The sequence below is a fragment of the Mytilus edulis genome, chromosome 13 (assembly GCF_963676685.1).
Source record: "Mytilus edulis chromosome 13, xbMytEdul2.2, whole genome shotgun sequence".
NCBI classification, from domain to species: Eukaryota; Metazoa; Mollusca; class Bivalvia; order Mytilida; family Mytilidae; genus Mytilus; species Mytilus edulis.
The window spans coordinates 7,405,454-7,649,246 of NC_092356.1; the positions used below are offsets into that span (position 1 = coordinate 7,405,454).

At 32.0% G+C, this 243,793-nt stretch overlaps 6 protein-coding genes across 9 annotated transcripts; 1 reads left to right on the forward strand and 5 right to left on the reverse strand.

The window, feature by feature from the left end:
- The first annotated feature begins 20,391 nt into the window (after positions 1–20,391).
- Positions 20,392–39,737, forward strand: LOC139501792 (uncharacterized). 4 transcript variants are annotated; one of them, XM_071290992.1, is made up of 13 exons: positions 20,392–20,522; positions 20,710–20,727; positions 21,881–21,901; positions 22,957–22,992; positions 23,637–23,660; positions 27,517–27,552; positions 28,376–28,393; positions 30,272–30,307; positions 31,143–31,160; positions 31,886–31,921; positions 36,353–36,510; positions 38,523–38,636; positions 39,582–39,737. In XM_071290992.1, exons 1-13 carry the CDS (start codon positions 20,462–20,464, stop codon positions 39,669–39,671), a joined length of 666 nt encoding a protein of 221 aa, XP_071147093.1. In that variant the 5' UTR covers positions 20,392–20,461; the 3' UTR covers positions 39,672–39,737. The 4 variants fall into 4 exon arrangements, with proteins under 4 accessions (XP_071147093.1, XP_071147094.1, XP_071147095.1 ...); XM_071290993.1 differs by lacking the exon at positions 31,886–31,921; XM_071290994.1 differs by lacking the exons at positions 27,517–27,552; positions 28,376–28,393.
- Positions 39,738–63,265: 23,528 nt separating this feature from the next.
- Positions 63,266–229,264, reverse strand: LOC139502004 (uncharacterized). Its single transcript, XM_071291323.1, has 13 exons — positions 229,139–229,264; positions 220,441–221,132; positions 216,525–216,636; positions 207,635–207,736; positions 207,150–207,458; positions 201,731–202,027; positions 91,680–91,976; positions 86,791–87,090; positions 84,742–85,041; positions 82,703–83,002; positions 81,368–81,667; positions 80,001–80,300; positions 63,266–64,092 (listed from the first exon to the last, which is right to left on the reverse strand). Exons 2-13 carry the CDS (start codon positions 221,122–221,124, stop codon positions 63,266–63,268), a joined length of 4,128 nt encoding a protein of 1,375 aa, XP_071147424.1. The 5' UTR covers positions 221,125–221,132; positions 229,139–229,264.
- On the reverse strand, positions 100,455–111,073 carry LOC139501790 (uncharacterized). The gene is made up of 3 exons (XM_071290989.1): positions 110,856–111,073; positions 103,886–104,577; positions 100,455–102,276 (listed from the first exon to the last, which is right to left on the reverse strand). The coding sequence occupies exons 2-3, from the start codon at positions 104,567–104,569 to the stop codon at positions 102,073–102,075; spliced, it is 888 nt and encodes a 295-aa protein (XP_071147090.1). The 5' UTR covers positions 104,570–104,577; positions 110,856–111,073; the 3' UTR covers positions 100,455–102,072.
- Positions 116,370–127,652, reverse strand: LOC139501791 (uncharacterized). The gene is made up of 4 exons (XM_071290991.1): positions 127,371–127,652; positions 122,766–123,457; positions 120,652–120,763; positions 116,370–116,470 (listed from the first exon to the last, which is right to left on the reverse strand). Exons 2-4 carry the CDS (start codon positions 123,447–123,449, stop codon positions 116,379–116,381), a joined length of 888 nt encoding a protein of 295 aa, XP_071147092.1. The 5' UTR covers positions 123,450–123,457; positions 127,371–127,652; the 3' UTR covers positions 116,370–116,378.
- LOC139501811 (uncharacterized) lies at positions 182,818–200,770 on the reverse strand. The gene is made up of 4 exons (XM_071291029.1): positions 200,692–200,770; positions 197,797–197,951; positions 195,772–196,027; positions 182,818–184,159 (listed from the first exon to the last, which is right to left on the reverse strand). The coding sequence occupies exons 1-4, from the start codon at positions 200,768–200,770 to the stop codon at positions 183,333–183,335; spliced, it is 1,317 nt and encodes a 438-aa protein (XP_071147130.1). The 3' UTR covers positions 182,818–183,332.
- On the reverse strand, positions 229,172–242,192 carry LOC139501789 (uncharacterized). The gene is made up of 6 exons (XM_071290988.1): positions 241,964–242,192; positions 238,120–238,811; positions 235,974–236,085; positions 234,148–234,249; positions 233,678–233,979; positions 229,172–229,291 (listed from the first exon to the last, which is right to left on the reverse strand). Exons 2-5 carry the CDS (start codon positions 238,801–238,803, stop codon positions 233,723–233,725), a joined length of 1,155 nt encoding a protein of 384 aa, XP_071147089.1. The 5' UTR covers positions 238,804–238,811; positions 241,964–242,192; the 3' UTR covers positions 229,172–229,291; positions 233,678–233,722.
- Positions 242,193–243,793: the final 1,601 nt, after the last annotated feature.

Below are 243,793 nucleotides of genomic sequence, written 5' to 3' on the forward strand. Positions count from 1 at the left end.
TTATAAATAAACTCATCATAGATATCAGGATCACATTGTGTACGCCAGACGCGCTTCTCGTCTATAGTATAAGAGAATGATTTCTAATCGAGTTTTAATACCAAAATTAGTGCCCTGCTATTAATTCTAAGTTTGATATTAATAAACACTATATAATACTTTACCCTTCTGGAGCATCTGAGATCACCTCCAGGTTTTGGTGGGGTTCGTGTTGCCTAATCTTTAGTTTTCTTTGTTCTGTTTTGTTTACAATTATTTTTTTGTTTGTCTTTTTTACTTTTTAGCCATGCCAGTTTATTTTCGATCTATGAGTTTGACTGTCAATCTGGTATCTTTCCACCCTCTTTTACATGGATTTAAATAATGTTTGGTTGACATTTTTCATTATATCAGAATCTTCTCCTAAAAAGGATTGTATAACACTGTCTTATTTTTATAATAATTTGGAAAAAAGTACACATGGTATTGGTATGGAAAATTGAGGTTGTTTTAATATGTTCGAGGGAAAAACAAAAAGGTGCTGATATTTTATTTAATCTCTTATATTTCAGTTATAAATCGTAAGTACTATTTTTATACAATATAATATTTATTATAATGGTTTTTGGTTTTCTTAACGATTATATTTACAGATATCAATGCAAGAACTGCTATTGAATAAAGGCAATAGTGGTATACCGCTGTTTGAAAGTCATACATCGATTGAAAGAAAATAATTCCGGGTTTCAAACTACAACTGTGGTAAACACATGAACTATTAGAGGAAAACAACGAAACAACAAAAACACTGAAGGGCAACAAAAACCCAAAAAGACAATGCAACACTCACAGAAAAAAAAATTATATTATAACAACTGCCATTTTCCTGACTTGGTACAGGACATTTTAAGAAAAAATGGTGGGTTTAACCTAGTTTTGCGACTAGCCAAATTTCGCGCTTTTTTGGCAATGTTAAATATAACACTAAAATGACAACATTACACGACAGGACTACAGTACAAATACATGCAAGTACATTCAGGAAAAAAAAAATACACAAATAAACATTACAGTAGGACATTTCGACATGCTAATAGTTATCAAAAACACCAGGCCTATAATTAAACACACCATGCGTTTGTTTCATCAACATAAGATTCACCATCGACGTTCAGATCAAAGTAGTAACGGAAGCCAAACAAGTAAAAAATTAAAGAGCATTGATGACCCAAAATTCTAAAAAGCAGTGCCAAATACGGCTTAGGTAATCTATGCCTGGGATAAGAAAATCCTTAGTATTTAGAATAATTCTTACTTTTGCAAACAGCGCATTTATAAAAGTGACCACTCTGCATCAATCACATAATACATTTTTTTACTTCAGCATTTTGTTATTCGTACAGATACAAAAAAGAAAGATTAACTCAGAAAAAAAACATAAATAAAGAGGCAAAAGATGACCAATTTTCATTTCATAATTGCAATGACTATAGATTGGCATCTGTGTTTCTTGTAGACTGTTATCCGAATCCATGTATCCATGGTTCATGTAGAAACATGCTTTCAAGATATAGTTGTTCCTGTCAAACCGGATACACAGGCTCGAGATGTGAACAAGGTATGGAATACAAATTGAGTTATAATGTTACTCCAAATATCCTACAATGAAACTTACTAATACATTTATCCCTACGTTTCTCATCTTTTCAACTTTTTTCGATGTCTTCTGATTAGATTTGCGGTGTTCGGTTGATGCAGCGATACGTACATGTATACCATCGCCATTAATTTGTAGAATGGACCATCACAAGTGAAAACAAAGAGACAATACAAAAGTAGCCATCGAAAAAAATATAAAGGCTAATGAAAAAACATCAACACAATGGCAAAAAATAACATATAGAAAAAAAAACCCATCAACTGTGAAAATCAATGTATTGAAACACGATAAAGGACCTCCATGTCGATTTGTGATATATGATTATATATATGATGTATTTGCTATTTGAAGATCAGGCTACATTGTGATTAATAATGGAGAGATATTATAAGTAACTAAATATGTTTAAAATTGATCCACAATATATAGCATCAGCTTGAAATATACGAAATTGATAAAAAAAATTAATTCATGTACAAAGTTTTTAAATTTCAAACAACTCTTTTTTTTAACGAAATAAGATTGCAAACAATAATCTAAAGAAATGTTGATTATTATATATGTTTATCGTATTGAAAAAACATTTCCTTGAAAACAGATGGCTTTTTACAAACAATGTTTAAAATTGAGAATGAAAATAGGGAATGTGTCAAAGAGAAAACAGTCCGACCATAGAGAAGACATCAGCCGAAGGCCACCAATGGGTCTTCAATGCAGCGAGAAACTCCCGCACCTGGAGGCGTTTGAAAACTTTTCATGAGTATAGGGGGTGTGAATGTAATTACCCCCTTCCCCTCTCCCCAAAAAATATAATCTATTCCTGATGTACAAATAAACTCACTTTCCAAATTGCTTACTAGACGTTTCGTCTATGAAAGACTCATCAGCAGCACTTGATTCACAAAAAGTTCAAGCCACCAAAGTGTGGACTTGACGATATTCATCTATCTCTGCGGGTTTCTCTTGGTTTATCGTATGTTACAGTGTTGACTTGACGATATTCATCTATCTATAGAGGTTTCTCTTGGTATATTGTATGGTAATGACTTGACGATATTCATCTATCTATGGAGGTTTCTTTTGGTATTTGGTATGGTAATGACTTGACGATATTCACCTATCTCTGAGGGTTTCTTTTGGTTTATCGTATGTTACAGTGTTGACTTGACGATATTCATCTACCTATGGAGGTTTCTCTTGGTATATGGTATGGTAATGACTTGACGATATTCATCTATCTCTGAGGGTTTCTCTTGGTTTATCGTATGTTACAATGTTAACCTGACGATATTCCTCTATCTATGGAGGTTTCTCTTGGTATATGGTATGGTAATGACGTGACTATATGTATCTATCTATGGAGGTTTCTCTTGGTATATTGTATGGTAATGACTTGACGATACGTATCTATCTATGGAGGTTTCTCTTGGTATATGGTATGGTAATGACTTGACGATATGTATCTATCTATGGAGGTTTCTCTTGGTATATTGTATGGTAATGACTTGACGATATGTATCTATCTATGGAGGTTTCTCTTGGTATATTGTATGGTAATGACTTGATGATATGTATCTATCTATGGAGGTTTCTCTTGGTATATGGTATGGTAATGACTTGACGATATGTATCTATCTATAGAGGTTTCTCTTGGTATATTGTATGGTAATGACTTGACGATATTCATCTATTTATGGAGGTTTCTCTTGGTATATGGTTTGGTAATGACTTGACGATATGTATCTATCTATGGAGGTTTCTCTTGGTATATTGTTTTGTAATGACTTGACGATATGGATCTATCTATGGAGGTTTCTCTTGGTATATGGTATGGTAATGACTTGACGATATGTATCTATCTATGGAAGTTTCTCTTGGTATATGGTATGGTAATGACTTGACGATATGTATCTGTCTATGGTGGTTTCTCTTGATGTATTGTATGGTAATGACTTGACGATATTCATCTATCTATGGAGGTTGCTCTTGGTATATGGTATGGTAATGACTTGACGATATGTATCTATCTATTTAGGTTTCTCTTGGTATATTGTATGGTAATGACATGACGATATGTATATATCTATGGAGGTTTCTCTTGGTATATGGTATGGTAATGACATGACGATATGTATCTATCTATGGAGGTTTCTCTTGGTATATTGTATGGTAATGACTTGACGATATCAATGGAGGTTTCTCTTGGTATATTGTATGGTAATGACTTGACGATATCTATGGAGGTTTCTCTTGGTATATTGTATGGTAATGACTTGACAATATCTATGGAGGTTTCTCTTGGTATATTGTATGGTAATGACTTGACGATATCTATGTAGGTTTCTCTTAGTATATTGTATGGTAATGACTTGACGATATCTATGGAGGTTTCTCTTGGTATATGATATGGTAATGACTTGACGATATGTATCAATCTCTTATGGTTTATGTTGGTATATGGTATGTTCTCTTCAATTTCTATCGTACCACATCTTTTTAATAAATGTCATTTAATTTCTAATACTGAATTATTTTTTTTATTATAGAAACATTATCATTTCCAAAGCATGGGTTACATAGATTATGGAGTGTAACATGGTTTTTTTTTATGCTTTAGTTATAGCGTTCATGATTCATTTCCATACGAAATTATTGTTATGTAGTTATAAAGAACTAACCAATCAATGTCAAACGACAACGAATAGTAGGAATAACATTAACGGTACCAATTTTCCTGCACCAGATGCGCATTTCGACAATACATGTCTCTTCAGTGATGATTGTGGCCGAAATATTTGAAAACCAATGCTTATACCAAGGCTACTGGGCTGGTGATACCCTCGGGGACTAACAGTCCACCAGCATAGGCATCGACCCAGTGGTAGTAATAACATTAACGGTACCAAATTTCCTGCACCAGATGCGCATTTCGACAATACATGTCTCTTCAGTGATGCTCGTGGCCGAAAACCAAAGCTTATATAAAAGATGAAGAGCTTTAATTCAAAAGGTCTAAAAAGTATATCCAAATTCGTGAAAGGAATCAGAGCTTTGCCTCAGGGAGATACCATCCCTAATTTATAATAGTTTTTAACATTTTATAATCAAAATTGTATAATACCAAAGACAATGTAGTATTGCATCTTATATGTGTTTTATTTATCTTCCACAAATCTAAGACAAAAACCGAACAGATCATCTTGTTTAAAGAATGCAACATTACCTCATTAACTTATAACTTTTATTGTTAGTTCATTCGGAGAGAAATCATATACCTTCTGTTTTCAGTAATTACTGAATTTCAATATTTTGCTTGTGTTTCAGTTATTGACTGTAAGTATGTATATATATTATTGTGAAACTGCCTATTCTAGAGGGGGCATGAATCACATGTGGAAACTAAACAATTCCAAAGACCTACCGAATTAGACTATTTACCGGATTTGTTATCACATAAGCAACACGACGGGTGCCGCATGTGGAGCAGGATCTGCTTACCCTTCCGGAGCACCTGAGATCACCCCTAGTTTTTTGGTGGGGTTCGTGTTGTTTATTCTTTAGTTTTCTATGTTGTGTCGTGTGTGCTGTTGTTTGTTTGTCTTTTTCATTTTAGCCATGGCGTTGTCAGTTTGTTTTAGATTTACGAGTTTGACTGTCCTTTGGTATCTTTCGTCCCTCTTTTAGAGTACATGCAATCTAACACTGATTCATTTTGCAATAGTATCAAAACATTTGACTTTTCTACACTTTACACAACATGCACAAGTATTCAACATTCCAAACTAAAAGACAAATTAAAAGAGTTGGTATTGCTGTGTTTCATAAAAAAAAATGACCAACGTAGAAACAAATATTTCGTCTTAAATCCTACTTTGTAAAGGATCACTCTGATTCAAACAAACAATTCTCTGAATCTTACATTATCAAGATGTTTGATTTCTTGATTGACAACATATTTGGTACGTTCGGAGGACGCGTTTTTCAACAGACTGTGGTCATTCTAATAGGAACCAATTGTGCTCCTCTTCTTGCCGACTTGTTTCTTCTTTATTATTATGAGGCTGACAACATACAGGAACTTCTTAGGAAGAACGATAAGAAGTTAGCAACATCCTTTAACTCTAATTTCCGCTATATAGATGATGTTCTTTCACTAAATTATTCAAAATTTTGATGACTATGTTAAACACATCTATCCCATCGAACTAGAGATAAAGGATACCACAGACTTACATCTAGAAATGGACAATGAGGGTCGGTTGAAAACAAAACTTTTCGACACAAGAGATGACTTTCCAATTGTGAACTTTCCATTTCTAGGTAGCAACATTCCAGCAGCACCTGAATACGGGCTAAATATATATCTCCCAATTGATACGATAATTCAACTGAACATTTATAATATTAAGATTTCTTTTATTGAAACGAAAACAAATCTTTACTTGTGTAATGCAAGATAAATTAAGCATGTCCAGTACACTATTTTTCTTTCGTTAGTTTCCTAAAAATATCTTTAACACATATTGTAGTTGATAATGAAGAATTCTTATGAAAAAAAGTAAAATCACAAAAATACTGAACTTAGAGGAAAATCAATTCGGAAATTCCATAATCACATGGCAAAATCAAATAACAAAACGCATAAAAAACGAATGGACAAGAACTGTCATATTCCTGACTTGGTACAGGCATTTTCAAATGTAGAAAATGGTGGATTAAACCTGGTTTTATAGCGCTAATCCTCTCACTTTGATGACAGTCTCATCAAATTCCGTTATATTTACATTGATGCGTTAACTAAACAGACACAATAAATAAAATAGTCAAAATATGGGTACTTCATGAATTTTGTTCCATTAGATTCGTAATATAAGCTAATACTAATGCGTATAAATATTCTATCCGTATATTATTTTTACTAGATACCCATGTTTGCGATTTTTTGCTTTTAAATACGATCATTCTCGGGCAATAATGGTGTGGTTTTTTTTTTTGAGAGACGCTGTTTCCAATATTTGTTAGTTAAACACTCTGTAACAAACCACACACCTGTCAATTCAATCAAAGCAATTGATTAATAGAATATAAGACGTAAACAACACATATCTATGCTTTATATTACGGGTTTGTTTGATATTTCTTTTTCGTAAAATGACCTTGTCTTTAAACTTTTCTGATTAAATGTTTTAACTTCATTCATTTTGAATCTTTGATTTTTGCAGTCACTTGATAGACAATTGTAGTTTGATTTTACATTCAATTAAATAAACAATGTCATGAAAAAGAATGTGCTTAGTGTTATACAAAAATGAAATCCTATCTAAAAAAAATGTATTTGCTAAGCAGATATACATTAAGAACTTTCCACAACATTTGTTTTTTGTATTCAAGATTGCATTACAAAGCCATGTGTTCGTGGTACTTGTGTGAGCAGTTTTTCAGGATATACTTGTAAATGTTTAACTGGATATAAAGGAACGAAGTGTGATCAAGGTTTGTATAAATGTTAAGTTTCCTCCGCTTCATTTTTATACTTAAGCCTCAAATCAGCAGTCAACTCAGAGTCCATGACAAGCGTGACGATTTTAAATTTAAAATTCTCCCAACTTTAGCAGCAACATGCAAATTTCACCTGCATATGGGATATAGATCCCCCAACTCATTTGGTATTTTACACTGATAAAGATTAAATTACAATGTTGACTGCTGAATCCCCTTCTGTTGACATTTTACCTAGTTTGTCTGTTTGCTCTGCTCATTCATGGATATCAATATAATGGAACAATATTCTCCAGTCATGCAAGTAAGAGGTTCAGCTAGCCATTCGTTAGGAACTCTCCGTTTTGAATTTAAGATTTTGTAAAGGACTCTCCGTTTTGAACTTCCATTTTAGTTCGGATTTTGTTATTTTACTTTTCAATTGCTTTTATATAAAAAAATAAGATAAAAAAAGTTAATGTTTATGTTCAAATGCAAATTGCTTGAACTATTAAATCTAAATTGTAATTTAAAAATGTTTTCGTATAGTTATCGAATACATTATCCTTTAAAAAAAATTGAAAGGATAAATTTAATTCGCTATTATCAGTTATGCAATGCTATGTAATCTGGCAAATGTCAAAACCGCACTCTTCGGTGAAAAGACATGAAACAGTTATTTCAGAGTAACCAATAAATGTAACGACTATTTAAGCAAATATAACATGGATCTCGTTATAAATGGTATCCTTCATTTGGTACATCATTTGCATGAAAATACACACTTATTCATTTAATTCTTATAAAACTTGAAAATGTAACAATAACATCAATGCGAGTTTCATATGTCGTTTAAATTATACACTAAAAAGAAAACTCTTGTTTAAGAAACATAACCAAAACAAAATAATGGGAGATAACTCTTAAATAAATCCAATGGTTGTTTATTTATGTTCTGCTGATCTTATTGATCGATATTTAAAACATCAACGCTCTTGATAATTAGAACCTAAAACAGGAGTCAGAGCATGTGTATTGAACTATGTATAATAGAAACAATTCATGCAAACTCTAGTACCATAAACAGAATGTCCCGATATTATTATATAAGCAAGTCATATCGTGTATTGTAATATTTGGATCAAAGAGAAAGATAAGGAATAGAATAGACAAATTAGAACACATTCGTTGTTTTAATCGTTTGTTCTAGTTTAACCTTAAATGCAAGTAACATTGACAATATGAACTTTAAATAATTTCAGTTATAGATCGTAAGTATACCTTGATTTTTTTATGCACATTGTAGGAAGTGGTTATTCATTTTTTTCTTTGTTTTTTGAAAATCACTTTAAAAAAAAGTGTCTTAAACTTTCATATCACTGCGACCATAAGTGTCCTTAAACAGATTTTTTGTTAAACAAGCATAACAAGAAGATGAAAGATGCACCATATCTTATGTTCGAATTCTGAATTGCATTTGTACTTACAATATTTCTACAACAAACTATTATTCTGGAACAACATGACTTATATATCAGTTATAAATATCTTTTTATTAGTTAAAAAATACCAAACTCATATTATTGTTATATTCATTAACATGTGCACATTCATGATTCTACAATCTGTTGATACTTGTATTTTGCTAATGCACATCTTATGTTTTTCAATTAATGTTAATGACGTCTTGACACTTCATCTATTGGATGTTGGATGTGTACTGACCGAGACGTTTGTCTTATAAACATTGTTTTGTATTAGTTATTATTAGCTTTGAACTAACTGTCAGTAACAACGAGTGTTTTCACATCTTTACTGAATATATAAATACCCTGCCTCGTCCGGTGTGTATAGATATAGGAAGATGTGGTGTGAGTGCCAATGAGACAACCCTCCATCCAAATTACAATGTTTAAAAAGTAAACCGTTATAGGTCAATGTACGGCCTTCAACACAGAGCCTTGGCTCACACCAAACAACAAGCCATGAAGGGCCACAAAATTACTAGTGTAAAACCATTTAAACGGGAAAACCAACGGTCTAATCTATATAAAAAAAAACGAGAAACGAGAAATACGTATAAATTACATAAATAAACGACAACTACTGTACATCAGATTCCTGACTTAGGACAAGTGCAAACATTTGCAGCGGGATTAAACGTTTTAATGGTACCAAACCTTCTCCCTTTTCTGAAACAATAGCATAACATCACAACATAGAAAAACATACGATAAAATATCCATTGGCAGGCTTAACTCAATAAAAAAACGTAAATTAATACACTATGAACGAATAAATTTGTTCTGCGATATCTGAATGTAAATGCACAGTAAATGAAATATTAGGGATACACATTCAAGGCCAAAAAGCAAACAAATAAGTCCAAACAAAGCTGTACGTCTGTTATTTGTTTTTTGCTTTGTACGGTTAAGTTCAAACCTTTGCACCTGATTTTTATAGTTTTTTTATTTATTGTACTGTTACATCACAGGGTTGGGTGCCAAAAATAATGCTTTACACCAACATATTATTAATGTGCCTGTCTGAATGTCTGTATTTGGTTTTTTTTTTTACATAAATCAGGCCGATTGTTTCCTCGTTTGAATTGTTTTAAATTTTCCATTTCGTGACCTTTTATAGTTGATTATACGGTATGTCATAATAAAATATATTGATGTTTATGCTAAATACCTATATGTACAAATCACAGTATGAAATACAAAAGGTATCAACGTATGAAAAACACAGATTTTAATAATATGTAATAACCACTCATGTTAACAACCTTTATACACGAATCAACTTTTATCATTTCTTTTTATTAAATATGTATATCAACGCTTTTTCTATAAGCTTTGAAAAAATCAGTTCAGTACATGTTCTTTTGTTTCTACACAAAGACTGCAGTCCTAATCCATGTGTTCGTGGTCAATGTTACAATTTATTAACCAAATATGTGTGTACCTGCCCAACTGGATATACAGGGACGACATGTGCTCAGGGTTTGTATATATGTACAGCTTATATAATGGGAATTATTTTATTGATAAGTTCAATTATATTAGTAAATATTTGACCACATTTATTCAGAGAAAAAAAAGAATAGAATAATACAAGAAAAACAATCCCAACATGTACAAAAAAAAACGAACTAAAAGCAAACAGACGGTTCTTTTATTTCTGTCTACATTACAAATCCAAAGAATATAGTGAATCATAGTCAAAAGATCTCACTTAATTGTATATCAAACACATTTAAGACGTTGGCTGGAGTGGAATTTATAAATAATACGCAACATAAAGAAACTGACAAAAAACGAGAAAATAGAGAAGGTTAAAAGGAATTTATATGAAGAATGCATCACCAAAAATGTTTAAATAGTAAGCAATGATTTGGAAAATTACAAATTATATTAATAAGGTCGATGAATGAAAAATATTTACATTTCAAAATTTGATAGAACTTTTACCATACATCGCAGTTTTCATTTCTTATCAACCATGGCATTGATATTTTGAAAAAGGTGTGATTTTTAAAGAAAAAAATCTGTTTATCTTGAATAAACAACATTTGGCAAACCATGTATTTAACTATTAAATGATAGCATGTGAAACAATTTGGATATGTACAAGCTCTCAAATGTAACATATCAAAACTGCTATGTCCATCTTTCAATACTGTACACATTTAATGTTGATGTTACTTTTGTTCTTTTTCAGTAAAAAGTCGTAAGTACAATATGTTTAAACATCTTTGTCAATATACATAAAACAATGATATAAGATAATACAAACACTACACTACGGAGTAATATGAATTAATTTGGCATGTGTCAGATGAATTGTTTGACTACGACTTACATTGTAATTTTTAAAGACACAAATCTAACAGCATTATAGCTTCGTTCACAGAGGAATTTTATATTAAAATTGAAATATTTCACAAATTTTTGGACACTGCAATTGTCTTTTTCTGTTCTCTATTTAATCAGAGTTTAATTATCATGTTCTCAATACTGTATAAAATTCTTTTCATCTCAAATTACATATGTTCCTGTAAACTGATACACATTGTTTAAATAGTTTTAAAAACATGTGGTTGTTTCAGATTGCAGTCCTAATCCCTGTACCCGTGGTAAATGTGTCAATAGATTTTCTAGTTATAGCTGTGATTGTGAAACAGGATATACAGGTCCAAAATGTGATCAACGTATGTTCTTTTTCATTTTTTCTTACCATTTAATAATTGCTAGTACACGTTGTTTTCTATTGTATTTTTTCCTCAGTGTTTTACTTCTTTCTTTTCTTCAGATAATTTGAATACTTCAAAAATACATTAAAGTTAAAAACTGCAACTATTGTCGTGATCAGATCCACTATGTTGACCGAACATTGCTGCAAAACGATTAAACAGTGAAATTCTGTTATCCCTATAAAGATATAGAGTAATGCTTTGATGGATGTAAACCATAAAATTATGTTAACCCGTAAGACCATACACTTACGGTTTAGTTTAACTTGTCTCAATTTTGACGACAATGATATGTACCTATTTTCAACAAAGCTTATGATTCAAGATTCAAGATTCAATTTTGAACAAATATCACAAGAACCAGAGCCTTGAAGGATATTTCTGACAGTATTAATAAATAATTTCATATACGACATATCTTTGCAAAAATGTATTTAAGGATAAGACTGTGACTCATTGTGACATTCAAAACAATGAAAACATTTAAGGACGTTCGCTACAAGATTTTGAAAAGACTGTTAAATTGATAGTATATAAATAAAGAAACTAAGAAAGCAGAAAAAATATGGAGGGTCCGTGTACTTGTTTACGAGATATGAGTCATTGAAAATATGGCGGGAAATAATTCTCTGTAGATTTTGCATTCATATTACATATGCACCTTTTTTCTTCATGATGAAATGAAGAAAAATAACAAGGATTTTATTAGATTTTCAAAGATAAAATCTTTAACTAAATATTATCAAAAGCAAATCACAAAAATACTGAATTCCGAGGAAAATTCAAAACGAAAAGTCCTTAATCAAATGGCAAAATCGAATGATAAAACACATCAAACAAATGGATAACAACTGTCATAATCCTCAGTTGGCACATACATTTATAAATGTAGAAAATGGTGGATTGAACCTGGAGTTATAGCGCTAAACGTCTCACATGTATGACAGTAGCATAAAATACTATTATATTTACAACGATGCGTGAACAAAACAGACATAATAAGTAAAATGTCAAATTACGGAAAGAAAAAAGAGTTAATGGGCAAATTTTTAATGGCTACATGGATAAAACCAAAGAATTCCAAGTATCTGTAAAAAGATCTTAAACAAGAGAAACGAACATCTTTTTAGTACTGCAAAAAGTAAAATCACAAAAATACTGAACTCCGAGCAAAATTTAATCGGAAAGTCCCTAATTACATGACAAAATCACATAACAAAACACATCAAACGAATGGACAACAACTGTCATATTCCTGAGTTGGTAAAGGCATTTTCAAATGTCGAAAATGGTGAATTGAACCTGTTTTTTTAGAGCTAAACCCCTCACTTTTACAACAGTCTCATCAAATTCCTGAGTTCATTTTTTTAAACTTTAATGTTCCGGAAGAACACAAGCCTAAATCATACATCTATGAAAAGAGAAAAACGTGTACAATAAGAATATATATATATATATATATATTCAAATCACACTTCAAAGCTGAACAATAAATAAACTTATACTAGAAAATGTACATAATCACATCGACAAAATAAATGATGGGGCTGATTGACGGATATGAAATTTCCGTAATAAAAAAAGATACAGAAAATGTTTTAACTTTTGAGTTTTTGACAAAAATGTTTGGACTTTGCACAACAAAATTTGCTTTCAGTATCGCAATAATATATTTTGTCCTCTCAAATGTCAAATACTGTTTCTGATTCATATGTTTTTCTCGTTTTCAAAGAAAAAAGGCGTTAATTAAATTTCCATAAGAAAGAGCCAACTTTAAGATTAATTTTTTTTATCGGGGATAGTATCATAAATATGTCTTCATCATTCTGATAGTCCTTGATGATATGTGCATCAAAAATATTAACGAAAAGAGCCAGAAATTTAACAAAAACAATTAATTTTTGAATTTTAAGGAAACTTCATAAAACCTTCAATTTTGGGGTACCCCATTTAAAGGCTTGTTGTTTGGTGTTAGCCAAGGCTCCAAGTTGAAGACCGTTCATTGACATATTAAAGTTTACTTTTATAAATTGTTATTTGGATGGAGAGTTGTTTCATTTGCACTCACACCACCTCTTCATATATCTATTAAATACACAAATGTGACCATAGAAACTTTTTAAGACCAGACGGAAATTAAAATAAAGATATTAAACTATGATTTAAAACAATTTGCAGCCGTGTGTTATTCCGGAACATTAAACTTTTTAACTAAGCGGTTTTTTTCGAGGTCAGTTGCAGTACAATTAATGGTTCCTGTTTGTTCTTATAAAAAAAAACCATCCATGGTGAGTATTATTGGTTACGGAACGATGTATGAATTGCAAATATTATTTGTTTGTATATCTTGTTATGATTTGGTTTAATTTTACCAGTTAATAGTTTATAAATTCTTATGGTTTTGTTTTATCATTTAATTTTAGTGACAGATTGTGAGTACTTTCCTTACTACTAGTATTTAAATGTTTTCTCTCTTGTGTGCGTAACAGCTCTATGTAGTGCTTGTAGATTACTGTTTTTATTTTTGTCGGGTTTTTCCTTTTAATTTTGTCATATTTTTGTCTATTTTGGATTTATGAGTTTTAATTGATACTTTAGTATTTGCCGTCTACCTAAAATATTCGTAATAACTACGAATGATTTCATACCTTTACTGAATATATAAATACCCTGCCTTGTCCGGTGTGTATAGATATAGGAAGATGTGGTGTGAGTGCCAATGAGACAACCCTCCATCCAAATTACAATTTAAAAAAAGTAAACCGTTATAGGTCAATGTACGGCCTTCAACACGGAGCCTTGGCTAACACCGAACAACAAGCTATGACGGGCCACAAAATTACTAGTGTAAAATAAAGGCAACAGTAGTATACCGCTGTTCAAAACTCATAAATCCAGGGACAAAAAACAAAATCGGGGTAACAAACTAAAACCGAGGGAAACGCATTAAATATAAGAGGAGAACAACGACATAACACCGAAACGTAAAACCATTTAAACGGGAAAACCAACGGTCTAATCTATATAATAAAAACGAGAAACGAGAAATACGTATAAATTACATAAACAAACGACAACTACTGTACATCAGATTCCTGACTTAGGACAAGTGCAAATATTTGCAGCGGGATTAAACGTTTTAATGGTACCAAACCTTCTTCCTTTTTCTGAAACAATAGCATAACATCACAACATAGAAAAACATACGATAAAATATCCATTGGCAGACTTAACTCAATAAAAAAACGTAAATTAATACACTATGAACGAATAAATTTGATCTGCGATACCTGAATGTAAATGCACAGTTAATGAAATATTAGGGATAAACATTCAAGGCCAAAAAGCAAACAAATAAGTCCAAACAAAGCTGTATGTCTGTTACTTGTTTTTCTGCTTTGTATCAAACTGTTAAGTTCAAACCTTTGCAACTGATTTTTACAATTTTTTTTATATATTGTACTGTTACATCACTATCCCAGGTTAGGGGAGGGTAAAGTGCCAAAAATAATGCTTTACACCAACATATTATTAATGTGCCTGTCTGAATGTCTGTATTTTTTTTTTTTTTTTTTTATATAAATCAGGCCGTTAGTTTCCTCGTTTGAATTGTTTTAAATGTGTCATCTCGTGACCTTTTATAGTTGATTTTACGGTATGGGTGTTGCTCATCATAATCAAATATATTGATGTTTATGCTAAAAACCTATATGTACAAATCACAGTATCAAAAACAAAAGGTATCAACGTATGAAAAACACAAATTTTAATGTAATAACCACTCATGTTAACAACCTTTATACTCTAATCAACTTTAATCATTTCTTTTTATTAAATAATGTATATCAACGCTTTTTCTATAAGCTTTGAAAAAATCAGTTCAGTACATGTTCTTTTGTTTCTACATAAAGACTGCAGTCCTAATCCATGTGTTCGTGGTCAATGTTACAATTTATTAACCAAATATGTTTGTACCTGCCCAACTGGATATACAGGGACGACATGTGCTCAGGGTTTGTATATATGTACAGCTTATATAATGGGAATTATTTTATTGATAAGTTCAATGATATTAGTAAATATTTGACCACATTTATTAAGAGAAAATAAAGAATACAAGAATAATACAAGAAAAACAATCCCAACATGTACATAAAAACGAACTAAAAGCAAACAGACGGTTCTTTTATTTCTGTTAACATTACAAATCCAAAAAATATAGTGAATCATAGTCAAAAGATCTCACTTAATTGTATGCCAAAAACATTTAAGACGTCGGCTGGAGTGGAATGTATAAATAATACGGATCGCAACATAAAGAAACTGACTAAAAACGAGAAAATAAAGAAGATTAAAATGAATTTATCTGAAGAATGCATCACAAAAACTGTTTAAATAGTAAGCAATGCTTTGGAAATTACAAATTATATTAATAAGGTCGATGAATGAAAAATATTAAAATGTCAAAATTTGATAACACTTTTACCATACATCGCAGTTTTCATTTCTTATCAACCATGGCATTGACATTTTGAAAAAGGTGTAATTTTTAAAGAAAAAAAAATGTTTATCTTGAATAAACAACATTTGGCAAACGATGTATTTAACTATTAAATGATAGCATGTGAGACAATTTGGATATGTACAAGCTCTCAAATGTAACATATCAAAACTGCTATGTCCGTCTTTCAGTACTGTACACATTTGATGTTGATGTTACTTTTGTTCTTTTTCAGTAAAAAGTCGTAAGTACAATATGTTTAAACATCTTTGTCAATATTCATAAAACGATGATATAAGATAATACAAACACTACACTACGGAGTAATATGAATTAATTTGGCATGTGTCAGATGAATTGTTTGACTACGACTTCCATTGTAATTTTTAAAGACACAAATCTAACAGCATTATAGTTTCGTTCACAGAGGAATTTTATATTAAAATTGAAATATTTCACAAATTTTAGGACCCTGCAATTGTCTTTTTCTGTTATCTATTTAATCAGAGTTTAATTATCATGTTCTCAATACTGTATAAAATTCTTTGCATCTCAAATGACATATGTTCCTGTAAACTGATACACATTGTTTAAATAGTTTTAAAAACATGTGGTTGTTTCAGATTGCAGTCCTAATCCCTGTGCCCGTGGTAGATGTGTCAATAGATTTTCTAGTTATAGCTGTAATTGTGAAACAGGATATACAGGTCCAAAATGTGATCAACGTATGTTCTTTTTCATTTTTTTCTTACCATTTAATAATTGCTAGTACACGTTGTTTTTTATTGTATTTTTTCCTCAGTGTTTTACTTCTTTCTTTTCTTCAGATAATTTGAATACTTCATAAATACGAACATATTTTTAGTACTGCAAAAAGTAAAATCACAAAAATACTGAACTCCGAGCAAAATTTAATCGGAAAGTCCCTAATTACATGACAAAATCACATGACAAAACACATCAAACGAATGGACAACAACTTTCATATTCATGAGTTGGTACAGGCATTTTCAAATGTCGAAAATGGTGAATTGAACCTGGTTTTATAGAGCTAAACTTCTCACTTTTACAACAGTCTCATCAAATTCCTAAGTTCATTTTTTAAAAATTTAATGTTCCGGAAAAACAAACGCCTAAATCATATATCTGTAGGACTCTAAAGTGCGATGGGGACGCTAAAGTACGATGGTCACGCTAAAGTGCGATGGTGTACGCTAAAGTACGATGGTCACGCTAAAGTGCGATGGTGTACGCTGAAGTACGATGCCTCCATACGCTAAAGTGCGATGGTCCGAGAAAGTATAGACGTACTGAACGTACTTGAATTATGACGTTAACAGTCATTTATACAAACCAAGAATGAACATGCTGGAAGATGAAATAAAACAAATGGAAGCGAAAAGCATATTAATGTTAAATTATGTTTAGTATACGTTAAAATATTGTCAATTTTATTGAAAAGTATAAACGTCGGTAAAATTAAGGTACATGTTTTCTAGCGCAAATTATAAATTGTCCATTAAACTATCAGTGGGTACATTGTAGTAAAAGACATGTTTAAATACTCGCTACGAAAAAGGGGAAAGCTCGAACAACAACCCCTTTCTCTCGCATTTGAATTAAAGCATGTACAAATAAATTTTATCTATTCTGACAATGATCAAAATTTGTATTTGAAACTGACAAAGGGATGTGTTTACATTAATAGGCTGTGTAAACGGCAAGCTACAAAAATTATCCAATACGCCCCTCGTCCTGAACATGCATGAAATATTTGTCACTGGACGTTAATCAACCAACAATCAATCCAATACGACCGAATTGTTCAAAATTCATTTAAAGGAAATACAGTATTTTGTGACACCTAAATTACCTTTTAAGCAATTATTACTAGGTCATCTTCTAAATTTAGAAACAGTCAAATAAGACTACCGGTAAAGTAAAAGCCTATCGCTATATATGTTATATTATAGCAGAATAGATTTTGCACAAAAGACTTGTTTTTAAAATTAGTGCTCTTGAACCTTTCTCTTTTGTTCCATCGCACTTTAGTGTGCTATACCATCGCACTTTAGGAAACAAACAACAATCGTACTTTAGCGTGAGACACCATCGTACTTTAGCGTGAGACACCATCGTACTTTAGCGTGAGACACCATCGTACTTTAGCGTACACCATCGCACTTTAGCGTGACCATCGCACTTTAGAGTACCATCGCACTTTAGAGTCCTACATATCTATGAAAGAGAAAAACGTGTACAATAAGAATATATATACATGTATATATATTCAAATCACACTTCAAAACTGAACAATAAATAAACTTGTACTAGAAAATGTACATAATCACATCGACAAAATAAATGATGGGGCTGATTGACGGATATGAAATTTCCGTAATCAAAAAAGGTACAGATAATGTTTTTACTTTTGAGTTTTTGACAAAAATGTTTGGACTTTGAACAACAAAATTTGCATTCAGTATTGCAATAATATATTTTGTCCTCTCAAATGTCAAATACTGTTTCTGATTTATATGTTTTTCTCGTTTTCAAAGAAAAAGGCGTTAATTAAATTTCCATAAAACAGAGCTATCTTTAAGATTAATTTTTTTTTATCGGCGATAGTATCATAAATATGTATTCATCATTCCGATAGTCCTTGATGATATGTGCATCGAAAATATTTACGAAAAGAGCCAGAAATTTAACAAAACCAATTAATTTTTGGATTTTAAGGAAACTTCATAAAACCTTAAATTTTGGGATACCCCATTTAAAGGCTTGTTGTTTGGTTTGAGCCAAGGCTCCGAGTTGAAGACAGTTCGTTGACATATTAAAGTTTACTTTTATAAATTGTTATTTCATTTGCACTCACACCACCTCTTCATATATCTATTAAATACACAGATGTGACCATATAAACTTTTTATGACCAGACTGAACTTAAAATAAAGATATTATACTATCATTTGATACAATTTGCAGCCGTGTGTTATTCTGGAACATTTCAATTAATGGTTCCTGTTTGTTCTTATAAAAGAAAAAAACATCATCCATGGTGATTTTTATTGGTTACGGAACGATGTATAAATTGCAAATATTATTTGTTTGTATATCTTGTTATGATTTGGTTTAATTTCCCAGTTAATAGTTTATAAATATTAATGGTTCTGTATTATCATTTAATTTTAGTGACAGATTGTGAGTACTTTCCTTAATACTAGTATTTAGATGTTTTCTCTTTTGTGTGCGTAACAGCGCTATGTAGTGGTTGTAGATTACTGTTTTTATTTTTGTCGGTTTTTTCCTTTTAATTTTGTCATATCTTTGTCTATTTTGGATTTATGAGTTTTAATTGTTACTTAAGTATTTGCCGTCTACATCAAATATTCGTATGCAAAAAGAACTACAAAAAGATTGTCTATGCTAATATAGATATACATGTATTTGAATTCCTTTGCTCGGTTTGGCTTTCTCGTTTATAAATGGATTTGTATTTGGTTTTACAAATATTTGACACTTGTGTACCTATTTAGGGTATATTTTGTAAGATTCATGTCCAATAAACAGCCGTATGTGTGGCTGGGTTGTATTCGTGCTTATGGTAAGTAATAAAATTTAATTAATGCTGCATCGGATTGTAATCGAACATACATATGAAAATCAATACATCCGTAGACTTGTTCCGGGTTAAACAAAATCTGTATGCGAAATATGTAACTCTGAAAATTTAGTTGATATAAGAACCTTATAAATCCGAACACAATTCACCTGTTCTTTGCGTATTTGGTTGTTCTAACATCAATCAGAGTATAATACACATACGTGCACTTGCATAAGGTCAATTACTATCCAACGCAGGTTAATTATCTAAGAAGTGTGCCACACTATTTGCACGTTAAGTACCCTTGCAACAATTCTTTTGAGGGATCTGTATGTGGCCTGCCTGTTGCAATGCAAAATTTCTGTCACTTTCCAATATACCCTAATTTCCCAGTGGCAGTCCCGGATGGCCTCTATTATTACAAGACCTACCTATTGTATTTACTGTTAACTTGTTCTCCTCTCCGGTACATGAATTAAATGTTTGCCACTGGACATTAAGCAAACAACAATCAATCAATCAATTATCTTAAGTGTAGGAGCAATCTATTTAGGTGTTTTGATTTTTCAAATATAAGCTGCAAAGACATATATTTTCAAATAGCACATCTGATGCAGTTAACTAGTATCAAAAATATTATCAAAGTAATGTTTAGATGCTCTTTATAGACATGTTATATATAAGTTTAAGATCATTTTTAAAAACCATTTGATATAAATCAGATCAGTATTCACATTGTACCAATAAACAGAAGAATAACAGTAATTCCGAAATTGAAAAAAACGAGTCTTTATTGTGCTTTTTTTACTCCATATTGCTTGCATTTACAAGCTGTTTTGTTGGTTATTTCTCAGGAATTTGTATTGTGTTTAAAGTTTGTTATCTGACACCTACTTTTAATTATAATATTATATAAATAAGAATGAATGCATATTTTCAGACTGCAGTTCAAGTCCATGTGTTCATGGTAAATGTATCAATATGTTGAGTGTATTCGTTTGTGTATGTTCTACCGGATATACAGGGAAAACATGCAAACAAGGTTAGTTCTACTACTATTATTTCCATGTACCCGGGTCTATGTTTCCAAACTATTATCAATTGAACGCAACGGTAATCGAAATGTTTTGAAGATATTCAATGTATCATAATGGTTATATCGGGGTTTTTATGCTTTTTGTTAGATAACATTGCGATAATTATTTTTAGTGAAACGCTTTGTTTTTCAGCATTGACTACTACACACGGTAAGCTTCTTGTATATTAATTAATGTAAATGTAATCATGTAACGAACATAGAAAACCACTTGATTTTCATTTTTTTCATTTGGTAAGTATAAAATAGAAGTAAGAAATGTTGTTCGATATGCAATAAATCATACAGGAGTAAATCCATGTGCGTCTACCAGATAATATTCACCAACGTCCAAAAGAAAAAGATACATGAATACAAAAAAAAATGTCTTGACAAAAAAAAGGACTCATTACAAATACTCTCTGTCTCATCATTTTGTATATAGATGTATAACGTGCGTTCATCGTTACAAGATACTGATATCATCAACAGCCCCCCCCCCCCCCCCCAATAAAAAAACTGAAACAAATTTAAACAAAATTAAGTTCATAACTTTGAATATTCTGCTGACAGGACACTTTGGTTCTTTAACAAAAATATAAAATCAATAATACAGTAACTGTAGTTGAATTGTCGAACTAAACACGACATTTAGCTTTTGCTATAATTTTTTTTACTTTTTCATTTGTCAGCTCTTCTGTTTTAATAAGTTTTGGGACTTTCAAATATGTTGGTCTTGATCATCAATGAAGAGACATGAAATAGAAGTAAGAAATGTTGTTAATCGATATGCAATAAATCATACAAGAGTAACTCCATGTGCGTCTACCAGATAATATGCACCAATTTCCAGAAGAAAAAAGATACATGAATACAAAAAAAAATGTCTTGAAAAAAAAAGGACTCATCACAAATACTCTCTGTCTCATCATTCTGTATATAGATGCCGTAACGTGCGTTCATTGTTACAAGATACAGATATCATCAACAGTTGCGCCCCCCCCAAAAAAAAAAACTTCAATGCGGTTACTTTCTCAAATCCGTTGATTGAAATTTTGTCTTTGTTCTAACCAACAAGATTTTTTTTTCGAGCCAGACATCTTGACGGAGAATTAATGATGCATACTATGCAGTCAACAATTCAACGGTTGACGTTCTAATAGTGATTTTGTTTTTTCAAAATGAATATAAGAGCTTTTGAATATCGGTTACTTTTGTTAACTTTTATTTTTAAAATAAAGGTCGATAACTCGACCACTTGTTACAAAGATGTTTTATCTTGTTACTGGGTTACTAAGGTTATGTATTTACACGTTTTACTGCAGCATTATCAACTGGAGCTGGACGTAAGTCTTTCATTTCTTTATATTTGCAATGCTCAACAAACTAAGTTATTGAGTTTCGTCCCCGAGGGTATCATCAGCCCAGTAGTCAGCACTTCGGTGTTGACATGAATGTCAATTATATGGTCATTTCTTATAAATTTCCTGTTACAAATCTTTGAGATTTTGGAAAAAACTAAGGATTTTCTTGTCCCAGAAATAGATTTCTTTGGTCGTATTTGGCACATCTTTTAGGAACTTTGTGTCAATTATTCTCTTCAACTTTGAACTTATTTTGCTATATATTTTTTTTTATCTTAGCGTCCATTATGAGTCTTATGTAGACGGAACGTGCGTCTAGCGTATTAAATTATTATCCTGGTGCGTTTGACAACTAATAATAAACAAAAGACATTACACGTCATGAAAACAATCAACCTGTAACACACATACAAGCTTCACATTTCTGCAAGTATTTAATCAGAAAAATTCCATTTCAATGCGATTACCAAAAGTGCAGTTATTCACAAAAATGCAATTAATGTATAATTGTACATTCAAATATAGCATGAGTAAAATAAAGAAAAGTCATCAGATCTCATAGGGATATTCAAGATCAGAATGTGAAAGAAATCGAAGTAACATAACAATTGAAAAAAATTGAAAAACTACAAAATGACGATTTAAGAATAATACAACAAATTATAATAACAGTAATAATAATATTACCTATTAAACTTCAAAATGTATGTGACGCATCCCAATTTTTGAGTCTCGGTCCACTAAAATTCTAGTTTTGTTCAAACTTAACTTAACTGTTATTGTATCAAAATAAAATATGTTGTTAAATAGAAAGAATTGGTATTAAAACCAAAACCGATTGAGAACTATTGCATTGATATTAAAAAAACAGTGACTTTTCAGAATTTATGACCTGGTGATAGATATGTTTTCACAAAAGGTGTGTTCGTCTTTTATTTATAAGTTGTATTTCATTTTAAATCTATCTTTTTCTTCATTGTCACTCTTGATTTGTTATCTTTTGAACATTTTTATCATTATTGTCTGACTTCTTTCAGCATTGTTGCCCTTAGGACCTAATGTACAACTACCAAGTACGTGAAATTATATTTTAAAAAGTATTCAATCAGCCGAGAGGCGCATAACGATAAGTGTTGTAAAAATCAGTATAATTTGAAAAGCTGAAAAAAAAACATTCAAATCATCACTAAGTCAATAAGTGAAAATTGATAATGGGAGACAATCGATAAATGTACAGATCAGACGAAAGTTCTGGTATAAGACCGAAATCATTAAATATTTTGATGGCGAGAAGCATCTCTGGATTTATTTTTTTGGTATTTCTTTTATTCGCTCGATGCACTCAGAAAATTAAAGAATATATAATCATAATATTTGTTTTGTTAATTTGTTAACTACGCATTAATAAAAACGCAAATTATTAGTTAACAAAGGAAATAAAATAAATTGCAGGGGTCTGATTGTTTATCTATTCAGTAAGCAATTAATAAATTGATGCATACGTATGATTTTTTTTATTAATCATAATTTAGCATCGATTGATGAAATTTGCTACCAACTTTCAAAATGATTTGAAGTATTCATAACGTGAAAGTTGAAACGAATATGCGTCCATAAAATTTTTATTTAAGAGCTAATGGTCGATAACTCGCGCACTTGATACAAAGATGTCTTATCTAGTTAACATACTAACATTATGTATTTACACGTTTTACAGCTGCATTAACGACCGGAGCCGGACGTAAGTCTTTTATTCATTAGTATATACAATGCTCAACAAACTAAGTTATTGATTTTACTAAATTAAGACGTTATACGTCATAAAAATATAATCAACCTGTAACACACACACTAGCTGCATATTCTGAAGGTATTTAATCAGAAAAGTTTCAAGTCGATGTATTAATTAGCAATTTTCGTTGCTTTGAAATGTGCAGTTTTTCACAAAAATGCAACGAATATATGATTGTTCATTAAAATATAGCATGAGTAAAATAAGAAAAAAGTCATAAAAATCCCTAGGGATAATTGAGACCAAAATGCGAAATAACATAGCAATAAAAAAAATTGAAAAAGTACAAAATGACGATTTAAGACAAATACAACAAATTATAAATTAGCAGTTCGGTTCTTTTAGCATTTGAACTAAAATAGAATTGCAATGACCTACAAATGTAAAATCCGAATGTCCGTCTTCAATCTTATACATCCTAATATTATTTACTTCTGAAACTTCAAATTTTATTTGACGTATCCCAATTATTGATACTCGGGACATCCAATATTCCAAATAAATAATTGATATCAGAATGCAAAAGAAAACAAACAAACATGGCAAACAAATTAAAAAACGACAAAAGGACGATTAAAAAAAATGTCTTAGCAGGATGGTACGTTTAACATTGATAATAATATTTACCCATTAAACTTCAAAATATATGTTGTCCAACCAAATTTATTGATACTGAGGTCATCCAAATTCTAGTTTTGTTCAAACAGCAACTTGTTTGTTATTGCATAAAAATATAGCATGGATGTTAAATAGAAATAATGGGTATTGAAACCACAAAAGATTCAGAACTTTTGACTGGAAATAAAAATAGAATTGCCTAAATATGGAAAAATCAGTAACGTTTCAGAATATAGAGTTGTTACCTTAAAGGTTTTGTTCGTCTTTATTGTTGTTGACCTTTGAACGATAATCGATTTAAATTGCAATGAATTTGTCTTAAATGTTATTTTGATGAGTTAATTATAACTTTAAAGATGTAATATGAAAATTTTATAAAAAGAATAATATTTCATTTTACAACCAGCTTTTTGTGGTAATATTTACAATTATTTTATCAAATGTAGAAACTGTTCTTCAAAATGTATACTTAATAAATTAATCTACATATGAATACTTCTGTGATAAATGTGTTCATCTAAACGGACAGAGTTTCGATTCCCTAAAGCCTCAACCTTGTATATCAGCCTTACCATAAAAATCATAGCGTTGATACTTCTGTCGTTCTTCTGATATGAATACACATTAAAAACGGCATGCATCCATAAACATGTATGCAACATTTATTTCGTAGGCCTAAAAGTGGCTACATTTTTGTCCTACTTCCACTATAAATATGTATATTACGGATTACAAATGTGTCGAGGTTTGTGATTGGATAACAAAACAGAGATGTCAGTATATATTCAGGAAACTGCCGGGGTATATACGACGTGTTTATCCCCAATTGGAACCTCAAAAACGTCATCATAAGACCGGTTACTATGTGACGTAGTCAAAAGCTATCATCATGATCATACTGTCAGAGGCTCACAGAGGGAAAATAATGACGTGCTTCAGTCAATAATACTTTTTTGATACAAAATTACGAAATTAACGCTTTTGATACTTAAATTTAATGTTAAAAGTGTTACTATAAATTATTACATACACGATAAAATTATGTTCACAGCAAATAAGAAAATCCTTCACGTATGCTGAACATATCAGGTTGGATTTTCCAACACTGAAATATATGTGTTGTCAACAAATACCTGCACTGGAAAATAACATTAAGTCAGGGGTAATCCGTAATATATGTGTAATTCAGGTCTCAGAAAGGGTATATATTGTGACATTCCCGGCTTAGGGTTTATATCCTCTTCGCCTTCGGCTCAGGGGATATAAACTCTAAGCCGGGAATGTCACAGTATATACCCTGTCTGAGACCTGAATAACATATAATATTACGGATTACAAATGTGTCGAGGTTTGTGATTGGACAACAACACAGAGATGTCAGTATATATTCAGGAAACTGCCGGGGTATATACGACGTTTTTATCCCCAATTAGAACCTCAAAAACGTCATCATAACACCGGTTACTATGTGACGTAGTCAAAAGCTATCAGACTGTCAGAGGCTCACAGAGGGAAAATAATGACGTGCTTCAGTCAATAATACATTTTTGATACAAAATCATGCAATTTACACTTTTAATACTTAAATTTAATGTTTAAAGTGTTATTATAAATTATTACATACACGATAAAATTATGTTCACAGCAAATTAGAAAATCTTTCATGTATGCCGAACATATCAGGTTGGGTTTTTCAATATATATGTGTTGTCAACAAATACCTGCACTGGAAAATAACATTAAGTCAGGGGTAATCCGTAATATATGTGTAATTCAGGTCTCAGAAAGGGTATATACTGTGACATTCCCGGCTTAGGGCTTATATCACCTTCGCCTTCGGCTCAGGGGATATAAACTCTAAGCCGGGAATGTCACAGTATATACCCTGTCTGAGACCTGAATAACATATAATATCCGATAACGTAGATCTAACATATTATGTTTTTTTAAACATCACATTACATAATTGTTTGATAATGCCTAGATTACACATTCAAGGACTTGACACCGGATAAGCTACTGGTACAATGCAGCATCATTCGTGACAATCTGTATTAGTCCGTATATTTAGGTATTGTAGCCGTAGCCATACATAGAAGTACTTGTATATCCTTGACAATTTTAGAACATACGCAAAATTTGACCACCGATCAAACAACCATAGTAAACTTTACTAAACCGTATAAGAACGTTCAAATCCGTTTTAGTCCCTATCAAATTCGCATTAACCAGTACTTATTTGTAGGCCTGAATTATTACTACGGTTAGTTTCGGAGAACTACGTACTAGTACGGTTACACCACGTATTTGTTAAGGAAACAATACGATTTGTAACGAGTTTGTCATGGAACGGCACGATTTTATTAAGTTGCAATACGGATAACTCGGGATTAGTCAGGGTTCTGAAAGTCTTTAACTGTTTACTACGTTACAACACGACATGATACGGACTATTGCTGTCCACGAAAGAAAACTAACATACGGATTCTGTAGAAATACTTATGGCCATCGTATTATGTGTCTTACCGTTGATGTATACATAACGTTATCCAACATGAATGATCAACAACTGCTTCTTGTTCTTTTCTGGAAAAGGATATTGATATGACACAAGATGATAGAAAGTCATGACTTTTAAAAAATGGGGCGCTTTGAACTTTTCCGTTTCAGACCTTTCTCATTCGTACTAACCCTTCCTAACCCTTACTTACATACGCCTGGACACGTGTCGTTGCGTACTAAACCGTGTCATTTCCATATTAAACCGTGTCTCACCGTAATAACCCGTATCACTCTTGTCAATAAATGAACCGTGTCCCTAATTATTCGTGGTAGTGACGTGAAACCCGTAGTCAAACCGTTGTGCATCAGTATCGGATCCGTATCGGACTACGGAAACTGCATTTTCGGGATCATCCATGAGATTTATTCCTTCGCGAATCCGGCGAGGTGATCCGTGATTATGTGACCTAGACAAAAAGGAACTAATTATTGACAGGTCACTTGAAAACCAAGCAACGAAAGCGAACAATGTCTATGTTCTTTTGAAAGTTTAGCCAACACTAAATTATTAGCAACCATAAAAAACAAAGTTATATTACTGGGATATCAAAGAACCAATTTATTATTTTTGTTCACTGTCAATCTTGACCATTCTTCTAAAATACTAAAATCTGACTTCTTTCAGCATTGTTGCCCTTTGGACCTAATGCACATCTACCAAGTACGTGAAATTAAACTTTAAAGAGTAGCCATTCAGCCGAGAGGCGCAAGTTCAATAATGATGTGTGTTGTAAAAAGCAGTATAATTTGAAAAGTTACTGTACTAGTTACATTCAACTTTACGTTGTTGAATTACAGGAATGTTATGTTAAATATTTAGACGAGTAAACTTAGAAACAACGTGCTCCGAAAGTCGATGTAGATTGTAGATGTTAAAGTAGATAAGTTTTGTTCTATATCACCCTTTGCGTATATTTGGCATTAAAATGTATTGGTAACAACGATTAATTAAGTGAAATGAGGTACACAGCTAAAGAGTAGTAGCAACTATCGATTATCTATGTTTAAGACTTGTAAATTCATTGAGCAGATACAAATCACACAACAAACATACACTTAGGAAAAAAACAGGTATGTTGACCGGCTATGTGTCTCTCGATAGGAAAATATCTACCACCATTCAAATCATCACTCAGACAAAAAATCAAAATCAATAATAGGAGACAATCGATAAATGGTCAGATCAAACGAATGTTCTGGTATAAAAAGATCGAAACAAGGTAAACATTTTTGACATCAGTGAAACCCGTTTCAGTGATTTCTGCTTCATTCAGTTTAAATTATGTTAACCTCATCTGTAGATAAACTCATCATAGATAGATGCCAGTATTAAAATTTTCTATTTACGCCGGACGCGCGTAGTATTGTCAACAAGATGATAAACATTTTTTAAATTAACCATGATCGACTATTTTTTTTATCAAATTTCAATGATTAATATTTAGAATATGTTATTATAACTGTTGTATATTTACATGACACAGCAACAACTGGAGCTGGGCGTAAGTCTGTTATTTATAATAAAACAAATGAGTACACATTATATAGAATTGCCTCAATATGGAAAAATCAGTAACGTTACAGAATATAGAGTTGTTATTATAAAGGTTTTGTTCGTCTTTATTGTTATTGACCTTTGAACGATAATCGATTTAAATTGCAATGAATTTGTCTTAAATGTTATTTTGATGAGTTGATTATCAATTTAAAGATGTATTCTGAAAATTTTATAAAAAGAATAATATTTCATTTTACAACAAGCTTTTTGTGGTAATATTTACAATTATTTTATCAAATGTAGAAACTGTTCTTCAACATGCATACTTAATAAATTAATCTACATATGAATACTTCTGTGATAAATGTGTTCATCTAAACGGACAGAGTTTCGTTTCCCTAAAGCCTCAACCTTGTATATCAGCCTTACCTTAAAAATCATAGCGTTGATACTTCTGTCATTCTTCTTTGGGTTAAAGCTCTGATATGAATACACATTAAAAACGGTATGCATCCATAAACATATATGCAACATTTATTTCGTAGGCCTAAAAGAGGCTACATGTTTGTCCTACTTCCACTATAAATATGTATATCTTATAACGTAGTTCTAACATATTAAGTTTTTTAAACATCACATTACATAATTGTTTGATAATGCCTAGATTACACATTTAAGGACTTGACACCGGATAAGCTACTGGTACAATGCGGCATCATTCGTGGCAATCTGTATTAGTCCGTATATTTCGGTATTGTAGCCGTAGCAATACATAGAAGTACTTGTATATCCTTGACAATTTTTGAACATGCGCATAATTTGACCACCGATCAAACAACCATAGTAAACTTTACTAAACCGTATAAGGACGTTCAAATCCGTTTTAGTCCCTATCAAATTCGCATTAACCATTACTTATTTGTAGGCCTGAATGATTACTACGGTTAGTTTTGGAGAACTACGTACTAGTACGGTTACACCACGTATTTGTTAAGGAAACAATACGATTTGTAACGAGTTTGTCATGGAACGGCACGATTTTATTAAGTTGCAATACGGATAACTCGGGATTAGTCAGGGTTCTGACAGTCTGTTACTGTTTACTACGTTACAACACGGCAAGATACGGACTATTGCTGTCCACGAAAGAAAACTAACACACGGATTCTGTAGAAATACTTATGGCCATCGTATTATGTGTCTTACCGTTGATGTATACATAACGTTATCCAACATGAATGATCAACAACTGCTTTTTGTTAGGAATTTTCTGGAAAAGGATATTGATATGACACAAGATGATAGAAAGTCATGACTTTTAAAAAATGGGGCGCTTCGAACTTTTCCGTTTCAGACCTTTCTCATTCGTACTAACCCTTCCTAATCCTTACTTACATACGCCTGGACACGTGTCGTTGCGTACTAAACCGTGTCATTTCCATATTAAACCGTGTCTCACCGTAATAACCCGTATCACTCTTGTCAATAAATGAACCGTGTCCCTAATTATCCGTGGTAGTGACGTCAAACCCGTTGTCAAACCGTTGTGCATCAGTATCGGATCCGTATCGGACAACGGAAACTGCATTTTCGGGATCATCCATGAGATTTATTCCTTCGCGAATCCGGCGAGGTGATCCGTGATTATGTGACCTAGACAAAAAGGAACTAATTATTGACAGGTCACTTGAAAACCCTACATGTACCCAAGCAACGAAAGCGAACAATGTCTATGTTCTTTTGAAAGTTTAGCCAACACTAAATTATTAGCAACCATAAAAAACAAAGTTATATTACTGGGATATCAAAGAACCAATTTATTATTTTTTTCACTGTCAATCTTGACCATTCTTCTAAAATACTAAAATCTGACTTCTTTCAGCATTGTTGCCCTTTGGACCTAATGCACATCTACCAAGTACGTGAAACTAAACTTTAAACAGTAGCCATTCAGCCGAGAGGCGCAAGTTCAATAATGATGTGTGTTGTAAAAAGCAGTATAATTTGAAAAGTTACTGTACTAGTTACATTCAACTTTACGTTGTTGAATTACAGGAATGTTATGTTAAATATTTAGACGAGTAAACTTAGAAACAACGTGCTCCGAAAGTCGATGTAGATTGTAGATGTTAAGGTAGATAAGTTTTGTTCTATATCACCCTTTGCGTATATTTGGCATCAAAAATGTATTGGTAACAACGATAAATTAAGTGAAATGAGGTACACAGCTAAAGAGTAGAAGCAACTATCGATTATCTATGTTTGAGACTTGTAAATTCATTGAGCAGATACAAATCACACAACAAACATACACTTAGGAAAAAAACAGGTATGTTGACCGGCTATGTGTCTCTCGATAGGAAAGTATCTACCACCATTCAAATCATCACTCAGACAAAAAATCAAAATCAATAATAGGAGACAATCGATAAATGGTCAGATCAAACGAATGTTCTGGTATAAAAAGATCGAAACAAGGTAAACATTTTTGACATCAGTGAAACCCGTTTCAGTGATTTCTGCTTCATTCAGTTTAAATTATGTTAACCTCATCTGTAGATAAACTCATCATAGATAGATGCCAGTATTAAAATTTTATATTTACGCCGGACGCGCGTAGTAATTGTCAACAAGATGATAAACATTTCTTAAATTAACCATGATCGACTATTTTTTTTATCTAATTTGTTAAACGTTCAATGATTAATATTTAGAATATGTTATTATAACTGTTGTATATTTACATGACACAGCAACAACTGGATCTGGACGTAAGTCAGTTATTTATAATAAAACAAATGAGTACACATTAATAGGCTAAGACTTTTATTTAAATAAATAAAGGACGAACCAACAAAAGCAACAGTAGTATACGGTTCAAAAGTCATAAATTCATTAAGCAAAAAGTAGTCTGGGTCACAAACAAAAACCGAGGAAACACATCAACAACTGTAAGAGTAAAACAGCGAAAAAACAGTAACACTGAAGCAACAAAAAGAAACGTAAACATGCAAAAAAAAGAACTGCAATATTCCTGACTTGGATGAGGTTATTGTAAAAAGATGTAATTGAACCTGTGTTTTTCGCTATCAAAACCTTCCGCTTATATGTCAATCTTAAAAATGTCACTAAAATTACAAGATCACGTGACAGGAATATAGTACAAATCAACGCTCGTTTCTTCTACATAAGACTCATCAGTGACGTTCAGATCAAAATTGTTTATAAAGCCATACAAGTAAAAGTTAAGGAGCAATGAGGACCCAAAATTCCAAAAAGTTGTGCCAAATATGGCTAAGGTGATTTATTCATGGGATATGAAAATCCTTAGTTTTTCGAAAAAAATAAGGTTTTGTCAACAGGAAATTTTTTAAAATTACCAAATAAATGATATTCAAGTTCAATTAACGATATAAAGAATGACAAGTTATTCTATTGATGTTCCGCTATGATAACTTAAAAGAGATGTTATATGTAATTATTCCACTAATTTCAGCACTGTTACCTTCTGGACCTCACGGAAAACGCTCAAGTACGTGTTTGCCCTTTTCGAAATTGTTCGCTTCGTAATTTAAAAGTTATAAAAAAAGTTTCAAATCCCTTAAGAAAAGATGAACTTAAATTGACATTGCTGTCATTTAAGTATTGAAAACAAACAGCTTTTGCATATTGCTTTTGGTTATAAAGCTCTTTAACCCTGGCTGCTTTTTATACAGCAATAGCTTTCGAATATTATGAGCGCACCTAGTGAGATGACAGGAACCACCAAATAGTTAAACCGAAATTACATTTTATTTTTGAGGGTCACAACATGAAAATACGTTTCAGATTTTTAACATAAATATATTTGTTTTTCGTGTTAATTTCACATTTTAACATAAGGGTATAGGCCTTGGCATTTTCCTCTCGTTTAATTTTTCTTATATTTACATCATTTAAAAGGAAGGGGTCCATGCATCATCTGCCAAAGTCTTAAGGAAATTCACCGTTTCATTTTATATTTAGGGTATATTGAATATGACCAGTTTTGGGGTACCCTGAAATACGGTCGAAATCACTAGTAGGTAAAACCTATTGAGTGGTTTTGCACATGCTGTCTTTAGAAATACCCCTGACTGTTAAATTGCATAGAAGAAACATATTTTGAAGTAAATCTGAAACATCTTAATACAAATAGCCTGAATGTAAAAAAAAAATGGTTTTTAATAATTGATACGGCGAAAAGTCTATCCAGCTCAGATAACACATTTTTTTTCAAATTTAGCAAGAACAAAATTTTGTCGTTTAATACCTGCCAAAAAACTGTTTAAACATTTATTGGTTATTAATCTTTAAAATCACTAAATTTTATCAAAATAGACCGTTAAAAATTTTCAAAATTTTTCAACAAGTTGGCTAACAACGCACACGAAAAAAGTAAAATTTTAGGACAAAATTCATTTTCCCCTTACAAAACCTCCTACGGACTGTCTTTGCATTCTTTTAATGTGAAATAGTCAAAGGAGTACTGTCCCAACAATGATTGTAATTAATTCTATAAGTAAAAAGAGTAATATTCAGTATGGGACGAGTATCCTTGGGACGAGTATCCTTGGGACGAGTTGACATGATTTTTCATCACAACTATTTATTGGCTTCTCTCCCCTGTCTACAAAATGCCCCTTTCAACAATAGCAGACGCTATCAGAATTCATTGTTTTGACAGTCTGTCACTATCTATGTATATCTTAGATATTAAAGCATTTCATGTATGAATGGTTATTTTCTACCTTTTCATCCACATCATTAAAAAAAAGATGTTCTTTAGTTTAATGTTTGGTGGTGTCAAACATGTACAGCTTATACTGGATCTTTAATTTGCTGCTATGTTGAAACGCACTAATGACTTTCAATACATGTGTAGGAGTTGTCTCCCATATACCAGGTCTACCCTCTTAAAGGGACTATTTGGTACATAAAATAGTATTAATCAATGAAATGACACATGTGTCTTGAGGGGCCTTATATTAGCAATATATAGTTCAGATATAATCGCCATAAACATAAAATTGACTTCAACTGTTATTGTTAAAAAAATGGAAAAGGAGGCAAACTGACCTTCATATCGACAGTCAGTTTCATTGGGTCGAATCAGGGTACTGTAGATTATACTATATCACAAGTGAGGTTTTCTTATATAAAGAGTTGTTCTGAAATATCCTTACCATATAGATCGTCATAAAAATTCAATATGATTTTTATCATTTTTCATTTTATTCTGGTATCACCTAAGTTAGTTTAAACATATATATTTATAGGAGATTGGGAAACAAGGTTTTGCAACTTATATTGACTATTTTTATTATTATGGTGACTGATATCACCTAAGTTGAACAGAGGTATTCAGAAAAGCATATTAATCAACATTAAATTGCGTTGTATATTTGTTGAGGAAGCATTACATATGAGTTATATTACAACGGTATCAGGAGCAGCACAGTCGACAGGTTAAAATCAGAGAGAATCTAGATTGTCATTTATAATTCTAACAAATTGGCACAATTTTCGAAGTTTAGATTTCTGTTTTGATTCATAATAGCTTTACATTTGCGATAGCTATGTCTTGTCAATAAGCAGTGCTTTATCTGCCAGTAGCTAGACTATTGCATTCCATTAAATAGTGGTATTCATCACCGATAGCTACGCTTCTCAAAGGACACGTGTTATGTGCTCTTCTCAAAGAACAACTTCGTTAAATAGAATAAAAAAGTTTATTGTAAAAAGTAAAAAGAAATAGAATATGAATTGCAACCGAAATGAAAAATTCACAAGGACTACCAAAAGCACATAATGTATCAAACTGGATAGTTTTGTTTTTCTGCATTGATACCGCAACTTCTTATTGAATATATAGATAAGTTGATAAAATGCATACCTCTTATTATTCCATAATCGTATTGGTTTTCCATCGGACCAGCCCATAGCGACACACAGTTCTGATGGCATGTTTATACTGATAATGTTGACTAAAACATTATATATTTTACTTTCAAAATATTATGACTGGTTTTATTCAGTTTATTTACATAGTTTGCAACGTATTGATGTCTTTCATCGTTCTTAAATATAAGTAAGAGATACTCAAGTGTAAACTTAGTTCGATGTTTAAATTGTTGTATGCGATCGATATGTTTGCAATCAGACCTTTGATTACGTTGTACTTTGTCCAAAAGATGTTTGTTGTTAAAAGAACAACTTGTAGCTACGTTCCCCACTCCCATATTATCGTACCGTGGGTTAATAATTCCGTTGAGATTTGTTAAGCACCGCCATGTGATGACCCCCTATTGATCCGTAGGGGGTTAGAATATTTCATAAAGGGTTCATATCGTCACGTCTACTGGTATTGATGACGTCATCAATTATATTGTTGTGTTTCATTGTTTAATTTTCTACAAAATGCAGCAGAATACGTCCCGCGTGTAATACATTTGTTATAAGGTTCACTAGTGACCCCCTACGGACAATACAGGGTGAATAAATTCCATAAGAAGTTCGGCATTCGGACTCATCCCTTTTGGATTTTACTAACTCTCTTGGGTTCAGTAGCGAATCATATACTTAATGTATTGTTACCAAGAGTCCTTCCATCTAAAACAGCTTACAAAGTTCACATGGATCCTCAAATTGCTCCTGGTTGTTTCTGTTCAACTTTTTATTATTGAAATAAGTATTATTCTTATATTTTCCGGATCCTTGTTAATCAAACTTTTAAGTTTCAACGGTATGCGGAAGCAGTGTAGCTGGGCAATATACCTAACTAATGCAATATAAAAACAACTCTTTAAAGAAGACATATAGTGTTTTTCTATGTTGTGACGTTATGCTATTGTTTCGATAAAGGGAGAAGGTTTGGTACCATTAAAACGTTTAATCCCGCTGCAAATGTTTGCACCTGTCTTAAGTCAGGAATCTGATGTACAGTAGTTGTCGTTTGTTTATGTAATTTTTACGTGTTTCTCGTTTCTCGTTTTTTTATATAGATTAGACCGTTGGGTTTCCCCGTTTGAATGGTTTTACACTATAATTTTTGGGCCCTTTATAGCTTGTTGTTCGGTGTGAGCCAAGGCTCCGTGATGAAGGCCGTACATTGACCTATAATGGTTTACTTTTTTGAATTGCTTTTTGGATGGAGAGCTGTCTCATTGGCACTCACACCGCATCTTCTTATACCTACATACGTCCACTTCTATTTTTGTCTATATGGTGTGTTTAGTCTTTAACTGATTTTTATAGTTTGTTCTTATGTTGTGTTGTTCAACCACTGTCCCAGGCTACGGGGAGGGTCGGGATTCCGCTTACATGATTAACCCTGCCGCATTATGTATGTATGTGCCTGTCCCAAGTCAGGAGCCTGTATTTCAGTGGTTGTCGTTTGTTTATGTGTTACATATGTGTTTTGTTTCTTTCATTGTTTGTACATGAATAAAGCCGTTAGTTTTTTAGTTTTAATTATTTTACCGTGTCATTTCGAGGCCTTTTATAGCTGATTATTCGGTATGGGCTTTTCTCATTGTTGAAGGCCGTTAGGTGACCTATAGTTGTTAAGTTCTGTGTCATTATGGTCTCTAGTGGACAGTTGACTTATTGGCAATCATACCACATCTTCTATTTTATATATATTAGGTCAAAGATGAAAACATTTTGCTCTACATAATTGGACAATAGGCGCCGAGTTGTACATTCATCTGTCTTTTATAGCGTTTATGACATTTTGTTTATTTGATGGTTATAAACTAGTTTATTAGCATATTCCGCATGAAAACATTTTCAAAGTAAAACTGTGGACTATGCTAAGTAGTAATAATTAAAATCACAACATTAGCTACAATTATGTGGACAATCGAATATTTCTGGTTAAATTCGACATACAAAAATTATCCATTTTAATAGTTTGATAAAATGATGTGGTAAAACATTTCAGAACGTGTATGTAACAGAGTAGACCTTCTCATGGATCTAGCTTCTGGAAAAAGTGTAATGATGAATGGTACGCTTGAGTGTTTCGGTAAATCTGCCAGTGCACTCGTAATGAAACATTGTAAAGCTCCTTCTAGATCCGAATGGAAAAAAGGGATTCACGTAAGTGACATTTTCTTCGTACGGTTGTAAAAATATTGCATACGTCTGACCTTTAACCCAAAAAGTGACTGATACTTATTACAACACATGCCTTTATTTTGGATATTCAATCAGTTCCGAAAATGTAATAATACGAAAAGAAACTCTAAGTTAAAACAATCAATCATTAAATTTGGAAATTTTGAAGTCAGTGTACCCGTTTTCAAAAGAAGGATGAAAGATACTCGTAGATTGAAAATATGCTGACAAACGCCATGGCTAAAAATAAAATAAAAAACAGAAAAATGATAGTACAGAAGACCCAACATAGAAAACTAACGACCAAGCAACACGAACCCCACAAAAACACGTGGGTTGATCTCAAATGCTCCGGATGGGTAAGTAGATCATGTTTCTTATGTGGCACACGTCATGTTGCTTGTGTTATTACAGTTCAGGTAAATAGTCTATCACATTCGCTAAAAGGGAAGGGTTTGTTATTACGACATAAGGAACATATCAGATATCATCTGTGAAACGGTTATTCTATAACGGTCAACCAACTCGTGATGGCGTTCGTAAAACTTTCGGAGGGATGATTTCAACTTTATCATTTGGTAACTTTACTTTAAACTTTAATATACTTTACTAAGATTTGATTTCGAATAGAAGCAGTACATGTTGATAAATACAACTCGTCAAAGGTTTTAGGCTTATAAGTGTACGCCATACAAGCAGATATAAAAGACTCATCAGTGACGCTCGAAATTTAAAGTTTAAAGGTCAAAACAAGAGTATCTTTGAATATATCTTTGAATGCAACGAAATATACCGGATTGTTGAATGATAATATTAAAGAATATACTATTTTCAACAGATACATTTAAAGAGAAAACGTCCATGTATGATTTTCTATTAGATACATTTGATTTCGCTTGAATTTTATATCAATATATTTGTTGCACGCTGGGATAACATATGACAAAACTATGTACAAGTTCTAGCTATCGATATATCTTTTTGTTACAAATTTTATTTAGCTACATGTTCATCAAGTCTACGTGACCAAGATAAACGTCCAACGACAATGTGTTTGCATATATAAAGGCATACTATTTCAGCTTTTAACTTCCAATTCCTAATAATAAAGTGTATAAGTATCTCTCAGTTGAACAAGGCCTCACTTTTAACTTATTTCAAGAGACTGTGCCAAAGTACGGAATATGATAGTTATTGTCCATTCGTTAGATGTGTTTGAGCTTTAGATTTTTCCATTTGAGCCTTTTTTAATTTTTCTCGGAGTTCAATATGTTTGTGATTTTAATTTATTTCGTTCATTGACAGTGTTTGTTTTTTTTTTTCAGTTATGATGAACTTCCCCTTTTTAAATTTCCCTTGGAGCTCGGCATCCTTAATTTGTTATACGTTTTTTATACTGTACAATTGCAGTATACTGTCTTCACATAGAGATGTACTCTCTGTAATGTTTTCGACTGAAAAAGTAAGAAGTTTGCTCAATGACCATCACTTATAAACGATATCACGTATTTCATGTGACCCATGGGAGACATGTTTTCGTAGTTTGTTTTATTTAGCACAGCATAATTGTTGTCTGGTCCATAAATTATCTGATCGTGTCTAATGACCGTTTGTCTGAGTTTGATAAACAGAGACGCCTGCATAGCTGAAGCCTCGTATCCTGTTAACACAAGCGGTTGGACTTGAAAATCTTACTGTTAATGTTATTTTATTTTGATTATACTCTCAGTAATGACTTTGTTAATTATCAAAGGTACCAGGATTATAATTTGATACGCCAGACCTGCGTTTTGTCTACATAAGACTCACTCATCAGTGACGCTCAAATCAATATGAAGCCTAACAGGCTCAAAGATGACGTGCATTGAGGACCCACAATTCCAAAAACACTGTGCCAAATACTGTTTAGGTAATCTATTCCAGGGATAAGAAAATCCTTAGTTTTTGGCATGTTCCTTTTTATCATAACGTTATCATTTTTAATTATTGTATAGATAAAAGACAATTGTCCTTCCATTGGAAACTATGTACCAGCCGCTCAGTGGAACAATGGTGATTTACAAAGTATAGCTGGTGTTGTGGTGTCCTGTAGCAGTACTGGTATTAAGGTAACTAACACAACATACTTTTCTCTTTGAATTTCTAAAGATCTCTGTCGTCTTCTTTCCATAAATAGTAAAGCTATATAAATTTAAGATACCAAATTTCCTTAAATAACAGTATAAATATACTTACAAAGGGTGAGTTTTCCATAAAAGCATTAACGTTTCCTTTAAATGCTGCATTTTTCAAATGCAGTTTGTTTGATTGTATAAAAACTAAAAGAGTTGTGTATCATAACGGATGATAAAGGGACTATGTATTTACAGTGTCATTGATTTTGTGCAAATCTTCTTATTTAATACACTATAGAAGCCTATTGTATAGTAACATAGGCTTTCCATGGCTGGTTTTTGGTATAGTGTATAAACCACTATTAGTTATATTTCAAGTGTGTCTTGCATATGCGCTTGCTCTTTTGATTTATATCCCAAAATAAAGGGGACACTGCATCAAAAATATAACGAACGATTTATTCTTTAGTATAAAACACATCGGTTTTTTTCTGCAAATAAAGTGCTTTAGTATCAATAAAAACAGGTATTGTATTAACTCCAATCAGTCGGCAATCCAATAAGTAGTAAGTTTGACTCGATTTTCGTCAGTCTTTAAAAGCCTCATCATTGATACTCGACTCAAAACGTCAAAAGGCCAAATAAAGTACAGTTTTGAGATAATTTTCGATCCAAAGGATTTTGTCAAACACAGATATTGTGATGCGAATGTGTCTGTGTTTATTATAAATGTTTTACATTATATTAATTGTTGTAACTTTGTGTTATTTGATGGTTATAGTAAAGTGAAGAATGAGTATCTAAAATATTATTTTAGTTTTATTCTATAGCACTGCGTCCCTTTTATATCATAAATTCAATATTGACTTTTTTTCAATGGTTCGTGTTACGTTTTTAATCTTTAATGAATTTAATTAAAAACTTATCCTTTTTTTTCAGATGATTTCACAAGTTTGTGGAGGGCACATTTCCTTATCAAATATAACAAGTCCTTTGCTAGACACGCTGTATGTTGTAGACTGGAACTAGAATCGTATAAGCTGTGATCATTGCAAAAAATGTGTTAATACTTTTATAAATGAATTAACTGATGAATAGACAGTTTTTATTATTTATTCTAATACAATTTATTCAAATTATTATAGAATTTGAAAAACTTCAAAATACTCTGGTAACTTACGACATGAAATTTTACGTAGTTATTTGAAATATTACGAAATCGTCCTTGAGTTTCCTTGAAAAATTTCCTTGAGTATGTACCACGTTGACCACGTTACGTAGTTTGTTATATATGAAATTTTCAGTGATTGTATTGACGATCACCATTTAAGGAAGCTCATAATTAGTATCTCTATAAAAAATGCAGTTAACATTAATGTTTAAAGTTTTACGAATACTATTCAAACTATCAGAAGAGAAATATATTTTATTTCGTTTGAAATTGGTGTTTTCCCGTTTGCTATTAGTGGTAATTATTTATAGATGGGAACTAGTTCTGCAACAGTATGTACTATTCATAGAGTTTGATGTCGGGTGTATAATGTACGAGGAAAGTTTTGGCGGTTTCTACGGGTGGGATTTAATGGTACTATATAAAGTTTGGCAATAAATGTAATATTATCGAAGGTGCTCGCAGTTGCGTCGAATTGAAGTTGGTCACATTGGTAAATTGACAGTTGCTGCTATGTTTATTACATACATACAGACGTTGGAGGGATTAACCGAGGAAAAAGAAAAGATACGAATGAGAAACAATGTTATATGTCATGGATTTATATGTCAGTGGTTTGAATCGAAGAAATATGTACAAGAAAGTAAAATAAAATATTGTATCGCAAGAGAAAATGATATGTTACTGCGAGCAACTAATTCTATATCTGTGTTTGTTTTGTTTATAGCCTATTGAATTTAGAGATTACATACTTTAAATTCGGACGAGCAGGTCGAGTGAAAATTTGAGCAAAGTTAAAGTCCCCTTTGCATTTTCATTCTTCTAGAAAAATCAAAAGTTCTCCACTATCTTTATTGACTTCCCCTTACATGCGAACAACTAGTTTCAATATAGCATAAGGCAAAAAATAAATTGGAAAAAATGTCCTAATAAAAAAAAATCACCTGTTTAAAGAAATCATCTACATTTGACCTACTTGTAAAACGTTCCGGTGAGTTATCCTTTATTTTCGGAAGTGTATTTATATAATAGTGTTTATCCTGCATTTGGGTGTCCTACTATACAGATACAGCCCTACAGATATCGCTATGCTGTATCTGTATACTATACAGATATCGCTTTAAAGCTCCGCCCACTGCCGGACTGAGTATTGTTTGAACCTGTGTGACCTCATAATGTGTATTCCAGGTGCATTCCAATGACGATGACAATTGGCGATTTCAAAACTTGAATGTGTATGATTGTGTTACAAAATCAACCATGTAAATTTCAGCATGCATGTTTAGTGAATGTCAAGTCTGAAGCGTAGGACAAGTCGTACACTTCTGTCTCAAATTTGACAATGTTTTGTTATTTGTTTTTACTGTTGAAATTAGTTGTTATGTAAAAATAGATAATTATTCACCTTAAGCGATGTATTATTATTGACCATTCGAAATTCTTTTTTGCGAACCCGTGTTCAGCGTAATGTGTGATTTTGATATTACTACGCGGGCCTCAAGGGATTACAAATCGAAAATAAATGCTAAATAAGTTAGTTTTTTGTGTCTTTCAAAACACAAAAAATATACAGAATTAATTGCAGGATAGAGACAATAACTGTTTAGTGTCAGCTGTATTTGTACTCGGCTCGAAACAGGTGTAGTAGCTCTCTAAAAGCTCCCATACACCTTGTTTCCTGGCCTCGTACAAATACAGCTGATATTTAAAGACACTTAACAGTTATTGTCTATTTATCTGTAACACAACGTAACAGTGACAATTATGTAAAAGTTGCCTATGTTAAGAAGATGGACTTTATTCGACTGTTCATCATGTCATATTTGAATACACGATAAATGCATGCGTGAATACTTTCGTTTCCATTGATATGATAAGATGATGTATGAATGCTAATGTGACAACCCTAATAACTATGGTCGAACAATTAAACCTACCAGAAAACACGGTAAAGTATATGTATGTACGGTGTTAAAGTCAGTTGAAAGATCTTAATGGTTTTCAGTTGCAAAATGATAAACACGGGATAAACAGTCGGAATTGTATGATTCCTGTGGTCAAGAACAAATTCACTGCGAAAGACTTTAAATTGTTGCGATTAAAATTCTTTATTGGTATAAGACTTTGGCGAAAGAAATTGAGTGGTTCGACTTTTCGCTGACCATACAATAGCGGGAATTCACCTTGAACTCGTACACTCAACGAGCTTTGATAGAAAATCAATAATCAGCCGAATGCATGTTATAGCTATCGACAACATCGGGTTAATTAATACAGATGTTGACTGATATAGGAAGATGTGGTATGAGTTCCAATGAGACAACTCTCCATCCAAATAACAATTTATAAGAGTAAACCATTGGAAGTCAATGTGCGACCTTCAACACATAGCCTTGACTCACACCGAACAACAAGCTATAAAGGGCCCAAAATATACTAGACGTGTAAAACCATTCAAACGGGAAAACCAACGGTCTAATCAATATATAAAAACGAGAAACGAGTAACACGTATAAATAACATAATCAAATGACAACTACTGTACATAAGATTCCTGACTTAGGACAGGTGCAAACATTTGCAGCGGGATTTGTAGTTTTTTTTTAGTTTTTTTTTTTATGAATTTGCAGTTGATTGTCTTTTTTTTATGAAATTGGGTAGCTAAATAGTTAGATGTGTCATCTTAGTGGATACTTCACGTTAAGTGACACACGTGGTCATATTTTTTGGCCAAGGAAATGAAAATGATCAAAAGTATCCTTCAATTTTGATAAATATAATTGTAAATATTTGAAATGGGTACTTCACAACAGTTTCGCGACGCACTAATTCAAAGCATAGTCTGCCGTCTTATTTTGTTTCTTTTTGCGATGATCCTAAATAGAAAACAGCTTCTATTAAGACAATTGTTCAGAAGTAAAAAAATTCTCTGACATTATTCTAGATCCTAGAAAAAGAAGGTACGTATCCTATAAACTTATTGAAGATGAATCCCATGTCATTATATGTCAAATATTAGGATTTCATGAATCAATCATTTATATTGCAATTCTATAGTATCTTTGAAAGAAGTAAATGTTTGTCATTATTGAGGGTTAATTTATGACAATGCAGATGAAACATATATATTTAGAATAATAATCATGATAAAAGATAACACAACAATGCTGCAAACTGAATTTATGTTTGTAAGAAAGAAGGAAAATTTTACCGAAAAGTAGTATACCGATGTTCGGAAGTCCAGTGAAAGAAAACAAATCCGGGTTTCAAACTAAAACTTAAACTGAGGGAAACACATCAGATATAAAACAAAGAATCAACAGAAATACATAAGTGCCAGATAAAACCAAACGACTATGCAACACACACAGAAACGAACTATAAGATAACAACTGTCATTTTCCTGACTTGGTACAGGACATTTTATAAAAAATTGTTTTCACAGATTTTTCTTTCTTGTATTGTAAAACCATAGTCCACAGTTAAAGAAGGATTAAAAGCTTTAAAACGAAATGAATGCCGCAATATATTATGTGTGTAACTTTCCCACTATAGAAGCCTGTAATTCTTTGTTTAGCTGATCTGGTCTATGAATACATGTTATCTATTCTCTTTTGTCACGATTATTAATCAGGTCTGTTTGAGGTCAGGTATAATGACGATATATATGAAATAGTGCAATGCGCCGTAAGTATAACAGACAAAAATCAGTCAACATGACCTAACATCATGCCTTATCTCTCTGGGTTCATCACTTAAGGAACACACCTCACAACGACAGTGCCTCGAGTCTATTGTTGTCTACAAGTATCATAATGGATATGTTGTTTTATTTGCTACTGGGAATAACTAGCGCATATGTACATGGTAGTGCAATAAACAGACAATGTAATTGATAAACAACGTCTTTGATTTGTTATTCTTCAATTACAAGACTCATGGCAACATATAATCCGTTGAAAGAGTAGAAAGAATAAATGAATAAATAAAGGAAAAGCTAAATTTCCAAGAAATTTCAAAATTTAAAGAAAACATAAAAATGTGTCTGTGAAGGTTAATTATACCTTATATATAAAAAAGAAGATATGGTATGATTTCCAATGAAACAACTATCCACAAGAGACAAAATGGCACAGAAATTAACAACTACCGGTATAGGTCACCGTACGGCCTTCAATAATGAGCAAAGCCAATACCACAGGGTCAGCAATAAAAGGCCCCGAAATGACAAATATAAAACAATTCAAATGAGAAAACTAATGGCCAAATTTATCTACAAAAAAATAACGAAAAACTAATATCTTACACATCAACAAACGACAACCACTCCATTTCAGGAACCTGACTTGGGGCAGACATTCACTTCTATTTGTAGTATTTGTATTTATATCCATCTGATGATTGAATCCTTTTTCAACTGATTTTTATAGTTCGTTCTTATGTTGTATTGTTACACCACTGTCCCAGGTTAGGTGGAGGGTTGGGATCCCGCTAACATATCTAACCCCACCACATTCTGCATGTATGTGCCTGTCCCTGTACCATACAGAGATTCGTACAGATTGATTAATATTTAGATATATTTCATGTATTTAATGTATCTGTGTACCATACAAAGATTCCTACAGATTGTTAATTATTTTATATATTTCAGATATTAAGTGTATTGGTGTACCATACAGAGATTTGTACAGATTGATTAATATTTATATATATTTCAGGTATTAAATGTATGTGTGTACCATACAGAGATTCCTACAGATTGTTGAATATTTATATATATTTCAGATACTAAATGTATTGATGTACCATACAGAGATTTGTACAGATTGATTAATATTTATATATATTTCAGGTATTACATGTATCCGTATACCATACAGAGATTCCCACAGATTGTTAAATATTTATATATATTTCAGGTATTAAGTGTATCTGTGTACCATACAGAGATTCCTACAGATTGTTTAACAGTTATATATATTTCAGGTATTAATTGTATATGTGTACCATACAGAGATTTGTGTACATATTCATTAATATTTATATATATTTCAGTTATTAAATGTATCATTGTACCATACAGAGATTCCTACATATTGTTAAATAGTTATATATATTTCAGATATTAAATATATCCGTGTACCATACAGAGATTGGGACAGATTATTAAATATTTATGTATATTTCAGGTATTAAATGTATCCATGTACCATACAGAGATACGTTCAGATTGTTAAATATTTTTATATATTTCAGTTATTAAATGTATTCGTGTACCATACAGAGATTCATACAGATTGTTAAATATTTATATATATTTCAGTTATTAAATGTTTCCGTGTACCATACAGAGATTCCTACAGATTGTTAAATATTTATATATATTTCAGGTATTAAATATATCCGTGTACCATGATACAGAGATTCCTACAGAATGTTAAATATTTATATATTTCAGGTATTAAATGTATTCATGTACCATACAGAGATTCCAACAGATTGTTAAATATTTATATATATTTCAGGTATTAAATGTATCCATGTACCATACAGATATTTCTACAGATTGTTAAATATTTACATATATTTCAGGTATTAAATGTATCCGTGTACTTCACAGAGATTCATACAGATTGTTAAATACTAGTATCTATATCTATTTCAGGTATAAAATGTACCCGTGTACCATACAGAGATTCCTACAGATTGTTATATATTTATATATATTTCAGGTATCAACTGTATACGTGTACCATACAGAGACTCGTACAGAATGTAAAATATTTATATATATTTTAGGTATTAAATGTATCCGTCGTCCGTACAGAGATTCTTACAGATTTTGCGGCAGCATGCAATGCCAGACGTCAGATGTCCGACGTATTGGTGAATGTCACAATTACTTGCTAAATATGGACAACAATGAAAATCAAACAATCACAAACAGCTGATATTTGACACATTTTTGTCTTTTTAATCAACTTTTATATTAAAGCATAATAAACATGGGTCTAAGGTTATGATTATTATTTCTTGTCACTTCATGTAAATGTCCTGATGATGTACGTATAGCTGGTGTATGCTTTCCTGAATATTAAGAAAGGAGTAGGTCCGGTAAGGGCCTATTTTGGCCTCAAATTTCAGGTTCATCGAACAAAAGATTTTGGACACTTTTCAATCCCTTAAGTGTCTATCTAAATTGATTCAGTAAGTTCAAGTAAAAGATTTTAACTGATTTAGTCATTAAAAACGCTCCAATTCAAGCTTAAATATGACAAATCTATCAAATATGCCAAAAAACGTAACTTTTAAGATAGTCTTTGTCAAAAATGAAAGTGGCCGCATCCGTGTTCATCCTCAACCTTTATATATGTTATGTATTATCATCAAATACAACTTACATTTCAATATTATGAATGAACACGAATGCGGCCACTTTCATTTTAGACGGAAACCGTCTAAAATTTAACTAAAAGGCTCAAATTGTGAAGATTTCAGTAATTTAGCATGACTTAAGGATGCTAGTACCCGATATGTGTGCATTGTATTGTCAAAAAGAGCCCATATGTATGTAGCAGAAGCATTCTACTTTCCAGTAAATAAGTAAAAGATTACATTTGCACACTTTTGTAAAACAGCTATATTTTGGAGCCAAAAAGTGGTCTTACTGAACCTACTCCTTTGAAACAATTCAAACGAGAAGACTAACGACCTAATAAGTGCAAAAACAGTTAACGACAAACAATATGACAGACACTAACCAACAACAACCACTGAACTACAGCTCCTAAATTCAGAGGGGTTCAGCATTGTGAGCATTCAATTTTTCACTATACTAGGACAATATTGGTGCGGTGGTGAATCAGTACAACATTAGAACAATTTTTAAAAATCAGTTACAATTGGATTAATTCACGAGAATGATATGAGGCAGAAAAACAATTAACATAAAACAATAGAATCAAGGCATCGAAATAATAATACTAACAGTTACTGAAAGATCGTTCCAAGCCAATTGCAACTTTTAATAAAAATATCCACCCAAAATATAGACAAAAATATTTTGGGTGGACAATTACAAACACAAAGTTTCAGGAGAAATGCGTTCATATAATCTATATTTTCTGAAATTTAAAAATATATATTTTTTTACTATTAGATTTAAGGAAGTTCACTGCTCAGTTTCAAAATAAATAACTTTCCATAGCACTAGTATATATTGAACTACTTGAGGAATCGAAAAAGGATAACAAAAATATATATAGGGGTCAAAGCGCTTATTATTAGCCATTGGAATTTGGACAGGACAATTTTCTCTCTTTATTTTTCATAGCTTTATCATTGACCAGTTAAAGTTCTCAAAAAACTATTAAAAGATAGATAAGATTTTATAAGACTTTTACAAATAGCTTATTCATGTAAAGATTTATAAAAATAAAAATGGGGGTCCATGGGCAATTTTTTTTTAATGCTTTCAATGGATAAAACCAGAGGATTTTGAAAATCTGTCAAAAATTCCAAAACATGACAAGCAAACATCCTTAAGTCGATTTTTAGAATTTGATTAATTTTATATCTCTAATTCTTTAAGAATTTAATCCTTTTCCAGCAAATTGTAAAAAAACAATTTTAAAAACGATTTTAAAAATAAATGAAAAAGTACATTATTTGGCTATTAGTTTTCTAGAATAAGAAAGAAACTTCAACAACTTTCAAAGCAGTTTGTGTTTGAACTCTCCGAAAAAGCATTGATGGATGTGCCACATTACATTCATTTAGTTTAATTGTACTGTCTTATTAATTGTTATGCCACATTTTAGTTTATTTGTGTCTTTAGGGTACCGTCTCATTGACGAGTATATTACATGTACACATTTTATTTGTGTCATTATAGTAATGTGTCATTGACGGATTTGCCACATTTTTTTGTGTTCTTTAAGTATTGTCTGGTTGGTGTTTATGTTACATTGCTTTATTTGTGTTGTTAGGGTTGTTTTTCATAGACAAATTTGCCATGTATTGCTTTAATTGTGTCCTCTAAGTACTGTATCATCGATGGACATGCTACATTTTTTTTCATTTTATTCGTTAGAGATCGGTCTCATTGACGATTATGCATCACCGTTAGTCATTGAAGTAGATGCATCTCCGTTAGTCATTGGCGTATATTCATCGCCGTAAGCCATTCACGTATATTCATCGCCGTTAGTCATTGATCGGTCTCATTGACGTATATGCATCACCGTTAGTCATTGACGTAGATGCATCTCCGTTAGTCATTGACGTAAATGCATCACCATTAGTCATTCACGCATATTCATCGCTGTTAGTCATTGATCGGTCTCATTGACGTATATGCATCACCATTAGTCATTGACGTAGATGCATCACCGTTAGTCATTGACGTAGATGCATCACCGTTAGTCATTGACGTAGATGTATCACCATTAGTCATTGGCGTATATTCATCGCCGTTAGTCATTGACATATATTCATCGCCGTTAGTCATTGACGTATATTCATCACCATAAGTCATTGACGTATATGCATAACCGTTAGTCATTGACGTATATTCATCGCCGTTAGTCATTGACGTATATTCATCACCATAAGTCATTGACGTATATGCATAACCGTTAGTCATTGACGTATATTCATCGCCGTTAGTCATTGACGTATATTCATCACCATAAGTCATTGACGTATATGCATCACCGTTAGTCATTGACGTAGATGCATTACTGTTAGTCATTGACGTATATTCATCGCCGTTAATCATTGACGTATATTTATCGCCGTTAGTCATTGACGTATATTCATCACCATTAGTCCTTGACGTTTATGCATCACCGTTTGTCATTGACCTATATGCATTACCGTTAGCCATTGACATATATTCATCGCCGTTAGTCATTGACGTATATTCATCGCCGTTAGTCATTAACGTTTATGTTACATTGCTTTATTTGTGTTGTTAGGGTTGTTTTTCATAGACAAATATGCCATTTATTGTTTTAATTGTGTCCTTTGGGTACTGTATCATCGACGGGCATACTGTATTTTTTTTATTTGTTTCGTTAGAGATCGGTATCATTGACGTATATGCATCACTTTTAGTCATTGACGTATATTCATCAACGTAAGCCATTGACGTATATGCATCACCGTAAGTCATTGCCGTATATGCATCGCCGTTAGTCATTGACGTATATTCATCGCCGTTAGTCATTGACGTATATGCATCACCGTTAGTCATTGACGTATATGCATCGCCGTTAGTCATTGAGGTATATTCATCTCCGTTAGTCATTGACGTATATACATCACCATTAGCCATTGACGTATATGCATCACCGTTAGCCATTGACGTATATGCACCACCGTTAATCATTGACGTATATGCATCACCGTTAGTAATTGACGTATATTCATCACCGTTAGTCATTGACGTATATGCATTGCCGTTAGTCATTGACGTATATCCATCACCGTTAGTCAATGACGTTTATGCATTGCCGTCAGTCATTGACGTATATTAACGACCGTTAGTCATTGAGGTATATTCATCGCCGTTAGTCATTGACGTATATTCATCGCCGTTAGTTATTGACGTTTATGCATCACCGTTAGTCATTTTTTACGTATCTGTATCACCGTTAGTCTTTGACGTATATACATAAACGTTAGTAATTGACGTATATTCATCACCGTTTGTCATTGACGTATATGACAACTTGTTTCTTTTGTGTCATAAAGGCATGGTTTGACGTATAATATACATTGTTTTTTTAATTGTCAGTTGAGTTCTGTCTCATTGACGGACGTTCACCATCTTTCTTTTATAATTTATGTCGTTAGGATCTCTCCCTTTAACGTATATGCCACTTTTTTTTAATTATGCCGTTTGGATACTTGCTTGTTGGCGTATATGCCATATGTTATTATTTGTGTCGTTAGGATTGTGTCTGATTGATGTTTATGGTACATTTTGGGCAATATGCGCAATTGTTTCACCATAGGCAGTAATGATAACGTTGTGTTCTGTAGCTCAGTCCGTATAGTAAACTTGAATACGTTTGACGAATCGAAGCTGGGACATTTTCACATGTGTGGTTACATTTTTGGGTATGAAAGGTGGTTCATTTTTTTCGTAAATTAGCATACAATCAATGCTCTTCAACTTTGTACTTGTTTGGCTTTATAAATATTTTGATATGAGCGTCAATGATGAATTGTGTAGACAAAACGCGCGTCTGGCGTACTAAATTATAATCCTGGTACCTTTTATATACCATAAAATCCTTTCGTCGATGGTAAAAAAAATACTTTTTTTAACACAATAGTTTCTTTTAAAATTTAATACTTTTTATACATTTTATAACTCCATAGTTTTTATTCTATGGTCATATACTTTCCAGATCAACAGAAATGTTTAAGCTCAGTCACTTGTTAAAAATTAAAACTTGTCCAGTATCCCTCCAGATACTTTTTTGTTTACACACAACTTTGTGATACTCAATTGGGGGCTCATTAAGGATATTGACCCATTTGTTTATTTGTTTCGTTAAGGTACTGTCTCATTGACGAATGTGCCGCATATTTTCATGTGTGTCTTTGGGAAATGTCGCATTGATGGAGATGCCATATTGTTCTATTATTATTTACATTGTTGATGGTATGGTATGGTAGACGCATACGTCAATTGTTATTATTACTGGTTTCATTAGGGAAGTATCTCATCGACATATATATGCCACATTGTATTTATGTCGTTATATGACTGTTTCATTGACAGATGTGTCAAACTATATGTGTGTCGGTATGGTACTGTTTTAACGAAGGATGTACCAAATCTTTATTGATTTGTGTCGTTAGAGGACGGTTTCATTGACGGGTGTTTCAAACTATAGTTTTGTCGGTATGGTACTGTTTCAAAGACGGATGTATCAAATTGTTATTGATGTGTGTCTTAAGGGGACTGTTCCATTGACGGATATGCCACATTATATTGGTGTCGTTTAAGGAATGTTTTTTTGACGGATTTGCCAAATTTTTATTGATTTGTGTCGTTAGATGACTGTTTCAGTGACGGGTGTGCCACATTATATTGGTGTCGTTTAAGGAATGTTTAATTAACGGATGTGACAAATTTTTATAGATTTGTGTCGTTATGGTACTGTCTCAAGAACGAATATGCCACATCATATGTTTGTCTTTATGATGCTGTGTCATTGACGAATATGTCATATCTTTCCTTTATTATTTGTGTCGATACGGTATGGTGTGGTTGACTTATATGTCGTATTTCTTCGTTTTGGTACTGTGTCTTTGATATATACGACACATCCTATTTAACATGTTTAAGTAAAATTAATGCTACAAACACCTATATGCCACGTTTTTTTTTGTGTCGTTCAATTATTGTCTGGTTGACGTATTAATGTAACATTGTATATTTGTGTAGTTTTTTATGACGGACATGCAATATTGACAAATTAAAAGAGTTCGTATTACTTTGTTTCATTAAACAAAATGGCGAACGTAGGTACACGTATCTAGTTTTGGGAAGGGATAAATCCTACTTTATGAAAAATCACTCTGATTCAAACAAAAAAATCTCTGAAACTGACATTATCAAGATGCTTGATTTCTTGATTGATAACATATTTGTCACGTCCAATTGGATAACATGTTGTGTGTTTTTTTTTTAAATGACGGAATTCCAATAGGAACCAACTGTGCTCCTCTTCTTGTCGACTAGTTATGAGGCTGACCACATACAGGAAATTCTTAGGAAACAAGATACGAAGTTTGCAATACCCTTTAACATAACGTTCCGCTATATAGATAATGTTCTCTCACTTAATAATACAAAATTTGGTGACTATAATGAACGAATCTTTCCCATCGAACTTGATATTAAGGATACCGGAGTATTACAGATAAGTCTGCCTTATATCTTGACTTACATCTAGACATTGACAATGAGGGCCGGTTGAAAACAAAACTTTACGACAAAAGAGATCGATTTGAGTTTCCAAATTGTAAACTTTCTATTTCTATGTAGTAACATTTTAGAAGCACCTATATACGGAGTATATATCTCTTAATAGACACGATATTCCCGGGCTTGCATTTCCTATCATGATTTCCTTGATACAGGTTTGTTGCACACAAAGAAGATATTCAAAACAAGAGTTCCAAATGGTGGAGTTGAAGTCATCCCTTTGTAAGTTTTACGGACGCCATCACGAGTTGGTTGACCGTTATGGAATAACCGTTTCACAGATAATATCAGATATATTCCCTATGTCGCTACTACAATACAAGTCCCGAAATTTTCAATCTACGAGTTTGACTGCGTCCTGGTATATTTCGCCCCTCTTTGTTCGGAAATTGATGAGACTGTCATTAAAGTGAGAGGGTTAGCGCTATAGAACCAGGTTTTATCCACCATTTACTACATTTGAAAATGCCTGTACCAAGACAGGAATATGACAGTTTTTGTCCATTCGTTTTTGATGCGTTTTGTTATTTGATTTTGGACTTTCCCAATTGATCTTCCTCTAAGTTCGGTATTTTTGTGATTTTACTTTTTTCAATTGACTCGTTTGGTTACTATCTCATCGACCAATATTCCCAGTAAGCACCATGCTCTCTGCACGTTCGTACATGTAGGGGGCATGTTGCAAGTCAAATTTGTGTTCTAATCCGCTTTTACTCTCATTTGTTAGAGACAGTCAACATACTCCGACAGCTTCTATTTTAGGACATACCTAATTTCTATACTGTAAATTTGTTTACGTCTGAAAATAAAAACGTGTGTCCCTGGTCCTTAAGCAACAAACAATTAACCATTGGCGTAAATGCCACATTGTTTGTATGTGTGCCAATGAGTAACATGACACATCTGTGTTATGATTTCTTTCGTTAGAGTACTATGCCATTGATTTAAGATGCATCATATTCTAGGATATGTCTCGTTTACCTTTTTCACATTTAAAACAAATAAAATTTGGAGCTGTTTCACTTCTAGTACTTAAGCCGTCAATGTTGTATTTTATATACCTTTTTACTATTTGCGTCGTAAGGGTATAGTTTTATTGATGTATATTCCACATCTTTTTATTATCTGCTTTGTGAGGGTAAAGTCTCATTGACGTATATTCCACATCTTTTTATTACCTGCGTCGTAAGGTTGTAGTCTCATTGACGTATATTTCATATCTTTTTGTTATCTGCTTCGTAAGGGTGTAGCAGAGTGATTTTTATGATAATTTTATATATTGTAAAAATTATCTATTTAATTACTCTATTTAATTACTATAGTTATTATAAAGCTTAATTACATATTTTGAATATTGTATATTCAGTTTAATTATTACTTGCAAACTTTACTTTTCTGTATAGTAATATTCACGTTATTTGCTATGAATATTCATTATGGATTTACTTAAATCATTGTATTTGATTGGCTGTTAATATTTCGCGGTCAAGTTTAATTTCCTTTGTTTTGTACCTGTACATTTCCACGGGACGATAGCCATGACAGTCCATTGAATTTATGGTCTGATTATATTGACCACATATAGTTTACCTGTAAACCTTATATATTTTGGACAACATTATTATAGAATACTGTAAGTTACTTCTTTATTAACATTATTTGTATTTTTCACGTAAATGATATTCTAGTAAAGTTTCTATTTTGTTTTGTAATGTTCTCCTCATATCGCATGTATGTAACACAAGTACACGAGATGTACATGATAGTATTTTATTAAGCTAGAAGTATATGATTTTATAATCTACGGTTTATATTTGCCACGGTAGAATTGTATTGTAAATTTGCGTACATTACTATTTGATTATTGTCATGAATAGTCTATATTTTATAAATGGCGGCTTATTTAGTGAAAGATGGAAAAGTGTTTCCATTTGTATAAAGTAATAGTTTTGTAGTAAATAGTTTTTATCAAGTACAAATATGAATGAGTAAAGAATATTTGTTACGTTGTATATTTTTATAAATAGAGTCCGAGTATTTATGTTCGTATTTTGGTTTCAGGACTCCATGTAATGTAATTATGTAGAACACATGAGTGTGTGATGTTTATATGATGTGCCGTTAACCGTATCAGTACAACTCACTCCACAAGTGGTAAGAGTATATTTATTTATAGTTGAGCATTGTTTATATTGTATTGTAAACATGACTTACCTCCCGTTAATTTGGAGCTTTTAACGAATCGATAATATTGACATCATTAGTCTTTATGATTATTATATTTGCAACTTTATGATTGTTGTATGATATTATGTAATTAATTATTATACGTATAATATATTTTAATGAAGTCATTATTAATAAATGTAGATGTAACATTTATTATATACCGTTTGTAAGGTAAACCAGTATTGAATACAAATACACAGATACACGTAAATTATATATTACATTCCGATTTAGTGTATAGTCAAAGGTCAAGCAGTTGTATTAGTACACGTGACACCCGTTGATAAATTCACAGAATGTAAACATTGAGCATTTTCTACTTGCAATACATTTTACTTGCTACTTAGTTAATAACAGTCAAAGGTATTATTTATTATATTTCTGTATAATATAACCTGTGATATTCGTAAACGTATATATATTTATGTTATATGAAATAGCTTGTTATTTATATATGTTGTATTGCTATTTCAAACTTGTTATTTATATACTGGTACAATAAAGCATCAGAACCCTAAGCTCTTGTTGGGATTACTCTTTAGTATAGAAAACCACCTACTACAAGGGTATAGTCTCAGTGACGTATATTCCACATCTTTAAATTATCTGTGTCATAAGGGTATAGTCTCATAGACGTATATTCCACATCTTTTTTTATTATCTGTATCATAAGGGTATAGTCCCAATTACGTATATTCCAAATCATTTTATTATCTGCGTCGTAACAGTATAGTGTCAGTGACGTATATTTAACATTTTTCATTATTTGCGTCGTAAGGCTATAGACTCAGTGACGTATATCACACATCTTTTTAATATCTGCGTCGTAAGGGTATTGTCGCATTGACATATATCCCACATCTATTTTATTATCTCCGTCGTAGGAATATAGTCTCAGTTATGTATATTCCACATCTTTTTATTAGCTGCATCGTTAGGGTATAGTCTCATTGACGTATATTCCAGATATTTCTATTATCTGTGTAATAAGGGTATAATCTTAATGACGTATATTCCCTGTTATTTATTATCTGCGTCGTGAGAGCATAATCTCATCAACGTATATTCCACATCTTTTCATTATCTGCGTCGTAAAGACAAAGTCTCATTGACGTAAATTCCACATCTTTTTTTTTTATCTGCGATGTAAGGGTATGGTCTCATTAACGTATATTCCAAATCTTTTTAATATCTGCGTCGTAAGGGCATAGTCTCAATGACGTATAGTCCACATCTTTTAATTATCTCCATCGTAAGGGTATAGTCTCGGTGACAGATATTCCACATCTTTTTAATATCTTCGTCGTGAGAATATATTCTTATTGATATGTATTCCACATATTTTTATTATCTGTGTCATTAGGGTATCTGTTTTCCAGGATATAGTCTCATTGACGTACATTTCACATCTTTTTATACTGTGTGTCGTAAGGGGAAAGTCTCATTGACGAATGATTAATATCATTTTATTATCTGCGTCGTGAGGCTATAGTGTCATTGACGTATATCACACATATTTTTATTATCTGCGTTATAAGGGTATAGTCTCATTGACGTATATTCCAAATCTTTTTATTATCTGCATCGTAAGGGGAAAGTCACTTTGACGTATATTCCATATATTTTCATTATCTGCGTCGTAAAAGTATAGTCTCATTGACGTATATAACACATCTTTCTATAATCTGTTTCGTAAGGGTATAGTCTCATAGACGTATATTTCACATCTTTTTATTATCTGCGTCGTAAAGGTATAATCTCAATGGTGTATATTCCCTGTCTTTTTCTTATCTGCGTCGTTAGAGCCTAATCTCATCGACGTATATTCCACATCTTTTCATTATCTGCGTCGTAAAGACATAGTCTCATTGACGTAAATTCCACACATTTTTTTATCAGCGATATAAGGGTATGGTCTCATTGACGTATATTCCACATCTTTTTAATATCTGCGTCGTAAAAGTATATTCTTATTGACATATATTCCACATATTTCTATTATCTGTGTAATAAGGGTATAGTCTCATAGACGAATAATCCACATCTTTTTTGTTATCTGTTCTAGGATATAGTCTAAATGACGTATATTCCACATCTTTTTATTATCTACATCGTAAGGGTATAGTCTCAGTGACCTATATTCCAAATCTTTTTATTATCTGCGTCGTAAGGGCAGAGTCTCCGTGGCGTATAGTCCACATCTTTTAATTATCTGCGTCGTAAGAGTATATTGTTATTGATATATATTCCACATATTTTTATTATCTGTGTCACTAGGGTATAGTCTCATAGACGAATAATCCCCATCGTTTTTGTTATCTGTTTTCCAGGATAGTCTCATTGACGTATATTCCACATCTTTTTATAATCTGTGTCGTAAGGGGAAAGTCTCATTGACGTATGTTCCATATCTTTTCATTATCTGCGTCGTAAAGACATAGTCTCATTGACGTAAATTCCACATCTTTTTTTTTATCTGCGATGTAAGGGTATGGTCTCATTGACGTATATTCCAAATCTTTTTATTATCTGCATCGTAAGGGGAAAGTCACATTGACGTATATTACATATATTTTTATTATCTGCGTCGTAAGAGTGTAGTCAGTCTATGGCGTTCTTTGGCGTTCCTTATCACTGAACTAGTATATATGTGTTTAGGGGCCAACTGAAGGACGCCTCCGGGTGCGGGAATGTCTCGCTACATTGAAGAACTTTTGGTGACCTTCTGCTGTTGTTTTTTTCTATGATTGGGTTGGTGTCTCTTTGACACATTCCCCATTTCCATTCTCAATTTTAATTGACGTATATCACACATCTTTCTATAATCTGTTTCGTAAGGGTATAGTCCCATAGACGTATATTTCACATCTTTTTATTATCTGTGTCGTAAAGGTATAATCTCAATGACGTATATTCCCTGTCTTTTTATTATCTGCGTCGTGAGAGCATAATCTCATTGACGTAAATTCCACATTTTTTTTTATCTGTGATGTAAGGGTAAGGTCTCATTGACGTATATTCCACATCTGTTTAATATCTGCGTCGTAAAAGTATATTCTTATTGACATATATTCCACATATTTCTATTATCTGTGTAATTAGGGTATAGTCTCATAGACGAATATTCCACATCTTTTTTGTTATCTGTTCTAGGATATAGTCTAATTGACGTATATTCCACATCTTTTTATTATCTGCGTCGTAAGGGCATAGTCTCAGTGACCTATATTCCAAATCTTTTTATTATCTGCGTCGTAAGGGCATAGTCTCCGTGGCGTATAGTCCACATCTTTTAATTATCTGCATCGTAAGGGTATAGTCTCTGTGACGTATATTCCACATCTTTTTAATATCTGCGTCGTAAGAGTATATTCTTATTGATATATATTCCACATATATTTATTATCTGTGTCATTAGGGTATAGTCTCATAGACGAATATTCCCCATCTTTTTTGTTATCTGTTTTCCAGGATCGTCTCATTGACGTATATTGCACATCTTTTAATAATCTGTGTCGTAAGGGGCAAGTCTCATTGACGTATGTTCCATATCTATTTATTATCTGCATCGTGAGGGTAAAGTGTCATTGACGTATATCACACATCTTTTATTATCTGCATCGGAAGGGGAAAACCTCATTGACGTATACTCCATATATTTTTCTTATCTGCATCGTAAGAGTATAGTCTCATTGACGTATATCACTCATCTTTCTATAATCTGTTTCGTAAGGGTATAGTCTCATAGACGTATATATCACATCTTGTTATTTTCTGCGTCGTAAAGGGTATAATCTCATTGACGTATATTCCACATCTATTTTATTATCTCCGTCGTAGGGATATAGTCTCAGTTATGTATATTCCAAATCTTTTTATTAGCTGCATCGTTAGAATATAGTCGAATTGACGTATATTCCACATCTTTTTAATATCTGCGTCGTAAGAGTATATTCTTATTGAAATATAATCCAGATATTTCTATTATCTGTGTAATTAGAGTATAATCTCATAGACAAATACTCCACATCTTTTTTGGTCATCTGTCCCAGGATATATTCTCCTTGACGTATATTCAACATCTTGTTATTATCTACATTGTAAGGGTAAAGTCTCAGTGACATATATTCCAAATCTTTTGATTATCTGCGTCGTAAGGGCATAGTCTCAGTGACGTATAGTCCACATCTTTTAATTATCTGCATCGTAAAGGTATAGTCTCAGTGACATATATTCCACATCTTTTTAATATCTTCGTCGTAAGAGTATATTCTTATTCATATGTATTCCACCTATTTTTATTTTTTGTGTCATTAGGGTATAGTCTCATAGACGAATATTCCCCATCTTTTTTGTTATCTGTTTTCCAGGATATAGTCTCATTGACGTATATTCCACATCTTTTTATAATCTGCGTCGTGAGGCTATAGTCTCATTGACGTATATCACACATCTTTTTATTATCTGCATTGTAAGGGTATATTCTCATTAACGTATATTCCACATCTTTTTATTATGTGCATCGTAAGGGGAAAGTCTCATTGACGTATTTTCCATATATTTTTATTATCTGCGTCGTAAGAGTGTAGTCTCATTGACGTAAATCACACATCTTTCTAAAATCTGTTTCGTAAGGGTATACTAGTCTCATAGACGTATATTTCACATCTTTTTTATTATCTGCGTCGTAAAGGTATAATCTCAATGACGTATATTCCCTGACTTTTCATTATCTGCGTCGTGAGAGTATAATCTCATTGACGTATATTCCATATCTTTTTATTATCTGCGTCGTAAGAGTATAGTCTCATTGACGTATATTCCGCATCGTTGTATTATCTTCGTCGAAAGTTTATAGTCTCATCGACGTATATTCCACATCTTTTCATTATCTGCGTCGTAAAGACATAGTCTCATTGACGTAAATTCCACATTTTTTTTTATCTGCGATGTAAGGGTATGGTCTCATTGACTTATATTCCACATCTTTTTAATATCTGCGTCGTAAAAGTATATTCTTATTGACATATATTCCACATATTTCTATTATCTGTGTAATTAGGGTATAGTCTCATAGACGAATATTCCACATTTGTTTTGTTATCTGTTCTAGGATATAGTATAATTGACGTATATTACACATCTTTTTATTATCTACATCGTAAGGGTATAGTCTCAGTGACCTATATTCCAAATCTTTGTATTATCTGCGTCGTAAGGGCATAGGCTCAGTGGCGTATAGTCCACATCTTTTAATTATCTGCATCGTAAGGGTATAGTCTCAGTGACGTATATTCCACATCTTTTTAATATCTGCGTCGTAAGAATTTATTTTTATTGATATATATTCCAAATATTTTAATTATCTGTGTCATTAGGGTATAGTCTCATAGACGAATATTCACCATTTTTTTTGTTATCTGTTTTCCAGGATGTAGTCTCATTGACGTATATTCCACATCTTTTTATAATCTGTGTCGTAAGGGGAAAGTCTCATTGCGTATGTTCCATATCATTTTATTATCTGCATCGTAAGAGTATAGTCTCATTGACGTATATCACACATCTTTCTATATTCTGCATCGTAAGGGGAAAACCTCATTGACGTATATTCCATATATTTTTATAATCTGTTTTGTAAGGGTATAGTCTCATAGACGTATATTTCACATCTTTTTATTATCTGCGTCGTAAAGGTATAATCTCAATGACGTATATTCCATGTCTTTTTATTATCTGCGTCGTGAGAGTATAATCTCTTTGACTTATATTCCATATCTTTTTATTATCTGCGTCGTAAGAGTATATTCTCATTCTGCGTCGAAAGTTTATAGTCTCATCGACGTATATTTCACATCTTTTTATTATATGCGTCGTAAAGACATACTACTCTCATTGACGAATATTCCACATTTTTTTTATCTGCGATATAAGGGTATAGTCTCATTGACGTATATTCCACATCGTTTTATTATTTGCGTCGTAAGGGTATAGTCTCATTGATGTATATTCCACATTTTTGTATTATCTGTGTCGTAAGGGAATAGTCTCATTGACGTATATTCCAAATCTTTTTATAATTTTCGTCGTAAGGGTAGTCTCATTGCGGTATATTCAACATCTTTTTTTATTATCTGCATCGTAAGGGTATAGTCTCATTGACGTACATTCACCATCTTTTTTATCATCTGCGTCGTATTGGTATAGTCTCGTTGAAGATGTGGTATGAGTGCCAATTATCCAAATCTCCATAAAAGCAAGAATTTATAAAAGTAAACCTTTATAGGTTAAAGTGCTGTCTTCAACACGGAACTTTGCCTCATATAGAACAGCAAGCTATAAAGTGCCTCAGAAATTACTTGTTTAAAACCATTTAAACGGGAAAACCAACGGTCTTATATAAAGAAAAACCGAGAAACGCGTATGAACCACGACATCAATCGACAAATACTGAACATCACATGATTCCTGACTAAGGAGAGGTGCAAAAAATTGCACACTATAATATATGAATTGACATGTCTTAACTTAATCAAAAGACATATTAACTCAAGTGAACATAAATAAACTCATCATATATACCAGGACTAAATTTTGTATATACGCCACTGAACGAATACATTTGATCGATGACAAACCTTTATTTCTTTTTTTTGTCGTTTTGTTACTGTCTCCTTCACATATATCACATCTTTTTCTTATGTTTTGTGGTCATGATGTACTATGTCACTGAGGTATATTTCACATATAATTTTTCGTTTGCGTATGATGTCTTTGACGTATACCACTTTTGGCTTTCTTTCTCTGGCTTTCGTTTTCGCAAGGACGTGAAATATTAAAGGTGGTTTCTACAACGTTTAGTGGCAAATATAGGAGCAGACAGGAGAAAAATGAGGTTCTTCGTACAGTTATGTCTACCAAAACAGACATGAGGTTGTGTTTGGTTGTTGTTAATGCTATAAAGGACAATGAACTGACGAATAATAATGACAAACTTAAATTTTTAAAGTTTTTATATTGAGGACAGTTTAAGATTAAAGACATACACACATATATGATTAATCTTTCTATAATAATCTTTATTAATAACGCAAAACACTCGCTGTGGGTTAAAATCAAAACATTACACATTGCAAAAAAGTTCAAACTAATAATATGTACATAAAAAAATGAGCCATTAACAACACGTCCTTGACGGATGCAAAATTTTCAAAAAATAGCATGTACATGTATAGCTGTTTCTTTAAGCGGCAATCATGTATTACAAACATGAACAACTACATGCTTTTAGTTAAAAACCAATTTTGAACCTTTAAGATACTATTGTAGTAATTCTGTAATATAATTCATCAAGTTGAATTTGTATTCGGGTGATAACACAAACACATAAATTCATCTCGAATGACTCTATATGTAAACAAATCTGAATCGAATAAACCAATAACAGCCGATTGCATTGAGGGTGTAGGTAAAGGTACATGTAATATCTTTTGTTAGCTTGCTTGCTAGCGGAACCGTGAAGTCATTATTAGGTAAGGTATACATATGCACATTCATGGATCTACAATCTGTCGATACCTGTATCTTGGCATTGCACAAGGTCATGTTTTTCTCTTGACTGTTTATGACGTCTTTACACTAAATCCATTGGATGTTGGATGTGTACAGATTTATAAGTTAGTGTTAGATGCATGATTGTTTTTATAAGTTGTTAGTAGCTTTGAACTAGCTGTCACTTAACTCAAAGTACTCTCAGATCTGTTCATAGTGTCTTTTTGTTGTTGGGATGTACAAGTACCCGGCTACGTCCACTTGTATTTTTGTCCATCTGTAGAGTTAATATAAAAAAAGAAGATGTGGTATGATTGTCAATGAGACAACTATCCACAAAAGACCAAAATGACACAGACATTAACATCTATAGGTCACCGTACGGCCTTCAACAATGATCAAAGCCCATACAGCATATTCAGCTATAAAAGGCCCCGATAAGCCCTTTTTCAACTGATTTTTATAGTTCTTATATTGTACTGTTATACCGCTGTCCCAGGTAAGGGGAGGGTTGGGATCCCGCTAACATGTTTAACCTTATGTTTGTATGTGCCTGTCCCAAGTCAGGAGCCTGTAATTCAGTGGTTGTCGTTTGTTTATGTGCTACATATTTGTGTTTCGTTCATTTTTTCTATATAAGAAGGCCATTAGTTTTCTCGTTTGAATTTTTTTACACTGTCATTTCGGAGCCTTTTATAGCTGACTGCGGTATGGGATTTGCTCATTGTTGAAGGCCGTATGGTGACCTATAGTTGTTAAATTCTGTGTCATTTTGGTTTCTTGTGGAGAGTTGTCTCATTAGCAATCATACCACATCTTCTTTTTTATATATACCACCCTATTTTCTAAATATGAACACACGAATACACTTAAAACATGTCATACAGTTTAATAAAAATAGAACTTAGAATAGCTTAATCTGTTGTTTGTCGTCAAGTGGCAAATATGTCATGCCTATCCAGTACGAGAACATATTGGCAGTCTATATTGAATGTAAGTCTTCCAGGATGAAAACAAAAGAAATAAAATGAAAACCGGAGTACCAGTCAATGAGGGAGTATCAGTCAATGAGGGAGTACTAGTTAATGAAGAAGTACCAGTCAATGAGGGAGTATCAGTCAATGAGGGAGTACCAGTTAAAGAGGGAGTACCAGTCAATGAGACAGCAACCCAACAACACCATACAATTTTTAATGTGTTTCGATTTTATTTAAAACCAACACATTCGTATATAATATTTGTTTCGAATACCAAAAATAATGCTGAGGATATGCATATGACTTAAATAAAAATGTCCTCTTAAACAATGTATATATGGTTTTAAAAGATATCATGCAAAATAATTTGAATTTTGTTTTCTTCTTTAAAAATCAAACAGTTAGTGGATGTGTATAAAAGAACAACACATCTTTGCAGCATTAGTTTACATTTCCACATACAGTTGATTTGTTGTTACACATGAAATTTAAGCGTTGATCACAGATAACATGTACATAGCAAAATTGTTAGTATTGTCTTTAATCTGAATATAACTGTACAGATCGTGACAATCAATTAATTTAGATTAATAGCAAAGAAAACACAAAAAATAGAAAATATAATGGATGACTTAACACACAAACAGAACCGAGTCCGAATAAACTCATTGTCTGAAAGAATGATTCATGTTAATAATTTATGTTTCACGTCGAAAAGAAAAGCATTTGATTTTCCTCGAAAATTACAAACAAGAAGAACATTTTCTTTTTTGTCAAAATAAATTCCACACGGCTCTTCCAATCTATCTGATTCAGTAAGATGTTCTCTATGATGTTTACCATCATCTGATACAAATATTGCAAAGTGTGTACTCCTATCCGTCACATAGACATTCCCCTCGTCATCTGTTGTCACACGACTTAAACCATGATATTTATCCTTTTCAAACTTCCACATTAACTTTCCATCTAACGAGCAGCAGTATATTGATGTATCGTTTATACAGACCAACCTGTCTCTGTGTACTGTAATGTCGAAGATACGGTCTGAAGGTAAAGGTATAGTACGTATTACTTCACCTGTCAGGTCCATCACACGTATTATACTGGTATCAATAACAACGTACAGGTTATTATCATTATATGATATTCCGAGGCAGCGACCACTGGTGTTGATTTTACTGGTGATAGAAAGTGTAGATATATTTATTATCAGTATGGTACTGTATCTACAGGAGACTGCTACAGTATTACTATCTATCTCTGTTATATAATATGGTATATAGGACAGAGGAATGTGATGGATATCAGTACCGTCTGAATTACAAATAATAAGTCGGTTATTATTATAGTCGGTAAACACTAATGTATTGCCTGTTTTGATACAGCTATTAATAATCGGATTCTCATTCTTTGAGTTCTTAATATTTAACTGTTGGCGCAAAGTGACAGAAACAGGAAGGTTGGTTTTGACAGATGTTTTATCCTGAATTTCTTTGTTTGGTTCATTTTCTGAAATAAATAATCAAGTATTGAATTGGTTATTTCACCAATCGATTATCTTATTTATAATGCAGTTTACAAAAAATTACAGTAAAGTGGATTAAAGAATGTACAAAAATATAATTTTGCATTCTATATTTAATGAATGGCTATTATCTATTTTGAATTTATTGAACCATCAAACTAATTTTTGACTCTTCACATTGAATAATCCGCGAAGCGGATTATGTAAAATGTGAAGAGTCAAAAATTAGTTTTATGGTTCAATAAAATCAAAATGAATTATTGCCATTCATTATAAATGAATTTCTATCAACAATAAGTCTTAAAGAACTTTTTATATTATTTATATTAACAATAACAACGTACACACATGTTGGCGTATGAATACACAACGTCAGAGTGGGCGTGTCACCATCAAAATTGACAACATTGAAAATAAAACTAATAATTTTAACCAATCAGAAAACAGTAAATACACCAAATTTATTTATTATGTATTATAATTGATTTTTTCACCACCTCAAATTTTCTCTCCAGTGTTAACGATTTATTTGAATAATTGTCACTTGGAACTCGTATAATTCAAAGAAAATCGTAAAAAAGTTAAATGAAAAGTGTAAAACGACAGAGATTGATAAACAGATATATGTAGAACACCGTCATGTATTTGATTTACCAATACAGTAAAATATATATTTGACTTCATTTATCCGAATAACGGAAAAAAGGGGGGATCTCTTTCTATATTAAGGATTTTCAAAGAGGTTTCGCTAGGAAAGGTGCCTTTTTTTGTATCAAATATATCAGTGGGTTGTTATCCATTCTTTTGATGTGTTTGTGCTTTTGATTTTGACCTTTGCTTAGGGACTGTCCGTTTAGAGTTTTTTTTGGAGTTCGGTATTTTTGTTATTTTACGTTTTGCAATTCTACCCAGGTAAAATGTAAATGAGTATATAATTTTTATCTTTCTATTGAATGTCTGTATATATGTGTTTCCACTTTTTAATCAAATTAAAAAAAAGTACTGATAACTAAGAATTATTTGAACGGGTAATAAATGTGTCATGAAATATATTCATGGGTCGTGACATTTTTATGTATGAAAGGGATTTTTTGAAGTACCAGCTGATGAAAGGCCGATCATGTCAAAAAACCCGATAAAGTAACGCGTTAACATTTAACGCGATAAAATCACATTTAACGCGATAAATACAGTTTTAACGCGTTAAAACTAGATTTTAACGCGTTAAGAAATCAATATATTTAACGCGTTAAACTTTGCAATTATCAAGTTTGGGATTTAACCCGTAGGTGAAAAAAGACATTTATCGCGTTAAAATACACGTCGCACTGGCCAAATGTGTCATAATGAATCACATTAACGCGTTAAATTCAACACAATTACGTTGCATTTTTTGGAGTATCGTGGTGTCCTGGACATTACAGACGAGGGGGGTAATGAAGATATTACATTTCGTCTTCCTCTCAAAATTAAACCATTCTCTTTAACAAACCAGATTTCTAAATAGCAAACACGGTTTATTTACTGAAAACCATACAAGTTCTAATGTCCTATTTTTAACAGGTATCTTGAACAACATACTATCAAAAACAAGTGCTGCAAATGAAAAAAAAACCCACCACAAACACAAGAAGATGATACCAATGAAGACGATAACATTTTAGCACACTTGGGAATGAATTACAGCCTTCAACGTGTAGCCTTGGTTTACACCGAACAGCAAGGTATAAAGGGTCTTAAGGTAGATCACAAGTAAATATTTTTTGAGACAGAATTTTCTCATACTTAGCCAAAATGAAGATTTTACTTTGCTCTTTTCAAAAATATTATAAAAAGTATGGGTCACCGTGCTATTTTTCAAGCTATGAGTCGTTGAAAATTGCCTAAATTTGGTTAGATTGTTCATGGAAAAACACATTTGTGTGCATAAAAAAAAATCTATGAGATAGAATTTTGAAATAAATTGCGAAAAGATAGGTTTTGTAATATATTTTAAGGAAATAAAAAGAAAAAATGGTGTCACCGAATTTGTTTTCTTGCTACAAGTAAAAAGAAAAAATTTCCCTATCAGTCCAGTATAAATTTTTTACTAAAAGAGTTATCTTCCCTTAAATGGCTCATTTGAAAAAAATGATTCTAAAAGCAAAAAAAAATATATTTGTTTAAATATTTTGAATTATACAATAAATTACCAAGTTTTCTTCATATTATTAAACAGTCTAACCCTGAAATTGCAAATCTGTCTCCAAATTTGCAGATTTAGTTAAATAACTAGACCGATTTTTTACTGTGATTGTACAATCCAAGATGGCGGTATACCATATATCTACCTTAAAAAAGACTAGTGTAAAACCATTCAAACAGGAAAGCCAACGGTCTAATCTATAAAAAAGAAAATGAGAAACGCTTATGAAGCACATAAACAAACGACGTCCACGGTACCAGGTACCTGCCTTAGGACAGGTGCAAACAAATGCTGTGGGTTAAAACGTTTTAATAGGCACCAACCTTTATCCAACTTAAAACAATAGTGTGGTATCACAACGTAGAAAGGCACACTTTAAGATATCAACTGAAATGGCTTTACTCAATCAAATGACATATTAAAATAACTGATGAAGATACACTGAACGAATACATTTGATCTATGACTCAGTGTAAATACAAAATAAAACAATGGGGTTAGAGTCAAACAATATCAGAAAGACAATCATAACCTTGAACAAAATTCAGGACTGATAACGGACAGAGAAACGGACGGACAGTCAGAGAGCGTCTCTTTCAGCTTTACAGGTAGGGCATTAATTATAGCGCCCATTTTAAGGGGGGGGGGGGGATAAATAATCTGTTCTCCATACATGCCATATTACAGAACAACGCAGTATTTAGAGGTAAAAATGTCAAAAATGAATTATTGCGCGGCAAAAAAAAAAACCCATACTTAGTAAGTAGTAAAAATAAAGAATAACATCCTCTTTCCCCAATGGATATCGAATGGTCATCCTCTTACTTTTGGCACAGATTCATTTCCTTATTGGACATGGTTTACTAGATACTGGATGCCTGCTCTTAAAAGCCTCTTGTTTTAAATATGTTCACAATTCACACAAATAGCTGATCAATTCATAATGGATACCAGGTTTGAAATTTTGTATTTGCGCCAGACCAGCATTTTATCTACATAAGACTCATCAATGATGCTCGAATGAAAAACTAGAGGCTCTCAAGAGCCTGTATCGCTCACCTGACTCTACTTGGGTTTTTGAAAACGTATAAAAGATTTTTTGGTTTTATATTGCATTCTGTTCTGTGGTTTTCTAAAAGAAGACATTTGTATGTATTTCCCTTGGGTCCTATGTTAAACTAAGTCCCTCGCTTGCGGCCATCTTGGATGATGGATCTGCTACAAAGTAATAACACTTGGTCAGCGCCTCATCAGGAAAATAAAATTCATGCCATGTTTGGCTCTATTCCATTCCGTAGTTCTCTAGAAGAGGTACAAATGTAAAAAGTTAACGACGACGACGACGGACGCCAAGTGATGAGAAAAGCTAACTTGGCCCTTTGCGCCAGGTGAGCTAAACATTAAAAAGGGTGGTTATCTGACTGACAGCCGTGTAACAATATCCGATTTTAATGTTTAACTGAGGTATGGTTGATAGATATAGTAAAGATATGTCATGTTTTCACCATCTGCAGCAAAAAAACTTCACTTGTAGAGACTTATGTAAGTATACTTAAAACTAACATAGTTTATGTTAAACCCTAATGTTAGATACAGACATCAAAAGATGCAAAAAGACCAAGTAAAGTATCTGAAAAACCTGATATATAAACAAAATTTATTCAAGACGAAGCGTAAAGACAGGTTGACAAATTTAAAACTAGCTGGCCTTTTTTTACAGTAACATGATCAGTCCATGTAAATAAGGTTAAATTAAATTAAACGTTGCTTTAAACACGTTACAGTAGCGTTTGACGCTGTAAAGTTGCATTAAACGCCTTAACGTTTCATTTAACGCGTTAAAGTTGCATTTCACTCGTTAAAGTTGCATTTAACGCGTTAAATTTGTTTGTAACGCGTTAAAGTTGTTTTTAACGCGTTAAAGTTGCATTTTACGCGTTAAAGTTGCATTTCACGCGTTAAAGTTGCATTTAACGCGTAAAAGTTGCATTTAACGCGTAAAAATTGTTTTTAACGCGTTAAAGTTGCATTCAAAGCGTTAAAGTTGCATTTTCCGCGTTAAAGTTGCATTGTACGCGTTAAAGTTGCATTTAACGCGTTTAAGTTCCATTTAACGCGTTAAATTTGTTAATAACGCGTTAAAATTGCATTTTACGCGTTAAAGTTGCATTGCACGCGTTAAAGTTGCATTGTACGCGTTACAGTTGTTTGTAACGCGTTAAAGTTGTTTTGAACGCGTTAAAGTTGCATTTAACGCGTTAAAGTTGTTTTTAACGCGTTAAAGTTGCATCGTACGCGTTAAAGTTGCATTGTACGTGTTAAAGTTTCATTTAACGCGTTAAAGTTCCATTTAACGCGTTAAATTTGTTAATAACGCGTTTAAGTTGCATTTTACGAGTTAAAGTTGCATTGTACGCGTTCAAGTTGCATTGTACGCGTTAAAGTTGCATTTTACGCGTTAAAGTTGCATTTAACGCGTAAAATTTGCATTTAACGCGTTTAATTTGCATTTAACGCGTTAAAGTTGTATTCAAAGCGTTAAAGTTGTTTTAACGCGTTTAAGTTGCATTTAGCATTTCCTAAGAGAATATTTTACCACAAATTATTATTAATGTATAAATCAAAACACCAACTGGCACCAACATATTTATCCAATCTTATTGTCCCTACAAGTAATAAACAAGCATACAATACTCGACTTTCATCATCGGATAATTGTATTGTTCCTAAATCAAATACAGAATTATACAAATCAAGTTTTTCTTTTAGTGGTCCAAAAGTGTGGAATTCACTGTCCAGTGAAATTAAAAAATCAAAAAGTATATCTGCATTCAAAAACTCTTACAAGTCATTTTATTTTCAAAAGTGTTAAATTTATAAGTTAAGCCACAATGTATACCATAGGTGTTTTTGTTGTTGTTATATTCCTTTATATACGTCTATTGTTTACATGTGTTTAATAGTAGATTAATTATGTTTTATTCATATTGTTAACATTGTATGTAGAGAGCCTTATTTAAAATTGGTTTGATCCAAATGAGTTACTCTCTTTAAATAAAGATATTATTATTATTATTATTATTATTATTATTATTATTATTATTATTATTATTATTATTATTATTATTATTATTATTATTATAAAGTTGTTTTAACGCGTTAAAGTTGCATTTTATGCGTTAAAGTTGCATTTTACGCGTTAAAGTTGCATTTTACGCGTTAAAGTTGCATTTAACGCGTTAAAAATGCTTGTAACGCGTGAAAGTTGCATTTTTCTTATCTTTATACGCGGTAACCTTCTTTTAACGCGTTAAACCCTCTTTTAACACGTTAAACCTTCATTTAACGCGTTAATTCTTATTTTAACGCGATAAGTAATTAATGACGATGAAATCAAAATGTGCTGAAAATCAATAAACTTTATCGCGTTAATTGACAAAGTTATGACACATATGGCCATTTAATTTAGTAAGTTTCGAGTAAAATCTGATGCCTTAAATTGTATTTATGGCGAAAGAAGAAAGTTTTTTCGGTAATTTTTTGTAGCTTTGTGCTTAACACGTTAAATAATAAAATAACGCGTTAAAACTGTATTTATCGTGTTAAATGTGATTTTATCGCGTTAAATATTAACGCGTTATTTTATCCGGTTTTTGACATGAACGGCCTTGCATACAGCTGCGCTGCCCGTCTGTACCCACAGTCCCATGTTGAGACACCCTCCCTCCTTTTGTGTCCTTACTACCTTGAACTTTATTTAGCATGTATTTTTTTTGTAAAGGAAACAAGCATCCGAATTGAATGGGTCGAAATTTATAAAGTAGAAACACATCAGCTGTGTTGACTAGTGGAGCGTTTTTTTTTCAGTTTTAAATTATTTCACTTTACAGTACTTGCATTTTGAAAGTATTCTTAATTTGTTTTCTTGAAAATGAATGAAACATTTAACACTGAACGTAAAGTAAACAGCAATTAATAGATTGATCTTTTTATGACCTTACAAGTCTGGAAACATGTCTCTGCGGATTGTGGTGGCCGATGATTAGTTTCATGAACAAATATTCTTGCGAAATATTTTTTTTTTAATGATTCGGGAGAACATAAATATTATAATTATGCACATCTTCGTACATGATGTCTTTCGATGAGCCCCCAACTAACTACGATAGAGAAATCGGTACAAATCTCTCCGTTTAAGACCAAGGTGTCGCCTCCGGGATTTTTCATGTAGTTATGTGGGATGTATAAATACGCATCCACGTCAGTTCAGAATTAGAACGTTGAATATGATGTAGGATAATGACTTGCAATCCACGAAAAGAAATTATCCACAGTATTCATTATGACTCACACAAGGGTGACTGGAGAATAGAAATATGGTCCCTATTGGTCTTCCTCCGACCGGCAGTAAAACCCTTGCAAAGTTGGGCGTCCATTCGGCTGTGCGGGATTTATCAAGTACGCAGCGACGTCCGGTCAGATTGGGGACGCTAGACCTGAAGCCCCGTGTAAAGCGAGATCAACGATATTTGCACGATAAGAATACTTGCTACAACTCTTTGAGCGGTCCCTAGGCGGCCTATTGTAACGCTAAATTTCTGTGCCTATCCTATATACCCTCATTTTCCTGTGGCAGACTAAATAGCCCTGACCTTCATCCCGACCTCTATTACATACAGGAATTATCTATCGTGTGTATTGTATGTTTGATATCGTCCTTAACCTGCAATCAACAATCAATCATTATAACTCAATCTTAAATGGTCCAGATTAAGTTTATGTGAGGTACAAATTACGTAAAAAAGAAAAGGAAATACAGGTTTTTTTCAATTGTCAGTTGTATTTGTGACCATTTAAACCAACAATAAGCTTTCATGAATTATGGTACTAGCATGTATTATAGGTCTAAAGCAAAATTGGTTAATCTGAAAATCTTTTTGCCTGTCTGAGGTTACGAGTCTTAGCTTCTCAGTCGTTGTTTTTTTGTCAAATCTCATTGTATTTTTTTTTTTCATTTGCAGAATTTGGTATAGGTTGCTGATCTTTAAAAGTCTCTGTTGGATAGTTAGTTTATCTAATTTTAGGCTTCTGAAAGAGTAATTTGATGAAAGCCGTACGTGTATTATTACCAAGTAATACTTGTTTGTTATTGGGTCGCTATACATCACATCTACTTAATTCTTACTTAAATTATTCATCATAGATAGAGGTAAGGAGAAACTAATCCACAGAACCAAACTTATCATTTCAGTCTTCATCTTAACCACAAAAGGTGACTGGGGAAGAGATATCAGGTCACTAAGGCCTTCCGGTAGTACAACCCTTGGCAAAGTGGAGCATCATGTTGACTATGCGGGATATACAAGTACGCAGCCACGACCACTCAGTATTGGGACAGTAAATTCATCGTAGGGAGTCACTGCACGTTAAGAACCCCTTCAAAACCACTGGCAATATTTTTGTCTGTATCTTATAAACACTAATTTTTCAGTGGCAGTCAAAATTCCTCCGACCTTTATCCCTAATAACATCTACAACAGGACCTATCTTTTGTATTTATTACTAAATTGTCGTCAATATCTCGGAATATTTGCCAACGGACATTCAGCCACCAACAATCAATCAACTAAGCTCGAGGGAGTTGCAATCTCTGTAATTTAAGAAGAAAAATTGTCTTATAAATCTTCTCGATACTGAAATACCTTCTCTTCAGCTGGGGAATCATACAGTACCCTCTGCAACACTGGTATCAACCCAGTGCAGGTAAATAAAAATAGCAGGTAATTAAAAACAACACTTCACCAATTTATTGTTTCTGAAATACTTAGTTTTGTTTCCATTCTTGAACCATGTTAAGAACACCCTCCCCCTGTGGTCCTTACTACCTTTAACTTTGTTTATCATATGTTGTTTTTGTAAAACATAATACTTATATACTCATCCCAAGATCACACATTTAGGTTCTTAAGCTAAGACCCTTTTGAAAATAGTCTATAGAGCTGAGGACAGGTGACTCTTGAAATGTTTACTTTTATTATGTATATTAATGATCTTGTTGATATTGTTTATTTTTATTTTGTTATATTGCAATGTATTGTGCAACATGCTATAAAAATGTAGAGCATTATGGCAATAAAGATTTGAATTGAATTCAATTGTATAGAAAACTACCACCCGAATTTATGGGGTCGAAATGAATAAAGTAGAAGCACACCGGCGATGTTGGCTAGTAGAGCGGTTTTGTTTTTTTTAATAGGAATTTTAAATTGTCTCACTTTACAGACAGTACTTGCATTTTAAATGTATTCTTAATTTGTTCTCGTCTTGAAAATTTATGAAATATTTGCCATTGATCGTAAAGCAAACAACAAGTAAGCAACTGATCTTTAATGAGGTTACTAGTAAAAAAAAAATGTCTCTGCGGATTGTGGTGACCGATGTTTAGTTTCGTTCAAAATATTCTTCATGAATAAAACTTTAATTTTTAATGTGGGGAAAATGTAAATCATAAATATGCATATACTATTGAATAATGACTTTCGGTTACAATAATTTATGGTTTGGAGCAAGCTTTGAAAGGGAGCCCCTCTACTACCCACGATAGAAAAATTGGTACATATTGCTCCGTTTTAAGGCCAAGGTTTCTCCTCGAGTGACCTCACGTAGTTCTGTGGGATGTATACATACGTATCCACCTCAAATCAGAATAGGACGTTTAAAAAGAACTAGGGTAATGACAGCTGTCCCCAATCTGACCGTACTTAATACATCCCGCACAGCAAAACAATCGCCCAGCTAAGGCGAATGTTGTACTACCGGTTAGAAGAAGAACCCATTCAGCAAATCATTAAGCGGTCTGTAGGTGTCCTGTTGAAAGGTTAAATTTCGGCCCTATCCAATATACCCTCATTTTTTGGTGGCAGTCCAAATTTACCTGACCTTCCTCCCGAACGACCTCTTTAACATGTACAGGACCTACCTATTGTTTTGATTGTTAATTTAATTTGTTCTCGTCAAGTACATGAATGAAATATTTGCCACTTGACGTTCAGAAACCAATAATCAACAATCAATCATTATGACTGAATCCTAAATGTTCAAGATTAAATTTTATTTAAGGTTCAAATTACATTAAAAAAAAAAGGAATAACAGGACTTTTACTGTTTTTGTCAGTTTAATTTGTGACCATTTTCAAAACAAACAATAAGCTTTCCTGAATAATGGTTCTAATATGTATTATAGGTCTGAAGCAACACTGTTTAATATGAACACATGTCTTTCTGTCTGAGGTCACAAAACTTAGCATGTCAGTCGTTGTTTCTTGTCAAATCTCATTGTATTTTTGTTTCATTGGGGAATGTGGTATAGGTTGTGGTCATGTACCCTGCCACGTCCACATGTATTTTAGTCCATCTGATGAGTTAAGCCTTTTTCAACTGGTTTTTATAGTTCGTTCTTATGTTGTACTATTATACCACTGTCCCAGGTTAGGGTAGGGTTGGGATCCCGCTAACATGTTTAACCCCGCCACATTCTATATGTATGTACCTGTCCCAAGTCAGGAGCCTGCAATTCAGTACTTGCCGTTTGTCTATGTGTTACATCAATAAGGCCGTTAGTTTTCTCGTTTGAATTGTTTTACATTGTCATTTCGGGGCTTTTTATAGCTGACTATGTATTTGGGCTTTGATCATTGTTGAAGGTCTCACGGTGACCTATAGTTGTTAATTTCTGTGTCTTTTGGTCTCTTGTGGAGAGTTGTCTCATTGGCAATCATACCACATCTTCTTTTTTTTATATTTGTTGAAATGTTGAAATTTAAAGACTTCAGTCTAATGTTGTGCTTCTGAAAGTGTAATTTGATGAAAGCCGTACGCGTATTATTACCAAGTAATATTTGTTTCTCATTGGGAAGTTGGTTTTTTTGACATTTATTTAGAGATAGTCAGAAGGTTAGCCACTATACCTAACTTATAATTTAATATAAAAAAAAAGATGTGGTATGATAACCAACATGGACAGTGAAAATCAGCTGAAAAAGGCTTAACTAATCAGATGGATACAACTAGAAATACATCTAACAAAAACACAGTGTGAACATGGCCGGGTACTTGTACATCCCAACAACAAAAAGACACTAAGTACATCCGAACATGAACCCTAAGGGGGAGTGGGGAACAGAGATATGGTCACTAAGGTCTTCTACCTACCGGCGGTAGAACCCTTGCCAAAGTGGAGTAATTCCGTAATGCGGTTTTCACTCTTTGTCGTATTTTCGGTATCCAATATGTCTGTTGAATTAACTTAATTGTCCCATTGATTCATTTGTGATTTTGTAGTTTGTGTGCGTCCAAAATAATTAATGTTGTCAATGGGTGTTTTGTCGGAAGTAAATAAGGGTATTTCACTGTTTCGCTAACGAGCGCATTGTCAATTCTTCCGCCGGACCATAGTAGTCCTTTTTCGTCGATATATAATCGTAACTGCCGTACAATAGGTAATCAATTAGTATCCTTTGAAACAATATTTCGGATTTCATATATGAAATAGTTTGCTGTACATTCCGTATAAACACGAGTGAAGCATTTTGAATCTCGCCTACCTCTAAATGCTGGTATTTCCTGTTTTGTGAAAGTGTTCTGCAATTCGTAATAAGCGCAATACGTAAGACATTATACGAATCAGTTTCGGATAACTGCTGAACTTCTCTAAATTCAGTCATCAGTTAACTGACTGTACTTTCATTGTCTGTAATTGTTGTCATAGCAACGGAATTACGATCCCAATGAGGCCACTGTGGAAGCCATTTCGGTCCGTTGAACCACATTTCATTGTTCAAAAACTTCAATGAAGACATCCCGCGCGTAAGACAGTCAGCAGGGTTACAGTCAGTTGGACAATACCTCCAAGTTTTATTTTCTACAAGTTGTCGGATTTCTGTAATTATATTAGCAATAAAAGGTTTTTGTATTTTCGACGAATACAACCCACTAAGAACGATTTGGCTATCACACCAAAATGTGATTTCTGTAATTCCTAAAATATTCGACACGTGTTTACCTATTTTCGCTCCAACTATGGGGCCAATCAATTCCAATCACGGCAAAGTAATTACTTTAAGCGGTGCAATTCTGTTTTAAGCCATAACTAATTTCGAATGTTTTCCTTGTATGATGTAGCGCATTCTCCATAAGTGTGTTTGCTGGCATCGGTAAAAATGTGTAATCTTGCTGTTTGCGGTGATAATCCAGCGTTGTTTAGTAGTCTGGAAAGTTCAACTAATTTTGTACATTTAAGATATGTAGATAAAGTAGTCCATTGCGTACATTGTAGTTACATCTTTGGGTAATCGTTCGTCCCCTCCAATATTACTTTTCCATAGTGACTAAGTGTTTTAATAAAGAAAAAATGGTGAGCATGTAGCTCCGAATAAGGCTGACTTGAAATGATAAGTTGCAAACAGAGTTGTTGAACCTGCTGGGTCACTTAACCAAAAGAATCGAGTTACATCACGGTCAGATTTATGAAGTCCTACTTACAGAAATGCCTTTTCGATATCTGTTGTCACTGCAAACTTCTGAGTACGAAATCTGGTAAGTAGCTCTGTTATGTCATTTGAAATTGGCGGATATGAATGAAGACATTCATTCAAACTCTGACTTGTTGTGTTCTCTTTACAACTGCAATCAAACACAATTTTAATCGGAATAGGTGTAGAGTCTTTTTTGTACGGGGTGATGCGGTATGTAGTGTATGCGCTGTGGCTCGTCCTGCTTTTCTTCTATCTTTTCGATGAAACTACGTTTTTCCTGCTCTTTTATTATGTCGCCATTTATTCTAAATAAGTTAAGTTCCTGGTTTAAGCGGCCAACGACTCTGTGAGTCCTTGCTCTTGCAATCATCTCGTTTGTCGGTAATTCAGTACATTCTTCAATCCATGGAAGTTTTGCAACGTACTTTCCATTCCCATATGTTATCGATGTTGATGAAAATTCTTTGATGTTTTGTTTCTCCGTGTTAAGTTTGTCGTTTTCTTGAAATCCAAGGGACTCCAATTTCCAAAATCTCTCATATCATAGTCCTCTTTTGTGTGACTAGATGATATATGTATCATGTGTGAGTTGCGTTGTCCTCTCGTACATGTAAGTGGTCCAGATAACAAATATCCCATTTTTGAGCTCATCGCTGTTGGTCCGTCGCCTCGAACGATACCATCCTTGATTACATCCCAGTAGTGGTCTGCTCCAATGAGTAAAGAAAGTTCAAAGCTATTATCCTCTGATAACGGGTGGGCTAGTGTTAGCCCTTTCAAATAATGTAGTTGCTGCGAAATGTACCCGATTATTCTGAATCAGCGCTGCTATGGTAGGTACGATCAATACATGTAAAGGTATTTTCTCTCTTGAGTCTGCTTCTAAATACACTATGGCTTTATTCATGTGACGGACATTCTTGTCAGAATTTCCGAAGGCGGAGATATTGAGGGTTTCCTTTCCGTCTGGCTTGACGTTCATCTTGTCGACTATTTCCTGCGTCATAAATGATCGTTGCGCTCCTTCGTCGAAAAGGATGAGAGCGTCGGCGCACTGATTCTGTGACCATATTGAAGCGTTTGCCGTTTTCAAGAATACTGTAGAATTTTTCTGTTTAGCAGATGTATGCATAATTGGCGTGCCATTTTCTGTATTATTGTAATATTCTGACTTTGAGATTTTTGAACTGAAGATTCATTGCATAAACTTTTGTGGTGCTTAAGTTTACATGTACGGCATGTGTTTTTCGACCTTCATTCGGATATTTTATTTTTACCTAAACATTTGAAACATACATGTACGTTTCTCTTCTTAACAATCTCCATTCTTGATTTGCTGTCGGTGAACTTTTTACATTATCCAGGGAAATGTTGATCATAGCAATACATGTACATTTTTCTTTGAGAATAGTTTTTAGGTTTTGATTTATTTACGTAGTTCCCATTTTTCTTACCAAATCTGGCATGAAAACTTGCGGTAGGTATATCATAAGACTCACTCCAATTAGTGCGGGCCTCTTGAATAGATATTTCCCATTATAATGCCTTTCTTAGATTTCCAAGGGTCCAGTTGTCGTTTCCATTTTCTCTTGTTATATTACTTTTTACGGTAATAGGGAGCTTACCAAACATAACTGGGATTAACAGGGAAGCATACGTATCTTGGCACTGTCCTAAGGATTCTAATCAACGGATATAAACCTCTGACCTATCCGAAAAATTACGGATTCTATCTAATGTGTATGAGGGTGCTGGCAAATTTAAAAGAGCTTTCATATAAGCGTTCACAATTGTTTGTGTTTTCCCGAAGCGATTTTCTTATAGCTCCACGGCTTTGTGATAATTTGCGCTGGACAAGTTTAAATCGTTTATGACATTCATAGCGTCTGCATAACGAAGTGACTGTAGGTACGTGAATTTCTGGACATCAGTAAGTGTATGATTGCTGTGAATGGTGTTTTTCAAATGACTCCCAAAAGTATTGCCACTCAAGAATATCTCCTGATAAAGTAGGGAGAGTTAGCTTCGGCAAGCGGTGATTTTGACTGGACAGGGAACTAGTTTGTGACAAAAATCTTTAGATGAATTCTGTGTTCATTACAGGATGGGTTTCGGAATTGACGTCATGCATGTTCATGACGGGGCGTGTGTTTGGAATGCTTTCGTGAGATAATTCTGTACATATACGTGTAACTGTTTATGTGTTACACTTTCTTATAACGGCGTAAATGCGTTTTAAGATCTAAATTATACCCATCTGCATCTGTGATTTCAACTTCTATATCTTCATCCGATGTATTTTCCAAACTCTGTTCATCCAGTTTAAGAATTACACTTTGTTTTTTTCACTATAGCGTCAATAATTGGACCTGAAATGTCAATATCCATCTCCAAATCAGTGTTCAACTCATCTAGTTTCTTGAAGAATTTTGTGACAGCGGCTCTATTTCCAGCTCCAATAGACTTGATTCTCGACGAATCCATATTTTATCCGGGTCTCGGTACCAATCTCGTGATCGTATAATTGTAGAAATGCGTTGTGTTATGAAGTCAGAAAAAGACGTCTATACAAATGAACGATTAAATGCTGGAATACAATGACGTTAACACAAAGCAACCATGACGTATGCTCCTCAACTTCGTACTTTATTTGACCTTTTTAACTTTTTTGGATTCGAGCGTCACTGATGAGTCTTTTGTAGACGAAACGCGCGTCTGGCGTATATACAAAATTTAGGCCTGGTATCTATGATGAGTTTATTTACATATAGAGAGCACTTACGCGTATAGGTACAGAAAAAATCCTTTTATCAGTTTAATGGACAGAAATACCAAAGCTTTCCGTTGATACCTTTGATAACTATTTACACCACCGGGTCGATGCCACTACTGGTGGACGTTTCGTCCTCGAGGGTATCACCAGCCCAGTAGTCAACATTTCGGTGTTGACATGAATATCAATAATGTGGTCATTTTTATAAATTTCCTGTTTACAAAACTTTAAATTTTTCGAAAAACTAAGGATTTTCTTATCCCAGGCATATATTACCTTAGCCGTATTTGGCACAACTTTTTGGAATCTTGGATCCTCAATGCTCTTCAATGTTGTACTTGTTTGGCTTTATAAACATTTTGATATGAGCGTCACTGATTAGTCTTATGTAGACGAAACGCGCGTCTGGCGTACTAAACTATAATCCTGGTACCTTTGATAACTATTTACACCACTGGGTCGATGCCACTGCTGGTGGACGTTTCGTCCCCGATGGTATCACCAGCCCAGTAATCAACATTTCGGTGTTGACATGAATATCAATAATGTTGTAATTTTTATAAATTTCCTGTTTACAAAACGTAGAATTTTTCGAAAAACTAATGATTTTCTTATCCCAGGCATAGACTACCTTAGCCGTATTTGGCACAACTTTTTGGAATTTTGGATCCTCAATGCTCTTCAATTTTGTACTTGTTTGGCTTTATAAATATTTTAATATGAGCGTCATTGATGAGTCTTATGTAGACGAAACGCGCGTCTGGCGTACTAAATGATAATCCTGGTACCTTTGATAACTATTTTAACTTTCAAAACAAACTTTCAAAACAAATAATGGGAAGTTTAGTAAATTTATCGCTACAATTAAGGATACTATGCAAAACTTTTCATAAAAAAGCCAGATTTAACACATTTGTGTGTAGGATTGTGAAAATCTTATTTATTCACATTATATTGGAAAATATACCTTGACCTATGGTGCATTGTGTAACTTGTGCATTAATCATGATTTCGTGCACTTTTCATGACAGTTCCTTTTTTTTTCTTACATTTTTATATAAATATATAAAATTGAGAATTGAAATTGGGAATGTGTCAAAAGACAACAACCCGACCATAGAGCAGACAAAATGTGTCTTATATACCTTTTACTTTATCTAATGATCAAATGGGTAAATATTCTTATTTTCTATAGAATCACACCCACGTACTTTAAAATGAGTTCAGTATTTTTGTGATTTTACTTTCTACTTTACAAATGCATTACTATACATGAAAGTCTCGAAATCAATAAAGTTAAAAAGCTCTCTCAGCAAGATTTACGACATGATGTGGATTTCGAAATGCAAAGACGTTATAAAACATCGAATAATTGCAGATAAAAATAAAAGCTTTCACTACCTAGTATCAGTGTCTGCTTGGTTTTAGATTCCGAATAATGGCTTTTGACATCATCTTCATAAACAAAGCGCAGTTTAAATTCATAATATGTTTGAGGTAGCAGATTTCGAAGAGTGTACATGCGTCGTCCATCTTCCTCTTTCAAAACATCTTCAGAAAGGAATGTTCCGGTAGACCAGTCCTTTGTTCGTAGAGGTCGATGAGCAATCTCATACGATAGACAGTCGTCTTGGTCATTTATATACCATTCAATGATTATGGAACAATCAGTGCATTCACCTATGTCAAATTGTCTGGGAGCTGTAAATGGAAAAATGAAAATGTTATGAATCTACCTGGATATCTTTTAGCTATTCAGAGAAAGAAGAGAATGATCTAAAGCAGTTAATGCCAAACAATTAAGCGAATAATACAGACAACATCGTGTTCAATGACAAATTACAATCTGACAAACACACATTCTCCTTAAAGGATCCTCGGTTCCTTCTTGTATCCGGAAATAAGCTTAAATCGTATGAATAGTGATTAATCATCAACTGAGCGCAGATTAGTAAATTTATCAGGTTTATTCTAAAATATTACTGAAAGTTGTATTCGGTGATATTACCGTAAGAAACATGGAGTTGAATTTCTGGCACGTCAACTTTGATAGTATAGCGGTTATCGGTTCCTACATGTATCGTGACAGAAGCTTAAAATCATATAAATAGTTATATATCATTAACCGAGCGCAGATTGGTAAATTTATCAGGTTTATTCTAATATATTACTAAAAGTCGTATTCGGTGATATTACTGTAAGAAAAATGAGGTCGAACTTCTGACTCCGTAAAATTTTATATCATATCAGTTATCTTTGGGTTAAAAACATTGATACATTAGTTGGACTTGTTTAACTAATTTTCCTTTTTTTTAATTCGTAGCTGACTGCTGTACCTATAATTTGTCTTTTGTACCTATTATACATGTCTGTTTTGTTCACGCATTGTTGTAAATATAACGGAATTTGATGCGCTGTCATACAAGTGAGAGGTTTAGCGCTATAAAACTAGGTTCAATCCACTATGTTCTACATTTGAAAATTCGTGTTTCTAGTCAGAAATATGACAGTTGTTGATTCGTTTGGTGTCTTTTGTCATTTGATTTTGCCATTTGATTAGGGACTCTCCGTTTTGAATTTTCTTCTGAGTTCAGTATTTTTGTGATTTTACTTTCTACTTTACAAATGCATAACTATACATGAAAGTCTCGAAATCAAAAAAGTTAAAAAGCTCTCTCAGCAAGATTTACGACATGGTGTGGATTTCGAAATGCAAAGACATTATAAAACATCGAATAATTGCAGATAAAAATAAAAGCTTTCACTACCTAGTATCAGTGTCTGCTTGGTTTTAGATTCCGAATAATGGCTTTTGACATCATCTTCATAAACAAAGCGCAGTTTAAATTCATAATATGTTTGAGGTAGCAGATTTCGAAGAGTGTACATGCGTCGTCCATCTTCCTCTTTCAAAACATCTTCAGAAAGGAATGTTCCGGTAGACCAGTCCTTTGTTCGTAGAGGTCGATGAGCAATCTCATACGATAGACAGTCGTCTTGATCATTTATATACCATTCAATGATTATGGAACAATCAGTGCATTCACCTATGTCAAATTGTCTGGGAGCTGTAAATGGAAAAATGAAAATGTTATGAATCTACCTGGATATCTTTTAGTTATTCAGAGAAAGACGAGAATGATCTTAAGCGGTTAATGCCAAACAATTAAGCGAAAAATACAGACAACGTCGTGTTCAATGACAAATTACAATCAGACAAACACACATTCTCCTTAAAGGATCCTCGGTTCCTTCTTGTATCGTGAAAGAAGCTTAAATCGTATGATTAATCATCAACTGAGCGCAGATTAGTAAATTTATCAGGTTTATTCGAATTCTAAAATATTACTAAAAGTTGTATTCGGTGATATTACAGTAAGAAACATGCGGTCGAATTTCTGGCACGTCAACTTTGATAGTATAGCGGTTATCGGTTCCTACATGTATCGTGACAGAATCTTAAAATCATATAAATAGTGATATGTCATTAATCGATCCGAATTGGTAAATTTATCAAGTTTATTCTAAAATATTACTAAAAGTCGTATTCGGTGATATTACCGTAAGAAAACTGAGGTCGAACTTCTGACTCCGTAAAATTTTATATTATATCAGTTATCTTTGTGTTAAAAACATTGATACATTAGTTGCACTTGTTTAACTTATTTTCCTTTTTTTAATTCGTAGCTGACTGCTATACCTATAATTTGTCTTTTGTACCTATTATACAACGGAATTTGATGCGACTGTCATACAAGTGAGAGGTTTAGCGCTATAAAACCAGGTTCAATCCACTATGTTCTATATTTGAAAATTCGTGTTTCTAGTCAGGAATATGACAGTTGTTGTCTATTCGTTTGGTGTCTTTTGTCATGTGATTTTGCCATTTGATTAGGGACTCTCCGTTTTGAATTTTCTTCTGAGTTCAGTATTTTTGTGATTTTACTTTCTACTTTACAAATGCATAACTGTACATGAAAGTCTCAAAATCCATAAAGTTAAAAAGCTCTCTCAGCAAGATTTACGACATGATGTGGATTTCGAAATGCAAAGACATAAAACAACATCGAATAATTGCAGATAAAAATAAAAGCTTTCACTACCTAGTATCAGTGTCTGCTTGGTTTTAGATTCCGAATAATGGCTTTTGACATCATCTTCATAAACAGAACGCAGTTTAAATTTATAATATGTTTCAGGTAGCAGACTTTGAAGTGTGTACATGCGTCGTCCATTTTCCCTTTCCACTACATCTTTAGAAGAGAAAGTCCTGACCGACAGGTAATCTGTTCCTGGAGGTCGATGATGAAGCTCATACGATATGCACTCGTCTTGGACATCAATATACCATTCAATGGTTATTGAACAATCAGTACATTCAACTATGTTAAATTGTTTAGGAGCTGTAAATGGATAAATGAAAATGTCATAAATCTACTTGGAAATCTTTCAGTTAGTCAGAGAAAGAAGAAAAACACTTAAGCGAAAAATACGGACAACGTCGTGTTCAATAAAAAATTCTGATAGGGCAATCACACATTCTCCTTAGGGATCATCGGTTACTACATATATCGTAGAAAAGACTTAAAATCGTATAACGAGTGATATATCATTCTAGAGAGCAGAATGGTAAATATTGCAGTATAAAAATAAGAGGAAGTGGTATGATTGACAATGAGACAGCTATCCACCAAAGTTTAAATGAAGTGGACGTAAGCAATTATAAGCAACCGTACGGCAGTTACTCGTAAAATATTTATTCTAAGGTTTATTCTAAAATATTACAAAAAGTTAATTCGGTGATATCACCATAGGAAAATAGAGGTCTAACTTCTGGCTCCGTCAAATGTGATATTTTAGAGGTCATCTTTGAGTTAGTAACATGGATACACTAGTTACATTGGTTTGAACAAGTTTCTTTTTTTTTTAATTCGTAGCTACTTTACAAAGGCATTAGTTTACATGAAAGTCTCGAAACTAACAAATTTACAGAACGCTCTCTCGTCAAGACTTAATATATGATTTGAAGTTCGAAATGCAAAGACATTATTTTCAATCATTTTGATTAAACATATTTAAAAGACCACATGGACAGGTATTGTAAAATTTTATATCACGTTTTATACATGTTATACTAGGAGTCCTTCAAGTTTAACAGTTTCTTATTAACGACTTTTTTTTAGGTCAAATGGAGACAACTTCAAAAATGATCTGTGGTATTTAGTCGATTTGGCTTCTGAATTTACGCTGCGAGGGTAAGTTGCTCGACCCATTTGTTTACATCTTGGTTGCCATACATGACCATGAGTAACGGTACATTTGAGCGGTTTCGCCGATTTTACGTGTATGTTAATTGTTCTATTACTCGGTAGGACATTTATGTTATACAGCAATTGATTCGATGTATCAACCTATTTCAAATGGTAGAAAAACAGTACTTTTCTTTGAAAAGAGAATGTTTCCATTTCCGCTTTCAATTCGTTAATATTTGACTTCTGCGTCTCGTTGTGCATCATCAGCATCGAATGTATAGTAAAAGATTATATTGTTTATCTTTTTTCATGTTGTTTCGTTCTGAAAATTTATTGGAATAAGTACAATTGCTAATACAATTTTAATATCTGTCAATGTTGTTAGTTGATGAGTGCTCTTCATTAAATCATCTTTCCTTTCAATTTGTACATATCCCCAAAACATTCAGAAGAATCGACATACTCAAGCGCTCCCCGGGGATGAAGCTAAATGAAATATGCAAAATCAAATGTCGTTTGGTTTCATTTGCTGCAGATCTTTTATGATTCTATATTTCTGTATTTCAGTGAATTTTCAATTAATAATTCCGTTATCAATCATTTATTGTAGTGTGATGTAATTTTTTTTAAAAACAACGTTGTTATTTGATGCTACATCTGTGGGTACAAAACATGAATCGTTTAAGAGCTTAGAAAAGAAAAATATTTAAAACGTTAAACGGTACAATGTAAAATCTCTTAAATTTTAAGCCGATATACATGTACGGTGAACAACTGACATATCTAAATTTGAAACTACTAGAAAACAAAATAATCTGGATGGTAATACATATAAATTTGTCACGTTAAACGATCAAATAGTTGGAAATACAAATAAAAGCTTTCACTACCTAGTTTCAGTGTCTGCTTGGTTTTAGACTCCGAATAATGGCTTTTGGCATCTTTATAAACAGAACGTAGTTTAAATTCATAATATGTTTCAGGTAGCAGATTTTGAAGTATGTACATGCGTCGTCCATTTTCTCCTTGCTCTACATCTTTAGAGGAGAATGTCCTTACAGGCAAGTTCTCTGATCCTTGGGGAGGTCGATGATGAAGCTCATACGATATGCACTCGTCTTGTACATCAATATACCATTCAATGGTAATTGAACAATCAGTACATTCAACTATGTTAAATAGTTTAGGAGCTGTAAATGGATAAATGAAAATGTCATAAATCTACTTGGAAATCTTTCAGTTAGTCAGCGAAAGAAAAAAACACTTAAGCAAAAAATACGGACAACGTCGTGTTCAATAAAAAATTCTGATAGGGCAATCAAACATTCTCCTTGGGGATCATCGGTTACTACATATATCGTAGAAAAGACTTAAAATCGTATAACGAGTGATATATCATTCTAGAGGGCAGAATGGTAAATATTGCAGTATAAAAATAAGAGGAAGTGGTATGATTGCCAATGAGACAACTATCCACCAAAGTTTAAATGAAGTGGACGTAAGCAATTATAAGCAACCGTACGGCAGTTACTCGTAAATTATTTATTCTAAGGTTTATTCTAAAATATTACAAAAAGTTGAATTCGGTGATATCACCGTAGGAAAATAGAGGTCTAACTTCTAGCTCCGTCAAATGTGATATTTTAGAGGTCATCTTTGAGTTAGTAACATGGATACACTAGTTACATTGGTTTGAAAAAGTTTCTTTTTTTTTCATTCGTAGCTACTTTACAAAGACATTAGTTTACATGAAAGTCTCGAAACTAACAAATTTACAGAACGCTCTCTCGTCAAGACTTAATATATGATGTGAAGTTCGAATTGCAAAGACATTATTTTCAATCATTTTGATTAAAGTAACATATTTAAAAGACCACATGGACAGGTATTGTAAAATTTTATATCACGTTTTATACATGCTATACTAGGAGTCCTTCAAGTTTAACAGTTTCTTATTAACGACTTTCTTTAGGTCAAATGGAGACAACTTCAAAAATGATCTGTGGTATTTAGTCGACTTGGCTTCTGAATTTACGCTGCGAGGGTAAGTTGCTCGACCCATTTGTTTACATCTTGGTTGCCATACATGACCATGAGTAACGGTACATTTGAGCGGTTTCGCCGATTTTACGTGTATGTTAATTGTTCTATTACTCAGTAGGACATTTATGTTATACAGCAATTGATTCGATGTATCAACCTATTTCAAATGGTAGAAAAACAGTACTTTTCTTTGAAAAGAGAATGTTTCCATTTCTGCTTTCAATTCGTTAATATTTGACTTCTGCGTCTCGTTGTGCATCATCAGCATCGAATGTATAGTAAAAGATTAGATTGTATATCTTTTTTCATGTTGTTTCTTTCTGAAGATTTATTGGGATAAGTACAATTGCTAATACAATTTAAATATCTGTCAGTGTTGTTAGTTGATGAGTGCTCTTCATTAAATCATCTTTCCTTTCGATTTGTACATATCCCCAAAACATTCAGAAGAATCGACATACTCAAGCGCTCCCCGGGGATGAAGCTAAATGAAATATGCAAAATCAAATGTCGTTCGGTTTCATTTGCTGCAGATCTTTCATGATTCTCTATTTCTGTATTTCTGTATTTCAGTGAATTTTCAATTAATAATTTCGTTATCAGTCAGTTAATGTAGTGTGATGTAAATTATTTTAAAAACAACGTTGTTATTTGATGCTACATCTGTGGGTACAAAACATGAATCGTTTAAGAGCTTAGAAAACAAAAATACTTAAAACGTTAAACGGTACAATGTAAAATCTCTTAAATTTTAAGCCGATATACATGTACGGTGAACAACTGACATATCTAAATTTGAAACTACTAGAAAACAAAATAATCTGGATGGTAATACATATAAATTTGTCATGTTAAACGATCAAATAGTTGGAAACATAAATAAAAGCTTTCACTACCTAGTTTCAGTGTCTGCTTGGTTTTAGACTCCGAATAATGGCTTTTGGCATCTTTATAAACAGAACGTAGTTTAAATTCATAATATGTTTCAGGTAGCAGATTTTGAAGTATGTACATGCGTCGTCCATTTTCTCCTTGCTCTACATCTTTAGAGGAGAATGTCCTTACAGGCAGGTTTTCTGATCCTTGGGGAGGTCGATGATCAAGCTCATACGATTGGCACTCGTTTTGGACATCAATACACCATTCAATGGTTATTGAACAATCAGTGCAATCAACTATGTCAAATTTTCTAGGAGCTGTAAATTGAAAAATGAAAAGTCATCAATCTTCCTGGATATTTTTTAGTTATTCAGAGAAAGAGGAGAATGACCTAAATAGAATATTGCTAAACAATTAAGCGAAAAATATAGACAACGTCGTTATCAATGTAACTTACAATCAAACAATCGCACGTTCTTCTAAAGGACCATCAGTTCCTACATGTATTGTGAAACAAGCTTCAAATCGTATAAAAAGTAATCACCAACCGAGCGCATATTGGTAAATATATCAGGTTTATTCTTCAATATTTCTTTAAGTTGTATTCGGTGATATTACAGTAAGAAACATGAGGTTGAACTTCAGACACCGTCAAATTGAATATTATAACGGTTATCTTGGGGTAAGTATCATTGATACATTTTTTGCATTTGTTTGAATAATTTTCTTTTTTTTTATTCGTCGCTATGCTCAGATGAGTCTTATGTAGACGAAACGCGCGTCTGGCGTATAAAATTATAATCCTGGTACTTTTGATAACTATATAGTACAAATGCACTACTCTATGGCAATGTGAAATAGAGGATGTGTCAGAGCAGTTTAGACTAAATTTAAAAGTCAAGACTGAGTCGAGATAAGTCGAGACTGGTCGAAAATCTGTCGAGACCTTATTCAGACTATGCCAAGATAATCAAATACTCAATCAGACTTATTAAGTCAAGTCGAGGCCAAAGTCGAGTACAGGTAATTACTGTCGAGATTATGTCGAGTCTGGTCAAGTGAAACAAGTGTGTAGTGTATGACAAGCTTAAAATCGTACAAATAGTGATAACACACCTGATATCAGATTAGTAATTTTCGCATGTCTTATTGTAAAAATATTTAAAAAAATTGTAGTCGGTGATGTCACGGTAAAAAAGGGCAAAATTCTCTTACCATCAAATGTGGTATTATAGCGGTATTCATGGGGGTTATTAACATTGATAGTTGTACTAGTTTAAATGCCTATCTTTTCGTAATTGTGAAGCTTCATTTTTTGCACTTTACAATTGCATTATTTTACATCAAAGTCTAGAAAAAATTATTTAGTTACCTAACACTCTCTTTGCAAGAATTAACTATATGATGTTGTTCTCCAAATGCAAAGACATTATATTCAATCAAACACACTAAAACTATTTAAAGTTCTGTAAAGACCATACATACATAGATTTAACATCACGATTTATACTAGTTGTCCTTCAGAAAACAAGTTTAATGGTTTCTTATTAACCATTGTGTTTATATCAAAAGGAGACCGCTTCACAAATGATCTGGTGAATTTAGTCGACTTGGCGTGTGAATTTAAGCTGCACCGGTAAGTAGGTCGACCCATTTGTTAGCTAGCATCTTGGTCTCCAAACACGGCATTTAATCAAGGTGATTTGAACGGTTTTTCATGATAGTACGTGTGCGTTTATTATAATTTTGAGTTGACATGATTTGTACGTTATCCAAAAAGGTATTTAGTAGACCGTGGAATTATTATATTGACAAGAACTGCAACAATCCGACTTCAAACGTTTAAAGTGTGATGCCGCAAAATCGTTCAGTATCTGTTCATTTATTTGACATATCGATGATTAAGATTGTTTTTCATGAGAGGGCCGCTGGATAAACATGCATATTTATATGCATTTAAGTGTCTCAGAATGTAACTTTAACATACTAATGTGTTGTTATATTTTATATATTATTCACGCAATATTTCGCTGACAAATTACCTTAATCAGGGTGCGTACAGCCATTCAAGCAAAAGTTTGAGGCTATAAAGATATTTTGCAGCTCAATGTTTAATTTGTAGAAAAATATTTTTGCCGCTTGTTGTACATATCAAATCTTAATTCAAAAAATATTTCTAAATTCAGCCGACCTAACCTCATCAACAAAGGCACTATTCAATGCCAAGACAAAACTGAAAGTGTGAACACCTGAAATCCAAGTAGCACTAAAAACAGCGAGGGAAAAATATAAATCATACAGAAAACCCAGCAACAAAAATATTAAAATGCTTATGGAGAAGAAGCAATCTAAAAAGGATCGCAGACGTGTAGTACGAATTGAACTTGCTAAACAAAAAAGCAAGGAGAAGGAAACTATCCTTGAAAGAAGGACAAAAAAATGCGTAACAACAGGAAAAAAGGGAAATGATGCGATCATGGAACTAGAAGTGAATGGGAAAAAATATGTTGAGAGCGATAATATTATCAACGGATTTCAAGAACATTTTAGCAGTTTGGCAACATTCAATGAGAAAACACGTATAGACAGTCAGTATTATAGTTTAGTTGAAGAAAATATTCTATCAATAAACAATCGTGTACAACGAAATAACACCAAAAACGTAAAATCTTAAGAAATATCAAAAGCTATCCGTTCTATGAACAAAGGAAGATCGGCAGACTACCATGGTTCACCAATAGAGCATATCATCTACGCAGGATCTGACACAGAGAAACTTCGCGTTCCGCTTGTACAATGCATATTCAAACATGAGAGCATATCAGAAATACATAAGATGGGTCTTTTCACACCAGTTTTAAAAACAAAGGAACAAGGCAGCAAGCTACCAACTACAGAGGGATTACTGTGCTGCAAGTCATAGAAAAGATCACAGAAACTATCATCAAAGAACGTACAAATGAACGTGTCCTGGAAACACATAACAAAAAGCAAAGAGGTTTTACAGCAGGGTCATCGGCACTGAAATCAGCTTTACCAATAGAAGAAAGCTATAGAGAATCAAAAGACAACAATATAACTCTCTACCTTGTATTCCTAGATACAAAATCAGCATTTGATATAGTTATACATAGTCACATGCCTCGGAGGGTATTCTTGGCAGGGATTGATGATGTACATTGGGGGCTGATTAAAGACCTACACGAACACGTCATAAGTGTAGTCAAATGGGAAGGACATAACTCTCAACCATTTCAAGTTTACCAAGGGATCAGACAAGGAGGTATAATCAGCACTAACAAGTATAAACTATACATCAATCAACTTCTCAATATGTACGAAACAACTGGAGCTGGCTATAAATTGGAAATATCAGCGTTAATAGTACAGCATGGGCAGACGATATCGCACTAATTAGTCAAGATTCTGACCAAGCACAAACACTCATTAATATTGCTTATGACTATGCATATATGGAAGCTACGAACTACAACCAACAAAACGTGTAGTCTTGAACATCTCCCACAATCAGCGAAAACAGGAAATAAACAACCAGACCTTTATAAAATGGGACCAAATGATATGCCACCAATTGAGAATGCCACACATCTAGGAATAATTAGAACTACATCACCCAAAGGTAACATGATAGCAAATAATGAAGAAAACATAAAAAGCCAGACGAAGTACTTATAGTCTGCTTGGTGAAGAATTTCCATGGCAACAACGGTCTTGACGTAGAGACAATGGTGCACCTGTAAACAATTTACATCTCTACAGTATTACTATATGGATTAGAGCTTATAATTCCAACAACAAGCTCACTAACGATTCTTGAAAACTTCAAGAAGAAACTTATAAAGCAAATACTTTCTTTTACAACATGTTTAGCAGACATAACTGTTAACATCCTAACAGAATTACTACCCATTGAGGCACAGTTGCACATCCGAGCATTAGGCCTATTTAACAACATCTGCAACCAGCAGGACGACAGTGTGGAAAAATCACTTGCAAAACGCCAGCTACTTGTACACAATGATAAAATTTTAGCTGGTTCATTGCTATTAAGCATATGCCACGGAAGTATTACCTGTAGGAGGCAAGTTTGTATTTGAACAACCCAGTTAAAGACCGTATGGACCTCAACTATCAAGAAGACAATATACAATCACTGGAATAGGTCAATATAATTTTATTAACAGTCGTCACATATGTGGAGTTAGAAATGAACATGAGGTTACGATAGCTCTTACAAAGTATATATTGGCTGAAGGTAAAATGTCCCCTTTTTTCCTCTCATAACATCCGTATTCTCCGTGATTCAAGAACACATTAAAGTAAACAATCGTTCAAAGAGTGATATAGCAAATTTGTTAATGTATTATGCCTTATTCTCAAACGAATAAAAAGTTGTATTCGGTGATATCAAATGGAAAAAAGGGCGAACTTTTGGTACCTCAAAATGTGATATTTTAGCTGTATTCTTCGGGTAACATAGTAGTTTTACTAGTTTCAATGTTTGACTCCATACTAACATGTTTGTACTTTACAATATCATTACTTTACATGAACGCCTAGAAGCTAAATTATAAAGATACAGAAAACTCTCTTGGACATAATTTACGACAAAATAATTCCGTTATGAAGCAGTTAGTGTAGTGGGATTAACAAAAAAAAAAAAAAAAAAAAAAAAAAACATTGTTCGATGCTTTATCTATGGGGATTAAATATAACACGTTTGAGAACGTAGAACTTCCAAGTAATTACAACAGTAAATAGGACAATGTAAAATCGTAAAGCAAATTTAAAAATTACTAAAAAAATCCGGATGTTGTCGTTATATAAAATTGTTTCAGGTTGAACAACCATTTAATTCAAAAGGAATATCCAAATATTTACCTACCTTGTATCAGTGTCTGTTTGGTCAAAGACTCCGAATAATGGCTTTTGACATGGTTACAAACAGAACGCAGTTTACATTCATAATATGTTTCAGGTACTAGATTTTGAAGTTGATACATGCGTTGTTCATCTTCCCCTTTCAATACATCTTCAGAATACAATGTTCTAACAGACCAGTCATTTGTTCCTTGAGGTCGATGATCAAGTTCATACGATATGCACTCGTCTGGGACATCACTTAACCATTCAATGGTTATTGAACAATCAGTGCATTCAACTATGTCAAATTTTCTAGGAGCTGTAAATAGACACACTGTGCATAACTAGAGGCTCTAAAGATCCTGTGTCGCTCACCTTGGTCTATGTGAATATTAAACAAAGGACGCAGAAGGATTCATGACAAAATTGTGTTTGGGTGATGGTGATGTCTATAATGAACTTGGCCAAGTTAAGTTTCAGTGGAACATGTTAGTAAAAAATTACAAATTTTATGAAAATTGTTAAAATTGACTATAAAAGACAATAACTCCTTAAGGGGGTCAATTGACCATTTTGGTAATGTTGACTTATTTTTAGGTCTTACTTTGTTGTACATTATTGCTGTTTACAGTTTATCTATATCTATAATTATATTCAAGATAATAACAAAAAAAGGAAAAATTTCCCTAAAATTACCAATTCAGGGACAGCAACCAAACAACCGGTTGTCCGATCCATCTGAAATTCCAGGGCAGATAGATCTTGACCTGATAAACAATTTTCAGATTTTCTCTAAATGCTTTGGTTTTTGAGTTATAAGCCAAAAACTGCATTTTACCCCTATGTTCTATTTTTAACCGTGGCCGCCATCTTGGTTGGATGGCCGGGTCAAGGACACATTTTTTAAACTAGATACCCAAAAGATGATTGTGGCCAAGTTTGGATTAATTTGGCTCTGTAGTTTCAGAGGAGAAGATTTTTGTAAAAGATTACTATGATTTACGAAAAATGATTAAAAATTTACTTTAAAGGGCAATAACTCCTAAAGGGGTCAACTGACCATTTCAGTCATGTTGACTTATTTGTAAATCTTACTTTGCTGGACATTATTGCTGTTTACAATTTATCTCTATCTATAATTATATTCAAGATAATAACCAAAAACAGCAAAATTTCCTTTAAATTACCAATTAAGGGGCAGCAACCCAACAATGGGTTGTCAGATACATCTGAAAATTTCCGGGCAAATAGATCTTGACCCGATAAACAAATTTATCCCATGTCAGATTTGCTCTAAATGCTTTGGATTTTGAGTTATAAGCCAAAAACTGTATTGTACCCCTATGTTCTATTTTTAGCCATGGCGGCCATCTTGGTTGGTTAACCGGATCACCGGACACATTTTTTAAACTAGATACACCTATGATGATTGTGGCCAAGTTTGGTTTAATTTGGACTTGTAGTTTCAGAGAAGATTTTTGTAAAAGATTACCAAGATTTACGAAAAATGATTAAAAATTGACTATAAAGGGCAATAACTCCTAAAGGGGTCAACTGACCATTTCAGTCATGTTGCCTTATTTGTAAATCTTACTTTGCTGAACATTATTGCTGTTTACAGTTTATCTCTATCTATAATAATATTCAAGATAACCAAAAACAGCAAAATTTCCTTAAAATTATCAGTTCAGGAGGAACAACCCAACAATGGGTTGTTCGATTCATCTGAAAATTTCAGGGCAGATAGATCTTGACCTGATAAACAATTTTACTCCATGTCAGATTAGCTCTAAATGCTTTGAGTTATAAGCCAAAAACTGCATTTTACCCCTATGTTCTATTTTTAGCCATGGCGGCCAACTTTGTTAGTTGGCCGGGTCACCGGACACACTTTTTTAACTAGATACCTTAATGATGATTGTGGCCAAGTTTAGTTTAATTTGGCCCAGTAGTTTCAGAGGAGAAGATTTTTGTAAAAGTTAACGACGACGGACGCAGGACGACAACGGACGACAGACGCCGGACCAGGTGAGCTAAAAATGTCATCAAACTATCTAGAAACGTTTAAAGTTCGGTGCCGCAAAATCGTTCAGTATCTGTTAATTAATTCGACATGTCATATCGATGCATGGGTTCAATAAAGATCTGAGGAACCTCGTTGTTGATCATATTTACGGAATGAACCGTAAGAACAAGATGTGTACTCAATTGTTCTAAAAATGACAAAAACGACCTTGTCACTAAATCGTAAATATGACCTTTTCTACTAGTTTCGCTGCGTCTAGCGACGAAAAAATGACGACAAGAAAACCTCGCGACTGTGTTCACAAAACATCTGATGATATAATATACTCGTATATCATGAACATATCAGTGAAGTTACACTAATGTTTTTATCCCATTAGGATGTTCGCTACTCTTTTTCAAAATAACAAGCTTTTTAAAAGACTGTTATAAATTCATAGTATATGAATGAAGGAACTAAAAAAGCAGAAAAAATGAAGGGTCCGTGTGCTTGTTTTTGATATATAAGCCATTGGAAGTTTGGCGGGACATGAGTCTCTAGATGTTTCATACATTTAACATTTGCACTTTTTTCTTTCAAAAACAATGAAAAAACATCATGTATCTTATAAGATTTTCAAATATGGCTTTGTAAACTATGTGTCATAACATTATGAAAAAATAGGGGTTAGCGGGCAAAATTTTAAATGGCACTACATGGATAAAACCAGAGGATTTCGAATATTTGTCAAAAATTCAAAAACAAAAGGAGCGAACATCCTCAATATTGTTTTTCATAAGAGGGCTACTAAAAATACATGTATAAATACAGTCTCATACCACATCTTCTTTTTTATATTTACTTGATAATCATCAATTTTAATAAAAGGAAAACAAATAAGATGTCATCTGCAATTATTATTGAGGGTTATTGCTAACTTTGACAGACGTTTTTATTAATTGTTTACTGTATGTCAAGTGCAAACATATTTTTACATGCTATTATAACATAATTTGTTAGTTGGTTCAAACCCGTCCCGATTTCGCGAGGGAAAGAGCGAAGACGGCTTGGTCTTGAAACAATATCACATTAATGCATAATGATACAGCGCATAGCGAAACAAGACGAAAACAATCGTCAAAAGCTTTCTACGTCTTTGCTTTAAAGGTCTAGACATGTAAGTATTATTTAGTAAAACACTTTTACATTATTCTACAATGTGAAGATAGAGAAAAAACATTTCTATGTGTGTAACGGTTGTTAAAAATTGACAACGTTTAAGCTAAAATGTGAGTCCTTTATCGCCATTTTTTACGCTTAGTTGGCATTACATTATTTCCTGCAAAGATTTTTCTTCAGGTACATGTTATTTTTATCATCGGAGATTTACCGATTTAAAGTTCCAATGATTAATACTTATTAAACGAAACAGAACAAAATCTTATTTTTCTTCCTACTGCAATTATTTTTTTGTTTTATTCTGTTAAATATTGATCGATTTATTTAAGATCTTTTCGAGTTTGGCTATCGTTCTTGAAAGAAACAGGTATCGCATGTTGTAATCTACAAATGACCATGGACGTGTCCGTGTTTAATTACCCCGTACTTGACAAAACTTCTTCACAGATGTGGCGTGATTGTAATTTTACAACGAATTACGCTCATACTGGCATCCCAGACGCTCCCTTAGGACTTTTATGCGACTGTCATACAAGTGAGAGGTTTAGCTATAAAACCGGGTTAAATCAACCATTTTCTACATAAAAAAATGCCTGTACCAAGTAAGGAATATGACAGTTGTTATCCATTCGTTTGGTATGTTTGAGCTTTTTATTTTGCACTTTGCTTAGGGACTTTCGGAATAGAATTTTGCTCGGAGTTTTTTTTTTTTTTTTTTTTTAACTTTTAACTTTTTAGGATTAAATGTCCATAAAATATGAAAAAATAAATGACTTTTGTTTTCATTCAATTCTACTTGTCCGTGATTCTCTGTTAGTAAGCTATTGACAAATTGACTATATGTTGAATATTCAAATAAGTTATCGAACAGTTAGTGTAGTGGGATTTACAACAACAACAAGAACCAAAAAAAAAAAATGGTGTTTGGTGCTTTATCTATGGGGACAAACTTTTGAGAGCATGGAAACCAAAAATACGTAAAAACAGTAAGAGGCTGATACCTAGTTGAAATTATACAAAGGAGATACAGCAGGATATTCAAAGAATTATAAGGGAGAAGGTAAAAAAGGCCACGTTGAATTGTTTATATATGTTTCTATCGTTTAGAATAGTTTAATGAGGGTAAACAATTTATGATTTTATGCATCTTATTTACGTGATTTTACTTAAACTATAGTATGGACCTTCGAAGTATTTGTTAACTTTGGGTGTGGATTACATAATTTGAGTAAATACTCTTTGATGTTGCAAAATAGAATAGAATCTGTAGGGTTATGCCATTACATATCACATCGGAGTTCAAGTGAGACTTTGTTACGTCCATTATGGACTTTTAACTATTAAATCAAGTTAAAGTGTTAACCAAATTCTGAATTACTTACAATGTAACGTATTTTTTTTAATTTTGTTATACATACTTCCAATTCATTTTTCCCTGTTTCTTCATAAGTCTTTGACAGTTAAAAAGAAAACCAAAACAATTATCACCAATATATATAAAAATGAAATATATAATACTCCCTACGGTTGAAACAATATTTTGCAAAAAATAATTACATGAAAAAAATTGCATTCCGAGAATAAACTCGAACCCCATATAATATGTATTTACCGTTATCATGATTTTCGTATCCAACTACCCAATGGTGACGGCTATCAGCGAGCTGGTATTACACACAGTAAAATTAAGATATTTACACATAATTGCCTTAATCTTGGGTATATTGAATGTCTAATATTTTTGATAGAATATACTCTTGGACCAATCACATAATCAACTTGTAAATTATATTTAACTGTTGTTAACCTGTCTGATTCGTAAATCCAAATGTGAACGGTGTGGTTATAATCCTTTCCAACCATTTAATAACAAAATAGAACAGATATGAAATTATCTCTATGTTAATCTCTTGAAATATTGTTAAAATGTAGTCGGTCTTTTTACCAGAAATGGGTTAAGTTGGAGAATTCATAAGTAGTGCATTCCATTACTTCTTATAAATTATCTAATACTGTCATAATGAGCCAAATTAATCTAGTATGAGGGCAATTAATTAAGTTGTTTTCAACTTGTCTATTTTTTCTGATTGCCATCTCAAAGAGAAAACAATATCCTGGTCTAACTGGTACTTTAAACTAATTCCAATTTTCTTATTAAGGATATCCAAAATAAAAAAAAATACCTGATCTGTCTGGTACATTTAAGTTAACATATAATTCTGCATCTTCTTTTGTATCTATTTCCGCTTCTGATAGCATCGTTGACATAAGTTTGTTAATTTCCGAACGAAGCTGATGAACATTACATAGGACCTGTTTTGCTATTTCTGCATACATGTTAAGGTCATCAATTGAAATAGCTTTAATTCTGATATTCATGTCTGGTGTTCCGGTTAATCTGAATTCATCTATAGCGTCAAAAACCTTTATTTTATCCCATGAAGTCGGAATGTCAAGTTGCATGAAAACCGGTATAAGGATTCTCTTGTTGTCTGAAACATCAGAGTAAAAACTAATCAATAGTTTTCTATATATCGTGTTGATCTACAAAGATCACAATACATTGACAGAATCTTATAGGATATTTTATATTCATAGTGTACCACTTAATTCGAAATAATACATAATTTAGAATATTGAAATAAAATCTTCTTCGTTGAATGCATACCTTCCGTTACTAGTTCAGTATCTTCAAATATTTCCACATTCTCCCCTCTATCAAATATGTTAACCATTACATTTATCTTGTCAACCATACTATTAATAATTTCTGTAAAAATAAGAAGGTAATTGTGATATTCAATAATAACGTGGTTGGTGTTTTGGTATTTAAGCGTTCAAAATTTCCAAACAATACAGCAATGACAAATAAATAAATGATAAATCATGTCAACCAAAGAGGCTTCCTACTGGTCTGGTGATATCATCGGAGACTAAACGTTCAACAGCAGTGGCATCATCACAGTAGTTGTAAAAATAACCATACATTGTAGATACCCGGCTTATAACTGTGCACGATATACGCGTGTATTTTCTACATATTCATCGGTGACACTCGAATCAAAACAGTTCAAAGGCAAATCTAAAAAAACAAGCTTTTGATTCTGGACAGAACAAGGTTTTAATTGGGTTTTGTGTCCATTGCAAAATAAGCAATATAACGTTGGGTGTTAATACTCGATTATTTTTAGGTTTTAAGAAGAGAAAAGAAAGAGTCACTTGTTCATGTTTTACTGAAATTCTAGTTTGACAAAATTGTATATTAATACGATTATTTAGGACTTCATGTTGGATTATATACTTTGTTTTTATATGAGTTGTAACCCCCCCCCCCCTTTTTTTGGTAAAAGCAGTACACAACGGAATTAATTAATTTTATATGTCAGATTAATAATCATAACACTTGACTAATTTTAAACCATATAAAAAATGCAGACATTCTTTTCTATACAAATTGTAGAAGTCAATATGATCAAAGTCATAAATATTTAACCAAAGATACATTGTAATTGAATTATTGATATGTTGCATGAACTACAATAAGAGTGAGTACGAGTGTATCGAAAGGGTAAAGGTCTGCTGCTATGAATTCGGCCTTGTGAATCCCCACATAGACAACAGACGACTAGTATAACATCTAAGATTAAATAATTAACAAAAAACAAAACGAACAGGAAAGCCAGAAATAAACGACAACCACTGAATTGCATACGTCTTACTTGAGACAGGCACATACAGAAGGTGATGGGATTCATCATGACTGACTGATTCGTTACTGATTTGTCCTTGTCCTGACTTGAGATACTGTGAAATTACTTTAATTCGAAGGTATCAATTTTCGTGGTTTGAGCAATATTTACATGTTCGTGGATTTTCAAAGTCTTGGAAATTAGTTTTCTAAAACAAAATGAAAAATTGAAGCCTGAGAAACGAAAGTTACAAATTGTCCAGATTGAAGAAAATTGCAAAGTTAACATTGACCCGGTAAACTGGTAAATCGTAGTGACAACACTAGTTAAACCAATATAAACATGATAAAGTGATCAACAGATTCGAGACCATCAAAGGTGTTATTTAGGCCATATACATGTCACCTTAAGAAAACAGTAACATAAAAAAATGCTATAAACGTATCTTGAATTGTGAAATAATTCTTATCAAAACTAATCCCAGCATGAAATTATTATTTCCCGTATGTACGAGAAGTTTGAGGATTTAAAATGAAAACTTTATCATTCAAGCATATCAATACAGGAAATCTGACTTTCATCGATCAAAAAGATTTTTATGAGAATTAAAAAATCAAAAGTTGTACAGTTAGGGTTATTCTAAAAAGATTAAATGGGTATCATCGTGCATGCTGATGTAGTGCATAGTGCGTTTGCCCTGTGACTACTAGTATAGTGTTTTCAGATTTGGCGTTATTCAATATATTCTCTAGATCATATTACATGTATTAGTAGTCACACCTATATGAGGATCTTTCAATGTCTTGATTTAGACAATGGTTGTTTAATTTCGTTAAACTCTTTAATTCGTGGATAAAGTCATCCACGAAAACAACGAAAATTGTTACCCCATGAATAAAAGTACTTTCAAAGTTGTGAAGTAACACTACAACTTAGCGCTGTAAGAATCAGGTAAAAAGGCTTGATTATCTGCCTAAAACTACCATGTGCCACATCACGGGTGTCACATGTGAAGCAGGATATCATTACCCTTACAGAGTAAGTAAGACCAACCTGTTTTTTTTATATAGTTCGTATTCAGTCTAGTTATCCATATAGTGTTCTGAAGACCGTTATTTGCCTTTTTATCATGTCAAGGTGTTGTATGTGTCTCTTAAACTTATATTTAAAAATAAAATACAAACCGCACATAGTATTGATCTACTAGAAGTTACTGTAATCTAGTTCAAAGACAATTACAAATTATAAACCAAGTCAACCTATCATCCAGTACGGATCAAATAATTTTTGTATACATACTTGATAAACATCCCGATAAAAAAATCTAGTTGTTTGAATAACTGTTTAGTTATACATATTAAGTTATGTTTTATCTATTGAGAACAAAATCGTTTTGATTACCGATAAATATCAATACAATACTTTTAAGGTTTATCTAAAGTGTTTGAACAATATGGCCGTTTTTACACCCAAACATGTACTATGAGTACAGACAAACTAATGCATCTAGGAAAGTTTTTAGACATGGCTGGACCTCGGTATATAAAAGTTATACGAAGTCTATGTTTCAGAAAATTAATGACTTACCTGGATTTTGACGTGCATTGTATTTTCAGTCTGCAGGATATAGCAAAATAAACAAACACACGAGTTTCATTTTATATGGTCCACTCAGTTACACGGTTAAAGTTACCTATTGTTTACGGGTATCTATTGTCCATATATTGTCCAATTAAATCAATACTACTCACAACATCGTTTATATGAGGGCAGCTTCGCAAACGTTTTTCCAACTTAGTTTATTTTTGCACCTTCTGCAGAAATGAAACAAATGAATAGCAAAATCGAGAAAAGTTTATAATTTTCTGAACCATATGCATTTAAAGATTAATTATCTAGGTCCAGCCATTCCTCAAAATTTCGCAGGTGTACATGTTTTTCTGTACTCAGAGTATAATTGATGGTGTAAATAAGGCCATTTTAGCCAAAAGGTTATGATGAATGTTAAAGATATTACCAGCGTGTTAAATTAACAGCTATAACTTAGTATAAGTTATTCAAACGATTAGAAAGTTTAATTTGGATCGTATCTAAGTTTATGGACTATTTGAACGTCATATTTTTTCATCCCATTTTTTAGAACTTTCCCGTATTAATTGTTGGTAGTTTCTCGTTCTGAATATGCATGAAATCATTACATCTACTTTAAACCAATAAACCGCGGGCGTAGCAAAAGAGATGAGAAATATACACACCGTTAGAATGGATCAAATTAACAACATTGGAAATAAATGAGAAAAAAAAAAGACAATAAGGTACCCACACTTGTCTCTTTTATCGTAAGTAGACATCATTGTAAGTGGATTTTCTAATGAAGAATTTCGAAAGCAGCACACAACGCGTTATGAAGTGTTCGACAGACATCAAATGTCATTTGTATGTATTTAGTGCTGCTCTAAAAGTAAAATAGATCATATTCAAATAATTTATATCGATGCAATATCCTATTCCATTTATCGGGATATTTTCGAATTCAAAGAACTTTGCTACACCTTCATCTAGCGGACCATTTTTTGCAATGCTCTACAGTCAATCCTAGATCTTTTCAGAAGAAATGGATCGGATTTAAGATAATTTGGTTTTCCTTATACATGATATAAATGATTCTCAATTGTCTCCTTTAATTAGATTCTTCTCTTTTAAATTAACTAAAATCTAACGGATAATATAAATGAAAATTGCTTATCTTCTCATAATTTTATGTTTCTCACACAAGAACAAAAAGGAAAAGAAATGCTAAACCCCTCTATCATGGAACATGTTGATAACAGTGACTCCTTTTACTAAACAGCCATGAAAACTAATGGTAGAAGTCTTGTATTTTTTTCCATATTTTCATTACAATAGAATTGTAGTTTCCTTACTCTGTTATGTTTCATGTTTTTGTTTAGTGCCGTGTGGAGACAGCAGAGTGCCTCCCCGTGCTTCAGGTTAATGTTCTTATAATATGCTAGATTATGAAGTGTTTGTCCGACCTCTCCGAGTGCGGGAGTTTATCGCTGCATGGATGACCCATTGGTGGCATTCGGTTGTTGTCTGCTCTATGGTCTCTTTGACATATTCCCCATTTCCATTCTAAATTTTATGTTTATATGACTATGAATATACTATTATTATTTATTCAATTGAGGATTTTTTAATATTAAATGAGGTTTAGATTTTACCATGATGTTCTTGAATATGCATGTAGTAAGTTACAGAAATTATCCGTAAGAAAAAAAAATTAGAAACCGTAACAGAACTGCGATAAGAACACTGCAAACCACAAAAAGCAATATGAGCCCACAAATCACTACACATGAAACTAACAAGTGAGTAACTCAAACCCTTAACGAACTATAATGGGCTCCAGATAATCAATGGTCAGTCAATCTGCAAGATTTTATTCATATCCGAAAATTTAGGAAAATAAAGGGAAGCTTTATGGATTTTTTCATATAATATTCACATTTAAGAACATATAGTCTTTTGAATATTTCACATTAAATGGATATTCCATTTACAATAGCTTCTTCTAAAATCCTGAGGTAAAAGCACATTATGATATTTGTGTTATAAAATAGAGCATATTTACGTATTTTTCTCATGGTTTGCTGACAATCTTTTTCCATCGATCTACTAAACAGCTGAGGCATGGTATGGTGTAAAGCAGCTGCTCTCTCTTCAAGGACTTGATTTTGTGCTCTCTTGATAACATACATGCGATATGAACATATGCAAATATAAATACACAAAATATAACTGTAACAAGAGGAATTAAGATCAAAGCATCTAGTCGATATCCTTTCATGCCTTTGTAAGACTGATAAATAATTAGTTTATGTGTTACTGTTGTACAGGTTTGGGACAACTCACAACTCGCCGAATATGGAACTATTCCCGTAGAGAGTAACTCTCACTCAATTTAGTTATCTTTTGATATTGCCAAAAATTATTTTTTTTATATGTTAGCTGAGTCTCTAAACTTAAAAGTGAATAACATTATAACAAAAGAAACATCCAATTCCAAATAATATTTTTTTTATTTTTTTTTTGGGGGGGGGGGGGGGGGGGGGAGGGGTTGAAAAATTTAGTGTCCTGAAAAATGTAAATTTTCGAAATGTTCATAGGATGATAACTGTAAATCACTGTAAATCAGTTTATGGCTATTCGTCTTTTAAATAATTTGCTACATTTTTCATGAAAATGTTCTATTTCAAGTACGAAATGTGTATTAAAAATATCATTTATTAATTCAGAAAATATTCTTCATTTGAATGATAGTTACTAATTTGGCGGGTTGTTCTTAAACTGTTTTACATTTTAGTATTCAAAATATGACCCTTCAATCTACAAATAATAAAACATCAACATAACTTTTTCCATAATCGATACTTTATTGATATATGTATGTTTATAGCTTGTAACAACTTCTTTCTATTTTGAATGGTCGTTGACTCGAACTTTTGTAATTTATTGTCCATTTTTGTCCCCCGCGTAACGCGTTGCGGAGGACATGGAAATACCGGGCGTCCGTGTGTCCGTCCGGTCTTGTTAGCGCTCTTACAGATTTTTATAAAGCTTATACTATAGATTAGTATCAGCAATATCTCGGACAAGTTCTATAATGGTGGACGATCGCCTTTTAAAAAAAGTTGTGCCCCTTGGAAATATTAAATTTATGGGAAATGGCCTCGTTTGCGACACAGCTATAGTTTATCATTTCAAATTCAAATGAATCAAGGTTTGGACCACTGCGTTCTCCTAAAAAAATACGCATATGATGCATCTGTCATGTCATGTTAACAAGTAACATTTTTGTAATTATTAATTTATTCATTCACTGCATCAACAAATTCTGTATTTATGCTATCTGGATTTCTTTAAATTACTCCAGTATATTTAGAGTCAGATACTCCCCAGTTCAATAGCTAATAAAAAAAAAATTCTTTCTATGAAAATATGTTTTCCTTTTTATCATTCTTTTAAAATCTTCACATTGTTTAGAACACTTTTGTTAAAGGTTTATAGTATGGTCGTTGCTTTAGTTTTAATCCTAGATCATTGACTGTTTTTCACATTGTTATGTATGTTAAATCAAATATGTTGTAGTGGATTCGTTCATGGTTGACCTACCGTAAATGCTAATTATATCAGATATCGAATGAATGAACGTAAAGCCTATACATATATGCAACAGTATTTGTCAAAATGTTATTTCTCCAGATTGACAGTGCTTTCATTTCCGGTTGCTATTTCGGCCATACTACTTTTCACTGCAATGAAGCTTTACAGATATGATATAACAAATCTTACCTCAAATTCAGCACATTTATTTCTCCAGTAATCTCGACAAACGATTTCATACTTTAACATATAATCGTCAATTATTGTTAGTTTTTTTGCTTGCATAATATTTTTCTCTGTTTCTTCAGCACATGCACTGCTTATTACTTTAGCTATTCCCATAATGGATCCTTCAAGTGTTGTCCATTTTCTGTTAAATTCATCATCTGTTAACTCTTGTATATCTGACAGATGGAATATTTCGTTTCGCACGTCTTTTATTTGTTCTATCCAATTATCTATCCCTAACGCGTGTTTTCCACATTTCTGAATTATATAGTTTGCTAGTGTGATATCAACCACTCTGACATCTATGTGTGCTTTTGCAGAATATTCACAAATGCAAATTTGAGTCAACTTGCCTCTGGTATATCTTTTGTGATCACGAATCTGGTTCCCTTTGTCTGATATATACAGTATCAGTAACTGCTTCCTTGTTATCAATTTCTCTTTGTTGATGCTTGGTATCGTGCATTCGCAACATTGAGATGTTTCGTAAATATGCACCAACTTGTGTTTCTCCTTAGTCAGAAATGTTTCAAAACTATCGGGTCCGAGTATCTTTTCTTTAATATACTTAGAGATAACAAGGTATGCCACATCAACAATGAGGGCCACTAATTTAAAGTAGTTGTTTCTATGTTGTTGTGTCATATCTATATCTAAAGAAAAATATTGATTTTCAGCAAGTAGTTCTTATATTAGAATATAAACCATACCAAGAAAGTTTGACAGAAATGTTAGTTTACGATTTATCATTATCCGATGACAGATAAGGAACTGTATGATTGGGCAAAGGTGCTCCAACAGAATTACGAATCTGTTGACCGATACGATATCTGTACGTCTCTACTCACAAACGACTTTTTAGCGTCGGCAATATTTTTTTACATACCAGAATAGTAGTCTAATTAGTAATTTCATCGATTGTGACATTTTCACTTATTTTGGATTCGCATGGCAGGTGATGCATACAAGGCAGGAGATGATAACCATGTATACAAACCCATGAATGCAAAACAGGAGAAGATTACCATGAATACAAACCCATGAATGCAAAACAGGAGACGATTACCATGTATACAAACACATGAATGCAAAACAGGAGACGATTACCATGTATACTAATCCATGAATTTAAGGCAGGACACAATTAAAGAACTTTAGTGAGAGCGCTCACATACCCCACATCCCCACAATGTCATTGGAGAAATGAAATACGTGTAAGAAAAAAAATATAAGAAAAAAATATGAATTATTATTTCCTGTCAATACGCACATCATAGTATGTCCTTATTATCTACAAAGTTTCATGAAATTCTGTTTTGTGGTTTCAGTGGAGTTGCGATGACAAACTGGGATATGGGAAGGTCAATTGACAATTTTTGACATATTGTCTTATTAGTAGATTTTCTGAACGTTATTGCTGTTTACAGTTTATCTCTATAGGCTACATTTATATGATTATATGAAAGATAATAACCAAAATTGCAAAACAGGAGTAGATTGCCATGTATACAAACACATGAATGCAAAATTTCCTAAAAACTGCATTTAACAGACCAATAACAGATAACTCGTCTAGTAAAAAATTTATACTGGACTGATAGGGAATTTTTTTTATTTTACTTGTAGGAAGAAAACAAGTTCGGGGACACCCTTTTTTCTTTTTATTTTCTTAAAATATATTACAAAAACTATCTTTTCACAATTTTTTTTAAAATTCTATCTTATAGATGTTGCTTTATGCATACCAATGTGTTTTTCCATGAACAATCTAACCAAAATTAGACTATTTTCAACGACTCTCAGCTTGAAAAATAGCACGCACGGTGACCCATACTTTTTATAATATTTTTGAAAAGAGCATAGTTAAATCTTCATTTTGGCTAAGTATAAGAAAATTCTGTCTCAAAAAATATTTACTTATGATATACCTAAACAGGTATAAAACACACTGTCAATGCGAGGAATCTTCATTTTAATTTAGCAGAGGTAGAAAATTTAATAGAAAAAATGCTATACAGTTTGTACCTTAATCAGAGATACATCAAGGTTTTTACAGTACACTTTTTTATAGTTCCCAAGAAAACAGGCGATTGGAACCCTATGATAAATTTGAAACCAGTATCTGAGGAAGCAATAAGGCAAATATTACAAATTCGTAGCTCAGTGTTTCTGTCCTTCCCAAGCACTTCGGGTGCTCATATAAATAATTTCTGTAGTAGCAGCTCATCTGAGAAGTTAAAACATACGCCTAGCAAACTAGTTGCACAATTGGTTGCTAGAGAATGCTCAAGAGAAAATGCTAATTTCAGACAAAAAGAAACACTCAGTTTCAATTTTGGGGTTTATAGAAAATCTTCACTTATCCCATCACAAGCGATCAATTACATAGGGTTCATTTTCAAGGAGGAGATAGTTTCTCTAGCTATGGAAATAGAAATGTTAGTGAGGAGCTTAATGGTAGAACACAACATGGCAACAGATTATCTAATGTTGTTGGGTTTGATAGCGTCTTGCATGGAATTGATCCCCAATGTACGGCTTTAATTGAAGCCTATCCAAGAGGGACGAAAGATACCAAAGGGACAGTCAAACTCATAAATCTAAAACAAACTGACAACGCCATGGCTAAAAATGAAAAAAGACAAACAAAAAAACAATAGTACACATGACACAACATAGAAAACTAAAGAATAAACAACACGAACCCCACCAAAAACTAGGGGTGATCTCAGGTGCTCCGGAAGGGTAAGCAGATCCTGCTCCACATGTGGCACCCGTCGTGTTGCTTATGTGATTACAAATCCAGTAAATAGTAATATTCGGTAGGTCACATTCTTGAAAGGGAAGGGGATTGTAGTTACGACGCAAGGAACATATCCGATATCATTTGTGAAACGGTTATTCCATAACGGTCAACCAATTCGTGATGGCGTCCGTAAAATTTACGAAGGGATGACTTCAACTTTACCATTTGGAACTCTTGGTTTAACAGCTTCCTTGTGAGCAGTAACCCTCTATCAAGAAAATCATGATAGGAAATGCAAGCACGGGAGTATCGTATCAATTGGGAGATATATACCCCGTATGCAGGTGCTGCTGGAATGTTGCTACTTAGAAATGGAAAGTTCACAATTGGAAAGCTGAAATCATCTCTTTTGTCGTAAAGTTTTGTTTTCAACCGACCAATGTTATCTACTTCATTTCTGGAAATATAAAAAAAGAAGATGTGGTATGTTTGCCAATTGAACAACTGTCCACAAGAGACCAAAATGATACAGACATTAACAACTATAGATTACCACAATTCAACAATGACCAAAGCCCATACCGCATAGTCAGATATAAAAGGCCCTCTTCCACCAGAGAAATTTCATTTGCACAACAACTTGGTTGTTTCACAGAGAAAATACTAAAAAGGACAAATAATTACACCAGTGTTCGGCTACCGTCACAATAACAACAGATGCTTCAAACACGGGGTTTGAGTCTCACATGAATAATCAGATTTTTCAAGGTTTTTGGTCTGTTCAAGAACAGAAACTAAACATACATATGTTGGAATAGGGAGCTGTTATTCAAACAATACAACATTTATACCAGCAATACAAACCCAGAATGTGCTGATCAAATATACGACAACACAACAGGCGTTCAGTATGTGAACAAACCGTGGGTGAGTTCACCAAGTTGATACACCTTTGTTACAAGACATGGTGTCTAATGAAAATGGCGATTCAAAACAATCTGACATTCAGAGTAGCTCATTTAGCGGGAAAATTAAACATTCATGGAGACCATATGTCTGGAAACCAAATACAACCAACTGAGTGAACACTGAACAATAAAAAAATTCACACATAAAGAGTTTGCTTACACATAAACATTCAGTCATGCTCATGTACTATGTTTCAACCTTATGTATTTAGATTCTGGTGCTCTAGAGGGATAACACTGAATTGGATGTGTTTGCTTAAACTACATTTTACAGTGCTTAAAAGAAATTGAAAAAAAATATGCTTTATAAACTGTCAGGTATACTTTAATTCTAGACAATTTTATTTTTATTTCTAAGTGTTTTGAATGTAAACTTGGAGTAAGAATTCTTTATACTTTTTTTATTAATATTATTTGAGGGAGAGTTTAATCATTTTGGTAATGGATAGATAGCTTCTTGATTCAAACAGGGATTCAAACAGGGACCGTGCAATAACAGGATGGGTTATTTAACTGATCATTTCAAAAAAAATCGTCACAATAACTTTATAATTGTAAGCTTATTAATAGTTTCTTTGTGGTAAATTGAGGACATTTTTCCTATTTGTTTTTTGTCGGTTGGACCTTTTTTTTATAATTGAAGTTAACTACTTTATATTGTCTACTCAAATGTATTGTATAGTTCTGATCTTATGCATCGTATTTGAATAACATAATGTAGGATTTATCTTCCAAATTTGTTTGCTGAACCTATTACACTGACAAATTAGTAAAATAAAGCCTTCCGACCTAAAATGTGGAAACTTCAGGAGAATGTGTGAAAGTAAAACAAAAAAAAACAAGAAGGGGAATGGAATGGTTTTGTCATTATTGATATTCAAGGTCAATTATTACTACAGAATACAACACCTTTATATCTGAAGTCAATTCATATTAAGGATCTTGCGACCTATTTCTGATGTTTTTGCTTTTTGTATTTCAGTCATTGTATGATCTATATTTTCCCCTTTTATTGCCATTCTCACACAGTTTCCTCAATTGATATATCACAAAACAATACAAATTGTACAGTAGCTGCTTCCGGTTGATTTTAATGGTAACACACACAAATGGGCTTAGGAGACCTAAGGCCCCATCCATGGGGAAAATTGAGTTGATTATCAGTAAACAATTGAACCATGACTTGATCGGGCCCCTTTTATGGCATGCAGTCAAAAAGCACCCTTATTAAACACGTCTGGATTTAACATTATGAACAAAGTAACGGTACATTAAAGAAATAGCTGTAAGAAATTGCACTGCCAAATATGTCACTATGCATATAAATTAAAATAAAAAATGAGTCCCTTATCCAAATAGCATTACTAGGTTAGAAAATTTACCATGTAAGGATGACCTGGTTCCTGAACTTATAGCTAGTAAGTTCCTAGCAGGAAGAGATAATCCTACTTGAAAATGTTTGTAAAATTACTTGAAGATAATAGAATCACAAGTCTCACCACTAATTTGCCGTAAGTCTAGGATGACCTAGTTATGTTACTAAACGGTAGAAATATTGCTTATTGAAAATAGTAAATTCACCAAGCAGTCTAGCAAAATAACTAAAGACCCATTGTTTGATTAATAAACAGCCTGGTAAATTATCTTTTGAGGCCTAGTATATTTACTAGGTAGGCTAGTACATATATTGCTGGCCTAGTATTGTCATGAACAGTATGTTTTCTAATTTACTTAGTAGAGATTAATAGGTATTTATGTCAGTGCTTGATTTGTGTGTCCTTGTAAGTAATAAACAACGAGTGATTGATCAGTGCACTGATGATCAATCATTAAAATATTCACAATTCATCCAAACTAAAAATTTATCAACAATTTCAAAATTCAAATCAGCGTGGTTTTTATGTTGGTGTTCTAAGTAATACATAAGAAAGGTCATCTCTGTAAAATAAAATTAAGTCCACACAATCTTGATATTGAAAAAGGATGACATTTAAGTTAACCCACCTATGAACTAGTTTGTAATGTATTAAAAATCGGGTTAAGTAGAAGATGAACATCACTTTTCACTGAAATTATAACTACAGATTAAACCTTAAAACTAGATATATATAAGCAGCTAAGTCCAATATTTTGGCACAACTGATCATTTTATGGTAAAAGCATGAAACTTTGCACAGTGTTAGTTATGATGCTTATCAACGTTTTTGGATATGGAGCCATAAAAAAAAATCCACAATGGCCGTCAATTTCAAAATGGTCGCCAACAGTCAAAAATATAGTATACTTTATCATTTGAACATAGAAGCACAAAACTTTGCATATTGCTAGTTATGTTGATAATTAATCTTTTCTGAATATGAAACAATAAAAACAAATCCTAATGGCCGCCAACAGTCATAAGGTAGAGTCCAAAAATATGGTATAGAAAGTAAAATCACAAAAAATACTGAACCTAGAGGAAAATCAAATCGGAAACTCCATAATAACATGGCAAAATCAAATAATCATCAAATTCCGTAATATTTACAATGATGCGTTAACTACACAAAAAATCAAATAGTTAAAATATGGGTACAGCAGTCATCATTGTGTAACAATTTTAAAAAAGGAACAATTTAACAGAACACAAAACATCTATCCACAAACACATTCATTGATGTGCGTGTCTGACGTCAGAAAATTGTATACGTCACATATATTTGTCGTTCAATGTACATACAAACACTTTTAAAATTTCATATAGGCAATGTTAGCATACAGGGTTAAAAAAATCAAAAGTATGTAAGAATAAATTTCAGAAATAGACCGAGATTTAAAATAGTCCAAAAGTTATATAGAATTTTTAAGAATCCATCAATAGTTTATTCCACTACGCGATTGCATGATTTTGACGTTTGTGGTTCAACGTATTTTGAAATTCATAATAGAAATATATCATAATGATGTAAAATAGACCAATATTATACTGACGGGATCTTTTAAAGTACAGAGCCACGTTATGAGAACCAAAGAAATACCAAAAGTCGCATTTACAAAACACACCACTAAAAAATGAAAGTCAATACAAACACATTGACGGGATGTATACGTACCGAGCCACGTTAAACGGATATCACATAAAACAATCCAACAGTAAAATTAACACAATATTGACACGTTAAAATCACGTTAAAATGTGTACATGTGATAATAATGTCAAGATTAAAACAAAACTTACCTTTGTTCAAAAACTGGTTAACAAAATACTAAGCGCGTCTTGAAATCTTAGTATGTTTTGTTCACTTGCATACTTATTCGTTTTTCAGAACATTCTTTACTAAACATTACCGCATCTACGATAGTTTGATATAAGCACAAAAGTACTGATTGACTGGAATACAATGTTCATCTATTACATGGAGCAAATGGTTGTTACAAATCAATAACTACCGTGGTTGTAAATCTATACACATGACGTGCGCATTGAAATCATGACATTTTAAATGTTTATATAAATACAATCTCCTCAAAATTGTCAATATTGAATGACAGAATAAATATTATGATACACCATTTATAAGTTTAAGGCTTGATATATTAGTATACACATTTTTGCACCTCATGTTTGCGATATTCCATCTTTTTCGCAAGTGTTTTTGTTTTCTGTTTGGTATTAAATATTATCATATTATTACATGGCATTTTTCATATCGCATGTATTATCAGCCCTAGGTTCAATATCAGTCCAAGAGCCGCATGGCTCGAGGGCTGATATTGACCGAGGGCTGATAATACATGCGATATGAAAAATGACATGTTATGATCTTTTTATCATATGCTTCAACAGTAGAGAAAAATAACAGATTCATATATTGATCCTTTTACGTGGTTCCCGAAGTTTAAAGAGTAAAAAAGTTCACGGCCGTCGGACCCAAAATTTGATACATTCAATCTGAAATCTTTCTATCATATGCCTCAACAGAAAGAGAGAAAGAAAAAAACATATTAATATGGACGAATCGACAAAAAAATAAGTCAACAATATACATAATGATCATTGTTTGAAAAAGTCAACTTTTTAAAGAAACTTTCTAAATTATGTTTCAAAAAAACTTAAAAAATGCATTTATTAAATAATTTGTTTGTTTTGTTTTGTTTTGTTTTGTTTTTTTTTTTTATCATTTTAAACAATATACTTTCCAGTATTGAAGAAATTGTTTTGTACACTACTTTGTAATGTTTTTCACTGAAAACGTAACATTAAGGTGTATTTTCCGGAATTGGCCGAGTATTACCGGAATGCCATGTGATAACGTTACGGAAAGGCATGTGATAACAATCGAAGCATGTGATAAACTTTTCATATCAGCCCGCTAAGCACCAATTCGAAAAATATGGAATTTACGTCAATTTAATGCTATTATCATACGGTAAAATTTATATGTTATTTAGTCTAAGTATATGATAAATATTATTATCATATACTTAGACTAAATGACATATACATTTTACCGTATGATAATAGCATTAAATTGACGTAAATTCCATATTTTTCGAATTGGTGCTTCGATATGAAAAGTTTATCACATGCTTCGATTGTTATCACATGCCTTTCCGTAACGTTATCACATGGCATTCCGGTAATACTCGGCTAATTCCGGAAAATACACCTCAATGCTACGTTTTCAGTGAAAAACATTACAAAGTAGTGTACAAAACAATTATTTGAATACTGGAAAGTATATTGTTTAACATAATAAAAAACAAAACAAAAACTAACAATTATTTAATAAATGCAGTTTTTAAGTTTTTCTGAAACATAATTTAGAAAGTTTCTTTAAAAAGTTGACTTTTCCAAACAATGATCATTATGTATATTGTTGAATTATTTTTTTGTCGATTCGTGCATATTAAAATGTGTTTTTTTTTCTCTCTCTGTTGAGGCATATGATAGAAAGATTTTCATATTGAAAGTATCAAATTTTTGGCCCGACGGCCGTGAACTTATTTACTCTTTAAACTTCGGGAACCACGTAAAAGGATCAATACATGAATCTGTTATTTTTCTCTACTGTTGAAGCATATGATAAAAAGATCATAACATGTCATTTTTCATATCGCATGTATTATCAGCCCTCGGTCAATATCAGCCCTCGAGCCATGCGGCTCTTGGGCTGATATTGAATCTAGGGCTGATAATACATGCGATATGAAAAATGCCATGTAATAATCTGATAAGATCCATGTTACATCTGGTGATCGATTTATTTGGTAATCGCCAATGGCAGTCAGCAGGGTTTAAAAACATCAGATGTTCGACCTGTTAGTCAAATGCGTTTTGTTAAAATATACTTTTCACTTTTTGATCTTTGGAAAATGTTGTTTGTGCTGTATTTTGACCCCTTTACAAAGAACTTTGTTTTATATGCACACGTATAAAAATTGCGGTTTTTATCCAACGCAATCATAGGTTTGAACGTTGTTTTCAATTTAGACTTGTTTATAATTGTTTCGTTTGGACTTCTATTATATTTTCCTTTGGGTTTATATGATCCGTTCATCCTTTTCGACTCTTTAAAATTCAAGACTCTACACTAAATTGAGGTAAATTATATGGCCTTTCAAATATCGTTTCGATCTCTAACATCACTGAAGAGATATGAATTGTCGGAATCCGGATATGGTGTATACACATTTTTGCACCTCATGTTTGCGATATTTCATCTTTTCCGCATTTTTTTGTTTTGTTTTCTGTTTGGTATTTAAATATATATTAAGATCCATGTTACATCTGGTGATCAATTTATTTGGAAATCGCCAATGGCAGTCAGCAGGGTTTAAGGACATCAGTTGTTCGACCTGTTAGTCAACTGCGTTTTGTTAAAATATACTTTTCACTTTTTGATCTTTTCGAAAATGTTGTTTGTGCTGTATTTTGACCCTTTTACCAAGAACTTTGTTTTACATGCACACGTATAAAAATTGCGGTTTTTGTCCAACGCAATCATAGGTTTGAACGTAGTTTTCAATTTAGACTTGTTTATATTTTTTCGTTTGGGCTAGTATTAAATTTTTCTTCGGGTTAATATTAACCGTTCATCCTATTTCAACTCTTAAACATTCAAAAGTCTATCCTAAATTGAGGTAGATTATATGGCCTTCCAAATACCGTTTCGATCTCTAACATCACTGAAGATACATTTATTGTCGAAATCAAGATATGGTGTATACAAGTTTTTGCACCTCATGTTTGCGATATTCCATCTTTTTCGCAAGTTTTTTCGTTTTCTGTTTGGTATTCAATATATATTAAGATCCATGTAACATCTAGTGATCCATTTTGATGACAATTGCCAATGGCAGTCAGGAAGGTTTTTATCCAACGCAATCATAGGTTTGAATGTTGTTTTCAATTTAGACTTGTTTATATTTTTTTTGTTTGGGCTTGTATTATATTTTTCTTCGGGTTTATATGATCCGTTCATCGTATTTCGACTCTTTAAAATTCAAGAGTCTATCCTAAATTGAGGTAACTTATATGGCCTTCCAAATGTGTGTTTGTTAATTTAATTTAAATAACTCTTTTCATATGATAAAAAATAATTAGATTATTTAACATGTTTAATGATTGCAAATGAGACAACTATTCACTAGATTTAGACTTAAAATGTTGATATTCAGTATTCTTTTGTTAATTCTTATATACCAATGTTTATGAATTGGGTGTGGTTTACAATATTTCAGTAAATTTTGTATTGAGTATTTGTTGCAAAACAGAATAGCATCTGTAGGGATATGAAACATCTCATTGGAGATCGAGCTAGACTTTGTTACCTCCAACATTATAGACTTACAACTCTGAAATAAAATTGAAGTCGTAACCTGATATAGGAAGATGTGGTGTGAGTGCCAATGAGACAACTCTCCATACAAATAACAATTTAAAAAGTAAACCATTATAGGTTAAAGTACGGCCTTCAACACGGAGCCTTGGCTCACACCGAACAACAAGCTATAAAGGGCCCCAAAATTACTAGTGTAAAACCATTCAAACGGGAAAACCAACGGTCTAATCTATATAAACAAAACGAGAAACATGTAAATCTTAATTTCTTTACTTATGTTTTTATATTGATACTATTTGCTTCCAATTCATTTTCGTTGTTTGATCATAAGTGGTCTCACTTACACTTTTCACTTCCTCTGGCCTTTGTTAGTCTTGTGTGGTTTTTTTTTAATTTTATTTTAGTTCATTTATATGTTTTGGGGTTTAGTGTGATGTCCATTTTCACTGAACTAATAGGCATTTTGTTAAGGGGTCATCTGAGGACCTTCGCTGCGTTGAAGACCCATTGGTGGCCATCGGCTGTTGTCTGCTCTTTGGTCGGGTTAATGTCTTTTTGACATATTCCCCATTTCTATTCTCAATTTTATCAAATAAACATAACGTCATCACTAAACGAACTTCAAAATAAAGAAAATCTAACATAACAGTCGCACACGTTAAACTACTTAAGCCAGTAAAAATTAAAAAAAAGTTATCACCAATTGAGGAAAATGACATATTTGATAATCTCTGCGATTAAACAATATTTTGTTCAAGAAGAAATACATTAACAAATTTCATTCCGTGTACAAGACTCGAATCCCGCTTTATTCATATATAAATATATTATCGTTATGACTGTCGTATCCAACTACTTTACTGTGAAGGCTTTTAGCGAGGTGGTATATCATAAAAGTAAAATTAAGATATTTACACATAATTGATAAATCTTAGTTGTGTAAAATGTCTTACTATCTATGATAGAATATGCTCTCAGTCGGACCAATTGCATAATTAACCTGTAACAGGTGTATACAAAATTAAATTATATGTAACTTTTGTTAACTTGTTTGATTCCTCACTGTAAACCGTTCGGATATTCTAATTTCCAATCATTAAATAATATAATTGACAACATATGAAAGTATGTCTATGTTAAACTCTTGAATTATTGTCAAAATGTAAAATAGACAGTCTTTTCAACAGAAATGGTTTAATTTAGAGTATTAGTAGTGCATTCAACTACTTCTTATGAATTCTCTAATACTGTCAAAATGGGCTAAATTTATAACGATGGCAATCAATGAAAGTTGTTTTCAACTTGACTATATTAATTTTCTGATTGCCATCTCAAAAAGAAAAAAAAAGCATATCCTGGTTTAACTGGTACTTTAAAGGATTTCTGATTTTCTAATTAAGGATATAAAAAAAAATATATACCTGATCCATTGTGATCTGTTTTGGTACATTTAAGTTAACACGCAATTCTGCATTTTCCATTGTAACAATTTCCGCATCTGATAGCATCGTAGACATAAGTTTGTTAGTGGCGGAACGAAGTTCATGAACATTACCAAGGACCTGTTTTGCTATTTTGGCATACGTGTTAAGGTCATCAATTAAAATAGCTTTAATTCGTATGTTCATGTTTGGTGTTCCGGTTAATCTTAATTCATCTATAGCTTCAAAAACCTTTGTTTTATCCCATGAAGTCGGAATGTCAAGTTGCATGAAAACCGGTATAAGGATTCTCTTGTTGTCTAAAACATCAGAGTAAAAACTATAATAATTTTCTATTTATCGTGTTGATTTACAAGACATCTATAGAATCTAATAGGATATTTGATATTCATAGTGTAGCACTTAATTCGAAATAATACATAATTTAGAAAATTAAAATAAAATATTCTTCGTTAAAAATCATACCTTCCGTTACTATTTCGGTATCATCAAATTTTCCACATTCTCCTCACTACCAAATATGTTAACCATTAAATTTATCTTGTTAACCATGCTATCAACAGTTTCTGTAAAGAACAAGGTAAGTATGATATTCAATAATAACGTGGTTGGTGTTATGGTATTTTAGAGTTCAAAATGGCGAAACAATACAGCAATGACAAATGAATGAATACATGATAGTTCATGTCAACCGAAGAGACTGTCTACTGGTCCTGCAATATCCTCGGAGACTAAACGTCCAACAGCAGTGGCATCATCACAGAGGTTGCAAATACTCACCATGGATCATGTAGATACCCAGCTTATAACTGTGAACGATATACGCGTGTATTATCTACATATTCATCGGTGATACTCGAATCAAAACAGTTCAAATGCAAATATAAAAATAAGCTTTTCATTCCTGACAAAACAAGGTTTTGATTGGATTCGTTGTCCATTGCAAACTAAGCAATATAACGTTGGGTGTAAATACTCGATTAATTTTTAAGAAGAATTAAGAAATAGTCACTTGTTAATGTTTTGCTGAAATTCTAGTTGGACAAATTTGTATATTAATACGAATATTTGGGACTTCATGTTGATTTATATGCTTTGTTTCTATATAGGTTGTAAACCCCCCTTTTTTGGGGGGTAAAAGCAGTACACAACTGAATCAATTAATTTTATATGCCAGACTAATACTCATAACACTTGACTGATTTTAAACCATATAAAACATACAGACATTCTTATTGATACAAATTGTAGAACTCAATATGATAAACGTCATAAATATTTAACCAAAGATACATTGATATTGAACTATTGATATGTTGCATGAACTATAATAAGAGTGAGTACGAGTGTATCGAAAGGGTAAAGGTTTGCTGCCATGAATTCGGCCTTGTGAATCCACAAATAGACAACATGTCACATTCAGGAATAAGAAACAGATCATACGACTAGTATAACATCTAAGATTAAATAATTAACAAAAAACAAAACAAACAGGAAAGCCAGAAATAAACCACAACCTCTGAATTACATACGTCTTACTTGAGACAGGCACATTCAGAAGGTGATGGGATTCATCATGACTGACTGATTCCTGACTGTTTATTCCATTTCCTGACTTGAGATACTGTGAAAGTACCTTAATTCGTGGGTATCAATTTTCGTGGTTTGAGCAATATTTACATGTTCGTGGGTTTTTAAAGTCTTGGAAAATTTAAGCCTTAGAAACGAAGGTTACAAATTGTCTAGATTGAAGAAAATTGCAAAGTAAACAGTGACCAGGTTAACTGGTAAATCGTAGTGACAACACTAATTAATCCAAGATAAAGTGATCAACAGATTCAAGACCATCAAAGGTGTTAATTAGGCCATAAACATGTCACCTAAAGAAAACAGTAACATATACAAATGCTATAAACGTATCTTGAATTGTGAAATAATTCTTATCAAAATTAATCCCAGCATGAAATTATTATTTCCCATATGTACGAGAATTTTGAGGATACAAAATGAACACTTTATCATACAAGCATATCAATACCGGAAATCTGACTTTCATCGATCAAAAATATTTTTATGAGAATTAAAAGATCAAAAGTTGTACAGTTAAGGTTATTCTAAAAAGACTAAATGGGTATCATCCTGGATGCAGATGTAGTTCATAGTGCGTTTGCCCTGTGACTCCTATTATAGTATTTTCAGATTTGGCGTTATTCAATATATTCTCTAGATCATATCAGTAGTCAAACCTATATTGGGATCGTTCCATGTCTTGATTTGGACAATGGTTGTTTTATTTCGTTGGACACTTAAATTCGTTGATAAAGTCATCCACGAAAACCACGAAAATGGGTACCCCAGGAATAAAAGTATTTTCACAGTAGGATATCATTACCCTTACGGAGTAAGTAAGACCACCCTTGTTTTTTTATATAGTTAGTATTCAGTCTAGTAATCCATATAGTGTTCTATAGACCGTTATTTGCCTTTTGTTTATGTCATGGTGTGGTATGTGTCTCTTAAACGTATACTTAAAAAAAACTACAAACTGTACATTGTATTGATCGTTTAGAAATTACTGTCATCTAGTTCAAAGACACTTACAAATTATAAATCAAGTCAACCTATCATCCAGTACGGATCAAATGATTTGTGTATACATACTTGATAAACAGCCCGATAAAAAAATCTATTTGTTTGTATAACTGTATAGTTATACATATTAAGTTATGTTTTAATCTATTGGGAACAAAATCGTCTTAGATACCGATAAATATCTAAACAATACTTAAGGTTCACATGAAGGAATTGAAAAATATGGCCGTTTTTTTACACTAAAAAATTTACTTTGAGTACAGACAAACTGATGCATCTAGGAAAGTTTTACGGCATTGGTGGACCTCGGTATATACAAGTTTTATGAAGTCTATGTTTCAGAAAATTAATGACTTACCTGGATTTTGACGTGCATTTTACTTTCAGTCTGCAGGATATAGCAAAATAAACAAACACACGAGTTTCATTTGATATGGTCCACTCAGTTACACAGTTAAAATCACCTATTGTTTACATGTGTCTGTTGTCCATATATTATCCATTTAAATCAATACTACTCACAACATCGATTATATGAGGGCAGCTTTGCAAACATTTTCCCAACTTAGTTTATTTTTGCACCTTCTGCAGGAATGAAAAAAAAATAATCGCAAAATCAGAAAAGTTTATAATATTCTGAACCATATGCATTTAAAAATTAATAACCTAGGTCCAGCCATTCCTCAAAACTTTCGCAGGTGGAAATTTTTTTCTGTACTCAAAGTAAAATTGATGGTGTAAATTCGGCCATTGTAGCCAAAAGGTTATGATGAATCTTAAAGATATTACCACCGTGTTAAATTAACAGCTATAAGTATAAGTTTATTCAAAGGATTAGAAAGTTTAATTTGAATCGTCTCTAAGTTTATGGACTATTTGAACGTCATAATTCTTTCATCCCATTTTTGTAGGACTTTCCTGTATTAAATGTGTATAGTATCTAAGTGTTTGAAAGCCTACAAATGTAATTTGTCAGTATTCAGTACTGCCCTAAAAGTAAAATGGATCATATTCAAATATATCGATGCAATATCCTATACCATTTATCGGGATATTTTCGAATTCAAAGAACTTTGCTACAACTATCTAGCGGACCATTTTTTGCAATGCTCTACAGTCATTCCTAGATCTTTTTAGAAGAAATGGATCGGATTTTAGATAATTTGGTTTTCCAATGATATAAATGATTCTCAATAGTCTCCTTTAATTAGTTTCTTCTCTTTTAAATTAACTAAAATCTAACGGTTAATATAAATGAAAATTGTTTACCATCTCATAATTGTATGTTTCTCACAAAAGAACAAAAAGGAAAAGAAATGCTAAACCCCTCTATCATGTAACATGTTGAAAACAGCTAGTCATGAAAACTAATTGTAAAAGTCTTGTCATTTTGACAATATTTTCATTACAATAGAATTGTAGTTTCCTTACTCTATTATGTTTTAGGATTTTTTTTATTGCCGTATGGGGACGGTAGAATGCCTCCCCGTGCTTCAGGTTAATGTTCTTATAATGTACTAAATTATGGAGTGTGTGTCCGACTTCTCCGAGTGCAGGAGTTTATCGCTGCATTGAAGACCCATTGGTGGCCTTCGGTTGTAGTCTCTATGGTCGGGTTGTTGTCTCTTTGACATATTCCCCATTTCCATTCTCAATTCTATGTTTATATGACTATGAATATACTATTATTGTGAATTCAATTTAGGATTTTATAATATTAAATGCGGTATTAGATTTTACCATGACGGTCTTGAATATGCATGTAGTAAGTAACAGAAATTATCCGCAAGATAAAAAAAAAATAATAAACCGAAACACAACCGCGATAAGAACACTGCAAACCACAAAAAGCAATATGAGTCCATAAATCCCTACACACGAAACTAACAACTGAGTAACACAAACCCTTAACGATATATAATGGGCTCCAGATAATCAATGATCAGTCAATCTGCAAAAAAATATTCATATCCTAAAATTTAGGAAAATAAAGGAGATGCTTTATGTTTTTCCTCCATATAATATTTACATTTAAGAACATCTAGTGTTTTGAATATTTCACATTAAATTGATATTTCATTTACAATAGCTTCTTCTAAAATCCTGAGGTATAAGCACATTATGATATTCCTGTTATAACATAGTGCATATTTACGTATTTTTCTCATGGTTTGATGACAATCTTTTTCCATCGATCTCCTAAACAGCTTAGGCATGGTATGGTGTAAAGCAGCTGCTTTCTCTTCAATGACTTGATTTTGTGCTCTCTTGATTACATAAACACGATATTAATATATGCAAATATAAATACATAAAATATAACTGTAGCAAGAAGAATTAAGATCAAGACATCTAGTCGTTATCCTTTGTTGGACTGATAACTAATAAGTTTAGGTGTTATTGTTGTACAAGTTAGGGACACCTCGACGAATAGGGAACTATTCCCCAAGTGAGTAACGCTCACTCAATTGAGTTATCTGTTGATATTGCCAAAAACTGTTTTTTAAGCGGGGTTTCTAAACTCAAAAATGAAAAAAAAATATAAAAAAAGAAACAACCAATTCCAAATAATCATTTTTTATTTTTTTTTTATTTTGGGTTTTAGAAAATTTAGTAACCTGAAAAATTGTCAATTTTCGAATTTTCGGATTATAACTGTAAATCAGGTTATGACTATTCGTCTTTTAAATAATTTGCTTTATTTTCATGAAAATGGTCTACTAGTATTTCAAGTACAAAATGTATATTAAAAATATCATTTTTTAAACCAGAAAATATTCTTCATTTGAATGATAGTTACTAATTTGGCGGGTTGTCCCCAAACTGTTTTACATTTTTGTAAAGTATTTATAATTTGACATTTCAAAAAACAAAAGCATAACTCTTTCAATAATCGATACTCTATTGATATATGTGTTTTAAGTTTGTAACAACCTCTTTCTCTTTCTACTTCGAATGATCGTTGACTCGAACTTTTGTAACAATTTGTCTGTGTTTTTCCATCGCGAAACGCGTTGCGGACGACAGGGAAATACTGGGCGTCTTTGTATACCTCCGGTCTTGTTAGCGCTATCACAGGTCTTGTCATATTTTTATAAAACTTGTACTATAGATTGATATCAGCAATATTTCTATAATGGAGGACGATCGATTTTTTTTAAAGAGTTATGCCTCTTGGAAATATTACATTTATGGAAAATGGTATTGTAGCGCTCTCACGGGTACCCTTTTAGCCATACTTTTATAAAACTTATAGGTTAATATCATCAATATCTCAGACAGTTCTGTAATGGTGGACGATCGACTTTTTTTAAAGAGTTATCTCCCTTGGAAATATGTGCAACGCGGTTGACACTTCAATTCTGTTCTTTAATTAAATATTAAATCATTAAATAGAAAATAATCTAACATATATATCTGTTAAAAGACAGAAACAATTTTAAAATGTTATTCATGTTATTTCGTTGTTATATTTTTTTTCCGTGTTTTTCAAAAACATACTGTTTTTTCTTTTAAACAGATATAATCTTTGTTTTTCAAATTCGAATATATCCCCATTTAATTTACTTCAAGTATTTAAGAGAAAAAGTATACTGAAATAAAAACCTTTCTTATCTAATATTTTCCTAATGTTATATTAAAAAAATAATCTACATTACGTATGGATACAACTTAAATGAACAAAAAATAAAGATACATGCATTCCAAAAATGTCTGCTTTTGTAGCAATATAACATGATGTTTTTTTTTTATACCTGAAATTCTTTAACGAAATCGGTTAAGACTTTTTTTCATAATACATTTCTTCTTTTCAAAGTAACTGTGTAATGCCAGTCAAAGCAATATTGATATTACAGTCCTTCATAAGTAGTCTCAATCACAATTGGATCATATGCAAAGCTAAGACTAGATATTTTGATTTTTGTCAAGAACAAGAGGCATACATGTTATTGCAAAAATATCATGAAGATCATTAATAAAACAGTTAAAAAATGTAGGTTTCAAACTATTCTCTTGGTTCATAGTGCCATACAATTTTAAAGTGAGATTCCTCTGTAATTATTTTTCAAATCCATGTTATCTCTCGATTTGATGTCTAATGAAAGATTACCTCCAATTAGTGAAATATGTAAGTAAAGCCCACATGAACCAGTATTTGTCAGCATGTTACTCCTCCAGATTTACAGTGCTCTCATTTTCGGTTGCTATTTCGGTCCTACTACTTTTCATTACAATGAAGCTTTACAAATATAATTAAATAAATCTTACCTCAAATTCAGCGCATTTATTTCTCCAGTAATCTCGACAGAGTATCTCATACTTTAACATGTAATCACCAATTATGGTAAGTTTTTGTGTTTGCATGATGAGTTTCTCAGCTTCGTCAGCATAGTCACTGCTTATTTCTTTAGCTATTCCCATAATGGACCTTTCTAGTTTAGTCCATTTGTTGCTTAATATATGATCAGTCATTTCTTTTGTATCTGACAGATGAAATATTTTGTTTCGCACGTCTTTAATTTGTTCTATCCAATTATCAATCCCTAGCTCTTGCTTTCCACATTTCTGAATTATGTAGTTTGCTAGCGTTATATCAACCACTCTGACATCTATGTTTTCTTTGGCAGAATATTTACAGATGCAAATTTGGATCAATTTATTTCCGGCATATTTTCTGTGATCACGAATCAGGTTCCTATCGTCTGATTTAAACAGCATGAGTAATTGCTTCTTTGTTATTAGTCTCTCTCCATTGATGCTTACACTCCTGCACTCGCAACATTGAGATGTTTCGTAAATATGCACCAACTTGTGTTTCTCCTTATTCAGAAATGTTTCAAAACTATCTGGTCCGAGTATCTTTTCTTTAATATACTTAGAGATAACAAGGTATGCGACATCAACGATGAGGGACACTAATTTAAAGTAGTTGTTTCTATGTTGTTGTGTCATATCTATATCTAAAGAAAATATTGATTTTCATTAAGTAGTTTTTATATTAGAATAGAAACAATACCAAGACAGTTTAATATAAATGTAAGTTAACGATTTATCATTATCCAATGTGAGATAAGGAACTGTATGATTGTGCAAATGTGCTCAAACAGAATAAAGTTACCAATACGAATCTCTTGACCGAAACGATATCTGTACGTCTCAACTTACAAGCGACTGAATGGCGGCGGCCATATTTCTTTATATACCAGAATAGTCGTCTAATTAGTATTTCCATCGATTGTGACATTTTCACTTATTTTGGACTCGCATGACAAGTGATGCAGGCAAGGCAGGAGACGATAACCATGTATACAAACCCTGTTTTGCTTGTTTTTTCAGTTCGTTCGATTCCATTAAATTTTATGAATTAATCAACTATGAACATAAGTACACAAAAACGGATAACTACATTTCCATTTTCGCAATACATAATCAGCAATGGTATCAATGAGCTTGATAGAACGTTATCATGAAGAGTAAAGATAGAATCTTTAGATGTGTATACGATACACAATAAGTTGGAGGTGTCGGATGGGTATGAGGTTTTTATAAAATCAATATATTTTTTTTAAATGTTGTGACGATCGAAATGTACTTTCTCGTTTTTTTGTCGAGCATATAGAGTGTACAAATTTAGCAACCATACGAAATTTCTACTACCACCATGCACTTAAAATCACTCGAAAATTGGTTGAAATACACACTGGGTGAGACATAAACGGATTTATCAAGATATATAACTGCAGATAATCCACATAGAAGTATAAGATGAAGATAAGGCTCTTCTTTTAGGGATTGGAATCCATAAAGAAATACACCAAATAAAATGTCTTTACTTTAACCTAAAGCAACCAATGCACCATACATGTACATAAAACTGTCAACTACAACTCATTTGCTACAGACATGTATTTAAATAAATGACCTAGAAGGATTGTCAATAGACGCTGTATATGTTTTGAAGGTTGTCCAGGTATGACAAACATAACCGGTTTAAAAATACACATTTAAAGCACTACTATTTACCATAGTATAAATAAACTCTTACTCTTGTATGGAACGCTATCATTGCCTTATAAAAGGAAACTACAATGACATGATGCAAATGTTGCTTACATGATGGGAATTCTCCATTTGCATCTTGTCGTAGTAGTTTCTTCTTATAAGGTAGTAATGGCGTTCCATACTCTTGTAACAAAAGAAGCTATGAAGTCGCTTTGGAAATTGTATCGATCGATGTGTATACGTGTTGTATTTAATGATGAAGTAGGTAGATGTCTTTAATTCATTAAGTAAACATATTGTGTTCTGTCTTTGTCATTCGTAACAAATGCATAACGATCTCAAATTCTTAGTTTGGCTTTATAGATATTTTGATATGAGCGTCACTAAATGAGTCTGATGTAGACGAAACGCGCGTCTGGCGTATTAAATTAAAATCCTGGTACCTTTGATAAGTAATAAGATATGATCACGTTTTATAATTTTACACATATGATAATGCGATCAAACGAAAACAAGTTTGAAGTCACAAATTATGAATTTATAAAAATGACAAAGTTCTTTGATATAATCGTTGTTTATTTAACTGTTTGAAACGTTTACAACATTGTTTTTCAAATATAGACATTTATTGTGGAAGTATGTTCACAAATACAGAATTTCGACAACCGTGCATTTACGGTTTTATATGTAAACATTGCATAATTTTGTTTACAGATTTAGGAGGCAGAAAGATTGAATGGTCACCGCTACCAGTTGAATGTCTAGATACTGTATCGACATGTTTAGCGGTATAAGATCTTTGGATATTAGAAAAATAGTTTGAACTGTAATTTTCCCGGTTGAGTCCTCATCGGCTGTGACATTTAATAGAGTGTAGATTCGCATGACAGGTGATGTTTGCATATAAGTCGACGCTTCTCTGTAGACGGACTCGATTTTTACTTTTGAAGATCATTCTCTCATTTTTCGTTTACTGTATTGATTTGTCTCTTGTTAACCAAATACAGAGATTTGAACACTAAAAAAACACTTCAGTCGTTTTTAATTCTAAACATTATTAGGTCTTTCCACTTTTCTGTGGAAGGACCTATTGTATTTGTTCTGATTATTAGGTCCTTCCACTTTTCTGTGGAAAGACCTACTGTATTTCTTCTTCTGATTATTTTCTTTTCTCCGCCAAATCTAAAATTTTTGTTTCGTAATATATCGTTTAGATGTTTTTTATATAATAACGTACAGTTTATGCGCTTTTAAATGTCAACCGATCAATTTTCTTTTTAAGTCTAATTTCCCTGTGCACTGTTTTTTAAATGTGTGCATCTCCTTCGTAACAAAAAAATATAACAACAAAATTATTTTTACAAATTGTTCGATACATCGTTGGGATTTTTAAACTAATTTGAATAAAAGGAATTCGAGGAAATTTTATAGGAGTTATCAACCCTTACCAAACAAAGTTGTCATTATGTTTTTTAACTCATGAACTGTATACCGTATAACCCTTGAATCTTTTAATTTGAGGTCCCTAGGTCCTAATTGTAAAAATGAGGTCAATGTCAAAGGTCAAAGTCATGTTCTAAATTGTGACTTTTGCTTGTTTTTGCATTTTGTCTAACACTTTCAAAGATTCATATAAAAGAACAAATGCAAAATGTTTGCTTTATTGTTATGAGAATATGCTACATTTAGATGATACGACTTAGTGGCATCGTATAGGAGTTCGTGCCCCTGAAATGTCAATATATAAAGTTTTTTTAATATAACTTCAACTTGGTTCATTATAAAGCCATATAACCTTTAACAAAAGGTTAGGTGACATATGATCTTGAAAAATGACAACTGAAAGTGACCTTGAGTTAACCGGAAGTACCTTTTTTGCACTTTTTTTTTATCTAAAAGAATTCGGAATCCATATATTTTGTAATTTAGATACATTTACTTAAAGACTAAAAATGTCTTTCGATCAACCGGAAGCGACCAATTATCTCCCCGTTGTACAGGAAAAAGTATATAGAAACTATTATGTTTTTGAATCAGTGTGAAAGAAGCTATCATATGAGACTGGACGTGATATTTACTTCACAGGAAGTAGCACATTATCTCCCTTATTTCACTTAAAAGTATATAGAAACCAATTATTTTTCGCATCAGTGTGAAGAAAATTATGATTATATGCTAGTTTTTACTTTGAGTGAACAGGAACTAGCCTCTTTTTAATAAATTTTAAAATGATGTGGAAAGACCTTCAATTGTCTCTGAAGAATTTGTTTTAATTTATTATTGAAATTGTATCTGGTTGTGATGCTGTTTCATTTGCATTTACCGACCGTACGAGGGCTGTTTAGCCAGTCAAGATCGTTAAAAAATTCCATCTGTTGTATTTGCATTTGCCCAAGTTATCACGTTTTTCAAGTTAATTTTATTCTATAAAACGGGTAAGTAGATTTAGGACAACATGCACTCTTTGATTCGAGCGCTTACTTCCTTTTTACTAATATTTCTCATTTTTGTTGTCTCTTCTCCTTAAAGAAATTATTTTTTCAACAAAAACAAGAAAAGGGAAAATTTTATTTTATAGTTTATGTGTTTACCGCAGTCTTAGTTTGTAACCCTGATTTGTTTTCTCTCAATCGATTTATGACTTTCGAACAGCGGTATACTACTATTACCTTTTTTATTGTTATGCTAGTATTTAACCTTACATAAAGAGGGTGGGTACACATTCTCAATTATCGAACGATTTGATTGGTTGATTGATTGATTGAAGGCATTTACAATCAAACCAAATTATCTTTTGTTTCAAATATATTAAATTAGGTTTTTAAGATTGATAAACTGTAGGATAACGTTAATTAAACCAAACGTTCTTACCTGAAACTATTTGAACAAGAGTCAAATAAGACAAAGATGATGCAATAAATGTTTAATGTTGTCCATGATAAGTTGTTGACTTGTAAGTACGTATATATAGTGTCGATTGTGCAATATCATCACACGTTTATCATTGTAGTGAAATGTTAGTTGATATATCTTCCGTTGTCAACACAACGGATTCCACATTTGAACTTGAAAAAAGATATTTTCTAATTACTTCGGACAAACCCTAAACTTTGTAATTGTATTGTGTACCTTACATTGCACCTGATTTAAAATAACTCGTTGAATTTTAAATCAATATACCTGATATTTCTCAATTAAAAACTGACAGACCGTGAAAATGATTTTTGAAAGTTTGAAGTCTGGTATTTAACACTGACGTAACTTAGAATTGCAAATAAAGTATTGAAAATGTCCATTCTAAAATTTAAATGTTGTACTTGTTTGGTTTTATAACTATTTTAATTTGAGCGTCACAGATGAGTCTTAGGTAGACGAAACGAGCGTCTGGCGTATTTATCTATAATCCTGGTACCTTCGATAACTTTTAATAGAACGATGTCTACATAACCTTGCTTTTTGGACGCGATCTTAAACTTCGCCAAAAACTACGTCAGATGTCATATGTCGGTCATACATCTATATTAATCGAAATTGTTGAATTCACACGTACATGAAACTTAAGTATTAATTTGTATATTATCCTTTCAAATTAATATTTACATATATATTTGTATCCAGTTTTTTTTTCATTGTTAAATGCGTGATTTCTTGATCGACAACATATATATTTGTTTCATTTAGAGGACGTGTTTTTCAACAGTTAAGAGGCATTTTTATTTTAATTATAAATAAGACTGAATTCAAACAGGAACTTCTTATTAAAGAATGAAGAATAAAAAGATGCTCGCATTATCCATTAAGTTCACGTTCCACTATATAGATGATGTCCTCCGACTAAATAATACAAACGTATGGTGAATATGTTGAACGCATCTATCCAATCGAACTTGAAATATAGATTATAACAGATACAGTGTGCCTCATACCTTGACAATGACTGTCGGTTGAGAACAAAATTTTACGACAAAAGAGTTAATTTCAGCTTCCCAATTGTGAAATTAACATTTCTATGTAGCAACATTGCAGAAGCACCTACATATGGAGTATATATATCTCCCAGTTGATACAATATTTCAGAGCTTGCGTTTCTTATCATAATTTCCGTGATAGAGGATTGCTTCTTAAAAGGAAGGTATTGACCCAAAAGTTCCAAGTGGTGAAGTTGAAATCATCTTTTAGAACATTGTATGTCGCCATAACCAGGTGGTTGACCGTTATGGAATATCTGTTTCATAGATGACTACTGATATGTTCCAATTGTCGTAACAAAATCCTCGAATGCGACCTACAGAATTAGACTTATCACCGGCATTGTACTTACATGATAAATACGAAGAGGTTACATTTGGAGCAGGATATGATTACCCTTACGGAGCACCTTATATCACCCCGGTGTTTGATGGCGTTCGTGTTGCTCAGTCTTAAGTTTTCACTGATATGCTCTGTGTACTGTTGTTGTATATAGTTTTTTGCCATGGAATTTTTAGTTTATCTTCGACTTATGAGTTTGAATATCCCATTGGTATCTTTCGTCTCTCCTCAACACCAAAGCCACGTGCATTGGCTAAAAAATACGATATAAGTGATTAGTCAATACAGTGTCTTGTGTATTATTCTGCTTATGATGTACTTTAGATCATGTTTACTTGAATATTGGTTTTTTTATACGTTTTATAGAACATATTTTCATATTTTATTGATGCAATGGTTTAGTTCATATCTTTTCTTTTAATTGAACTTGTTTTTTTAAATAGTAATATGAATTCTATTCGAGATATGTCCTTTTTTGAGATGGCATTTAAATGTTCATTGAATATAACAAAAAAGAATTCATAAAAAAGAATTTCCGACGTAGGTACAAAGATATTGTTTCCGGAAGTAATTCGCGATATATTATAAGTTGTGGGTAGCTTTCTTTCAAATTAATTTATCAGGTCGTTGGTTTTCATAATTTGTTTTCACATCTCCCCTTTTTATATTCCAGTAAAAAAACCTTCTGACGCAAACATAACTGATATCAAATAAAATTGAGAATGGAAATAGGGGATATGAGCCAGTCCATGCGAAAAGGTACAAAATATACGTTAATGTAAACATTCATAAGAGAACATTAAAACATTAGGGAAAATACAAAAACTATGACATCTTCTGCTTTAGAAATTGAAATTTAATATTACTTGCACGGGATTTGAACCGTACCCCAGTTTGCTTGCATTGATATCAGCATTGGAAGCGAGAGCCTTATCCCCACTAGTACTGCAACAGGGGTTAACATTATCAATAGGCAAATCAAGACATTTTAACTGTACTTTAAAATATATGAAATAATTCATTAAAAATCTTGATGAAACTAAACGGGGGGGACGTGGTCTCAACACTTGCAGGTGCGTGTAGCTCACAGTTTAATGATATGGGGGAAAGTAAATGTGTTTTATAAATCACAAGTCTACTACCAATAATAATGTACACTTTTAAGAATTTCGTAATATTTTCGTTTTTGTACCTTTTCGCATGGACTGGTTCATATCTTTTCGCATCATTTTAATTTAACGTAATTAAATTCAAAAAACTTAATAAATTAGATGTATTATTTAATTCAGATTCTTTATTTCTTATAAGACCAAGTTAACGGTATAAAGAAATATATCTATATAAGATATTTGTCAATTTATTATCGGAACTGTTTACAATGATAGACCAAAAAACTACCATACGGTATTCCACATGTACGGTGAATTAAATTATTATCAAGCGTACTACATCTTCTTATATTCATTCGTTAATTGATGAAGATCTTCATCAAGCCTAAATAAATAAATAATTTCGAAAATGATAACTATACAACTGTTAATTCTAAATAATTATGTTTAACTAACACAGAATTATTATCAGCGGAGACATATACACACTAAGTCTAAACTGGTTTAAAAAACAGACACATTATTTTTGTCATATGTATATGTAATAGTGTGTTTTTATGTAAAAAAAATATCTGTGAATATCTACCACTACTGTTACCAGCTTAAGAGATCAGCTAACATCATCTGTTCTCTCGATCTTAGAATAAACAAATTCAAACAAAACAAGTACATAAAATCATGAGAAAGGTTGAAAGACCATTTGCAATTTGTTTTACATTCGTTTTTCTCTTTTAATTTAATAAAAATAATAACAAACCTTTCAAATGAAGAGTTCATAAGATAAAAATATTCTCGGTGGAAACCCCCCTCCCCTTTTTTTTGTGTTCTCCATTTTAACCCTCGAATTAAGCTTTCCAATCTAATAAAAAAATTAAACCTTGCTTTCTAACCAATCTGCTCATGTACCGGACAGGCAACTTTCTTTATCTAATACGAAAATCTACAGTGCCGTTATACACATGCATGTTGTTTGCTTGGAGTATACGCCCGAACAGAAAGAAATAGCCTAACTCCAAGATACTATATTCCTGCATCACATGATTTTTACCACGTGGAGCTTACATTATAATGAATACCGAATATGGAAAGTGAAACTACAATTCAAAACATAAAGTTCGAAGGCACAAATAAGAAAAAGAAGGTTTTTTGGGGGGCAAAGGGTGCCGGGGTAATTCTCTCTGTGTTCAAAATATACATGAAATATTTGCCACTTCCCCTTTTTTGTTCTATGAATTCTAATCCTGGGTTTTCTATCTGTTACTCAGTGTATATTTTTAATCACAATCTTAATATGGAAAAACTTAAATTGTTATTACATATTTTTTGGTGTTCTCGTTGAGGTCCGCGTTCTAAATCCAAAGCATTTCATTGGTCAGTAGATTTGCAATCTTTCAATCCAAGGTGTTCTCAATGGGGTCCGCGATCATGTTTCAATAGGATAAATAATATTGTAAGTTTTCTATCCGAGTTAATAATAGAATTTGAGCTGTTTTATAAGTATATATAATGGTGCCTCGTTTTTAAGGGATTGGGACTTTTTAATATAAAGGAGTAGGTCCGGTAAAGACCGATTTTGGCCTCAATTTTCAAGTTCATCTAACGGAAGATTTTAGACACTTTTTAAACACTTAAATGTCTATTTTAATTGATTCGATAAGTTTTTGTGATAGATTTTAACTGATTTAGTCATTCTGAACGCTCCGATTCAAGCTTAAATCTAAAAAATCTATCAAATATGCCAAAAAAACTCACTTTTTAGATGGTTTCTGTCAAAAATGAAAGTGGCCGCATCCGTGTTCATCCTTAACCTTTATATATATTATGTATTATCAACAAATACAACTTACATTTCAATATTATGAATGAACACGAATGCGGCCACTTCCATTTAAGACGGAAACCGTCTAAAATATAACTAAAATGCTAAAATCTTGAAGATTTCAGTAATTTAGCATGACTTAATGCTGCTACTACCCGATATAAGTGCATTATATTGTCAAAAACAGCCCATATCCATGTAGCAGAGACATTCTTCTTTCCAATAAATAACTTAAATATTACATTTTCATAATTTTGAAAAACTGCTATATTTTGAGGCCAAACAGGGGTCTTACTGAACCTACTTCTTTATCTATTCATCCATATATTTTTTTTTGGGTTAAAATACGCTATTTCATCTTTTTTTGTTTGTCTTAAGGTAAAAACAACATTTTCTGTGCTGTATTCAGACCCCTTTATCAAGAATTTTGTTTTGCATGTATACGAATGAAAATTGCAGTTTTTCTCCAACGTTATCCTAGGTTTGAACGTTCAATTTAAACTTTTGAAATATGTAATATGGTTCGTCAGTAGTTATACTGATGACAACTTATAATTGCCGGTAGATTTGCAGATATTGACACCTGTGTGTTTGGATTAGCATGTATAGATTAACAGGTGAAATCTTTTGATCTGGAAAGAAATTACAAATTATATTCTCTTTTTTTTTTAATGAATATGTACAAATAAATGTTAAGTGGCAAGTAGTACAGATATGCATGTTTTCATAATACAATTCTCGCATTACAATTTCATGCATTTATTTTCGCAGCTGTCCCTTTTGTGAATTTATTCAACAACAATCTTTTTTTTCCTTATAAGATATGTTTTTAAAACTGAATGTTTTTGAACTTTTGCTCTTATGTTGAAAAGAAACCAACAAATGTTTTATTTTAAAAAATCCTGACACTCTCCCCCATCCCCCTCTTCAACAATAAAAGAAAGAAAGATTGTCTAGTATATAATTTTCAATAAAATGTTTCTGTATTTTTATAAGAAATACTTTATAACACAATCTGAGACTTCTACAAGTATATGCATATATAAGTCCAAGCATGTGCATACAGTAATGCATGTATGTATACGCATGAGTTTCTCGCTACATTAAAGACCCATCATATAGGCCTTCGGCTTTTGTCTGCTCTATGGTCGGGTTTTTGTCTCTTTGACACATTCCTCATTTCCATTCTCAATTTTTGTAATATACGACGGTATATTGTTCCTGTTTCAAATACCAAGTACATGTACATATATGAGGCTATGAAAGTAATTAAATGGGGTTTACAGAAATAAAGATGATAATGGGATAAGCACTTTAAATTACAGAATAAAGAGATGAAAAATATAAAGAATAGATTAAATGATTCAATGTTACAAATATTACATGCATGTTTAGGACGAATAAAATAGGCATAATAATAAAGAATAGAGTGGCATGGTGAATTTTTTAATGAAATAGAACTATTGAAACTATTATCTGACACCACTCCCCTATAATCAACTATACTCGCATATGTACATCTCTGAATTAAATATATAATTTTCGTTTACTGGAGACCCCCACCCCACCCCTGGACATTAAGATTTTGTATCCGCCCCTGCTTATTGTCATCTGTGTTAATATTTTTTTCATGATATCTTATATGAATATTGTAAATACAAACAAAAATAAGAGAGCTAACTATTCTACATATCGCTACTTTTCCATATCTTGTAAAGCTTATGTTGGTTTGAAGACAGATCATGAAAAATTACCATGTGTTGCTTTATATATTTCGGTGTATAAAATGTTTAATAATGATATATAGTGACATGTGTACAGTAATAGGTTATATATATATTGTATATATCTTGGGACTATTATACTAACAGTATATAATAGTCCTAGATACAGACCTTCTAAAAATTCAATCTTTATAATTTCCAACGGTTCGATAGTATAGTGGGAAATTATTGTAATAATGGTACTAGTGAATACTATTGATACGGGTACGATATGTTGAAAAGAAACCAACAAATATTTGTTTAAAAATATTCTGACACTCTCCCCCTCCATCTGTTTGTCCATCTGATGATTTAAGCCTATTTAAACTGATTTTTATAGTTCGTTCGTATGTTGTTCTGTTAAACCACTGTCCCAGATTAGGGGGAGAGTAGGGATCCCGCTTACAATTTCAACCCCGCCACATTATTTATGTATGTGCCTGTCCCAAATTAAGGAGCCTGTACTTCAGTAGTTGTCGTTTGTTTATGTGTTACATATTTATTTTTCGTTCATATTTTTTTTTGTTATATAAATAAGGCCGTTAGTTTTCTTGTTTGAAATTGTTTACATTGTCATATCGGGGCCTTTTATAGCTGACTATTCGGTATGGGCTTTGCTCATTGTTGAAGGCCGTACGGTAACCCATATGTCTCTGTCATTTTGGTCTCTTGTGGACTGTTGTCTCATGGAAATCATACCACATTTTCTTTTTATAGCTGACTATGCGGTATGGGCTTTGCTCATTGTTGAAGGCCATACGGTAATCCATAGTTGTTAATGTCTCTGTCATTTTTTTTTTTACTGTTGTCACATTAGAAATCATACCACATCTTCTTTTTTATATTCATGTCCTTTTAAAATGCATATTATAGATATATCATGATACATTAAGCTAAACATTTAACTTATAAATATCAAATAGCAAAAAATGCATATATTTATTCAATAACGACAATGTTGCTGCAATAGTTGCCAAAAACATCAACAATATTTTATTGAAAAGAAACGGCGTTTTATTTCACTTGTTCTTAAAGAAAAAGATGTTTCATTTCATTTAGTATACGTACACTGTAAATTTTGAATGTAAATGATTAAAAATTTATTTATATTATATATTGTGTCTTTAATGCAAATGATTAAATGTTTTGTTTAATTCTGTGAATCTCATGTTATGTTTGTGAGACCTTTAAATAATAATAATAATAAAATATTGAATCTAAAAATATTCGGAAACTATAAAGTTCACTTAAATTTATACTTGAGTCAGAAAATTAAAACCAACAGTGTCAGAAATAAATTTTAAAACTAACAAATGTTTTACACTCAGCGGGCATTCAATATCATTGATTTACTATATAGCATTCATTGCAATATACATGTACATATATTTTGGACACCTTATCAGTAATATCTCCAATGTTGACATCTATGTATTATAATTATTCGCTTATTAGGCAAATTTATATTCTACTAAGATATTTTCAATCATTTTAGTTTTGATAAATACCATTACAAATAACATGTTTGTCTTAGCCTCCTGAGTGAAGATATTCGATTGATAAAATACAATAAACAAGGTTGTCAGATAAATGTTGATTACGGATCAAGATGTTAGATGTCAAACTTGAATTAACAAACTGAGGTGAATTTAACACGAATATGTATTTTCTCTTCAACAGTGTTTTAATTCCAAGTTCTTTATTTTCATTTAAACTAAATCACGGTCGACACTCGGCTAACCGAGAGATTGGTCGGTTAATTTATATTGAGTATGCGGCTATATGGGCGATTGTTCTGTTAATCGGGTTGGTTATACGTCTGTTAAGAGTAAAACGCACAATTTTATGTTAAACTCTATTTAATATACAGATTTTTGGCATATTATAAGAACCAAATCAAAAAAAGAAAAGTGTCTGCATGACAAAATGATATATATCATAGAAAATTTTCCTACTGTAAAAACATTTCATAGTCTGCGCAGTTTTCAGTAAATCTAAAAGGCGTCGCGCAAGTATGTATAATTTATGCTTATACGCATAGCAATTTTTTAATAAAAGGCAAAACAAACAATTTTAGATATCATTTAAAGGACACAAAATAGTACTTTGGTTCTAAAAATAATTTAACATTAGTAAATATTTCATAATTGTAATATAACGTGAATAATACCACGTTTTTAGTGAAAATTATGGGAATAAAGTCTGTTAATGTGTTGGACAATTGAAATTGACTGTGTCAGTTAAGAGTTATTTAGCCACGGCAATAGTTTTGCTACATTTATATTTTCCCATTGAAAAAGTAAAGAATGAGGTGTTCTTGAGTAAAAAAAAATGACAATACGGTGCAACAGTATCGTTCTAGTAAGAGCATTTTTATTTTGACTTTCCTTGCATTTTATTGAAGGGTGTGTCACTTCAATATACCATGATATGGATTGGCCGCTAGAATATGCATGAATTTAATATCAACGTTTTCAATCAGCCTTAATTTTTGAATCTGTTCAAAGTAGTAGGTTCTCAAATCCGACTGAAAGTGTCTTTTTTATACAACACAGGGGTACATATAACATGTTGTCGTTCTCAAATGCACATGATATTTGTCACTGGACGTTAACCCCTAATTCGTCAGCATCATCCAATTGGTTCTTTTCTTCTATTACTTAATCATATGTTGTTTTCAAATACTTCATTTTGTTAACTTAAGTTTTAATTCATTTTATTCCGTTTAGTTCCTTTCTTCATAAGTGCAGAGGAGAACTGCAGTTGTCCGCATGTACACTTCTAGCATTCGTCACCAATATGAGTACATCGCATTCCGTTACTGTTTCAACACCCAGGGGTGTTTCATGTCTGTAAAACAATAGTTAATTGTTAAACAATTATTATTTTTTCTCTCTTTTTTAGCAATGCATCAACCTCTACTGTCCTCATCTACTATTCTATATTCTGCGTCTCCATCCAGATTCTCGTGTATACCATGAGGGTCCGGATTGGGGGTGGTGTTTATTTCTGTATTCTTTAAATTGTTATGTCACTTTTCTCTACATTTTATTTATCTTACTCAGTATTATTAATTCGGATATTTTAACTCATTTGATTCGTTAAGGGATACAATGTAGTCACATGTTAAACTATATTTTCGAAGGTGATCAAAAACGGCGGATACCAAAATGCATATTGCACAGCAAAAAGCATATTAAACGGTTTATTAACATAGAGATAATACATGGCAAAATCCGTATCATATGTCGTATCATCCCGAGACACCAATATCAGCCCAAGGGCCTTTAGACCAGAGGGATGGTATAAGTCGAGGGTGATACGGCATGTGATACGGATTTTGCCATGTTCTAACGCTTTGTCATATATGAGCCAGTCCATGCGAAAAGGTACAAAAAGTCCTTTTGGTAAACTTTACAGGACACGTTATCAAAGTTTGTTATAGTATTTTTCAAAAACGATTTTATCCGAAAAAAATTACATTAATGTAAACATTCATAAGATTGTCAATTCTATCCCGCATTTGTCAACTAAAACAGAAAAAGACGTAGAAATATCTGAATTTTTGGTATTTGAGCAAGTGTAAAATCATTTGTTCCCCGGACTAATGTTATACCGACCAGAAACTTAAAAATTTACGACACTACAGAGACAAAAGTCAATAATTTCCGTCAGTTCTACAGGTTTAAAGAAAGTAAGACAACATTAAAACACGAGGGAAAATACAAAAACTATGACATCTTGTGTTTTAGAAATTGAAATTTAAGTTAAGTTAAGTTATTTAATATTATTTATTTAAATCAACCTTAGTTGCACGGGATTCGAACCGTTGCCCGGTTTGATTACATTGATATCCGCATCGTAAGCGGGAGCCTTATCCCCACTGCTACCGGGGTTAACATTATCAATTGGCAAATCAAGCCATTTAAACTGTACTTTGAAAATTATTGAAATATATGAATTAGTTCACTAAAAATCTTGATAAAACTACGGGGGGGGGGGGGGGGGTCCCAACACTTGCAGGTGCGTGTAGCTCACAGCTTGACGATATGAGGAAAAGTAAATGTGTTTTATAAATCTCAAGTCTACTACCAATAATTATGCACACTTTTTAGATTTTCGTAAATTTTTCGTTTTTGTACCTTTTCGCATGGACTGGCTCATATAGGTGATATCGGCGAGAGTACCAAGCAAAGCCTATGTATAGTAAATGAGTGATTTCGCCATAACTTTTTTAAAAAACAACATATTTTAGATGTGTTTTTTGCAAACTAGGAGTTTTGATAGCTGCCGAATCCATTTGAAACTTCAAATCGTTGCTAAAATATTTGGAATATGGACTTTTTGCTGATTGGTGTATGGTTGCTAAGGGGATAATTTTAGTTGCTAGGGATAATTATATGTCAAAATTTGCATTAAATTATAACGTTGGATATGAAGTATTATAAGTATTTCGATATTTCATTGCTTTTTGGCAATTTCATTTTTTTTGGTTTTTTTTTGTGATTTTGAAAATGATATGAGCCAGTCCATGCGAAAAGGTACAAAAAGTCCTTTTGGTAAACTTTACAGGACACGTTATCAAAGTTTGTTATAGTATTTTTCAAAAACGATTTTATCCGAAAAAAATTACATTAATGTAAACATTCATAAGATTGTCAATTCTATCCCGAATTTGTCAACTAAAACAGAAAAAGACGTAGAAATATCTGAATTTTTGGTATTTGAGCAAGTGTAAAATCATTTGTTCCCCGGACTAATGCTATACCGACCAGAAACTTAAAAATTTACGACACTACAGAGACAAAAGTCAATAATTTCCGTCAGTTCTACAGGTTTAAAGAAAGTAAGACAACATTAAAACACGAGGGAAAATACAAAAACTATGACATCTTGTGTTTTAGAAATTGAAATTTAAGTTAAGTTAAGTTATTTAATATTATTTATTTAAATCAACCTTAGTTGCACGGGATTCGAACCGTTGCCCGGTTTGATTACATTGATATCCGCATCGTAAGCGGGAGCCTTATCCCCACTGCTACCGGGGTTAACATTATCAATTGGCAAATCAAGCCATTTAAACTGTACTTTGAAAATTATTGAAATATATGAATTAGTTCACTAAAAATCTTGATAAAACTACGGGGGGGGGGGGGGGGTCCCAACACTTGCAGGTGCGTGTAGCTCACAGCTTGACGATATGAGGAAAAGTAAATGTGTTTTATAAATCTCAAGTCTACTACCAATAATTATGCACACTTTTTAGAAATAGCCCAATTAATTTATGTGTGAACTATAACAACTGAAACCGTAATTCTGCTGTAGTGTACGTCGATCGTTTCTGTAACATGAAGGCGTATGGCAACCATACTACCATTCTTAGTTCAAAAAGTACACAACAACCCTTTTCTTTGTGCATTATACGCTCAGAAACATACATCTTACTATTTTGCATGGATTGGTAGTAAATGTTACTTTTCAACTGTATCATACAAGTACGGAGGGTAGAATTTATAATTCGGCTAGTCTGGATGACTTCGTGAAATATCCACGCTCCGTATTCAGTATAGTTTAAATATACATAATTTAAATTTTAGATCCTTCAGTTTGCATATAAATATGATATTTAAATTTCGTATGGCTTAGTACAACCTGCAACACATTTTATTTGATGTCACCAATGGTAAACATGTAAAATGAAACAATAACTTACTATAATACCAATATAAACTTTTGTTGTGTGTTTATACCAACCGGAATCACTATACTAGACTAGATGTTGACACGCTCAAATTAACAAAATTGTGTTTCAAAGAACCAATGCACCAAATTGATTGTATAGGATTTAGTTTAACATTTAAACCTGTTCAAGTAATTTATTTCTCAGACTAGACAAGAACAATTAAAACGTAGGACAACTTCGGCTTACAACACGATATTTGTTCAAAGGATAGTACCAAGCATGAGACAAAATGACGGCCGGGTATGTAACAGAGGTATCGCAATCCCTGATGGATTGGTGGATAGTTACTGTTTGTTCAACGTTCAGTGACAAGTATCTCATGTGCATATTGCAATACCAAATTAAACTAAGTTGGGCAGACGACAAAAGCGGAATTGTGACAAATTTTATTTCCAAGTGTTATTTAGGAAGTCAAACATGTATATGGAAAGTAAATTTTACTATTATTTATTGAACAAAATAGGAAGATCACTATTATTTATTGAACAAAATAAGAAGATCAAAACCGCTATAAGAAATTAAACCCGGTGAAGAAAAAGTAAAAACACAAAAATACTGAACTCAGAGGAAAATTCAAAAAGGAAAATCAAAAATCAAAAGGCAAAATCAAAAGTCCAAACACATCAAACGAATGGATAACAACTGTCATATTCCTGACTTGGTATACAGGCATTTTCTAATGTAGAAAATGGTGGATTGAACCTGGTTTTATAGCTAGCTAAACCTCTCACTTGTATGACAGTCGCATCAAATTCCATTACATTGTCAACGATGCATGAACAAAACAAACATACTCAAAGAGTAAAAATGTCAAAAATAGGGGTACAACAGTCAATATTGTGTTATCATCTTAATATCACTACATAAACAACAAATGTAACAAAGTAGCACAAAAAGGCATACATCAAATTTAACATTCTCATTTTGCTTTTCTTATACGGCTGAATTTATCTATGTAAAGTCTACCCATAAATGAAAGAAGGTTTTCATTACTGGTGTAAAATTGCGCGTTTGAAATTCGCACAGGTAGACATAACAATAATTTTGTCGTATGACGGCATACATAAATGCAAACTCACGTAAAGTAGATATAACAAAAAACAGACTTACAGTAAACATGGTAAAAATAATAAATAAAATAATGGTGTGGTTCAAAGTATGACGGGACACATAAGTACAGTTTCACGTCAAATACGGCTGAATTTATCTATGTAAAGTCTACCCATAAATGATAGAAGGTTTTCATTACTGGTGTAAAATTGCGCGTTTGAAATTCGCACAGGTAGACATAAAAATAATTTTGTCGTATGACGGCATACATAAATGCAGACTCACGTAAAGTAGATATAACAAAAACCAGATTTAACAGTAAAAGTAATAATAATAAATAAAATAATGGTGTGGTTCAAAGTATGACGGGATACATAAGTACAGTTTCACGTCAAATGTATATCATAAAAAACAGACTAAACAGAAAAAGTAGTCTTATTGAATAAAATAGTTAAGTCATTCATAGTATGTCAAGATCCTTAAGTAAAAATAGTATCAATAAATGAAATAATTTTGCCGTTCAAAGTATGTGGTTTTACGTAACCACAGAGTCACTTCAAATGAATATCTAAAAAAGACATTTAAAAGAATACTATAATACGTAATTAAGATGATAACAAACGTCAGTACGCAAAATCTATACTTCAAGACCATCTTGTATTATTTGTGAAGTTGATACGGAATATTTATCAACAAGTTCTGGGTATCTTCCGATGAACTTTTTTAGAAAAAGGACGAGACGTTCTCTGACATACCCCTGGTTCATCAATTTTCTGCTCAGACACTGGTGACGTTTTACAAAGTCTGAATAGGAGCTACAAGCTCTTGAATACCTAATAAGTTGGGAAATGCATACTCCATATGCAGGTGAAGTTGGTATATTACTACTAAGGTGGGGGAAATTGATAATTTCAAAATTAAAATCGTCTCGTTTGTCATGGATTCTGGTACTGAGATGACTGTGTATGTCAAATTCGAGGTATAAGTCTAAAAATGAGGCAGAGGAAGCCGTGTCTGTGGTCTCTTTAATTTCTAGTTCTGATGGGTATATTAATGGAATCCAATCAGAAAAGTTCGGATTGTTAATGGGAAGAACATCATCAATATATCTGAAAGTGAAATTAAATAACCTGGCTTCTTTGATCTTCTTGTTTTTGACAAGTGTCTGAAGGAACTCCGATTCATATGAAAATAAGAAGAGGTCGGCAAGGAGAGGCGCACAGTTCGTTCCCATAGGAATGCCGACAATTTGTTGAAAAAGTCTACCTCCAAATTCAACAAATATGTTGTCAATAAGAAACTCCAGCATACTGATCACTTGTTCCTCTGTGTAGTATGTTTTACCCTTTTGTTCCTTATTAACAAAATATGCCTTATGGTATCCCAAAGTGATAAATTTATAGCGTATGCTACCATTTTTATGATGAAAAGCATTGTGAATTATTTCTTTTAGACGGGTTTTCAATTTCACATGGGGAATGGTTGTATACAAGGTTGAAAAATCAAAAGTTTTAATAGAACTAATTTCAGAAAAAGACCGAGATTTAAAATTATCCAGAAGTTATTTAGAGTTTTTCAGAATCCACATATGGTTAATACCACTACGTGAGTAAACAGTTTCACAGTATATCTGAAGACCCTCTTTAACTGCGGACAGAATTTTAGTCAATCTAATGGACAATTCTTTAGTAGAACAAGCAGATGAGCCGGCAATGTACCGTTGTTTGTACGGAATTTTGTGAAGTTTAGGTATCCAATACAAACAAGGTAAGTCCTCCGATTTGTTGTTCAATGCAATGTTCATAGAAGCCATGAAGGACTTATGATTCGCCAAAATCTCATCCTTGTCAAATGATATGTTTTTGTATGTGGGAATACCTGAGTGTTCATTTATTCCTAATTCTTTTATAAGACACTCGTAGTAATACGATTTACATACAAAGACAATATTATTTAAAGCTTTGTCCGCAGGAACAACAACATACTTATCTTGAAGAGATGATAGACATTTCACAGCCTCTTTGTCACTGAAAATGGACTTAGGTCGATCATTCACACAGTTTTTCAACTTATGAATGCGACGTTTTATCAGAGACCTGATTGTTTTGACCCATTCTGACAAAGTGTCCAGTTGCACTTCTTCTCGCTTAGCCCATGCTCTGGCGTAGTTCTCAATGGAATGAATGACACTCCTTATTGTTGAATATGAGTTTGGCTGACCTTAATTTCTATTACGTTTTAAAACAATTATTCAAATTAAATAAACAATTGTTTTACTTTTTTGGGGGGAAGGGGGGGGGGGTGGGGGGGGGTCATTGACCCTAAAAATAACAACAATACATGCTTATAGTATTTTGAAGCATTTTTGAAGCATTCAAATATAATGAAACGTATTATATTTTTTACGAATACAAAGAAAAAGCAAGTCTGCCCAAAAATGATTGATATTACCAGAATGCGTAAAGATATCTCTACTTATAACAGTCACAAATCATTTCAAGAAATAAAAATCAGCGATTCACCATTCATGCAATACTATTTTGTCGAAAGTGATCGAGATGACCTTATCCGGTAATTCAAATTATCGGACACTTAAATTTTTTCCATTTTTTTTATTGTTAATATCAGAGCCATAAAATACATGTGTTATATCTGGGCATAGTCCCAGATTATATTATTAATATGTTAATATGCATCCTTCTTTTAAAGTCTTGGTTTTTCTTAAACACTTTACATCGTATATCAGCACTGTGTATCATCGCCACCGGAAATTGGGTACTAACGAAGCGGAGAGAAATAGAAAAAAAGTAAACAAGTTAAGAATTCATTCAATTTAAAGCATTTCCACTCATTTGATGAGGGTGCCGCTTAAGAAATGATTTTTGATATATAATTCTTTAAATTATTAGGCCGATAAGTACAAAATTAATACAAGATTTTGTGTAATACTCCAAAACTTGCCACTTAGTACCGGAAAATTTCGATGTCGATCGTCCTCTGTCGCCCTATTCTCAAGATATTTAACTGTTTTCCATTATTTTTCCAGACACGTTTTTAGATTATTATAGTGTGGCATCATATTTACTGAAATTTGTTGTCAAAACAGTTTTTTTTTAAAGAATATGGACAAAAACATTGTTTGTTTGTTGTACGGCGAATTACAGGACGTTGTACGGCGAATTGCAAAATAACAACTTTTGTCTGTACGGCGTCTTGCAATATATTATAATTTTAAGAGGAAATTAATCACTGTTTAGATAATATCAAGTGACGATATTTTGTTGATATCAAAGCTTTACAGGCTTACAAATATACAAAATGTCTTACCTTTCAATTATTATTAAATATATGCCGTTAATTCAGTTCAGAAGGCCTCTTTGCGTACCGCTTTTCGATTTTGTACAAAAAGTTTTTTTTCAACCATATCATCCTAAATACATCCATAGATCGTTATACTACTAACGACTGTTGTCTTATTTGTTGTTAGGGTGAAATTTTGTAAGTTCAATAAAATAAACCGTCCATTCATCTTTTGTTGGTGCTAGCTGTTTTTAGATAAAAACAGAGGAGATGTGGTATGATAGCAAATAAGATAACTATCCATCAGGATCAAATAAAGTGTATGTAAGCAATTATATGCTATCGTACGGCCTTCAACATCGAAAACTCGTACCTTAAAGTCGGCTATAAAAAGCACCGACCGAAAAATGATGAAGGACTCAACAAGAAAACTAACGGCCTAACTCATAACAAAACAATTTATGAAAACAAAAAATAACATAGAGATGAAGCAACGACAACCACAGGATCGAGAATTCGGACAGATACATAAAATTGTTTAATTATTTAATTTCTGAAATGATTCATTTGTAAAAAAAAAATTAAGAAAATACTTTGTTTTCACCGAAAGTAAGGAGAAGCAAATCGTGAATTGCATTTCGAATTCAATTTCTTGTCAGTTTCTTCTTGAAAATATATGATTTGCATATATCTTAAATGCTGTCAAGCAAATGGTATTTATATCTAATGCATTTTATCTAATGCATAATTAGAAGAGGTAGGGGGTCCGTTAACATGTTAACAACACCTCGATTTTGGCAAAAACAGTTAACACCAAATTGTAAATGCTGATAAGAGTAAACAGCAACTTTAATTTACCCTTTTTCCCAAACGAACTCGAAAGCAATGAAAAGGGGAAGTGCATATCTTCAATGTATTCAAAAATTTGAAAACCACTGTACAAAGTCGCAGAAATGCTAAGCTCCATAAGGAATCTTTCATAAAGCTGACTAATTTTCAGAACACACACGCAAGTACCATATTTTTTTCATTGACACATGGACAGACAATTGAACGGATGGAAAATCAGACGGAGTGATTGTCTCCAAGAAAAAGGACTATGTCATGAATAATCAAAAATGCTTTAAACAGCAAAAGGAGGCTTCTTCTGGTTATGTATATTGTTGAGTAAATGTTTTATGTCAATCAGTCGTAGCAAACTTGGGTTATCGTAATGACTTAGGAAAGTGTAACAAACAGATAGAATGAGTGAATACTATAGGGCGCGAACATTATTTTTTTTTATGGCGGGTGCTCTTGCAAATTATGGTTACACTCAGTCAGGGTTTTCATACGACTCATTGCTTACATGATTTTATTAAAAGAAATTACGAAGTTTTACCATTTTTTTAATTTAAAATCATCAAAACCAGTGTATGAATCAGAAAGTAGTAACATGTAAGGTGTCACAAGTTGAAGCACTCTTTCATCTCCAAGTCCCAATTAAGAACTCTGAGCTGATATAAAAAAAAGCCTTGGTCCATCTTTACATTTCTGAAGTCTTAGACTAGCAATTTTGACATCAATTTGAGAACCAAGTCCTTATTTTTCGGCGTCTTCTACCAGGCCACACTGTTCAGTTATTTTACGCATTGCAAATTGAAAAGGTACTTTATTTTTGAAAATTCCGTTTAGGTACTTTTGGTCAATATAACTTATCAAACATTCCATATACATCTGAATTATTTTCATCATAGGACTGACCAGGGTTTTAGCTGGATAAGAAGTGGCCTTTCCTTTTAACGTTTTGAATACATTGCAAAAAGAAGCCAGCAATAACTACATTGGTTAGACGTATAAAGAGGGGCATGAGATATCCCTTAACGTGTTTAACACTGCCGCATTTTTTGCACCTGCATGACTCAACTTGAGTCCGTAACCTTTGCTATATAGTCTTGTATTTATTTCATTTTTTTTAAATTTTGGTTCATTTATATGTTTCTAGAAACAAACACTGAAATTCTACCCCCTTTTTGTAGTTAAATGATTGTTCACTTAGGAGACAGCTTCAGGTTAACCAATACACAGTTGCAAGTTTAGTTTCGCATTATAGCCATGGTGAATTTTCTAAATATGAAAGTTTTTGTACAATTGAATTGATTTTTAGATAGTTGAATAATAATACAGCCTTCCTAGTGGGTTTATATTAACATTTAGATTGTTTTTAGCATGTTTTATAAGCCATTTTTTTCAGTTTGACCGTCCATACGTTCCTATCCGTACCGCCATAGATTTATAAATTTTGTATTGTTTTTCAACAAAGATGTGAGGCTCGATCTTTTCAATTCAATTTTATGGAAAAACAGCAGAAATACATATGATATTTTTTTACCTCTTGATAGATATATGTCTACGGTTTCAGGAAAGGTATAACTCTTATTGATTGAAATTTTCCTTTGGACCAAATTTTGAGATCTTTGTGACATGTTCAACCCCCTATTTTGCAATATATGATATCAAATGAATGCTGATTTTTGCCATGGTCACACAAAAAAAAGAGATTATATTTCACCATTATTACTATTGGAAATCAAATCTATGGACGATTCTCTTTCCATAAATATACACATACATAACTCAAATATTAAGCCTTATTTATTAGGAAGGAAGGGAAAGAGGGTGTTTAAAAATTATGAGTGTCAATTCTAAGTGTTTTCCTATCTGTGAATTGACACCCCACCCTAGTGCATACTTTTCTCGAAGCGTTGGGTTGTTTCTTCTATTTGGTCGGCCTTCTGTTTCTTTGACATTTTCCTCATTTCCATTCTCAATTTTATCAAGGATTTACTATACTCAAATATTTTTTAAAGACATGTACAGTTACATATATGCTGTTTATGTTACTCCTTTGCGGAAGCAACGTAAAGAACGAGATGGACAGCAAATTGTAATGTGATTCTTGTAAATAACTGTTAAGATCAGTTAACAGAGAAAATAATGTCAAAAACAGTGAACACTTTAAGTAAACACTTTAAGTATTAAGTAACAAATAATAGGAAACTCAATTTCAAATAGACAGTTAACAACATTGCACATTTTAACAAAACAGATTGCAGACAGTGGGTCGAAAACAGTTAACAGTTTTTAAAATTTATCAGTCAAATAACAGTTTTAAACAAACTTAAACCTTGAAAAGGACAAACACAGTTTAACATAAAAAGGTACTCCACGCCCCCAAAAAAAAATATTTGAACTTAATACTTTATTTTCCTAAAAAGGACGATAAATAACTATTCTAACATTAGCAAGTTGCCATACAGCTGAAAACAAGTTGCCATACAGTAAATTTGTCAACAATAGCAAGTTGCCGTACCCTAGACTTTATTTTCTATGGTCTATATTCTTTAAAATACATCTTTTTGACAACAAATTTCAGTAAATATGATGCCACACTATAATAATCTAAAAACGTGTCTGGAAAAATAATGAAAAACAGTTAAATATCTCGAGAATGGGGCAACAGAGGACGATAGACCTCAAAATTTTCCGGTACTAAGTGGCAAGTTGTTGAGTATTACACAAAATCTTGTATTTATTTTGTACTTATCGGCCTAATAATTTAAAGAATTATATATCAGAAAATCATTTCTTAAGAGGCACCCTCATCAAATGAGTGGAAATGCTTTAAATTGAATGAATTCTTAACTTGTTTACTTTTTTTTCTATTTCTCTCCGCTTCGTTGGTACCCAATTTCCGGTGGCGATGATACACAGTGATCAGGGGCATTGCCGAAAATAATCTTTCAAAAAGCAAATCTAAGTTGTAACCTTTAGAACTTGTACATGTATGTCAGATAATTTGACCACATGACAAGATATTATACAATAAACGTTGGTAACGCACGATAGATTTTAATGTAAGACACGTGCAGTTACAATAGCCAGTTTACACGCATCAGCGCACACAGGTTTGTCGAATAGGCCAGTTGATTGGAGGAAAGTTACCGAAAACCACGCCTACCTTTAACTAATACCCAATCAAACGCCTTTGACATAAACATAAATAATACAAGGGTAAGATTATAGAGATTTTGTTGCGTATTCAATATTTGAAAAAGTTTAGACTCTTAATTCAAACTTAAAAGTACAGAATATGCTCGTTATGCATTTTCGCAATTTACAATAAATTTTATACATAATTTCGCCTACCTAGTGAGAAAAAAATACAAATTTAAAACAATTGCAAATTAAAACTATTTCGAATTATAATGCACAGTTTGTGATAAATGGGTGTCAAAATGTATTCAACAAAAACCCAAAGACCAGTTTCAACAAGAATGCTTTGCTTTTATTGCAGAATCGCATAAAACTTAATGTGTCCTATTTTCAAAAAGAATTAACAATTTGAAAACTACTTTTAATTTTTACCTTACTAAATTCATATATTACGCAAATATAGATGTGGTAGTCGCCGCTTGCCGATTGAGTCTAGAAGGTGGAAGGATTTACACAGAGAAGACAGAATATGTCGTCTTTGTAACACAAACCACATTGATTACGAGTACCATTACATCATGAATTGTAGAACATTTAAAGTATAGAAAGAAGGAAATGTTTACGGAACTACTGTTAGTCAAACCCTTATATCTTTAAAGTTGATCAACAGTTAAACTCATCAAATATTGTAATATTAGAAAAACTATGTAAAAGTTATAAATGTGAAAGTCAGTCCTCCAAGTTAATTTAATTGTATCGTTTACACATGTATGTAATAATTTTACCTTACAGTTATGTTCATGTATGATCTTGATAACTTGTAATTGAAGTTTTATGAGAAATAAAGTATTCGTATTCCTTTAATCCATTAAGATTATATTTAATCCTCATCCGTACGCGTCCTCGTAAATGCAAAACTCTTGATTTTCTTTGATGATTACCGGAGAGATCATAAAAGATCTAGAAAAGTATAATAAGACTTCCAAAATGAATTGAAATAAAAGATTTTTAGTGAAGACGAGTTACAACATTGCATTAGCATGATAAGAAATTTGACCAAATGAATTAAATAAACTTTAAAAAAAAAGTACGTGCTCATCTTTCTAGTGGCGAAAAACACGCATATCGAGTTACGTCGACGAAAAAGAATAAGTACATTAATAATTATTATGATGTTTTCACGAAATTATAGGGTTATAATTAGAAAACAATCTTAAACACGATTCGTGATTCCCCATGTATATAGTAAAACAGAATTATAATTTGTATTCTTATATTAAAATCTGAAATTCAAAAGACATGTTTCTGATACTTGACAGTTCAGCGAACACTATTAAATGAAATGCACGATGCTATTGACCGAAAACAAAGGTGAAAAATTCAAATTGTAAAATCAGCCGCTGGACGGTAGAATTTCTATCAATCATTTAACGATATAAAAAGACTTTTGAGTGTAAAAGTATGATAGAAACTTTTAATTTATTGAAATGCCTGTTAAATTGTTCCAGTCATGGTTACTAGTGACTGTCAGTCCATTTTGATATTTCATAGCACTTTTACAAATTCTGAAAAAAAAATTAAAAGAAAAAAATAATATTCCCATGGGAAAAATATATTTTCCCATGGAAGAATTTGAGTTCCCATGGGAAGAATAAATGTTCCCAAGGGGAAAAGGTGTTCCCATGGGGAAAAATTCCCTTGGGAAATTTAGAATTTTCCACGGGAAGAAACTATGATTATCTATCACTTGTGCAAAAAATATTGATGATATCTTGTAAAGCGACAAAGTCAGATTTGCCAATTCTGGAATGGCAAATTTGTCCCGCACAGTGTTCAACTATCACACAAGGGAGTCTAACCAACTAAGAAATGCTTAATCATCTGTATATTGATTTTTATATATGAAACGATGTGTATTGATATTACTTGGTTCAATGTTCAGTGGCAAGTATTTCATAAATGCGCAGAAAATCAAATAATTCATTCACTTATGTTCTTCAAAAATAACGATTGCGGAATGACGGACAGGAAGACTTCAAACGTAAGAGTGTGAACTAGCTGTCAGTAACTTAAGTACTCTCAGATCTTTTCTTGCTAGTGTCTTTTTGTTGTTCTGGTAAACAAGTGATTCTTTCATTGTTGAAGACCCTCTAGCGACTATAAAGATGAACAGGAATAAAAACGCTGACCATTGATAATTTTGTATTTTTGTTAAGCATTGACTTTGTGTGCGATTAGATCCCGTGTCTGTTTACTCCATATTCCCTTATCTTTTTTATAAAAGCGTGTGTCTTGACAGTAAGTTGACACGACTTAATACAAGTCAAACCCTTAAATGTAAGACACTAGATGGGAATACACAAAAAGGAGAGCCAGTTTGGTATTCTTTAATGTTAGAGTTCAATTCTTCATGAAGAAACGACTGTATTTTTTTCTGTATTCAGCACAGAATCAAATCTTCTTAAAATATTTTTTCGCACAATGTCTGGATATTGGTGGACATGCAGCATTGCGAAACCAGACATTTTCAAATGACAATTAACACTTAGACTATAGCTATATAGTAGGACAGTAAATAAACAAAAGACACGTAAATCAGAAACATGCATGGATCACGCAAAATCATGCAGGGGCGACACTGAGTAATGGACGTTTGCTTCTTGCAAGACATTCGCCGTAAAACTATTTGCATTGGCGGATCCAGGGGGGGGCGGGGGTTGGAACCCCACTTTTTTTGCCGATTAATGCATTTGAATGGAAGCGTATAGTTGGAAACCCCCCTACCCCCTTTACTCTGGGTTGGGAAACCCCCTTTTTAAAATGGCTGGATCCGCCCCTGATTTGATTTGAATACAAGCCTTTGTTTCAACTTTGTTTAAAATTTCCAACATGAGGCTGTTACGGCCCTGGTCAATGTTCTTAAGCATCACATATTTTCTTTCATTTTATTGTTAGCTTTCTGAAATATATATTTACCGTATATTATAGACTATATTTTTTATAATTTCTTTTTTTTTTCAATTTCAGTTAAACACTATTTCTGATTTGCTTTTTTAAATTTTAAATGTCTTTTTCTTTTTCTTCATCTTTTTGAAACCCTGGTTTTGTATACCACTGACCAGTTCAGTAAAGAAACAGCTGCTTCATGTTTGCATGTATGATTTTCTATTAGATACATTTGATTTCGATTGAATTTTATATCAATATATTTGTTGCAAGCTGTGATAACATATGTCAAAACTATGTATAAGTTATAGCTATCGATATATCTTTTTGTTACAAATTTTATTTAGCTACATGTTCATAAAGTCTACGTGACCAAGATAAACGTCCAACGACAAAGTGTTTGCATATATAAAGGCATACTATTTCAGTTTTTTAACTTCCAATTCCTAATAGCAACATATCTTCTTCCACTTTTTAAAAGTGTATAAGTATCTGCCAAAGTACGGAATATTATAGTTGTTGTCCATTCGTTAGATGTGTTTGAGCTTTAGATTTTTCCATTTGAGCCTTTTTTAATTTTTCTCGGAGTTCAATATGTTTGTGATTTTAATTTTTTCGTTCATTGACAGTGTTTGATTTTTTTCAGTTATGATGCACTTCCCCTTTTTAAATTTCCCTTGGAGCTCGGCATCCTTAATTTGTTATACTTTTTTTATACTGTACATTTGCAGTATACTGTCTTCACATGGAGATGTACTTTCTGTAATATTTTCGACTGAAAAAGTAAGAAGTTTGCTCAATGACCATCACTTATAAACGATATCACGTATTTCATGTGACTCATGTGACTCATGGGAGACATGTTTTCGTAGTCTTTTATTTAGCACAGCATAATTGTTGTCTGGTCCATAAATTATCTGATCGTGTCTAATGACCGTTTGTCTGAGTTTGATAAACAGAGACGACTGCATAGCTGAAGCCTCCTATCCTGCTGACATAAGCGGTTGGTCTTGAAAATCTTACTGTTAATGTTATTTTATTTTGATTATACTCTCAGTAATGAATTTGTTAATTATCAAAGGTACCAGGATTATAATTTGATACGCCAGACCTGCGTTTTGTCTACATAAGACTCACTCATCAGGGACGCTCAAATCAATATAGGTATGAAGCCTAACAGGCTCAAAGATGACGTGCATTGAGGACCCAAAATTCCAAAAACACTGTGCCAAATACTGTTCAGGTAATCTATTCCTGGAATAAGAAAATCCTTAGGTTTTGGCATGTTCCTTTTTATCATAACGTTATCATTTTTATTTATTGTATAGATAAAAGACAATTGTCCTTCTATTGGAAACTATGTACCAGCCGCTCAGTGGATCAATGGTGATTTACAAAGTATAGCTGGTGTTGTGATGTCCTGCAGCAGTACTGGTATTAAGGTAACTAACATAACATACATTTCTTTTTTAATTTCTAAAGACCTCTGTCGTCTTCCTTCGATAAATAGTAAAGCTATATGAATTTAAGATACCAAATTTCCTTAAATAAGAGTATAAATATACTTACAAAGGGTGAGTTTTCGTTAAAAGCTTCCTTTATATGCTCCACTTTACAAATGCAGTTTGTTTGAGTGTATAAAAGCTATAGGAGTTGTGTATCATAACGGATGATAAAGGGACTATGGATTTACAGTGTCATTGATTTTGTGCAAATCTTCTTATTTAATACACTATAGAAGCCTATTGGATAGTAACATAGGCTTTCCATGGCTGGTTTTTGGTATAGTGTATAAACCACTATTAGTTATATTTCAAGTGTGGCTTGCATATGCGCTTGCTCTTTTGATTTACACATTTTTATCCCAAAATAAAGGGGACACTGCATCAAAAATATAACGAACGATCTATTTTTTAGTATAAAACACATCGGGTTTTTTCTGCAAATAAAGTGCTTTAGTATCAATAAAAACAGGTATTGTATTAACTCCAATCAGTCGGCAATCCAATAAGTAGTAAGTTAGACTCGATTTTCGTCAGTCTTCAAAAGCCTCATCATTGATACTCGACTCAAAACGTCAAAAGGCCAAATAAAGTACAGTTTTGAGATAATTTTCGATCCAAAGGATTTTGCCAAACACAGATATTGTGATGCGAATGTGTCTTTGTTTATTATAAATGTTTTACATTATATTATTTGTTGTAAATTTGTGTTATTTGATGGTTATAGTAAAGTGAAGAATGAGTATCTAAAACAATATTTTAGTTTTATTCTATAGCACTGCGTCCCTTTTATATAATAAATTCAATATTGACTATTGTTTTCAATGGTTCGTGTAATGTTTTTAATCTTTAATGAATTTAATTAAAAACTTTTCCTTTTTTTTCAGATGATTTCACAAGTTTGTGGAGGGCACATTTCCTTATCAAATATAACAAGTCCTTTGCTAGACACGCTGTATGTTGTAGACTGGAACTAGAATCGTATAAGCTGTGATCATTGCAAAAAATGTGTTAATACTTTTATAAATGAATTAACTGATGAATAGACAGTTTTTATTATTTATTCTAATACAATTTATTCAAATTATTATAGAATTTGAAAAACTTCAAAATACTCTGGTAACTTACGACATGAAATTTAACGTAGTTATTTGAAATATTACGAAATCGTCCTTGAGTTTCCTTGAAAAATTTCCTTGAGTATGTACCACGTTGACCCCTTTACGTAGTTTGTTATATATGAAATTATCAGTGATTGTATTGACGATTACCATTTAAGGAAGCTCATAATATTATCTCTATAAAAAATGCAGTTAACATTAATGTTTAAAGTTTTACGAATACTATTCAAACTATCAGAAGAGAATTATATTTTATTTCGTTTGAAATTGGTGTTTTCCCGTTTGCTATTAGTGGTAATTATTTATAGATGGGAACTAGTTCTGCAACAGTATGTACTATTCATAGAGTTTGATGTCGGGTGTATAATGTACGAGGAAAGTTTTGGCGGATTCTACGGGTGGGATTTAATGGTACTATATAAAGTTTGGCATTTAAATGTAATATTATCGAAGGTGCTCGCAGTTGCGTCGAATTGAAGTTGGTCACATTGGTAAATTGACTGTTGCTGCTATGTTTATTACATACATACAGGCGTTGGAGGTATTAACCGAGGAAAAAGCAAAGATACGAATGAGAAACAATGTTATATGTCATGGATTTAGATGTCAGTGGTTTGAATCGAGAAATATGTAGAAGAAAGTAAAATAAAATATTGTATCGCAAGAGAAAATGATATGTTACTGCGAGCAACTAATTCTATATCTGTGTTTGTTTTGTTTATAGCCTATTGAATTTAGAGATTACATACTTTAAATTCGGACAAGCAGGGCGAGGGAGAATTTAAGCAAAGTTAAAGTCCCTTCATATCTTGACTTACATCTAGAAATTGACAATGAGGGTCGGTTGAAAACAAAACTTTACGACAAACGAGATGATTTCAGCTTTCCAATTGTGAATTTTCCATTTCTAAGTAGCAACATTCCAGCAGCACCTGCATACGGGGTATATATCTCCCAATTGATACGATATTCCCGTGCTTGCATTTCCTATCATGATTTTCTTGATAGAGGTTTGCTGCTCACAAGGAAGCTATTAAACCAAGAGTTCCAAATGGTGAAGTTGAAATCATCCCCTCGTAAATTTTACGGACGCCATCACGAGTTGGTTGACCGTTATGGAATAACCGTTTCACAAATGATATCGGATATGTTCCTTACGTCGTAACTACAATCCCCTTCCCTTTCATGAATATGACCTACCGAATTAGACTATTTACCGGATTTGTAATCACTTAAGCAACACGACGGGTGCCACATGTGGAGCAGGATCTGCTTACCCTTCCGGAGCACCTGAGATCACCCCTAGTTTTTGGTGGGGTTCGTGTTGTTTATTCTTTAGTTTTCTATGTTGTGTCGTGTGTACTATTGTTTTTCTGTTTGTCTTTTTTATTTTTAGCCATGGCGTTGTCAGTTTGTTTTAGATTTATGAGTTTGACTGTCCCTTTGGTATCTTTCGTCCCTCTTGCATTTTCTTTTTTCTGGAAAAATCAAAAGTTCTCCACTATCTTTATTGACTTCTCCTTACATGCGAACAACTAGTTTCAATATAGCATAAGGCAAAGAATAAATTGGAAAAAAAGTCCTTATAAAAAAAATCACCTGTTTAAAGAAATCATCTACATTTGATCTACTTGTAAAACGTTACGGTGAGTTATCCTTTATTTCCGGAAGTGTATTTATATGATAGTGTTTATCTGTAACACAACGTAACAGTGACAATTATGTAAAAGTTGCCTATGTTAAGAAGATGGACTTTATTCGACTGTTCATCATGTCATATTTGAATACACGATATATGCATGCGTTCATACTTTCGTTTCCATTTATATAAAAAGATGATGTATGAGTGTTAATTAATGTGACAACCTTAACAACTATGGTCGGACAATTAAACCTAACAGAAAACACGGTAAAGTATATGAAGGTACGGTGCTAAAGTCAGTTGAAAGATCTTAATAGTTTTCAGTTGCGAAGTGATAAACACGGGATAAACAGTCGGAATTGTATGATTCCTGTGGTCAAGAACAAATTCACTGCGAAAGACTTTAAATTGTTGCGATTAAAATTCTTTATTGGTATAAGACGTTGGCGAAAGAAATTGAGCGGTTCGACTTTGTCAATCTTCTTAATTTTTCGCTGACCATACAATAGCGGGAATTCACCTTGAACTCGTACACTCAACGAGCTTTGATAGAAAATCAATAATCAGCCGAATGCATGTTATAGCTATCGGCAACATCGGGTTAATTAATACAGATGTTGATTGATATAGGAAGATGTAGTATAAGTGCCAATGAGACAACTCTCCATCCAAATAACAATTTATAAGAGTAAACCATTGTAAGTCAATGTGCAGCCTTCAACACATAGCCTTGACTAACACCGAACAACAAGCTATAAAGGGCCCAAAAAATACTAGACGTGTAAAACCATTCAAACGGGAAAACCAACGGTCTAATCTATATATAAAAACGAGAAACGAGTAACACGTATAAATAACATAATCAAATGACAAATACTGTACATAAGATTCCAGACTTAGGACAGGTGCAAACATTTGCAGCGGGATTTGTAGGTGTTTTTTTTATGAATTTGCAGTTGATTGTCTTTTTTTTTTATGAAATTGGGTAGCTAAATAGTTAGATGTGTCAACTTAGTGGATACTTCACGTTAAGTGACACACGTGGTCATATTTTTGGCCAAGGAAATGAAAATGATCAAAAGTATCCTTCAATTTTGATAAAGATAATTGTAAATAAAGGAGTAGGTCCGGTAAGGGCCGATTTTGGCCTAAAATTTCAGGTTCATCTATCGAAAGTTTTTGGACACTTTTTAAACACTTAAGTGTCTATTTCAATTGATTCAATTAGTTAATGTGAAAGATTTTAACTGATTTAGTCATTAAAAACGCTCTGATTCAAGCTTAAATGTGAAAAAATCTATCAAATATGCCAAAAAACGTCACTTTTCAGATGGTTTTTTTTTTCAAAAATGAAGGTGGCCGCATCCGTGTTCATCCTCAACCTTTATATATGTTTTGTATTATCATCAAATACAACTTACATTTCAATATTATGAACGAACACGAACCCGTCCACTTTCCTTTTAGACGGAAATCGTCTAAAAAATAACCAAAATGCTAAAATTTTGAAGATTTCAGTAATTAGAATGACTTATTGATGCAAGAAAGCGATATTTGAGCAGTGTATTGTAAAAAAAAAACTGCTCATATTTATGTAGCAGAAGCATTTTACTTTCCAAAGTATAGCTTAAAGATCACATTTTCACAATTTTCTAAAACTGCTATATTTTGGGGCCAAAAAGGGGTCTTACTGAACCTACTCCTTTGAAATGGGTATTTCACAACAGTTTCGCGACGCACTAATTCAAAGCATAGTCTGCCGTCTCATTTTGTTTCTTTTTGCGATGATCCTATAATAGAAAACAGCTTCTATTTAGACAATTGTTCAGAAGTAAAAAATTCTCTGATATGATTCCTGATCCTAGAAAAAGAAGATACGTATCCTATAAACTTATTGAAGATGAATCCCATGTCATTATATGTCAAATATCAGGATTTCATGATTCAATCATTTATATTGCAATTCTATAGTATCTTTGAAAGAAGTAAATGTTTGTCATTATTGAGGGTTAATTTATGACAATGCAGATGAAACATATTTACAATAATAATCATGATAAAAGATAACACAACAATGCTGCAAACTGAATTTATGTTTGTAAGAAAGAAGGAAAATTTTACCGAAAAAGGTGGTGAAAAGAAAATTTGATCGTGGGGAAGTGTTAATAAATAAAAAGTGGCGAAAAATATACAGTTATACCAAAAGAGGTGGCGAAAAGGAAATTTGATCAAGAGAAAACATGTAATTTTAAGTTCTCTTAAATCAGTATTTTGTTTTTAACGTATGAATAAATAAAGGGAAAAGTAGTATACCGCTGTTCGTAAGTCCAGTGAAAGAAAACAAATCCGGGTTTCAAACTAAAACTTAAACTGAGGGAAACACATCCGATATAAAACAAAAAATCAACAGAAATACATAAGTGCCACATAAAACCAAACGACTAGGCAACACACACAGACACGAACTATAACATAACAACTGTCATTTTCCTGACTTGGTACAGGACATTTTATAAAAATATATTTTCACAGATTTTTCTTTCTTGTATTGTAAAATCATAGTCCCCAGTTAAAGAAGGATTAAAAGCTTTAAAACGAAATGAATGCCGAAATATATTATGTGTGTAACTTTCACACTATAGACAATGATAGAAGCCTGTAATTCTTTGTTTGGCTGATCGGGTCAATAAATATATGTTATCTGTTCTTTTTAGTCATGATTAATAATCAGGTCTGTTTCAGGTCAAGTATAATGACGATATATATGAAACAGTGTAATGTGCCGTAAGTATAACAGACACAAATCAGTCAACATGATCTAATATCATGCCTTATCTCTCTGGGTTACATCACTTAAGAAACACACCTCACAACGACAGTGCATCGAGTCTAGTGTTGTCTACAAGTATCATAATGGATATGTTGTTTTATTTGCTACTAGGAATAACTAGCGCATATGTAAATGGTGGTGCAATAAACAGACAATGTAATTGATAAACAACGTCTTTGATTTGTTATTCTTCAATAACAAGACTCATGGCCACAGATAATCCGTTGCAAGAGTAGAAAGAATAAATGAATAAATAAACGTAAAGCTAAATTACCAAGAAATTTCAAAATTTAAAGAAAACATAAAAATGTGTCTGTGAAGGTTAATACCTTATATATAAAAAAAAGATATGGTATAATTTCCAATGAAACAATTATCCACAAGAGACAAAATGGCACAGAAATTAACAACTACCGGTATAGGTCACCGTACGGCCTTCAATAATGAGCAAAGCCAATACCGCAGGGTCAGCAATAAAAGGCCCCGAAATGACAAATGTAAAACAATTCAAATGAGAAAACTAATGGCCAAATTTATATACAAAAAATTCACGAAAAACTAATATCTTACGCATCAACAAACGACAACCACTCCATTACAGGCTCCTGTCTTGGGGCAGACATTCTCTTCTATTTGTAGTATTTGTCTTTATATCCATCTGATGAGTTACGCTTTTTTCAACTGATTTTTATAGTTCGTTCTTATGTTGTATTGTTACACCACTGTCCCAGGTTAGGTGGAGGGTTGGGATCCCGCTAACAGGTCCAACCCCACCACATTCTGTATGAATGTGCCTGTCCCTGTACCATACAGAGATTCGTACAGATGGATTAATATTTATCTATATTTCATGTATTTAATGTGTGTGTGTACCATACAGAGATTCGTACAGATTGTTAAATATTTATATATATTTCAGATACTAAATGTATTGGTGTACCATACAGAGATTTGAACAGATTTATTAATATTTATATATATTTCAGGTATTCAATGTGTGTGTGTACCATACAGAGATTCGTACAGATTGTTAAATATTTATATATATTCCAGGTATTAAATGTATCCGTGTACCATACAGAGATTCCTACAGATTGTTAAATATTTATATATATTTCAGGTATTAAATGTAACCGTGTACCATACAGAGATTCCTACGGATTGTTAACTATCTATGTATATTACAGGTATTAAATGTATCCGTGTACCGTACAAAGATTCGTACAGATTGATTGATATTAATATATATATTTAAGGCATTAAATGTATCCGTGTACCATACAAGGATTCCTACAGATTGTTTAACAGTTATATATATTTCCGGTATTGAATATATCCGTGTACCATACAGAGATTCGTACAGATTGTTAAATATTTATATATATTTCAGGTATTAAATGTATCCGTTTACGATACAGAGATTCCTACAGATTGATTAAAATTTTTATACATTTCAGGTATTAAATGTATCCGTGTACCATACAGAGATTCCTACAGATTGTTAAATATTTATTTCAATATTCCAGGTATTAAATGTATCCGTGTACCGAACAGAGATTCGTACAGATTGCCAAATATTTATATATATTCAAGGTATTAAATGTATCCGTGTACCATACAGAGATTCCTACAGATAATTAAATATTTATATATATTCCAGGTATTAAATGTATTCGTGTACCATACAGAAATTCGTACAGATTGCCAAATATTTATATATATTCCAGCTATTAAATGTATCCGTGTACCATACAGAGATTCCTACAGACAGTTAAATATCTATATATATATTTCAGGTATTAAATGTATCCGTGTACCTTACAGGTTGCATTTCTGTAAATATTGACAATGCAATTTCCCATAGGAACTCCTTTTACGGCTAAAACTGTACCACTTTTACTATGAAGTTTTGAAAAAAATCTTATCCTAGAATTGAAAGTTCATATGCGACACAATTGTTTTCAAAGGTCAAAATATAGGGCTGTGCGGCATATTTTCAACGTTTATATGCCCTGAACTTCTCAGAGTTTAAACTTACACTAATAATCTTAACTACCCCTACCTCGAATGAAAGGTTACCACAGATTTCAATGTAAACAATATGCACGTGTTTATTTACTGGTAACATTCCCAATTTCTGTCTCTGCGATATGGAACACAGAGAGCATAACTGGGAACCAGTAAGTAAACAAAATTATTCTTCTATAAATATTCAATTACTCCCCGAAAAGAGGCGTGTTTTGAGAAACAGCTGTATTTACAAAGTGCAACCTACAGAGGTTTCTACAGACAGTTGAAATATATATATATTTCAGGTATTAAATGTATGCGTGTACCATACAGATATTCCTACAGATTGTTAAACAGTAATAAAAATTTCAGATATTGAATGTTTCTGTGTACCATACAGAGATTCGTACAGATTGATTAATATTTATAAATATTTCATGTATTAAATGTATCTGCTTACCATACAGAGATTCGTACAGATTGTTGAATATTTATATATATTTCAGATACTAAATGTATTGATGTACCATACAGAGATTCGTACAGAATGTTGTATATTTATATATATTTCAGGTATTAAATGTATCCATGTACTATACAGAGATTCGTACAGATTGTTAAATATTTATATATATTTCAGGTATTAAATGTACCGTGTACTATACAGAGATTCGTACAGATTGTTAAATATTTATATATATTTCAGGTATTAAATGTACCGTGTACTATACAGAGATTCGTACAGATTGTTAAATATTTATATATATTTCAGGTATTAAATGTATCCGTGTACCATACAGAGATTCGTACAGATTGTTAAATATTTATATATATTTCAGGTATTCAATATATCCGTGTACCATACAGAGATTCCTACAGATTGTTAAATATTTATATATATTTCAGGTATTAAATGTTTCCGTGTACCATACAGAGATTCATACAGATTGTTAAACAGTTATATATATATCAGTTATTAAATATATCCGTGTACCATACAGAGATTCATACAGATTGTTAAACAGTTATATATATATCAGGTATTAAATGTTTCCGTGTACCATACAGAGATTCCTACAGATTGTTAAATATTTATATATATTTCAGGTATTAAATGTAACCGTGTACCATACAGAGATTCCTACAGATTGTTAAATATTTATATATATTTCAGGTATTAAATGTTTCCGTGTACCATACAGAGATTCATACAGATTGTTAAACAGTTATATATATATCAGGTATTCAATATATCCGTGTACCATACAGAGATTCCTACAGATTGTTAAATATTTATATATATTTCAGGTATTAAATGTTTCCGTGTACCATACAGAGATTCCTACAGATTGTTAAATATTTATATATATTTCAGGTATTAAATGTAACCGTGTACCATACAGAGATTCCTACGGATTGTTAACTATCTATGTATATTACAGGTATTAAATGTATCCGTGTACCGTACAAAGATTCGTACAGATTGATTGATATTAATATATATATTTAAGGCATTAAATGTATCCGTGTACCATACAAGGATTCCTACAGATTGTTAAATATTTATATATATTTCAGGTATTAAATGTATCCGTTTACGATACAGAGATTCCTACAGATTGATTACAATTTTTATACATTTCAGGTATTAAATGTATCCGTGTACCATACAGAGATTCCTACAGATTGTTAAATATTTATTTCAATATTCCAGGTATTAAATGTATCCGTGTACCGAACAGAGATTCGTACAGATTGCCAAATATTTATATATATTCAAGGTATTAAATGTATCCGTGTACCATACAGAGATTCCTACAGATAATTAAATATTTATATATATTCCAGGTATTAAATGTATCCGTGTACCATACAGAGATTCGTACAGATTGCCAAATATTTATATATATTCCAGCTATTAAATGTATCCGTGTACCATACAGAGATTCCTACAGACAGTTAAATATCTATATATATATTTCAGGTATTAAATGTATCCGTGTACCTTACAGGTTGCATTTCTGTAAATATTGACAATGCAATTTCCCATAGGAACTCCTTTTACGGCTAAAACTGTACCACTTTTACTATGAAGTTTTGAAAAAAATCTTATCCTAGAATTGAAAGCTCATATGCGACACAATTGTTTTCAAAGGTCAAAATATAGGGCTGTGCGGCATATTTTCAACGTTTATATGCCCTGAACTTCTCAGAGTTTAAACTTACACTAATAATCTTAACTACCCCTACCTCGAATGAAAGGTTACCACAGATTTCAATGTAAACAATATGCACGTGTTTATTTACTGGTAACATTCCCAATTTCTGTCTCTGCGATATGGAACACAGAGAGCATAACTGGGAACCAGTAAGTAAACAAAATTATTCTTCTATAAATATTCAATTACTCCCCGAAAAGAGGCGTGTTTTGAGAAACAGCTGTATTTACAAAGTGCAACCTACAGAGGTTTCTACAGACAGTTGAAATATATATATATTTCAGGTATTAAATGTATGCGTGTACCATACAGATATTCCTACAGATTGTTAAACAGTAATAAAAATTTCAGATATTGAATGTTTCTGTGTACCATACAGAGATTCGTACAGATTGATTAATATTTATAAATATTTCATGTATTAAATGTATCTGCTTACCATACAGAGATTCGTACAGATTGTTGAATATTTATATATATTTCAGATACTAAATGTATTGATGTACCATACAGAGATTCGTACAGAATGTTGTATATTTATATATATTTCAGGTATTAAATGTATCCATGTACTATACAGAGATTCGTACAGATTGTTAAATATTTATATATATTTCAGGTATTACATGTAAATGTACCGTGTACTATACAGAGATTCGTACAGATTGTTCAATATTTATATATATTTCAGGTATTAAATGTACCGTGTACTATACAGAGATTCGTACAGATTGTTAAATATTTATATATATTTCAGGTATTAAATGTACCGTGTACTATACAGAGATTCGTACAGATTGTTAAATATTTATATATATTTCAGGTATTAAATGTATCCGTGTACCATACAGAGATTCGTACAGATTGTTAAATATTTATATATATTTCAGGTATTCAATATATCCGTGTACCATACAGAGATTCCTACAGATTGTTAAATATTTATATATATTTCAGGTATTAAATGTTTCCGTGTACCATACAGAGATTCATACAGATTGTTAAACAGTTATATATATATCAGTTATTAAATATATCCGTGTACCATACAGAGATTCATACAGATTGTTAATCAGTTATATATATATCAGGTATTAAATGTTTCCGTGTACCATACAGAGATTCCTACAGATTGTTAAATATTTATATATATTTCAGGTATTAAATGTAACCGTGTACCATACAGAGATTCCTACAGATTGTTAAATATTTATATATATTTCAGGTATTAAATGTTTCCGTGTACCATACAGAGATTCATACAGATTGTTAAACAGTTATATATATATCAGGTATTCAATATATCCGTGTACCATACAGAGATTCATACAGATTGTTAAACAGTTATATATATATCAGGTATTAAATGTTTCCGTGTACCATACAGAGATTCCTACAGATTGTTAAATATTTATATATATTTCAGGTATTAAATGTAACCGTGTACCATACAGAGATTCCTACAGATTGTTAAATATTTATATATATTTCAGGTATTAAATGTAACCGTGTACCATACAGAGATTCCTACAGATTGTTAAATATTTATATATATTTCAGGTATTAAATGTTTCCGTGTACCATACAGAGATTCATACAGATTGTTAAACAGTTATATATATATCAGGTATTCAATATATCCGTGTACCATACAGAGATTCCTACAGATTGTTAAATATTTATATATATTTCAGGTATTAAATGTTTCCGTGTACCATACAGAGATTCCTACAGATTGTTAAATATTTATATATATTTCAGGTATTAAATGTAACCGTGTGCCATACAGAGATTCCTACGGATTGTTAACTATCTATGTATATTACAGGTATTAAATGTATCCGTGTACCGTACAAAGATTCGTACAGATTGATTGATATTAATATATATATTTAAGGCATTAAATGTATCCGTGTACCATACAAGGATTCCTACAGATTGTTTAATATTTATATATATTTCAGGTATTAAATGTATCCGTTTACGATACAGAGATTCCTACAGATTGATTACAATTTTTATACATTTCAGGTATTAAATGTATCCGTGTACCATACAGAGATTCCTACAGATTGTTAAATATTTATTTCAATATTCCAGGTATTAAATGTATCCGTGTACCGAACAGAGATTCGTACAGATTGCCAAATATTTATATATATTCAAGGTATTAAATGTATCCGTGTACCATACAGAGATTCCTACAGATAATTAAATATTTATATATATTCCAGGTATTAAATGTATCCGTGTACCATACAGAGATTCGTACAGATTGCCAAATATTTATATATATTCCAGCTATTAAATGTATCCGTGTACCATACAGAGATTCCTACAGACAGTTAAATATCTATATATATATTTCAGGTATTAAATGTATCCGTGTACCTTACAGGTTGCATTTCTGTAAATATTGACAATGCAATTTCCCATAGGAACTCCTTTTACGGCTAAAACTGTACCACTTTTACTATGAAGTTTTGAAAAAAATCTTATCCTAGAATTGAAAGCTCATATGCGACACAATTGTTTTCAAAGGTCAAAATATAGGGCTGTGCGGCATATTTTCAACGTTTATATGCCCTGAACTTCTCAGAGTTTAAACTTACACTAATAATCTTAACTACCCCTACCTCGAATGAAAGGTTACCACAGATTTCAATGTAAACAATATGCACGTGTTTATTTACTGGTAACATTCCCAATTTCTGTCTCTGCGATATGGAACACAGAGAGCATAACTGGGAACCAGTAAGTAAACAAAATTATTCTTCTATAAATATTCAATTACTCCCCGAAAAGAGGCGTGTTTTGAGAAACAGCTGTATTTACAAAGTGCAACCTACAGAGGTTTCTACAGACAGTTGAAATATATATATATTTCAGGTATTAAATGTATGCGTGTACCATACAGATATTCCTACAGATTGTTAAACAGTAATAAAAATTTCAGATATTGAATGTTTCTGTGTACCATACAGAGATTCGTACAGATTGATTAATATTTATAAATATTTCATGTATTAAATGTATCTGCTTACCATACAGAGATTCGTACAGATTGTTGAATATTTATATATATTTCAGATACTAAATGTATTGATGTACCATACAGAGATTCGTACAGAATGTTGTATATTTATATATATTTCAGGTATTAAATGTATCCATGTACTATACAGAGATTCGTACAGATTGTTAAATATTTATATATATTTCAGGTATTACATGTAAATGTACCGTGTACTATACAGAGATTCGTACAGATTGTTCAATATTTATATATATTTCAGGTATTAAATGTACCGTGTACTATACAGAGATTCGTACAGATTGTTAAATATTTATATATATTTCAGGTATTAAATGTACCGTGTACTATACAGAGATTCGTACAGATTGTTAAATATTTATATATATTTCAGGTATTAAATGTATCCGTGTACCATACAGAGATTCGTACAGATTGTTAAATATTTATATATATTTCAGGTATTCAATATATCCGTGTACCATACAGAGATTCCTACAGATTGTTAAATATTTATATATATTTCAGGTATTAAATGTTTCCGTGTACCATACAGAGATTCATACAGATTGTTAAACAGTTATATATATATCAGTTATTAAATATATCCGTGTACCATACAGAGATTCATACAGATTGTTAATCAGTTATATATATATCAGGTATTAAATGTTTCCGTGTACCATACAGAGATTCCTACAGATTGTTAAATATTTATATATATTTCAGGTATTAAATGTAACCGTGTACCATACAGAGATTCCTACAGATTGTTAAATATTTATATATATTTCAGGTATTAAATGTTTCCGTGTACCATACAGAGATTCATACAGATTGTTAAACAGTTATATATATATCAGGTATTCAATATATCCGTGTACCATACAGAGATTCATACAGATTGTTAAACAGTTATATATATATCAGGTATTAAATGTTTCCGTGTACCATACAGAGATTCCTACAGATTGTTAAATATTTATATATATTTCAGGTATTAAATGTAACCGTGTACCATACAGAGATTCCTACAGATTGTTAAATATTTATATATATTTCAGGTATTAAATGTAACCGTGTACCATACAGAGATTCCTACAGATTGTTAAATATTTATATATATTTCAGGTATTAAATGTTTCCGTGTACCATACAGAGATTCATACAGATTGTTAAACAGTTATATATATATCAGGTATTCAATATATCCGTGTACCATACAGAGATTCCTACAGATTGTTAAATATTTATATATATTTCAGGTATTAAATGTTTCCGTGTACCATACAGAGATTCCTACAGATTGTTAAATATTTATATATATTTCAGGTATTAAATGTAACCGTGTGCCATACAGAGATTCCTACGGATTGTTAACTATCTATGTATATTACAGGTATTAAATGTATCCGTGTACCGTACAAAGATTCGTACAGATTGATTGATATTAATATATATATTTAAGGCATTAAATGTATCCGTGTACCATACAAGGATTCCTACAGATTGTTTAATATTTATATATATTTCAGGTATTAAATGTATCCGTTTACGATACAGAGATTCCTACAGATTGATTACAATTTTTATACATTTCAGGTATTAAATGTATCCGTGTACCATACAGAGATTCCTACAGATTGTTAAATATTTATTTCAATATTCCAGGTATTAAATGTATCCGTGTACCGAACAGAGATTCGTACAGATTGCCAAATATTTATATATATTCAAGGTATTAAATGTATCCGTGTACCATACAGAGATTCCTACAGATAATTAAATATTTATATATATTCCAGGTATTAAATGTATCCGTGTACCATACAGAGATTCGTACAGATTGCCAAATATTTATATATATTCCAGCTATTAAATGTATCCGTGTACCATACAGAGATTCCTACAGACAGTTAAATATCTATATATATATTTCAGGTATTAAATGTATCCGTGTACCTTACAGGTTGCATTTCTGTAAATATTGACAATGCAATTTCCCATAGGAACTCCTTTTACGGCTAAAACTGTACTACTTTTACTATGAAGTTTTGAAAAAAATCTTATCCTAGAATTGAAAGTTCATATGCACCACAATTGTTTTCAAAGGTCAAAATATAGGGCTGTGCGGCATATTTTCAACGTTTATATGCCCTGAACTTCTCAGAGTGTAAACTTACACTAATAATCTTAACTACCCCTACCTCGAATGAAAGGTTACCACAGATTTCAATGTAAACAATATGCACGTGTTTATTTACTGGTAACATTCCCAATTTCGTCTCTGCGATATGGAACACAGAGAGCATAACTGGGAACCAGTAAGTAAACAAAATTATTCTTCTATAAATATTCAATTACTCCCCGAAAAGAGGCGTGTTTTGAGAAACAGCTGTATTTACAAAGTGCAACCTACAGAGGTTCCTACAGACAGTTGAAATATATATATATTTCAGGTATTAAATGTATGCGTGTACCATACAGATATTCCTACAGATTGTTAAACAGTAATAAAAATTTCAGATATTGAATGTTTCTGTGTACCATACAGAGATTCGTACAGATTGATTAATATTTATAAATATTTCATGTATTAAATGTATCTGCTTACCATACAGAGATTCGTACAGATTGTTGAATATTTATATATATTTCAGATACTAAATGTATTGATGTACCATACAGAGATTCGTACAGAATGTTGTATATTTATATATATTTCAGGTATTAAATGTATCCATGTACTATACAGAGATTCGTACAGATTGTTAAATATTTATATATATTTCAGGTATTACATGTAAATGTACCGTGTACTATACAGAGATTCGTACAGATTGTTAAATATTTATATATATTTCAGGTATTAAATGTACCGTGTACTATACAGAGATTCGTACAGATTGTTAAATATTTATATATATTTCAGGTATTAAATGTACCGTGTACTATACAGAGATTCGTACAGATTGTTAAATATTTATATATATTTCAGGTATTAAATGTATCCGTGTACCATACAGAGATTCGTACAGATTGTTAAATATTTATATATATTTCAGGTATTCAATATATCCGTGTACCATACAGAGATTCCTACAGATTGTTAAATATTTATATATATTTCAGGTATTAAATGTTTCCGTGTACCATACAGAGATTCATACAGATTGTTAAACAGTTATATATATATCAGTTATTAAATATATCCGTGTACCATACAGAGATTCATACAGATTGTTAAACAGTTATATATATATATCAGTTATTAAACATATCCGTGTACCATACAGAGATTCCTACAGATTGTTTAACAGTTATATATATTTCAGGTAATAAATATATCATTGTTCCATACAGAGATTTCTACAGATTGTTAAATATTTATATATATTTCAGGTATTAAATGTTTCCGTGTACTGTACAGAGATTCGTACAGATTGTTAAACATGTTAAACAGTTATATATATTTTAGTTATTAAATATATCCGTGTACCATAGAGAGATTCCTACAGATTGTTTAACAGTTATATATATTTCAGGTATTAAATATATCCTTGTACCATACAGAGATTCCTACAGATTGTTGTATATTTATATATATTTCAGTTTTTAAATGTATCCGTGTACCATACAGAGATTCCTACAGATTGTTAAATATGTATATATATTTCAGGTCGTAAATGTATACGTGTACCATACAGAGACTCGTACAGAATGTAAAATATTTATATATTTTTCAGGTATTAAATGTATCCATGTACCATACAGAGATTCCTATAGATTGTTAAATATTTATATATATTTCAGGTATTAAATGTATCCGTGTACCATACACAGATTCCTACAGATTGTTAAATATTTATATATATTTCAGGTATTAAATGTATACGTGTACCATACAGAGACTTGTACAGAATGTTAAATATTTATATAGATTTTAGGTTTTAAATGTATCCGTTTACCATACAGAAATTCCTACAGATTGTTAAATATTTATATATATTTCAGGTATTAAATATATCTGTGTACCATACAGAGATTCGTACAGATTGTTAAATATTTATATATATTTCAGGTATTAAATATATCTGTGTACCATATAGAGATTCCTACAGATTGTTAAATATTTATATATATTTCAGGTATTAAATATATCTGTGTACCATACAGAGATTCGTACAGATTGTTAAATATTTATATATATTTCAGATATTAAATATATCTGTGTACCATACAGAGATTCCTACAGATTGTTAAATATTTATATATATTTCAGGTATTAAATATATCTGTGTACCCTACAGAGATTCCTACAGATTGTTAAATATTTATAAATATTTAAGGTATTAAATGTATCTGTGTACCCTACAGAGATTCCTACAGATTGTTAAATATTTATATATATTTCAGGTATTAAATATATCTGTGTACCATACAGAGATTCCTACAGATTGTTAAATATTTATATATATTTCAGGTATTAAATGTATACGTGTACCATACAGAGACTCGTACAGAATGTTAAATATTTATATATATTTCAGGTATTAAATGTTTCCGTGTACTGTACAGAGATTCGTACAGATTGTTAAACATGTTAAACAGTTATATATATTTTAGTTATTAAATATATCCGTGTACCATAGAGAGATTCCTACAGATTGTTTAACAGTTATATATATTTCAGGTATTAAATATATCCTTGTACCATACAGAGATTCCTACAGATTGTTGTATATTTATATATATTTCAGTTTTTAAATGTATCCGTGTACCATACAGAGATTCCTACAGATTGTTAAATATGTATATATATTTCAGGTCGTAAATGTATACGTGTACCATACAGAGACTCGTACAGAATGTAAAATATTTATATATTTTTCAGGTATTAAATGTATCCATGTACCATACAGAGATTCCTATAGATTGTTAAATATTTATATATATTTCAGGTATTAAATGTATCCGTGTACCATACACAGATTCCTACAGATTGTTAAATATTTATATATATTTCAGGTATTAAATGTATACGTGTACCATACAGAGACTTGTACAGAATGTTAAATATTTATATAGATTTTAGGTTTTAAATGTATCCGTTTACCATACAGAAATTCCTACAGATTGTTAAATATTTATATATATTTCAGGTATTAAATATATCTGTGTACCATACAGAGATTCGTACAGATTGTTAAATATTTATATATATTTCAGGTATTAAATATATCTGTGTACCATATAGAGATTCCTACAGATTGTTAAATATTTATATATATTTCAGGTATTAAATATATCTGTGTACCATACAGAGATTCGTACAGATTGTTAAATATTTATATATATTTCAGATATTAAATATATCTGTGTACCATACAGAGATTCCTACAGATTGTTAAATATTTATATATATTTCAGGTATTAAATATATCTGTGTACCCTACAGAGATTCCTACAGATTGTTAAATATTTATAAATATTTAAGGTATTAAATGTATCTGTGTACCCTACAGAGATTCCTACAGATTGTTAAATATTTATATATATTTCAGGTATTAAATATATCTGTGTACCATACAGAGATTCCTACAGATTGTTAAATATTTATATATATTTCAGGTATTAAATGTATACGTGTACCATACAGAGACTCGTACAGAATGTTAAATATTTATATAGATTTTAGGTTTTAAATGTATCCGTTTACCATACAGAAATTCCTACAGATTGTTAAATATTTATATATATTTCAGGTATTAAATATATCTGTGTACCATACAGAGATTCGTACAGATTGTTAAATATTTATATATATTTCAGGTATTAAATATATCTGTGTACCATACAGAGATTCCTACAGATTGTTAAATATTTATATATATTTCAGGTATTAAATGTATACGTGTACCATACAGAGACTCGTACAGAATGTTAAATATTTATATAGATTTTAGGTTTTAAATGTATCCGTTTACCATACAGAAATTCCTACAGATTGTTAAATATTTATATATATTTCAGGTATTAAATATATCTGTGAACCATACAGAGATTCGTACAGATTGTTAAATATTTATATATATTTCAGGTATTAAATATATCTGTGTACCATACAGAGATTCGTACAGATTGTTAAATATTTATATATATTTCAGATATTAAATATATCTGTGTACCATACAGAGATTCGTACAGATTGTTAAATATTTATATATATTTCAGATATTAAATATATCTGTGTACCATACAGAGATTCCTACAGATTGTTAAATATTTATATATATTTCAGGTATTAAATATATCTGTGTACCCTACAGAGATTCCTACAGATTGTTAAATATTTATAAATATTTAAGGTATTAAATGTATCTGTGTACCCTACAGAGATTCCTACAGATTGTTAAATATTTATATATATTTCAGGTATTAAATATATCTGTGTACCATACAGAGATTCCTACAGATTGTTAAATATTTATATATATTTCAGGTATTAAATGTATACGTGAACCATACAGAGACTCGTACAGAATGTTAAATATTTATATAGATTTTAGGTTTTAAATGTATCCGTTTACCATACAGAAATTTCTACAGATTGTTAAATATTTATATATATTTCAGGTATTAAATATATCTGTGTACCATACAGAGATTCGTACAGATTGTTAAATATTTATATATATTTCAGGTATTAAATATATCTGTGTACCATACAGAGATTCCTACAGATTGTTAAATATTTATATATATTTCAGGTATTAAATATATCTGTGTACCATACAGAGATTCGTACAGATTGTTAAATATTTATATATATTTCAGATATTAAATATATCTGTGTACCATACAGAGATTCCTATAGATTGTTAAATATTTATATATATTTCAGGTATTAAATATATCTGTGTACCATACAGAGATTCCTACAGATTGTTAAATATTTATAAATATTTAAGGTATTAAATGTATCTGTGTACCCTACAGAGACTCGTACAGAATTTAAAATATTTATATATATTTCAGGTATTAAATGTATCCGTGTACCCTACAGAGACTCGTAAAGAATGTAAAATATTTATATATATTTCAGGTATTAAATATATCTGTGTATCATACAGAGATTCCTACAGATTGTTAAATATTTATATATATTTCAGGTATTAAATATATCTGTGTACCATACAGAGATTCCTACAGATTGTTAAATATTTATATATATTTCAGGTATTAAATATATCTGTGTACCATACAGAGATTCCTACAGATTGTTAAATATTTATATATATTTAAGGTGTTAAATATATCTGTGTACCCTACAGAGACTCGTACAGAATGTAAAATATTTATATATATTTCAGGTATTAAATGTATCCGTGTACCCTACAGAGACTCGTACAGAATGTAAAATATTTATTTATATTTCAGGTATTAAATGTATACGTGTACCATACAGAGACTCGTACAGAATGTTAAATATTTATATAGATTTTAGGTTTTAAATGTATCCGTTTACCATACAGAAATTCCTACAGATTGTTAAATATTTATATATATTTCAGGTATTAAATATATCTGTGTACCATACAGAGATTCGTACAGATTGTTAAATATTTATATATATTTCAGGTATTAAATATATCTGTGTACCATACAGAGATTCCTACAGATTGTTAAATATTTATATATATTTCAGGTATTAAATGTATACGTGTACCATACAGAGACTCGTACAGAATGTTAAATATTTTAAAATTTTAGGTTTTAAATGTATCCGTTTACCATACAGAAATTCCTACAGATTGTTAAATATTTATATATATTTCAGGTATTAAATATATCTGTGTACCATACAGAGATTCCTACAGATTGTTAAATATTTATATATATTTCAGATATTAAATATATCTGTGTACCATACAGAGATTCCTATAGATTGTTAAATATTTATATATATTTCAGGTATTAAATATATCTGTGTACCATACAGAGATTCCTACAGATTGTTAAATATTTATCAATATTTAAGGTATTAAATGTATCTGTGTACCCTACAGAGACTCGTAAAGAATTTAAAATATTTATATATATTTCAGGTATTAAATGTATCCGTGTACCCTACAGAGACTCGTAAAGAATGTAAAATATTTATATATATTTCAGGTATTAAATATATCTGTGTATCATACAGAGATTCCTACAGATTGTTAAATATTTATATATATTTCAGGTATTAAATATATCTGTGTACCATACAGAGATTCCTACAGATTGTTAAATATTTATATATATTTCAGGTATTAAATATATCTGTGTACCATACAGAGATTCCTACAGATTGTTAAATATTTATATATATTTAAGGTGTTAAATATATCTGTGTACCCTACAGAGACTCGCAGAATGTAAAATATTTATATATATTTCAGGTATTAAATGTATCCGTGTACCCTACAGAGACTCGTACAGAATGTAAAATATTTATATATATTTCAGGTATTAAATGTATACGTGTACCATACAGAGACTCGTACAGAATGTTAAATATTTATATAGATTTTAGGTTTTAAATGTATCCGTTTACCATACAGAAATTCCTACAGATTGTTAAATATTTATATATATTTCAGGTATTAAATATATCTGTGTACCATACAGAGATTCGTACAGATTGTTAAATATTTATATATATTTCAGGTATTAAATATATCTGTGTACCATACAGAGATTCCTACAGATTGTTAAATATTTATATATATTTCAGGTATTAAATGTATACGTGTACCATACAGAGACTCGTACAGAATGTTAAATATTTATATAGATTTTAGGTTTTAAATGTATCCGTTTACCATACAGAAATTCCTACAGATTGTTAAATATTTATATATATTTCAGGTATTAAATATATCTGTGAACCATACAGAGATTCGTACAGATTGTTAAATATTTATATATATTTCAGGTATTAAATATATCTGTGTACCATACAGAGATTCGTACAGAATGTAAAATATTTATATATATTTCAGGTATTAAATGTATCCGTGTACCCTACAGAGACTCGTACAGAATGTAAAATATTTATATATATTTCAGGTATTAAATGTATACGTGTACCATACAGAGACTCGTACAGAATGTTAAATATTTATATAGATTTTAGGTTTTAAATGTATCCGTTTACCATACAGAAATTCCTACAGATTGTTAAATATTTATATATATTTCAGGTATTAAATATATCTGTGTACCATACAGAGATTCGTACAGAATGTAAAATATTTATATATATTTCAGGTATTAAATGTATCCGTGTACCCTACAGAGACTCGTACAGAATGTAAAATATTTATATATATTTCAGGTATTAAATGTATACGTGTACCATACAGAGACTCGTACAGAATGTTAAATATTTATATAGATTTTAGGTTTTAAATGTATCCGTTTACCATACAGAAATTCCTACAGATTGTTAAATATTTATATATATTTCAGGTATTAAATATATCTGTGTACCATACAGAGATTCGTACAGATTGTTAAATATTTATATATATTTCAGGTATTAAATATATCTGTGTACCATACAGAGATTCCTACAGATTGTTAAATATTTATATATATTTCAGGTATTAAATGTATACGTGTACCATACAGAGACTCGTACAGAATGTTAAATATTTATATAGATTTTAGGTTTTAAATGTATCCGTTTACCATACAGAAATTCCTACAGATTGTTAAATATTTATATATATTTCAGGTATTAAATATATCTGTGAACCATACAGAGATTCGTACAGATTGTTAAATAATTATATATATTTCAGGTATTAAATATATCTGTGTACCATACAGAGATTCGTACAGATTGTTAAATATTTATATATATTTCAGATATTAAATATATCTGTGTACGATACAGAGATTCGTACAGATTGTTAAATATTTATATATATTTCAGATATTTAATATATCTGTGTACCATACAGAGATTCCTACAGATTGTTAAATATTTATATATATTTCAGGTATTAAATATATCTGTGTACCCTACAGAGATTCCTACAGATTGTTAAATATTTATAAATATTTAAGGTATTAAATGTATCTGTGTACCCTACAGAGATTCCTACAGATTGTTAAATATTTATATATATTTCAGGTATTAAATATATCTGTGTACCATACAGAGATTCCTACAGATTGTTAAATATTTATATATATTTCAGGTATTAAATGTATACGTGTACCATACAGAGACTCGTACAGAATGTTAAATATTTATATAGATTTTAGGTTTTAAATGTATCCGTTTACCATACAGAAATTTCTACAGATTGTTAAATATTTATATATATTTCAGGTATTAAATATATCTGTGTACCATACAGAGATTCGTACAGATTGTTAAATATTTATATATATTTCAGGTATTAAATATATCTGTGTACCATACAGAGATTCCTACAGATTGTTAAATATTTATATATATTTCAGGTATTAAATATATCTGTGTACCATACAGAGATTCGTACAGATTGTTAAATATTTATATATATTTCAGATATTAAATATATCTGTGTACCATACAGAGATTCCTATAGATTGTTAAATATTTATATATATTTCAGGTATTAAATATATCTGTGTACCATACAGAGATTCCTACAGATTGTTAAATATTTATAAATATTTAAGGTATTAAATGTATCTGTGTACCCTACAGAGACTCGTACAGAATTTAAAATATTTATATATATTTCAGGTATTAAATGTATCCGTGTACCCTACAGAGACTCGTAAAGAATGTAAAATATTTATATATATTTCAGGTATTAAATATATCTGTGTATCATACAGAGATTCCTACAGATTGTTAAATATTTATATATATTTCAGGTATTAAATATATCTGTGTACCATACAGAGATTCCTACAGATTGTTAAATATTTATATATATTTCAGGTATTAAATATATCTGTGTACCATACAGAGATTCCTACAGATTGTTAAATATTTATATATATTTAAGGTGTTAAATATATCTGTGTACCCTACAGAGACTCGTACAGAATGTAAAATATTTATATATATTTCAGGTATTAAATGTATCCGTGTACCCTACAGAGACTCGTACAGAATGTAAAATATTTATATATATTTCAGGTATTAAATGTATACGTGTACCATACAGAGACTCGTACAGAATGTAAAATATTTATGTATATTTTAGATATTAAATGTATCCGTGGTCCATACAGAGATTCTTACAGATTTGGTGGTAGCATTCACTGCCAGACTTCAGATGTTCGACGTATTGGTGAATGTCACAATTACTTTCCAAATATGGACAGCAATGAAATCAAACAACCACAAACAGCTGATATTTGACACATTTTTGTCTTTTTAATCAACTTTATATTAAACATAATAAACATGGGTTTGAGGTTATGATTATTATTTCTTGTCACTTCATGTAAATGTCCTGATGATGTACTTATAGCTGGTGTATGTTTTCCTGAATATTAAGAAAGGGGTAGGTCCGGTAAGGGCCGATTTTGGTCTCAAATTTCAGGTTCATCGAACGAAAGATTTTGGACACTTTTCAATCACTTAAGTGTCTATTTAAATTGATTCAATAAGTTCAAGTAAAAGATTTTAACTGATTTAATCATTAAAAACGCTCCAATTCAAGCATAAATATGAAAAATCTATAAAATATGCCAAAAAACGTCACTTTTAAGATAGTCTTTGTCAAAAATCAAAGTGGCCGCATCCGTGTTCATCCTCAACCTTTATATATGTTATGTATTATCATCAAATACAACTTCCATTTCAATATTATGAATGAACACGAATGCGGCCACTTTAATTTTAGACGGAAACCGTCTAAAATTTAACTAAAAGGCTCAAATTGTGAAGATTCAGTAATTTAGCATGACTTAAGGATGCTAGTACCCGATATGTGTGCATTGTATTGTCAAAAAGAACCCATATTTATGTAGCAGAAGCATTCTACTTTCCAGTAAATAAGTAAAAGATTACATTTGCACACTTTTGTAAAACAACTATATTTTGGAGCCAAAATGGGGTCTTACTGAACCTACTCCTTTGAAACATTTCAAACGAGAAGACTAACGACCTAATAAGTGCGAAAACAGTTTACGACAAACAATATGACAGACACTAACCATTAACAACCACTGAACTACAGCTCAAATTAAGACAGGCACATAAAGTATGTGACGGGGTTCAGCATTTGTGAGCATTCAATTTTTCACTATACTAGGACAATATTGGTGCGGTGGTGAATCAGTACAACATTAGAACAATTTTTTAAAATCAGTTACAATTGGATTAATTTACGAGAATGATATGAGGCAGAAAAACAATTAACATAAAACAATAGAATCAAGGCATCGAAATAATAGTACTAACAGTTACTGAAAGATCGTTCCAAGCCAATGGCAATTTTTAATAAAAATGTCCACCCAAAATATAGACAAAAATATTTTGGGTGGACAATTACAAACACAAAGTTTCAGGAGAAATGCGTTCATATAATCTATATTTTCTGAAATTTAAAAATATATATTTTTTTACTATTAGATTTAAGGAAGTCCCGAAATGTTCAATCTACGAGTTTGACTGCCCCCTGGTATATTTCGCCCCTCTTTGTTCAATTGACTCGTTTGGTTACTATCTCATTGACCAATATTCCCAGTTAGCACCATGCTCTCTGCACGTTCGTCCATGTAGGTGGCATGTTGCAAGTCAAAATTGTGTTCTAATCCGCTTTTACTCTCATTTTTAGAGGCAGTTAACACACTCCGACAGCTTCTATTTTAGGACATACCTATTGTCTATAATGTAAATTTGTTTACGTCTAAAAAAGAAAGTGTGTCCCTGGTCCTTAAGCAACAAACAATTATCCCTTGGCGTAAATGCCACATTGTTTGTATGTGTGCCAATGAGTAACATGACATATCGGTGTTATGATTTCTTTCGTTAGTGTACTATGCCATTGATTTATGATACATCATATTCTAGGATATGTCTCGTTTACATTTTTCACATTTAAAAAAAATAAATTTGGAGTTGTTTCACTGCTAGTACTTGAGTCGTCAATGTTGTATTTCATATACCTTTTTATTATTTGCGTCATAAGGGTATAGTTTTATTGACGTATATTCCGCATCTTTTTATTATCTGCTTCGGAAGGGTATAGTCTCAGTGACGTATATTCCACATCTTTTTTATAATCTGTGTCATAAGGGAATAGTCTCAATTACGTATATTCCAAATCTTTTTATTATCTTCGTCGTAACAGTATAGTCTCAGTGACGTATATTCAAAATTTTTCATTTTCTGCGTCGGAAGGGTATAGTCTCAGTGACGTATATTCCACATCTTTTTATAATCTGTGTCGTAAGGAGAAAGTCTCATTGACGAATGTTCCATATTTTTTTATAATCTGCGTCGTGAGGCTATAGTCTCATTGACGTATATCACACATCTTTTTATTATCTGCGTTGTAAGGGTATAGTCTCATTGACGTATATCACACATCTTTTTATTATCTGCATCGTAAGGGGAAAGTCTCATTGACGTATATTCCATATATGTTTATTATCTGCGTCGTCAGAGTATGGTCTCATTGACGTATATCACACATCTTTCTATAATCTGTTTCGTAAGGGTATAGTCTCATAGACGTTTATTTCACATCTTTTTAATTATCTGCGTCGTAAAAGTATAATCTCAATGACGTATATTACCTGTCTCTTTTATTATCTGCGTCGTGAAAGTATAATCTCATTGACGTATATTCCATATCTTTTTATTATCTGCGTCGTTAGAGTATAGTCTCATTGACGTATATCACACATCTTTTTATTATCTGCGTTGTAAGGGTATAGTCTCATTGACGTATATCACACATCTTTTTATTATCTGCGTTGTAAGGGTATAGTCTCATTGACGTATATCACACATCTTTTTATTATCTGCATCGTAAGGGGAAAGTCTCATTGACGTATGTTCCATACATGTTTATTATCTGCGTCGTCAGAGTATGGTCTCATTGACGTATATCACACATCTTTCTATAATCTGTTTCGTAAGGGTATAGTCTCATAGACATTTATTTCACATCTTTTTAATTATCTGCGTCGTAAAAGTATAATCTCATTGACGTATATTCAATATCTTTTTATTATCTGCGTCGTAAGAGTATAGTCTCATTGACGTATATTCAACATCATTTTATTATCTGCGTCGAAAGTTTATAGTCTCATCGACGTATATTCCACATCTTTTCATTATCTGCGTCGTTAAGACATAGTCTCATTGACGTATATTCCACATCTTTTTTTATCTGCGATGTAAGGGCATGGTCTCAGTGACGTACATTCCACATCTTTTTAATATCTGCGTCGTAAAAGTATATTCTTATTGACACATATTCCACATATTTCTATTATCTGTGTAATTAGGGTATAGTCTCATAGACAAATATTCCACATCTTTTTTGTTATCTGTTCTAGGATATAGCCTCATTGACGTATATTCCACATCTTTTTATTATCTACATCGTAAGGGTATAGTCTCAGTGACGTATATTCCGTATCTTTTTAATATCTGCGTCGTACGAGTATATTCTTATTGATATATATTCCACATATTTTTATTATCTGTGTCATTCGGGTATAGTCTCATAGACGAATATTCCCAATCTTTTTTTTTAATTTTTTTTCCAGGATATAGTCTCATTGATGTATATTCCACATCTTTTTATAATCTGTTTCGTAAGGGGAAAGTCTAATTGATGTATGTTCCATATATTTTTATTATCTGCGTCGTGAGGGTATAGTCTCGTTGATGTATATCACACATCTTTTTATTATCTATATCGTAAGGGGAAAGCCTCATTGACGTATATTCTATATCTTTTTATTATCTGCGTCGTAAGAGTATAGTCTCATTGACATATATCACACATCTGTCCATAATCTGTTTTGTAAGGGTATAGTCTCATAGACGTATATTTCACATCTTTTTATTATCTGCGTCGTAAAGGTATAATCTCAATGACGTATATTCCATGTCTTTTTTTTTATCTGCGATGTAAGGGTATATAGTCTTATTGACGTATATTTTACATCGTTTTATTATCTGTGTCGTAAGAGTATAGTCTCATAGACGGTTATTTCACATCTTTTTAATTATCTGCGTCGTAAAGGTATAATCTCAATGACGTATATTACATATCTTTTTATTATCTGCGTCGTAAGAGTATAGTCTCATTGACGTATATTCAACATCGTTTTATTATCTGCGTCGAAAGTTTATTGTCTCATCAACGTATATTACACATCTTTTCATTATCTGCGTCGTAAAGACATAGTCTCATTGACGAATATTTCGCATCTTTTTTTTTTCTGCGATGTAAGGGTATAGTCTCATTTACGTATATTCCACATCTTTTTATTATCTGCATCGTTAGGGTATAGTCTCATTGACGTATATTACATATGTTTTTATCATCTGAGTCGTGGGGTTTTCAATGACGTACATTCACCATGTGTTTAATTATCTGCGTCGTAATGGTATAGTCTCATTGAAGATGTACATGTGGTATGAGTGCCAATTAGCCAAATCTGCATAAAAGCCAGAATTTATAACAGTAAACCTTTATAGGTCAAAGTACGGTCTTCAACACGAAGCGTTGCCTCACATAGAACTGCAAGCTATAAAGTGCCTCAGAAATTACTTATTTAAAACCATTTAAACGGGAAAACCAACGGTATAATATAAAGAAAAACCGAGAAACGCGTATGAACCACGACAACAATCGACCAATACTGAACATCAGATGATTCCTGACTAAGGAGAGGTGCAAACAATTGCACACTATAACATATGAATTGACATGTCTTAACTCAATCAAAAGACATATTAACTCAAGTGAACATAAATAAACTCATCATATATACCAGGACTAACTTTTGTATATACCCCACTGAACGAATACGTTTGATCGATGACAAACCTGTTTTCCTTTTTTGTCGTTTTGTTACTGTCTCCTTCACATATATTACATCTTTGACTTATGTTTTGTGGTCACATATCATTTTTCGTTTGCGTATGATGTCATTGACGTATACCACTTTGGCTTTCTTTCTCTGGCCTTCGTTTTCGCAAGGACGTGAAATATTAAAGGTGGTTTCTACAACGTTTAGTGGCAAATATAGGAGCAGACAGGAGAAAATTGAGGTTCTTCGTACAGTTATGTCTACCAAAACATACATGAGGTTGTGTTTGGTTGTTGTTAATGCTATAAGGGACAATGAACTGAAGAATAATAATGACAAACTTAATTTTTTAAAGTTTTTATATTGAGGACAGTTTAAGATTAAAGACATACACATATATGATTAAGATTTTTATAATAATCTTTATTGAAAACGCAAAACACTTGCGGTGGGTTAAAATAAAAACATTACACATTGTGTAACATGAACAAAAACATACAACATTTCAAAAAGTTCAAATTTATAATATGTAGTACTACATAAAAAATAGTTGCTGGTTCTTATAGGATGCACAAAAATGAGCCATTAACAACATGTCCTTGACGGATGCAAAATGTTCAACAAATAGCATGTACATGTATAGCTGTTTCTTTAAGCGGCAATCATATATTACAAACATGAACAACTACATGCTTTTAGTTAAAAACAAATTTTCATCCTTTAAGATACTATTGTAGTGATTCTGTAATATAATCCATCAAGTTGAATTTGTATTCGGGTGATAACACAAACCCATAAATTCATTTCGAATGACTCTATGTAAACAAATCTGAATCGAATAAACCAATTACAGCCGATTGCATTGATGGTGTAGGTAAAGGTAATATCTTTGGTTAGCTTGCTTTCTAGCGGAACCGTGAGGTCATTATTAGGTAAGGTACACATATACACATTCATGGATCTACAATCTGTCGATACCTGTATCTTGGCATTGCACAAGGTCATGTTTTTCTCTCGACTGTTTATGACGTCTTTACACTAAATCCATTGGATGTTGGATGTGTACAGATTGATTAGTTAGTCTTAGATGCATGATTGTTTTTATTAGTTGTTAGTAGCTTTGAACTAGCTGTCACTTAACTGCGAGTACTCTCAGATATGTTCATAGTGTCTTTTTGTTGTTGGGATGTAAAAGTACCCGGCCACGTCCACTTGTATTTTTGTCCATCTGACGAGTTAAGCCCTTTTTCAACTGATTTTTATAGTTCTTATATTGTACTGTTATACCGCTGTCCCATGTAAGGGAAGGGTTGGGATCCCGCTAACACGTTTAACCCCGCGACATTATGTTTGTATGTGCCTGTCCTAAGTCAGGAGCCTGTAATTCAGTGGTTGTCGTTTGTTTATGTGTTACATATTTGTGTTTCGTTCATTTTTTTCTATATTAGAAGCTATGCCATTAGTTTTCTCGTTTGAATTGTTTTACACTGTCATTTCGGAGCCTTTTACATCTGACTATGCGGTATGGGCTTTGTGCATTGTTGAAGGCCGTACGGTGACCTATAGTTGTTAAATTCTGTGTCATTTTGGTTTCTTGTGGAAAGTTGTCTCATTAGCAATCATACCACACCTCCTTTTTATATATACTTTACTTTTTTCTAAATATGAACACACGAATACACTTAAAACATGTCATACAGTTTAATATAGATAGAACTTATAATAGCTTAATCTGTTGTTTGTCGTCAAGTGGCAAGTATGTCATGCCTATCCAGTACGAGAACAAATTGGCAGTCTATATTGATGTAAGTCTTCCAAGTTGAAAACAAAAGAAATGAAATGAAAACCGAAGTACCAGTGAATTAGGGAGTACCAGTCAATCAGGGAGTACCAGTCAATGAGACAGCAAACCAACTACACAATACAATTTTTAATGTGTTTCGATTTTATTTAAAACCAACACATTCGTATAGAATATTTGTTTCGAATACCAAAAATAATGCTGAGGATATGCATATGACTTAAATAAAAATGTCCTCTTAAACAATGTATAAATGGTTTTAAAAGATATCATGCAAAATAATTTGAATTTTGTTTTCTTTTTAAAAAATCAAACAGTTAGTGGATGTGTATCACAGAACAACACATCTTTACAGCATTACATTACATTCCCATATACAGTTGATTTGTTGTCACACATGAAATTTAAGCGTTGATCACACATAACATGTACATAGCAAAATTGTTAGTATTGTCTTTAATCTGAATATAACTGTACAGATTGTTACAATCAATTAATTTAGATTTATAGCAAAGAAAACACAAATAAATAGAAGATATAATGGATGACTTAACACACAAACAGAACCGAGTCCGAATAAACTCATTGTCTGAAAGAATGATTCATGTTAATTTATGTTTCACGTCGAAAAGAAAAACATTTGATTTTCCTTCATAATTACAAACAAGAAGAGTATTTTCTTTTTTGTTAAAATAAATTCCCAACGGTTTATTCAATCCATCTGATTCAGTTAGAAGTTCTCTATGATGTTTACCATCATCAGATACAACTATTACAGTGTGTGTCATCGCATTAGTGACATAGACATTCCCCTCGTTATCTGTTGTCACACCTCGTAAATCTCGAAATTTAACCTTTTTAAACTTCCACATTAACTTTCCTTCTAACGAGCAGCAGTATATTGTTGAATTGTTTTTACAGACCAACCTGTCTCTGTCTACTGTAATGTCGTTGATCAAGGATGGAGGTACCCGTATAGTACGTATTACTTTACCTGTCAGGTCTATCACATGTATTGTTCTCTTATCAATAATAACGTACAGGTTAGTATCATTATATGATATTCCCCAGCAGTTATCTCTGGTCTTACTGATTGTACTGGTGACAGAACGTGTAGATATATTTATTATCAGTATGATACAGTCAATACAGGATACTGCTACAGTATTACTATCTATCTCTGTTATATAACGTGGTTCATAGGACAGAGAAATGTGATCGATATCAGAACCGTCTGAATTACAAATAATAAGTTGTTCATTCAAATAGTCGTCAAATACTAATGTATTGCCTATTTTGATACAGCTAGAAATCATCGGATTCTGATTCTTTGAGTTTTTAATATTTAACTGTTGGCGCAAAGTGACAGAAACAGGAAGGTTGGTTTTGACAGATGTTTGATCCTGCATTTCTTTGTTTGGTTCATTTTCTAAAATAAATAATCAAGTATTGAATTAGTTACTTCACCAATCGATTATCTTATTTATAATGCAGTTTACAAAAAATTACAGTAAAGTGGATTAAAGAATGTAAACAAAAATAATTTTGCATTCTATATTATGTATAATAATTGATTTTTTCACCACCTCTTTTCTCTCCAGTGTTAACGATGTATTTGAATAATTGTCACTTGGAACTCGTATAATTAAAAAAAAACCGTAAAAAAGTTACATGAAAAGTGTAAAATGACAGAGATTGATAAACAGATATATGTAGAGCACAGTCATGTAATTGATTTACCAATACAGTAAAATATATGTTTGACTTCATTTATCCGAATAACGGAAAAAAGGGGGGATCTCTTTCTATATTAAGGATTTTCAAAGAGGTTTCGCTAGGAAAGGTGCCTTTTTTATGTATCAAATATATCAGTGGGTTGTTATCCATTCTTTTGATGTGTTTGTGCTCTTGGTTTTGACCTTTGCTTAGGGACTGTCCGTTAAGAAATTTTCTCGGAGTTCGGTATTTTTGTTATTTTACGTTTTGCAATTCTACCCAGGTAAAATGTAAATGAGTATATAATTTTTATCTTTCTATTGAATATCTGTATATATGTGTTTCCACTTTTTAATCAAATTAAAAAAAAGTACTGATAACTAAGAATTATTTGAACGGGTAATAAATGTGTCATGAAATAAATTCATGGGTCGTGACATTTTAATGTACGAGGGCGTTTTTCAATAAAAGCGTATATTTCAGACTTAAAGAAAATGGAAAATCAACTTGTCTAAAATTTAATACCTCTATTATAGACCTGTTTGTAAACAAAAGTGCAATCTTAAATACTCCTTAAAATGATATTTTTTTCATAATTTGAGTACTGTTTCGTAGGGGACTTTTGTCCCCTACGAAACTGCTTCTAAACACACATATGTTTGCAATTTTAAATGTTTCCTATAGACATTCAAGTTTGTTTACTTTATATACTAGGAATCTATTTATTTTCTGAATTGGAGAACCATTTTTTATCGATAAAGATTAGACAGTACTTCACATATGAAGGTACAACTCGTGTTACGTAGTGGACATTTTGATGCGTTTCGTAGGTGACAAATCCGTTTCGTAGTGGACAAAAAGTTTCGTAGTTGACATCAACCCTATTCTATGTTAATAAAAACATAATAAAAATTACATGAAACAAACCCTTGGTATTTGCTTTGCACGAATATAATTGAAAAAAGAGTAAAGAAGACTGCATGGTAGTGGTAGTGTCCCTTACGAAACGTTTCTCTCCCATACTTGTTTCGTAGGTGACCGTTTCGTAGGGGACGTATTCACATGTTTTATTTTTTCCCACAATTTGTTTTCTTGAAAATGAATGAAACATTTAACACTGAACGTAAAGCAAACAGCAATTAATAGATTGATCTTTTTATGACCTTACAAGTCTGGAAACATGTCTCTGCGGATTGTGGTGGCCGATGATTAGTTTCATGAACAAATATTCTTGCTAAATATATTTTTTTAATGATTTGGGAGAACATAAATATTATAATTATGCACATCTTAGAACATGATGTCTTTCGATGAGCCCCCAACTAACTACGATAGAAAAATCGGTACAAATCTATCCGTTTAAGACCAAGGTGTCGCCTCCGGGATTTTTCATGTAGTTATGTGGGATGTATAAATACGCATCCACGTCAGTTCAGAATTAGAACGTTGAATATGATGTAAGATAAAGATTTGCAATCCACGAAAAGAAATTATCCACAGTATTCATTATGACTCACACAAGGGTGACTGAAGAATAGAAATATGGTCCCTATTGGTCTTCCTCCGACCGGCAGTAAAACCCTTGCAAAGTTGGGCGTCCATTCGGCTGTGCGGGATTTATCAAGTACGCAGCCACGTTCGGTCAGATTGGGGACGTTAGACCTGAAGCCCCGTGTAAAGCGAGATCAACGATCTTTGCACGTTAAGAATACTTGCTACAACTCTTTGAGCGGTTCGTAGGTGGCCTATTGTTACGCTAAATTTCTGTGCCTATCCTATATACCCTCATTTTCCTGTAGCAGACTAAATATCCCCGACCTTCATCCCGACTTCTATTACATACAGGAATTATCTATCGTGTTTATTGTATGTTTGATATCGTCCTTAACCTGCAATCAACAATCAATCATTATAACTCAATCTTAAATGGTCCAGATTAAGTTAATTTGAGGTACAAATTACGTAAAAAAGAAAAGGAAATACGGGGTTTTTTTTTCAATTGTCAGTTGTATTTGTGACCATTTAAACCAACAATAAGCTTTCACCGGCAATGTTGGCTAGTAGAGCGGTTTTGTTTTTTTAATAGGAATTTTAAATTGTCTCACTTTACAGACAGTACTTGCATTTTAAATGTATTCTTAATTTGTTCTCGTCTTGAAAATTTATGAAATATTTGCCATTGATCGTAAAGCAAACAACAAGTAAGCAACTGATATTTAATGATGTTACTAGTAAGAAAACATGTCTCTGCGGATTGTGGTGACCGATGTTTAGTTTCGTTCAAAATATTCTTCATGAATAAAACTTTAATTTTTAATGTGGGGAAAATGTAAATCATAAATATGCACATACTATTGAAGGATAACTTTCTTCAAAAATTTCTGGTTTGGAGCAAGCTTTGCAAGGGAGCCCCTCTACTACCCACGATAGAAAAATTGGAACACATTGCTCCGTTTTAAGGCTACTGTTTCTCCTCAAGTGACTTCACGTAGTTCTGTGAGATGTATACATACGTATCCACTTCAAATCAGAATAGGACGTTTAAAAAGAACTAGGGTAATGACAGCTGTCCCCAATCTGACCGTACTTAATACATCCCGCACAGCCAAAAAATCGCCCAGCTTAGGCGAATGTTGTACTACCGGTTGGAAGAAGACCAATGGTGATCATAAATATCCTTATCCAGGCAATCGTTGTCGCCGACTGTCATGATATTTGGTAACTCATTGATGACATGCTATATAAAAATACTTTCAGATAAAGGTTTATATGCAAATTTTGTTTAAACCACGAAATCAAATAACCTTAATCCACGATAATAAATAATCCACAATTATTCAGTATGACTCCTCCCAAGTCAGAGATGCAAACAGTTTTTTTTTCCTGTCAGACATTGGGGCCTACAGGGTACGAAGTTTTGACAGACCCATCACATTTCTGCCAGACCTATATTTTCACTCAAAATAATCTATGTAAAAACTTTGTAATATGTCTATAAATAACAATGAAATGTAACTGTTTCCTGTTAAGGGGTTTCCCGAATTTTCCCGCTAAAAAGCACATGGCTTTCAACAATTTCCAAGAGAGTCCGGGGAATAGAAATATGATCACCATCTTCCTCCGACCGTCAGTACAACCTCCGCCTAAGCTGGGCGATTGTTTTGCTGTGCGGGATGTATCAAAAACGGTCAGAATGGAGACGTTAAATCCGATGCCGATTGTAAAGAACTTGACACGCTCATGGCACGTTAAGAACCCATTCAGCAAATCATTGAGCGGTCCGTAGGTGGCCTGTTGAAAGGTTAAATTTCGGCCCCTATCCAATATACCCTCATTTTTCGGTGGCAGTCCAAATTTACATGACCTTCCTCCCGGACGACCTCTTTTACATGTACAGGACCTACCTATTGTTTTTATTGTTAATTTGTTCTCGGCAAGTACATGCATGAAATATTTGCCACTTGACGTTCAGAAACCAATAATCAACAATCAATCATTATGACTCAATCTTAAATGTTCAAGATTAAATTTATTTAAGGTTCAAATTACATTAAGGAATAACAGGACTTTTACTGTTTTTGCCAGTTTAATTTGTGACCATTTAAACAAACAATAAGCTTTCCTGAATAATGGTTCTAATATGTATTATAGGTCTAAAGCAACACTGTTTAATCTGGACATATGTCTTTCTGTCTGATGTCATGAAACTTAGCATGTCAGTCGTTGTTTCTTGTCAAATCTCATTGTATTTTTGTTTCATTTGGGGAATGTGGTATAGGTTTGTGATCATGTACCCTGACACGTCCGCATGTATTTTAGTTCATCTGATGAGTTAAGCCTTTTTCAACTGGTTTTTATAGTTCGTTCTTATGTTGTACTATTATACCACTGTCCCAGGTTAGGGGGAGGGTTGGGATCCCGCTAACATGTTTAACCCCGCCACATTCTATATGTATGTACCTGTGCCAAGTCAGGAGCCTGTAATTCAGTAATTGCCGTTTGTCTATGGGTTACATTAATAAGGCCGTTAGTTTTCTTGTTTGAATTGTTTTACATTGTCATTTCGGGGCTTTTTATAGCTGACTATGTATTTGGGCTTTGATCATTGTTGAAGGCCTTACGGTGACCTATAGTTGTTAATTTCTGTGTCATTTTGGTCTCTTGTGGAGAGTTGTCTCATTAGCAATCATACAACATCTTCTTTTTATATATATATACCTCCCTAATTTCTAAATATGAACACACAAATACACTTAAAACATGTCATACAGTTTAATATAAATAGAACTTATAATAGCTTAATCTGTTGTTTGTTAAATTTGTTGAAATGGTGAAATTTAGAGACTTTAGTCTAATGTTGTGCTTCTGAAAGTTTAATTTGATGAAAGCCGTACGCGTATTATTACCAAGTAATATTTGTTTCTCATTGGGAAGTTGGTTTTTTTGACAATTATTTAGAGATAGTCAGAAGGTTAACCACTATACCTAACTTATAATTTAATATAAAAAAAGATGTGGTATGATAACCAACTTGGACAGTGGTAAAACATAAGAAGACTAAAAAAATCAGTTGAAAAAGGCTTAACTAATCAGATGGATACAACTAGAAATACATCTAACAAAAACGCAGTGTGAACGTGGCCGGGTACTTGTACATCCCAACAACAAAAAGACACTAAGTACAGAACTGAAAGTACTAGCAGTTACTAACAGATAGTTCAAAGTCAATAACAACTAATAACAAAAATCATGGATCTAACACTAAAGTTAAGTCTGCTGCCTTCATCTGAACAAGAACCCCAAGGAGGAGTGGGGAACAAAGATATGGTCACTAAGGTCTTCTACCTACCGGCAGTAGAACCCATGCCAAAGTGGAGCGTGATGTTGGCTTTGTTGGATGTACAAGTACGCAGCCAATTCCGGTCAGGAAGAGGACGTTTAATCCGAAGCCTCATGTAGAGAGACTGACATGCTCTCTGTACAGTAAGACCTCTTGCAATTAATCTCTGCAAGGTCTGCAGGTGGCCAGTTGTAAGTCAAATTTTCTGTCTGTGTCTAATATTCACTCATTTCTCAGTATCAGTCAAAATTCTCCCGACCTGCATCCCAAACAACCTCTTTAACATAACTTACCTAATGTATTTATTCTTATATACCTATATGGAGTTATTTTCTTTCAGAACGTCAGGTTATTCATTTTCAGAATCACCCCGGACGATACCATGTTTCAATGATATACATTTATGCTCCAAGGCATAAAATAATGACCTGTGTGAGGTCATTATTTTCCTTGATAAACATGCAATCTATGATTTACTTCAAAACTTTATTCGTCTAATAGTTTTTTGTTGCCGATTTGGAAATTTATTTTTTAAAGTTCAATCGATAGGTGTAAAAGAAACCGTCATTGTAGTCCCGCATTTTAGTTTTAGAAACAAATAACGTGAAGTTTTGTTAATTTATCGCTACAATAAAGAAACATTATCATGTATGTCAGATGAATTTTAATGTAGACTTTCATAATATCAATCCAGATTTAACATATTCGTGTGTAAGATTTTGAAAATCTTATTGAGTCAAACTGAATAGGTTGATTGATTTTTGGTTGCTTGCTTAACGTCCAGTGGCAAATATTTCATGCATGTTCAGAACGATACACACTGAATAGGAAATCATACTGTGACCTCCATGTATTTATATTCGTCTTCGTGTCAGTTCTTAACTTTTTAAAATTTATGTATACCTTTTACTCTATCAGATGATCAACTAATAAGATAATCTTATATTTTATCTATTGAATAACATTAACGTAACTCACGAAAGGGTCGGGTGCGGAGGGTATATAATTATATCCTGATTATCTTTTAATAAAATGTATTGCTATTCAAAAGACAATCTTTCTGAATTTTTCGATTCAAGTAAAATTGTTAAAAAAATAACCACTTTTCCGCAACAGAAATAACATAACAAATAGAAAAAAAAACATACCTCCTCCCCCTTTTCCATAAGCTAAGTGGTACAATAAATTACTTACAATGTGTCTTGTATTTGTCATACACCGTTATCGGATGGTAACAATAAATTTGTGTCTTACTTCATGCAGTTACAGTAATATTTTTATTGTGTATGGATAATGATTTTTAAAAGGTTTATATCTAAATCATTTAGTAAGTTTTATTTCACATTCTACATGAGCCGCAGGGCGTATTAAAACCTGAACGCATTAGAAAGGAATATCCCACTTTAGTATTATCGGTAAAATAGGATACTAAATTTTACAAATCTTTATAGAATTAATATTTTTTGACGGTATATAAGTCAGATAATGCATACTTGAAGGTTTTTCTTGTCGTAAAACACACCTCGGGGTGTCAGGATTGTTCAAAGAAAGACCTCCCTCCGGTCGGTCTTTCATTTGATCAATCCTGACACCCCTCGGTGTGTTCTACGACAAGAAAAACCTTAAAATATGCATTATCTATAACTTAAATTGTTCTCGTCCTAAACATGCATGACATATTTGCCACAGGACATTTCGCAAACAAAAACCAATCAATTTTGTCCGAGGGAATTGGAACCTTTGGAATTTTAGGGAAAAATGTCTTATAAATCATATCGACACTGACACACTGCCTACTGAGCTTGGGGGATTACTCAGTTTTTCAAGCAACACTGGTATCAACTTCAAATAACACTTTACAAATTTTCGTGTTCGAAGTCCTTATCTTGATTGCAATTCACGAGGAGCTCGCAAACTGTAACATTTAGTCTGGTATTAGGCTTAAAATAATTTCAATTTGTTTTGTCAACTCTCCCAGGTATTGTATTTGGTTTTGGCGAGGAGCATCACTGAATAAACCTCAATTGTCGAAATAATCGTTGGTGCAATAACATTGGTACCGTTAGTGTTATTGATATCCAGGGATGTACAAATATGCTGGGACGTTAGGGACTTTATTACTAAAAATGATATAAAAATAGCTAAATTCATCTAATTTCAACTTTTTCCGAGGTAGTGGGAACAGTAATTTCTTATTTCATCACAAATCATGAAATAAGAAACGTTTATACATTATTCACATCTGTATTTTTTTAAACCGGACCTGTCCACAGAACGGAAAATGCATGATAAGGCCACTTTCCTAACTATAATTCAAAAAAAAATATTACAAATCCAAAAATCTTCAGATGTTCATAGAGGGGTGGTACCTGCACGGAAGAACGCAAAATGAAATTTGCATTTCACGATGAACGAACAATTAAAAAATCGCACGTTGATCTTTTTACCGATTTCACGAAACACGGTGAATAACGAACCTTTTTCATGGATGCACGTGAAATAAAAATGGCAAATCCCATTGCATGAAATTAACCCTTTACCACCCTCTTCATATGGTATCATTCTGTTGGATATTTGTTTTTAAATATGTGTTCTATATATTGGCATTGTGACTTTTCACTAAAGAAAAATTCTGATCCCCAATTTGATAAAAAAAAAAAATGGTGGTCAAGCAGAGTATAAAAAAATATATTCTGAATGTAGATTTTCTCTAGACCTTATAGTGTTAAATTTAAAACAAAAATAATTTAATTGATAGAGTCGAAAAAAAAATCTGACTCAGACAAAAAACTATGACCCCACTTTTTTTTAAGTTAAATGGTTGCTCCCTTACAACAAAGACTGCGTAGAAATACATTTCCATAGAAAAGCACTGACCGATTTGACCTGGTATAATACTAAAATTTCAAATTTGACGAAGGTAAAGTAATTACAACTGTTTCAGAGGTTGCGTATTTACACATTTTTAAATGTTTACCTTACATTGACGCAATACGAAAAGTTATTAACCAATGACTTAAACAAACATTATAAATTGGTCACTTAATACAATTCAGTGTCTGAGGACTGGTCGTAAATAAGAGGTCTAATACAGAAAACATGGTTAGTACAGAATTTTTACAAGCTTTTAACTTCCGTTTTTTTTGGTTCAAAAAGGTGACAGAAAATGGATGTGTGTATTACGCAATATATAAGATTTCAATAAGTTTGATGTTAGAGTTTTTGTTATTTTTTATGTTATACTATTTTTTTACTTTTCTTCGAGTGTATACAAATATGCATCATCGAAAGGGTTAAAATATTCGGAATTATCAACCGTAAAATATTATTTTCTTAAGGGTGCATTCATAAGTGAAAGACATTTTAAGGGTGGACAATCTTGGATATGCACCGCTTCGAATTGGAAACCTTAATTCAATTATACCAAAGGTGCCCTTCAAACCATTGAATATATATGTTACAGAACCTCTTGCACATGTTCTACTATTGAAACAAATTGTCAAAATACATAAGTCAGTCAGAGATATATTTCGTGACTTAAAATGTGTTATATCATATTTACAACAAATCAAACTCTTTCAAATACTTTTTTATTCGTCACTCTAAGGACTGCTAACATGGCCGTTGCAATATTGCTTACATAGGATCGCGACATCATTTTGATGGGAGATAACTCGTGTAAAAATCAAGACTGAAAGGGTTATCTATCGGTGATTAAAATTGAAATTCATTGCACCTTAAAAATATTTAGGATAATTCTTATTAAAATGAAAGTTCATATTGATCATGCATGAGTCTTCCTACAGTAATGTTTATCCTCAGTCAGCTTTTGCTAGTACTTTTTAAATTACTGGTTAATAGAGGTGTCTATCAAATTAATATTTGTTGACGGTATATAAGTCAGATAATGCATACTTGAAGGTTTTTCTTGTCGTAGAACACACCTCGGGGTGTCAGGATTGTTCAAAGAAAGACCTCTCTCCGGTCGGCCTTTCATTTGATCAATCCTGACACCCCTCGGTGTGTTCTACGACAAGAAAAACCTTAAAATATGCATTATCTATAACTTAAATTGTTCTCGTCCTAAACATACATGACATATTTGCCACAGGACATTTCGCAAACAAAAACCAATCAATTTTGTCCGAGGGAATTGGAACCTTTGGAATTTTAGGAAAAAATGTCTTATAAATCATATCGACACTGACACACTGCCTACTGAGCTTGGGGGATTACTCAGTTTTTCAAGCAACACTGGTATCAACTTCAAATAACACTTTACAAATTTTCTTGTTCGAAGTCCTTATCTTGATTGCAATTCACGAGGAGCTCGCAAACTGTAACATTTAGTCTGGTATTAGGCTTACAATAATTTCAATTTGTTTTGTCAACTCTCCCAGGTATTGTATTTGGTTTTGGCGAGGAGCATCACTGAATAAACCTCAATTGTCGAAATAATCGTTGGTGCAATAACATTGGTACCGTTAGTGTTATTGATATCCAGGGATGTACAAATATGTTGGGACGTTAGGGACTTTATTACTAAAAATGATATAAAAATAGCTGAATTCATCTAATTTCAAATTTTTCCGAGGTAGTGGGAACAGTAATTTCTTATTTCATCACAAATCATGAAATAGGAAACGTTTATACATTATTCACATCTGTATTTTTTTAAACCGGACCTGTCCACAGAACGGAAATTTGCATGATAAGGCCACTTTCCTAACTATAATTCAAAAAAAATATTACAAATCCAAAAATCTTCAGATGTTCATAGAGGGGTGGTACCTGCACGGAAGAACGCAAAATGAAATTTGCATTTCACGATGAACGAACAATTAAAAAATCGCACGTTGATCTTTTTACCGATTTCACGAAACACGGTGAATAACGAACTTTTTTTTTTTAAATAAGAGGTCTAATACAGAAAACATGGTTAGTACAGATTTTTTACAAGCTTTTAACTTCCGTTTTTTTTTTGGTTCAAAAAGGTGAAAGAAAATGGATGTGTGTATTACGCAATATATAAGATTTCAATAAGTTTGATGTTAGAGTTTTTGTTATTTTTTATGTTATACTATTTTTTTACTTTTCGTCGAGTGTATACAAATATGCATCATCGAAAGGGTTAAAATATTCGGAATTATCAACCGTAAAATATTATTTTCTTAAGGGTGCAGTCATAAGTGAAAGACATTTTAAGGGTTGACAATCTTGGATATGCACCGCTTCGAATTGGAAACCTTAATTCAATTATACCAAAGGTGCCCTTCAAACCATTGAATATATATGTTACAGAACCTCTTGCACATGTTCTACTATTGAAACAAATTGTCAAAATACATAAGTCAGTCAGAGAAATATTTCGTGACTTAAAATGTGTTATATCATATTTACAACAAATCAAACTCTTTCAAATACTTTTTTATTCGTCACTCTAAGGACTGCTAACATGGCCGTTGCAATATTGCTTACATAGGATCGCGACATCATTTTGATGGGAGATAACTCGTGTAAAAATCAAGACTGAAAGGGTTATCTATCGGTGATTAAAATTGAAATTCATTGCACCTTAAAAATATTTAGGATAATTCTTATTAAAATGAAAGTTCATATTGATCATGCATGAGTCTTCCTACAGTAATGTTTATCCTCAGTCAGCTTTTGATAGTACTTTTTAAATTACTGGTTAATAGAGGTGTCTATAAAATTAATATTTGTTGACGGTATATAAGTCAGATAATGCATACTTGAAGGTTTTTCTTGTCGTAGAACACACCTCGGGGTGTCAGGATTGTTCAAAGAAAGACCTCTCTCCGGTCGGTCTTTCATTTGATCAATCCTGACACCCCTCGGTGTGTTCTACGAAAGAAAAACCTTAAAATATGCATTATCTATAACTTAAATTGTTCTCGTCCTAAACATGCATGACATATTTGCCACAGGACATTTCGCAAACAAAAACCAATCAATTTTGTCCGAGAGAATTGGAACCTTTGGAATTTTAGGAAAAAATGTCTTATAAATCATATCGACACTGACACATTGCCTACTGAGCTTGGGGGATTACTCAGTTTTTCAAGCAACACTGGTATCAACTTCAAATAACACTTTACAAATTTTCGTGTTCGAAGTCCTTATCTTGATTTCAATTCACGAGGAGCTCGCAAACTGTAACATTTAGTCTGGTATTAGGCTAAAACATCCTAAACATGCACAACATAATACAAGACTTATATGAAAAATGATGATCATATTTGCTATTTATAGTTTCTCCCAATCTACTATATTTCTGCGTAGACTTGGATTCTGCATGATGGCTTTTGAAATTTTACATCATGATTTATACTATTATTCCTTCAGAAAAGAAGTCTAAATATTAAGGTCAAAAAGAGACAATTTTATGTAACTTTTGTTAGTCGACGAGTGCTCTTCACTAAACTATTTTTAAATTAAAAAAGGAAATGAAATTCTTTCTCTACCTAGTTTCAGTGTCTGCTTGGTTTTAGACTGCGAATAATGGCTTTTGGCATCTTTATAAACAGAACGCAGTTTAAATTCATAACATGTTTCAGGTAGCAGATTTTGAAGTGTGTACATGCGTCGTCCATTACCTCCTTCCACTACATCTTTAGAAGAGAAAGTCCTGACAGACAGGTTATTTATTCCTTGAGGAGGTCGATGATGAAGCTCATACGATAGGCACTCGTCTTGGACATCAATAATCAGTGCATTCAACTATGTCAAATCTTCTAGTGAATAAATGAAAATGTAATCGATCTACCTGGATATCTTTTAGTTATTCAGAGAAAGAAGATAATAATCTAAGGCGGTTAATGTCGTACAATTAAGCGAAAAATACAGACAACTTCGTGTTCAATGAAAAAATATGACAGGACAGATACATATTCTGCTAAAGGATTTTCGGTTACTACATGTATCGTGAAAGAAGCTCAAAATCGTAAACCGAGATATTAATTATCACCAGAGGACAGATTGACAAATATGTAAGGTTTATTTTAAAATAGTTCTACAAGTTGTATTCGGGAATATTACCGTAGGAAAATAGAGGTCGAACTTCTGGCATCGTCAAAAGAGTAGGTCCAATAAAGGCCGATTTTGGCCTCACATTTCAGGTTCATCTGATGAAAGATTTGAACATTTTTCAAACACTTAAGTGTCTACTTCAGTAGGTTCAATTAGTTTATGTGAAAGATTTGAACTGATTTAGTCATTAAAGACGCTCCAATTCAAGCTTTATATGAAAAATCTATCATAAATGCCATAATAGGTAACTTTTTAGATGGTTTGGGTCAAAAGTGAAAGTGGCCGCATCCGTGTTCACTCTCATCCTTTATATATGTTATGTATCATCATCAAATACAACTAACATTTAAATATTAAGAATAAACATAAATGTCGTCACTTCCATTTAAGACAGAAACCGTCTAAAATTTAACTCAAATGCTAAAATTGTGAAGATTTCAGTTATTTAGCATGACTTATTGATGCTAGTATTCGATATATGTGCATTTTATTGTAAAAAAACAGCCCATATTTATGTAATAGAAGTATTCTACTTTCCAATAAATAGCTAAAAGTTTACATTTTAACAATTTTGTAAAACTGCTATATTTTGAAGCCAAAAAGGGGTCTCACTGTCTCGTGGTCGTATAATTGTAGAATTGCGTTGTGTTATGAAGTGAGAAAAAGACGTCTATACAAATAAACGATTCAATGCTGGAATAAATTGACGTTAACACATAGCAAACATGCCGTTACATATAGAGAGCGCTAACGCGTATAGCTACATGTATGTTTCGCGTAATGTGATTGTCTCTATTTATCCTCGACAAACTCGGGGTCGCGAGTTGGTGCAATTAAAATCTCAATGAACAATTTATCCAAATTAAGAAAATTATCTATAAATGAAAAGAAATGAAATATTTGAAACTTTCAAGTCTATGAATCACATATACAACTATCTCTGAATCAAGTTGCGATTAAAAAATGTTCTCAATTATAATTACAGTCTCTGATTGCGGTTTTGTAAACGAACACTTCTTCTAAGGATTTGCGATTCATCATTGTCAAAATAATTGTAACGATTAGATTGTATATCTTTTTTCTAGGTTGTTTATTTCTGAAGATTTGTTGGAATAAATTCATCTGTTGGTACAAAATATCAAACGTTTGAGAGCAGAGAAAACTAAAATAATTAAAACCTTCAACGGTACAAAGTTAAATCTCTTAAAATTTAAGACTGGTAAACAAACAAAATAATCCGGATGGTGTCAAAACATATAAATTTGTAACGTTAAACAATCGATTAATGTAAGATAACAATAAAAACTGTCATTACCTAGTTTCAGTGTCTGCTTGGTTTTAGACTCCGAATAATGGCTTTTGGCATCTTTATAAACAAAACGCAGTTTAAATTCATAAAATGTTTCAGGTAGCAGATTTTGAAGTATGTACATGCGTCGTCCATTTTCCCATTCCTCTACATCTTTAGAAGAGAAAGTCGTGACAGGCAAGTTATCTGTTCCGTGAGGAGGTCGATGATCAAGCTCATACGATAGGCACTCGTCTTGGACATCAATAAACCATTCAAAGGTTATTGAACAATCAGTGTATTCAACTATGTCGAATTTTCTAGGAGCTGTAATGGAGAAATGAAAAGTCATCAATATTCCTGGATATCTTTTAGTTATTCAGATAAAGAGGAGAATGATCTCAGTAGAAAAATGCCAAACAATTATGCCAAAAATATAGACAACGTCGTTATCAATGATACTTACAAGCAAACAATCACACGTTCTTTTAAAGCAGTTCCTACATGTATTGTGAAACAAGCTTCAAATCGTATAAAAAGTAATCATCAACCGAGCGCAGATTGGTAAATATATCAGGTTTATTCTTAAATATTACTCTTGGTGAATATGTCAAAGCGACAACCATCCGACCATAGAGCAAACAACAGCCGAAGGCAACCAATGGGTCTTCAATGTAGCGAGAATTCCCGCACCCGTAGGTGTCCTTCAGCTGGCCCCTAAAATATGCATAATAGTACAGTGATAATGGACGTCATACTAAACTCCGAATTATACACAAGAAACTAAAATTTAAAATCATACAAGACTAACAAAGGCCAGAGGCTCCTGACTTGGGACAGGCGCAAAATTGCGGCGGGGTTAAACATGTTTATGAGATCTCAACCCTCCCCCTATACCTCTAGCCAATGTAGAAAAGTAAAAGAATAACAATACGCACATTAAAATTCAGTTTAAGAGAAGTCCGAGTCCGATGTCAAAAGATGTAACAAAAGAAAATAAATAAAATGACAATAATACATAAATAACAACAGACTACTAGCAGTTAACTGACATGCCAGCTCCAGACCTCAATTAAATTGATTGAAAGATTATGTCTTCATCATATGAATATCAGGTACAATCCCTCCCGTTAGGGGTTTCGTATCATACTATCATAAAATATATGAGAAGAACATAACCCGTGTCATGCCAACAAATGTTTTTTTAGAAATAAATGTGTTTAGTTCCGATGCAAAGACCCTATCAGTGAATCAATGTTAAAGCCAAAATATGCAATCTTTAATGACCTGACAACAGTATCGTAACTATATCCCCTTTTAATAAGTCTATTTAAAGGTTTTGTTAGTTTCTGAGGAGAATACTGACATTTTTGTGCTTTATAAAGAATATTTCCATAAAATTTTGGATGTGAAATACCTGAACGTATAAGATGTCTGCATGTTGAGTTATATTTACGAATTATTTCCTTATACCGGTGATAAAATTTAGTAAATGTTTTGACCAGTTTGTGATATCGAAAACCCTGGTGTAATAATTTTTCAGTAATACATAAATTTCTCTCGTTAAAATCTAATACATTGTTACATACACGAGCGAATCGTACAAGTTGAGATATATAAACACCATAAGATGGTGACAAGGGAACGTCACCATCTAAAAATGGATAATTAACAATAGGAAATGAAAAATCATCTCTTTTATCATAAATTTTTGTATTAAGCTTCCCGTTTATGATATAGATATCAAGATCGAGGAAAGGGCAGTGGTCATTGTTATCATTAGCTTTATTTAAAGTAAGTTCTACAGGATAAATTTCTTTAGTATACATACTGAAGTCGTCATTATTTAGAGCCAATATATCATCCAAATATCTAAAAGTATTGTTAAATTTTTGTATCAAATGTTGTTTTGATGGGTCTTTGCTAATTTTAGTCATAAATTGTAACTCATAACAATACAAAAACAGGTCCGCAATAAGTGGTGCACAGTTAGTCCCCATTGGAATTCCAATAACTTGACGATATACGGAATCTCCAAAGCGAACAAAAATGTTATCAAGTAAAAATTCAAGTGCATAAATAGTATCAAAGCATGTCCAATTGACATAGTTCTTTTGTTTATTGCTACTAAAAAATGATCTAAAAGAGTTTGAACATATGTACTCGCATTCCGACTTTTTAAATGCCCAGTTAATTAGGGATGTGAATTTTTTCTTAATAAGAATATGAGGCAAAGTGGTATATAGGGTAGAAAAATCAAAACTTTGAACAGATTCAAAATCACCAATATATGCATGCAATTTATCAAGTACTTCCAACGAGTTTTTGACACTCCAAAAGTAATTAATTCCACTATTTTCAAAGGCCTTATTTTAACAATTTATTATCAGGTTTTTTATTGTACTAAGTGTACTAGTAAGTAAAACAGACAATTTAGTAGTTGAACAATGGCTAGAAGATGAAATAAATCTATATTTGTAAGGTTTTTTGTGCAGCTTCGGAAGCCAGTACATAGTTGGGACTTTCATTGTGTTTGGTTCTGCTTGTAAAGAAGTAGCTAAAAGTTTATGTTTGTTACAGATGTCGTTTTCTGAAAATGAAGTCAGTTGGAATGTTGGTGAATTCGTGATTTCCTTTTGCAGAACCTCTATATAAAATTTACGTCAAACAATAATGATATTATTAGCAGCTTTATCAGCCGGGACAAAAACAAATTCCTTGGCTAGTTCTGTTAGTTTATTTTTGATACGCGAAATAGGGTTTTTATAGTTTTTGTTAAGGGTAAAATGTTCTTTAAAATGTTGTATTCGAATATCAACTATCTTCATTACTGAATTAAAAAAAGAGTCCAAAGATTTTTTGTCAGCTTTTTCCCGTTTTACCCATTTCAAACAGTAGGCACGGAGTGAGTTGTTGATGATATTACGACACTCATTCCAGTTAATAGTTGACGGGGGACGATATTTAGGTCCTTTACTGAGGAATGATTTTAACTCTCGGTCGCGAACGATGTTAAGGTCTCCTGTTATAACATGGGAAGTTGGTCCATAGGTGTATTCTGAATTACTGCAATTACACGACATAGGTGTATTTACAACATGTTTAGCAGACATAACTGTTAACATCCTAACAGGATTACTACCCATTGGGGCACAGTTGCACATCCGAGCATTATGCCTATTTAACAACATCTGCAACCAGCAGGACGACAGTGTGGTAAAATCACTTGCAAAACGCAAGCTTCTTGTACACAATGATGAAATTTTAGCTGGTTCATTGCTATTAAGCATATGCCACGGAAGTATTACCTGTAGGAGGCATATTTGAACAACCCAGTTAAAGACCGTATGGACCTCAACTATCAAGAAGACAATATACAATCACTGGAATAGGTCAACATAATTTTATTAACAGTCGTCACGTATGTGGAGTTAGAAATGAACATGAGGTTACGAAAGCTCTTACAAAGTATATATTGGCTGAAGGTAAAATGTCCCCTTTTTTCCTTCTCATAACATCCGTATTCTCCGTGGTTCAAGAACACATTAAAGTAAACAATCGTTCAAAGAGTGATATAGCAAATATGTAAATGTATTATGCCTTATTCTCAAACGAATAAAAAGTTGTATTCGGTGATATCAAATGGAAAAAAGGGCGAACTTTTGGTACCTCAAAATGTGATATTTTAGCTGTATTCTTCGGGTACCATAGTAGTTTTACTAGTTTCAACGTTTGACTCCATACTAACATGTTTGTACTTTACAATTTCATTACTTTACATGAACGCCTAGAAGTTAAATTATAAAGATACAGAAAACTCTCTTGGACATAATTTACGACAAAATAATTCCGTTATGAAGCAGTTATTGTAGTGGGATTAATAAAAAAAAAAAAAAAAAACATTGTTCGATGCTTTATCTATGGGGGTTAAATATAACACGTTTGAGAACGTAGAACTTCCAAGTACTTACAACAGTAAATAGGACAATGTAAAATCGTAAAGCAAATTTAAAAATTACTAAAAAATCCGGATGTTGTCGTTATATAAAATTGTTTCAGGTTGAACAACCATTTAATTCAAAAGCAATATCCAAATATTTACCTACCTTGTATCAGTGTCTGTTTGGTCAAAGACTCCGAATAATGGCTTTTGACATGGTTACAAACAGAACGCAGTTTACATTCATAATATGTTTCAGGTACTAGATTTTGAAGTTGATACATGCGTTGTTCATCTTCCCCTTTCAATACATCTTCAGAATATAATATTCTAACAGACCACTCATTTGTTCCTTGATGTCGATAATCAAGTTCATACGATATGCACTCGTCTGGGACATCACTTAACCATTCAATGGTTATTGAACAATCAGTGCATTCAACTATGTCAAATTTTCTAGGAGCTGTAAATAGATACACTGTACATAACTAGAGGCTCTAAAGAGCCTGTGTCGCTCAACTTGGTCTATGTGAATATTAAACAAAGGACGCAGATGGATTCATGACAAAATTGTGTTTGGGTGATGGTGATGTGTTTGTACATCTTACTTTACTGAACATTCTTGCTGCTTACAATTATCTGTATCTATAATGAACTTGGCCAAGTTAAGTTTCAGTGGAACATGTTAGTAAAAAATTACAAATTTTATGAAAATTGTTAAAAATTGAATATAAAGGACAATAACTCCTTAAGGGGGTCAATTGACCATTTTGGTAATGTTGAATTATTTTTAGGTCTTACTTTGTTCTACATTATTGCTGTTTACAGTTTATCTATATCTATAATTATATTCAAGATAATAACAAAAAAAGGCAAAATTTCCTTAAAATTACCAATTCAGGGACAGCAACCCAACAACCGGTTGTCCGATCCATCTGAAATTCCAGGGCAGATAGATCTTGACCTGATAAACAATTTTCATATTTTCTCTAAATGCTTTGGTTTTTGAGTTATAAGCCAAAAACTGCATTTTACCCCTATGTTCTATTTTTAACCGTGGCCGCCATCTTGGTTGGATGGCCGGGTCCAGGACACATTTTTTAAACTAGATACCCAAAAGATGATTGTGGCCAAGTTTGGATTAATTTGGCTCTGTAGTTTCAGAGGAGAAGATTTTTGTAAAAGATTACTAAGATTTACGAAAAATGATTAAAAATTGACTTTAAAGGGCAATAACTCCTAAAGGGGTCAACTGACCATTTCAGTCATGTTGACTTATTTGTTAATCTTACTTTCCTGGACATTATTGCTGTGTACAGTTTATCTCTACCTATAACTATATTCAAGATAATAACCAAAAACAGCAAAATTTCCTTTAAATTACCAATTTAGGGGCAGCAACCCAACAATGGGTTGTCAGATTCATCTGAAAATTTCCGGGCAGATAGATCTTGACCCGATAAACAAATTTATCCCATGTCAGATTTGCTCTAAATGCTTTGGATTTTAAGTTATAAGCCAAAAACTGCATTTTACCCCTATGTTCTATTTTTAGCCATGGCGGCCATCTTGGTTGGTTGACTGGGTCACCGGACACATTTTCAAAACTAGATACACCTATAATGATTGTGGCTAAGTTTGGTTTAATTTAGACTTGTAGTTTCAGGAAGATTTTTGTAAAAGATTACCAAGATTTACGAAAAATGATTAAAAATAAAGGGCAATAACTCCTAAAGGGGTCAACTGACCATTTCAGTTATGTTACCTTATTTGTAAATCTTACTTTGCTGAACATTATTGCTGTTTACAGTTTATCTCTATTTATAATAATATTCAAGATAACCAAAAACAGCAAAATTTCCTTAAAATTACCAATTCAGGGGCAGCAACCCAACAATGGGTTGTTCGATTCATCTGAAAATTTCAGGGCAGATAGATCTTGACCTGATAAACAATTTTACTCCATGTCAGATTAGCTCTAAATGCTTTGAGTTATAAGCCAAAAACTGCATTTTACCCCTATGTTCTATTTTTACCCATGGCGGCCAACTTGGTTGGTTGGCCAGGTCACCGGACACACTTACCTTAATGATGATTGTGGCCAAGTTTAGTTTAATTTGGCCCAGTAGTTTCAGAGGAGAAGATTTTTGTTAACGACGACGGACGCAGGACGACGACGGACGACAGACGCCGGACCAGGTGAGCTAAAAATGTCACCAAACTACCTAGAAATGTTGAGAGAGTGGAAGTATTATATTGACAATATCTCAAACCATCCGACTTCAAACGTTTAAAGTTCTATGCCGCAAAATCGTTCAGTATCTGTTCATTAATTCGACATGTCATATCGATGCATGGGTTCAATAAAGATCCGAGGAACCTCGTTGTTGATCATATCTACGGAATGAACCGTAAGAACAAGATGTGTACTCAATTGTTCTAAAAATGACAAAAACGACCTTGTCACTAAATCGTAAATATGACCTTTTCTACTAGTTTCGCTGCGTCTAGCGACGAAAAAATGACGACAAGAAAACATCGCGACTGTGTTCACAAAACATCTGATGATATAATATACTCGCATATCATGAACATATCAGTGAAGTTACACTAATGTTTTTATCCCATTAGGATGTTCGCTACTCTTTTTCAAAATAACAAGCTTTTTAAAAGACTGTTATAAATTCATAGTATATGAATGAAGGAACTGAAAAAGCAGAAAAAATGAAGGGTCCGTGTGCTTGTTTTATATATATAAGCCATTGGAAGTTTGGCGGGACATGAGTCTCTAGATTTTCTATACATTTAACATTTGCACTTTTTTCTTTCAAAAACAATGAAAACACATCATGTATCTTATAAGATTTTCAAATATGGCTTTGTAAACTATATGTAATAACATTATGAAAAAATAGGGGTTAGCGGGCAAAATTTTAAATGGCACTACATGGATAAAACCAGAGGATTTCGAATATTTGTCAAAAATTCAAAAACAAAAGGAGCGAACATCCTCAATATTGTTTTTCATAAATATACATGTATAAATACAGTCTCATACCACATCTTCTTTTTTATATTTGCTTGATAATCATCAATTTTAATAAAAAGGAAAACAAATAAGATGTCATCTGCAATTATTATTAAGGGTTATTGCTAACTTTGACAGACGTTTTTATTAATTGTTTACTGAATGTCAAGTGCAAACATATTTGTACATACTATTATAACATAATTTGTTAGTTGGTTCAAACCCGTCCCGATTTCGCGAGGGAAAGGGCGAAGACGGCTTAGTCTTGAAACAATATCACATTAATGCATAATGATACAGCGCATAGCGAAACAATACGAAAACATTCGTCAAAAGCTGTCTACGTCTTTGCTTTAAAGGTCTAGACATGTAAGTATTATTTAGTAAAACACTTTTACATTATTCTACTATGTGAAGATAGAGAGAAAACATTTCTATGTGTGTAACGGTTGTTAAAAATTAAAAACGTTTAAGCTAAAATGTGAGTCCTTTATCGCCATTTTTTACGCTTACTTGGCATTACATTATTTCCTGCAAAGATTTTTCTTCAGGTACATGTTATTTTTATTATCGGAGGTTTACCGATTTAAAGTTCCAATGATTAATACATATTAAACGAAACAGAACAAAATCTTATTTTTCTTCCTTCTGCAATTATTTTTTTGTTTTATTCTGTTAAATATTGATCGATTTATTTAAGATCTTTTCGAGTTTGGCTATCGTTCTTGAAAGAAACAGGTATCGCATGTTGTAATCTACAAATGACCATGGACGTGTCCGTGTTTAATTACCCCGTACTTGACAAAACTGCTTCACAGATGTGGCGTGATTGTAATTTTACAACGAATAACGCTCATACTGGCATCCCAGACGCTCCCTTAGGACTTGTATGCGACTGTCATACAAGTGAGAGGTTTAGCTATAAAACCGGGTTTAATCAACCATTTTCTACATAAGAAAATGCCTGTACCAAGTCAGGAATATGACAGTTGTTATCCATTCGTTTGGTATGTTTGAGCTTTTTATTTTGCACTTTGCTTAGGGACTTTCCGAATAGAATTTTGCTCGGAGTTTTTTTTTTTTTTTTTTTTTTTTTTTTTTTTAACTTTTTAGGATTAAATGTCCATAAAATATGAAAAATTAAATGACGTTTGTTTTCATTCGATTCTACTTGTCCGTGATTCTCTGTTATTAAGCTATTGACAAATTGACTATATGTTGAATATTCAAATAAGTTATCGAACAGTTAGTGTAGTGGGATTTTCAACAACAACAAGAACCAAAAAAAAAAAAAAAAAAAGATGGTGTTCGGTGCTTTATCTATGGGGACAAACTTTTGAGAGCATGGAAACCAAAAATACGTAAAAACAGTAACAGGCTGATACTTAGTTGACATTATACAAAGGAGTTACAGCAGGATATTCAAAGAATTATTAGAGAAGGTAAAAAAGGCCACGTTGAATTGTTTATATATGTTTCTATCGTTTAGAATAGTTTAATGAGGGTAAAAAAAATATGATTTTATGCATCTTATTTACGTGATTTTACTTAAATTATAGTATGGACCTTCGAAGTATTTGTTAACTTTGGGTGTGGATTACATTATTTGAGTAAATACTCTTTGATGTTGCAAAATAGAATAGCATCTGTAGGGTTATGCCATTACATAATACATCGGAGTTCAAGTGAGACTTTGTTACGTCCATTATGGACTTTTAACTATTAAATCAAGTTAAAGTGTTAACCAAATTCTGAATTACTTAACGTATTTTTTTAAATTTTGTTATACATACTTCCAATTCATTTTTCCTTGTTTCTTCATAAGTCTTTGACAGTTAAAAAGAAAACCAAAACAATTATCACCAATATATATAAAAATGAAATATATAATACTCCCTACGGTTAAAACAATATTTTGCAAAAAATAATTACACGAAACAATTGCATTCCGAGAATAAACTCGAACCCCATATAATATGTATTTACCGTTATCATGATTTTCGTATCCAACTACGTAATGGTGACGGCTATTAGCGAGCTGGTATTACACACAGTAAAATTAAGATATTTACACATAATTGCCTTAATCTTTGGTATATTGAATGTCTAATATTTTTGATAAAATATACTCTTGGACCAATCACATTATCAACTTGTAAATTATATTTAACTGTTGTTAACCTGTCTGATTCCTAAATCAAAATGTGAACGGTGTGGTTATAATCCTTTCCAACCATTTAATAACAAAATAGAACAGATATGAAATTATCTCTATGTTAATCTCTTGAAATATTGTTAAAATGTAGTCAGTCTTTTTACCAAAAATGGGTTAAGTTAGAGAATTCATAAGTAGTGCATTCCATTACTTCTGATAAATTATCTAATACTGTCATAATGAGCCAAATTAATCTAGTATGAGGGCAATTAATTAAGTTGTTTTCAACTTGTCTATTTTTTCTGATTGCCATCTCAAAGAGAAAACAATATCCTGGTCTAACTGGTACTTTAAACTAATTCCAATTTTCTTATTAAGGATATCCAAATTAAAAAAAAATACCTGATCTGTCTGGTACATTTAAGTTAACATATAATTCTGCATGTTCTGTTGTATCGATTTCCGCTTCTGATAGCATCGTTGACATAAGTTTTTTAATTTCCGAACGAAGCTGATGAACATTACATAGGACCTGTTTTGCTATTTCTGCATACATGTTAAGGTCATCAATTGAAATAGCTTTAATTCTGATATTCATGTCTGGTGTTCCGGTTAATCTGAATTCATCTATAGCGTCAAAAACCTTTGTTTTATCCCATGAAGTCGGAATGTCAAGTTGCATGAAAACCGGTATAAGGATTCTCTTGTTTTCTGAAACATCAGAGTAAAAACTAATCAATATTTTTCTATATATCGTGTTGATCTACAAAGATCACCATACAGTGACATAATCTAGTAGGATATTTGATATTCATAGTGTAGCACTTAATTCGAAATAATACATAATTTAGAATATTGAAATAAAATCTTCTTCGTTGAATGCATACCTTCCGTTAATAGTTCAGTATCTTCAAATATTTCCACATTCTCCCCTCTATCAAATATGTTAACCATTACATTTATCTTGTCAACCATACTATCAATAATTTCTGTAAAAATAAGAAGGTAATTGTGATATTCAATAATAACGTGGTTGGTGTTTTGGTATTTAAGCGTTCGAAATTTCCAAACAATACAGCAATGAAAAATAAATAAATGATAATTCTTGTCAACCAAAGAGGCTTCCTACTGGTCTGGTGATATCATCGGAGACTAAACGTTCAACAGCAGTGGCATCATCACAGTGGTTGTAAAAATAACCATACATCATGTAGATACCCGGCTTATAACTGTGCACGATATACGCGTGTATTTTCTACATATTCATCGGTGACACTCGAATCAAAACAGTTCAAAGGCAAATCTAAAAAACAAGCTTTTGATTCTTGACAAAACAAGGTTTTATTTGGGTTTTGTGTCCATTGCAAATAAGCAATATAACGTTGGGTCTTAATACTCGATTATTTTTAGGTTTTAAGAAGAGAAAAGAAAGAGTCACTTGTTCATATTTTACTGAAATTCTAGTTGGACAAAATTGTATATTAATACGATTATTTGGGACTTCATGTTGGATTATATACTTTGTTTTTATATGAGTTGTAACCCCCCTTTTTTGGTAAAAGCAGTACACAACGGAATCAATGAATTGTATATGTCTTACTAATACTCATAACACTTGACTAATTTTAAACCATATAAAAAATACAGATATTCTTTTCTATACAAATTGTAGAAGTCAATATGATCAAAGTCATAAATATTTAACCAAAGATACATTGAAATTGAATTATTGATATGTTGCATGAACTACAATAAGAGTGAGTACGAGTGTATCGAAAGGGTAAAGGTCTGCTGCTATGAATTCGGCCTTGTGAATCCACACATAGACAACATGTCAAATTCAGGAATAAGAAACAGATCAGACGACTAGTATAACATCTAAGATTAAATAATTAAGAAAAAACAAAACAAACAGGAAAGCCAGAAATAAACGACAACCACTGAATTGCATACGTCTTACCTGAGACAGGCACATACAGAAGGTAATGGGATTCATCATGACTGACTGATTCGTGACTGCTTTTTCCTTGTTCTGACTTGAGATACTGTGAAAGTACTTTAATTCGAAGGTATCAATTTTCGTGGTTTGAGCAATATTTACATGTTCGTGGATTTTTAAAGTCTTGGAAATTAGTTTTCTTAAACAAAATGAAAAATCGAAGCCTGAGAAACGAAAGTTACATATTGTCTAGATTGAAGAAAATTACAAAGTTAACATTGACCCGGTAAACTGGTCAATCGTAGTGACAACACTAGTTAAACCAATATAAACATGATAAAGTGATCAACAGATTCGAGACCATCAAAGGTGTTATTTAGGCCATATACATGTCACCTTAAGAAAACAGTAACATAAAAAAATGCTATAAACGTATCTTGAATTGTGAAATAATTCTTATCAAAATTAATCCCAGCATGAAATTATTATTTCCCGTATGTACGAGAATTTTGAGGATTTAAAATGGACACTTTATCATAAAAGCATATCAATACAGGAAATCTGACTTTCATCGATCAAAAATATTTTTATGAGAATTAAAAACAGTTAGGGTTATTCTAAAAAGATTAAATGGGTATCATCATGCATGCTGATGTAGTGCATAGTGCGTTTGCCCTGTGACTACTAGTATAGTGTTTTCAGATTTGGCGTTATTCAATATATTCTCTAGATCATATTACATGTATTAGTAGTCACACCTATATGAGTATCTTTCAATGTCTTCATTTAGACAATGGTAGTTTAATTTCGTTAAACTCTTTAATTCGTGGGTAAAGTCATCCACGAAACCACGAAAATTGTTACCCCATGAATAAAAGTACTTTCACAGTTGTGAAGTAACACTACAACTTAGCGCTGTTAGAATCAGGTAAAAAGGCTTGATTATCTGCCTAAAACTACCATGTGCCACATCACGGGTGTCACATGTGAAGCAGGTTATCATTACCCTTACAGAGTAAGTAAGACCAACCTTGTTTTTTTATATAGTTCGTATTCAGTCTAGTTATCCATATAGTGTTATATAGTGTTCTGAAGACCGTTATTTGCCTTTTTATCATGTCAAGGTGTTGTACAAATGTATGTGTCTCTTAAACTTATACTTAAAAATAAAATACAAACCGCACATAGTATTGATCTACTAGAAGTTACTGTAATCTAGTTCAAAGACAATTACAAATTATAAATCAAGTCAACCTATCATCCAGTACGGATCAATTTATTTTTGTATACATACTTGATAAACATCCCGATGAAAAAATCTAGTTGTTTGAATAACTGTTTAGTTATACATATTAAGTTATGTTTTATCTATTGAGAACAAAATCGTTTTGAATACCGATAAATATCCAAACAATACTTTTAAGGTTTATCTAAAGTCTTTGAACAATATGGCCGTTTTTACACCCAAACATGTACTATGAGTACAGACAAACTTATGCATCTAGGAAAGTTTTTAGGCATGGCTTGACCTCGGTATATACACTGGTATTAAAGAGATAATAGTAACTGCAATTACGATTATCCCAATATGGCGACGGTAGATATAGGTAAAATCTTTACACTCATTTTTCTTAAATGTAGCATGCTTTTGTCAATAGTTACTCAGCTGCAAGGTTTATCTATACCAGTACATCATATTTGAATCGTAAAGGTGCACTGGATTAGTCTAAGCGCTTTGAAAATTGCCGTCGAAAAATTCGGGATGATAATCGTAACTCGGAAAAAAAGATAATCGTAATTATAGTATTTAAAAATGGAAAGATAATCGTAACTGGAAAGTGTTTTATTGATATTGACACTTAAAACATATATCTAATAGCATATAATGAAGTATTGTCGATGAATTATTTACGAAACGTTCCAACATCTTATGACATTTCTTTTTATGCATATATTATTAACAGTTCTTAGGAAAACAGCTACATATGTGTATTAATTTATGTTTTTTGATTGAGTTAAGTCTGCTTATTGATATTTTAACGTGTGTTTTTCTATGTTGTGATGTTATGCTATTGTTTTTTTTACACTAGTAATTTTGGGGCCCTTTATAGCTTGTTGTTCGGTGTGAGCCAAGGCTCCGTGTTGAAGGCCGTACATTGACCTATAATGGTTTACCTTTTTATAAATTGTTATTTGGATAGAGAGTTGCATGTCTCATTGACACTCACATTTTTAATAAATAATGCCGTTAGTTTTCTCGTCTAAAGTGTTTTACATTGTCATTTCGGAGCCTTTTATAGCTGTCTATGCCGTATGGTCTTTGTTCATTGTTGAAGGCCGTACGGTGACCTATTTTTGTTAATATCTGAGTCATGTTGGTCTCTTGTGGAAAGTTGTCTCGTTGTTAATCATACCATATTTTTTTGGCATTTTAGCTACTTCATGACTGTCACTGAAATTTCGATATCTCAGAAAATAACTATAAACAACACAAATTTAATTTTGAATTATAACAATATGACATCCTTTAAACAGTTAATGCTATATAAGAATAGAGAAAGGTTGGGATTTTTTGTGTATTATGAAATTAAGTAACGTGGAGTTCTTTGACAAACATGGATTTGTGTTCTCTTATAGTTTGGCCAAAAGCCCGAAAATGAAGAATTGAAGTTGATGTGGCTTTAAATTGTCTTACAAGGAATACTTATTCAAAGAATGACTGCAAAGTGGAGAATAAAATAACGCATATTCCGCAATATTAGAAACAAACTAATTCAAAAATTCATAAATACTCGGTATATGAAAAGTATGATGCATACATATGCATGGAAGATATTGTAGAGACAAATATTGAAGGTACTAAACAAGGAAAATTTTTGTATTTGCATACTTGCCATACAATAAGTTATTTTCTATTAAATGAAAACAAAAATTAGCCTAACCTAATTGTCATGTATTTTTCTGAAGCACACAATATTTGTTGTAAAATCTATAAAAATCTTTGTAATTAAACAAGATCCGACTGTGATGATGTATATGTTATGCCTTCTGATGTAATTTATCAATATACATATTTGTGTGTGTTTTTTTCAGTCCGTCAAGTGCTTCGTATTAAGACTACATGTATAGGTAAGGCTAAAAAAAAAACAAAAAACAAAAGTAACTATAAACAAAAGTAACAATAAACAAAAGTAACAATAAACAATAGTAACAATAAACTGTAACTATTTTAGATCCTTTACCATACACACTGTTTAAAGAAACGTCCTAAAATACATGGGTATTTGATCAAAACATTTGAAGTAAATTTTTAAAATCATATATTATATCAGTATAAAATAGAAAAAAGGGAATCAAAGGGGAAAAAATGGACGGCTATATTTATTGAATTATAAGGAAAAGGGAAATATGAACACTCATATCTACCGATAAAGGTATCAACTGTTAATCCGATAATGCAGTTATAAAGTTATTGACGGAAACTTTTGTTCATTTCGCGCAGAATTTTAATATAAACGTGATATTGGAGGCAAAACATATATATGACATATGAAAATGTGGTATACGTGACTTTCATTTTGAGCAATGAATTGAAAGGATTGCACTTTTGGGATATGGGATATAGCTAATCCCCCCTCCCCCTCCCCCCATTAAAAAAAAACAAACAAAAACGGACTTAAACGCGCACACAACATTGAAACTTTGAAAAAAATCAAAATATCTACTTACCACAATAGCTGTCTCGACAGCTGCTTCATTTTCCGTATCTTTAACAGGTACATGTATATATCAAAAGGTTCACCAGCTAATAGAAATTTATTATAGGATATGCATGTCACTTGATGATCGCTGTATAACATCTCTTATATTATGTGATACCTCGAAAGCTTTTGATAGGGTATGGCATAGTGGCCTCTTAATAAAACTAAAAGCGTATGGTATTGATGGAAATCTGTATAAATGGTTTTCCTTTCTCAATTTTATTTGAAAGTTATATTTCAAATAGAAAACAAAGCGTTTTCGTTTCAAATGCCTATTCGCCTTTTGATAATACCAATGCAGGAGTTCCGCAAGGCTCTGTATTAGGTCCCCTACTATTTCTTATTTATGTAAATGACATAGCTGATAATTTGACAAGTCTAACTCGATTGTTTGCTGATGATACATCTCTTTCTTATTCCAGCAATAACCCTTACACTATAGAGGATGTCTTAAACAGCGATTTAGAACAAATTTCAGTATGGTCTAAAGATTGGCTTATTAACTTTAACCCTAATAAGACAAAGGCTATGATATTCTCCTGCCATACTTCCCCAGATGATATTGAAATAGAATTTCAAAACCAATTAGTAGAATTTGTCTCCTGTCATAAACACTTAGGGTGTACTCAAAAAGAAGCCGACAATTTAGAACATGTTCAGTTAGAAGCAGGGAGGTTAGTAACTGGGTTGCCCGTGTTTGCTAGTCGGGAAGCTATATATTTTGAAACTGGCTGGCAATTGCTTGTGAACAGAAGAAAATCCAGAATGCTCAATATGTTCTATTCTATACATAATGAGACTGCCCCTGATTATCTCTGTGATTTAATGCCCCCGCTTGTTGGTCAAGTATCTAACTACGATTTGCGACACGATAATAATTATGTAGTACCCGGTTATAGACTAGACATAACTAGAAAATCCTTTTTCCCATCCACTACTTTTGAATGGAATAGCCTTACCCCCGACATACATACGTCCAAAACATAAATATTTTTAAACGAAAGATGAAGTCCAAATTGATACAGCCACCTTCCTATTTTAGTTGTGGGGATAGAAAATTAATATCATTCATACACGTTTGAGAAATATGTGCAGTTCTTTAAATTCAGATTTACATCGTGTTAATATTAAACCCAGTCCCGCATGCAGCTGTGGCCACCCTGTTGAGGATAGTATACACTATTTCTTACAGTGCGCTCTTCACAACGAAGCCAGAGAAATACTGTTTTCAAAATTAGAAAGTTATGCTATATCCATTGAGCTTCTTTTAGCTGGTGACGGTGACCTTTCTTTTCAGCAAAACAAAGACATTTTGAGTCCGTACAATCTTATATCAGAATAACACAAAGATTTAAAGCAGTCAATTAACATTCTAAATTTCTACTTTACAACCTTTCACTTCAGTCTAGTTGTTTCATTATTATTCCTTATTATATTGTATTTTTTTTTCTTTTTTCTTTTTATTTCTAATTTTTTTTTTGAAGTATGTATTACATGCATTACTACTATTGTGTTTTTTTTCGCCATTATCTAATGTACTATATATATAGGTAAATTTGTCCTAGATATTAACCTGTAAGTTTCTTATTTTATATGCGTTTATGTCATCGTTAAACTTGACATTTGCATTTTTAACACACAAAATACCATTGAAATGCTGAAAGACACATTTATTATGTTTCAGTTACTATTATCCGATAAAGAAAATTACGATTATCAAAGAAGAAAAATACCATAGAGTTACGATTATCATACCGAATTTTTCAACGGCAATTTTCAAAGCGCTCAGACGATTCCAGTGCACCGTTACGATTCAAATATGATGTAATGGTATAGATAAACCTTGCAGCTGAGTAACTATTGACAAAAGCATGCTACATTTAAGAAAAATGAGTGTAAAGATTTTACCTATATCTACCGTCGCCATATTGGGATAATCGTAATTGCAGTTACTATTATCTCTTTAATACCAGTGATATATAAGTTATACGAAGTCTATGTTTTAGAAAATTAATGACTTACCTGGATTTTGACGTGCATTGTATTTTCAGTCTGCAGGATATAGCAAAATAAACAAACACACGAGTTTCATTTGATATGGTCCACTCAGTTACAAATGTACACAGTTAAAATTACCTATTGTTTACGGGTGTCTATTGTCCATATATTGTCCAATTAAATCAATACTACTCACAACATCGTTTATATGAGGGCAGCTTCGCAAACGTTTTTCCAACTTAGTTAATTTTTGCACCTTCTGCAGAAATGAAAAAAATGAATAGCAAAATCGAGAAAAGTTTATAATTTTCTGAACCATATGCATTTAAAGATTAATTATCTAGGTCCAGCCATTCCTCAAAATTTCGCAGGTGTACATGTTTTTCTGTACTTAGAGTATAATTGATGGTGTAAATTCGGCCATTTTAGCCAAAAGGTTATGATGAATCTTAAAGATATTACCACCGTGTTAAATTAACAGCTATAACTTAGTATAAGTTATTTAAAGGATTAGAAAGTTTAATTTGGATCGTATCTAAGTTTATGGACTATTTGAACGTCATATTTTTTCATCCAATTTTTTAGGACTTTCTTGTATTAATTGTTGGTAGTTTCTCGTTCTGAATATGCATGAAATCATTACATCTACTTTAAACCAATACACTGCGGGCGTAGCGAAAGAGATGAGAAATATACACACCGTTAGAATGGATCAAATTAACAACATTGGAAATAAATGAGAAAAAAAAGACAATAAGGTACCCAAACTTGTCTCTTTTATCGTAAGTAGACATCATTATAAGTGGATTTTCTAATGAAGAATTTCGAAAACAGCACACAACGCGTTATGAAGTGTTCGAAAGACATCAAATGTCATTTGTATGTATTTAGTGCTGCTCTAAAAGTAAAATAGATCATAATCAAATAATTTATATCGATGCAATATCCTATTCCATTTATCGGGATATTTTCGAATTCAAAGAACTTTGCTACACCTTCATCTAGCGGACCATTTTTGCAATGCTATACAGTCATTCCTAGATCTTTTCAGAAGAAATGGATCGGATTTAAGATAATTTGGTTTTCCTTATACATGATATAAATGATTCTCAATTGTCTCCTTTAATTAGTTTCTTCTCTTTTAAATTAACTAAAATCTAACGGATAATATAAATGAAAATTGTTTACCTTCTCATAATTTTATGTTTCTCACACAAGAACAAAAAGGAAAAAAAATGCTTAACCCCTCTATCATGGAACATGTTGAAAACAGTGACTCTTTTTACTAAACAGCCATGAAAACTAATTGTAGAAGTCTTGTATTTTTTTGCATATTTTCATTACAATAGAATTGTAGTTTCCTTACTCTGTTATGTTTCATGTTTTTGTTTAGTGCCGTGTGGAGACAGCAGAGTGCCTCCCCGTGCTTCAGGTTAATGCTCTTATAATATGCTAGATTATGGAGTGTGTGTCCGACCTCTCCGAGTGCGGGAATTTATCGCTGCATTGATGACCCATTGGTGGCATTCGGTTGTTGTCTGCTCTATGGTCTCTTTGACATATTCCCCATTTCCATTCTAAATTTTTTTGTTTATATGATTATGAATATACTATTATTATTTATTCAATTTAGGATTTTTTAATATTAAATGAGGTTTAGATTTTACTATGATGTTCTTGAATATGCATGTAGTAAGTTACAGAAATTATCCGTAAGAAAAAAAATCAGAAACCGTAACAGAACTGCGATAAGAACACTGCAAACCACAAAAAGCAATATGAGCCCACAAATCACTACACATGAAACTAACAAGTGAGTAACACAAACCCTTAACGAACTACAATGGGCTCCAGATAATCAATGGTCAGTCAATCTGCAAGATTTTATTCATATCCGAAAAGTTAGGAAAATAAAGGGAAGCTTTATGGATTTTTTCATATAATATTCACATTTAAGAACATATAGTGTTTTGAATATTTCACATTAAATGGATATTACATTTACAATAGCTTCTTCTAAAATCCTGGGGAAAAAGCACATTATGATATTTGTATATATGTATAATAGAGCATATTTACGTATTTTTCTCATGGTTTGCTGACAATCTTTTTCCATCGATCTACTAAACAGCTTAGGCATGGTATGGTGTAAAGCAGCTGCTTTCTCTTCAATGACTTGATTTTGTGCTCTCTTGATAACATAAACACGATATTAATATATGAAAATATAAATACACAAAATATAACTGTAGCAAGAGGAATTAAGATCAAAGCATCTAGTCGATATCCTTTCATGCCTTTGTTGGACTGATAAATAATTAGTTTATGTGTTATTGTGGTACAGGTTTGGGACAACTCACAACTCGCCGAATATGGAACTATTCCCGTAGAGAGTAACTCTCACTCAATTTAGTTATCTTTTGATATTGCCAAAAACTAATTTTTTAGCTGAGTCTCTAAAACTAAAAGTGAATAACATTATAAAAAAAGAAACATCCAATTCCAAATAATATTTTTTTTTATTATTATTTTTTTTTTTGGGGGGGGGGGGGGTTTAAAAAATTTAGTAGCCTGAAAAATGTAAATTTTCGAAATGTTCATAGGATTATAACTGTGAATCAGTTTATGACTATTCGTCTTTTAAAAAGTAAAATCACAAAAATACTGAACTTAGAGGAAGATCAATTGGGAAAGTCCATAATCACATGGCAAAATCAAATAACAAAACGCATCAAAAACGAATGGACAAGAACTGTCATATTCCTGACTTGGTACAGGCATTTTCAAATGTAGAAAATGGTGGATTAAACCTGGTTCTATAGCGCTAACCCTCTCACTTTAATGACAGTCTCATCAATTTCCGATATTTTTACATTGATGCGTTAAATAAACAGACACAATAAATAAAATAGTCAAGATATGGGTACATCAGTCATCATCATTTAACAATTTTAAAAGAAGCAATTTAACAGAACACAAAAACATCTACTATCTACGAAAACATTTATTGATTTGGGTGTCTGACGTCAGAAAATTTGTATACGTCACATAAATTTGTCGTTCAATGTGCGTACAAACAATTTTAAAATTTCCTGGGAATGTTAGCATACAGGGTTAAAAAATCAAAAGTATGTAAGAATAAACTTAAGAAATAGACCGAGATTTAAACTAGTCCAAAAGTTATATATAGAATTTATAAGAATTCAAAAATAGTTAATTCCACTACGCGATTGAATGATTTTAACGTTTGTGGTTCAACGTATATTGTAATTCATAATAGAAATATATCATAATGACATATAATAGAACAATATTATATTGACGGGATCAGTACAGAGTCACGTTATAAGAACAAAAGAAATACAAAAAGTCGCAAATACAAAACAAACCACAAACAAATGAAAGCCAATACAAACACATTGACGAGATGTATAAATACCGAGCCACGTGGAACGGATATCACATGAAACCATTCAACAGTAAAAGTAATATTAATAATAGAACAAAGACAAATAAAAGAACTATAAAACACGTTGTAAAGAGGATAAACAACATCAGTACGCAGAATCTATGCATCAAGACCATCGTGTATTATTTGAGAAGTTGATACGGAATATTTATCAACAAGGTCTTGGTACCTTCCGATGAACTTTTGTAGAAAAATAACGAGACGTTCTTTGACATACCCCTGTTTCATCAACTTTCTACTCAAACACTGATGACGTTTTACAAAGTCTGAGTAGGAGCTGCAAGCTCTTGAATATCGAATAAGTTGGGAAATATATATCCCATATGCAGGTGAAGTTGGTATATTGCTACTAAGGTGGGGGAAATTTATAATTTCAAAATTTAAATCGTCTCGTTTGTCATAGATTCTGGTACTGAGATGACTGTGTAAGTCAAATTCGAGATATAAGTCTAAAAATGAGGCGGAGGAAGCCGTGTCTGTTGTTTCTTTAATCTCTAGTTCTGGGGGATATATTAATGGAACCCAATCAGAAAAGTTCGGATCGTTTATGGAAAGAACATCATCACTATATCTGAAAGTGAAATTAAATAATCTGGCTTCTTTGATTCTCTTGTTTTTTACAAGTGTCTGAAGGAACTCCGATTCATATGAAAATAAGAAGTGGTCGGCAAGAAGAGGCACACAGTTTGTTCCAATAGGAATGCCGACAATTTGTTGGAAAAGTCTACCTCCAAACTCAATATGTTGTCGATAAGAAACTCCAGCATACTGATCACTTGTTCGTCTGTGTAGCATATTTTACCTTTTTGTTTGTCACTATTTACGAAATATGCCTTATGAACATGATGAAATCCCAAAGTAATAAATTTATAGCGTATGCTACCATTTTTATGTTGAAAGGCATTGTGGATTATTTCTTTTAGGCGATTTTTCAATTTCACATGGGGAATGGTGGTATACAGGGTTGAAAAATCAAAAGTTTTGATGGAACTAATTTCAGAAAAAGACAGAGATTTAAAATTGTCTAGAAGTTTTTTAGAATTTTTAAGAATCCACATATGGTTAATACCACTACCCGAGTAAACAGTTTCACAGTATTTCTGAAGACCCTCCTTCACTGCGGACAGAATTTTAGTCAATCTAATGGACAATTCTTTGGTAAAACATGAAGATGAGCCAACAATATACTGTTGTTTGTACGGAATTTTATGAAGCTTTGGTATCCAATACAAACAAGGTAAGTCCTCCGATTTGGTGTTCAATGCAATGTTTATTGAAGCCATGAAGGACTTATGATTTGCTAAAATCTCATCCTTGTCAAATGATATGTCTTTGTATGTGGGATTACCTGAGTGCTCCTTAAATAATTTGCTACATTTTTCATGAAAATGTTCTATTTCAAGTACGAAATGTGTATTAAAAATATCATTTATTAATCCAGAAAATATTCTTCATTTGAATGATAGTTACTAATGTAGCGGGTTGTTCCTAAACTGTTTTACATTTTGGTAAAGTATTTAAATATGACCCTTCAATCTACAAATAATAAAACAGCAACATAACTCTTTCCATAATCGATACTCTATTGATATATGTATGTTTATAGCTTGTAACAACTTCTTTCTATTTTGAATGGTCGTTGACTCGAACTTTTGTAATTTTTTGTCCATTTTGTCCCCCGCGTAACGCGTTGCGGAGGACATGGAAATACCGGGCGTCCGTGTGTCCGTCCGGTCTTGTTAGCGCTCTTACAGATTTTTATAAAGTTTATACTATAGATTAGTATCAGCAATATCTCGGACAAGTTCTATAATGGTGGAAGATCGCCTTTTAAAAAAAGTTGTGCCCCTTGGAAATATTAAATTTATGGGAAATGGCCTCGTTTGCGACACAGCTATAGTTTATCATTTCAAATTCAAATGAATCAAGGTTTTGACCACTGCGTTCTTTTAAAAAAATACGCATATGATGCATCTGTCATGTCATGTTAACAAGTAATATTTTTGTAATTATTAATTTATTCATTCACTGTATCAACAAATTCTGTATTTATGCTATCTGGATTTCTTTAAATTACTCCAGTATATTTAGAGTCAGATACTCCCCAGTTCAATAGCAAATAAAAAAAATTCTTTCTATGAAAATATGTTTTCCTTTTTATCATTCTTTTAAAATCTTCACATTGTTTAGAACACTTTTGTTAAAGGTTTATAGTATGGTCGTTGCTTTAGTTTTAATCCTAGATCATTGACTGTTTTTCACATTGTTATGTTAAATCAAATGTGTTATATATTTGTATCATGTTTATTGCGAATGTTGTAGTGGATTCGTTCATGGTTGGCCTACCGTAAATGCTAATTCTATCAGATATCGAATGAATGAACGTAAAGCCTATACATATATGCAACAGTATTTGTCAAAATGTTACTCCTCCAGATTGACAGTGCTTTCATTTCCGGTTGCTATTTCGGCCATACTACTTTTCACTGCAATGAAGCTTTATAGATATGAAATAACAAATCTTACCTCAAATTCAGCACATTTACTTCTCCAGTAATCTCGACAAACGATTTCATACTTTAACATATAATCGCCAATTATTGTTAGTTTTTTTGCTTGCATAATATTTTTCTCTGTTTCTTCAGCACATGCACTGCTTATTACTTTAGCTATTCCCATAATGGATCCTTCAAGTGTTGTCCATTTTCTGTTAAATTCATCATCTGTTAACTCTTGTATATCTGACAGATGGAATATTTCGTTCCGCACGTCTTTAATTTGTTGTATCCAATTATCTATCCCTAACTCATGTTTTCCACATTTCTGAATTATATAGTTTGCTAGTGTGATATCAACCACTCTGACATCTATGTGTGCTTTTGCAGAATATTCACAAATGCAAATTTGAGTCAACTTGCCTCTGGTATATCTTTTGTGATCACGAATCTGGTTCCCTTTGTCTGATTTATACAGTATCAGTAACTGTTTCCTTGTTATCAATTTCTCTTTGTTGATGCTTGGTATCGTGCATTCGCAACATTGAGATGTTTCGTAAATATGCACCAACGTGTGTTTCTCCTTAGTCAGAAATGTTTCAAAACTATCGGTTCCGAGTATCGTTTCTTTAATATACTTAGAGATAACAAGGTATGCGACATCAACAATGAGGGCCACTAATTTAAAGTAGTTGTTTCTTTGTTGTTGTGTCATATTTATATCTAAAGAAAAATATTGATTTTCAGCAAGTAGTTCTTATATTAGAATATGAACCATACCAAGAAAGTTTGACAGAAATGTTAGTTTACGATTTATCATGATCTGATGATATATAAGGAACTGTATGATTGGGCAAAGGTGCTCCAACAGAATTACGTTACCAATACGAATCTGTTGACCGATACGATATCTGTACGTCTCTACTCACAAACGACTTTTTAGCGTCGGCAATATTTTTTTATATACCAGAATAGTAGTCTTATTAGTAATTTCATCGATTGTGACATTTTCACTTATTTTGGATTCGCATGGCAGGTGATGCATACAAGGCAGGAGATGATTACCATGTATACAAACTCATGAATGCAAAACAGGAGAAGACTACCATGTATACAAACACATGAATGCAAAAAAGGAGACGATTACCATGTATACTAATCCATGAATTTAAGGCAGGAGACAATTAAAGAACCTTAGTGAGAGCGCTCACATACAGTACTTGCAACCTTAGGCGTTACTGTTTGACGTGAACTTGACTGATCGGTGAATGATCGGTGACGGATGTTTGACTGATCGATGAGTGATCGGTGATCGGTGACCCATAGGATCCGTCAAATAAGTCAAATAACCTATGTGAGAGTTACCCTGACAACTGTCACCGATCGATCAGTAAATTAAATTTATGCACGGATCGGACGGATACGTATATATTTAAAATCCTTATGTAAACCGAACTCCACAGTGTTTACAATCGATGAAAGCGGACCTCTACGAAGACACCTTAATTTACACGTTATAATTTGTAATAAAATTAGTTGCAATACAAAAGTAAAAATAGTTTAACAGAATAAGATGCTTAGCGCGTTAAATTGTTTGTGTTGATTAATATTTACGTATTTAATATTATAAACATCAGAGACATATAACACATAATTGTATTATATGAATCTGTTAACATGAACTTATTTCTACGAAAAAGGTTATTGTTGACCGCCATTGGATTTTTGAACTTTTAATAGTTTCGAATAGGTTGTTTTTTCATGAAATTAAAAGAATGTCAAACAAATGATATTAAAAGTTTGTTCCCATTGTTAAGAATTACAAAAATTAAAATTCTTTTTATCAAATATTGTACTATTTTATCTGCAATCAGTTATTTTTTACCATCTTGAGACAAGTCTTCTAAGTAGAATTGAGATATAATGAGAATTAAAATACTTAAACTTTTATTTTTGTGGAATAAGAATGCAGTTATTGATTTATTTTGATGCAAATTATTAACCATCATATGATTTCAGTACTTTTTGTACATCAGGATTGGCTGTTCTTCATAAAACATGCCTACGTTAAGGAAAAAAATATTAAATTTTTGTATGCGTTACTTAAAATGAAAATATTTCTTCATTTTACTGAAAATTAATGACCGCCATTGGATTTTTTTTTTCAACTTCAGATACTTTATTTCACTATAATAGTTGTTAACAAATCCCCTTAATGTTACAATAATTGCACTAAGGTTCTGCCCTGTATGGTTAATTACCAATAAAACCAGGGGATTTCATTGGCAAACATTGGATTTTGTACTTTTTATAGTTTAAAATAGTTTTTTTGTTCATAAAATTAAAGGAATGTCAGAGAAATCATACTAAAATTTTATTCGCATTATTTAAAATAACCAAACTTATTCTTCTTTTTATTAAAGATGATACTATTTTATTTGAAATCAGTTATTTTACCATCTTGAGACAAGTCTGCTAATTAGAATTGAGATGTAATGAGACTTTAAATACTTAAAATAAATGATTGCATTACTTTTTGTCCATCAGGATTGGTTGTTCTTCATAAATTATGTTTACTTTAAGGAAAGAGATATTATTTTTTTGTACGTGTTGTCAAAAATGCAAATATGTCTTCTCATATTGGAAAATATTGTAATTTCAATTGCAATCAGTTGTTATCATGGTTATAAATGATTTTCATATGTTTTTTGTAGAAAATGTGAATTATTCAAGAATAAATCTGCTTATTTCTTTCTTTTTAAGGAATATATTAATGTTTACCAACATTGGATTTTTGTATTTTTTATTGTTTAGGAGTAGTTATCTTTTTTATTAAAAAAAAAGACTATCAGAAAAATATTATGTAATGTTGTTTGCATTGTTTAAAATTATTTCTATTTCTTGTTAAAAAGTACAGCAGTTATTTTTGTAATTTGTTATTTTGAATGCTTCGATTGTGACGAGAATACAGAAAGTCCGTGATTATGATAAGGTTTTTTTTAAGAATTTTATGATGATAAGGATACAAAAATTTAAAATATTGAAAAAAAATAGACTACATTTTTCAATAACTGATTCTTTCATTTTGTTTTTCCCGAGAATGTTTGGAAAATAATGAAATAAAAATCGCGATGTAGACACCGTTTTAGAACTCGCCGGTTTTGAAAATATATAACCTAAATAAAACGAAAAAGACCATTCTTTAATGATGATATTTTAATTTAGGTTTTATCTATACATTTCTTTCATTTCAATTCATAAAACTTTGCTAAATAATTAATAAACAAAAGGTATCATTGAACGTTCGAGTTTCAAGAGTCGCCATTTTAATTAGATTAAACGAAACTAAGATTCCGTAATTTGTGTTAGTTTATCATGTGACGTATTAAAGTTCAATCCGTCATCAAGGTCGATCGGTACTGTCCGTCCGATCAGTCCGATCCGTCAATTACTTTTACTATAAGTGTGACGGATTGCTGACGTGAGTTTGACGCGAACTTGACTGATCGGTGACTGATCGATGACCGCTGACTGATCGCTGAAATAGTAACGCCTAAGGTTGCAAGTACTGTACCCCACATCCCCACAATGTCATTGGAGAAATGAAATACGTGTAAAAAAAAATATAAGAAAAAAATATGAATTATTATTTCCTGTCAATACGCACATCAACATAGTATGTCCTTATTATCTACAAAGTTTCATGAAATTCTGTTTTGTGGTTTCAGTGGAGTTGCGATGACAAACTGGGATATGGGAAGGTCAATTGACAATTTTTGACATATTGTCTTATTAGTAGATTGTAATTTTCTGAACGTTATTGCTGTTTACAGTTTATCTCTATAGGCTACATTTATATGATCATATGAAAGATAATAACCAAAATTGCAAAACAGGAGTAGATTACCATGTATACAAACACATGAATGCAAAATTTCCTAAAAACTGCATTTAACAGACAAATAACAGATAACTCGTCTAGTAAAAAATTTATACTGGACTGATAGGGAATTTTTTTTATTTTACTTGTAGCAAGAAAACAAGTTCGGGGACACCCTTTTTTCTTTTTATTTTCTTAAAATATATTACAAAAACTATCTTTTCACAATTTATTTAAAAATTCTATCTTATAGATTTTGTTTTATGCATACCAATGTGTTTTTCTTACCAAAATTAGACTATTTTCAACGACTCTCAGCTTAAAAAATAGCACGCACGGTGACCCATAATTTTTATAATATTTTTGAAAAGAGCATAGTTAAATCTTCATTTTGGCTAAGTATAAGAAAATTCTGTCTCAAAAAATATTTACTTATGATATACATAAACAGGTATAAAACACACTGTCAATGCGAGAAATCTTCATTTTAATTTAGCAGAGGTAGAAAATTTAATAGAAAAAAATGCTATACAGTTTGTACCTTAATCAGAGATACATCAAGGTTTTTACAGTACACTTTTTTATAGTTCCCAAGAAAACAGGCGATTGGAACCCTATGATAAATTTGAAACCAGTATCTGAGGAAGCAACAAGGCAAATATTACAAATTCGTAGCTCAGTGTTTCTGTCCTTCCCAAGCACTTCGGGTGCTCATATAAATAATTTCTGTAGTAGCAGCTCATCTGAGAAGTTAAAACATACGCCTAGCAAACTAGTTGCACAATTGGTTGCTAGAGAATGCTCAAGAGAAAATGCTAATTTCAGACAAAAAGAAACACTCAGTTTAATTTTTTTGGATTTATAGAAAATCTTCACAAATCTTCACTTATCCCATCACAAGAGATCAATTACATAGGGTTCATTTTCAAGGAGGAGATAGCTTCTCTAGCTAAGGAAATATAAATGTTAGTGAGGAGCTTAATGGTAGAACACAACATGGCAATAGATTATCTAATGTTGTTGGGTTTGATAGCGTCTTGCATGGAATTGATCCCCAATGTACGGCTTTAATTGAAGCCTATCCAATGTTATCTACTTAATTTCTGGAAATATAAAAAAAGAAGATGTGGTATGTTTGCCAATTGAACAACTGTCCACAAGAGACCAAAATGATACAGACATTAACAACTATAGAGTACCACAATTCAACAATGACCAAAGCCCATACCGCATAGTCAGATATAAAAGGCCCTCCTCCACCAGAGAAATTTCATTTGCAGAACAACTTGGTGGTTTCACAGAGAAAATACTAAAAAGGACAAATAATTACACCAGTGTTCGGCTACCGTCACAATAACAACAGATGCTTCAAACACGGGGTTTGAGTCTCACATGAATAATCAAATTTTTCAAGGTTTTTGGTCTGTTCAAGAACAGAAACTAAACATACATATGTTGGAATAGGGAGCTGTTATTCGAACAATACAACATTTATACCAACAATACAAACCCAGAATGTGCTGATCAAATATACGACAACACAACAGGCGTTCAGTATGTGAACAAACCGTGGATGAGTTCACCAAGTTGATACACCTTTGTTACAAGACATGGTGTCTAATGAAAATGGCAATTCAAAACAATCTGACATTCAGAGTAGCTCATTTAGCGGGAAAATTAAACATTCATGTAGACCATATGTCTAGAAACAAAATACAACCAACTGAGTGAACACTGAACAATAAAAAAATTCACACATAAAGAGTTCAGTCATGCTCATGTACTATGTTTCAACCTTATGTATTTAGATTCTGGTGCTCTAGAGGGATAACACTGAATTGGATGTGTTTGCTTAAACTACATTTTACAGTGCTTAAAAGAAATTGAAAAAAAATATGCTTTATAAACTGTCAGGTATACTTTAATTCTAGACAATTTTATTTTTATTTCTAAGTGTTTTGAATGTAAACTTGGAGTAAGAATTCTTTATACTTTTTTTATTAATATTATTTGAGGGAGAGTTTAATCATTTTTGTTATGGATAGATGGCTTCTTGATTCAAACAGGGATTCAAACAGGGACCGTGCAATAACAGGATGGGTTATTTAACTGATCATTTCAAAAAAAATCGTCGCAATAACTTTATAATTGTAAGCTTATTAATAGTTTCTTTGTGGTAAATTGAGGACATTTTTCCTATTTGTTTTTTGTCGGTTGGACCTTTTTTTTATAATTGAAGTTAACTACTTTATATTGTCTACTCAAATGTATTGTATAGTTCTGATCTTATGCATCGTATTTGAATAACATAATGTAGGATTATCTTCCAAATAAGTTTGCTGAACCTATTACACTGACAAATTAGTAAAGTAAAGCCTTCCGACCTAAAATGTGGAAACTTCAGGAGAATGTTTGAAAGTAAAACAAAAAAAAACAAGAAGGGGAATGGAATGGTTTTGTCAATATTGATATTCAAGGTCAATTATTACTACAGAATACAACACCTTTATATCTGAAGTCAATTCATATTAAGGATCTTGCGACCTATTTCTGATGTTTTTGCTTTTTGTATTTCAGTCATTGTATGATCTATATTTTCTCCTTTTATTGCCATTCTCACACAGTTTCCTCAATTGATATATCACAAAACAATACAAATTGTTATGTACAGTAGCTGCTTCCGGTTGATTTTAATGGTAACACACACAAATGGGCTTAGGAGACCTAAGGCCCCATCCATGGGGAAAATTGAGTTGATTATCAGTAAACAATTGAACCATGACTTGATCGGGCCCCTTTTATGGCATGCAGTCAAAACGCACCCTTATTAAACATGTCTGGATTTAACATTATGAACAAAGTAACGGTACATTAAAGAAATAGCTGTAAGAAATTGCACTGCCAAATATGAAACTATGCATATAAATTAAAATAAAAAATGAGTCACTTATCCAATAGCATTACTAGGTTACAAAATTTACCATGTAAGGATGACCTGGTACCTGAACTTATAGCTAGTAATGTTCCTAGCAGGAAGAGATCATCCTACTTGAAAATGTTTGTAAAATTACTTGAAGATAATATAATCACTAGTCTCACCACTAATTTGCCGTAAGTCTAGGATGACCTAGTTATGTTACTAAACGGTAGAAATATTACTTATTGAGAATAGTAAATTCACCAAGCAGTCTAGCAAAATAACTAAAGACCCATTGTTTGATTAATAAACAGCCTGCTAAATTAGAATTCGAAATTTTGAGGCCTAGTATATTTACTAGGTAGGCTAGTACATATATTGCTGGCCTAGTATTGTCATGGACAGTAAGTTTTCTAATTTACCTAGTAGAGATTAATAGGTATTTATGTCAGTGCTTGATTTGTGTGTCCTTGTAAGTAATAAACAACGAGTGATTGATCAGTGCACTGATGATCAATCATTAAAATATTCACAATTCATCCAAACTAAAAATTTATCAACAATTTCAAAATTCAAATCTGCGTGGTTTTTATGTTGGTGTTCTAAGTAATACATAAGAAAGGTCATCTCTGTAAAATAAAATTAAGTCCACACAATCTTGCTATTGAAAAAGGATGACATTTAAGTTAACCCACCGATGAACTAGTTTGTAATGTATTAAAAATCGGGTTAAGTAGAAGATGAACATCACTTTTCACCGAAATTATAACTACAGATTAAACCTTAAAACTAGATATATATAAGCAGCTATGTCCAATATTTTGGCACAACTGATCATTTTATGGTAAAAGCATGAAACTTTGCACAGTGTTAGTTATGATGCTTATAAACATTTTTGGATATGGAGCCATAAAAAAAATCCACAATGGCCGTCAATTTCAAAATGGTCGCCAACAGTCATGAAGCAGAGTCCAAAAATATAGTATACTTTATCATTTGAACATAGAAGCACAAAACTTTGCATATTGCTAGTTATGATGATAATTAATCTTTTCTGAATATGAAACAATAAAAAAAAAAATCCTAATGGCCGCCAACAGTCATAAGGCAGAGTCCAAAAATATGGTATAGAAAGTAAAATCACAAAAAATACTGAACCTAGAGGAAAATCAAATCGAAAAGTCCATAATAACATGGCAAAATCAAATAATCATCAAATTCCGTAATATTTACAATGATGCGTTAACTAAACAGACACAAAAAATCAAATAGTTAAAATATGGGTACAGCAGTCATCATTGTGTAACAATTTTAAAAAAGGAACAATTTAACAGAACACAAAAACATCTATCCACAAACACATTCATTGATGTGCGTGTCTGACGTCAGAAAGTTGTATACGTCACATATATTTGTCGTTCAATGTGCATACAAACACTTTTAAAATTTCACATAGGCAATGTTAGCATACAGGGTTAAAAAAATCAAAAGTATGCAAGAATACATTTCAGAGATAGACCGAGATTTAAAATAGTCCAAAAGTTATATAGAATTTATAAGAATCCATAAATAGTGTATTCCACTACGCGATTGAATGATTTTGACGTTTGTGGTTCAACGTATTTTGAAATTCATAATAGAAATATATCATAATGACATAAAATAGACCAATATTATACTGACGGGATCTTTTAAAGTACTGAGCCACGTTATGAGAACCAAAGAAATACCAAAAGTCGCATATACAAAACACACCACTAAAAAATGAAAGACAATACAAACACATTGACGGGATGTATAAGTACCGAGCCACGTTAAACGGATATATCACATAAAACAATCCAACAGTAAAATTAACACAATATTGACACGTTAAAATCACGTTAAAATGTGTACATGTGATAATAATGTCAAGATTAAAACAAAACTTACCTTTGTTCAAAAACTGGTTAACAAAATACGAAGCGCGTCTTGAAATCTTAGTATGTTTTGTTCACTTGCATACTTATTCGTTTTTCAGAACATCCTTAACTAAACATTACCGCATCTACGATAGTTTGATATAAGCACAAAAGTACTGATTGACTGGAATAAAATGTTCATCTATTACATGGAGCAAATGGTTGTTACAAATCAATAACTACCGTGGTTGTAAATCTATACACATGACGTGCGCATTGAAATCATGACATTTTAAATGTTTATATCATAAATACAATCTCCTCAAAATTGTCAATATTGAATGACAGAATAAATATAATGATACACCATTTATAAGTTTAAGGCTTGATATATTAGTATACACATTTTTGCACCTCATGTTTGCGATATTCCATCTTTTTCGCAAGTGTTTTTGTTTTCTGTTTGGTATTAAATATATATTAAGATCCATGTTACATCTGGTGATCGATTTATTTGGCAATCGCCAATGGCAGTCAGCAGGGTTTAAGAACATCAGACGTTCGACCTTGCAGTCAAATGCGTTTTGTTAAAATATACTTTTCACTTTTTGATCTTTTGAAAATGTTGTTTGTGCTGTATTTTGACCCCTTTACAAAGAACTTTGTTTTATATGCACACGTATAAAAATTGCGGTTTTTATCAAACGCAATCATAGGTTTGAACGTTGTTTTCAATTTAGACTTGTTTATATTTTTTCGTTTGGGCTTCTATTATATTTTCCTTTGGGTTTATATGATCCGTTCATCCTTTTCGACTCTTTAAAATTCAAGAGTCTATACTAAGTTGAGGTAAATTATATGACCTTCCAAATACCGTTTCGATCTCTAACATCACTGAAGAGATATGAATTGTCGGAATCCGGATATGGTGTATACACATTTTTGCACCTCATGTTTGCGATATTTCATCTTTTTCGCAATTTTTTTGTTTTGTTTTCTGTTTGGTATTTAAATATATATTAAGATCCATGTTACATCTGGTGATCAATTTATTTGGACATCGCCAATGGCAGTCAGCAGGGTTTAAGAAAATCAGTTGTTCGACCTGTTGGTCAACTGCGTTTTGTTAAAATATACTTTTCACTTTTTGATCTTTTGGAAAATGTTGTTTGTGCTGTATTTTGACCCTTTTACCAAGAACTTTGTTTTACATGCACACGTATAAAAATTGCGGTTTTTGTCCAACGCAATCATAGGTTTGAACGTTGTTTTCAATTTAGATTTGTTTATATTTTTTCGTTTGGGCTAGTATTAAATTTTTCTTCGGGTTAATATGAACCGTTCATCCTATTTCAACTCTTAAACATTCAAAAGTCTATCCTTAATTGAGGTAGATTATATGGCCTTCCAAATACCGTTTCGATCTCTAACATCACTGAAGATACATTTATTGTCGAAATCCAGATATGGTGTATACAAGTTTTTGCACCTCATGTTTGCGATATTCTATCTTTTTCGCAAGTTTTTTCGTTTTCTGTTTGGTATTTAATATATATTAGGATCCATGTAATATCTAGTGATCCATTTTGTTGACAATTGCCAATGGCAGTCAGGAAGGTTTTTATCCAACGCAATCATAGGTTTGAATGTTGTTTTCAATTTAGACTTGTTTATATTTTTGTTTTGTTTGGGCTTGTATTATATTTTTCTTCGGGTTTATATGATCCGTTCATCATATTTCGACTCTTTAAAATTCAAGAGTCTATCCTAAATTGAGGTAATTTATATGGCCTTCCAAATGCGTGTTTGTTAATTTAATTTAAATAACTCTTTTCATACGATAAAAAATAATTAGATTGTTTAATGATAGCAAATGAGACAACTATTCACTAGATGTAGACTTAAAATGTTGATATTCAGTATTCTTTTGTTAATTCTTATATACCAATGTTTATAAATTGGGTGTGGTTTACAATATTTCAGTAAATTTTTTATTGAGTATTTGTTGCAAAACAGAATAGCATCTGTAGGGTTATGAAACATCTCATTGGAGATCGAGCTAGACTTTGTTACCTCCAACATTATAGACTTACAACTCTGAAATAAAATTGAAGTCTTAACCTACATGTAAATCTTAATTTCTTTACTTATGTTTTTATATTGATACTATATGCTTCCAATTCATTTTCGTTGTTTGATCATAAGTGGTCTCACTTTCACTTTTCACTTCCTCTGGCCTTTGTTAGTCTTGTATGTTTTTTTTTAAATTTTATTTTAGTTCATTTATATGTTTTGGAGTTTAGTGTGATGTCCATTTTCACTGAACTAATAGGCATTTTGTTTAGGGGTCATCTGAGGACCTTCGCTGCGTTGAAGACCCATTGGTGGCCTTCGGCTGTTGTCTGCTCTTTGGTCGGGTTAATGTCTTTTTGACATATTCCCCATTTCTATTCTCAATTTTATCAAATAAACATAACGTCATCACTAAACGAACTCCAAAATAAAGAAATCTAGCATAACAGTCGCACACGTTAAACTACTTAAGCCAGTAAAAATTAAAAAAAAAAGTTATCACCAATTGAGGAAAATGACATATTTGATAATCTCTGCGATTAAACAATATTTTGTTCAAGAAGAAATACATTAACAAATTTCATTCCGTGTACAAGACTCGAATCCCGCTTTATACATACATATATATATATATATATATATATATATATATATTATCGTTATAACTGTCGTATCCAACTACTTTACTATGAAGACTTTTAGCGAGGTGATATATCATAAAAGTAAAATTAAGATATTTACGCATAATTGCTAAATCTTAGTTGTGTAAAATGTCCAACTATCTATGATAGAATATGCTCTCGGTCGGACCAATTGCATAATTAACCTGTAACAGGTGTATACAAAATTAAATTATATGTAACTTTTGTTAACTTGTTTGATTCCTCACTGTAAACCGTTCGGATATTCTAATTTCCAATCATTAAATAATATAATTGACAACATATGAAAGTATGTTACAGATAATGCATATTTTAAGGGTTTTCTTGTCGTAGAACACCCCGAGGTGTGTTCTACGACAAGAAAAACCTTAAAATATGCATTATCTGACTTATATACCGTCAAAAAATTATTAATTTTATAAAGATTTCTAAAATTAAGTATCCTATTTTACCGACAACACTAAAGTGGAATATTTCTTTCTAATGCGTTCAGGTTTTAATACGCCCTGCAGCTGGGAAATAAAACTCACTAAATAATTTAGATATAAACCTTTTGAAAATTATTATCCATACACAATAAAAATATTACTGTAACTGCATGAAGTAAGACACAAATGTATTGTTACCATCCAATAACGGTGTATGACAAATACAAGACACATTGTAAGTAATTTATTGTACCACTTAGTTTATGGAAAAGGGGGAGGGGTATGTTTTTTTTTTCTTCTATTTGTTGTTATTTCTATCGCGGAAAAGTGGTTATTGTTCTAACAATTTTACTTGAATCGAATGAAAAATTCAGAAAGATTGTCTTTTGAATAGCAATACATTTTATTAAAAGATAATCATGATATTATTATATACCCTCCACACCCGACCCTTTCGTGAGTTACGTTAATGTTATTCAATAGACTATAAGATTATTTTATTAGTTGATCATTTGATAGAGTAAAAGGTATACATAAATTTTAAAAAGTTAAGAACTGACACGAAGACGAATATAAATACATGTAGGTCACAGTATGATTTCATATTCAGTGTGTATCCTTCTGAACATGCATGAAATACTTGCCACTGGACGTTAAACAAGCAACCAAAAATCAATCAACCTATTCAGTTTGACTCAATAAGATTTTCAAAATCTTACACACCAATATGTTTAATCTTGATTTATTTTATGAAAGTCTACATTAAAAATAATCTGACATATATGATAACGTTTCTTTATTGTAGCGATAAATTAACAAAACTTAACGTTATTTGTTTCTAAAATTAAAATGCGGGACTACAATGACAATTTCCTTTACACCTATCATCGATTGAACTTTAAAAAATAAATTTCCAAATCGGCAACAATAAACTATTAGACGAATAAAGTTTTGAGGTAAATCATAGATTGCATGTTTATCAAGGAAAATAATGACCTCACACAGGTCATTATTTTATGCCTTTGAGCATATTTCATTGAAACATGGTATCGTCCGGGTTGATTCTGAAAAAGAATGACCTGTCGTTCTGAAAGAAAATAACTCCATATAGGTATATAAGTCTATGTTAAACTCTTGAATTATTGTCAAAATGTAAAATAGACAGTCTTTTCAACAGAAATGGTATAATTTAGAGTATTAGTAGTGCATTCAATTATGAATTCTCTAATACTGTCAAAATGGGCTAAATTTATAACGATGACAATCAAGTAAAGTTGTTTTCAACTTGACTATATTAATTTTCTGATTGCCATCTCAAAAAGAAGAAAAAAAAAACATATCCTGGTAAAACTGGTACTTTAAAGGATTTCTGATTTTCTAATTAAGGATATCAAAAAAAATATATACCTGATCTGTCTGGTACATTTAAGTTAACACACAATTCTGCATTTTTCATTGTATCAATTTCCGCATCTGATAGCATCGTAGACATAAGTTTGTTAATTTCGGAACCAAGTTCATGAACATTTCCTGTTTTGCTATTTCTGCATACATGCTGAGGTCATCGATTGAAATAGCTTTAATTCTGATATTCATGTCTGGTGTTCCGGTTAATCTGAATTCATCTATAGCTTCAAAAACCTTTGTTTTATCCCATGAAGTCGGAATGTCAAGTTGCATGAAAACCGGTATAAGGATTCTCTTGTTGTCTGAAACATCAGAGTAAAAACAAATCAATAATTTTCTATATATCGTGTTGATTTACAAGACATTTATAGAATCTAATATGATATTTAATATTTATAGTGTAACACTTTATTCGAAATAATGCATAATTCAGAATATTAAAATGAAATATTCTTCGTTAGAAATCATACCTTCCATTACTAGTTCGGTATCATCAAATAATTCCACATTCTCCTCACTACCAAATATGTTAACCATTACATTTATCATGTTAACCATGCTATCAAGAGTTTCTGTAAAGAAAAGTTATTTTGGTATTTAATAATAACGCGGTCGGTGTTTTGGTATTTAAGGATTCAAAAGGCCGAAACAATTCAGCAATGACAAATGAATACATGATAATTCATGTCAACGGAAGAGGCTGTCTACTGGTCCTGCAATATCATCGGAGACTAAACGTCCAACAACAGTGGCATCATCACAGAGGTTGCAAATACTCACCATGGATCATGTAGATACCCAGCTTATAACTGTGCACGATATACGCGTGTATTATCTACATATTCATCGGTGATACTCGAATCAAAACAGTTCAAATGCAAATATAAAAACAAGCTTTTCATTCTAGACAAAACAAGGTTTTGATTGGATTCGTTGTCCATTGCAAACTAAGCAATATAACGTTACAAATAAGTCAACATGACTGAAATGGTCAGTTGCCTTTTATAGTCAACTTTTAACAATTTTCATAAAATTTGTAAATTTTTACAAACATTTTCAACTGAAACTTACCTGGGCCATGTTCATTATAGATAGAGATAATTGTAAGCAGCAAGAATGTTCAGTAAAGTAAGATGTACAAAAACATCACCATCACCAAAACACAATTTTGTCATGAATTCATCTGCGTCCTTTGTTTAATATTCACATAAACCAAGGTGAGCGACACAGGCTCTTTAGAGCCTCTAGTTTGCAATGCTCTACAGTCATTCCTAGATCGTTTCAGAAGAAATGGATCGGATTTAAGATAATTTGGTTTTCCATATACATGATATAAATGATTTTCAATTGTCTCCTTTAATTAGTTTCGAAACTAAAATCTAACGGATAATATAAATGAAAATTGTTTACCATCTCATAATTTTATGTTTCTCACACAAGAACAAAAAGGAAAAGAAATGCTAAACCCTTCTTTCATAGAACATTTTGAAAACAGTGGCTTCTTTTACAAAACAGACAGGAAAACTAATGGTAGAAGTCTTGTAATTTTGTCCATATTTTCATTACAATAGAATTGTAGTTTCCTTACTCTATTGTGTTTTATGATTGTTTTAGTGCCGTATGGAGACAGTGGAGTGCCTCCTCGTGCTTCAGGTCAATGTTCTTATAATATACTAAATTATGGAGTGTGTGTCCGACTCCTCCGAGTGCAGGAGTTTATCGCTGCATTTGGTGACCTTCGGCTGTTGTCTGGTCGGGTTGTTGTCTCTTTGATATATTCCCCATTTCCATTCTCAATTCTATCTTTATATGACTATGAATATAATATTATTGTGTATTCAATTTAGGATTTTATAATATTAAATGAGGTTTTAGATTTTACCATGACGGTTTTGAACATGCATGTAGTAAGCAATAGAAATTATCCACAAGATAAAAAAAAATAATAAACCGAAACAGAACCGCGATAAGAACACTGCAAACCACAAACAGCAATATGAGCCCACAAATCACTACACATGAAACTAACAACTGATTAACACAAACTCTTAACGAACTATAATGGGCTCCAGTTAAACAATGATCAGTCAATCTGCAAAAATTTATTCATATCCTAAAATTTCGGAATAAAAAGGAGATGCTTTATGTTTTTTTCCCATATAATATTCACATTTAAGAACATCTAGTGTTTTGAATATTTCACATTAAATTGATATTCCATTAACAATAGTTTCTTCTAAAATCCTGAGGTATAAGCACATTATGATATTTCTGTTATAACATAGTGCATATTTACGTATTTTTCTCATGGTATGATGACATTCTTTTTCCATCGATCTACTAAACAGCTTAGGCATGGTATGGTGTAAAGCAGCTGCTTTCTCTTCAATGACTTGATTTTGTGCTCTCTTGATAACAAAAACACGATATTAATATATGCAAATATAAATACATAAAATATAACTGTAACAAGAGAAATTAAAAGCAAGACATCTAGTCGTTATCTGTTGTTGGACTGATAAATAATAAGTTTTTGTGTTATTGTTGTACAGGTTGGGGACACCTCGACAAATAGGGAACTATTCCCCAAGTGAGTAACTCTCACTCAATTGAGTTATCCTTTGATATTGCCAAAAACTATTTTTTTAAGCTGGGTCTCTAATCTTAAAAATGAAAAAAATTATAAAAAAAAGAAAAAACCAACCCCAAATAATCATTTTTTTTTATTTTTTTTTTTATTTTGGGTTTTAGAAAATTTAGTAGCCTGAAAATTGTCAATTTTCTAATTTTCTAATTATAACTTTAAATCAGATTATGACTATTCGTCTTTGAAATAATTTCCTTTTTAATGAAAATGGTCTATTTCAAGTTCAAAATGTGTATCAAAAATATCATTTTTTAAACCAGAAAATATTCTTCATTTGAATGATACAGTGTAGTTACTAATTTGGCGGGTTGTCCCCAAACTGTTTTACATTTTTGTAAAGTATTTATAATTTGACATTTCAATCTAAAAATTATAACAAAAACATCACTCTTTTAATAATCGATACTCTATTGATATATGTATGTTTTAAGCTTGTAACAACCTCTTTCTCTTTCTATTTCGAATGATCGTTGACTCGAACCTTTGTAACTATTTCTCTGTGTTTTTCCACCGCGAAACGCGTTGCGGAGGACATGGAAATACTGGGCCTTCGTGTATACGTCCGATCTTGTTAGCGCTATCACAGGTCTTTCCATATTTTTATAAAACTTATACTATAGATTTATATCAGCAATATTTGCTATAATAGTGGACGATCGATTTTTTTAAAGAGTTATGCCTCTTGGAAATATTAAATTTATAGAAAATGGCATCGTAGCGCTCTCACGGGTACCCTTTCGGCCATACTTTTATAAAACTTAAATCATAGGTTAATCATCAATATCTCAGACAAGTTCTGAAATGGTGGACGATCGACTTTTTTTAAAGAGTTATCTCCCTTGGAAATATGTGCAACGCGGGTGACAGTTTAATTCTGTTCTTTAATTAAAAATAGAATCATTAAATAGAAAATAATCTAACATATATATCTGTTTACAAGACAGAAACAATTTTAAAATGTTATTCATGTTATTTCGTTGTTATATTTTTTACGTGTTTTTCAAAAACATACTGTTTTTCTTTTAAACAGATTTAATCTTTTGAAAAAGTTTGTTTTTCAAATTCTAATATATCCTCATTAAATATTCTTTAAATATTTAAAAGAAAAAGTATACTGAAATAAAAAACCTTTCTTATCTAATGTTTTTCCTCATGTTATATTCATATATATAATCTACATTACGTATGGCTACAACTTAAATGAACAAAATATAAAGATATATGCATTTCAAAAATGTCTGCTTTTGCAGCAATATAACATGATGTTTTTTTTATACCTGAAATTCTTCCACGAAATCGGTTATGACTTTTTTCATGATACATTTCTCCCTTTTAAAGTAACTGTGTAATGCCAGTCAAAGCAATATTGATATTACAGTCCTTCATAAGTAGTCTCAATCACAATTGGATCATATGCAAAGCTAAGACTAGATATTTTGATTTTTGTCAAGAACAATAGGCATACATGTTTTTGCATAAATATCATGAAGATCATTAATAAAACGGTTAAAAAATGTAGGTTTTAAACTGTTCTCTTGGTTTATAGTGCCATACAATTTTAAAGTGAGATTCCTCTGTAATTATTTTTCAAATCCGTGTTATCTCTCGATTTGAGTATAAGTATAATGAAAGATTACCTCCAATTAGTGAAATATGTAAGTAAAGCCCACATGAACCAGTATTTGTCAACATGTTACTCCTCCAGATTTACAGTGCTCTCATTTTCGGTTGCTATTTCGGTCCTACTACTTTTCATTGCAATGAAGCTTTACAAATATAATAAAATAAATCTTACCTCAAATTCAGCGCATTTATTTCTCCAGTAATCTCGACAAATTATCTCATACTTTAACATGTAATCACCAATTATGGTAAGTTTTTGTGTTTGCATGATGTGTTTTTCAGCTTCGTTAGCATAGTCACTGCTTATTTCTTTAGCTATTCCCATAATAGACCCTTCTAGTTTTGTCCATTTTATGCCAAACATTTGATCTGTCATTTCTTGTATATCTGACAGATGGAATATTTCGTTCCGCTCGTCTGTAATTTGTTCTATCCAATTATCTATCCCTAACGCGTGTTTTCCGCATTTCTGACTTATATAGTTTGCTAGTGTGATATCAACCACTCTGACATCTATTTGTGCTTTTGCAGAATATTCACAGATGCAAATTTGAGTCAATTTATTTCTGGCATATTTTTTGTGATCACGAATCTGGTTCCTTTCGTCTGATTTATACAGGATCAGCAACTGCTTCCTTGATATCAATTTCTCTTTTTTGATGCTAGGTATCCTGCATTCGCAACATTGAGATGTTTCGTAAATATGCACCAACTTGTGTTTCTCCTTATTCAAAAATGTTTCAAAACTATCTGGTCCGAGTATCTTTTCTTTAATATACTTAGAGATAACAAGGTATGCGACATCAACTATGAGGGCCACTAATTTAAAGTAGTTGTTTCTATGTTGTTGTGTCATATCTATATCTAAAGAAAAATATTGATTTTCATCAAGTAGTTTTTATATTAGAATAGAAACGATACCAAGAAAGTTTAACATAAATGTAAGTTAACGATTTATCATTATCTTATGTCAGATAAGGAACTGTATAATTGTACAAAGGTGCTCCAACATAATTACTTTACCAATACGAATCTGTTGACCGATACGATATCTGTACGTCTCAACTCACAAGCGACTGTTTGGCGGCGGCCATATTTCTTTATATACCAGAATAGTCGTCTAATTAGTATTTCAATCGATTGTGACATCTTCACTTATTTTGGACTCGCATGACAAGTAATGCAGGCAAGGCAGGAAACAATAACCATGTATACAAACCCTGTTTCGCTTGTTTTTCAGTTCGTTCGATTCCATTAATTTTTATGAATTAATCAACTATGAACATAAGTACACAAAAACGGATAACTAAATTTCCATTTACGCAATACATAATATAAGCAATGGTATCATTGAGCTTCATAGAACGTTATCATGAAGAGTAAAGATAGAATCTTTAGATGTGTATACGATAAACAATAAGTTGGAGGTGTCGGATGGGTAGGAGGTTTTTATTAAAACAATTTTTTTTTTAAATGTTGTGACGATCGAAATGTACTTTCCCGTTTTTTTTGTATAGCATATACAGTGTACAAATTTAGCAACCATACGAAATTTCTACTACCATCATGTTCTTAAAATCACTCGAAAATTGGTTGAAATACACACTGGGTCAGACAGAAACAGATTTATCAAGATATATAACTGCAGAGAATCCACAAAGAAGTATAAGATGAAGATAATGCTCTTCTTTTAGGGATTGGAATCCATAAAGAAATACACCAAATAACATTTCTTTACTCTAACCTAAAGCAACCCATGTACCATACATGTACATAATACTGTCAACTACAACTCATTTGCTACAGACATGTATTTAAATAAATGACCGAAAGGATTGTCAATAGACGGTGTATATGTTTCGAAGGTTGTCCAGGTATGACGAACATAACCGGTTTAAAAATACACATTTAAAACACTACTAATAGAGGTCGGTCATTTACAAACGTATCAATCGTATCGTATACGTTGACGTATCCGCATCTACAGATATATGAAAAACTATTATGTGATCCCGAGCTTATTAATAAAACCATACTTCATTTAAAAAAAAAAACTAATTGGAATCTTCGAAACAATCAAACATACATTTTCAATATTTTTGATAGTGGTATTTTGTAAAAAAAAAAAATAAGGGGTGATGATTGGATATAAGTCGAGGCTTATCTGTAGACGCACTTGAATATTACTTTTGAAGATCATTCCCGCATTTTTCGTTTGCTGTATTGATTTGTCTCTTGTTAACCAAATACAGAGATTTGAACACTAAAAAAAAACTACAGTCGTTTTAATTCTTAACATAATTAGGTCTTTCCACTTTTCTGTGGAAAGACCTATTGTATTTGTTCTGATTATAAGGTCCTTCCACTTTTCTGTGGAAAGACCTATTGTATTTCTTCTTTTGATTATTTTCTTTTCTCCGCCAAATCTAAAAAAAATGTTTCGTAATATATCGCTTAGATGTTTTTTATATTATATCGTACAGTTTATGCGCTTTTAAATTTCACCCTGCTAAACCGATCAATTTTCTTTGTAAGACTAATCTCCCTATTCACTGTTTTTCAAATGTGTGCATCTCCTTCGTAACAAAAAAATATATCAAAAAAATTATGTTTTCAAATTGTTCGATACATCGTCAGGATTTTTTTTAACTAATTTGAATAGAGGAAATTTTATAGAAGTTATCAACCCTTACCAAACAAAGTTGTCATTATGTTTTTTTAACTCATTAACCGTATACCGTTTAACCCTTGAATCTTTTTATTTGAGGTCCCTAGGTCATAATTTCAAAAATGAGGTCAAGGTCAAAGGTCAAGGTCATGTTCTAAATTGTGACTTTTACTAGTTTTTTGCATTTTGTCTAACATTTTCAAAGATTCATATAAAAGAACAAATGCAAAATGTTTGCTTTATTGTAATGAGAATATGTTACATTTAGATGATACGATTTAATGGCATCGTATAGAAGTTAGTGTCCCTGAAATGTCTTTACATACAGTGTTTTTTAATATAACTTCAACATGGTTCATAATAAAGCCATATAACCTGTAACAAAAGGTTAGGTGACATATGATCTTGAAAAATGACAACTGAAAGTGACCTTGAGTTAACCGGTAGTACCTTTTTTGCACTTTTTTTTATCTAAAAGAACTCGAAATCCATATATTTTATAATTTAGATACATTTACTTAAAGACTAAAAATGTCTTTCGATCAACCGGAAGTGACCAATTATCTCCCCGTTGTACAGGAAAAAGTATATTTGGATTCAGTGTGAAAGAAGCTACCATATGAGACTGGAAGTGATATTTACTTCACCGGAAGTAGCACATTATCTCCCTTATTTCACTTAAAAGTATATAGAAACCAATTATTTTTCACATCAGTGTGAAGAGAAAATGTGATTATATGCTAGTTTTTACTTTGAGTAAACAGGAACTAGCTTCTTTTCAATAAATTTTAAAATGATGTGGAAAGACCTTCAATTGTCTCTGAAGAATTTGTTTAAATTATTATTGAAATGGTATCTGGTTGTGATGCTGTTTCATTTGCAATTACCGACCTTACGAGGGCTGTATAGCCAGTCAAGGTCATAAAAAATTCCATTTGTTGCATTTATATTTGCCAAAGTTATCAAGTTTTTCAAGTTGATTTTATTCTATAAAACGGTTAAGTAGATTTAGGACAACATGCACTCTTTGATTCGAGCCCTTACTTCCTTTCATTGATATTTCGCATTATTGTTGTCTCTTCTCCTTAAAGAAATTTTTCTCTCAATCGATTTATGACTTTCGAACAGCGGTATACTACTGTTACCTTTTTTTATTGTTATGCTAGTATTTAACCTTATATAAAGAGGGTGGGTACACATTCTCAATTATCGAACGATTTGATTGATTGATTGATTGATTGAAGGCATTTACAATCAAATCAAATTATCTTTTGTTTCAATGATATTAAATAAGGTTTTTAAGATTGATAAACTGTAGGATAACGTTAATTAAACCAAATTTTCTTACCTGAAACTATTTGATCAAGAGTCAAATAAGACAAAGATGATGTAATGAATGATTAATGTTGTCCATGATAAGTTATTGACTTGTAAGTACACTGTCATTGGTGCAATATCATCACACGTTCATAATTGTAGTGAAATGTTATTTGATATAACTTTCATTGTCAACACAACGGATTCCACATTTGAACTTTAAAACAGATATTTTCTAATTACTTCGGACAAACCCTAAACTTTGTAATTGTATTGTGTACCTTACATTGTAACTGATTTAAAATAACTCTTTGTATTTTAAATCAAATTTTAAACAGGATACCTGATATTTTTCAATAGATAACTTACAGACCATGAACATGATTTTTGAACCAAAGTTTGAAGTCTGGTATTTAACACTGACGTAACTTAGAATTGCAAATAAAGTATTGAAAAAATCGTCCATTCTAAAATTTAAATGTTGTACTTGTTTGGTTTTATAACTATTTGAATTTGAGCGTCACGGTTGAGTCTTATGTAGACGAAACGAGCGTCTGGCTCATTTATCTATAATCCTGGTACCTTCGATAACGATGTCTACATAACCTTGCTTTTTGGACGCGATCTTAAACTAATATATACTTTATATTATCCTTTCAAATTAATATTTACATATATATTTGTATCCAGTTGTTACCTATAAAATACAATGCATTTTTCATTGTTAAATTTCATAAAACAAAAATTACACGAAATAATGTCATTGTCTTGGCATTGCAATACAACAAAGTAACGCCACAAGTATATAACAGCTTGAACGGACAAAAACGTCTTACCGGCATTTAAAAAAGATTAATGAAAATTGAATAAAGATTGACAAAAACTGTTGCAAGTTTTGTTAATCCAATATTGATTTTAAATATATGCATATTGGTCAATAAAAGTTTCGCAAATAAGTTAAGAGGAGGGAGTGTGGGTCAGTGAAAAAAAATATGTGAATTAGGTTTGTTGTCCTACATTAAACTTTTGATGTCGCCCCTTACAAAGGCTAGAGGTTTCTGACTTCGGACAGGTACATAAATGTAGTGAGATTAAACAAGTATTGTGAGATCTCAAGCCTAGCCTTTGTTATATAAGCATATACGACTAACAAAGGCTATAGGTTCCTGACTTGAAACCGGTACATGAATGTAGTGGGATTAAACAAGTATTGTGAGATCTCAAGCCTTGCCAATGTGATATAAACAAATTCACAGCAATACACACAGTAAACATAGTTTACCGAAGAGCAAACATTTCCAGAACATGAGCCTTAAACCTCTGTGCTATAAGGCAGGGTGTAAACTGATCAGGCGAAAGAAAAACCTCCCTAGCTCAACCTCTTACCACTGACTAAGTATCTACTAATGAAGGGAAGCAATTCTGTCACACATATTTCTAGAAGTTATATATAAATTGTCTGCCATATAAAAGTAATTAACAGTGATTATTGCAGTATGATTACATTGAAACATAGGATTGAAATTAGATCTTAGATATTAAATATCATTAGATATATTTTCTAAGAACAGGAAAACAGAGTGATAAACACATACACAAAGCAGCTCTCCAGATTGACAACTCAGAGAGGGTACTTAGATTCCAGTGTAATGTCACAGTCAGGAGAGCTGATAACATTGATTTTACACAACCGGTGGGTTCACCGTTCTTTTCAATTGAGCATCAAACTGGAGCTTCCTGTCCACGTGACACCCCACTGGTAATCGGAAATGAAATCATTGAATCCACTATGAGCAGTCGAGCTCGATATTTTGAGTCTATGGCATACAGGTAAATATTAGAGTGATAAGCATTGTGTTAA

Excerpts from the sequence above, each read along its gene's own strand:
- LOC139502004 (XM_071291323.1), bottom strand. The coding sequence starts at position 221,124 with ATGACACAACAACAAAGAAACAACTACTTTAAATTAGTGGCCCTCATT. Across the intron at positions 207,737-216,524 it reads GCAAACCATGAGAAAAATAC|AAATTATTGATAGTATGGTT; the intron begins GTAAATATGCTC and ends TTATTTTTACAG. Across the intron at positions 207,459-207,634 it reads TACTGAACTATTAACGGAAG|AAAACAAGAGAATCCTTATA; the intron begins GTATGCATTCAA and ends CTGATGTTTCAG.
- LOC139501811 (XM_071291029.1), bottom strand. The coding sequence starts at position 200,770 with ATGGGTAGTAATCCTGTTAGGATGTTAACAGTTATGTCTGCTAAACAT. Across the intron at positions 197,952-200,691 it reads ACCTATGTCGTGTAATTGCA|CTCCTAGAAAATTCGACATA; the intron begins GTAATTCAGAAT and ends TCTCCATTACAG. Across the intron at positions 184,160-195,771 it reads CAAGCAGACACTGAAACTAG|AAAATGAACCAAACAAAGAA; the intron begins GTAGAGAAAGAA and ends TATTTATTTTAG.
- LOC139501790 (XM_071290989.1), bottom strand. The coding sequence starts at position 104,569 with ATGACACAACAACATAGAAACAACTACTTTAAATTAGTGGCCCTCATT. Across the intron at positions 102,277-103,885 it reads ATAAATGTGCTGAATTTGAG|AGAGCACAAAATCAAGTCCT; the intron begins GTAAGATTTGTT and ends TATGTTATCAAG.
- LOC139501791 (XM_071290991.1), bottom strand. The coding sequence starts at position 123,449 with ATGACACAACAACATAGAAACAACTACTTTAAATTAGTGTCCCTCATC. Across the intron at positions 120,764-122,765 it reads ATAAATGCGCTGAATTTGAG|AGAGCACAAAATCAAGTCAT; the intron begins GTAAGATTTATT and ends TATGTAATCAAG. Across the intron at positions 116,471-120,651 it reads TCAAACCATGAGAAAAATAC|AAACTGTTGATAGCATGGTT; the intron begins GTAAATATGCAC and ends TGTTCTTTACAG.
- LOC139501789 (XM_071290988.1), bottom strand. The coding sequence starts at position 238,803 with ATGACACAACAACATAGAAACAACTACTTTAAATTAGTGGCCCTCATA. Across the intron at positions 236,086-238,119 it reads ATAAATGCGCTGAATTTGAG|AGAGCACAAAATCAAGTCAT; the intron begins GTAAGATTTATT and ends TTTGTTATCAAG. Across the intron at positions 233,980-234,147 it reads TACCGAACTAGTAATGGAAG|ACAACAAGAGAATCCTTATA; the intron begins GTATGATTTCTA and ends CTGATGTTTCAG.
- LOC139501792 (XM_071290992.1), top strand. The coding sequence starts at position 20,462 with ATGTTGAGTGTATTCGTTTGTGTATGTTCTACCGGATATACAGGGAAA. Across the intron at positions 31,922-36,352 it reads ACCTCACGGAAAACGCTCAA|AACGTGTATGTAACAGAGTA; the intron begins GTACGTGTTTGC and ends AAAACATTTCAG. Across the intron at positions 36,511-38,522 it reads AATGGAAAAAAGGGATTCAC|ATAAAAGACAATTGTCCTTC; the intron begins GTAAGTGACATT and ends ATTATTGTATAG.